Source organism: Ambystoma mexicanum, chromosome 1q (assembly GCF_040938575.1).
Source record: "Ambystoma mexicanum isolate Mex_15411 chromosome 1q, UKY_AmexF1_1, whole genome shotgun sequence".
NCBI lineage: Eukaryota > Metazoa > Chordata > Amphibia > Caudata > Ambystomatidae > Ambystoma > Ambystoma mexicanum.
In genome coordinates this window covers 182,459,176-182,747,533 of record NC_090922.1, presented here as the reverse complement: position 1 = coordinate 182,747,533, position 288,358 = coordinate 182,459,176, and positions in this window count along the sequence as shown.

The window sequence follows — 288,358 nt, the reverse complement described above, 5'->3', positions numbered from 1 at the left end:
TATGGATTTCATAGTTGAACTGCCTGAAGTGTCTGGTTACAATACGATTTGGGTAGTCGTTGACTCCTTTTCGAAAATGGCTCTGTTTGTGCCTTGTAAAGGTCTTCCAACTGCTCCTATTCTGGCAGACCTATTTCTACGACAGGCTTATTGATTCTTTGGTCTCCCGAATATAATCATCTCTGATCGGGGATCGCAGTTCACTTCCAAGTTCTGGAGTGCTCCGGTATTCATGGCAACGCCTCATCCTTTGGCACCCCCTGAACGGTTCCATGGGGATCCTAGAGTATATCGCACCTTCTTGAACCAGTGCCGTTTGCATTTTCTGTGTCGCCCAAATGCCTTTCCCGATTCCGTTACCAAAGCCGCTTTTGTTCTTTCCCACTGTCATGCCCCGCGTTCCTGCACACGGACGACTAGGGTCATCCGTTTCCATGTGGAAGTTGCCTTGGCGACTATTTCCAAGCCGCGGGACACTCCGCACTACATTTCCCAGCATTTCCCCTTTTTGCGATCACATGACACGCCGACAACGCTTCTCACGTCCTGGGAAAGATACTCGTACTTAACTCAGATTGTCCATGCAACGGGTGCTCCTAAAACTAAGCAGTTAGTTGAAGTGCCCGATTCTCGTTATCCTGTTTTCTGAATCTCCTGGACCCGGCTCTTGCTTTAAGGACTATTCCATACGTCTCCTCCCTTACCATTTCTGGCGCCAAAACCCTCGACTGTTTCCCTTTGGTAATCGAACCCCTGGCTTTGTATACGGATTGCTCTCTCCTGCTCCTGTTTGTTGTGACGCTTTCGGATTTGCTTCCTCATCACTGAACTTCCAATTAAGCTTTGTTTATCTCTGGCTGCTATCTCCACGGACTTCCTAATTCCCCTTCAATATTCTACGCATTCTGGATTGTTTAATGGTACTTTTCATTTTGCCACAAAACACATCACTCTACGCATCAACGTGACTATATGGACGCTTTCCTGATTCTACTGGTCACTACCTGGATTGCTTACCATCACTTCAGGGACGCTTTGCTGAAATGAACAAGGGATTGCTTTTTGGACACTAGCGGCGCCCTCGTGCCGTTCGGGTTAGGTGAATCTCTGCACTAACTTCTACCAACTGGGACCTTCTTCCTGCATCACCTGGTTTCCGTGGTGTGTTTGGACTCACATAAGGTTGTGGGATTTCTTTCTGGCTAAGCAGGTAAGAGAGGGTAATTGTGGGTGGCTGGTCGCTGCATTTTGGGTAACCTTAGTTATTCTATTGAATCATTGTTTTTGTTTGCTCCCTTAGCTCTGTTGTCGCTGCTCCTGCCTTTTCGCTCAAGCCCCTGGCCTATTAGTTATAATTAAATTCCTACAGGCTATGCTCTTGGGGGGGGAGTCTTGTTTAGCATCACGCGCAAGGTGACCACCCGATGAGGAGTTTGATGATGCTGTTGCAGCAGCAGCTCCTCCTACACCCCAAGTTCAACCTCCTGCTTCAGCCCCCATTGTACTTCCTGGGCCTTTCCCCTTGGCCCCTCCGGAACGCTTTTTTGGAGATCCAAAAACATATCGGACCTTCATAAATCAGTGCCGTCTGCATTTTCTGTGTCGGCCACTGGCATTTCCTGATGCTGTTACTAAAGCAGCGTTCCTTCTTTCCCATTTGGGAGGAACAGCAGCGGCTTGGGCTAACCCGTTACTCGAAGCCAACGACCCAGCCTTGTATGATTTTGATACCCTTATTCAATCCATGAATAGAGTATTCGACATGCGTTACAAGGCACAAACTTCCGACCTCGAGTTCCTTGCTATCAGCCAGGGCAAAACGGACCTTTTATCCTACCTTGCCCGCTTTAATCAGTTAGCAGCGGAAACTACATGGCCCGAACAGAAGAAAGCAGCCGTCTTCTATAAGGGACTTTCGGAAGAGTTAAAAGACGCTCTATCAGTGGTACCGGCTCTACCGTCCAGTTTTCCGGAACTGGTAGACTTGGTTTTACAGGTCGATGCTAGGCTACGATAGAGACGTGGCGAACGACGTATCCCTGATCTTCGTCTTCCAGCCAAGTCAGAAACCTCCTCTTCTGCCTCTCCAGGAGAGGTCGAACCGATGCAAATAGGAGCTGTCAGAGGTCCATTAACCAAAGCCGAACGGGAACGGCGTATGGTTAACAATCTATGTTTCTATTGTGGCCAGTCAGGCCACTACATCCGTGTATGCCCTAGGCGACCTGTCAAGACGGCGGGAAACGCCAAGACTCGTCCTTAAGCCGAGCCCTAAGGATGAGTCACCAAACGGATGGCTCGGAACAACGTTCCCCCTCCTCACACATCTACCTGGCTATGTATTTTGTGATCCCTGGTGTGGAGCCTTTCACCAATCCAGTCATGATTGATTCGGGGGCTAACGGTAACTTTATGGATATACAGTTGGCTCGGTGCCATGGTTTAATGGTAGTTCCTAAGGTTAGACCTGAGGAGGTGCATGCTGTAGACGGTTCTCGTCTGGTATCCGGATGGGTAACGGAACAGACAACCCCGCTTTGCATGTCCACCACAGAAGGCCACACTGAAAATATAGTGTTTGACCTTATTTCGGCCCCTCAGTTTGGGATCATTCTTGGTCTCCCCTGGCTTCGGACTCACAACCCTGAAATCGACTGGATCCAACAGACGGTGCATTTTTCTTCTGTGTTTTGTACCCAACATTGTCTTCAAAACCCAGATACGACGTCTGTTTCTCCTTGTTTGGCTTTGGTGGCTAATGTCCCCTCCATTAATGCCACGCGGAGAGATCTAACGTCCGAACTGCCGACGGTATACAAGGACTTTTCTGATGTCTTTGACAAGGGACTATCAGAGAAACTCCCTCCACACCGTTGTTACGACTGCCCCATCGACTTAGTGCCTGGGGCATTGGTGCCTCACGGTCGTGTCTACTCCTTAACCGTCCAAGAAGAGGAACATCTAAAGGAGTATGTGGATAAAGCATTGCGTCTGGGGCATATTCGACCTTCCCGGTCCCCTGCTGCCTCGCCCATATTTTTTGTGCCAAAAAAGGAGGGGGACCTACGCCCTTGCGTAGATTATAGGGCCTTGAACAAGATAACAATAAAAAACCAGTACCCGCTACCCCTCATAACGGAACTACTTGACAAGATGACATCTTCCACCATTTATACCAAATTAGATCTCAGAGGGGCATATAATTTGGTTAAAATGCGAAGCGGTGATGAATGGAAAACCGCTTTTAAGACGAAGTTTGGGCTCTATGAATACTGTGTCATGCCCTTTGGGCTTTGTAACGCCCCCGCCACTTTTCAGCACTTCGTTAACGACATCTTTGGAGACATGCTGGATTGTTATGTAGTGATCTACTTAGACGACATCCTGATATTCTCGGATTCACTCACTCAACACATCCAGCATGTCCGCTCCGTGCTGCGGCGTTTACGTACTCACTCCCTCTATGCTAAGCTAGAGAAGTGTGTGTTCCACGCCGCCTCAGTTGAGTTCTTAGGGTTCCAAATATCAGCAAAAGGGGTGCTCATGTGCACTTCCAAAGTCAAAGCTGTGATGGACTGGCCGGTTCCGGACTCTGTAAAAGCGCTCCAGTCTTTTCTGGGTTTTTCAAATTTTTACAGACGCTTTATTGCCTCCTTCTCTGAAATAGTGGCACCTCTTACTCGTCTCACTAGTCCCAAAGTCCTCTTTGTTTGGGACAATGAAGCCCAGTCGGCCTATGAGGCATTTAAAAAGGCCTTCACCACAGCTGCTGTTCTACAACATCCAAACTCCTCTCTCCCTTTTATAGTGGAGGCTGATGCCTCCGCAATAGCGGTGGGGGCCATCCTGTCTCAGACCTGCCCTGTTACACAGCGGTTGCACCCGGTGGCCTATTTCTCCCGAAAACTGTCCCCGGCTGAACGCAACTATACCGTTATGGAGAGAGAGTTTCTGGCAATTCGAGCGGCTTTCAAGGAGTGGAGGCACCATCTCCTGGGTGCTCGACACACCATAACGGTGTACTCTGACCATCGGAACCTCCAAGCTCTTTCACATGCAAAGTGTACTAATGCCCGCCAAATACGTTGGCATTTGTTCTTCACACTATTCGATTTCACGGTTACATATTGCCCTGGCCTTCTACATGGGAAGGCGGATGCCCTATCCCGTGTCGGTACCGATTTTAACACCCAGGACTCGGTGTCGCCTATATTGCCCTCGGGTTCTGTGGTATGTGTCTGTTCGGTCTCCGCCTCATTCCTTGACCGAGTACGACAGTGGACCAAAGATCATGCTTCTTTTCTCAATACTTTGGATGCCCGAATCGTTACGGGTCTTCCTTATGTTCATGGGCTTTTGTATTTACCTGATGACCAAACCAGATGGAAGGCCTTGGAATGGGCACATGATACCCCGTTGGCTGCGCACCCGGGTCAGCTTAAAACCTATGACCTGTTACACCGATGGTGCTGGTGGCCGGGCATGAAGAAAGATTCTGATTCATACGTATCCAAGTGTGCGGTGTGTATTCAATGCAAGAGACAACCTGGGAAACTTTTCGGTCTATTGATGAAGATGCCTCTCCCACCACATCCGTGGCATACGGTTACTCTTGATTTCGTGGTGGAACTCCCCTTGGTCAGGGGGATGTCAACTGTACTTGTAGTAGTGGATGTTTTCACAAAGATGGCACGGTTTATACCATGTTCTGGTCTACCTACTGCTCCATTGTTGGCTAAACTATTCTTCGATCATGTGGTGCGTTTCTTCGGTCTTCCTACAATCATGGTTTCCGATCGGGGCACCCAGTTTACCTCACGGTTCTGGAGAGCCCTTACCCATTCCTTGGGCATAGATGCACGGCTTTCATCATCCTACCACCCTCAAACGGACGGACAAACCGAACTCACCAATGGCACCATGGAGCAGTACCTTCGTTGTCTGTGCTTGCAACATCAGACCGACTGGTTGTCCGTTCTGGGAACCGCAGAATTTGCTTATAATAACTCTCGGCACTCTTCAACAGGTTGTTCCCCGTTTTACGCTTTGTATGGTCTACACCCAAGGATTCTTCCGCATGTCCTACCTTCATTGAACCAGATCCCTGCTGCAAAATCTACAAGAGACACATTGGTTGCTATACGCGATTCGATTATGTCTCATCTACTGGCTGCGCAGTCCCAGACAAAAAAACAAGCGGATAGGCATCGTTCCCCTGCCCCCTCTTATGCACCGGGTGATCGTGCCTGGCTCTCGACCAAGCATCTCAACATTCGGGGTAAACGAAAGCTTTTGCCTCGCTATGTAGGTCCTTATAAGGTACTGCATTGTCTCAATCCTGTTGCAATCCGTTTGGACATTCCATCTCATTGGCGGATTCACCCTGTTTTCCATGTTTCCCTCCTCCGCCCCTTTGTACCTGGTACCCGGCTTTCTGTTGCTCCCGCTCCCATCGATGTGCAGGGGGAAGACGAATACGAAGTGCATGCTATACTGGACACTCGTCTGCGTCACGGAGTGCGATCTTACCTGATTGATTGGAAAGGTTACGGCCCCGAAGATAGAACTTGGGAACCGGCCTCAAATGTGCATGCACCCCGGCTTTTGCGTGCTTTCTTTTTGGAAAGATTGCGTGCCCGCAGGGGTAGTCGCTCTTTGCGGAGGGGTACTGTCATGCCCCGCGTTCCTGCACACGGACGACTAGGGTCATCCGTTTCTATGTGGAAGTTGCCTTGGCGACTATTTCCAAGCCGCGGGACACGCCGCACTACATTTCCCAGCATTTCCCCTTTTTGCGATCACATGACACGCCGACAACGCGTCTCACGTCCTGGGAAAGATACTCGTACTTAACTCAGATTGTCCATGCAACGGGTGCTCCTAAAACTAAGCAGTTAGTTGAAGTGCCCGATTCTCGTTATCCTGTTTTCTGAATCTCCTGGACCCGGCTCTTGCTTTAAGGACTATTCCATACGTCTCCTCCCTTACCATTTCTGGCGTCAAAACCCTCGACTGTTTCCCTTTGGTAATCGAACCCCTGGCTTTGTATACGGATTGCTCTCTCCTGCTCCTGTTTGTTGTGACGCTTTCGGATTTGCTTCCTCATCACTGAACTTCCAATTAAGCTTTGTTTATCTCTGGCTGCTATCTCCACGGACTTCCTAATTCCCCTTCAATATTCTACGCATTCTGGATTGTTTAATGGTACTTTTCATTTTGCCACAAAACACATCACTCTACGCATCAACGTGACTATATGGACGCTTTCCTGATTCTACTGGTCACTACCTGGATTGCTTACCATCACTTCAGGGACGCTTTGCTGAAATGAACAAGGGATTGCTTTTTGGACACTAGCGGCGCCCTCGTGCCGTTCGGGTTAGGTGAATCTCTGCACTAACTTCTACCAACTGGGACCTTCTTCCTGCATCACCTGGTTTCCGTGGTGTGTTTGGACTCACATAAGGTTGTGGGATTTCTTTCTGGCTAAGCAGGTAAGAGAGGGTAATTGTGGGTGGCTGGTCGCTGCATTTTGGGTAACCTTAGTTATTCTATTGAATAATTGTTTTTGTTTGCTCCCTTAGCTCTGTTGTCGCTGCTCCTGCCTTTTCGCTCAAGCCCCTGGCCTGTTAGTTATAATTAAATTCCTACAGGCTATGCTCTTGGGGGGGAGTCTTGTTTAGCATCACGCGCAAGGTGTCCCGGAAGAATCTGGTTCGCTGCACGTTCAAGCTACCCCAGAGCAGAAGGGCTTCCCGAGAGTGGATGCTGACTGTATCCTTTACACGACTGTATCCTTTTATAAAGTTTGTCTAAACTGTGACACCCACTTGGCTGGTACAGCGGCAGCTTGGGCCAATCCTTTGCTCGAGGCGGGAAGTCCACTCCTGTTTGACTGTGATGCCCTATTAGAGGCGATGAGTCGAGTATTCGATACTCGATATAAGACTCAGGCCACTGAATTAGAGCTCTTGGCTTTGCAACAGGGCGACCCCCCTCTTTTGGCCTATGTTGCCAGATTCAACCAGCTTGTCGCCGAAACAGGATGGCCCGAGGATAAAAAAGCCTCATTGTTCTATAAAGGTCTTTCAGATAGTCTCAAAGATACTCTTGCAACTGTTCCGGTTGTCCCAAAAGCCTTTCATGAACTATTAGATCTTGTCCTACAGATCGGTGCTCGAGGAGCAGAGAGAAAGGGAGAAAAGAGGCCTATGCTTCCTATTCTTGTTACTCTTTCTTCCGCAACTGCTAATCAACCCGAACCAATGCAAATCGGTGCAGTCAGGGGTCCATTGACACCTAGTAAAAGAGAAAGAAGGCGAGTGGACAATCGGCTCGTCAGAACATTTTCTCAAGCTTTGTCCCAAGAAGCCCAAGAAGTCGGGAAACGCAAAAACTCTGTAGCGGATGGAGTCCACCTACTGAGCTTTCTGCATCCGGACTCCACTATGATTTCTCCTGTCACGATCCATGCTTCCTTCAAGTCCCCAACAAGTCCTCTGTGGTACGGCGAACCCATATTGTATTCAGGGGCTACAGGAAATTACATTGATCTTGCCTTTGCCCAGGAAAACAACGTCTCTCTTATTCCAAAAGATCGTCCCGAAGTGGTCAATGCTGTTGATGGCAGCACCTTGATATTAGGGTTGGTTACTAAACAAACCGTATCCTTAATTATGACTTCCGACTCAGGACACAGGGAGACCGTTTGTTTTGACGTTATAACGGCACCCCAATTCAGAATGATCCTAGGATTACCTTGGCCAAAAAACGCATAATCCGGTCATTGACTGGGTCACTAGGGAACTCTATTTCAATTCAACGTATTGTAAGGACAACTGTCTTGCCTGCACTACCGATTTTTTCAGTCCTTGTCGATCCTTATTGGGTATAGCTTCTACTGTTTGCGCGCTTGCCTCAATATATTTTCCTCAGGAGTATACTAAGTACAAGGATGTATTTGATCCCAAAGGGGCTGATATACTTCCACCCCATAGACCATATGATTGCCCCATCGACATCATACCAGGGGCAAAAATACCGAATGGCAGGGTCTACTCCTTGACGCAGAAGGAGGATGTCATTCTTAAACAGTACATCGAGAAATCCTTAAGTACTGGGTTTATCCGTCCATCATGATCTCCAGCAGCTTTTTCCATGTTTTTTATCCCGAAAAAAGAAGGGAATTTCCGTCCATGGATTGACTATCGTGAATTGAACGTGATCACCATTCATAATCAGTAACCGATTCCTTTGATTTCAGTTCTCCCTGATCAATTGGGTTCTTCTAAGATCTTTACCAAGTTGGTTTTGAGAGGTGCTTACAACCTGGTCCGGATGCGTTCTGGTGACGAATGGAAGACAGCATTCAAGACCAAGTATGGTCTCTTTGAATATTGTGTTATGCCATTTGGGTTATGCAACGCTCCGGCTACTTTCCAACATTTCATAAACAATGTATTCCAGGATATGTTCGATATGTATGTGGTAGTGTGTCTAGACGATATTCTCATCTATTCGCTAACCTATGATTCCCATGTTCTGCATGTCTCTTCTGTTTTGCAACGACTTCGAGAGTATCAACTGTATGCCAAGTTAGACAAATGCATATTCCATGCCACTGCAGTAGAGGTCTTGGGTTATGACATCACTGATCACGGTATACAAATGAGCAATGCTAAAGTTCAGGCTATCCTGGATTGGCCGGTACCATCTAATATAAAGCAGCTTCAGTCTTTTCTTGGATTCTCGAATTTCTATAGACGCTTTATCAAGTCTTTCTCCTGCATGTCAGCTCCCTTGACCGGCCTCACGAACTCCAAGACCATTTTTGCCTGGAATCAAAAAGCCCAGGAGGCTTTTGACCTTCTGAAGTCCGCCTTTACTATGGCACCTGTGTTGTTGCATCCCAATCCTGCCTTACCTTATGTTGTCGAAGCAGATGCATCAGATGTGGCTGTTGGTGCGATATTGTCACAAGAATGTCCCGACATAGGCGCCCTGCATCCAGTGGCTTTTCATTCCAGGAAACTGATGTCATATGAAGCAAACTACTCCATAACCGAAAAGGAATTATTGGCGGTTCGCAATGCATTTTTAGTGTGGCTACACCATCTCCTTGGAACTTCGGTTCCAGTTCAGGTTATCACGGACCATTGCAATCTTCTGGCGTTACACTCTGTGAAGTGTACTACAGCCAGACACGCTAGGTGGCATGAGTTCTTTTTTATGTACCATTTCCAGATCACTTATAGACCTGGTTCTAAACATTCTAAGGCAGACGTTCTATGACGCATACAGGGCGTTCCTTCACGTGCTCATGAAGGTGAAAAACTTCTGCTCCCACAACAGGTTGTTTGTGCCTGCATAATGCAAAATCCTCTGGGCTCTTCTTTGACACAGTGGGTGCATTCCAATCCTACTTTGGTGCAATGCCTTGGTTTAACGGTTTTCAATGAATTGCCTTACCATCCGGGGTTTATCTACTTACCTACCCTTGATGATCGTAGAACGGCGCTACAATGGTGTCATGATTCCAGGTTTGCAGTTCATCCTGGGGTACGTAAAACATTGGAACTGTTACAACAATGGTGTTGGTAGTCCTCCATGAAAGATGATGTGGCGGAATGCATTAAGTCCTGCGCAGTATGTGCTCAATGTAAGAACGCACTCTCCAAACCCATTGGTCTTTTACATCCACTACCCGTACCAGATCAACCTTGGAAAATCTTGTCTATGGATTTCATAGTTGAACTGCTGAAGTGTCTGGTTACAATACGATTTGGGTAGTCATTGACTCCTTTTCGAAAATGGCTCTGTTTGTGCCTTGTAAAGGCCTTCCAACTGCTCCTGTTCTGGCAGACCTATTTCTATGACAGGCTTATCGATTGTTTGGTCTCCCGAATATAATCATCTCTGATCGGGGATCGCAGTTCACTTCCAAGTTCTGGCGTGCTCTTACCAATTCTCTAGGCATGAAGGATCGTTTTTCTACAGCTTACCACCCACAAACGGATGGTCAGACAGAACGTCTGAATGCCACGCTCGAACAGTATCTCTGTTGCCTTATTCTCCAACATCAAGATACTTGGTTATCTGTCTTGGTCATGGCTGAATTTGCGTACAACAATTCACTTCATACGTCCACTGGTACTTTGCCTTTCTATGCTACATATGGGAGACATCCTCGGACTATTCCTTTGTTACCCTCTTTTTCTTCTAACAGCCCTGCAGCTATGGCTTGTGTTCGTGATATCACTAGTGTACGAAAAGCGGTATATACACACTTAAACGCAGCCAAAATACACCATAATAAGCATGCTGATGTTCACAGGGTTCCTGCCCCTGATTATTCGGTAGGTTTCAGGGTCTGGTTATCCACACGTAATTTGCGGTTACCTGGTCGCTGATCGCTCTTACCTAATTTTGTGGGTCCTTATCCTGTCACTGCTCTCATCAATCCTATCACGGTTCGTCTTGACCTACCTGAATCTTGGAGGATTCATCCGGTTTTTCATGTCTCCCTTCTCAAACCCTTCCATGCGACCGCACGTTTACCTGTTCATCCACCCCCCATCTCTGTTCAGGATTCGGATGAGTATGAAGTGCAGCGTATTCTGGATACGAAAGTCTCACGTGGTGTACGGTTATATTTGGTTGACTGGAAGGGCTACGGTCCGGTGGACAGGACCTGGGAACCTGTACAAAACATACACGCCCCTTTATTGTTGTCTAAATTCTGGTCCCTTCAGAGGAGGGCATCTTTGGGGAGGGGTACTGTCAGGATCCCTTCTATGTTAACTGTTCCATGATTAGTGAAACCAGCTAGAGACGGTACAAAGAACAATGCTACCTTATATTGGCGTTTGCCTGCTGTTTCTTTAAGTCCTTGCCATAAGCGTTTCCTTAGGAATAGCGGACATCAGTTGCCATGGCGGCCATTATGCTCTCCATATGTAGCGTAATCCTGAGAGAGGGGACGTGGGTTCCATGGCAACCTATTTAAACTTCCGGGTTCTTCGACTCGGCGCTTCTGATTTTGAATGAATCACGGCTCCACGTTGTTTTGTCCTGCTTTCTTGGAAACCTATTTTGATCCTGTACCCTCATCTTGTAATTACCTGTTGACCTGGACTGTCCTTTGGTTATTCTTTGTCTATTAATTTCAACTCGGACTGCTTACCTGTGCGTCGAACCCGCTTGCTCTCCGTACTCCTCTTGTCTGCCGTTTCAACTCGGATTGATCACCTGTGCACCGAACCAGCTTGCTCTCCGGACTCCTCTTGCCTGTCGATTAAACTCAGACTGCTTAACCGTGTACCAATCAAGCTTGCTCTTTGGACTCCTCTTGCCTGCTGTTTCAACTCGGATTGCTTACCTGTGCACCGGACCAGCTTGCTCTCCGGACTCCTCTGGCCTGTCGATTCAACTCAAACTATTTACCCGTGCACCGAACCAGATTTCCTCCAGGAACATTGTGCCTTCTTGCCTTATCCTTCGGCTTTTGGATTGGGAACATTACTGAACTCTTTGTTGGGGACCTCGCTACACCCAGTGTACTATCCAAGAGCCCTGAACTTGAGACTATCCACAAACAGCTCTGAGGTCATTAGGCGTCCTTGTGCCGGCAGGATAGTTTTGGACTAGAGACTGCCATTCTCCGTTTATGCGTCCTCGTGCCGTCAGGTTAGGGTTAGCATACACTGGGTGCCTGTCTTCTTTAGTACAAAAAACAATGGTGAAGAAACAGGCAAGGTCGAATGGCGTATAAAACCATTTTGTAGGTGGCTTTCTATGTATTGCTTCAGGTACTTATTTTCTGCCTTCGCCAATGCATAGATCTCACTACACGGCAGTGCTGCCCTAGGCTCCAAATTGATGCAGCAATCAAAGGAGCGATGTGGTGGTAAGGTCCCGGCCGCTGCCTTACTGAAAACATCTCAGTACTCCTCATAATCAGAGGGCAGTGCTATGGTACTGTTGCTGGGAACCTGTGCGGGTTCTAGGTGTGTTGTTGCTATGGTGTCTCCTTGGTTCCCTTTGCCATGTGCGGCTGAGAAGTGTACTGTTCCTTTTGGACAAAGGGGGTCGCCCAGGCAGCGACATCCCCACCAAGAAAAGAGATTACAAAGGCCGTCCTGGCCTGCGTGGCCCGAAACGCAGCTGCTTTGGTCAAAAAGTGTAATTGGCACTTCATTATGAATGTAGCATATTTCTATGAATCCCTGTGATATTGCTTGGGCGGGGCCAATGGCAACAGAGGTTCTGCCATTACCTGCACATGAACAGGGTGGGGTAGTGGGTCTTGCCGGTAGCAGCGTGCCCTGGGCTATCAGGTCTTGTACACTGAGGCCAGATTATCAAAATCCTGCCGAGTGACAGTTAGTTCTGTTTGTAGTGACACAGATTGGCCCAAACCACGTGGGGAAAGAGGGTTAGGGTCCACGGATTGGATGCGTTGGGGATTTTAAGATAACCGGGTAGAGGGTAAGGCAGAGGTTATGGATAGGCATGGGGATGTTCGGAAAGGTATGCTCCTTGGGTCTTGCATTGGTTTGTTGTGCTTCCTGGCATGCATTCATACACTCTGCATGCACACACACACACACACACATAAGAGCCTACCCACTGGCTCTGTACTGGTTATGGTCTGTTGTACTGAATTCAGCGCCTCGATGCCTGCGGGCTGTGTGAGCGCTTTATAAATGTAAATAAAATTAAAAAAAATAAAAAAAGCTTTGGTACTGCACCCCCTGACACTCACATACATGCACTCTGACCCAGTTTTCTTCTCTGGGTCCTATGACCGCTGAACATCCCAGTTGCTTCACTGGGTAACCCCTAACTATCTAGTTGCTTCACTAGATACCTTTGGTAGCTTTCAACATGCAATATCTAGGTATGAAGGTAAATACAAATGGAACAAACATGCATTTCACAACGTTAGAATGATTGCACTTAGCTGTGTTGCTCTGCCTCTGTTCCTGCTTCGTATGCAAGTTATATGATGTCCCTGAGAGCGGTGCCACTGGCGCCAAATCAGCGTTTTATGAGTCTGCAAGTAATAGCACAATTAGGCACTGCGATTGTTTGTGTGCGATTGGCGGACTGCTAACAGGCCATTAATGCGCCTGACCCCGATATTCAGGATTCTTGGTTACAATCGCGAGTTAAATAACAATTTCCCAGGCTAGCATGACTGTTGTCCCCATGCGTTCCATAGTAGTGCCCCCATGTTGTTAGTAGGTACCCCCATCCATTTACATGGTTTACCCCAGCACATAGTCTCTGACAGAGGAGCCCAATTCATGTCACGGTTGTGGCGAGCTTTCTGCGAGCACACAGGAACTACCATGAAGCTATTAACAAGTTACCACCCAGAGACGGATGGACAAACCGAGAGAATGAACCAAACTATTAAACAGTACCTTTGTCGTTTTGCTCATACTGCCGAGGGAGCTTAGGTGGAAGCCATCTGGCTGGATGAGTTAGCATATAACAATGCACTACACTCATCCACCAAATATTCACCTTTCTTCAGTCCCTTCGGGTTCCACTCACGTATACAACCATCTGTACAGCCAATAGCCGAAAGCCATCTGCCGTCTGTACAGGCACATGAAGACCAGTTGATGCAAATGTGGAATGACATACACACCAATTCAGAGATTGCCAAAGAAACGTACAAGCTGTATGCTGATAGGAAACTTAGGACAGAACCTCTCTATAAAGTAGGAGACAAAGCGCTGCTCTCAACGCGTTATTTGCAGATGCCAGGCCCCCATAAACTGCAACCTTGTTACATTGACCATTTCGTGGTTGAGGCAGTGATCAATCCAGTGGCCATGCATCTAACACTACCAACACACACCCGAGTACACCCCGTGTTTCATACTGCCCTCCTGAAGCCTGCTTTATCCACCACCTGGTTTAAACATCCACAAGCCTCCTGGTTATGGGCTAATCCCGAGTGCGAAGTGAGAGCCATCCTGAATTCACGTATTAGAGAGGGTCAGCTCTACTATCTCGTTGATTGGGTGTGTTTTGGCCCGGAAGACCGCTCATGGGAACCTGTGGGTAACATTCATGCTCCTCGGATCTTACACACCTTTCATGCCAAATAACCCAGTAAGCCTAGTCCTTCCCTGGGGGGAGTAGGTGTGCTGTCAGGAGACATGGGTCTAGGCAAGGAGCCAGACAGCAGAGAACGGTAGGGGGCACTATGTGGGTTGTGAGCAGTAGGGCTTATATGCATGGAAGCCCAGAAAAGGTAATATGACTCACAGCAGGTGCCACATTTGCCCCTTATGCAGGTGTTCTATATTGGGGCAGCAAAAGACAACATCAAACAGCAACCAAAAGTAGCCACAGCCAACAGACACACCAAACACATGTTTATTGGGAACTTTGGGGAAGAACTACACACCAAAGTAGCCTCTGCGAGGCAAGCGTGCCATTATGGAACACCCTGGGCCACGGCGGCACCAACGTGCACGCACGCACAACGAAAGCTGTCAGTGCTTGAGACTTCAGAGCGAGCTGATGCACTCCTGAGAGGCTCTGATCCGCCGAGCAAGCCTGCTGCGGGGCCGCGTCCTGCCTGAACTTCATCCCAGGCCCTGCAAGACAAAAGCAAGTACTCCGGCGCTGCCGCCTATCACTTTGGGAACCCTACCAACCGCATGGGAACACTATAAGTAACACCTGGGGACAACAGTCATGCTAGCCTGGAAACCTGTTATTTAACTCGCAATCGTAACAGAAATCCGAAATATCGGGTTCAGGCAGCATTAAAAGCATGTTAGCAGTAGGTTAATCGCACGCGAACAATCGCAGTGCCTAATTGTCCTATTCCTTGCAGACTCAAAAAACGCTGATTTGGCGCCAGCGGCACTGCTTGCAGGGACATTGCAGAACTTGCACAGGAAGCAGAGGCAGCGCAACAAAGCTAAGTGCACTCATACTAACGTGTGAAAGGCATGTTTGTTCCATTTGTATTTACCTTCATACCTAGATATTGCATGTTGAAAGCTACCAAAGGTATCCGGTGAAGCAACTAGAGAGTTAGCAGTTAACCAGTGAAGCAACTGGAATGTTCAGCAGTCATAGCACCCAGCGAAGCAAACTCAGTCAAAGTGCATGTATGTGAGTGTCAGGGGGTGCAGTACCAAAGCTTGTCAGTACAACAGACCCCAACCAGTACAGAGCCAGTGGGTAGGCTCTCACATGTGTGTGTGCATGCGAAGTGTATGAATCCATGCCAGGAAGCACAACGAGCCAGGGCAAGAGCCAAGGAGCATACCTTTCCTAACTTCCCCATACCTATACATAATCTCTTCCTTACCCTCTACCCTGTAACCCTAAAATCCCCAACCCATCCAATCCGTGGACCTTAACCCTCTTTCCCAATGAGGCTTGTGGGCAATCTGTGTCACTACAAGCGCAGTCGCCAAGATACCCCTGGGGGGGGGGAATCAGGAGTGTGAGCTACCTCTGCTTGAGAACCGGGACCTGACACCTCACATGCATTTCCGGTACCTTTCCCTTGCCTTTCCCTCAGACATGTCTGGCCTTTCTTCTGTGGATAGATTGTACTCGTACAGGTAGATATAGAATAGATTGTGTTTTTAAAGACGGCCGCCACAATACTTCCTGTTCCAGTGATGACCCTGTTTCCGCTGGTGCTAATTCTGCTGACCTATTAATGCTAATTCTGCCAATTCGCATTAGAATTTACTTACGGACTGTATTTTTCAACGGTAATTACTGTTACTGGTAATGGGTGGTGTGCGCATCCGCCCACTCATGAATCGGTGGACACAACGCCGAACACCACCGCGGAAATGACAATTCCGCCGGACGGGATTACCACCGTACTTTTGATGAGGCCCTATATAATCACAAATTTTCACAGCACAACCTGTGACTTTTTAGACTCCTGGCTTATTCTGACTAGACTTAACAAACAAACTCAATTGCCCATAGACGAAACCTTTAACTTTGAAAAATTGGGTGCACTCTGATAGGCTTTAGAGGAACAGAAGGGAAAGATAAGCCGTAAACATTGGGGATGGGGTGGGTTGCAACTTGGCTAGAAGAAGCGAAAGCTAGGCATAATGACAGTAAAGTAAGGGGATTTAGGGAGGTCAACGACAGACTGCAGGACAGGTACAATATTTTAGAGCAAGGGGGCATTGCATAAAACCACGTTCCTGTACTATCAGATTGTGGAGGGGAAAATGGAGACCAAACCAAATGATCAGGATAAAGAGACGGCTGAGGATGCAGACACAAACATACGTACTGTAGCAAGAGTGACTCAGAGACAGGCGGGGTAGGGTGCACAGACGGACGGAGCAGAGTACCCCCTTGTGGGGTTTCATCTTCAGTGGAAGCCTTGGCACCTCCAATACCTGGACTGAGTCAAATGCGAGTCCAAAGGGGGATCCCATTATCCGACCCACCTCCCTCTTGCACACCGTTTGTGATGAGTGGAGGCACAGTGTATGCTGCAGGGGCCCCTTTAGGCAGATGTCAGCAGGGAATGAGATACACAAGGGAGCAGTGGACCAACGCCATCAACTTGTCACTGTACACGTCCCATGAACCCAAGGTGATCTCTGAAACATGGCTAAAGTGTTCCAAAATATCAGAGAAGAACCATAGCGGTTCATAGAAGAATTCAATGCTGTTATACAATGCCACAACCCCTCCTGGTCAGGTATGAATCAGTTAAACAGGGTGGTAATGCCACCCTAAGTGAGGCAGCGACTAATAGAGAAAGCTGCTTGGCCAAATATAGACCCTGGCAATGGAGATGCCCTAGTGCAAGCTAGAGAAAGAAGAGCCACCATTATTCCCGACATATGCCCCTGAAAGACCAACTGGGCAAAGACAGAGAACTGTAAACAAAACAAAGGCGAATCCCCGGCACACTACCTGGACCGATTGAAGGTGGTATTTGCAAAACTTTCCCAAATTACTAAGCCTAATGAAACCACACTGGAGGGTGATGTGGCCTGCAGCCTACAAAATGGCCTCTGCTAACCCCTGGCGTCTTCCCTCAGGCAGTTCTCCCCTGCATGTACTCCAGTCTAACCTGAAATGTTGATGTCCTGACTCCTTCAAGCTGGGTGCACAAGGTAACGCCAACCGCGGGTCGTGAGGAGACCTAAATTGTAAGGAATGCAGTCCATTAACGGCCTCTGAGGAAGCAGGCAGATAGGCAGAAAATGGTGGCAGTAGTAGCTGTGGACTCCCATGGCGGCGGTCAAAGCCACGGGGGTGCGGCGACCCGCTGAGAATCAGCAGTGGCTCCCTGGAGTAGCTGGAGCAGAGAGTGCTAAGCAACCGCGAGCCGCAGGTCCTTTGCCTCCCCCACAGGTAACGTTGTACAGAGCAGAGCCTACCCGGTAGCCACGGACAGTGAAAGGAACAGGGCGGTCGGAACATGGCCTCCCGCCTGCAGCAGAGTTATGCTTGGAGGCAGAGACCAGCAACGCAGCGGGAGCCGGGCCGGCGAGCCGCTTGCAGCTGCATAGCTTAAGGCAAGTGGAAAGAGGAGAGAGAGGCTGCGGCAGGAGGCGGAGTGGGGGCATGGAGAAATCAAGCTTGTAGAGCACAGTGCCGGCTCTTATAATGGAGTCTGACGCCTGGGGTGAGAGAACTGAGTGGCACGCAGAGATGTCAGACACCTGGGGTGACTAATAAGACTGGAATTCCCATCTACCTGGCAAACAGCATTCTGGTACTCTGACCAGTGTGAGGCACCCAAGGCATCATATGGAATAATACAAGCTTGCAGAGATAACCCTTGCTGGATGGAGGACGACCCTGGGGTGGCATACTCGGTATAACAAGCAATGGGAGCTGGATATGCAATAAGAGCAGTGGCATACATAGATTAGAAGCTGCATTATCGGTGGAACAGACAGCTGATATACTTCTCGGGCTCGCTGTGTGGAAGTGAAGGTGCCTCAAACTGAGCTTCTGGAAATGCCCTAATAGTGAGGAACAGACAGCTGATATACATCTCGGGCTTGCTGTGTGGAAGTGAAGGTGCCTCAAGCGGAGCTGCTGGAAATGCCCTAATAGTGAAGTGTATGGAGCGGGCATTGGTGAGACGGAGGGTAGTGCTGAGATGCCTTTGTGGTAGCCAAGTTGAGTATGAAAAGGAACCAACAGAGGAGTAGCTGAGTCTCAGGGACTGTGAGCTCAAGGATAAGGTGCTGGTGAGGCTGCGGGGAGCAAGAGTCTGACATGGGGCCAACCTGATATAAGCTGCACCAGGGAAGTGTGCTAATGGGAGACAGCAGAGTCGCAGCGTGCGGCAGGAAGCGCAAGACAAGCATGAAAACCAAGTGAAATCTGCATGGCTGCCACACAAGCAGCAATGGAGTTACCTAAATTGGAACTGATTCTGCTGCAGTTTACGAAACTGAATGAAACTATAAGAGAGAGACGCACACCAAGGTGCTGGTGGTGAAGACTGGTGTGAGCAAGCTGGGGAACAGACTAACAGTGATGGAGGACAGAGTGGGACGAGTCGAGGAGGTGGCAGATAAGATCTTTTTGCTCCAAGCACAGTTGGAAGAGGTGAAGGCGGCATCAAACGAGTTAGAGGACAGGAGCAGGAGATGCAATGTGAGCTTCTTCGGTTTCCCAGAAAGAGTGGAGAAAGGGGACCCAGTGGTGTTTCTGGGGAAACGGATGCCATCAGCACTAAAGCTGGAGTTGACGAGGCCTTTGGAAATCCAGAGAGTGCACAGAGTCAGGAGACACAACGGGAGTAGTGCAGGAGCGCCTGAGCCCCTCATTGAGATACCCTTGAGTGCAGCAGACCTTGACGCTGGCCAAGAAAGGCAACCCCACGGTCTGAGAAGACCACAAAAACTACATATGAGCACACCTTAGAGCAGAGGTCTTCAAACTGTGGGGCGTGCCCCCCCATGGGGGCGTGAGAGCCCATCATAAAATGTAAACAAAACAAAATGTTCTTTTTTTTATTTGTATTTTTCTTTTTATTAGATTGGGCGAAATGGGTAGGGGTGGCTCACATGGTCGGACTGGAGCATAAAACTGTCTCAGGCACCAATGAAAAAGTGGCCCGCAGTGGCAAATGGATATTCATTCCTTTAGTCACAGACTGTTTGAATAGTAGTCAAGGGAGTGTTTTTTGTTAAAATGTAATACAATTGTGATATTAAAAGAATATTTATTCCGCAACAATGGTCAAAACTACTAGCTGCATAGTGAAGTAACTTATCAAACTGGCCCAGATTGGCCAAAAAAGTGGCCCCCTTGCCCGTTATGAAGGAGCCGAGGAGCCAGCCCAGTGAAACACTGAGCACGTCCTCAGCTGCTTTTTCCAGCTGAGGGAGTTCTCCTGGGCTGGCTGAACTATTAAAGGGAAACACTGTTTTCCTTTGACAGTTCAGTTCAGTTCCCCAACCGCACATGCTCAATGAGCCATGCAAGGCTAGGGGGGGCGTTTTGCTTCGCCAGCCTTGGATAGCTCATTGGAAATGCTGGCTGTATGTGCGAGGGGGAGCTCCTGCGCCTCCGCGCACTTACGGACAGAGCAGCCTAGAGCATGGCGTTTCAGCACCTACATTCAGGTCCCTGCAGAAGGTAAGTTTATGTTCATTTCTTTTTTATTTAAATATGTGTATGGATGCGTGTAAGCTTGTGTTATAAGTGAGTGTATGGTGATGGGTGCCCATGTGAATGATAGAGTGATTGCTGTGTGAATGTGTGTGTCAGGGACGTCATTTCACCAAAATGCCAGGGGTAGCAGACGTGACATCACATGACCCTTGACCTCTGATGAAATCACAGGAAATGATGTCATTTGACCCCACCCCAAAGTGAGATCGCGGGAAGCCATGGAACACAACCTTTCACCCCTTGACAAAACAGGAAGTGGCATCACATAGCATTGTTCCTAAGTACACTACGAAAAATATGGTTATGATATCACTATAAAGTGATATACATTTCATACAAGAATGGATCACAATATGTATCGCTAAGATCAGTAGGATGAAAGGCTGAGTTGAGGTGTTTAAGAACAGACTAAATCAGTGACTCACACCCTGAAGTGTGCCTGAAATAAACCTTTAATGAGTCTAGCAATTACTGTATAGAATTCCAGAAAGGCACATTATTTGGTATTCCTGTTCTTTCTCATTTAGGGTCACTGCTAAAAGTGTTAGACTTGTGGAAGCCCTGTTTAAAAAAATAAATAATATATATATATATCGAAAAAGAAGAGGAAAATGAACCGCACTCTCCGCAGTCAAAATGAACAAAAAATGCCCAATTTCCAAACGGAAAAAGCACAGCGCACAACACTAAAGAGGTCATAAAAAAAGTATTTAATGTTACACAGAGAAGTTTGTTTAAAATAAACAAAAAATTACAAAATATAGCTGGAACAGTAGCAAAAACAGAGGCAGGACGCCTGTCAAAACGGCCCGCACACAACGCGTTTCACACTCAACTGAGTGCTTGGTCACGTGAAAAGACAAGGGACTAAGACATCTTAATAGTTGTTTACCAATATAGTCCTTTAACTATGTCCATGAAACTCAAAGGAGTGCCTAGGCAGATGGAAAGAGCAGCGGCCATGATGGAATGAAGTGCTGTAATAAAACACCAACAATCAAACAGCACATAAACAATTGAAAGCGCTGAAAACAAGGTCATGGAAACAGCAAAATAAAAATGCTGCAATGTACATATTCCATGACAGGCAACACTGTAAATCCACTATCAGTAGTAACAGCCAAGCAGTGTATATAGGAACACATAATTCCAAATGGAGGCACAATGTATTAAATAGCCACATGAAAAAACGAATGGCATAAGTCTTGATCCTCTTCAAAAAAGGTATGAATTTGTAATTCAATTTAACTGGAGATAAAGTGCAAATGCAAGATGTTATAGCAGCAAAATAGAAATGCAAAAATTGCAAAGTGCATACACAGGCAATAATGGCAACAAGGTAATGTGCAAATTAGAGTGCAAATAATGCAAAGTGCATATGCACATGATAATAGCAGCAAGGTAATGTGCAAAAATGCAAAGCCACAGTCACAGTAAAATTGCATATACAAAAGAAAGTTTGAACATTCTGGCTGATGGAATAAAATGCGATTGCATACATTTGTAACAACATAATAAAATACAAGTACAATGGTTGAAAGATAAAGAAATACATAATATAGTAGTCTGGCCCCAATTGAGAGATGAAATAAAGTGCAAGTGCATAACAGTGTAATACTGTGCAAACATGCCGGGCCTAAAATGCAGAATGTCAGCATCATTAAAAACTATCTAACAGCCTTAATATTGTGCAAATGTACAGGAACCAGAGCAACAACAATAAAATTGCATAAAGTGACAAAGTCCATGACTGACCAATTAAGAAGAAAAGATGTAAAAACATTATGAATACCTAGGGATCAAAAATCTAACATGGGCTATAGGAATAGGGATTAACTACTATATAGCCAATGTCAATAAATAGTAGTTAATACTAATACAAAACTCAAAAACCATGATCCACTGCAGCACTACCGACACAAGAAAGGCCGAGTTACATAGACAAGAGAAAGAAGAATAAAAGAAAAATAAACAAGGACAATGAAGAAGCTCTAGTCCCTAAGGGTCGTGCTACAGCAAGAAAAAAATTTTTTTTAGTTGAACATAAGCAATCTGGACACTGAAACACCAATAAAATAAGGTGTAAAGTAATACAGACAGGCCAAGGATATAATATATTGGGAGAGAAAATTACCAACAGAGGAAACCTACGCAAAGACAACAAATGCTAAAGAAGAAATAACATAAGCATAAACCATAACACCCAAATTTAGGTCCCCAAAAATGTATAAAGCTCCTCATCAAGATTATGTCCAAAGGGGAACTTGGTGTCAAGATCCAAGATAAAACGTGTTTCCAATTGTCTCAATTTTAGGACGCGGTCTCCACCCCTAGGATGGATGGGAATATGTGCAACCGCAAAAAATGTAAGCAAATTAACATCATTCTCATGCTCCTGTTGGAAGTGTTTGGCCATGGGGTACGCGGGGTCCAAGTTTTTAATGGCCCTAAAATGCTGGAGAATTCTGAGCTTAAGCTTGCAGGTAGTACTCCCCACGTACCACTTCTTACATGGACACGAGAGGACATAAACAACAAAAGTAGTGTCACAGTTAATGGAATGATTGATGATTTGATTGCATTTAGTGATCGGATGCAAAAAAGATTTACAAGGGATGGCATGCGCACATGCTTTACATTTGGCACATTTGGTAAAACCAATAGGGGACACCGCCAGCCAATTTGAAGAGGGAGGACTAGGAACACTGGGAGACAAAAAACTGGAGACAAGCTTATCTTTAAGCGAAGGTACTCTTTTGTACGTAATGGTAGGGCGTTTAGAGAGTAAAGGGCATAAATCTTTATCTAAGATCAACACACGCCAGTGTCGTTCAATGATCTTACGGACACTGTGAGAAGCATTGTCAAAGGAGACAATGAGTCTGGGTTCATCATCTGCTAAGGACTTATTAGCTTTAGTGCCATACAATAGTTTGTCCCTAGACAGTCCTCGGGCTTTAATGTAGGCCATTTCAATGATACGTTTGTTGTACCCTTGTTGCAGAAAATCAAGGGCCATGCGAGCACAATGGTGATCAAAAGATGCCAAATCAGTACAATTCCGACGGTAACGGATAAATTCACCGTACGGAATGCTTCTTTTGCACGGTACTGGATGGCAGCTAGTAGCATGCAGTGGTAAACCAGTATTTGAGGGTTTCTTGTGTAAGACAGTGTGGAAGCCAGCTGTATCTAAAGTAACTACCACATCAAGGTAAATCACCTCGGTGGTGCTATGATATTCTGTAAAGCATAAGTTGCTTACATTGGTGTTAATGCTTCTCACGAACAACTGCCAATCAGTTTCGCTGCCCTTCCAAATAACAAAGATGTCATCAATGTAACGCCACCATGCCACAATTTGAGTAGGGAAGCTAGATGCAAGCAAATCGCATAGAAATGTAGCCTCCCACCAACCCATAGTCAGATTTGCATATGATGGCGCAAAGGTACTACCCATAGCAGTTCCCCTAACTTGTCGGTAATAGGCACCATCAAACAAAAAAACATTGTTGGTAAGGCAAAAAAGCAACATCTCCAGGATCATCAAACTATGTCCATGATGATTCAATGAACGTGTTTCCATAAAGGATTGACAGGCGTGTATTCCTACTTGATGGTCAATGGATGTATAAAGGGAAACAACATCAAGGGTAGCCAAAAGAAGGCCCTCTTCCCAGGGGGTGTCATTAATATGTTGTAAAAAATCCCTAGTGTCCTGCAAATAAGAAGGTAAAACAGAAACAAAAGAAAACAAAGTCTCGTCAATAAATTGAGCCAGATGTTCAAGGAGGGAACCACATAAAGTAACAATAGGTCTCCCGGGAGGGTGGATGAGAGATTTATGTGTTTTAGGTAAGAAATAAATGGTGGGAATGGTATAGCAAGAGGGAACAAGAAACTTAACAAAGTCCTCTTCCAAGAGTCCAATATCAACCCACTTGGCACAAAGAGCATGGAGTTCCAATTGAATGTCGGGGAAAGGATTCTTGGCTAATTTGGTATAGCATAGCCGATCCCTTAATTGACGGTTGGCTTCGGTGACATAATGGACTCGGTCTTGAATCACAATATTCAACCCCTTATCAGCTTGCTTGATAACAATATTAGGCAGTTGTTGAAGTTCGCCTATAGCCTTGAGTTGTGACGCAGTGAGATTGTATTTGCCTTTATCCGTGCTCATACGTAATTTTCTAAGATCACTAACAAAGAGATCATAGAAAGCTTCCAAGCAGCCACCCAAAGGAAACTGGGGATTAAATTTAGATTTGTCCTTAAGTCTTGTACGTACATCCCAGTTGGGGTTGATGTCAAAATCTGTAAGGTCAGCATTGATAGAATCGAACTGTGAATCTTCAAGACTAGCCAGATTCATCAGCACTGGAATATCCGAAATCTGAAGATCAGTACGGCCAGTCCGAGGGACCGAGGGGGCGGAAGGCTTACGGACCTTGGGATTGATACTAAAGAATTTCTTCAGTTTTATCTTACGGAAAAATTTATCAAGGTCCAGACGAGCTTGGACGTAATCAAAGGCCTTAGTGGGACAAAAGTTAAGACCGAGTGAGAGGACAGAAGTTTGAGATTTGGTAAGTACATGAGAGGATAAATTGATGATTTGACATAGCTTCATGGTGTTGGTAGTTATTTTTTGGCTCCAGAGCGCGTTGATCTGCTCTCCTGATTTGCGCCCGAGCCGTTTCCCACGCTGGCCTCGGCGAGTCCTTTTCGGGATTTCTGTCCCTTGCCTCTGCCTCTTGGTTTGCTTTGACCTCTGCCACGTTTTTGATTTTTCCCGTCCTGACAAAATAGCCGCATCTCGTCTAAAAAATTTAACTTAGCCACTGGCTCGTCAGTTTCAGAAGCGGAAACATCCGATTCGGATGATATGGTGCCAAGATCACCGGACGCGGTAAGAACAGGTTTGATGGCTGGATTTTTTCGTAAAGAGTCAAAACGTTTGGCAAAGGTAAATATCCTTCCGGTCTCGTAATCAATTTTGTCCCTTATAAACTTGCGGTGTTTGCGCTGTTTAATATCCTCTTCGTATATAATCAAAGCCTCATCAATTTTTGTACGTAACTGTTTGCCCTCCTCTGTACTGGGAACTAACTTCAGTTCAGTTTCCCTTTTGTCCAGTTCTTTGAGAGCCATTGCTCGATCAGATTTAGCGTATTTAACCAGAATAGTAAGAAAACGGGCAGAACAATCCTTACTCGCATCCCCCCATTCTTGAAGCATAAGAGGATCTTGATCCTCGAACGAGGGCATTGTCAGAATACGAAGTCCTCGAGGTACACGCCCTATGTCCAAGTCATTCTGAAGCGAATGCTCCTCCCACCATTTAGAGATTTCTTTTTTGCGTAGCTTCTCAATGTCTTTGAGTAGAGAGATTTCAATACTGTAATTAGGATTAGTCTTTTTTGCCCCCCTGGTGAGCAGACCAAGGGGCATCTCCTGCTGTTCAGAGAACAAATCCTTGGCCTGAATAAGACGAGCTGCTGCCCAGGCATCCTGCATGTTGAGCTACTGTATCCAAGCTATTGCAAAAATAATGCAAAAATAGGGACTAAAGACCTAAAATGTATAAGCTAACATGTGCTGAAATAAGGGCAAAGAGTCAAAAACTGCGGTATGCTAAAATCATTACCCATAGGCAATATGGAATGGCAGGCAAAGAAGGCCAGTGTAGAACAAAAAACCATACAATCCCATTCGTGGTGAAAGACAAGGGAGTAAAGCAAGCACATGAGGGAAAGCACCTACCTTGGAACCGAGATCCACGCGTCCTCCGGCACGTTTCACCCTTACCAATGGACAGGGCTCCTCGCGCTCGCCTCCATTGCGGGTATGGTTATGATCCAGTCAGCAGAGCAATCTGGCACCAGCGGCAGCGGATCTGAACAAAAAACGCCCCTGAACAGAAGCGCGCCACGATTGCAAGCAGCGGTGCTGGTTCAACACGGTGCGCGCCGTGTAAAAAAATATATCGAAAAAGAAGAGGAAAATGAACCGCACTCTCCGCAGTCAAAATGAACAAAAAATGCCCAATTTCCAAACGGAAAAAGCACAGCGCACAACACTAAAGAGGTCATAAAAAAAGTATTTAATGTTGCACAGAGAAGTTTGTTTAAAATAAACAAAAAATTACAAAATATAGCTGGAACAGTAGCAAAAACAGAGGCAGGACGCCTGTCAAAACGGCCCGCACACAACGCGTTTCACACTCAACTGAGTATATATATATTTTTTTTTTTAAATTTAAAGAGGCCTGAACAAGAAAGCCAGCTACTCTAGAAGCAAAGAGCCACATGGTGCTAGCTACAGCCCATGAGCTTGCATTCAAAAAATGAAAATAAATTAAAAATAAACGCTACATTTTTTAAAAATTCTTTTTTTAGGGGTAGCAAGGAGATCACAGAGGTAGCAGGGGAGACCCCTGGCGACCCCTAAATGATGTCTCTGGTGTGTGTATGTTTGTTTTGCTCCATTGAGCTGATTTTGGCGAGTGTGGGGTAGAGGAAAAGGAGGGTTGTACAACAAAGGTATTTTAAAAATGCCTTTGTTGCACAATCCCCCTACCCACCTGCCAAAATCAGCTCTCCTTCTATGGCGCTGTGGAGCCCGGGGACAGGGGTGGTATTTTTTTACTGGATATCTTTCATAGATGTCCAGTCAAAAATACCATGCTTTCCCTCTTCACCACCCAGCACCTTCCATACACACACAATCATGTTGATTGTGTTAGGCTTTGTGGGGCCCAGGGGACAGGGAAGGTATCTTTTTACTGGACATACATCATAGATGTCCAGTAAAAAATATCATGCCTGCTCCCTGAGCCCACCAAGCGGCAATTGCAAACTCTGTAAGTATGCTCTAAAATGCAACATTTTAACCCATTATTTAAAAAGAATTCAGGGGACAAAACCCCTGAATCCCCCCTGATTGGTTGGGGCTTCCTCGCTATGCTTGGCTGCTATGGCATATCTATTGGAAATATTTATGCCCCTCCACTTAAAAAATGCACAAGTCACCACTGGCCCTGGGACTGTGCTCGGAGCAGGGTGGGGGAGCCCAGGGACTGGGGTGGGAGCAGGATGGGCAGGAGCGATGGGATAGTTGTGGGAGCAGTGTTTGGAGAGCACAGGGTCTGTGGTGGGATGTGCCTGAGAGAGCACAGGGACTATACTGGGAGTAGGGTGTGGTGTCGGTGCACAATAGTTTATAGCCATTCGGACTTAGTGTCTGTTTGGCATTTTTGGATGGGCCCGGCCTGCCAACATTTTGCTCGGGGGGCCACAGGCCTAAGACCAATGCCTTAGAGGAACAAAGTGGTATGGGGAACGGGAGAGGGTCATACATGTTGTTCCAAGGGGAGGCTCACGATATTGCCAAGGGGAGGAGTGAGCAGGGGAGGCAGAGTAGCCATGGGTGCCTCATATGGTTGATTTAATGTTTATAGTTACTTGGTAAGCGGGCGATGGTCCCATGTAGGCACAAACCTCCACCAGGGGGTCTGGCGAGTGGGGGGCGCAGAGACTTGGAGTGGGCTAAGGGGTGGGCTCAGTGGCTAATCATACAGTTCTCTATGAATATTACAGCATGGGCAGCAGCGGCAATCAGCATATTCGGAGGAAATACAATGGCGAATAAAGCCTTGCACATAATATTCCAAAACGTTAACGGGCTCAATATTGCAGGGGGGCTTATATAGCGTTATTGCAGGAGAAGCGTCTGCTGAAGGCAGAGAAAGAAAAGTTGCACAGGGGGTGGGTGGGGAAGGTATATTACAGCTGCCAGGAAAAAGGGAAGAAATGCAGGGTCGCCATCCTCTTTCGGAACATTTTACCAGCCAGTGTCAGCAAGGTGTGGGTGGATGAAGAGGGCAGGCTAATAGTCATCAAGATGCAGGTGCCAAATAACACTTTGGTGGTCAGCCCTATCTATGCACACACAGCAGACTAACAGGACTTTTTCTCACTCCTCACTAGGATACTGCATGAGGTGCACAGCAGCAGTATAGTTCTGGGGGGACTGGAACCTGATGCTGGATCCTGTTCTGGATAAGTCTGACAGGTATATAGATCGGCAGAGGAGGGACAGAGAAACCTTAGAGTGAATAATGGAGGACCAGGGTTTAGTGGATGCGTGAGGCTGGTAAACCTGACGGCTTGGGAGTAAATTATTTTCGAAGGGATTGTGTCCTCCAACGTATTCCTTATCTATGATATTTGTATCTCCAGCTTGCTGGCCTCGGAAAAAATGTTTTCCCCAGTAGAGGGCGCTGTGCGTCGACGTCCGTCGAGTAGGTGTTCCTCGACAGCCACCGTATCGACGCCGACGTCATCATGCTTATAAATCGCCACGCGCAGCGTCCGTTGTTCAGTTCCGTTTTTCCCCGCTTCGTGTGCCTCAGAATACCGTTGCTCAGTTCGTCAGTTGAAATATATTCATATTTCCTCGAGAAAACCGACTCGTACTCGATGGCTTCCTCCTCCGACCCGACGACTCCCCGGTCCGGTTTCAAAAAATGCAGAGACTGTGGGAAGAAAATGTCGTTGACGGATCCTCACAAGATCTGTTTGTGGTGTCTGGGAATCGAACACCAGTGTTCCGTGTGTGAGGAATGCCTTTCCATGACGGCGAAAGCCTTGAAGGAGCGTAAGGGGAAGCTCGAGAGAGGAAAGTCAGTTTTAACTTCCTCGAAAGTTTCCGCGGTAGAGTCGAGACATTCGTCTCCTCACCGTCGAAAGCATTCTGTAACGCTCACCTGATTCCCGCAGAGGCGCCGGTCTTGACTGGGTGAATGCCGTATCTTCAAAGGTGATGTGTAACACACGGTTGGCTCTTTGGGCTGGACCTCTGTGCACTGTATGACTGACTCGAAGAGTAAGATGTCTGCAGATAGAAAATATGGGATTAATGAACTGGGTTTATTGGGTGCCTCTCTCCTCTTCCCTTTCTCTTCTCCTGTAGAACCCCAAAGGTTAACGCCCTCACCTTAGGTAAGTGAACGCCGAGCTCTCCATCTGCCTCGGGGCAGGGTGCCGTAACCAGTTTCTTCACTGGATAAGGGTGCAGGCCTCTTGACCTCAGAGGACTGCTGTCCGTCGTTAACTGCACGAACGGTAAGTTCTGGGCACTTCAAATGTCTTAAAAGTCTTTTGTAATGATATCTCTTGTTTTGCAGGGTTCTGGCGATGGCGGATGGCGGGCTGATGAGAGTTGAGGATCGAACCCGCGTGAGGAATAGAAGCGCCTGGAAGCACGTAAGTAAGCGCTTGTAGCCTGCTTCACGATGCGCACTAACTGTCCCTTTTATCTTGCAGGTACAAGTTCGGAGCTTTAGAGAAGCTGAAGGGTGCTGGAATACCCACTGGATTCGGCGTGGGAAGGAGTAATGGCACGTGAGTAATAAAGTTGCCCAATGTCTTTAAACGCACCTTCTTTTGTCTTTCAGATGCGGGATGCAGCACCGAAGGCCTCCGGAGCGTGCGAAGAGCTGGTAAGCTTTTGTCTTTCAGATGCCGGAATGCAGTGCGAAGACCTCCGGAGCATGCGAAGAGTAGGTAAGCCTTTGTCTTTCAGATGCCGGAATGCAGCGCGAGGCGTTGGTGACAGCCGATGGACCAGGTAAGAGATGCGCTGCCACTGAAGACCGTAGTGCTAACCTGTTCTTTCTTTGTCTTTACAGGTGCTGCTGAAGACTGGATTCCAGGATGGTAAGCCTTTGTTCCCTTAGGCCCAGGATCAGAAGCAGAAGACACGATGAGCGTTCTGCTGCAGAGAATGCAGAATAACACAAAGCAAGATTCATCCATCGGGTGTGGTTTAAATAGCCTCCTGTAGTGCTTAGGTGTCTCCTTCCACAGCCACGCCTAGGTAAGAAAAGAGTTCCTGCTTTCCAGAAGAGTTCCAGTGTTCTGAACCTAGGGAGTGGCTCCTGCCCCACCCAACAGGAAAAGTAGTCCCAAACAGAAGAGGATCAGGGGTTCAACTGGCAGGTAAGTAAGCAGCATGGTCTGCTGCAGGTAAGTCCACCCAAGCATTATGAGCCCGGTGATTCCAGCGCTGGGACTGGGCATCTTTGTGAGCCTGGTGCCACTGGCGCCAGGACAGGGTCCAAAAGGTCCCAATTGGGACTGGCTGGCACTCGGAATCGGGGTTATGGGTCTGCTTCCAAGGGAGTCGGGCAAGTCCTGATCTTTTGGAAGCAGAGATCATGACAGCACCCCCCCTCAAGGCCCCTCCCAAACCGGGCTTCTCCGGGGGTTTGGGCTTGTTAGGAAATGTTCGATGAAATCTTTTGATTAGATGAGGCGCGTGGACATATTCTGCAGGTTCCCAGGATCTTTCTTGGGGACCGTAGCCTTTCCAGTCAATCAGGTAAAATAGTTTAGATTTGGAGATCTTGGAATCCAGGATGCTTTTGACTTCAAACTCGAGTTCTCCATCAACTAGAATAGGTTTTGGAGATGTAGTTAGTCGGGTTTGAGGTTGCACGGGTTTTAATAGAGAGACGTGGAAGTCCGGATGTATCTTCATGTGAGGGGGCAAGTCCAACTTGACCGCTACTGGATTTACTATGGTAGTGATGGAATAGGGACCAAGGTATCTTGGGTTGAATGTGCGTGGTCCTTTTAGAGGTAGATATTTGGTGGATACCCAGACTTGATCTCCTACTTGATATTGGGGGGCTTCCTTCCGATGTTGGTCTGCTCCTTTCTTGTATTGTTCTTTAGCCCTTTGAAGGTGAGAAACGGCTTCCTTAAAGGCTTGGGTGATTGTAGAATGCAGGTGGTCTACTGCTGGTGTTCCAAGATCTTGGAGTGGATCCAACTCCGAGGTTCGAGGGTGACTACCGTATAAAAGAAAAAACGGGGTCTTCCCAGTTCCCGAGTGGACAGAGTTATTGTAGGCATATTCGGCTATCCAAAGGATATCTTTCCAAGTTTTTTCAGTTTGTTGTAGCATGCAGCGCAAATACTGTTCCAGAGTTTGATTGGTCCTCTCGGTTTGTCCGTCGGTTTGAGGGTGGTGGCTGGTCGAAAGTCTCACATCAATTTGAGCCGACCGACAGCAACTTCGCAGAAATAAATTGACTACCTCGATCCGAAATTAGAACTGAAGGAAAACCGTGCAGTCGGACGATGTTTTCGAGAAATTCTCGGGCCAGAGTTGCTGCTGTTGGTAAGCCTTTGAGTGGAATGAAATGCGCCATCTTGGAGAATAGGTCCACGATTACTAGGATTGTATTGTATCCGGAGCATGGAGGTAGATCGGTGATGAAGTCCATAGAAAGCGTATGCCAAGGGCGAGGCGGGATGTCAATAGGGCGTAAGAGGCCGGCTGGTTTTTCCTTTTGACTCTTGTTTTGGGCGCATACTCCACAGGACATTATAAAGTCTCTGATATCTTTTTTCCAAGACGGCCACCAGAAGTAGCGCTTGATCTTTTCCGAGGTCTTGGTCATACCGGGATGTCCTTCCATTAAAGAATCGTGATAACAAGAGATTACCTTTTTCTGTAAATCTGTGCTGGGCAGGTATAACCGTTCTTGGAAATATAATAGGTTGTCCTTCACCGTAAAGTCCTTTCCCTGCAGATGCCAATTCTGTATGTCTGCTGGAGTTACCAGTAGCCTGGCTTTATCCTTAATTTCCTCTATGGATTGTGTGGCGATTACACCTAGAATTCTTTGTTCGGGAATGATAGGTACAGGTTTAGGATTGATCAAATGTTCTTCCACTCCCATCCGAGAAAGGGCATCAGCTTTACCGTTTTTTGTACCAGGTCGATAGGTAATTATGAAGTCAAACTCGGCAAAGAATAGTGCCCAACCGAGTTGCCTAGAGGATTGAGCTTTTGCGGTTTTCAAATATTGCAGGTTTCGGTGATCTGTAATCACAGTAACGGTGTGTCGGGCCCCCAGAAGATAATGCCGCCAAGCCTTAAAGGCGGACTTGATAGCTAGAAGTTCCTTATCAGTAATAGTGTAATTGATTTCAGGAGGCGAGAATTTGCGGGACCAAAATGCCACGGGATGCAACTGATTGGTTACTGGGTCCTTTTGTGATAGAACTGCCCCCATGGCAAGGCTCGAAGCATCAGTTTCAACGATGTAGGGGAGTTCTGGGCGTGGATGTTTTAAGATCGGTGCAGAGATAAATCTAGTCTTCAAATTCTGGAAAGCTTGTTCTGCCTCGGTAGACCATTCAAAACGTTTGTTTTTCTTTAACAAGGCGGTGATGGGCTGGACTATTCGAGAGAATTCAGGGATAAACCTGCGGTAAAAGTTAGCGAAGCCTAACATGCTTTGAACACCTTTTACGGAGGATGGCGATGGCCATTTGAGAATTGCATCGACCTTCTTTGAATCCATACGCACTCCGCTAGGTGATAATATGAATCCCAAGAATTCAACTTCAGTCACGTTGAAAACACATTTTTCCAACTTAGCGAAAAGTTTGTGTTGACGCAATCTCTCGAGGACCATTTTCACGTGTTTCCGATGTTCAGTTTCCGATGAAGAATAAACGAGGATGTCGTCAATGTAAACAACAACACACACATCTATGAGCTCTCTGAGGACATCGTTCATAAAATATTGAAAGGCGGCCGGGGCATTGCAAAGTCCGAAGGGCATGACCTGATATTCAAATAGCCCATACTTGGTGCGGAAGGCCGTCTTCCATTCATCGCCCTCTTTTACTCGTACCAAGTGGTAGGCTCCTCTAAGATCCAGCTTTGTATATATGCATGCTTTTCTGACTTGGTCCAGGAGTTCAGGGATCAAAGGTAACGGATATCTATTCTTAACGGTGATCTGGTTCAGGGCGCGATAATCTATACAAGTTCTAAGGTCCCCTTCTTTTTTTGGAACGACGAACAAAGCTGAGGAAGCAGGGGACTTGGAAGGACGAATAAACCCATTCGCTAGGTATTGATCCAGGTATTGTCGGAGGTGAAGATTCTCAGGCTCGGTGAGGGCATAAATTCTACTACAAGGAGGAGTAGATCCAGGTATCAGGTCTATCTGGCAGTCATAAGACCTATGAGGAGGTAGAGAGTTAGCCTGATCCTTCCGGAAAACATCTTGGAATTCTAGGTATTCAGGAGGTAACTGGGGAGCCTCCGAGGAAATTGCTGCCAGTGCAACACCAGGTCGAGGGTGACAAGTAGAGACACATTCTGGAAACTGAACCGTTCTTGCTCGCCAATCGATCTGAGGATTGTGCTTCTCTAACCAAGGAATTCCTAGAATAATCTGGAACTGAGGGGCCTTGATCACATCGAACACGATCTTCTCATGGTGTCCATCTTGACTTACTAGCGTCACTTCTTGGGTGGCATGCGTTACTGGTCCGGAGGCTATCTCCGTACCATCCACCGTAGTAATGATGTCCTTTACAGCCTTTGGACAAAGAGTCAGATTCATCCTCAAAACCATTTCATGATCCACATAATTGCCGATGGCACTGCTGTCGACGTAAGCTTCAATCGCATGTAATCGATCCGGATGTTCAGGGCTAATGAGGACCATAGGTATCACGAAATGCGAGGTCACTGAACTGGTTTTAACGCTCGGCAAGAGGACCTCTATTCTTGTCGGGCGAGGTTGTTTCCCTGCTCAGATTTTGTGACCCTGGTAACTGCAGCTCCTACTGCCTTCTTGGCTGGTTTCACCGGACAGTCTCGAAGAAAGTGCCCAGAGTTTCCGCAATAGAGGCATAATTGCAGCTGTTTTCTCCTTTCCCGCTCCTTTTGGTTTAGTGGTCCTTTCAGGCCCCCTATTTGCATGGGTTCCCCGGAGTCTACTCCTTTGGTAGGAGTTGGTGGTTTGGAAAATACTCGAGCATCAAACTTGGAACGATCGGCCTTCCTGTTCTGCAGTCTGTGGTCAATTTGAACGACTAAGTCAATATAGTCTGAACAGTCTTGCGGGGGATTCACTACTTGGGCTAACACATCTTTGAGCTCTCCACGTAGACCTCTATAAAACAGCGTAATCCTTTTGTCCTCAGGCCATCGAGTTTCCACTATCAGTCTGTTGAAAGACGCAATATAAGCCAAAAGGTCTTGATTACCCTGTCGCAATGAAAGGAGCTCATTGTCCAAGGCCTGCCCCTGTGAATGTCTTGCAAACAGTTTTTCCATACTGAGCTGAAAAGCTTGAAAATCATGGAGAACCGGATCATCTTGATTAACTAGAGGGATCGACCAGTCTGCCGCATTGCCACTAAGGTACGAAAGCACGAAAGCTACCTTAGCTTGATCAGTTGGAAAGGCTGCTGGCCGGCATAAGAAGTGCAACCGGCACTGATTAATAAATACTGAAAACCTCTTTGGGTCACCAGAAAATCGTTCGGGCGGAGCCAGAGGTACATTCCCAGGTAGGTTGATCTGCACTGGGTTCGTAGAGGATGTTGAAGGAAGATTTGCCCCTGATGCGGGTAACAGAGTTTGTCCGGCTTGTGACTGTAGCAATTGTCTAGCGAGATCGTCTGTTCGCTCCTTGGAAATAATCAGTTCCCTTCTTAGAGCATTCGTTTCCTGACGGGCTGCATGCACTTCTGCTCTTAGTTCCCCAAGTAACTGGGCTAGCTGGTCGGTATCTGAGATTTCCATAGCGCCTGGGTGGGAGTTTTGCGGTAGGCTTTGTGTTCTGTAACGCTCACCTGATTCCCGCAGAGGCGCCGGTCTTGACTGGGTGAATGCCGTATCTTCAAAGGTGATGTGTAACACACGGTTGGCTCTTTGGGCTGGACCTCTGTGCACTGTGTGTCTGACTCGAAGAGTAAGATGTCTGCAGATAGAAAATATGGGATTAATGAACTGGGTTTATTGGGTGCCTCTCTCCTCTTCCCTGTCTCTTCTCCTGTAGAACCCCAAAGGTTAACGCCCTCACCTTAGGTAAGTGAACGCCGAGCTCTCCATCTGCCTCGGGGCAGGGTGCCGTAACCAGTTTCTTCACTGGATAAGGGTGCAGGCCTCTTGACCTCAGAGGACTGCTGTCTGTCGTTAACTGCACGAACGGTAAGTTCTGGGCACTTCAAATGTCTTAAAAGTCTTTTGTAATGATATCTCTTGTTTTGCAGGGTTCTGTCGATGGCGGATGGCGGGCTGATGAGAGTTGAGGATCGAACCCGCGTGAGGAATAGAAGCGCCTGGAAGCACGTAAGTAAGCGCTTGTAGCCTGCTTCACGATGCGCACTAACTGTCCCTTTTATCTTGCAGGTACAAGTTCGGAGCTTTAGAGAAGCTGAAGGGTGCTGGAATACCCACTGGATTCGGCGTGGGAAGGAGTAATGGCACGTGAGTAATAAAGTTGCCCAATGTCTTTAAACGCACCTTCTTTTGTCTTTCAGATGCGGGATGCAGCGCCGAAGGCCTCCGGAGCGTGCGAAGAGCTGGTAAGCTTTTGTCTTTCAGATGCCGGAATGCAGTGCGAAGACCTCCGGAGCATGCGAAGAGTAGGTAAGCCTTTGTCTTTCAGATGCCGGAATGCAGCGCGAGGCGTTGGTGACAGCCGATGGACCAGGTAAGAGATGCGCTGCCACTGAAGACCGTAGTGCTAACCTGTTCTTTCTTTGTCTTTACAGGTGCTGCTGAAGACTGGATTCCAGGATGGTAAGCCTTTGTTCCCTTAGGCCCAGGATCAGAAGCAGAAGACACAATGAGCGTTCTGCTGCAGAGAATGCAGAATAACACAAAGCAAGATTCATCCTTCGGGTGTGGTTTAAATAGCCTCCTGTAGTGCTTAGGTGTCTCCTTCCACAGCCACGCCTAGGTAAGAAAAGAGTTCCTGCTTTCCAGAAGAGTTCCAGTGTTCTGAACCTAGGGAGTGGCTCCTGCCCCACCCAACAGGAAAAGTAGTCCCAAACAGAAGAGGATCAGGGGTTCAACTGGCAGGTAAGTAAGCAGCATGGTCTGCTGCAGGTAAGTCCACCCAAGCATTATGAGCCCGGTGCTTCCAGCGCTGGGACTGGGCATCTTTATGAGCCTGGTGCCACTGGCGCCAGGACAGGGTCCAAAAGGTCCCAATTGGGACTGGCTGGCACTCGGAACCGGGGTTATGGGTCTGCTTCCAAGGGAGTCGGGCAAGTCCTGATCTTTTGGAAGCAGAGATCATGACACATTCTCGGTCTAGGTCTCGAAGTGGCTCCCACCACTCGTCGAGGTCAAGACACTCGAAAAAGAGACATAGAAGATCTCCTTTGTCGTCGTCTTCTAGTTACCCTGAAAGAGTACATTGCCCCACAAAACACAGCTCTCAGGCTGAGTGGGAGGAATTCAGAAAAAAGATGCTAAGCGTCTTCGAGAAAGCGGCCTCGACTCCCTCGAAGTCAGCTGAGGGTGATACCCCGGGTGAAAAGCCCAAAAAATCTAAACGCAGCGAGTCGAAGCACCCGGTGAAAGAGTCGACCCGAAAGCGCCATGAGCCATCGGGAAGTAAAGCATCTTCGACGCCATCGTCGAAAGCCCCTTCGAAACATAGATCGGCGCCATCGACGTCGTTATCGAAGGGTTCTTCGACGCATCCGTCGATCGAGTCGACGCCGGCGTCGACGCCGACATCGACGCCGATAAAAGAAAAACCCAAGGCTACTCCACAGCCAACGGTTACACCAAGAGCCCCCGACACGACGTCGAGAACGTCGTCGACATCCTCGAGCAGGATTCCGATCCTCTCGAGTTCTTCGAGGCCTCTTCCAGTTTTCTCGACGCCTTTGTCGGCGCCTTCGAGGATTTTTACATCGGCATCAACGACATCGACCTTTTCAAGGCCACTGATGATGGCTCCCTCTGCTTTAGAGATGGGTTTTATACCATTTCACAGGCCAGAGCATCCCCCCTTAACTTCAATTTATGAAGAAAGGGAGGATTCTGATCAAGAAAGGCCTTTTGGGCTGCAGAGGACCACATCACCTGAACCAGAGACTTTTGCCTCTGAGGAAAGAAGGTTGAAAGACCTTCAGGATGTATTACAGGAAGCAAGTGGCCTAGACACTTCCCCAGAAGTGGAATTTGTCAAACCAGACCCAGGGGAACATGCTGAAACCCCTTATCGAACCCTAATGTCAAGAATTATGGAGTTCATGGGTTGGTCTGCGCCTTCACCTGTTTTTCAACAGGATGACCTCACAGATATTCTGGATAAAGGTCCACAGGAGGATCCTGTGATTCCCTTTCATTCTGCTTTACAAAGAAAGATTTTAACTAACTGGGAAACTCCTGAAGTTGTCCCTGCGGTTAACAAGAAATTGTCAGAGAAATATAGGGTATCTGCTGCTGACCCTGAATACCTATCTAAGCACCCTACTCCAGAGAGTATGGTGTTCCAGGCTGCAACTTCATCAGGCAGTACATCTGCATACCCCACTGCTCCACAGGATAGGGATGATAAAAAAATATGATGCCATGGCTAAGAAAGTCTTCTCGGCCTGTAGCATGGCTTTAAAATCTATTAATGCGACTTGTACGCTCGCTAGGTTCAGCCACACTCGTTGGGAGTGTGCTTCATCAGCGGCTGACTGCCTCCAGGAAGGAGAAGAAAGGGACGCATTTTTAAATATCATCAGAGATGGTAAAGATGCAATGTGTGAGTCCCTTCAAACTGGCATTGATTCTGCTGACAGTATCAGCAGGGCCATGGCGGCAAGTACCACAATCCGCAGGCATGCGTGGTTGAGAAAGTCCGGGTTTGCTTATGACGTACAGGCCAGACTTTTAAATATGCCCTTTGACGGCTCTTCCCTGTTTGGTAAAAAGGCGGATGACAGTTTGGAAAAACTGCAAACATCTAAAGCAGCAGCCAAGTCACAGGGAGCTGCAATCCGCCAAACTAATTTTCGTCCCTCAGGATCCTCTTGGAGAGGAAGGTCCTTTCGCTATTATTCCTCATATGGAAGAGGCAGAGGACGGCTGGCTCAAAGAGGCCAAGGAAAATTTACCCGTGGTGGATGGGGTAAAGAAAAGAAAGCCGCATCAGCAGGAGCAGGAGCCGCTTTACCTTCGGCAACTGCATCAGCCGCTCCCAAACCACTCTGAGGTCTCCCATCACAAGACACCTGTAGGGGGCAGGTTAACTCACCATCTGACGGAATGGCAGGCTATTACGTCAAATGCTTGGGCATTGGAGACAGTTGCCCAAGGTTACTGCCTGCCTTTTCTACGCATCCCTCAGAGCCATCCACCGGGGAACAGCTCTCTGAAAGTGCCGGATCTGCTCCTCTTGCAGGAAATTGTAGACCTGCTAGAGAAAGGTGCCATAGAACCGGTACCTGTAGCGGACAGGAACAAGTGCTGGTACTCCCCCTACTTTCTCATACCAAAGACAGACGGAAGACTGAGACCCATCCTGGACTTACAAGAATTGAACAAGTTCCTCAGGAAGGACAAGTTCAAGATGGTAACTCTTTCTCAGATCCTTCAGGCCCCCCAGCTTCAGGACTGGTTGGTATCTCTGGACCTTCAGGATGCTTATTTCCATGTGCCAATCCATCCCAAGCACAGGAAGTACCTGAGGTTCGCAATTGGCAACTCTCATTATCAATTTCGAGTTCTGCCATTTGGGCTGACCTCCGCCCCGAGGGTCTTCACCAAGCTAATGTCGGTTGTGGCTGCAAGTCTAAGGAGGGAAGGGATTCACGTCTACCCCTACCTGGACGATTGGTTGATCAGAGCAGTTTCTTCGGAACAAGCTCGGATCCAACTAGATTATGTCTGCCACTTCCTTCACAAGCTGGGCTTCTCCCTCAATTTAAAGAAGTCACAGATGATACCATCACAGAGACTCCAGTTCATTGGAGCAGTCCTCGACACGTCCCTGGGAAAAGCCTCGCCACCAGAGGTGAGGGCTCAAGATATTCTGCAGATGGTCACCAGGTTTCAAAATGCCCAACGTCACCCAGCCTACGACTTTTTGAGGTTTCTAGGCCTCATGGCATCCTGCATATCCCTTGTGCCAGAGGCTCGCCTGAGAATGAGATCCCTTCAGTGGGCACTGAGGACTCAGTGGTCACAATTCTCAGGGAGGATGACAGATCTCCTCCGGATTCCAGACAAGGTAGCCCACGACCTTCAATGGTGGGCCTCTCCAGAGAACATTTTGAAAGGAGAACTGTTTTGGCAACCATGGCCGGAGATAACAGTAGTCACAGACGCCTCACTCACGGGGTGGGGAGCCCATGCCAACGACTTGACCATCAGCGGTCGTTGGTCTCCATCAGAGTCACATCAACCTGTTGGAGCTGAGAGCCATCAGACTGGCACTGAAGGCTTTTCTGCCGTCTGTACGGGGGAGAAACGTCCTGATAATGACGGACAATACAGTGGCCATGCACAACCTCAACAAAAGAGGAGGCGTAGGGTCACTGCCACTGTGAAGAGAGGCGATGCAGCTCTGGTTTTGGGCAATTCAGGAAGGAATCTCTCTACTTTTGACAGCAGATGCTCTGAGCAGGCAGAACACAGTCTCCCACGAGTGGGAGATAGCTCAGGAAGTCCTTCAAGAGATCTTCGCCCTTTGGGGAACCCCTCAAGTGGCTCTGTTCGCACCAGTATCAACAGGAAGTGCGACAGATTTTGCGCAAGGAAATTTCCCCCGAGAGGAGCTCTAGGAGACGCGTTCGTAGTGGACTGGGAGTTCCCACTTCTGTACGGGTTTCCTCCGGTCCCTGTCATTCCTCAAATGATCAGGAGGTTGAGAAGGTTTCGGAAGACCATGATCCTAATTGCCCCGGATTGGGTCAGGAGAATGTGGTACCCGGACCTTCTGGACATGTCCATCCATCCTCCAATTCGTCTACCGTACAGAGAGGATCTTCTCTCGCAGAAGGGAGGTCAGGTTCTCTATCCAGCCATCAAGACCCTCAACCTTCACGCTTGGTATCTGAAAGGTTGAGGTACAAGGATTGGGACCTTCCAGATGACTTCATGGAGGTGTTGCTTTCGGCCAGAAGGAAGGCCAGCAACTAAAACTCTATACCGCTGCCGTTGGAATAAATTTTGCAGCTGGTGCAGAGAAAAGAATATCGAACCCTTTTCATGTGGTACACCTGCGGTGTTATCCTTCTTACTTTATTTGGCAAATTCAGGCCTTCAAGTTGCCACTATTAAGGGCTATCTCACAGCGCTATCGATCTTTAAGCGCACTGCAGAGGAGCCATCGTATTTCAAAATTCCATTGGTAATGCAATACCTGAAAGGTCTAACTAATGTTTACCCTCCAAGACCATTCCAAGTTCCCTTATGGGACTTAAATGTAGTTTTAAACTTCCTAAAGGGTGCTCCATTTGAACCACTCCACTCTTGTTCATTGAAGTTTCTCACCCTCAAAACTGTTTTATTGGTAGCATTAACATCTGCTTGAAGAGTTAGCGAGATACAAGCCCTATCTTGTAAACCCCCCTCATACAATTTTTCACAAGGACAAAGTCGTTCTACAGGTGAAGCCTAACTTCCTCCTAAAGGTAGTTTCTGAATTTCACATTACTCAGAAGATTACTGTACCTTCATTCTATCCTCCTCCCCATCCGGGGAAAGAGGAAGAGAGACTACACAGGCTGGACCGCAAGCGAGCCTTGAGTTTTTATATCAGTAGACTTGCTAAAATTAGACAAGCAGACCAACTCTTTGTAGGTTACGCAGGACATAAGTTGGGATTACCAATAACCAAACAAACCATCTCCAGATGGATTATTTTAGCCATTCTGGAATGCTACAAACTGGCAGAGAAGAGCCCCCTCAAAATCTAAGGGCTCATTCGACCAGGGGTATCGCAGCCTCCTCAGCTCTTCAAAGAGGGGTACCAATTAGAGACATATGTGCGGCTGCCACATGGTCGTCCGCACATATCTTTACCAAATTTTATAGCCTGGATTCCTCCTCTAGTCAAGAGACTAGATTTGGCAAAGCTGTGTTACACTCTGTTCATTCTTAAAGAGTAATATGGAATCTCTTACTCCCGCCTCCAATCACATACCACTGCTATAGGAGTCTATCATAGATAAGGAATACGTCGGAGAACACAATCCCTTCGAAGAACAAGTTACTCCTTACCTGGTAACGTTCTTTCGATGGGATGTTCCTCCAATGTATTCCTTATCGCCCCTCCCATCCATCCCGCAGTAACATTTCCCTTGTGGTTGCAGCTTACGCTCCTTCAAGGGTAGTAACCATTCATGCAATAACTACCTTACTCTACAAAACGGAACTGAGCAACGGATGCTGCGCGTGGCCATTTATAGGCATGATGACGTCGGCGTCGATACGGTGGCTGTCGAGGAACACCTACTCGACGGACGTCGACGCACAGCGCTCTCTACTGGGGAAAAAAAAATTCAGAGGCCAGCAAGCTGGAGATACAAATATCATAGATAAGGAATACGTCGGAGGAACATCCCATCGAAAGAACGTTACCAGGTAAGGAGTAACTTGTTCATCTCATGTGTTCATGGCACGCAATCTAGGATAGATTTATTCCTTATATCAAAGAGCACCATACCTATAGTAGCAAGGGGAGATCCTTCGGACGGGGTCTGGGGGGGAGGGGTGTCGGACCACGAGGCAGTTTTTTTAGCCATAGACATGTCGCTAAAGCGCCAGGGCTCCAGGAGATGGAGGCTAAATGTCAGCCTGTTGAAAAACCTGAGCGACAAAAGGGAGGTAGTGGACAAGATAGAGGGCTTGTACACACTCAATGAGGGCTCTGTGAAACTGGCGGGCACTATCTGGGCAGCGGGGAAGGCATATTTCCGGGGTGTTTTGTTGCAGAAGGAGTCCAGAAAGAAAAGAGAAGATGGAGAAAAACGGAGGGGTCTGGAGGTGAAAGAATTTACACGACCATATGAGAGGGATCCCAGGATGAAGGTCTTGCTGGAACTTAAGAGGGAAAAGTATGAGGGGAACAAATACTACACGCAGAAAGCAGAATATCCACTTTTTAGGCTGCAGGCCTCTCACTGTGAGCAGGGGGAAAAGGCAGGACGGCTGTTGGCGGCCCAGCTTAAGACGAAGGAGGAACAAGGGGCAATAGCCATGATACAATGCAGGGACAGCAGGCAGATGAAATTCTGCAGGAATTCTGTACTTTTTATGAAACCTTGGGCGCGGCAGAGCTTGCCGTAGACTCAACAGCAGAACAAAGGTTTCTCGACCCTTTGCCCATCCCGCAGCTGGACCTGAAGGACCAATTGATACTGGGGAGCCCGATACGGGCAGAGGAAGTTTGTGAAAGCATCACTAGTATGAACAGTGGGAAGTCACCAGGGGTAGATGGGCTGTCAATAGAGTTCTACAAGGTAGGGGGAATCAGGCTGGCAGCCAAGCTGGCGCAGGTGTTTAACAAGGAGGTAGCACTGTGGAGCTTTGGGCGGAGTTCAATGAGGCTTTAATATCGGTGATCCCGAAAACCAGGCAGGTATCCTCCTCTTGTGTAGCAATTACAGACCGATCTCACTAACGCCAATATCAAAACCTTTGCAAAAGTCTTTGCGGCGAGGTTACGAAAAGTCATCCCAACCTTGATCCATGAGCCGCAGGTGGGATTTATTCCGGGCAGATCAGCAAGGGACAACAAGAGGTTACTAATGCACTTGCTGTGACAGGAAAGGAATGGGATGGAGCTTGGGATAACGCTTTCGCTTGACGCTGAGAATGCATTTGATAGGGTAGAGTGGGAGTTTCTATTTCAGGATATGCTGCGCTTCGGGTTAGGGCATGGGTTTGCAGCGATGGTTCGGCTTCTGTACAGGTGTCCCAGTGCCAGGGTTAAGGAGAATGGTGCGGAGTCTGAGAATTTTTACATAAAGAGCGGTATGAGGCAAGGATGTCCTCTCTCCCCCCTATTATTTATCCTCGTGCTGGAACCATTGTCAATGACTATAATGCTAACCCCGAACATCAAAGGTGTGAGAACCCCGGTGGGGATGCAGAAGGTGTGGCAGGAAAAGAATGGGATGGATCCCGGAATATCGCTTTTGCTTGACGCGAAGAAAGCATTTGATAGGGTAGAGTGGGAGTATCTATTTCGGGTTATAGAGTGCTTCAGGTTAGGGCAGGGGTTTACAGCGATGGTTCAGCTTCTGTACAGGTGTCCCAGTGCCAGGGTTAAGGGTCAGAGGTGTTTTACATAAAAAGGGGTACGAGTTAAGGATGTCTGCTCTCCCCCCTGTTATTTATTCTGTCACTGGAACCGTTGTCCATGGTAATAAGGCTAAACCTGAACATCAATGGTGTAGGAACCCCAGTGGGGATGCAGAAGGTGCTTTTGTACGCTGACAACATCATGTCGACGTTGACAGAGTCAGGTACCTCAGTGAAGGAGTTGTTGTGGGTGATTGGCAAATGCTTTTCCTTTTCAGGGTACAAAATTAACTGGGAATAGTGTGAAACTATACCCTTGAGCAATAGCATGTTAAGCAGCTATGAAGGAGAGGCCCAGATGAGGTGGGTAGGTGAGCAACTTAAATATCTAGGGATACACCTGAACAAGGGCCTGGCAGATATGATAAGGGACAATGTAGAACCTGAATGGGGAGGGCACAAGCATTTTGAGAGATGGGCACCTCTAAATGTATCCTTCTGGACCCAAATAGTAAAGATGGTCATGGCTGCCCGGTTGAACTATATATTTTGCATACTACCCTTGAAAGTGCTGCCTGCTCTGATGAAGAAGTTCATGCAAGCCATCAAATAATTTGTTTGGGGGGGGCCGGAGGCCATGATTGAAAGAGGAAAAGCTGTATGCGTAAGCGAGGGCTCAGACTTCATCGGATTAATGTTTATTACATTGCTCAACAGCTGTCCCAAGTAGCGTTTTCCTTTTTGGAAGCAGCGCAAAGACCAAAATGGACGGTATGGGAGCAGGCGATCACACAGAGGAAAAGGCCTGGGGGTCATCTTACAGAGGAGGGGATGGATAAAGTGCATCCAATACTCAGCATGAATATCTTTGCATGGGAAAAGGCACACAATTGGTTTATGGAGGATAGCTATTGGCACCTGGAAGCACCGCTCTGGTACAACAAGAAGATTAAAATAGGGGGGAAACTTGTCCATTGGAGAAAGTGGGAGGATAAGGGAAACTGGCAGATAAAGGACTTTCTGAAAAGGAGTCACTGCGTGAGATTTCAGGATCTTCGAGAAGCATGGGGGCTGGGGACAGAGGAGGAGTGGAGGCATAGGTAGATGGCAATTTACTTGCACAGGACCTTCAAAGACTGTCAGGGAGAGACTCATAGCTCCCCTCTTATGACCCTGTTAATGAAGTGGGCATGGGGCAAAGGGCTGGTGGTTAGGCTTTATGCAGCGATCATAGATCCGTTGTACTCTAGCCCCACCTGGGAGGGGGTTATGGACCGATGGCAGAACTGTTGGGGGAGCAGGTCTCGGAGGGTGCAGTCCACAGTATTCTCCAAAACCTTGAGAAGGGTGTCACAGAGACGAGGCTGAAGCTAATGCAATACAAGATACTGCGTGGATGGTATTGGATGCCAGATAGGCTAAGATCAGCCCAGCTTGCACAAGAAGACAGATGTTTCAGGTGTGGTGCCAGTGGGGGGATATGGGGCACATTATGTGGTTTTGCTCAAAGGTTCAGTGTTATTGGGCAAGGGTCTGGGAAGAGATACAGAACACCTTGGGTTGGAGCGCCTGTGGGAATCTGAAACTGCATATTGCATGGCATGTCAGAGTTGCTGAATTTAAGTAGGGAGGACGTGAAGTGGTTGAATATGGTACTGATGGTGGCAAAACCAAATAATCCTGAGGATCTGGAAATTTCACTCAGCCCCGGCAGTGAGCAGATGGGAGCAGGAAATGGTCAACGTGGCTTCCTACGAGCGGCTGATATATAGGGCACGAGATAGGGAGGCAGAAATCCAAAGTACACTGGAAAGTTTTTTCTGGGGAATGTGAGGTAATTGGGACGGGCACCGGGCTCAGAGAGTGGCTGAGGCAGGCGCAACGGAGTGGAGCCACAGAGCAAACTGCCTGAGGGCTATAGGTAGAGGAGAGCTGCAACCTGCAGAGGGACTAGTTTGCTGCGCCGAGGTTAGGGGTTAGTTCTGTTTGCTTGAGATGGGATGGCAGTTTGGGAGAACAGCCTTCATTTGATCAGAATTCGCACCTTCACAGTGATAACTATTATGGCACTGCAAGGGACTTCAGAGCGGCAGTCGAAGTATACCACCTGGTGAGACTCCTGATTGAGTGTGATAGGTAGGCTATACCACTAGGGGGCATCCAAGAGCGAGGTGGGGTGATGGGAGGATGGTGGACAGAGAGGATGCTTATGCCCCATCACAAGGAATCCGTTGAGGAAGCGGTGGCAGACGGCATAGAACTGGCCGTAGGATATGGGCACCTAGTAATGGAGCAGAAGTCGACAGAGGTATAGGAGCTGTGCGGGCAGTATGTTGGCCCTGTGGGTGGGTGTAAGGTTGGGAAGCCGGGAGCGATATACTCTTGTGTAGATGGTGGACCATTATAGTTCCTCTCTGGTGCATACCGGGTTAGGCCAGACCAACATGAGGCGAACAAACTGTGGTTAATTGCCTTAGCCCAGCCGGATCTTTACCGACCTAACAGTAATGAAGATTAACTAATTTGCGTGGTAGGGGCACTGAGAATCTTTCCTTTTTCAGTGACATTTGGCATTGACGGCTGGAAAGGAACTGGAACATGGTCTTGCTCTAACCGGGCGGGAAGGGCGGACCTTTGTGAGGGGAGGGCACAAGGGGGATTAATTAACTATAATCTGTGGTGGGTTTTGTGATTGCCATAACTGTTTTATCATTAATTTATTGTGATGAACACTTATTTCTGTTTTTATGCATTTATTCAATAAACACTAAAATGATTTAAAAAAAACAAAACACACTGGAATCTATTGCGCACTGCCTTGTAGCTGGCATGTTGCCCAAAATACAAGCGCAAATAAAGAACTGTACATAGGATCGGATGGCAGACTAAACCCTAGCTGAGTTAATGGTGGTTGTGAATTACTGTGTGGCATGTCAAAAGCAGAAAAAGTTGATCTTTGAGGGTAAACTAAGGACCCCCCCAGATGCAAATTCTACTGGCCCCAGGACAAATAGGGCAAGCTGTTCCTGGAGGGGATTATGTGGGGCAGCAGTTCGACTGAAGACAAATGACACAACAGGGACAATGGGGACAACTGGGACAGCAGGAACAATGGGGTCAGCAAGGACAGACAGGGATCCCGAGGTCTACCACCAAACCCTTTAGCAAAGCCCATACAGACCACAGAGACCATACTTTCTGACCAAACAAGGGCAGGCTAACACCTGAAATGCCCCCACTAACAACATGGCTCCTTTCCATGGTCCGAACCAAGGGGCTCCTACCCCCTTCCCCAATCTGAATGCCCCGACATTTGCTCAAGGACGACCCATCATTCCACAAGGGGACCAAGACCCGTTCTGACTACAACAGAGTCAAGTGATCCCTATGCACCTATTACTCCCCTTTGACCAAGACGACCTGTATGTTTAATGCGATGTGGAAGGGATATCAGTGCCTTGTTTGGTAGACACTGGGGGTAATAGATCTGCCCTAAGCATGAATTTTGTTTCTCCGAAATGTGCCAATAGCCACTCAAACTGTAAGAGCAGTGAGAATGTCTACATCATTTTTTACATCCGGTCACTGAACCCCTCATTACTACTTTAGGACCTGCAACTGATACACATGCTTCTCTGCTAAGCCCTTTGGCTCCAGTTAACCTGCTAGGTAGGAATCTACTCTGCAAGTTTGGATGCACCAGTTGGTGTTTTCCTAAGTGTCCCTTCTTTTAGCTCTGAAGCAGTCGTAGCTTCACTCCAAGTAGCTACATAGGAGATATACACCATGAGGGGAGCAGTGGTCTGAGGACCTAATAGTCTTCACTAATTCAACACCTGCCAATCTCAGGTCAACATATGATAATGAGATAAGTTACATACATACAGCAGAGCCACTCAAGATAAAGGCCGACCCCTTTAAGTAGCTCCCTGAATTTATCAATATCCTCTAACACCTGAATCACCCCCGTCATTGAGGCGTTTGTGAACCAAGGTATTGTCCCTACTATTAGCCCATGTAAAACCCTGATTCTACCAGTTAAAAAGCCAGGAAAGACTGGTTTTCATTTTGTCCAATACCTAAAAGCTGTAAATGAAAAAGTAATGCTTTCCTTTTCAGTGGTACCAAACTCTGTGATGGTGCTATTGTGCATCCTGCCAAATGGAACTCACTTTACAGTAGTAGATCTATGTTCTGCTTTCTTCTCTTTCCCTATACACCAAGAGAGTCAATATCTGTTTGCATTTTCACATAGAGGAATTCTGTTCACCTGGACCTGTTTGCCCCACAGGTACACTGAATACCCTACCCCTTTCTTTCAACATTTGAAGAAAGATTTAGATTATATCAAGTTCAACGGGGGTCGGACCTAGTTCAGTACAGGGATTACGTATTGATTACTTGCCCATTATATGAGACTTGCAAACAGGACACGTGGGTTCTACTGACTGCCCTCTCTAAAAAGGGACACAAGGCTTCTAAAACTAAATTAGAACTGTGTAGGCATATGGTGCATTAGCTGGGAAATGGCATAACTCATGGGCTCTGGTGGATAGCCCCTTCTAGAATGATTGTCATTTTTGCATATCAATTTTAACTAGAGAATTATTATTATTATTATTCTTTATTTGTGTATGTTTCTAAAAGAATCTTTACAATACATTGCTTTTAAAAATGTTAGCATATCCTTTATACATACATTTAGTAAATAAGTGCTTAACCTAACACTTGGTTATTAATTACCAGCTTAAAATCTTTTTAGAGAAATAAACAATTTATGTATTTGGTGTGCAAACAGATGCAGGTGAAAAACCAATGTAAATACAGTTTTTAAATCTGACTAAATCTAAACATTAAATTGTTTTAAATCCTATCGATCGATATTTATAATATTTAAAATTCATAAGCTTCATTTTACAGTTATTTCTATTTCAATTTACACCTGCCCAATCAATATTTATACATCAACTTCGTATCAACATAAGAGGCACTATCATTATGGTTTCCTAAACGTATCATTAAAAGGGGACAGTTATGTATTGCAATTTTATTAAATGATTAGTCAAAACCCTTTTCGGGTCTGGGTTTCACTTTGTCAATAGACAATCTTTTAGCAATTTTGCCCAAAGCCAGTAGAGGCTAATCTGGAGGCTTTCTAAGTCTTAGTTAAGGAAGTATATCAAAAATGTGTCACTCTTTATGGACTTGTAGTTATGGACATATTTGCCCAAGATAGTCATGTACGTATTGCCCATAGTTCGACATTCAGTTTTGGGTCTAAATATTTCCTGGCATTTTACACATACAGCATACTCTTTCTTCAGTAGGGATTTTTAGACATTCTCCCACAAAAACCAGCAGGGGTAACTGGTTAATGCCAAGTCTTAAATGAGGTTTCGTACTGCCAGGGAAGAGCTTTGGCGAAGATAGGTTTGCAAGCATAAATACCTATGCACCACTCTTACCACATGTACATAGGACTTTAGCTTAGATAACCGAGTATAATTACTGGTCCAGTCCCGCTGTGCCAGTTTGTTTCCAAACAGAGATCTTAGTGTTTCGTATTTAGTTCACCATTTGAATTTAGGATACCATCCTAAGGCCTTGGACAGACCCTTAATCATAGTGGTGAATTCATCGTGACCTGTTTTCCCATTTTTCCCACTATCTGCTCCCACAAGGGCCAACAGTTTACACCTAGGATTGGAATTCACCTTTAAATGCAATCCATCCTAGCAAGTGAGTAATTGTTCCCGCAGTGATACCAAACCCAATTCTAATCTTATATATTCTACTGAGGAGTTCTTCGCCAGCCTCAATGCTTTTTTCTAGAAATAACCCTCTAGTAGATCAAGTCATCTTAAATCATGACTATGCCCTCCATTCCATATAAGACCATAGGACAAAAGCTTTGCTGATATAGTGCCAATATACCCTCTAAGGAGTAACCAGCAGTCTGACAAGCACATTTCTTTACCAGATTTGACAATCTATGTCCCTTGGTCCTTTTGCCGTCGATAATATGTTTATAAAACGGATTTTGGCTCATGTCGAGGCCCAAATATGGGTATTTATTCACATTTTCGATAGGGCCCAAACTCGTATTTATCTGATGTCGGTTTATCTTTTTTTGCCGATATCAGCCTATCCTTGGTTTTTGACATATTGACGGTCAGCTCGTTTTTTTAGGGGAAATCAACTAGGAAGTCAAACATATTCTTTATTACTTCTAATGTGTGACTAAAGATGACCAAGTCGTCTGCATAGATCAATTTGGGGATGGTAATCCCACTTATATTTGGGCAACAGACGGTGGACTGAGCTAGGGCTGTGGGCAAATCGCTCATATAAAGGTTATACAATAGGGGAGCCAAGGTGCAACCTTGCTAGACTCCCCTATTCAGTCTCCACGAGGCTGAAGTCAATCCAGCATCGTTCATCCTGACTCATCCTGCATACCCTTGTGGAGACTTCTCAATGGCCCTCATTCCGAGTATGGAGGTAAGTGTCATGACCACGGGGTTTCCCCTTGGATGTGCTCTCAAGAAGTCTTGGTTGGCGGCTTACCATTCCTGGTCAAAGAGTAGGAAAGGCAGTGTGGGCTGTTAATGTTTAGGCACTTCCTCATCATTTAATATGGCCGCCAGGTTACCTTCCCTGAATGCTGCAGTATGGTCTAGTTTTTGGTAGCTCTGGAAGTACTTAAGCCCCTCCCCTTTGTTGTGCTGCGCTTCGCGCCGTCTCTGCTGATTGCAGTGAACGCTTACTGTGGTCCGTTTCTGACTAGAACTCCACAGACACTAATTTCACAGAAAATTCCCCTTAGTGCTTCCCTGCTCCATTGCTTGTTTCCCATTCACCGTAGCCCCGTAGCCTTTTTGTTCGTTGAGCTTATTCCTGCTGTTCCGGTTATGTTTCACCAGTTAGGAACTCTGGCGTTATCTCTGTCAGCGAGAAGTTGAGAGAAGCCATCTCTTCCGCACACTACCTACTGCAAGTATCGATATTCATTGAAAGAGTTGTTAATGTTAAGAATTACATTGTTACGAGTGAGCGCTTTAGAGCTTCCTCATGTGCTCTGGTCTTTTTCATGTAAAAACGCCTTCGCAAGAGTGTTTTTGAAGTTCGCGCGTGTGAGGGAATTACAGTATTGATTCGCCTCACGTGCGCTTGTATTTTTGAATAAATTGCTCTGCAAGCGTGTTTGGAAGTTCGTGTGTGTGAGAGAGGTCCCAGTGGCAGGAAATGCAGGCACACCTATTTTCAGTGACCATGGTTTAGCTTTTTTGAATTAAGCTATGGTATTTGCATGGTGTTAAGCTTTTGACAAAGAGAGAGTGCATTGGTATCTTGTTTCAAGTATCTTTTCAGTTGCATATTGTGTGAGAAAGAATAACACTTCCGTTGTGTCAGGTTGCGCTTAGGTATTTAGCTTAGTTATCTGCAGTTGTGGTATTTTCTCCAGTCTAGGAGAGAGCACATTGAAATACTTTTATACACTGCAGGTTCATCTATCTCAATCTCCTTTAATTCTATTTCCAGTGCAATAGTCCGTGGTTAAGGGGAGGGTCTAGTAGTTTCACATAGTACTCCATTCACAGTAGGCAATTCTTAACCCTTCCCAGTCAAACAGTTCCCTTCTTCAGGACATGCCCCCCTGCGCTGAAATAGGATGGAGAGTCCATTATAACTCTAACTGAGGTGAGGAGGGCATCACTAGTTAAGGGAAAAGTTCAACTCAAGGGCAATTAGCATAAAAGTAATTACTGACAAGCCCTTGTATATTCCATAGATTCCAGTTTCCATAGAGGAACAGTGTTGTGGTGAGAGAGCAACGTTCTCAGAGAAAAGTCATAGTTTCATCAGGAGTGGTGTTCCTGCAGAGCCCAAGGTAAGCGTTACAGAATGCGAAGCCGTGCAGAAAAGTGCTCTGCCTGGACATCATGGGAACTCCTGAGATGGACCAGTTGACCCAACTTCTGGGAGAACTAAGGGCCGAAGTCCATGCAGCTCGGTCTGAATCTAGTGCCCTTAGAAGAGAATTAGGGGTGAATAGAGAGCGGATAGATGAACTGGCCCGTCAACTGTTACAGAATCAAGCGGGACAGGTGCCCTTACCCCAAGGCAATTCCCAGGCTTCCTCCTCTACTTTGCCCCCGGTTCCGGTCCAAGTGGTCATTCCTGGGAATATTCCTTTAGCACCTCCAGAGCGTTTTACAGAGGACCCAAAAAGGTTTGCAGTGTTCTTAAATCAATGCAGACTGCATTTTTTGTGCAGACCTGGAGTGTTTCCCACTGACCAATCAAAAGTAGCATTTGTGTTGTCTTACCTGGGTGGATGTGTGGCAGATTGATCCATTCCTCTGGTTAATAGGGATGATCCTGTGTTGCAGAACATTGCAGAATTTCAACGAGAGTTAGAAAAACTATTTGCTCGTCACACTCAAGGACAGGCGTTGGACAATGAGTTGCTGTCACTTAAGCAGGGTAATCAGGAGTTGCTTGCGTATGTGGCTACATTTAATAGACTGGTGGCAGAAACAAATTGGCCCTCGGAAAAGAGAACAACGTTATTCTATCGTGGTTTGCGCTTAGAGTTGAAAGATGTTTTGGCTCAAGCCGTGAATCCGCCTGAAAGCATCACGGAATTCATTGACCTCACTATACAATTGGATCATCGTTTACAGGACCGTCAAGAACTGATCGAGCTCGTCAGGACAACCAAGCCTTTGTGGTTCGTTCAAGAGAACCACCGTTGAAATCAGGATCAGATCCTCATCCAGAACCCATGCAACTAGGTGGAATTCAAGGTCCTATCTCCCAAGCCTAGAGAGAGAAAAGACGTCAACTACAGTTGTGTTTATACTGTGGCAAGGCCGGTCACTTTTTGAAAGATTGGCCAGTAAAACCTTCTAGGAAACCTTTGGGAGGAGTTAACCAGGACAAGAAGGATCAGATGGCGGAAAACTCCAGTGCCCGACAAGTTTAGAGGGCAGCTTGTCGAGCATGGAAAGGGTTGCAGTGACCTCACACTTCGTGTTTCCTATAGTCCTTTTTAGTCACGAGACTCCCATTAAAAGGCATGCACTGACTGCATACATTGACTGTGGGGCAATTGGCAATTACATGGATGTACATCTGGCAAGCAGATTGGGACTCTCTTTAAGGGAAAAGTTAGAAGCCGAGAACGTCTCCGGGGTGGATGGCACTCCATTGGTGTCAGGTCCGGTAACACAGTGCACTAACACTCTCATTATGCTTTGCCAGGAAGGACACAGGGAGAGGATCTCTTTTGACCTGATTCAAGCCCCGCAATTCCAGATCATTTTGGGAATGCCTTGGTTGGAGAAGCACAACCCCTTAATTGATTGGTGTTCCCGAACTTTAACATTTGCCTCAAGTTGCCAGAGTGTTTGTGTGTCAACAGAAGATTCAGTGATAATGAGGCAGCCTAATTCCACTGCTGCAGGTACCTTAGGTCTTGTAGGCTTGTTACCAGGAGAGTATCGAAAATTCCAGGAAATCTTTCAAGAAGAAAAACAGGCTGAAGTTTTGCCCTCACACAGACCTTATGATTGTCAAATTGATATCACCCCGGGAGCTCAACTTCCGTGCGGTAGAATTTATGCGCTCACTGAAAAAGAAAATGTCCATTTAAGGTCCTATCTGGATCAGTACCTGGCTAATGGGTTTATCAGGCCATCCAAGTCACCGGCGGCCTCTCCACTCTTTTTTGTGCCCAAGAAAGAAAGTGAATTGAGGACCTGCATTGATTACCGAGCACTGAATCAAATCACAGTGAAGAATCGTTATCCACTTCCCCTCATCTCGACCTTGCTGGATCAGGTGAAACAGGCACAGATATTTACCAAGCTAGACCTCCGAGGGGCCTATCATCTTATTCGAATTAAGAAAAGAGACGAGTGGAAAACCGCTTATCGAACACAGTTTGGGCTTTTTGAATACCAAGTAATGCCCTTTGGGCTTTGCAATTCTCCAGCGGCTTTTCAGTCCTTCATGAATGACATCTTCAGAGAATTGTTGGATATCTGTGTGGTCGTCTATGTAGACGACATTCTAATCTTCTCTGCATACCCTTCGGATCATGTAAAGCACTTGACTTCTGTACTTCAAACACTCAAGGACAACTCTCTCTATGTCAAGTTAGAGAAATGTCATTTTCATGTTCCTGGAGTGGAGTTTTTGGGATTCATTCTGTCTGCACACGGAATCAAGATGGATAACCGGAAGGTCGATGCCATTCTTACCTGGCCGGCGCCCACTTCTGTCAAGGGAATTCAAAGTTTTCTTGGATTCGCAAATTTTTACTGGCGATTCGTCTCAGATTTTTCTCATTTGGTTCATCCCATCACATTGTTGCTTAGAAAAAACAGAAAATTTGATTGGACTGAGGAGGCAGATGAGGCCTTCAAGAAATTAAAGGAGTGATTTACAGCTGCACCCGTTCTCCAACATCCGCGACCTGATCTACCTTTTGTGGTGGAGACGGATGCTTCCAATGTAGCGATGGGAGCTGTTTTGTCTCAGCGCAACCCCGACACCCAAGAACTGCACCCAGTAGCCTTTTGGTCTAAAAATTCTCCCCTGCAGAATTGAACTATACAATTACTGATAAAGAGTTATTGGCAATCAAGTGTGCGGTTAAAGAATGGAGACATCACCTGCTCAGAGCAAGACACACCATCTTCACCGACCATCGAAACTTGCAATATCTGCGCTCTGCGAAGGCTCAATCCTCTAGGCAGCTACGATGGGCCCTCTTTTTTGCAGAATATGATTTGATCATTACATTCAGACCAGGGGTGCGAAATGGAAAGGCAGATGCCCTATCCCGTATTGGAAAAGGGGAAGAAGCTTATGTGCCTGTGAATCCTGTGGAGATAATTTCCGGGGAGAAGGTACTCGGCGTGATAGATACTACAGATTCGACCTTTGAAGAACTGAGAAATGAGATTAGATCCAGCATCTCTAAGGAGGAATTGATGAAAGGGGAGTTAAAAGGAGAATGTTTTTCAGTACAGGATGGTTTACCCTTTTATCAGGAACGTTTGTACCTGCCCACGCCCCACCTACAAGCACAAGTGGTTGCTAACTATCATGGAGCCCTATTGGACGGTCATCCGGGAATCACTAAAACCTTGGAAAGGGTGAACAGATCCTACTGGTGGCCTACTTAGCGTAAAGATGTCATTCAATTCATGAAAACATGTGGTCATTGCGCCCAAAATAAAACTTAAAAAAAGAAAACCTGCTGGCCTTCTCCTACCATTGAGTGTGCCACCTGCTCCTTGGCATACTATTTCCATGGACTTCATTACGGATTTACCTAATTGTGCAGGGTTTGACACCATCCTGGTGGTGGTGGATTTATTTTCAAAAATGGCACATTTTGTAGCCTTGAAAGGATTACCTACAGCATCAATCTTGGCAAAAACCTTTTTGGAAAACATAGTTAAACTGCATGGCTTTCCTTCAATAGTAGTCTCAGATCGAGGAAGCCAATTTGTCTCTAAATTTTGGAGGAAATGCTGCAAGTTGGCAAAGATAGATGTGCGCTTGTCCACCAGCCATCATCCCCAGACTGATGGACAAACGGAGCGAACTAATCAAACCCTGGAGCAGTATCTCAGATGTATGCTACATCAACTTGAAGACACCTGGCTAAATGTGTTGTGGATTTCTGAATATGCATATAATAATTCTGTCCATGCCTCCACTGGACTGAGTCCTTTTTACACCTTGCATGGCCGACACCCACGCACATCGGCCTTTGACCCACCTGAACCATTGGAGATGCCAGCTGTGAAATCCCTGCATGAAAAAATTGCTACAGCGGTAGATCAAGCGCGAGAACAATTGTCCTTGGCAAAAGAGTCTCAAAAGAAGTTTGCGGATAGCAAAAGATGTGATGCTCCAAATTACAAGGTGAGGGATTTGGTATGGTTGGCCACGAAGAATCTGCACTTAAAAGGGTCTCGAAAATTCCTTCCATGATTCCTGTGGCCATTTGCCATTGAAAAAGTAATCAATCCAGTGGCCATGAAACTAGCTCTTCCAAGAACCATGAAAATTCACTCGGTATTTCATGTTTCACTTTTGAAACCAGTTCATCCAAACACTCAAATACAAGATGCTCCAGCTCCTGTGGAAGTAGAGAATGATCAACTTGAGTATGAAGTCAAGGCAATCTTGGACTCTTAAGATTGTGCGCAATAAACTATTCTATTTGGTGCATTGGAAGGGGTACGATCATCAGGATAGAACATGGGAACCCATAGAAAACATTCATGCTGTCACGCTCACCTGGTCTCTACGGGGGCGTAGCACATAGTCGTATGACCGGGAACTGCACTGGTGTAGTTTTGATGGTATAGCGGTGTCCTCTCCCTTGTTATCTCCCCAGAAAGCGTTAGCCTGTAATTTTGAAACAAGAAGTTAGCTATGAGTAGGGGTGTCACGGTATTAGTTTTATGACGGTACAATAACCTTCTTGCCAAATGACGGTATATCATGGTTATCGTGGTATAGCAGGTGGAGTTAACTAATCTTAACAAATATTTTCTAAAAGGTCAAAAATTGTCAGATTATTCATCACAAACAAAACCAGGCACTCAGGGCCAGAATTGGGCTTTTCAACATACTTTCCACTGAAATGCCAGCCCTTGCTTCCACCATATACAAACACACGTGTGGAGAGGAGGAGGAGGGGGGGAGCCCTGCTGCGACTGTCAAAGCAAACTGAATAGCTTTTCTTAAGTGGTCATTTAGGCTTTTAGCTCCCCCACTGGCTACTGGTGAAGATGAACATGTTGCCAGCTTGATAACCTGCATGCCACAGATCAATGGAGTCTGACGGTAGTATACGCTTGTGCGCATGCGCACACACACTCTCTCTTTACGTTACAGCCTTTAGTTTACTTCCGGGCCAAAAGGTGTTCAGTAATCACGGACATGTTACCCTTTGGTATGGCAGCAGGGAATACCCACAGAGATGAGTAAATTACGCAGTGCGACTTATTATATGTAAATTCAATGATAGAACCAGGGAAATCCCCCATTGTCATATGTTTAGAAAACATTATCCATTATAAATATATAAACCCCAAAGCCGCCAACCCAAAGTCCCGGGAGGATAGCTCAGCGGCAACGTGTGCGCCTTGGAAGCAAAACGACACAAAGCAATACAGGTTCGATCCCCGGGACCGCGCTTAGAAACCTCTGGGTGTTTAAGCGTGTTATAAATACGCAACTAAGACAAAAATAATTACACAACTAAATAAACAAAAACAATTTCTTTCAGCGCCGCCATGCATGCGGGCTGTGTGAGCGCTTTAAAAAAATATATAAATAAAAAAAAAGCAAACCCTTTTCCTCCTTGTCACTGTATTTATTCTTCCTATTGCTAACATATTGATTTTGTGTCAGGCACGTGTGGTTTATGGAATGGCATTAAAAATTGCTCAAACTGAAACTACTTGGCAGACGGCACATCCAACAGTGCAAGACCAAGACTGCGCAGCACTTGCTTACTGCAGCCTTTCCAAATCAGATTGAAAAGCACACTTAACGGTATGAACGGTATACCGGTATAAACAATGTGATGGTTATTATTGTTCAATTAATTGGTTCACGGTATCTTTAACGGTATACCGTAATACCGTTACATCCCTAGCTATGAGTGGGCTGGATTGGCCCCACTACCTGCCACCTCCTGGTGCCTGACTCCTCTCCTGCTCACCTATGAGTTTGGTGAGGTTGGCGCTCCGTCCTGCTTGACCTTCAGCAGGGGCGTGGTAGGCTCAGTCTTTCTCTGGGCGCAGTTACTTCACTGTTTCAGAGTGCTGTTGCTGCTTTTTCGCAATGCTTGGATAATCAGGTGAGTCTCTATCTCAATAACAGCTTGTTATAGATGCTCATATTGTCCCAAGGCTTTAAACGTGTTTGTCTTTCTTGCAGATGCAGTTTCGTGCATCGTCCGGGAGAAGATTCAGCCCTCCTCGGATGCTGAGCTGGGTGCCTCCAGGTGAGTATAGGTGCGAATGAGTGGCGCCGGATGACAGAGTAAATGTTCGTTTGTATCGTGCGCGACTAATCTGCTGTTTTTTCTGTTCCCCTTTTGCAGGCGCGGCGCGGCCCCAAGATGAAGAATGGAAGAACCGCACCGAAGAAACCCGGAGGATGCAGAATCCCAGGTGAGTATCGTTATCTGCGTGGGAGTCCTTTTCGAACAGGGGCGGCGATCGGAGAACCTGGCCGTAATTGCAGGTAAAGGCTTGTCGCTGTAGTAACTCCTGTTCTTCTCCTTATCTTGTTCCAGGCACCGATGGATGGAAAGCACCAACGGGCGTGGCTGAAGAAGCTTGAGGGCAGAGCAGACACAGTGAGCGCTACGCTGCAGGAGTGCAGAATAACGCAAAGCGTGTTCTGCTTGCAGGGTGTGGCTTATATAGCCTTGTAAGTAGTTCCAGGTAAAGTAGTCCCTTTACCACACCCTGTCTCTCAGGAAAAATAGTCCCTATGCCACACCCTGGATTAAACAGAAGACTCAGCCTCATAGGCAGTTTAAGTAGTTCCATAAATTCAGCCCATTTCATGAGCCTGGCGCCAACGGTGCCAGGACTGAGTCCATGAGACTCTGGGGCACTTCCTTGTGGCCTGCCAAATCCTTCTGGTTGGCGGGGACTGGGATGGGACCAACAGCTTCAGGGGTTTTAGAGCATGCACCATGACACATGCCCCCAGATTGTTGAAGGCCTTTCATCGCAATAAACCGTGCAAACCTGGAAGGGGAAGTTCCAGTTTAGGAGGGGTTTTTGGGGGGGGGATACTGTCATGACCAAGGGGTTTCCCCTTAGATGTGCTCTCAAGAAGTCTTGGTTGGCGGCTTACCATTCCTGGTCAAAGAGTAGAAAAGGCAGTGTGGGCTGTTAATGTTTAGGCACTTCCTCATCATTTAATATGGCCGCCAGGTTACCTTCCGTGAATGCTGCAGCATGGTCTAGTTGGTAGCTCTGGGAGTACTTGAGCCCCTCCCCCTTGTTGTGCTGCGCTTTGTGTTGTCTCTGCTGATTGCAGTGAACGCTTACCACGGTCCGTTTCTGACTAGAACTCCACAGACACTAATTTCACAGAAAATTCCCCTTAGTGCTTCCCTGCTCCATTGCTTGTTTCCCATTCACCGTAGCCCCGTAGCCTTTTTGTTCGTTGTGCTTATTCCTGCTGTTCCGGTTACGTTTCGCCAGTTAGGAACTCTGGCGTTATCTCTGTCAGAAGAGAGCAGTTGAGAGAAACCCTCTCTTCCGCACGCTACCTACTTCAAGTATTGATATTCATTGAAAGTGTTGTTAATGTTAAGAATTACATTGTTGCGAGTGAGCGCTTTAGAGCTTCCTCATGTGCTCCGGTCTTTTTCATGTAAACACGCCTTCGCAAGAGTGTTTTTGAAGTTCGCGCGTGTGAGGGAATTACAGTATTGATTCTCCTCACGTGCGCTTGTATTTTTGAATAAATTGCTCTGCAAGCGTGTTCGGAAGTTCGTGTGTGTGAGGAAGATCCCAGTGGCAGGAAATGCAGGCACACCTATTTTCAGTGACCGTGGTTTAGCCTTTTTGAATTAAGTTATGGTATTTGCATGGTGTTAAGCTTTTGACAAAGAGAGAGTGCATTGGTATCTTGTTTCAAGTATCGTTTCAGTTGCATATTCTGTGAGAAAGAATAACACTTCTGTTGTGTCAGGTTGTGCTTAGGTATTTAGCTTAGTTATCTGCAGTTGTGGTATTTTCTCCAGTGTAGGAGAGAGCACATTGAAATACTTTTATACACTGCAGGTTCATCTATCTCAATCTCCTTTAATTCTATTGCCAGTGCAATAGTCTGTGGTTAAGGGGAGGGTCCAGTAGTTTCACATAGTACTCCATTCACAGTAGGCAATTCTAAACCCTTCCCAGTCAAACAGTTCCCTTCTTCAGGACATGCGCCCCTGCGCTGAAGCAGGATGGAGAGTCCATTATAACTCTAACTCAGGTGAGGAGGGCATCACTAGTTAAGGGAAAAGTTCAACTCAAGGGCAATTAACATAAAAGTAATTACTGACAAGCCCTTGTATATTCCATAGATTCCAGTTTAGGAACAGAGTTGTGGTGAGAGAGCAATGTTCTCAGAGAAGAGTCATAGTTTCATCAGGAGTGGTGTTGTCGCAGAGCCCAAGGTAAGCGTTACAGTAAGTACTGTCCCTTACCGGCATGGCGCAAATAGCGTGTCCGAGCTGGCAGTAGCCCGCTAAAAGCGCACTATTACGAGTTCACGGGCACGAGCTTTGCGCCATGCCGGTACCCCATGCCGCAAAAGGACCCGAAAAAACCTCTACCGGCATGAATCGCACCGTAGCCAACACTACCGCCATAGACCAACGCAGCATTAGCGGTGACCTAAATAGCAGTCACCGTTATTTACGGAACCTGAAATAGCGTCATCGCACAGGAACGGGAAGGAGCACGGCAGCCATCTTTAAAAACACAATCCATTGCCATCCTCACCACACAGGACCCCTGGCACACTGGTGACCGACCGGAAAGTACCTACAACCACCCAGGAATGCCCAAAGCACCAAAGAAGGGAGCTGCCTACTGTTAGAAAACGGTTCCAGATTCGCGTCCCTCCCGTTACCTCATCCTCTCGCAGGCAGCAGCAGGTACGCTTACCCGGTAGAATGCGGAGGGGAGCAGTGTTTTGTCCACGAGCCAACTTGGGCAGACGCGCTTGTCTGAAAAAACCACCTTGCTGACGCTTTGTTTGGAAGTTGCCATGGCGATTACGGCAATGGGCGCCTCATGTCCCACGTGATTCCTTTCGTAGCGGATCACGTGGTCGGGGTATTGCCGGAAGTCCGGTATTTAACTCCTCCTCGCCCTCCAGTCAGCGCTTCTGATCGTGTTTTGAGAGTAGCGTTTGTTTTTCTCTTGGATTTACCGGTACCTTGATCTCGGATTGCTTCTCTTGGATTTTGCGCCTGGATAGCCCTTGTATTGTTGTTTTCTTAGATATTTTGACCTCGGATCGTTCTTGGATTGCCTTGCTTTTTGATTTTGTGAGTTTTTTCTTGATTCTGGACTTGGGTGGGTTCAAGACCTCTCACTACCTGATACTTCTGCCTGTTTCTCCATCATTCCTGGGGCTCTTCTCTACTGTTGTCCTATTCCTCTTCTATACTGTTTTTCTGCTCCTCATCTACTAACCTCTGTCTGGCTCAACTTAGGTCTTAGGCATCCTCGTGCCGGCGGGCGGAGGTTTAGGTGCTGGACTAGAGACTGCCTTGGCACCTTAGGCGTCCTTGTGCTGGTGGGCACAGGTTTAGGTGCTGGACTAGAGACTGCCTTGGCACCGTAGGCGTCCTCGTGCCGTCGGGGTAGGTGCATGGTGCATTGGAGCCGCTTATCACCAAACTGGACTCCGTTTACAAGAGGCGACAAGGACAAGTAGTCACCTGGGGGTCTATCATTTCCCAGACACACTGGTAAGAACTCTTCCCTTCCTTTGCCATTTTTTCTGTACCTTTTGTTATCTGCTATGCTAAATACCTTTCTTGTGGTCTACAGAACCCATCATTCCTGAGGATCAAATTGTACGGAACTTCTGTGGTTAATGTTACGTTCTTCTGCAGGTTAGTGTTCTGTATTATGTGAGATATCACTAGAGGTTCCTATAATAGTTGGTAATTAGTGGTATTTCTTCTGCAGTCATCAGGAGTTGCCCGGATCTCCTCGTTTTCGTGCAGCTGTCGCGGTTCCAGCGAGGTCACAACATCTTTCGACCAATTGGTCTCTCAGTCTGTCCTTTCATACCCCTGAGAATCACATTGGTAGAAAGAATTCTTTACTTCACGACGCGTTCAACAAGAGGCAATCTATTAAAGGATTCTGACACCCACCTCCGAAAGGAGCAGTTCAGCCCAGATGAGCTACAAATGCTCGTAGATACCCTACACGAGCATGCTGGGACTGTGTTTAGCAGCAACATGCGGAGGGAGGTGGTGCAGAAAAAAAAAGAAATCTGGGCACTAGTATGCCAGAAGGTGAGCGCAGTGGGCAACACCCCCCCGCACGGTAAAGGATTGCCACAAAAGGTGGGATGACCTGCGGCTGAGGGTGCGGAGCATCCTTTCTGCAAACCGAAACCAGGCCTTGGAGACCGGAGGAGGACCAAGTTCGCCAATAAAGCTCATGCTGTGGGAGGAGACATGTGCGGGCATGATAGGGGCAGAGTCCATTGAAGGGGTCGGAGAAATGGAGTGTGGCGCCACGTCATCCTCTGATAGAGGTGAGTGTCCAAAGTAAATACTGCTAAGGCAAATGTGATGAAACTCACTGCTAATGTCTGGCCAAAGAGTGACGCCATGGTCGGCCACACACACCACCCCCTGTAAATTATGCCGAAGCAAGTGAGACCCAAGCCAGTGCCTGGTGTAAGGCCGTAACGTACATGACACATACCACACAAAGTTGCTAATTCCATGAGGCACACAGGGTCGTTGATGTAAACAGTGTGCATGTTAGACAGCACAGTACCTGGCCAACCTGAGTGACACCGACATATGCATGCATTTACCACCCATGTATGGAATGACGTGCCGGTCCCTACACAAATGCTGATTACCCACAATTGTCTGAATGTGCAATCGTAGCGTTGTATGAATGCTGGCTATCCAAACATCACTCATGCCGTCCCTCTCTTCCACCCCCACAGGCAGTGAGCATGACAGTGAGGACCAGGACAGCAACCGCCGTGTCCCAGTGAGGAAGACACCACTGGTACATACACCACCAGCACCAGCAAGGCCTGTGGCGGGCGCACCAACCGCACCCCCACCCCTCCCTGCACTGCCTGCAGACACCTGCCCAACGCCACGGTCCGAGGAGTCCAGTGTGGCTGGGGAGGTGGCAGCCACGCCCCCCTCGAAGTTGAGGACAGTCCCAATTACATCTGGGGAACAATTGAGGACGACACTGTGGAAGTTATGCACACCCCTGAAGATTTGTCATACCCCAGGTATCCTTCAGTGACTCTGGTGATAACGACACACTGGAGCAGTCTGGCCAAGAACAGACACAGGGACATGGCAGTCCTGTGTACAGTCCCGTTGAGGAAGCGCCGGCAGGATATGTCAGCCCGATCCCCAGCAGTGCCACTGGTTCATCCGCCGGTGCACAGCGGGCTGACCAGCTCAATGCCCTGATATTGGAATTCATGCAGGACAATCGCCAGGCCAGGGAGGAGTGGCGTGCTGATTTGAGGGCACTGGGCCAGTCCATAACTGAAAACACTAACTGCCTCTGTGAGGTGCTCGGCCGCATAGCCAATACTTTGGAGGCTGCTCATCCCGGCCAACAGCCTCAGCATGAGGACACACCATCCACGAGCAACTCCACCCAGACCAGCCCGCTCCGTCGGTCGCTCCATACGCAGCACCGACGGGACATGCCTCCCCCTGGCTCCTGGCAGCCTCATGTGGGCTACGTGGACCCTATGGGACTAGTGTGGGGTTCTTGCTTGTGGTGGGAGGGGGAGGGGGTGAGGGTGTGTGGGCTGGTTGTGGGGGAGGGGGCAGGGGGTGAGGGTGGTGGAGGGTTTATTTTTCACATTCATATATTCACTTTCAATACACCGGTTGGGTTACAACAAAAAAAAGAGTGGACAGTCATCATTGCGCATGTGTCATTTAATCTTGCACAGTGCATCATGTACATGTATCCCCACACCCAGTGCCATATGTCCTAACATTGTGTCACCCTCTGCTGACTTGTGTGTCAGAAATATTGTGCGATCAATGACTGCCGCACGGCACGTCCCTCCTGTGCATCGGCACCATGATGATGTCCTGCCACATCTTCCTCCTCCCCTTCATCATCATCAGGTGGTAGCAGTTCCATGTCAGGGGGCAGGGGCACGTTCCGACGGATGCACATATTGTGCAGCATTACACATGCCATAGTGATCTTGGCTACCTTCTCATGGCTGTAGAGGAGTGCCCCACCGACCGGCTGAGGCAGGGAAATCGTGCCTTCAACAGGCCAAAGGTCTGCTCAACACCACACGTGTACGGGTATGGGAACAATTGTAGTCCTCCTCGTGCCTGTTCTGTGGGTTTCGGACAGGGGTCATGAGCCACGGCTTCAAGGTATAGCCACCATCACCTGCATGAGAGGGGAATGAAGGTAAATGTTCGCACATTCATGTTGGACAACTGTACTAGTCTCACATGGCGGCAGGTAATTTGTGCCCACATGCACATGTCCCTGGATGCATTGACCCCATTTCTGGTCCCGCTATATGTCCTGTGCAATGGACTAATGGTGTGGGTTGCATCTTCAAGATGGGTCATGGTGTGCACTGACATCTTGTTGCACGTGCATCGTATATGCATACAGCAGTGCTGGTGTAAAATCAGTGATGAGTTGTGTTCTGTGGGATTAGGTATAGGGAGCGTTGGCTGTAGTCAGTTCTATATTGGGCATTCTGCACTGATCAGTTCCATGGTGACATGCAGCACTCCTATGGGTGTGCCGAACCAGTGACTCACTGTGGTATCCCTGGTTGACTCAGTTCAATGCACTCCCAGGGATGACTGTCCTGTGTGGTGATATGCTGGAGACAGCAACATAGTGCATATGCAGTGGATAGTGCAGGATGACCTTACGGTGTGTGAGGGTCGCTGATGAGTGGTGCATGTGTTGTGGGATGTGGGCTGGTTACCTGTTAGTCATGTAGTGATAGATGTTGGCCTTACTTTATAACTATGGGATTTGGTTGTCATGTACCATTTCAGTTGCTTTGGGGCACAGTATTCGGTGATGTGCACATCATGCACTGACGTCAACATTCCCAGCCAGGTGGAGTATGCATCCCCCCCCTTCCCACCCAGGTGGAGTATGCATACCCGCCCCCCATTCACACCCGGTTGGAGTATGCAGCCACCCACCTCACAACCCCGATGCACTGCCATTGCCCAGTCAGGCAACTCACCAAGCAGCCAGGCACGTCGCCCAGCATGTCGCTCCATGTAGTGTGGTAGCGTGGAGTTGCGCAGTACCAAAGAGTCATGAGTTGATCCTGGATATCGGGCACAGCAATGTGTGATGATCTTGCTGGCATTGCATACCATCTGCACATTGATGGAGTGGTATTGCTTGCGGATGCGATACACCACCTGCATGGCATGCGGGAGCACCAACTCCACGTGGGTGCAGTCGAGGGCACCTACACAATTTGGCATGCCTGCCAGTGCATGGAAGGCGACTTTTGTCGATATGTAGTCCCTTGTGTGCTTGAGGAGGGCATCCAGCACTTGGTTCAGTATCCGGGAAAATAAGGGTTGTGATATGCCATGCATGTGCCCCACTGTGTGCTGGGAGGTGCCTGTGGCAAGGAAGTGGAGCACAGACACTACCTTCAGTAGAGGGGGGATGGCGGTGCGTATTTCTATGAGGCTCACTATGTCGTTTTGTATCCACTATGGTGGTGATGGTGTCACGGTCAAGCAGGTACAGGGTGTGGATCTGCTAAGGTGTGAGGTTGAAAGGGGTGGCTCTGATGCGAGGGATTGGGGGCTGTCGGCGTGGTAACGGTGGCTGCACTGGTGGGGCATGCTGGGCCTGTCTCACCCTCCTTCTCCTCCTGCGTCTCCTCTGTGGTGGCGGCTGTTGTTGTTGTTGTTGAGGCATTGCAAGCAGGGCCTCCAACTCCAGTAATGCTACTACTATTGGTATCATCTTGGTGTGGGAGGGGGTGTGGTGTGTGGATGTGCTCCTTTTGTACTGGCCCTGACTCCATTGCCTCCACCTGTGCTGATTGTGTGCACCTGTGTCTCTTGGAAACAATACTCAGGGTTCTTAACGCCTGGTCGGCGATGCCGGTATTTACACCATGCCGGTATGCACTTTTTCGGCCTTCAGGAGGCCGTTATTTGCATATCCGCATCACTTGTGATCTTCTCTGGTTTACGGCATGCCGCTAATGCCGGCATGGTGCGTCGCGTGCACGCGCCCTGACCGCTATTTACGGCATCGTACTTTACGTTGCCGTAAATAGCGGTCTGGTTGGTCAGAATATAATCCTTTACCGGCATCGTTTTTCCCTTACCTCCAAACTCGGAATGAGGGCCAATACGTCTAAAAGCCAGCTACGACATCCCCAGTTCACTAGCTTAGACCATAGTCTAGTGTGGTTGACCCCATTGCATGCTGCTCTGAAAACTATGAACATTAGGCTCTCAAGTTGTGCATAGTCGATCAGCCCGGTCGAAACCCCGTTTGTGTAAAGTGTAACAACTTATTTTCCACCACCCATGACTGTAGATGTGCCAAAACCAATGAAGAGAAGACCTGGCCCGTTACATCGAGCAGTGATAATAGCATGTAGATGGAGGGCAGCAGTCTATCTCCTCTCTTATAAATAGGTAGGAGGATTGACTGCCACCAAGTTTCGGGGATTTGTTGCTCCTCACATACTCTACCAAACAATATGTGAAGAAATCGCGCTCACCCATTTCGGTTCTCTTTTAGTACTAAACTAGCAAGGCCATTTGGGCCTGGGGCTCAAGATCCCTTGAAGTTCTTAACAATGTGCTCAATGGACACAATTGTGAGCGTCAGTGGCCACTCACCGGCATCATAGCTTTCCCATAATTGGGTTTCGTCGTTTCCTGCTTTAAACCCCAAATAGAGTAGCCAATCTTTTTCCTGAGTAGGGTTTACAGATTGTCTCGATCTATCCCCTTTTGCTCGAGATAAAATCTTCCATATATAGCCGCTCTTTTTACTCCGCAATGCGCTGATCATGTCATTCCAATGGATATTTCTAAGTGAGGTATGCCAATGTTTTAGCCATCCTCGATCTTCAGCTTTTATTATTTTGGTCTGATATCTTTTGTCACTTTGAGCACAACTTCCATTATGTAGTTTTCTCAATTTGCTTCTCATTTAGCGTTTGGCGTCACAAATTGCTATATCAAATTTGTTGATATGGTTTTCAATTATAACCAGGTTTTCTATCTGGTCCTTTGCGTCAAAGGCGCCAAGGTTTTCACCCAGCTTTCTATTTCGTTTCCATTTGTCTCTCCCAACCAACCCATATCTTGCGCAATTGCCTTATTAAATAGCTTGTTTGCCCTTGTAACGTGTTTAGCAGACGAGCTAGTCCGATTTCCTGCATGGTTGACGAGAATCCCACTACAACAACTCTTGTATCCTGTTTTTTCTATGCAAGGCCAAAGTTAGTGTCAAGATGGTATGATCGCTGAAGCTGTTTGGTTCTATTTTAAGTTCTCTAGTTTTCCACATACAGACGTTGTTGCAAAAGAAATAATCTATGGTTGCTCTACTTTTATTTGAACTCCAAGTGTACTTTCCCGGCATGTCTCCCTCTTTTCTCCCATTTAACATGTGAGCTCCAAGGTTCTAAGGAATTTTACCCATCGGTTCCCTTTAAGGTTGCCCTCTTTTTGCTTCATTTGGCATGTTTTCATTACATGTCTGTATAAAGGGCTTTCTTTGTCATCTATGCATCTGGCATTTAGGTCACCTCCTACTAGAGTTATATGCTCATCCCCTGGCCCGAGCCTTCGGTCAGTAGCTCACCCAGAGCTTCCTGTACATCTTCAAGATTGTGGGTATCGGGCGTTACATACATATTCATGATCACCATTTTAAGTTCCTTTTCTGCTACATGGAGGGTTAACTCCATTCCTATCATAGATCTACATATAGATGTGAGTGCCCAATGCAGAGTACCTACAGTATGGCTAATGCCTATAACGAGCCCCCCAAAAGGCCTTCCCCAAGGGCCCCTCTTAGCTCTTACTTGATATATTTTATAACCCTCTACAATGAGGCCCGACTCTAGCCATGTCTCCTGTAGCACCAAAATGTCCACACTTGCAAGTAGTTTGGCTGAACCATGCTTGTAATGACAGCCTAGCTGTCACTCACACAGTGGAGTGGTCATCTTGGCGGGAGACCCTCCAGCCTATCAGGATAGAGTGCGACATGGGTTGCTGAGGCAACCCTGTCCAGGGGTCCGACTCCCCCTCCCACACAATGGACCCACCACAGACTCAGTGGCGCCCAAAGGAGGGCTTCTCGGCAGAAGCCCGCCAAAAGGACGAACAAAGGATCCCCGACCTGGGTTAGGAGTGTAGAGAAAGACACGAGAAAGAAGTTATATTAAAGTTCTGGCAAATAAAACCTACCGGAATAAAGTTAATATTAAAATACACCAGCGGTATGTTAGAGGCTGTCAGAAAATGTGGTAGCCTCGAACAATGGAAAATATTTGCGGTCGAATATTTACGGTAGTAACCACTGCCACCAGCCAGAAACCTTTGAGAGAGGGACTGTACGGTACCCTCTCGAAAATGAACATGAGGGAAAAACTATTAACCCTTCCCAGTACCTCCATAGTAAGATGGGTGGTACTGATTTAGTTCATAGAAATTGACTAGTAAAGTCAATGGGGACTTTGCATGCCCTGGGAGACAGTAGTCAGTCCCAGGGTATGGAGTCTATGTTTGGGGGTCGCTATGACACCCCAGTGTCACTGCACGGTGGGTGCTGTGTAACACATGTGAATAAAGATGGTTCCTCTGGAGCTGAGAAAAACCCCATAGACATTAGACACAAAAATAGCCTAGAACACACATAGCAAAAATGCCTAAGAGTGGGAAAAAGAGTCTCACTTTTAGCAGGAGAAAAAACAAACCCTTCAAATCCAGCAAAGCTGCTGGGGGACTCTATAGGTAAGGGAAATTAGCCATAGAATGAGAATTCTCCCTAACACTCACCCCCCCAAACTAAGGGACAGGAGGATCTAATCCACTCCTGGATGAGTCTCTTACCTCTAGTCGGTTATAAACATCCTAGAGAGACCATCAGCATTTTGGTGGTGACATCCTGACCTGTGCTCAATGGTGAAATCAAACCCTTGGAGGCAGATTGACCATCTTAGCAGTTTTGGGGTTTCCCCTTTCATTTGCATCAACCATCTCAAGGGTTGGTGGTCTGTTTGAATGATGAAAGTAGATCCATACAAGTATGGTCTAAACGTCTTCAAAGCCCACACAATGGCAAAACATTCTCTCTCAATAGTTGCCCACCTTGTTTCAGGTTCCTTCGGTTTCCTACTGATGAAGCAAATGGGGTGCTCCCTACCTTTCTCATCCAGTTGACTGAGTACTGCACCTATATCTTTATTGGAAGCATCTGTTTGTACAATGAAGGGTGGGTGGTAATCAGGAGCTCTGAGAACTGGAGCTTGACAGAGGGCTTTCTTCAGGCTTTCAAAGTCCTGATTGCCCTCCTCATTCCATTTGATCTTTTTAGGGAATTTAGGAGAGGAGATTATATTCAGTGGAGAAGCTATGGATCCATAGTTCTCAATGAAATTCCTGTAATACCCAGTGAGGCCTAGGAAGGCTCTCACCTGGGTTTGAGTAGAAGGGGTTGTCCAATTTTGCACAGCTTCAGGCTTGCTGAGCAAAGGCCTTATTTCACCACCTCCTACCTGTTAAGACGGATTTCTGAACTCTGTCCTGGTGGCGCAGAAGTTCAGAAGGCCAACCTAATTACTTGGAACAGGGTAACCTCTGGACAAGCCAGACCAATCAAGGTAGCGATCGCGGCGGTCAAGACTAGGTCTCAAGAGGGGTGAGGGTGACTGAAAGCCCGCAATGAGCACACAAAGCAAGAGCGCTTACAAACTACTCCAAACAGTTGTTATATCAAAAATAGATACACATTTATTTTAAGGCCTTTAAAACAATGACCGTAGCGAGAAAATCACAATATCACAATATTAAACCAACACATACCTTATCAACACAATATATATACAAATACAACAGTCGCTAGCGTTATAAGCACGAAATGTGTAGTCCACCTGAAAGGGAAGGAAAACAGGCAGTGCGATAACGCTTTAGACTCAGTTCGCCTTCAGAGGCACCTAACTAGATGGAAGTCCGAGCCCTGCGAAGAGTGGAGCCTTGTGCTCAAAGTACCTGCCACGCCGGTGCCAACGGGCAAAAGGAGAAGCTCTTCGGAGGAAGTCAGGCAGTTCGGGTTAGTGCACAGCAGAAGGAGAACAGGTTCCGCAACTCAAGCGCAGCCTCCACAGCGGGCAGAAGCAGAGCGCGAGTACGGCCAAAAGGGTGCTGTTTTTACACAGCAGGGAAAAGCAATGGGATACTGCAGGAGGGCGACCAGATCCTAGCTAAACTACTCACCGGTCCCCGAAGCAAGCAGACCCAGGCTTCTCCACGTTAGTTTCAGCAGCTGGCAGGTTCAGAAGAGCAGGGAACGCCTCGTAGTCGTGTAGAGCAAAAAGACGTCCCAATCGACGAAACCAGCACAGTTTGTTGCCGCAGCAGGACAACGGAGCGGCCGTGTGTATTCGAGCCAAATGTACACTCCTCCCTTCAGACTTGGGAACGCCAAGTGTACGAAGCGTGGGAGAGTGACAAGGACTCGAAATACAACACAACCTGGCGGCGGTTACAGAGCAGGACTCCCTTGTAAGCTGGTCAGTCAACTAGATGGCCCAGAGACACTTCCGAAGGCTTACTTGGCAGGAGATGATGAAGTCGCCGGGAATAGCTGTTCCTGCTATTCCAAAGGTCGAAGCACCAGTACAGGCCTTCTGGTTCGATCAAAGGAGGAAAGGGTTTCACAGGACGACAGCAGTGCAAAGGAGGAATCCTTCAGCGGGTCACCAGCGATTCCTCGGTCCAGCCTCTTGGTTGCAGGATACTTGGCTCCTGTATTCCTTCGTTCGTGAGAACTCAGGAGATCGACATGGTAGTGGTGTTTCCAGCTCCCTCTTATCCATGGTTCCCTTCGCGCCAAAACGGAGGGGAGCCAATGGGAGATCCGCTCATCAACACACACACCATACGTGGACCAATCACGGACCACGGTGGTCCCAGGCATTCACACCACCCTAGACTCTCTGGCACCCAGGATGTGTATTGGGACCAGACATCCCAGCCCACACCCTGGAGGCACACAAACGACATGTAGAAGCCCGCGAAAGCAACCACGTTTCGCGGGAAAGTACATGCCCAAATAAGGAAGGCCCCGGGTCTCTCGACCTGGGGAAGGTGAAGGGAGCAAGACGGTCAGTGGACAAGACAAAGGAGCCTCGTGGTCTGGCCATTTTGGGAGCCAGGCCACCATTTTGGGTTCAGTGCGAAAAACGTGCTCAGAACGCCAAAAGGAGCTCAAAATAAACAAAACGATCGCTGCCACCATTCGAGTCCCTGAATGACTTGCACCGATCAAATACCATCCTAAAAGTGTATCTAGGGTCTGTAGAAGGCTAGAGACCCAAGAGAGCTGTAACTTAGCTTACAGTGCCCTCTTGTGTCATGTTGCACTAAAGCCGCAACATGATAAAAGAAACTACGGGAAACAGCCTTCCCCGGTACTGACTGTCTTAAGGGCATGTCAGTTTCCCCGTAAGAAAAGGAGCGAAAGCCCAGAGGAGTGCGGCAGAAGGCTGCACTTCTCTGGCAAAGTCAAGAACAAGGTGAAAAACAACAGCAAAAAGTTTAGGGGTTGCCACATGGAAGGAAAATTGCCTACAATTATGAAATCTTTCCTAACACTACCTCATGCCCAAGGTAGACCACTTTACTCTGACCAATTTGGCATTTATTTGCCTTTATGGTCAGATGGGCCTGTTCAAGAGCCTGCAAAACATACCTAGGTGGTCAACATGTTCTTTCCAAGTAGGGCTGAACACGGCAATGTCATCCAAGTATGCTATGCAGAAGTCCTCCATCCCATTCAGAACCTGATTAACCATCCTTTGGAATGTAGCAGGTGCATTCTTTAATCCAAAAGGCATAACCTTAAACTGTTATAAGCCAACCGTGGTGGAGAATGCAGTTTTCTCCTTGGCATAGTCAGTCAGGGCTATTTGCCAATAGCCTGACGTGTGGTCAAATGTGCTGAGGAATTTGGCTGAGCCAAGTCTATCCACCAGCTCATCTGTCCTTGGCAAAGGATGTGCATCAGTCTTAGTGACTGCATTTATAGCTCTATAGTCCACACAGAATCTCAACTCCTTGGATCCTGCCTTTGGTACTAACACAACTGGGCTAGACCATGGACTAGTAGAGGGCTCCATTATCCCGAGATAAAGTATCTTGTTGACCTCTCCTTTGAAATGGGTTCTTACACTTTCTGACATCCTGTAACTCCTGCTTTTGACAGGTAAACAGTCACCAGTATGGATATCATATTGGCCCCAAGGGGTCAAGCCTGGTGCTAGAGAAAACAGAGGGGCAAATTGATTTAACAAAACTTTGCACTCCTCCTGTTGCTCAGGTGTCAGACTAGAAGAGAGATTTACTCCTTCTATTTTCTCATCTAAAGGCTTGCCTCTGAGGAGGTCAGGCAGAGGTTCACTCTCCTCCTCCTCGTGAGCTGAAGCTAGAAGCAAAGCTCCTAGTTCTGGTCTCGAGACATAAGCTTTTAGACGGTTGGTGTGAAAGACTCTAGGAGCCTCCTTAGGATTGCCTAAGTCCACCAGATAACCTCTCCAACTTTTCCCACAACCTTGAAGGGTCCTATCCATTTGTCCTGCAAGGCCCTCTGCCTTGTGGGGAATATAACAAGAACTAGCTGGTCTTGAGCGAACTCAACCATGTTGGCCTTCTGGTCATGCCAATGCTTAACCAGAGCCTGACCTGCTTTCAGGTTATCACTTGCCTTAGCGATCATGTGTGACATTCTCCTCCGGAGTCCTATCACATAGTCAGTCACTCTGACTGGTGTGGGCGAAGGAGCACTCTCCAACCCCTCCTTGATCAGGGCTAATGGACCTCTGACCGTGGCCATAGAGAAGTTCAAAGGGACTGTAACCCACCCCCTCCTGAGGGACTTCTCTATATGCAAAGAGAAGACATGGCAGTAGGAGATCCCACTTTTTCTTAAGGGGATCCTCTAAAGCTCCTATCATGCACTTCATGGTTCCGTTAAACCTTTCTACCAGTCCATTTGTCTGAGGGTTTGTTGGCTGTTGAGAACTTGTAGGTAACTCCACAGTTTTTCCACATGGCCTTCATGTAGTGGGACATAAAATTTGACTCCCTGTCGGATATTACCTCTTTAGGAAACCCAACCCTGGTAAAAATACCAAGGAGGGCCTTAGCTACAGCCTGAGCTGTAACAGTCCTCATAGGAATTGCTTCAGGGTACCTAGCAGCATGGTCTACTACAACAAGTATAAACCTGTTGCCTGAAGAGGTTGTAGGCTCAAAGGGACCAACAATGTCGATTCCTACCCTCTCAAATGGTACTCCCACCACAGGGAGAGGCACTAAAGGTACCACGTTCTTGGAACCACTTTTACCAGAAGTTTGGCAAGTGTGGCAACTCTTGCAATACTTATCTACCTCAGTCCCCATTTTAGGCCAATAAAAGTAGAGAGAGAGCCTTTCCTTGGTCTTCTTGAAACTCGAGTGACCTGCCAAAGGTATCTCATGGACTAGTTGGAAGAATTGGAGTCTGTTTTCTTGGGGCACTACAAGTCCTTTCTAGTCTCCAGGGATTGACTCTGTCGGTTTACTATAGAAGAGGCCATCTTCCCAGTGTAACCTATACTTCCCAGGCTCTTGCCCTTCAAGCTCAGAAGCTGCCTGGTGGCGAAGACCTTCCAGAGTTGGACATTCTCTTTGTCCCCTACTGAAGTCTGCCCTGTTGGGGCCACCTTCTGCCAGTAAAGACTGCAGCTCAGGTTGGCCCACAGGGTCAAGATCTCCAATGAGTTCCTGACCTCCTACTAGATCTGAATCTTCAGGCTCTAGTTCAACCACACAGGGTTGTACCTCACTCTCAGCTGGAGGAGGAATTACAGGTGTGATTTTTGACAACCTAGGAGATTTCCTGGTTGGAAGCACTGGAGTGCTTTCTGCTGGTTTCTTCTTTGAAGTCTTGGGTTTCCCCTTGGCTTCTGGTTGCTTTGAAATAGCAGTTGGTTACTCCAGTGGACTAGGAGTGATGTCCTTTTCTATCATCTCCTCAGGAGAGCCCCTCAAGGTCCTCTCCCTTGCGGTCTGGTAAGCTCCTGTAATCTCTTACTAGGAGGTCTGGGAGTACTTGACACTACTCCCAGGTCTTTCAGATCATTGCCCAACAGCACCCTTCCTGGTACTTCAGATTGTACACTCACAGGCATCCTGACAGTCATTTCATTGCACTGGATGATAGCTGGTAATTGGGGAAACATCGGCACAGGCCCTCCAGCTAACTTGGTGAGGTGTTTGGGTGCCTTAGCAACATCCTCCACCTTGAAAAAAGATTTGTCCACCACAGTTATGCTGGCCCCAGTGTCTCTAATGGCAGGGGTCTCCTGACCATTGACTAGGACACTGTCTTTATAATACTCTTTAGTATTAGGAGGGATAGAATTATACACATCTAAATTCTGTTGTTCCCACAAGCCTAGGGATACTAAAGATACACTAGCTGAGACCCCAATGGGGTCTTCAGCTAGTAGTTGAAAGTTTCCACTGGCCATATGTACTTCCTCCTCTGGAGCGAAGGCTAACGAGACAGTGTGGACCCCTGAAGGTTTACCTTTACATCTGGGATCTCCTTTCACATGATCAGTAGAGCCACAAACATAACATTTACCAAATGTCTTTATGAATGGTGGCTTGTTCTGACCCCCTTCTGGTCTGGGACCAGAAGGTGCACTAGCCTGATTAGGTTTCCCTGGTGGCTTACCCTTAGAATTTTGTTTGGGGGCCTCTTTGGAATTGGAATGAATTGAATTCTCTTTGTTGTCTTTCTTGGGCTGCTTTCCCTCATCCTTTTTCTGAGTTACCCCTGAATCCTTGTGAGTAGCCTGATTGGCAACCCATAAGTCAGCAGCCTCAGCTAGTTTCTTAGAATCTAGTTCTTTTAAATCAGCCAAGTGCTGTCTGAGGTCAGGAGAGCAGGCCTCATAGATAGACTCCATCATTACAAGATTTCTCATACATTCATAAGTGTTAACTCTAGAACCCTTAATCCATCCCTCTAAGTTCTTCAAACATTCATTCACTCAAGTAGCCCAAGGGGTACTATCATGCTCTTTGAGGGTCCTAAACCTCTTAAGGTACTGGGAAGGAGTCTTCCCAAATCTAGCTATCAAAGCTAGCTTTACACATTCATAATCCATCCTATCCACCTCCCCCAACTCCATTACCACATCAGATGCAACAGAGGGGAGCCTAGAGAATAACCAGGGGATCAACTGATTCCCTGTGATATCCTGGAGCCCATGATTGTATTCAAACATAGCTAGCCAATCTAATACATCCAACTTAGGTTCATACATACCCACAATCTCTTTAGGCATCCGGGTCTTTTTGGACTGGAAGATCTAGAGGATTCGCGGAGAGAAGCATTTTCCAAAGACAATTTCTTTATCTCAAGCTGATGATTGAGCTCCATTTCTTTGAGCGTTAGTTCTTGATGTCTCTGTTCAGTTTGGGCACTAATTCGTTTGAATTCTAGTTCAAGTCTCATTTTTTCTAGAGAGATAAATTCAGGACTTAGTGTGGGACCTGATAAAAGTCCAGTAGCCACAGGTTGAGGCCTTTGAGCAGGTAGAGGACCAGAGGGGGTGATAATGTTATCCTCCTCTTCCTCATCTGTTTCAACAATAACATTTTCAACATTATCCTCTTCACTGTTTGCTACATTTGCGGGGGTAGTGGGCACTACAGCACCACTATCCAGACTTTGTTTCTCTAACAGTCTATCAATCATTTCTAATTTCTTACCTTTGACAGGAAGACCTTTCTGTCTACACAGATCCCTTAAATAACCAGCAGTATTAGTAAGTAGGGTCTCCTGGCTGTAACTTTCCATATTTCTGACTTTGTTTAAAATAAACTTTTTGTGATAGTTAGCCTTGTGGTTATTTGAACCAAGGTACTAGCAGAACTCTAAACTGTAAATCCAATACTTTTATCCTCACCTCTGTGCACCAGTGTTAGGCATAATCCTGTGCATTTCCCTTAGGGAGCACTACAGAATATTAAGACTACAGGTGAGAGCAATAAATCCCCTTAGGTATCAGTCTGTACCACAAAGATTTAGTTGGTAGCTGTGGCTGAGCAGTCAGACTTATCTCAAGAGGGAGATGAGCAGTATTCAGGGTTTACACAATAGGCCTTCAGTACTATGGATCAAGGAAACACTGACCAAAGCTTTGTAATAAAAAGAAAATATATTTATTTTATACACTTCTGGTTAGACACATCTATCACAGTTCTTAAAGCAAGTTAAATTCGGTCAGAGAAAGTATACACAACTCCCTAGTTAAATTGTAGACAGGTTTGAGCAAGAGTGAAAACTGAGCAAACCGGCACAGTGCAAACCAAACACAAATGGCACTCTAGCAATTTCTCACAAGGGATGAGAAAGTACAAGTTATACAGAAATATCTTCTTACACACCCTAGCAACACTTTTCATAAGTTTGTGAACCAGTTTAAACAAGGCAGTGCATCAGTATAGAAAATACTTAAATGTAAACTGAGCAAAACGGCATTTCACAAGGTTTAGAAGTGGGGAGGAAAGGGTGGTTATAAGAGGTAGGTGCACCAACCCAGTTCTAGTTGAGAAGCAATCTAGAGAAGGCAGTTCTAACAAATTTAGCCAGTGTCAGGAGGCCTGTGGCAGACTCAGTGGTACAGGGCAAGGGCCCAGGAGCAAAATGTTCTTGTAGCTGCAGTCAAGTCTTTGATTAACGATTTTGAAAAGGTGGATGCAGAAGGTGAAAGACAATGTTAAGAGAGACGGGCGGCCAACCCAACAGGTAGGTAAAGGATTTAAAACACCTTTAGCTTTTACGCCGAAGAACGGGCGGCCTGGCGGCACAATGTACCTTTAAAATGAAGAAGTGGCTCCTGCAATGGCAGTTATTCCTGGCAGTTCCTGCAGTTCAGTGGATCCAGCAGAGTAAGAGGGACTCTTGTCGTGGAGGAAGGTTCGAGTTACTGCACTACCCAGGGATGAAACCAGCCGCAGTGCTGCCCGACGAATAATGTGGAGAAAAGTGGTGAGACGCTGCAGCAAGGCTTCACCGGTGGTTCAGTCATTGCAGATGTCTTTGGCTTCCCTCCTCTTCGGCTTCTTAGTTACAGTGGAGACGTCCTGCTCTTCCAGTCCTCAGGACCCTGCTTTTATGCAAAAAGATCCCCATTCATACAGCCTAGCTGTCACTTACACAGTGGAGTGGTCATCTTGGCGGGAGACCCTCCAGCCTATCAGGATAGAGTGCGACATGGGTTGCTGAGGCAACCCTGTCCAGGGGTCCTACTCCCCCTCCCACACAATGGACCCACCCCAGACTCAGTGGCGCCGAAAGGAGGGCTTCTAGGCAGAAGCCCGCCAAAAGGACGAACAAAGGATCCCCGACCTGGGTTAGGAGTGTAGAGAAAGACACGAGAAAGAAGTTATATTAAAGTTCTGGCAAATAAAACCTACTGGAGTAAAGTTAATATTAAAATACACCGGCGGTATGTTAGAGTCTGTCAGAAAATGTGGTAGCCTCGAACAATGGGAAAATCCCATAGGAAAATATTTGCGGTCGAATATTTACGTTAGTAACCATTGCCACCAGCCAGAAACATTTGAGAGAGGGACTGTACGGTACCCTCTCGAAAATGAACATAAGGGAAAAACTATTAACCCTTCCCAGTACCTCCATAGTAAGAGGGGTGGTACTGGTTTAGTTCATAAAAATTGACTAGTAAAGTCAATGGGGCCTTTACATGCCCTGGGAGACAGTAGTCAGTCCCAGGGTATGGAGTCTATGTTTGGGGGTCACTACGACACCCCAGTGTCACTGCACGAAGGGTGCTGTGTAACATATGTGAATAAAGATGGTTCCTATGGAGGTGAGAAAAACCACATAGACATTAAACACAAATATAGCCTAGAACACAGATAGCAAAAATGCCTAAGAGTGGGAAAAAGAGTCTCACTCTTAGCAGGAGAAAAAACAAACCCTTCAAATCCAGCAAAGCTGCTGGGGGACTCTATAGGTAAGGGAAATTAGCCATAGAATGAGAATTCTCCCTAAAAGTGGGCATAACCTCTTGTATTCCAGCAGGCAATTTTACAACTTCAGAGGGCCATGTGACCTCGCTCAGCATGGACATGGGATGCAAGTCTTCTATGCTCATCCCTATTTATAATGGCTTGGTGACCGTGGCTATTGACTCGTCTGTGTGCGTTACCATAACAAACTGTAATCTCAACCTAGAGATCTCAACGTATCTGCGCAAATACACAACAACGAGACAATAGCAGGGGAGACAAAATGTATCAGAGCCCAGTTTTCCGCACTTGACCATGTTGGAGGGCCAATTTGGAGCATGTCTTTGCTACTAAATGAAGACAAGCTCTGGATGGAAGACCAAAGGCGAAGGAGCGCAGTGCGGTTCAAAAAAGGGCTATCAGCAGAAGGGTAGAGCTCTTCAAGTTTTATCAAAGAGCCCAAGGTCAACCATTCTTTACGTGCAGAGGTAGAGGGTGGTAGGTTAGAGGAAGGGGGAAATATGATGGGGTAAGGGTGGTGTAGTCATTACTGGTTATGGACAAAAGGCAGGGATTTGGCTACGTTGATGTATAGTAGCATATGTGCAAGATGACAGACTACTTGTCGCTCCAATCCCCATTCCACACCTCTTATCACAATAGGTAAGCCTTGGTTCACTAGCTTGAGTTGTTAATAATGAACGTCTCCCAACAGCTAGTAAATCGTCCACGGTTCTTTGTTTCAACAGTGGCCTATTGGGTTTAAAGGAACAACAACAGGTAAATTAGATTTACAGGCCCATTTGTCCAGTGGGCCAATCAGAAAGACCTGTCTTCTAGACCCGTCTCCCAGATCTCATCTGACAATCTTCAGACTCATATTCTGCCTCTTCAGGCTTTTGTCCTTATTGCTGGCCAGTTTAGGGGGTGGAAGAGGCACGTTTGGGAAAGTAACCTGTTTCAGCGTTACAACCTACATTCCCTTATCCTTTGTTTCTTCTCTTTCCATCATTGATAGTTCATTGCATAACGTGTCCAATGCATCATCTTCATTTCCCGCAAAGATGGTCAAAGAGTCCGAGTTGGGATTAGTAGCTTGGTGAGGAGACACTCAACCTTCCAATGACATCTCCTTTTCAGGCATCTTTTTTACCTGTGGCTAATCCGATGTTCTTTTTTCATACATGTTCCTATCCGCCCGAGTCGCCTCTTGCCTGGTGTTTATAACTTCAGGATATGAGTCTGGTATAATATCCACAATTTTGTCAGTAAGTGATTTCAACTGTAGTTGGTCAGCTGCCATATCAATGCAAAGATTATGTAGATTTTTGATTTTGAATAATAGAATTGCCATTTTCTGCAATATGGTTTCACATCTGAGTCCGTGATATGATCTAGTAGAAGGCTCCAGGTGGTCACTTCCAGCACATCGTTGGTCACATCATTAGTTTCTGTCCTGTTTACCAAATCAGCCATATTTGGGGTATTTGATAGTCTTGTTATAATAGATTTTTCATTAGAATGCGAGTTTGGCCCCACAGAATTTCGATTAAAAGATCTGCACATTTTTAACAGTGAGCCGTTATTATCAATTGATGAGATAGGGCTCTGAATGTGTTTGGCGAATTCTTCACAGTAGACGCGATCTGAGTTTTTTTATTTTGTATTCTTTATTTATATGGTCAATGCAGCAACATCACTAATCAGTGTACCAATACATCAGTTTGCTCTTACTGTAATTGTATTAACATCAAGCCCATTTCTCTTAAGTTTTGTGAGCATCTGCCATAGTGTCCTCTTTTGGTGCATTGAATTTTGTCTTTTAATACTAGCAAGTCCTGAGCCCAATAGTATTACCCCTGCCACTCCCACCATCCCTCTCCTCCTCTAACATAAGTTAGTAAACATGACTCAAATCTCTTATCCAGTCCGATGGGCACACATTCCTTTGTCTGTATTGTGTAGGATACAGTACCGTGAGTTCAAATGACGTTCACATTTCTGAGCATTTGTGGTTTTTGAAAATAATGTTCCCTATCCTTAACATATTCATGGAAAGGAAGCCAGGTCTTTAAACATTTTTGGTAAATCCCAGTTTTAAGAGCGCACACCTCCCCCATCGCCAATACTCCCCAGATCTTGACCCACCAGCATGCTACCACAGGGCTTTCTGGTATTTTCCAATTCTGGGCCAGGGTGATGCGGGCTGCTGTTAGTAAATGTGTGATGAGTGCTGCAGCTCCTCCTGTTGCTGCATATACCCTTCCACCTCTGCCCCCAACAGTATTACTACTGGGGAATCAGGTAGTTGTGTCCCCGTGATCTTTTTAATATGAGCTAGTATTTCTTTCCAGAATATTTTGGCTTTGGGACATGGCCACCATATGTGTCCCAGGGTATTTCCCTGCATTGTCTCCAGCCCTGGGGTGAATGCTCTCTATTTACCGCATGCAGCCTTTGGGGTGTTAAGTACCATCTGTGACATATCTTACAGGCTGACTCCTTTATAGCTGTGCATTTAGATGATTTCGGAGCCCTCCTTCAAATCTTACCCCATCCCTCTTCTGTGATGTCAAGCCCTAAATCCACCTCCCATTTCGTCATGTATGATAGGTCGTCTGTGTATTTTGTTATGCCTAGTAGATTATATAACCTCGAGATCCCTTTCGTGGTTACCCTTTCACGCATAGTTAGTTCTAATTGTATGGGTGTACATGTGCCTGCTTTCTTCACTTCTCTCTGAGAGATCCAGTGTCTAATCTGGATATATGTGTACCTCTCTCCCTCCCCTATGTGTAATTTGTGCTTGCATTCTTCGAAAAGGAGTGGGTTGGCATCTTGGTAGAAGTCTTCTAGCTTCAGGGTACCGCGTCCCTCCCATCTGTCCCAATAGGTTGATTTTATTCCGGGGGTGAAATCTGCATTATGGCACATCGGGCTATGTGGGCCCAATCCTGGGGTGATTTCCCCCCATTTCAGTGCTAAATCCCATTTTTGTAGTGAGCCCGTTGTTGCCTTTAGAACTTGACCCCCCGCTGCTCTATTCCAGTTGCATAAGGATTGTATCACGGCTAAAGGAATAGTGGTTTCTTCTTGTTCTATCTTGCTCCACCCTTTTTGCGGGTCTGACTTCGACCATCTTAACATGGTTGCGATGTGTGCTGCTAAAATGTACCTTTTCACATCAGGGGCTTCTAATCCTCCGGTCCACAGTGGCCGGAGGAGAACCGATCTCTGAATTTGGTGTTTCATTTTGTGCCAAATAAAACCAATAATCTCCTCTTGTAGGGTTTTTATCATCTTGGTCGGTATATTTACAGGAAGAGAACTAGTGGCATATAGTAGTCAGGGTATGATAATCATTTTAACTGTGGCTATCCTAGTAAACCACAAGAGTTCCTGTGTGTTCGATCTGTGTAGGTCCTCCTTGAGCGTTTTCCAAAGAGGGGGAATACTTGCCCTATATATTGTCTCATAGCTTCTTGTTAGCTTTATCCCCAAATACTCTAAGTCCAGGATAGTGGGTGCCCCATACTTATTTCTCGAATTTCATTCCGTTCTTCTGTTATATTAAGGGCTTTGGATTTGGTAAAATTGATATGGAACCCTGAAACCTCAGCAAATTCTTGTAATCCATTCATCACTCTAGTCAGGGTCTGCATAGAGGGCTAGTCATTAGGGGTGATAGTGGACATCCCTGTCAGGTCCCCCTCTGGATGTCAATCTGCTTTGTAAGTTTCCCATTTACCATGAATCTCATGGATGGGAGTTGGAAATTGGCTAATACCATTTGTCTAAAAGCCTGTACGCATCCAAATTTCCCAAGCACTCGTTCTAGGAACCCCCAATCCAAGCCATCAAATGCTTGTCTTGCATTTAGTGCCGCTATCGAGAATTTCTGTTATATCCTTGTGCTAGTAGCCCTTCTGATGTTATCTTGTGTATGCCTGCCCAGCACAAAACCCACCTGATCTTCGTGTATGATTTTTGGTAATACCAGCGTCAGTCTCCTTGCCAGAATCTTCGCATGTATTTTAGCGTCGCTATTCAGTAAAGAAATCAGGCGGTAATTGGCGGATTTGGTTTTATCGATCCCTGGCTTGGGGATTAGCAGAGTGATGGACCTACCCATATCTTCTGTTACTGTCCCTTCTTCCCTGATTCTATTAAATAGTCTTGTCAAAGCTGGGATTAATTGTGTTCTGAAGGTCTTGTAGTAGCAATTACCAAACCCATCTGCCCCTGGTTTTTTATTGGCAGGTAACATAGCTATGGCTTTGTTGTCCTCTTCTGCTGTAATAAGCCTCTCTAAGGTTTCTTTTTCTTCTTTGGAAAACTGTGGTAGGTTTACGTTCCTGACGTCGGATGTTTGGAGTATTGGATCTATCGTCTCTCGCTGTTACAGGTTTGTGCGAAACCTTTCCATGATTCTAATTTTATCATCCTCCCCCATTTGTAGATTACCCCCTTCATCTTGTAGCTGTGCAATGTGGTTACGGGTCTTATTCTTCCTTAGTTTTGCCGCCAGTAATCGGTTAGCCTTGCCTCCCTGGAGTTAGTAGATTTGTTTAGTGTTTAGTAGGGTTTGCGCTGAGCATTCTGCTATGTGTGCCTCCATTTGGGCCCTCAGTTTTCTCAGGGCTCGTAATTATTTCTGGGATTGTTTAATCTTATGTTGTGTTTCGGCCTTTTGTATTTCTCTTTCCAGTTCAATTCATGTTACCTCTCTGCTCTTGGCGTATGCAAACACTTGTGCAATTAATTCACCCCTGATTACTGCCTTTCCAGCATCCTATACCACTCGCCAGTCTACCTCCCCATTATCATTTTCATTAAAGTCATTGGTATTGTTTTTTCCCTATGGGCTCTAAGTGTTATGTCTTTTAGAATGAACTCATTAAGCCTTCATTGTTTTTTACCCATTCTGCTATTTGGTTGTGCTTCGAATTTTAATATCACAGGGGCATGTTCCGATAGGTATTTGATGCCAATGTTTATCGCTGTTACTTGGGGTATCAAAGTGGCCGAAACTAGGATCATGTCTAAACGTGAGTATCCTTTGTGCACCGCTGAGTAGTGTGTGTATTCCCTATCGTTGTTGTGAAAAAATCTCCAGGTCTCAATTAGATTAATGTCTCGGAAGAATTTCCTCAGGGCTTGTAGGTTCCTGTGGTCATTATTAGTGGGAGGTAGCATCTTGTCCAAGCTGGGGTCCATAACGCAGTTAAAGTCCCCTCCGATTATTACCTGACTCTCACACCAACTACCTATTTTTTGCAGCACTATGTTCAAAAAATCGTCTTGTTTATCATTTGGGCCATACAGCGCTACTAGCATATTTATCTGCGTTCCCAATGTGCCTTTGAGGACTAGATATCTCCCTTCCAGGTCTTTGTAATAGAAATGCTTCTTAAACAAGAGTGCAGCTCCCAGTAAGATTGCCTCCCCCCTAGTCTTTGACCCGCTTGATGCGAAGTATTGCCTGGTATACGCTCGGTGTGCCATTCTCTTTTCATCTGTGGGTAATAAGAGGGTCTCCTGTAAAAACCCCACTGATGCTTGTAGGTCCTTGAGCTCTTTTATTATGGAACAACACTTCATTGGGGAGTTTAGGCCCTGGGTGTTTAGGGTTACAATATTCATGTTAGCCATATTTGATCATGTGTGCGTCTCTAATTTGTGCCCGCCCTGTATCATTCCTTCCCCTCCGTGTTATGTGTTGAGTCATGTTCCTGTCCCAAATAACTCCCCCTAACTTTCCCAACTTGTGCTTCACGTGCACTTGTAAACTTTCAGTTATAAAGTTCATATATCTGGACCAATAGGGCCTTTATCCAACCCCCGCCTTCCCCCTTCTTTCCCCCCCTTCATTTCCTTTTATGGATTTTATAATCAGTTTCAACATAGCTCATATCCTCCCCCTGCAGCATAGTTGCTTATTTTACTTATGTGCGTTCACCATGCTTCGTTAAGCGTTCATTCAGGTGTCCTCTTTGTGTTTCACACTCTTTCCCCTCCCCCTTGGGTAAGGGCACCTCTGTCGCCACCGTTCCTTCTTGTTTGTACGGGCTGTCTGTTGATCCAGGTTTTTTTCCAAGTAGCGATTCTGTTGAGCCAGTAGCTTCGTTCATACACATCAGGTCCGTCATTTCCTCCATTTTTGTGATATGGTACGCCTTGTCTTGGTATTCGAATTGTACCCCACAGGGGAAGGTCAATCTATATCTGATTCCTTTCTCTCGTTGTCAGCTGGTCACCACCCAGAGTCTCTTCCGTCTCACTAATGTGGCCTGTGCCATGTCGAAATAAAATGTGATGCGCGCGTCCTTGTATTTAATCACTTCTGTTCCTCTGACTGCTTTCATTATCGGCTCTTTCACATGAAAGAAATGCACCCTTGTGCTTACGTCCGGCGTCAGGTTTTTCTTTTGTTGGTAGGCATTGTATATCCTGTGTGTCCTGTCCAGAATGACCGGCTCACCATCTGTCTCGCCCAATACTTGTTGAAATGATGCTTGGACATGTTCCTGTACGTCAGCTTCCGAAATCGCATTTGGTATGCCTCTGAGTCTAATGTTGTTTCTCCGTGATCTTTTTTCGCTATCCTCTTGTCTACCCACTACCCCACTACCCAGTCCATTTTTTGTTCCACTGCCAACATGCATTTAGCCAGCTCCCATTGTTCGTATCCTTGTTCACATAGCGTTGTTTCGGTTTCTTCCACTCTATGTTCAATTGTGGATACTTGTTTGGTCAGTTCTGCAATGGATTTGGTGAGGCCACTAGCACAATCTTTGATTTCTGTTTTGATCTCTGCCAGCATGTCCTTCTCGTGGGCGGATCTTCAGTTTCTGTGGCCCATTCTTGGCCCGCAGATAAGTGGATTTGTGCTGGGGTCTGTATTTGTTTCTTGGCAAGCTCTTGGCTCATCATCATGGTTTTTTATTCCCTGAGAGGGGTCCCTTTGATTTGCCTGCGTTCTTTGCCATTCTGCACCAGGAACTCTGGTTTTCCTTCCTGTCTTATTTCGGTATTCTTCTTTTGTTGCCTTCCCCCCTCCTTATTTGGAGATATGCAGTACCACCGTTGCCCCGGATCTCAGTGCTTGTTTCACTCCCCTGAGTCCCCCAAGTGATGTGGGGGTGGGTCTCCTCCACCGGGGTCAGGGTTTGCTTTTGTGATCCGGCTTGCCTTATTGATGGGGGTGTCACTCCCTGCTGATAGAGTGTTTGGTGGCCTCTCAGTTTATTTTCGTGGGGGATCTGTCTTTGTTTTTTGGGGCCAGTTCTGTATGGTGTGGCAGAGAAAGAAAATTTCTTGTACTTTAGTGTGCTCCTTCAATTATCGATTTTGACTTTTCGGTTTGTTTGCCCAGGAAGGAAGAGCCACACCTATCCTGTTTCTAGAGGCTGGTTCTTTGTGGTGAGGTATATTCACAGGTTGTTTCTCACGCTATTAGTGTGTATCCCCAAGTTATGTAGGTTGCTGTTTCTCTGGAGTCATGTGCAGCTTGATTTGCTTCTTTGTCTGCTTTATCTGGTACCTAATGGCTTCTTTGTATATACCAGCCGTTTCGTTTCCTGTGTTAACAGGGTTGGCTCCCACTTGCTTTTCCACTCATACATATGAGTTCCTTATTCCTCTGCCCAGCTCCTATGATGCTTCAGTTGGTCCTCATGTGCTCTGTATCACGCTACCGGCACATGGTCATACTTTTCCCCTGTGGTCACAAGCTGCGCTATCAGCGCGTGTTCTCCCTTTTGCTTCACGACTGTCTATGTGTGTCTGTTCACCTCGGTCTCCGTGCTGCTATTCATTTCTGTGCCTACTTCCCGAGCCGTCTGCCACAGCTACTGTGTCTGACTGCTCCACTTCATTCAGCGCGGTTTGGTTCCTACATGCTCCACTGCCTTGCTCGCTCGCTGTGTGCTCTGTGATTGCGTTGCAGTGTTTTGAGATCTCAACTCGTTAATCTTTCAGTCAGCCTTTCACAGCTCCCCCGCCTACATTGCACAAGCTGTACCTGGGTTAACGGAGTTACTGCGCCCCTTGCAGCCGTGTCCCTTCTTCCAACAGTGCGGTCGCGTTACGAGCGGTCCCGGACTTCCCGCATCATTCCGTCCGCCATATTAGATCGCCAGAGGTCCAGCTTTCTTTCCTATCAGCGTCCGATTTACAAAGTACATTTTTCAGGGCATATTCTTCAAACCTTCCGGTTAACATTACTTCATCTATGTTGACTTTTGGAAGTCTATGTGGGGGCTGAAGGGCTTCAACAAGGCGTGCGTGCCGGAGCTCACCAAAAGACCATGCTCCTTGGTCCTCGGCTGGCCAGGCCCCCCGTTGCCCCACCTCCTCTGTCCTCTGTTTGGTTAAGCTCAATTGTATGCAGAGAAGCAAGTTGCGCATTTGGCACAAAGGAGGATGGTAGAGAAATTCCTCCTCTATTCACAAATCCAAGATAATGAATGGTTGATGCATGGAAAAGGCATTTTTCAGGCTTGGCCAGGAGCTTGTGTTCACGTAGGCGTTATAGAACTGCTTTTATATGTTCTTGATGGGCCTGAGGTTCATTGGAGTAAATTAGTATATCGTCCAGATACACAATGACAAAAGGAACAGCATGTCAGAAAAAACCCGGTCCATGAAGCGTTGAAATAATGCGGGGCATTGGCGAGACCAAAGGGCCTTACCAGATACTCAAAGTGGCCAAAGCGAGTTCTGAAGGCCGTTTTCCATTCATCGCCTTCCTTTATGCGAATGAGATGGTAAGCACCCCTGAGATCAAGTTTAGTGAAAATGACAGCACCCCTCACTGCCTCAAGAATGTCCGAAATATGTGGTAGTGGATAGCGGTACTTGAGCGTGCATTGGTTGAGGCCACGGTAATCCAGACACGGTCGAAGTTCCTTAGTGTCTTTTTTAGGAACAAAGAAGAGGGAAGCACCGGCTGGGGATTTGGAAGGTCGGATGGTACCATTTGTCAAATTGGTGTCCAGATATTCTCTGAGAGCTTTCTTTCCAGGTTCGGATAAAATGAACATTCTTCCGAAAGGAATTACTGCAGATGGATCTGTATCAAGGGCGCAATCCTCTGGTCTATGAGGTGGGAGAGCTTGAACAATGGCTGTTGAAAACACATCTGAGTATGTTTGGTACGCCTGAGGAATTTGGATAATGTTGGATGCAGTTACGAATGGTTGCTTGTGCTCCTGGAAGTTTGCTGAAGGACCGTGCAATGTGGCAAGATATAAACAATGGGACATGCAATGTTCTGAACCGAGAAACAAGGACCCCGCTGCCCAATTGATGTATGTTTTGTGCTTCTGTAGCCAAGGCATGCCTAAAACCATGGGGTAGTGGGCAGATTTTATGATGTCAAAAAAGTGTTTCCTGATGGTTGTTTATTGAAAGTAGTAAGTCCTTGGTTTGACGAGTTATGGGTCCAGAAGACAAGGGTCTACCATCAATGGCTTCAACAGGTTGTACTACCTTTTTGGTTTCTTGAGGCATGTGATGGTTGACAACCCAATCATGATCTATGAAAATGCCCATGGCACCGCAGTCCACTAGGGCCAGGATGGGGTAGGATTCCCCTTTGGTAGGTGACACGAATGTCTGTAGAATCACTAAGGTGTTCTGTTCTGGAGATTTCAAGGAAGGAATAGTTGAGGAGCAGACATCTTTCTCCCGAAGCTGTGCTCCGCTTAGGATCGGGAGCTGGCGTTTCCCAAACGCTGAGGTGGCACTATAGGACATTCTCTTACAAGGTGTTTATCAGAGGCACAATACATGCACATTCCTGTATTAATCCTTTCTTGGGGAGAAATTGGTCCTTGGAAGGCGCCTAGTTGCATAGGTTCTGGATCTGAGGCTTGCGAGACAGCTGTTTCCTTTGGGCAGGGATAACCTGTGGCGGCCTTTGGAGATGTTGACTTAGACTTTCTTTTCTCTGCCTTTCTTTCCTGGATCCGAAAATCGATCTGTAAGGAGAGGTCCATGAGAGCTTGGAAGGAACTTGGGCGACATACTCTAGCTAATTCATCCTTTATCTTGACATTTAAACCTCTTCAAAAGAGGGTGAAGCTGGCTTCTTGGGACCCATTGGGTTCTTTTGCTAGCTGTTTAAAGCGAGTCACATAAGTGGGCATATCCTGAGTCCCTTGTTGGAACTCAAGCAGTCTTTCTTGTGCACTATAAACGAGTTCTGGACGATCAAACATGGCCTTAAGCGCTTCCACAAACCCCTCGTAATTATCCAGGAGAGGATCACCTGTATTGACTAAGGGAGTTGCCCAGGTTAAGGCATTACCCGAGAGGTGAGATATCATGAATCCGACTTTTGCTCGTGGGGTGGAAAAATAGTATGGTTTGAAGGTGAAATGTACTAAACAAGAATCAAGGAAGGCACGTAGGGTTTTTGATGATCCGTCATATTTGTCTACTACTCCCCCTACCAGGACACTCTCCTTGGTTGCAGAGTCATGAGATAGGACTAACTGCTTTAATGCCGCATTCTCACCCTTGAGGTTTTGGACTTCAGTGGTTCATTCTTGCATACCTCTCATAAGGTCTTGAACTGCAGCCTCCATATCTGCTTTTGTATCAGGCTTGTGGCGTCTCAATCTGTCACAAGTTTCTCCCCTTCTCACCTGTTTCTCTTCACTTGCGACCTTCTTGGATGTGGCTTCCTTCTTTCGTACTGTCAGAGACTTGGATAGGCCTGGGCGCGGGTCTTCGGATTCCAGCGTGAGTTCTCTGGCAGTCCTTCGGCGGGTAGCGTTCAGTATCCAGGACGTGGAACCAGAAGGGAGATGGAGTTCCAGGCTCAGAGCGAACAGATGCGCCGTAAGACCGAGCACAGAATTAATCCAGGAATAAGCCACGGAATAGAGGTAAGGAAGGAAACGAACGGGGGTCCAGGAATAGGAATAAGGAAAAAAGGGAATCAAAAGAGCACAGAAGCGGACTCTGACAACAAACGTCTAACTACTCCAAGCAGTAGCGTTGAGACGCGCAGAGCCACGGAGGCATGACTGTTTTCTAGGAAGTCGAGCGTGATGCGCAAGGGCTGGTGTGCAGCGTTTCGGAACTGTCGGGCCATGTTGGAAGGATCACAGAGTTAATACCGTGGTGCATCCTGGACCATGAATTCCAGAATGGACGAATTCGGCAGTTCATGACAGCCGACCGGAGATGGGGATTGCCGAGGAATTTGAAGCGAAGCGCCCCGACATGGAAGTCCATCGCTGTCGTCAACCATCATCGTCGACCAGAGCCGCAACGCTCCATTGCCTAAGACATTTTAATCCAGCACTCTCTTGCTCATCACTGTCAACCGCTTTGTCCCGCCGGATAAAGTCAAGGTTGCCGGCAAACCGAGGAGAATCTGCCAGTGGGTTTCCCGCCACTGAAGTCCACAAAGATGCCGACGAAGATCCAGAAGTCAGCCGTGGTCAAGCCCCGATCGCCGACGCCAGCCGCCGGTAACTCGACGCCCTTGCAGGGCCTATGTTCTTCATTGACTCTCTGCAGCAACAAACTATCATCGTCGAGGTGCATAGCACGCCGCATCTTTGCAGGACGTCCACGACCGATCGTCGACAAGCACCGCAAGGAGCGAAGCTGCTGCCTCAACTCCATTGTTCACTTTTTTTTCCGAGGAATCTCGACGATCCATAGCTCCTGCCTTAAAGGGATTTCACTCAAGAAGGATCCGTCGATGACCCATCATCAAACTCTGCTATACCAGGTACATTGTAGTAGAACATTTGTAGAGGGAAATGAGACTCTGCTGAACAATATATGGACTGGGCTTGTTTATTGTATTATTTACAGGTTGCCCAGGTAGGGGGATCCTCACACAGAACTGTGCCTGTTGGTAGGGGCCCAGTATTCTGCAAATTGTTTAACCATTTGTTTTCCTTCCAAAAGTGTATGGTTGATACCTTTTGCTATTGATTTGAAACTGTCAGCAGTTGGTGCATTTTAATTGCGTCAAAGAGTAATTGTAGTACCACATAGAAATTGTACATTTATCGTTATAGTATTGCCTCAGCACAAAGTGTGTTAGTGTGTGTATATAACTTGAACCTTATTTATATAAAGAACTGTGTTTTTACTAACATCGTGTGTGGACATTCCTTTGTGGATGCTTGGGGACTACACTGTACTTAAGAACCAGCCTGCATCACCTCCTGAGAGCTTAAACCTTGATTGCTCGCCCACGTTTACCAAATAGAGAATCTTGGCTGGGGTGCTCTGTGCTTCTACTCTGCCATATAGAGGGCAGGAGTACAGATACCCCCCTCCAGTCTTTACAATGGTGGCAGTGGTGGGATGCTAATGGTTTTAAGAATCAGTGTGTAACCTTGCCACTTACAAAATATCCACACTTTGTGAATTTGAGGTTTAGTTGTGTACTAGATAACTACATTATAAGCAATGGAATCTATTGCAAATGGTATATTGACTATGATGAGCTTAGAGGCTCTCCAGAGGGCTTGTGAAGCCATGGAGTTAGATTTTGAATATAAGTATAGGGCTGAGCTGATAGCTGCCCTGGTGGACTACCAGACTGATTGTGAAGCTCTTGAAGGGGGGTGCAACCACTGAGGACCCTGCCCATGGGGTTGTTACTGAATCTGTTTCTGGGAGTGCCACCACTCCTGCTGTCTCTATTCCGAAACCCAGCAATATTTCTTCAGGGAATCCCCTGGAACTTCAATTATTGAGGATGAAATTGGCCTTTGAATATAAAAAGTTGGAAACAGAAGCTGAACTTAAGAAGGAGGAGTTGGCACAGCAAGTGATACTCAAAAATAGGGATCTTGAACTCAAAGACAGGGACCTTGTACATAAGAACAAGGACACTGAATGTCAGAGAATCCAGCTAGAGAAAGCTAGAGTGAAGACTGCAGCAAAACCAGTTGAGAGTGTCAGGTCCACTGCCACCAGGTTTATGAAAGATTTGGTTGGTGTGTATGTGGAGGGTTCTGATATCCTCCAATGGATTAAATTGTTTGAAATGGCTTGTGGAATCCATGATGTTAACAAGAGAGATTGGGCTAAGTGTTTGTTAAGCAGCGTGCCTCAGGCTGGTTATGACTGTATTCTGAAACTGAGTGGGGAAGAAAGAGGTCAGTATGAGTGCATGAAATCCGCTTTGATTGCCAAGTTTGGCAAGACACCTACCCAATACCTTAAACTGTTCAGGGAATATAAGAAAAGAGAGAATGTGTCTTGGATTGACTAGGTGAGTGCTGCACATATGAACATGATGGGGTGAATTGATGGTTACAAAGTGAAAACGTTTGTTGAATTGTCCCACCTTTTGTTTTTTAAGCATTTTTCTGAAGCCTGTTCACCAGAGCTGCGTCAGTATGTTGCTGACCAGAACATTTTAGATCCCTTTAAGCTGGACAGGCTGGCTGACAAGTGGGTCTCCCACCAGGTGTCCCCTAAGGAACCCAGTGGGAAGGACAAGTACAAAGAAAAGGGGACCTTTCAAAAGTCTGAGAAGTCCCAAAAGCAGTCACAGTCGGTTAAACCAAAACCTCCCTCTCCTAAGACCCAAAATTCTAGTGGGGATAAGTCCTATGTGGGTGGGAGTAAGAGCAGTGATTGGTCCTCCTGCTGCAAAGCAGGCCCCCAGTGGCTCCAGTACCGTTCGCTGCATTCCTGGCACTTGTTGGATCACTTAGAAACTAGTTAGCTTCTCTGTTAAGGAAACGTTTAATGATCCTTATGCTTTGGAAAGTCCATCTTCAATGACACAGTTAGTCTTTAATTTAAAGGCTGTTTCATGCCCTATAACTTTAGCAGACGTCCTACGTTGCGCGGCCCATCTGGGATTCTTCACTATTGAAAACATAAAACACACTGTTTTAGCGGGCTAGATTGTGAAACAGAATATCGTGAGGCTATTTTTGTGTTAAATCTACAACACACCTATAGCCTTTGATCTGTTGGTGTAGAGATACTGTGCAATTGTCAGGTCTCTCTCTCTTGCTTGTGGTTTTGTATCTGTCTTAACTCGCGTCTCTCGCATCCACTACTGGGGGAAATAGATAGAAAAAATAAAATGTTATGGTTAGACGAACTGGAGTGTGGGTCGGTGATTATCTCGCTCCTTATAGACAAGCGGAATCTTGCTTACTTACATCAATTTATTGCTATGTATCTTCTTGCAGAAACGCAGCTCTCGCTGGCTCTCCTCGTGGAAGAAACAAACATGTAGCTTAGCAACCTCTGGCGATGAGTACGCGTATACACGCCTTCTTCGCTTTTTACTATGCGCGAATGAGAAAAGGTTGGCCATCTTAAGAGGGAAACCAATCCTCATTGCAGCCTATGGTACATGCCCTAACATGCTGCATTTTAAGGACATATTCTGGTATAAAACTTTATGATCTAATTTTATACCATTCCACATTACCATTCGGCCTTTTTTGTCACATTTAGTTGAATAAATTAGTTCTTGTTCTTTCCTCAGAAGTCTCATATTGTCTGCGTTGGTGTCTTTACTTTTTTTGTATTTTGTAAAGGACTGTCCATTGCATTTCCTCACAATTGTGGCCCTATTTAACGTAATTTTCTACCATGGGTGCCTCCATGATTTTATTGCGTATACAGCTTCTGTGTTCACATATTCTGGCTTTTATCTTTCATATGGTTTTCCTACATATGTTTACATGGACACCAGGTGGCATACACCACTTGTTCCAAATTGCAGTTGGTGAAACTATGTTGAACCCATTTAGTTTTTAATCCTTTGTCAACATCTTTTGGTCTATGGGTAGTGGCCCAGCATTTGCATGTGCCACATGCTGTGTGATCTTTTAGTCGTTCCATACCCCATAGCGCTGCAATGTTATGTTTTTTATTCGGTTTTAGTCTGATGTTGTCTCTCATGATTTGATTGCTCAGATTTTTGCTTCGTTTCAAAGCCTTCAGAGGTATATCTAAGGTTTTTTTTCCTTTTTTCATGATGTTCCATTTTTTCTTTATGATTTTTGGGATTTTGTTCGAATGGTCTGAGAATGTGCTAACAAAAAACAGTTTCTCTTTGGTGTTATTTTCCTTGTCATTGGATTTCAGAAGAGTATCTCTATTATTATTCTTGGCTCTTTTGCAAGCTTTTTTAAGTTATCCTTTCGGGTATCCTCTTTTTGAGTTGTTTTGGAGCAGCCTGGCTTCTCTCTCGTAATACGATTTTTTGAGCTGTTTCTCCTTAGCCTGAGGAATTGGCCAAATGGCAGATTTTCTCTAAGATGTTTCTATGGAAACTTTCAAGATTCAGTAATGCATGTTTTTCGGTTATTTCGTGGAAAGGTTTTACTGCTAGTTGTTTGTTTTCAACATCCTCAAAGATTATTAAATCAAAAAATGATGGAGAGATCATTTGTTTCGACTGTAAATTGAAGGCTTCTGTCCTGGTTGTTGAGCCAGTCTGTAACGCCACCTTTGTCATCCTCCGCCCCCTCGGCCCCTTCCTCCTTACCTACCTGGTTGGGGCCTCGGCACTCGCACAGGCCGCGGATCCCTTCCGTTCGGCCTTCGGCGGCATGTCGCCCCTTGTGGCGTCCTTGGTGCCTCTGTCCTCGCCTGTCCTGGGGCTTGCCTTGGCGCTTGCGGACACGCAGGGGTGCCCTCCGACGACACGGGCACCCCAGGAATCCAGCGCCCCGCAGCAGATGGTCACATGAACCGATTAGCGGTCACGTGATCCGGAAGAAAAGTAAGATTAGGTCACGTGACTAGGTGGGCAATCACGTGACCTGGAAGAGATGCTTAAAAGGAGCGTCGGTCCGTTTCTTCATTGCTTTTCAGCTGTTTTCACCAGCGAGTCGCTATCTGGACCGTTTCTTGTTGGATTCACGGATTTTTGACCTTGTTATTTTTTGCTTACCTGGATTGTTTTGGATTTGCCCATTGAACCTTGTATTCTGGAACTGTGTTGACCACTGGACTGCTTAATTGGACTACTACCTGGATTATCCTGTGGATTTGTTTCCCCCGGACATTTAGTTGTGGGTTTCTCACCTTCTTGGAACATTTCTGGTACTACTGCCTTCCTAGATTCAAGTATTCAGCCCAGCCTCTACAACCTTGACTGCCAGTATCCTGCACTTCGTTCCTTCAGGCAGGAACAGTTAGATCCCACGCTAGCACCTGTTATCCTTGGGTAGGTGTTTATTACTCTCCTCTTGACCATTATTCATTGTGCTATTCTTAGACTTGCATTCTAACTTTGCTTTTCTTTTCAGCCACCCGGGGACCCGGTGCTTCCTGTTCCTGCCTATGTCCTGTGGCCCCAATAACTGGTCAGCGAGTGCCTTACTCATCTCTGACTGGTGCTTGGGGACGGAGGCATTATAATCCACGTGGATCTCGGTCATAACACAGTCGATAAAATCAGTTATTTCTTGCCTGTCTTTGCCTTTCCATACTATCAAAACATCATCAATATATGTCTTCCAGAGAGTTATATTCTTTCTGTAAGGATTATGGGCATTGTATATTTTTGTCTCTTCCAACATTTCTACCAAGAGATTCACTATGCTAGGTGCCACTGTGCCTCCCATGTCAGTGCCATGGATCTGTTTGTAAAACGTGTCCATAAATCTAAAGTAGTTTTCTGTAAGAGTCATCTCCACATAACATTGGATAAAAGAGTTGGGTGTTTTATTGGGGGTGCGTTTCTCATATAGAATTTCTTCTACCATGGCGAGCACCCTGTCTTGTGGTATCATTGTATATAATGATACAATGTCTAGACTTATCAAAGTGTCTTCTTTGGAGTTATACTGCATGCCTTCTATTAGGTTGATGACTGCTGTGGAGTCTTGTATGCATGACTTCATGGTTTTTACAAATTGTCTCAGATACACATCCGCATATTTGGATAGAGGTTCAAGGACCAAGTCTAAACCTGATACAATGGGTCTACCAGGCGGAATCATAAGGTTTTTGTGGATCTTGGGTACCATATAGAGCGAGGGTACACTCGGGCTATATGAAATCAGGAAGTTTGCCTCTTGTTTGCATATCCAGCCTCTGTCTAATGCCTTCTCCACTTTAAGTTTAATGGTATTTCTTTAATGTGTGGTGGGATCTGTGTCCAATTTAACATAGCAGGAGTCATCCTCCAGTTGTCTGAGGCATTCTGTTATGTACTTCTCTCTATCTAGGATAACTATTCCTCCTTCTTTATCTGCTTTGCTAATTACCGTTTTTCCTTCTTGGCTATGTTTTGAATAGCCTCTCTTTCTTGTCTAGTGATGTTCTGAAATTGCTTACTCTTTTTGTTTTCCAGGTCCTCCAAGTTTGCTAGTACGTTTTGTTCAAAACGGTGGCTTCTGCAGTAAGGCTGTGGTTAGGGGACATAAGGTCTGACAGGGTTTCAAACCTGATTCATTGGTGTTGTTGTACATTTGTATATCTTGAAAAAATTGCTAGAAAAGTATTTTACGCATTAAAATGTTTAAATTCAATCCGGAATTTGAAACTGTCATGTCGATTGGTGGTGACAAAACTCAAACCTTTGTTGAGTACCTTCTTCTCCACTGGTGTCAGATTGTGTTCGGATAAGTTGACTATAAGGTTGGGTGGCTCCTCGTCACTCTTGGTTCTAGTTCCCATGTGCGCTGGTCCTGTTCTGAAAAATAACTTCCATCATGGCCTCTTCTGCCTCTTCCTTTTCATCCTCTCGGTCTTTGAATGAATGACCCTCTTTGATTCTTGCCTCTGAACCGATTGGGTTGACCATGAAACCTTGTGCGATCACCTAAACCTTCATCTGAAGAACTGCAAGACGTATTTCCAAATCTTACTCTTTTTTTATTATTTTGTATCTGTTGGAACTTGTCTCCATCCTGATACTTAAAGTCCTCTTTAGAGTAGGGGAAAACGACCTCATGGTTTAACTATAACAAGTCCTTTTTTAACCTTCTGATTCTTTCCTTTGTTGTGTAATCTTTAAACTCCAACATTTCCGCTTTTATTTCGTCTCAGCGTTTCTTGAATACTTCTATTGAGATTCGTATTTTTATCTTCTTCTAGTTTATTCAGTTCTATGACTATTTCGTCTACCATTCCTTTCACTCTGTCTATAATCAATATTATCCAGTTGCGTCCACATTTATTAGCTACGTAGCTCCACTGTAGGTTAATGCAAACATTGCCTCACGATATTCAGTTTCACAATCTAGCCCGCTAAAACAGTGTGTTTTATGTTTTCAATAGTGAAGAATACCAGATGAGCCACGCAACGTGGGTTGTCTGCTAAAGTTATAGGGCATGAAACTGCCTTTGAATTAAAGAATAACTGTATCATTGAAGACAGTCTTTCCAAAACATAAGGATCATTAAAAGTTTCCTTAACAGAGAAGCTAACTAGTTTCTACGTGCTTGCATGCTGTGAGAAATAAGGAAATCTATAAGAATGGAAGGCTCCTTGTAGCATAGCGCCAGCAGAGAAAAATATAGGTTGTTTATATAAATTGGAGAAGTGCATAATGGTGTAATCAGTCCAGTAGCCCCTGTAGAGTTTTTTGTGTTCACATTCTGAATACAAGAACAAAACATGTCGGGCATTATAGCAGTGCCTAGAGCCAGTCTATATTTCTAAGATACCCATACCTGTGAACTCATGTAAATAAAAGCCAAGGGTATTACTATATACACACTAGAAGTGATCTATAGCACTGTGTCATTTTAGTATTGTTATTTTTAGTATGAATTGTTTTTATGGAGGAAAGGGTTGTTTTCTATGTTGTATAATTGACACTACTGTTCTGTACACACCAGCACTTTATATACTCTACGTTATATCCATTAACATGTATCTGTCTTTTTATGATTAACTGATACAATAATTAAATACATGCTGACTTGAGAAATCAGCCGATTAAGCTTACTCTGTGTTCAGACCACTCAGGTTCTAAGGTGTTTAGCAAGATTACTTTAATTAAGAATGTTTTACCAGAACCACTTCACCACTTACATACAGGAGCAGAGGTTTATACAGCTACCGGTTTTAGTTTCATGTTTAAAACCATGTTCAATTTCCTAAGTGACTTCTAGATAAATGGTGAGTTGTTCATTATTAGCTGTGATTCCAGCACTGACACGTCTTCCTCAGATTGTTTATATAGATACCTGGTATTATCTACCTCAGTCATGGCTATTTCTGCTTCATTTAGAATGAGTGGTTCTCCAAGTGGTTATTGGCTTCCTGTAAAGGAAGGTTGACTGCTCTCAGGAGTGTCTTTGTCTAGTTGAGCTTCAATTTCTTCCTCTTGTTGGCATTAATTGTGCAACATTTGTTTGTATGGTTTGAAATTGTCATTTGTGATACTGCTTTCATTTGCTTTGAATGCAGCTTGAAATTACTCAGTCACCAAATATTTTTTTATTTTTTCTCCAAGATTTAAAAAGTTGGAGTAGGTCCATGTAATACAGTTCTCTGTGTTGTGGAGATTTAAATGATAACTTTATGTGATTAATTAGACTGGGTTTGGTGAGTTTCACTAGGCTTTCTTCACAAGTTGAGACTGAATATTTGCCAGTTGTGTCATTTGGTTTGACATTGTTTTTGTAGGTGTAGTTTTGGGCAATGTCATACATACACATCTTTTCCAAAGTAGTACTTCTGTTTGGTTAGCATGTGCCAATTAAATTTTAAAATGTCCTGGCTGTTGGGATCATTTGTGGCTATGTTTTCTATTTCTTGGTAGGATTTGAGTACTCTTTTTCGGGATGAAGTTGCTCCTAGGTTCAGCCAGATAATGTGTGCAGATTTGCCATATAAGGCTGTACCTGTTAAATGGTCTAGAGCTTTGTAGCACCCACATTCTCTATAGGAGAGCCTTTTTATACCGAAGCTGTACAATTTTTGCGATAGTGTTTTGTCAGATGATATGTCATCCCAGAGGTCCTTTAGCTCTGTTTTCTCAGCTTTGATGACATAGGCTGTGACATATCTTGCAACTGCAGTGGAATTGTCTGCAATGTATTGTATGCCTATGTTCGAGGGCAATGATTGCATTGTAATCATTGATGTAATTGGATGCTTCATCCCTTTTAATGTTGTATGTATTTTTAGGGGATTCGCATTTTACGCTGTGTCTAACAGAAGATATCAATCTATTTACTTTATTTACTTGTCCTTTTTTTGTTGCAAAACTGGTCTAGGCAAGCCAAAGCAACATTTGGTATAGTATTTGCCTTTGTTTTTAGATCTACATAGGCAGTATTTGTTTTTGGAAGCATAAGACTTGTTTATGTATATCACTATATGGGGTTTCTGAAGGGATGTCACAAGTAATGTATTTTTCAATAAACTGTAAAACAGTGGAATCCTGGCCAACTGAGGACGCAGACAGATGCCTTCTCAGTGAGCTCTGTGATCCCCTTCGGGCCTGGGCCCCAAAACCTCCTTTTAATGTAGATGTTTACCCCAGTGGCGGACTTCAGGGGCACAGGAACATCTGGGGCATCAGCTCTGGGGGTTCTAAACCCTGGGGTGCCCAATTGGCGGAGCTGGAGCGGACCCCGTGGCACGGCCATAATATAGTAAAGATGGTGGCCGGAGTCACGAGTAACACGGTGGCAGAGCGTTGGAGGCAATAGACAAGCTTGCCTACTCTGGAAGACCCTAACAGCCGCCGACACGGACCGCGGGGGTGCTGCAGGAGGAGAGCGGAATCGGGCACCCCCCCACGGAAGCGGGCACCCCCCCAGATCCAGCCGGATCTCAGGTGTGTTCGGATTCCCCTCTGACACGGCCGGGGGAAGGAGCAACGGCGGGAAGATGGAGGCTGCAACAACGGCAGCGGAGGGGCAGGGCAGCGCGATGCCCACATAAGTAAGGAGAAGCAGGGGGGCGTTGAGCGGGCGAGCGCTTGTGAGGAGGCGGGATCAGGCGGAGGGCAAGCTCACTCCTGGGAACGGAGCCATCCCTGATTGTTACCCATGTGCTGCAGCGGCCCCCCAGCCGAGAGCGGATGCACTTGTGACCCTGCAAAGAGCAAGATCAATATGCAGGCTAATAAACAATAAAGGCTATGCGCCCAGGCCCCAAAGCGGCAGCACTATCCATGGTCAGCAAAGGAAGGCTGCCTTCAAAGAGCTGAGCCCACAACATACACCCAGGCACTGAGGCAGGCTCCAGATTTATGGCCCAACATATCGGAAAACCTCATAGAAGCAGAATAATGGAGGCTTCAAGATCCTGGCAGGATCCTATGGACAGCCCTCTTCATCAGTAGAGCAGGAGCTCTCACGTTTGCAAAGTGGGAGAGGATAGAATGTATGCAGCATGTATGAGCAGGATGTGGTACCCCCCACAAACTGTGGCCCATATACTTTGCCACCCGATAGCCGTAAGCCCCTACAGCTGCAGATAGTGGATGGCGCATGGTACGCTTCGTAAGAAATTACGGAAGGCATCTGCAGGGCAGCAAGTGTTGTTCCTCGGTGGAAATGAGAAGGCGCGCTCTTGCACCCCTGCAAATCTGAGAATAGCAACAGTCAAATCGAAGGGGACACCAAGGCTAGGCAGACCCTACAAGTGGGGACCTGAATTAAAGCAGCAAAGATATTGCCACCCGGTATACAGACCATCATGTCTAAGCAAGCAACGAAAACAAAAGGAGCTGGGTCAGGCGACATTAAAGCCCTAATGCAGACGGCAGAAGCACAGAAGCGTAGCCAGCAGCAGGCAACGGCACAGATACACTCCACACCTCCAGGGAGCTCTATTGAACCGGAAGACCCTCCGATAAGGAAATCTGACTTGCTTTCAATGCTGCAAGAGCTTAAAAAAGACATCAAAGAAAGTGCCTCAGACCTAGCCAAATCCATCGCGGACCTCAACAGGGGGGTAATGGCAGTGGAAAAAAGAGTTGATGAAATGGAAACTGCGGTAGCGGAACAAGGACAGGAGCATGATGAATTAACCAGAAGAGTGCTGGAACTAGAACAGCAAATGGGTTGTGTCCAAAATAAACAGGAAGATGCCGAAAACAGGTCCAGGCTCAATAATATACGAATTCGGGGGATCCCGAAGACGCTGGCGGACTCCGACTTGCAACAGTATGTAATAGACCTGTTCCGGCAGTTCCTGGGGACGGCGGATGACAAAGAAATTCTACTAGATCGTACACACAGGGTGTATTGCACATTCCAGCTCAGCAAGAACCTGACTCTGGATGTGCTGACCCAGATACACCTCTTCCAACTAAAGGAGATCATTATGCGAGCAGCCCGGGAAAAAGAACCGATAAATTTCCAATCCACATCCATCCAGCTTCCTCAAGATCTGGCCCAGGCCACCCTAGCAAAGAGAAAGCGGCTGAGGGTGGTCACAGACTGGCTCACGACCAGGAACGTGCGGTACAGGTGGGCTTTCCCGGCGGATCTCCGCTTTGAGTGGAAGGTGCAGCGATACACAATCACAAAAGAGGAAGAAATGGATGACCTCATAAGGGCGAGCAACGGAACCGAGAGTGGCGACAGAGGCAATTCCCCACTTGTAAGCAAAGAAAGGGAGGATAGACCAGAAAGAGAGTGATGGCGACCAGCACGCCCTCGGCCGAGGGGCCGGAACAAAGGTTCTAAATCTGCTGAGAGTGTATGAAAGTCACTCGGCGAAGGAATGGCCGAAGGTTCTCCCCCGAAGCTAGCAGACATTAACTGGGAAGCTAAGAGGGGTGGGGAGAGGGGGCACCAAGCCTGGAGAGGCATGATAGATCCGCGCTCCAAACATTGAATACTTTAGGGAAACCACTATGGCAAAAAGGGAAGGTAACAGCTCTGGGAGGGGAGGGGGGGTTCAGACCCCACATTTCCCGGGGGTACACAGAAACCTGGTGATCTACAGTGGCAATCATGGTGGAAGTTAATGTTGAAGTTTTGGGGGGATGGGAAAGTTTAAGTTAGGGGGTTAACGGGATGGGGGGAGAGTTGGGTCCCTAGGGTGGTGGTTACACACGGCATACATGAGAAATCTGGGTGGAAGGGCTTAGGAAACTTAAGATAAGCACAGTATCAAAGCATAAGAATGGCTGAATTAACATTTGTCACATTAAATGTCCAAGGGCTTAACTCCCCAATCAAACGAAAATCCATGATGAATAGGCTTGGGGATATGTGGGCCTCAGTGGTATGGATGCAGGAAACACATCCGCTCCCAGAGGTTGAGCACAGGGCCTTTCCTATGCAATACATTGCTTCTAGTGGGACGAAAAAAACGGGGAGTGGGCCTCCTGCTGGCTAAGGGTATCAATTTCGAGAAACAATTTGTAAAGAAAGATCCAGAAGGCCGCTATTTGATAGTGGGAGGGAAACTGATGGGGCAACAGGTTACGTCGATATCGATCTACGCCCCCAACGAAGGGCAGGATCGCTTCTTGATGAAATTGTTACCCATCATCACACAATGGGGAGTGGGGCAGATCCTGATGGGGGGTGATTTCAATGGGGTGATGGATGCCGGGATGGACAAAACTGTTCCAGCTTCCTCCAATGACCATACGTTCAGACATGCCCTAGCAAAATTCATTAGAGATTTACACCTAATAGAGAAGTGGCGTTTCTTTCGCCCACAAGAAAAAGCATACACCCACTATCCTGCGGTGCACAGGGGCCACTCCCAGATCGATATGGTGCTGATCTCGGACTCGCAAATCCCACAGGTCACGGGACTAGAGATTGGAGTGAGGTGCCTATCGGACCACGCCCCAGTCCTCTTAACTTTGGAACCTTTGAGCCCACGGCAACAGCCCCATAAACCATGGCGTCTAAATGAGGTGATCCTGAAAGATGTAGCCCTCAGAGCAGACATAGAACAGCTTGGGGGGGGGGGAGATGGAAGTTTGGTGTCGGAACAACCGGTCCCCTGCGCAACTGGAACCATTCGGTGCAGGACGTACTCTGCCATCAGATGCGCTATTAAGCCTACTCGCAGGACCCTCTCAAGGGCTACCTTGCCACACGCTCCAACGTGAGCCTTCCCGATAAACAAGTTTGGCCTTGATAAAAACTTTGGTTGAAACGCGCGTCGGCTGTTTTTCTGTTTCATGACTCTGGCACATTGTGCCTATCTTTGTTATTTTGCATTCAAATAATTAAAATTACGATGCACAACCACAACCCAAGACTGTATTGTGAATAATTACCGACAGTACTGGACCATCAACCGCCTACCAGCGCCCACAACTTACAAGGTTTGTCACCCCACCCAGAACTTTCAGACATAGAACAGGCCTTGAAGAATTACTTTCAGGAAAATGTTACAGCCGCAGTAAACTGGGCCACTATTTGGGATGCTAGTAAAGCAGTTGCAAGGGGAGAATTCATCGCACACACAGCAAATTATATCAAGAGACGGGAAAGGGTGAAGCGGGACATGGAAGCCAATGTGGCAGAGGCCGAGATGGAGCATAAAAATAGGGGCTCGTAAAGAGCATGGCAGGAATTTTAAAAAGTTAAGTCGGCCTTGAAAGCCCATCTGGCGGACAAAGCTGCGCACCTCCTCGTGCAAACTAAACAATTTTACTATATAAATGGGGATAAAGCCAACCGATTCCTCGCAGCCAAATTAAGACAGCAGAAAAAACGGAATCGCATAGTCCAACTTAAAAACCGGGAGGAGTATCTGGTGCGGGGTAAGAGGAAATAGAGGAGGTGATACATTCAAACTATACCGAAAACCTGAAAGGGGAGGACCTGGAGAAGGAGGCGCAGATAGCATTTCTTAACCGGATAACCCTGCCGCAAATTAGTGATTCGGACAGGCAAAGGCTAGAAGCACCTGTAACGGAGGAAGAAGTGGGAGAGGTCATAGGGGCACTGAAAGGGAATAAATCCCCAGGCCCAGATGGGCTAAGCAATGCGTACTACAAAACGTTTAGAGGTACCCTAGTGGGGCCCCTAACAAAGCTGTTTAATTCCATCCGGGTGATCGCCGGAGATATGAGACCGGCGACCACAGTATTATTATTAAAGCTGGATAGGGACCCGGTGGACTGCGCAAGTTACCTCCCCATATCGCTACTAAACGGAGATGCGAAAATCTATTCCACGGTACTGGCCCGTAGACTAGCAGGTGTCCTACCTGGGATAATTCATCCAGATCAAGCTGGCTTTATACAAGGGCGACACACATACGACAACATTCATAGAGCCATAGACACAATCAATTGGGGCAGGAGAACAGGACAGCGGATCTCGGTACTGGCGCTGGACGCCTCCAGAGCCTTTGACAGCCTACACTGGGGGTTTTTACAGCTGAACCGTTCAGGTGTGGTCCAATCTTTACCTGCATGGTAATGGCCAACTTGTACTTTCATCTACACGACTAATGGTTAATGGGCGGCTCACAGATAGCATCCCCATCCGGAAGGGCACGAGGCAGGGGTGTCCGCTATCACCGCTGATCTTTGCTATGGCCATGGAGCCGCTGGCACACAGGGCCCGCGATGATCCGGTAATCCAGGGGGTGGAGGTAGGTGCGGGGGGATCTCAAAAGGTGGCTCTCTACGCCAACGACGTCCCCATGTTCCTGAAGGACACAGCATACTTACTTCTAAGGGACATACATCTGCTAGATGGGTTTGCGAGGGTCTCAGGGTTCCATATCAATTACCCTAAATCTAAGGCACTTAACGTTACTGAGATGGCAGAACAGGTGTCAGAGTGGGAGGATAGGTACCCGTTGAAATGGGAACAGAAAGCGGTAAAATGTCTGGGAATACATCTGACTCCCAAGTGAAAGACTATATGGGTCCAATATTCCAATATTCTAGACCTACTGAAAGCACTGGCAGGAGATCTGAAATGCTGGGATATGCATGAACTGTCATGGTTGGCACGGATAACGGCTGTTAAAATGACTTTGCTCCCTAGGTTCTTATATGTGATAGGCGCTCTCCCTGAGGGGCAGAAAGGTAAAAGTGGGGGGGGATACTCTCGCACTGGTCGCTCACAATCCAGATTTCACCCCAGGGATGCAGACTGACTTTTGGGCACATTGGGGGGGAAGGGAGCAAAACCTGACACTGACGGACCTTTATGAGGAGGGTACACCCCTAACATTCGAGAGCTGCAAAGCCAAAGTTGATATACCAGAAAGTGAAAGATTCCATTATATCCAACTCAGACACTGGATCACCAACAGGAACGTCCAGGAAGGGGCAACTAGGGACCCAGTGGGGCTGGAACTCACGATAAAAGAAGGCCATCCGGAAAAAGGGGTGTCAAATTGTATCGCTTGATGGGGACGGTAGATCCAGAAAAAACTCTTACGTATATGCAAATATGGGAGGCTGACGTGGGGAGGCCAATCTCTGGGGAGACCTGGAGTCATATATGGCAAAGAGCCGCCAAAAGCTCCAAATGCACTTCAATCAAAGAGGCAGCATACAAAATTTGTCTGAGGTGGTACATGACGCCAGCACGCATGTACTCCATTAGCCCGGACTATCCCATTTTCTGCTGGAGAGGCTGCGGACAACCTGGGGATCTAATTCACATGTGGTGGTCCTGTCCGGTGGCAGAGATATACTGGAAGGAGATTTTGAGTCATATCAGGGAGATAACGTGGACGCAGCTGCCTTTTGACCCTGTGGTGGCCCTACTGGGGGTAGGCAGTCAAGGGGTGTTATGCGAACCCAGGGTCCAAAGCCAGCCTTATCACCCATATGCTGAGCGCTGCCAGAATCACCCTGGCACAAGCATGGAAGAACAAGCAAGGACCGGTAGTGGGCATGTGGTGGGTGAGACTATGGGGGTGATGGCCATGGAAAAGGTGACGGCATTAACTCATGGTTCTTACTCAAAATACTTGAACAATTGGATGCCACTGCATGAATTCACAGACGATAAGGAGCAGATGTACTTCAAGCCAAAATTACTACACACAATATCTGTTATTTGAAAGTGCAAATCTTGGGCCAAAAAGGCGATCCAGCCCAGAGGATACTCAGGAAAGCTGAAATATGTAACACTCCACTCAAATGTTTGGAAGTTATGTTATTGGGGTGGGGGGTTTACAGTTAAAATGTATGAGCTAATGAAACCCAAAGATTGGAGCAAACAATGGGGAAAGGTTAACACTTGCTATTCTCTGATGCATACATATATGTTTGTAATTAATGCTCTTGAAAACTTAAATAAAGTTGGTAAAAAAAACAGTGGAATCCCTTTCATGTCAAATTTAGGAGCATCTTTTATCTGCAAAAGCATGTGGATGTGTGGTGCTCTTCTGGATTGCTATTCTTTTCTCCAAAAGAAGTGTTGCACTTCTCCAAGCGGAGGGCTAGTTTTATTGCAGATAAAATGCAGCATGGCAATGAAGCGATGGTGAAAGTACCTTGAAACAGTGACAGGGTGTCATGGTCATGAAGTCAGGGGCACAGGCATGCAGGGATCGCATGCAGAGGAGACCTGGGTGGACACTGTCCTGGCGCCTTTGGTGCCAGGCTCATGAACAAAAGTAAACAAGAACATCCATTTAACACCAAAAAACTTTTATTATGGACATAGCACTTCAAATGCATTAACCTTGAACATTCCATCCATTAAGCAGGATGCATTAACCTTGAACATTCGATCCATTAAGCAGCCCCAAGTGTATTATCTGTTATCACCACGTAGGAGTAGTATCACCACGTATCACCTCTCACAGCTTTTCTACTGAGGGAGAGGCCTGAAGGGGGTGATTCAAGTTCCTGGAGGGCTGCAACCGTACCCCAACGCCTCCGCAGAGACCAGGTGAGCGTAACACAGGGTCAAGATAACAGAGTTCTCCTGCTGTTTTTATACCTATTCCTTCTTCATTTTGGTTTGTAGTGCGTAAGAATTCGTGCAAGTCACCCATGCGTACTCTGCACAACTTAAAGTAACAAACCATGGGGGTGGGCCTAGGTTCCTTAGCATACAACGCACATCAATCAGCGTGACGTCAGAACCAGTATTCTTTTGCACAATGCATGTTTGCCAAGAGAATTTTGATACTTGATTGCAAAACCTCATCTTTGTCTTTTATTTTTTGAAGCAGTTGGGTAGTGGATATGTTTAAAAAGTAAGAGCCTGTTTTTAATGTGTGTGCAACTCCATAACATAGTGTTGCTAGTTCACTTTCGAAGAGGAGGTGGAAAATGTATTCGACATTTTCTCTGAATCTGGGGTCTTCAGAATACATTCCTAAAGAGCGATATTCTGAGGCACTAATTTGCGTGGACCTTTCATCATATCTTCCTCCATTTCCTGTAGGAAAGAGTAGAGGAAAAGAATGTGCTTCTACACTTTGCTTCCCAAATGCTCATTGGGGAGCCTTTGGCTTGATGCGTTTGATATGTTTCTAATGCTTCGTCAATGGTGTCTTTGGAGTGTAGTGGGTGAATTGTATACTGGTCTAAAATGTTGGCTGCAGTAAGAGGATCTACCCGTTCAAATTGGCCATTTGCTAGTGAGTGTTGGATAATTTGGGTGGTTCCTCTTAAGTTTTCCTCTATTTTTTTTTAAACTGTGTTTATTTTTGCAACAGAGCAGAGTGAATGCATTACAGATAAAATCAGTGCATGGCTGTCAACCCCTCAATCCTCCCCGCCCCCCCCGTTTCCCCTATAACTCTTCTTCCACTTGGTCCGTTTATGTCTTCTCCAGAACTCTTGCGGTGTTCCGGAGCAGGTGGGTTAGGGCCGGGACCTTCCGGTTATAGTGTAGGAGCGAGGCCCAAATGTCCTGGAAATGATGCAAAGTCTCGGCTCTGGCTGCCGTTATCTTCTCTGCAGTTAGAATGTCCCACATCTTCCCCCACCACAATGCCACCAACAGACCCTCAGCGGTCTTCCAAGTGTGGGCCACCACAATCCGCGCTGCTAGAAGGCACTGAGTCAGGAGTGTAGCTTTTCTTCCCGACCTTGGGTAGCATCCCGGGACCGGGCTCCCAGAAGGATTGGTTCCGGCTTGAGTGGAATTGCCTTCTGGGTAATGTCCGCAAATATGGTTATGCACTGGGACCAAAAAAGTTGAACCTTCGGGCACGACCACCACATGTGGTAGAAGGAGCCTGGGTGTCCACATAGTCTCCAACAGGCGGGGCTCCAGGCCCGGTTTATGTGATGAAACCTTAGTGGGGGGTAGTACCAGCATAATAAGAGTTTATATGCGCATTCTCGATTTGTGATGCAAGAGGACGCTGAATGCGTTCGTGACCAAATGTCCACCGAGTTCTGGTCGGTTAGTGCATGCCCTAGATCCACCTCCCATTGGGCCGTTGCTTGGGTTTTGGAGCTAAGGAAGTCTCCCGAAAAGCATTTGTATAGGGCCGAGATCCTTCCATGAGTCGGGAGCTCTTGCAACGTTAGTTCGAGTGGGGAGGGCGTGCGCATTGCTGCTTGCCGGTTTTGCGGGTGGGAGCACCAGTGTCGGAGCTGAATATACATGAATCTGTCTGCTTCCTTCAGCTGAAAAGTCTCTTTGCATTGTTCAAATGTTCGGGGTTGACCTTCCGTGAAAAGTTGGCCCAGTGTCTCTAGGCCTCCCCTTATCCAATTCTTGAAATTGTGGGGAATGGTTCCGGGGGCAAAGGAGGGATTCATAAAGACCGGGGAGAAGGGGCTTAGGCCCTTCGGGGTCTTTTGTCACCACTGCGCCCAGTCCCAAGCCTTTAACGTGTGTTTAGTAGAGAGCAGAAGCACATCCCCGCTTTGTCAGAGTTGAGGTGGAGTGTGCGGGAGAATGCGCAGAGGGAGAGGCAGCCGGGATTGTTCTATCTCCACCCATCGGGGGCGCCCGAGGTCATTAGCCAGGCATGGATGTGGGCTAGTTGGGCCGCTATTTGGTAATTCTGCAGGTCGGGTACTCCTAGACCTCCCAGGCGTGCGTTCCCCAGCATTGTTCTCAGGGGGATCCAGGCCTTTTTGCCTTTCCAAATAAATTGGAGCAGTTTCCTCTGGAGTCCCTGCAGGGCAGCCGGCGGAATCGTTACAGGGAGAGCGGAGCATGCATACAGAAATCTGGGAAGGAGATTCATCTTGCTCGCTGTAATGCGCCCCATCAGGAAGACTTCCTGGGGCGCCCACCTCTTTAGGTCTTTTTCCAGTTCACGGAAGAGTGGGGGGAAGTTTGCCTGATAGACAGCTTTTGGGTCCGCTAGGATGTGGACTCCCAAGTAGGGGATTGCTTTTTCTCTCCATTGTACGGGGCATTGTGAGGAGAGAGCGTCTCGATCTCCCGGTGACAGCCAGTTCCCAAAGCCATGGTTGCCGCCGGTATTTTACTGTGTCTGCCTTGGTGGATGGCGGAATTACCGGCCTACTCCAAGGTGAGCGGGGCCAGTAATTCCCCATTCACCAAGGCACTTCCCCATTCCCATTTTTGCCGCCATAGGGCTCAATGGGAATGGGGAAGGAGGTAATTACGGTACCGCAATTTGCGGTACCGTAATTAGCACCAAGGTCCCTTTGCGTGCCCGTTCCTTAATGGCTGGTAAAACCAGCCGTTGAGGTCGGGTCCGGCAAAGGGACCTCGTAGTAAGGCAGTAAGGGTTTACCGGTACCGGTGCCCTTACCGGTACCGGAAAACCCTTACCGGTACCGGTAAACCCTTACCGCTTACCGTGTAATGAAGCCCATTGCCTGTATAAAGGGCTATTTTGTGTTGGGTAAGGCCGATCTGAGGGCCCTTGATGTTGGTGTTTGCTCTGATTCTCTGGGCGAACGGCTCCATTACCATGGCAAAGAGTAATGGGGACAGCGGGCATCCCGGTCTGATCCCACATCCAAGTGGTATCGGCGCGGAAAGAACGCCATTGACTCTAAGAAGGGTTTTCGGGCCTTGGTAGTTTGCTAGGACAATCCTCTGGAACATGGGCCCGATGTGGAAGGCTTCCATAGTTTGACCCAAAAAGGCCCAGTCCACCATATCGAACGCTTTGAGAGCATCCAGGGCCAACAGGACAAGTTTCTGCGATTTCCGGGTTGTAAGATCAATCAAGTTCAAGGCTCTGCTGTCACGCACTCCATGCATCAGCCGGTCCCTTCACTACATCCAAACACACCAGCCTATGCCTCCTGCTCCCGACGGCAGCAGGGGGTTGTCTGCTCAGCTCCGCTGAAAGCAGGATTGCGCCCCTGGATGGCGCGGACGAGGCAACATCGTCTCGGGCAGTTGCAGCCATTCTTACATTGACAATTGCCATGGCGTTGCTCGCCGTTCCAGGTGAAGCATCATGTTGCTAGGTTACCACGTACTACGGCCTGGCATGTGACGCACGGCTTGCGTTCACGTAGCTTGGTTCCTATAGCAACACTATACATCACTCGGCTTCCCACCACTCCGCTCTTCGCAGCTTTTTTCAAGCACTGTTTGGCATCTCTTCTACGAACTTTGACTTCTTGGTAAAGCAAGAAAGGGGTCAGCCTTAAAGACAGTGTTGGCGCTCTAGGTGGGGAATATTTGGCAGCTTCATGAACGTACAGAATAAGAGATGCTGCAACTGAGGGATGCCACAGAGGCTGATCTGGGCTTGAAAACACTAAGGGGGAGAGAGGCCCTCCTGTCGCGCTTCTCCACAATTATATATTGGCTCAAGTGGTGAGTTATCAAACAAGTATTGCATTTGTCAGTTTCAAGTCTAAAGGTATGAATACTTATGAAATAAGCCTTGAGTAGGAAACAAGAAAAGGTGAAAATTCGATCTTGGAAGAAAAAAATAATTTTATTCAAATACAGTCTTATCAGGATTTAGTTTTTATCCATGCAGAAAAGTAATGTCCTTAGTTAGATTGCGCTAAGTTGGTGGTGGATTCCTGATTAGTTGATTAACATTAATACTGCAATGAAAGTCCAATCAAATTCAAAATTGTGATGTCCTTAGTTATTTGCACTAGGCATTAAGATTGTGATCCAAGTTACAAGAAGAAAAGTTGCAAATTAGTTGAGGCTTGAAGTAACCTTAGTTGTTTTCACTAGGTTTTCAATGAGAACAGAAAACTTGATTGAGGCTTGAAGTAACCTTAGTTGCTTTCACTAGGTTTTCAAAAGGAACCGAAGAGTTGTGAGTTGACTGAGACTTGAAATATGCTAAGTTGCTGTCACTAGGACAGAGTTGCGAGAGTACATTTATGGATTTGGCTGTGGCCCGAATGGTTTGAGAAATCCTGGTTTCTAATGTGAGTACACTTGTCTCTTTGAGTTGAGTGTTGCTTTAGGACGAGGGTCCTCTGATGGACTCCAATTTGGGTGGTGTAGAACAAAGCAAAACAATATGTTTCCCCGCTGTTTAATTACAGAGGTTATTCAGGAGGAGTGTTGGATGATTCAGAACTAATGTAGTCTGAGAGGAAGAAGAGAGAGAAGCGGGTGTCAGATATGGTGGAGCATAGAGTTTGGTGCTGTAATCAATCAAAATGACTCAATGTGAAGACTAAGATATAAGAAGTCATGAGTACTTACATTTTTCTGAGATCAACGTTATAGCTAGGGTAGGTTCTGCTTAATCAATAGAGGTCTTTCTTGGTCTTGATTCAAAGTCTGGTCTGCAATGGTTAAGCCATGTAAGATTTTAGTAGTAATAGTTAAGTGAAAAAAGTCATGACAGTGTGATATGTGCTATTGTTCAAAATGGAAGTGCACTTGTTCATTGCATTGAAGTATTCGGCCACTTACTAGTAAGGTAAAGCTAGGATAAGTGGATTTAAATTGTGCAGGTAAATTGAGAGTATGACTGAGGAATGGAAAGGTAAGGTTCTAGAGCTTAAGGTAAGTAGATTAAGGGTTGAGCTGTAGAGGACCATTAGATTATATAATGTAAAGGGTGAAACAAATGTTTACTTAAGATAAATTGCAAAAAAGAGAGGGATATTTGGACATGGGTCCAAGTAGAATATAATCTTGCAAATTGTGGGGCTGCTTACCGCTATATAGAGATTTGGTGTCTTTCGCGTTCGGTTTTCTGCTGCTCTACAAACGAAGAGCAGTGTTTAAATAGTGCTGAGATCGCGGGAAAAACCGTATGTGCGATGACGTCACGCACAAGCACTTTTTTGCACGATGACGTCATCGCGCATACGCATCGCCGTGCCGTTACCGACTTATTTTTTTTATTAAACATGTGTGTTTTTAAAATAGTATATGGTGTCTATGGCGGATCGAAGATAAATATGTAGGGTTTTGACTAATTATATAATATCAATTATCAGGTCAGTTGAGCTGAAGGATTATGGATCTACTTATAAGTAAGGCACATGGAGTGTGTGGTCAAATGGTTACTGTAGTGTCTGGGTGATAAAATTGAAGATCGGTAGAGGTTATTTTTCTACATGTGATCATGTGGTCCAGAAAAAAAGGTTGAAACGAACAAGAATTTAATAATGAAACCAGTCATACTCTCAATTTACCTCAAAATCGTTAGGAGCTGCAATCCGCCAAACTCCTTTTCGCCCCTCAGGAACCTCTGGAAGAGGAAAGTCCTTTCGCTATTATTCCGCATTCGGGAAAGGCAGAGGACAGCCGGCTCAACGAGGCCAAAGAAGACCTACCCGAGGTGGATGGTTCAAAAGTACTAAAGCCGCAGCAGGTGCCTCTTTACCCTTGGCATCTGCATCAGCCGCCCCCAAATCACTCTGAGGCCTCTCCACACAAAACACCTATAGGGGACAGGTTAACTCACCATCTGACGGAATGGCAGGCTATAACGTCAGATGCTTAGGCATTGGAGACTGTTGCCCAGGGTTACTGCCTACCCTTTCTACACATCCCTCAGAGTCATCCACCGGGGCACAGCTCTCTAAAAGTTCCAGATCCGCTCCTCTTTCAGGAGATGATAGACCTGCTAGAGAAAGGTGCCATAGAACCGGTACCTGTAGTGGACAGGAACAAGGGCTGGTACTCCCCCTACTTTCTCATACCAAAGAAAGACGGAGGACTGAGACCCATCCTGGACTTACGAGAATTGAACACGTTCCTCATGAAGGACAAGTTCAAGATGGTAACTCTCTCTCAGATCCTTCAGGCCCTCCAGCTCCAGGACTGGCTGGTATCTCTGGACCTTCAGGATGCTTATTTCCATGTGCCAATCCATCTCAAACACAGGAAATACCTGAGGTTCGCAATTGGCGACTCTCATTATCAATTTCGAGTTCTGCCATTTGGGCTGACCTCCGCCCCGAGGGTCTTCACCAAGCTAATGTCTGTGGTGGCTGCAAGTCTAACGAGGGAAGCGATCCAGGTCTACACCTACCTGGACGATTGGCTGATCAGAGCTGTATCTTCGGAATAAGCTCAGATCCAGCTAGATTATGTCTGCCACTTCCTTCACAAACTGGGCTTCTCCCTCAATTTAAAGAAGTCATAGATGATACCATCACAGAGACTCCAGTTCATCGGAGCGGTCCTGGACACTTCCCTGGGAAAAGCCTCGCCACCAGAGGTGAGGGCTCAAGATATTCTGCAGATGGTCAACAAGTTTCAAAATGCCTAACATCTCCCAGCCTTCGACTTTTTGAGATTGCTAGGCCTCATGGCATCCTGCATCTTCCTTGTGCCAGAGGCTCGCCTGAGAATGAGATCTCTCCAGTGGTGGGCCTATCCAGAGAACATCTTGAAAGGAGAACTGTTTTGGCAACCATGGCCGGAGATAACAGTAGTCACGGACGCCTCACTCACGGGGTGGGGAGCTCATGCCAACGACTTGACCATCAGCAGTCGTTGGTCTCCATCGGAGTCCAGACTATACATCAACCTATTACAGCTGAGAGCGATCAGACTAGTGCTGAAAGCTTTCCTGCCATCTGTACAGGGGAAAAATGTCCTGACAATGACGGACAACACGGTGGCCATGCACTACCTCAACAAAAGAGGGGTCGTAGGATCACTGCCACTGTGCAGAGAGGCAATGCAGCTCTGGTTTTGGGCAATTCGGGAAGGAATCTCTCTATCGGCAGTCCATCTAGCCAGAGAGAGAACTTGACAGTGGACGCTCTGAACAGGCAGAGCACAGTCTCCCACGAGTGGGAGCTAGCTCAGGAAGTCCTTCAAGAGATCTTCGCCCTTTGGGGAACCCCTCAGGTGGATCTGTTCGCCACAAGCACCAACAGGAAGTGCAGTCTGTTCTGTTCAAGGGAATTTCCCCCGAGAGGAGCTCTAGCGGACGCGTTCGTAGTGGATTGGGAGTTTCCACTCCTTTGCGCGTTCCCACCAGTCCCTGTTATTCCTCAAAAGAAGGCCAGCAACAAAGTCTTTATACCGCTGCCGTTGGAACAAATTTTGCAGCTGGTGTAGGGAAGAGAATATCGACCCTTTTTCATGTGGTACACCAGCAGTGTTATCGTTTCTACTCTACTTGGCAAACTCAGGCCTTCAAGTTGGCACTGTAAAAGGCTATCTCGCAGCGCTTTCTATCTTCAAGCGCACTGCGGAGGAACCATCGTATTTCAAACTACCTCTAGTGATACAATTTCTCAAGGGATTAACTAATGTTTATCCCCCAAAACCATTCCAGGTTCCCTTATGGTACTTAAATTTAGTCTTAAACTTCCTAATGGGCACTCCATTCGAACCACTTCACTCTTGTTCGCTGAGATTTCTCACGCTTAAAACTGTCCTATTGGTAGCACTAACATCTGCTAGGAGGGTGAGCGAGCTACAAGCTCTCTCCTGTAAACCCCCACATACAATTTTCCACAAGGACAAAGTTGTCTTACAGGTGAAGCCTAATTTCCTCCTAAAGGTGGTTTCTGAAGTTCATATTACTCAGAAAATTACCTTACCTTCATTCTACCCTCCTCCCCATCCGGGGAAAGAGGAAGAAAGGCTACATAGGCTGGAACCAAGGCGAGCTCTCAGCTTTTACATCAGCAGAATGGCTAGGATCAGGCAAGCAGACCAACTGTTTGTAGGATACTCAGGTCACAAGTTTGGACTACCCATAAAAAACAAACCATTTCCAAGTGGATTATTTTGGCCATTCTGGAATGTTACAAACTGGCAGGGAAAGAGCCACCCCAAAATCTTAGGGCTCATTCAACCAGGGGTATCACAGCCTCTTCGGCTCTCCAAAGAGGGGTACCGGTCAGAGACATATGTGCGGCTGCCACATGGTCGTCCGCACATACATTCACAAAATTTTACAACCTGGATTCCTCCACTAGTCAAGAGACCAGATTTGGCAAGGCCGTATTACATTCGGTCCATCCCTAAGGGATACATAACATTCTTACTCCCACCTAAAATTACATGCCACTGCTATGGGAGTCTATCAAAGATAAGGAATACGTCGGAGGACACAATCCCTTCGAAGAACAATTTACTTCTTACCTTGTGACGTTCTTTCGACGGGATGTTCCTCCGACGTATTACTTATCGCCCCTCCCATCCATCCCCGCAGTAATACTTCCCTTGTGGTTGCAGCTTACGCTCCTTCAAGGTCAATAACCAATTCAGGCATGACTTTTCTTATGCTACAAAACGGAACTGAGCAACGGATGCAGCGCGTGGCTATTTATGGGCATGGTGACGTCGGCGCCGATCCGGTGGCCGTCGAGGGACATCGACTCGGCGGACGTCGACGCGCAGCGCCCTATACAGAAAAAATGTCCGAGGCCAGCAAGCTGGAAACGTATAATCAAAGATAAGGAATATGTCGGAGGAACATCCCGTCGAAAGAACGTTACAGGGTAAGAAGTACCTACTAAAGCCTCATTCACACTGTCTCACTTAAGTGGTATTGCCACCACTTGGGCTAACCCCCTATTGGAAGGCGATAGCCCGGTCTTGTATGATGATTTTGACTTACTAGTAGCCGAAATGACCCGGGTATTTGACACTCGACACAAGGCACAATCTCGTGATCTGGAACTGCTTGATCTTGTCCAGGGTAAAACACCACTCATTGAATACATAACACGCTTCAACCAATTGTCGGTTGAAACGTCTTGGCCCGAGAATAAGAAGGCCGTGGTTTTTTACCAGGGACTAAATGACAAACTGAAAGACGCTCTGGCCGTTGTACCTTCCTTGCCATCCCAGTATCTCGAATTGGTTGATTTAGCAATTCAGGTCAATGCTAGACGAGCAGAGCGGAAGTCTGAAACCTGTCTCTCCCCTTCACTGGCTTTTTCTTCATCCCCCGTCCCATCCGCAGAGCCTATGCAAGAAGGGGGGGGGGTCCGTAGCCCTATCACCACCGCTGAGAGGGACCGCCGGAGATCGGCTAATGCATGTTTTTATTGTGGTTTGAATGGGCATTATGTCAAGGAGTGTCCACGATGTCCAAAACTAAAGAACCAGGGTTTTCAGACAGCTCGCCCCTAAATGTGGGGGCACGGACGAGCACACACATGACCCCCTTTGGATTGGCTCTGGCTTTTGGGAGCATGAAGCCTGTGGTTGTACAGGCAGTACTCATACCTATGTCTGACATCTCACATTCAGCTCATATTGTCATTGATTCAGGGGCCACCGGCAACTACATAGATATCTCTCTGGCCGTTTCGCTCAATTTGCCCTTACAAAACAAGACCCGCCCAGAACCCGTGCAAGCAGTCAACAGCACTTCACTGGTTTCAGGACCTATATGACAGCAGACTGCGCCTCTCACACTAATTGTTCAGGATACTCACAGGGAAACCATCACCTTTGATCTAATATCTACGCCCCAATTCGGTATTATATCCTTGGGATCCCCTGGCTAAGGGTGCACAATCCAGTCATAGACTGGTCATCAGGACGTGTTTTTTTTTAGTCCTCCTTCTGTCAAAGCGAATGTCTTTACTATCCGATAGCATGCTCACTCCATCTCAGGCATTGGGGGCTATAGCTCATCTTACATTGAACGAGCCAGTATCCATGGACTCGGATTCACCTTCGCATATGGTTGGTGCTGTGGCCTCCTGCATACCCGTGGTCTATCATGACTTTTTGGATGCGGAGAGTCTTCCCCCTCATAGGTCTTACGACTGTCCCATCGATCTTGTTCCTGGTTCCACGATACCTAGTGGTCGTGTCTACTCCTTGTCTCCTTCAGAAGAGCCAGCATTGAAGGAAAACATCCAAAAATCCCTGTGCCTAGGCCATATTCAGCCCTCCATTTTGTATTTTGTTTATTTATAACGCGTAGCCAGACCCAGGGGCATACGGGCGCAATATCACCTGCTGCCACTCTGCCCCTGTGTAGATTACAGATGCCTAAACGCCATCACGATAATAAAACGGTATCCTATTCCCCTCATTACTCCCTTGCTCCATCGGTTGACACATGCTTCCATCTTTACCAATTTAGACTTGAGAGGGGCGTACAATCTGGTCAGAGTCCGTAAGGGTGATGAGTGGAAGACCGCGTTCTGTACTCGTTACAGACTTTATGAATATAGAGTCATGCCATTCGGTCTGTGTAACACCCCAGCCACATTTCAACGGTTTATGAACGAGGTCTTCAGCGATATCCTGGATCTGTTTGTTATCGTCTATTTGGACGATATTCTTATCTTTTCCCCGTCTCTACAGGAACATGTGGCTCATGTACGTGCAGTGCTTTCTCGGCTCAGGGAACATTCCCTTTTTGCCAAGCCCGAAAAATGCCTATTTCATGTTAGCGATGTTGAGTTCTTGGGGTTCCATATCACACCAGGGGGCTTGTCCATGAATCATGCCAAAGTCCGAGCAGTTCTAGACGGTTTATAGTCATAATATCGAAAAAATAATGTCGAATTACAAAAATGTCGAATTCAAAAATGTCGAATTCAAAAATGTCGAAAACACATACATATAATAGAAAAAGTCATTAATTTGAAAATAAAATGTCGAAAAAAAAAATCGAAAAACCAATGTTAAAATAACTATGTAAAATGTCACACATACTAACGTTTTTTATTGGGGGGTCCCCCCACAAACCCCCCATCCCAAACCCCTACCCCAACCCTCCACTCCTCCCCATCCCCCCCAACACCCCCTATGGATATACCTTTAATTTTTTTAAAAAAAGTATTTAATAAAACATTAAATAATTAATTATTAAAAAACCCCATCCCTTACCCCAACCCCCCCCTCCTCCCCATCCCCCCCACCCACCATGGATATACCTTTAACCATGTAAAAAAATTATGTTTTATAAACTATAGTTAATTAATTATTTAAACATTAATTCGAAAAAAATTCAACATTTTTGTAATTCGACATTTTTATTTTCGACATTTTTTTTTCGACATTTTGACTTTCGAAAATATTGCATTCAATATTATGACTGGACACCGTTCTAGACTGGCCGGTGCTGACAACCCTTAAATCCTTGCAGTCTATTCTGGGTTTCGCTAATTTCTATAGGCGTTTCATATCTGGTTTCTCTTCAATAGTCGCACCACTCACAGCCATAACTAGTCCACTTACTCCTTTCATTTGGTCATCAGAACAACAGAAAGTCTTTAAAGCACTCAAGTCTGCTTTCACTACAGCCCCGGTTCTCCAAAATCCCAACCCAGAGCTCCTGTTTGTGGTAGAAGCAGACGCTTCTTCCTTTGCTTTGGGGGCTGTATTATCAGAGATTTGTACTTCTTCAGGTCGGTTACATCCTGTGGCATTCCACTCCCGTAAATTCACAACCGCAGAATCCCATTATACTGTTACGGAGAAGGAACTCTTGGCAATAAAGGACACCTTCCAGGTTTGGAGGCATCACCTTCAGGGGGCTAAGCATCAGACCACTGTTTACACCGACCACCCCAACCTGCAGGATCTGGCTTCCATGAAATGTGCCAACAGCTGCCAGGTGCGTTGGCACTTGTTTTTTGCGGCATACGATTTCGTAATCAAACACCGTCCAGGGGTTGCGCATGGAAAGGCAGATACGTTATCCCGCCCTCACGGGGGGGTCTCCATGCCCGTCTTTCCCGAATCCCTGCTCGACAGAAAGCATGTGGTATGTCTTTGCACACCACTGTTATCTTTGTTGGACTCAATCTGCCAGTGGGTGGCCCTTCATCCAGAATACTTGTCAGATTGGGATCCCGTTTATTATGAGGGTCTACCCTTTGTACAAAATAAACTAGTCCTACCTACACCTGACACACGCAACCAAGCGCTAGAGTGGTCTCATGACGCCCCTATTAATGGACACCCTGGTCAGAAGCACACCTTACTGTTGTTGAGCCGCTGGTGTTGGTGGCCCACGATGAGAAGGGACGTCAATGCTTACATAAATGCCTGTTTAATATGCACACAACGTAAGTCCAGAAAAGGGCGTCCTTTGGGCCTGCTTCAACCCCTACCCATACCTCCCAGACCCTGGCACACGATCATGATGGACTTTGTCACAGACTTACCTCGGGTTCAGGGCTTTGACACTATATGGGTGGTGGTGGATTCGTTTACAAAAATGGCTTGTTTTATTCCCTGTTCAGGTTTTCCATCGGCCCCCGCGCTAGCTGGTTTGTTCTTTCATTCTGTGTTTTGTTTGTTTGGGCTACCCTCAGTCCTGATTTCTGACAGGGGTTCACAATTCACATCTAAATTCTGGCGGGCCCTAAACAAACTGCTCAGTATGGACATTCGTTTCTCTTCTGCATACCATCTGGAAACGGACGGACAGACTGAGTGTGTATGTCATTGCAACACCAACAGTCCCGGTATCACATGCTGTATCTTGCAGAATTCGCTTACAATAACGCTCCACACTCTTCTACAGGTTTTTCTCCTTTTTTTCCCTCTATGGTCAGCATCCCCGCACACTACCCTTTCCTGATCTGTCTTCGTCCTGTACACCTGCTCCCACTACTTTCATTAGAGATCTAACTCAGATACACGCTCAGACCCTTGTTCATCTCAGTGAAGCCCAAGCCTCCATGAAACTTGCAACAGATAAGAAACGCACCCCTGTTGCAGTTTATGCTCTTGGAGACAAGGTTTGGCTTTCCACCCGCCACCTTCGTCTACCTAGATGTCGTAAATTGCTTCCCCGCTTCATTGGGCCATTTAGGATTACCAAGATTGTGAACCCGGTAGCCTTTCGCCTTTCGGTACCATCTGCTTGGCGTATTCATCCTGTCTTCCATACTTCCCTGCTCAAGCCCTGTCCTGACTCCACTCGTATTGTTCTGCCTCCCTCTCCTGTTTCCCTAGATGCCTCTGACGAGTATGAGATCAGTGCCATTCTGGGTTCCTGTGTTAGCAGAGGCCGTTTGCAGTATTTGGTGGATTGGTTGGGATACAGTCCGGAGAACAGGTCCTAGGTCTCCGCCACTGAGGTCCACGCCCCTCTCCTTGTCTCACAGTTTCATCAAGACTACCCATCCAGCCCACAGGGTCATGGGTCTTTGAGGGGGGACTCTGTCACACACTCCATGCATCAGCCGGTCCCTTCACTAAACCCACACACACCAGCCAGGGGGATGTCTGCTCAGCTCCACTGAAAGCAGGATTGCGCCCCTGGATGGCGCGGACGAGGCAACATCGTCTCGGGCGGTTCCAACCATTCTTACATTGGCAATTGCAATGGCGTTGCTCACCGTTCCAGGTGAAGCATCATGTTGCTGGGTTACCACGTACTACGGCCTGTCACGCGACGCGCGGCTTGCGTTCACGAAGTGTGGTTCCTATAGCAACACTATAAATCACTCCGCTTCCCACCACTCCGCGCTTCGCAGCTGTTTTCAAGCACTGTTTGGCGTCTCTTCTATGAACTTTGACTTCTTCGTATCTGGAGCTCGGATTACGTTTTGCTGGACTCTTTTGCTTCAATCCTTGGCTTTGGTTTACTATTTCTCGTGGAGGACATCAGCGGTATTACCAGACCTTGGCTTTCGCTTCACAGACTGATTTTTGGATCCTGCTTCTGTTACAACGTCTTGTTGTTTCATCAGTACTTGATACAGCACCACGTACGAGACTTCCTTGTTTTGCCTTCTGGATAGGTGCATGCGCACCACACTTCACATCTTCAGGGGTATCCAGTGAAAAGCAGCATCAGCTCGAGGCGGCTGCTGTTGACTCCTCTTGCTGCAGTCTCTTCCTATTTTCACTGAGGATACATTCACGCCAGTCTGGGAAGCGGGGGTTCTCCTATGCTTCCCTAACGTTCCCTCCCCCATCAACACTTTTGTAAGGTTTTCTTTTGACATCCTCAGTCATTACTGCTTTGGTCCCATTGATAGTTGGCATTGAAGTAAGTGCGTGTTTACCTTACAGCACCTTGGGGGTTTCCGGCGTTCCTGTACCTACCACCTGTGGCCTCAAAGACTGCACGGGAAGTTTTGTCTATATCTCTCCGTGTGGTACTTGGGGACAGAGGTTTCCTAATTGTCACAACTATCAAATCTTGACATCTGCGGATATTGTCTCCCGTGGATCTATTGACAATAAAGCCAGATTGGTCTGGATGGATTATTTCAGGAAAAATTGCCGAAAGGCGGTTGGCCAGGATTTTTGAATAAATGTTGGCATCAATGTTCATCAGGGCAATGGGTCTGTATGAGGCCGGGTCTTTCGGGTCTTTTCCCGGTTTGGGCAACAGGATTGTGATGGATTCCCCCATGGAGGGGGTGACCGTACCCGAGTCCCTGAAGGAGTCAAAGAGGGCCCCCATAGGAGCCACTAGTTGTAGCCGGAAGGTTTTATGGAATCTTGCAGAGAACCAGTCAGGACCCGTGGCCCGTGCTCTGAGGGACTTGATAACTCCCTCGACTTCCTCACTTGTGATAGGCGTGTCAAGTTTTTTTCAGGCCGCCTCTTGCAAGTGGGGCAGAATCGCATTTTGTTGATATTCCCTTTGTTTGCTTTGGTCTCTGGGGGGGGCATCACTCGAGCCAGGTGGTCCACCGCCAGTTGCTGTTTCTCCCGCTCCACGTAGTGAACCCTGCCCTGAGAGTCACGTAGCCCGGTAATGGTGTTGGTCCACCTTGCCTTGGCCAATTTGCTCACTAGTAGTTTGTTCGCTTTGTTATTTTTGGCGTAATAGAATTGTTTCGCTTTGGCTAAGAGATTCAGCGTAGTGCGCCTCGATTTTTTGCGGCAGGTGCAGATTGCCCCTTGTGTCTTGGGGGACCATCCCTTCAGCTTTTGTGTTTTTTTGGCTTATTGGAGCTCCTTCTCCAGGGAGAGGCGGGTTTGACGCCTGGCTTTATGGTATGCCGCTCCCTGAGTGATAAGTTCCCCCCCCAGACCACCGCTTTCATAGCATCCCACGTGTTCGCCGGAGAGGTGTCTTCATTGCGGTTTTCATTAAAGAAGTTTTGGTTCGTGGAGGCGATTGCGTCCCTCAGGGGCATGTTGTTGAGGATTGGATGAAATAGAGCCCAACGGCGTGGTGGAGGGTGTGTGGCCTGATGGGCTTGGAGTTCTAGAGTTACTGGTGCATGATCTGATAGGGTGCGTGTTCCAATCGAGATTTCCTTGACGTAGGCCAGAGTTGCGGTGAGGTCAGTATGAAGTCAATTCCAGAGAAGGTCCTGTGGACGTATGAGTAAAATGAAAAATCCCTTTCTGAAGGAAGAAGCACCCTCCAGGCATCCACCACCTCCAAAGTCCTGAAGAGGCGCAGGATTCCTAGGGCCATGTTGAGATCTTTAGGGGAGGGGTGATGTGATTTGTCATTTGTGGGGTCTGGGACTCCGTTGAAGTCGCCTCCAATAACCTTCAACCCTTCTGAGAAGGATGAAAGGATCGAGCCCAAGGAGTCATAGAAGGCCGTCTGGCCAACGTTAGGAGCATATGCGGAGACCAGCGTATATAGTTGGCCCAATAAGAGGCATTTAATTTCCACATAACGGCCCGCTGGGTCTATTTTAGCATTTAGGATCTGCGGATTTAGGCCCTTTCTGAAGAGGATCGCCATCCCTCCTTTTTTGGTGCCATCTGAGGCCAGAAACTGTAGTGGGAAGTCTTTAGATCTGAGGCCACCAAAGTCACCTGGGAGCAGATGGGTCACCTGCAATAAGGCCACACCCGTGTCTTCATCTATGAGTCGCTGGATGATCGATTTGCGCTTAGCCGGGGAGTTAAGGCCCTTGACGTTAAGAGAGATGAATCAGAGAGTCCGAGAGTCCGGTGGGGTCCATCACCGCGGAGGGAGGAGGACTAGCCGCCATTATAGGGGTTCGCTGCTGTTGGTCACTCTGACTCTGAACTTTTAAACGGAGCCTCCAACGGGGAGGCCCCAATTTATACAATGTGAGGGTGCCTGGGGTTTCAGGATCAGATCCCCCTTGGCCAGGTCGGCCACAGCCATGCACTCCGCCAACTTGGCGGGGTCTGGCATTTGCATGAAAAAGTAATTCCAAGGACCCATTGGTGGTCTGTACCTTGGAAACGGGCATGGGCCGTGAGGGGCCCATGTTACACTCACCTGGTATCCACGGGGATGCCACCCAGCCCTGGTTGGATGATTTGCACTCTCGAACCCTCTCCCGGTCCCTTGGTAAGGCCTCTGGTTAAAGATGGGTCTGTAATATAGGAGAGCTGAATTCAATACCAGATTGACTTTATGTTTTCTCCCCTCCTTTGGCCTCAACTCCTACCTCCCCCTTGGGCCCTCTCCTCACCTTAATATTGTAGAAGGTGGATTCTCCGTCCTGCTCCTCGTGGCAGGGGCGCGTAGATGTGGGGGGCGAGCAGCGACCAAGTTACTTCACTAGTGCAAGCACCGCCCTGTGGGAATCCAGGCCTGCTGCGACTCCGTAGGTTTGCTGCTTTACAGTCTTTATATGCAGTTCTTATGTTCCTCTTAGTTCGAATAATAATGTCTTGCTTCTTTCCTTTTAGGTATGGAAAGGTATTTTGGAGTTGTCATGCAGTTTGAAGATGCGCATGGGCCGGTAGGCGAAAGCGCGGTGTGTGCAATGCTGTCCGGTGAGTAATGCTCGATGTGCGGTGCTGTTTCCCTTTTTATATTGCTAACCTGTGTCTTTTCTCTCCTTGCAGGTTGCGATGTTCCTCGCCGAGCGCCGTAATGTTCCAGCAATGATACTGACCAGGAAATGACTACCCAGGTAAGAATTGTGTTGCTTTCTTCATTCGGAAGGAAACGTGAGTAAATGCTTACTAATGCTGTCTTTCTTTCTCCTCTTTCCAGGTTATGGTATTCCAGGATGCATGCGGTGCCGGATGATGGAGTTCGTATCTTCAGGTGAGTGGAAATGAAGTCGGCGATGGATTGAAGACAGGATACTGTTCCAGGTAAGTTTCGTAGTGTTCTTTCTCTCTCTGCAGGTCCTTGGTTTCAGTAAACTGGCATCAAAGAACTGGGCACGGTGAGCGTTACACTGCCCGCAGCAGGATAACGCAAAGCATGTTCTGCTGTTTGGGTGTGGTTTAAATAGTCTCAGGTAAAGTAGTCCAGGTAAAATAGTCCCAGGCTTGCCACACCCAAAGTAGTCCAGGTAAAGTAGTCCCAGGTCTGCCACACCCAAAAGACTAGACCGCATAGCTCAGTTCCTTTTAACTGAGCTATGTGTGTGCCTCGTGTTGGCTGAACCCCCCCAAGTTAAATAGTCCCAAGTAAATAGTCCCATTCTAATGTTGGTCTTCATGAGAGTTATGAGCCTGGCGCCAAAGGCCAAAGGCGCCAGGACTGACTCCAAGAGAGTCTTGGATGAGGTTTTAAGGCCTTTGACCTGGCCCTAACTGGAAGGCTGACTTGTCAGTGAGGGCCAGGGGCATGGGTCATGACAGTCCGCCGATAGGCTTGTTTCTAGAAGCTGAGGAGTTAGCATTTTCAGAGAACCCCAGAGGATTCGGGGAGGGCAGGGATCCATAGGAAGCCTGCGGGTAGTCATTTTCTTTTCCCATATCTCGGGACTCGGGACCAAGAAGACCCCTGGGGTTTTGTTGGGGAGGCAGGGGCTTCATCAGTGTTGTCACTTACTGCGCGAGCCGAGGCGCCTTGAGGGGAGCTGGAGTGTAGAATCTTTTTGGCGTCTTCCAGATGAGTAATTATTCGAATGGAACCTTTGTGAGTAAACTGGAGAGCTGTTGGAAAGAGCCACCTGTAGCAAAGCTGGTGGTTCTGTAGGTAAAGGGTGAGAGGACGGAGGGATTTTCTCTTTTGTAAGGTGAGTAGTGAGAGGTCCTGGTAAATCTGAAGAGGAGTCCCCTGGAAGGATAGATTGTCTCGGCTACTGCTTATCGCCGAGATGGCTTCCTTAGTTGTAAAGAAGAGTACTCTGGTTATCACGTCAGGAGGGGAGTTTTTTGCCACCCCCATCGAGGGCAGAGCCTATGGGTTTGGTCCAGTAGAAGCAGTGATTTGCCTAGATGGGGGAGAATGGCTTTAAAGAAATTCTCTACGTAGTCGGGGAGATCTTTGTCCGTGACGGAGGCTTGAATGCCCTGGATCCTCAGGTTGTTACGTCTGGCCCTGTTTTCTAAGTCATCTTGTTTAAACTCAAGGATCTCCCACCTATCCAGCAGGGATTGGATCGAGCGTTGGATCTCCCCCATCGATGTTGATTGATCCTGAGCGCGATCTTTTTCAATTTCCCCTATGCGCTGTTCCACTTCTGTAACCCTTTGGTTAGTATGCTCAAGCTTTGTGGTGAGTTCCGTCATGCATGATCTGAACTCGGTTTTGATGTCTGCCATAAAGCTCTGGATGTCCTCTTTGGTTGCTAGCGATTCTTTATAAGCAGACGCCTTCTGTGGGGCCATTTCGAGGGGAGTGTCAGATTTCTTGGACTTATCGCCCGCCAATAGCATTGTGGAAATGTCAACGTTCTTATTGGCCTTCGACTACTTAGCCATGGTGAGGTCCCATTAGAGGGTGGAGTGTCGGCTTGCTTTTGTTTGACTAGCAGGGTCAGTTAGGTAGGAATCACTGGGCCTGGCCCTAGCAACTCTTCAGGTTGGTGGGCGCTTAGTAGCCTTATCCGATGCTGTTGTTGGGGGGGGTGCTAGGGCGGGTAACCCCGGAACCAACGGTGGCCAGGTGTTGCAGGACCAGCCAGTATCTTCAGGGAAAACAGACAGCCGGGGGGGCAACTAGTTGAGTGGGCCGGGGCGCCCCGGGAAATGGGAGGGTGGAGAGAGTTCCCTGCTTAAGGTTGTATTGCTAGCCGTGTGCAAGAAGAGGGGCCTTCTAGCAGATACAACAGTAGACTGGAGGCATTGGCTTACCTCCAAAGTCCCATTATGGAGGCAGCAGATCCAGTAGGCCCAGTCGCTGTAGCTGTCTTGGTGGGTTTCCCGGGGAGAGGTGCCTCAGGAGTGAGCTGGAGGGACCTGTAGGCAGTTTAAGGGGTGGTTAGTGAGGATAGGTCGCAGGCAGGGAGGGGGGAAGATAGGTGCAGGGGCTCTCTCCTCCTCCAACCGCTGTCAGGGCGAGTAGGCAGAGCCATTGATTGGGCCGGGGTGCCCCAGGCGATGGTGGAGGGGCCGCTGGGCCCCGAGGGTGTTCAGCTTCTGTGTTGCAGAGGTCCCGTGGAGATCTGCTGAATGGCGTGAGGAAAGCTTCCAGGGGAGCCCGCCTCCGAAGTGGTTCCCTGGATCTATACTCTGCGGGGCAAAGGTGCCTTGTCTGCTCCCCGCCCCCAACAACCATTGGGGGTTCGGGCCAAGGCCCGGAGAAGGTGGCAGTCGGGAGGGGGGGCTAAGAATGCGCCCACTGCAGCGTGAGACTCTTCAGGCCCACGGCCGTACCCGCTCCGCGGTGGGCCGAGAGGCGCGGCTCCGGGTAGGCAGCAGCAAGAGATGGGCTCACTATGGCTGGGGTCCCCCTTCACGTCGAGCCTTGAGGTATTGGGGGCCTCGTGTCAGGCGTCGGGACTCATGGTCCTGTCTTGGCTGCGGGCGGGGAGGTCCTCCTTCGAACCGCTCCGATGGAGCCCTTCAGCGGGGCTCTGCTTTCTTGTGTTGGGAGACCACATCAACGCAAGTCCCCGGCCGCCATCTTGGTTTCCTCGGCTCTCGGGCGAGAAGTCGAGGGAAGAAATTTGGGGTCCTCCAGGATCCTCCAGCACTCACATTCGCCCCCCAGAGCCCCTAGGTCCTTCCATCATGCGGAGTAGCGGGGGGGCTCTCAAGCTGGTGCAAAACTCCTATATATTCGCATTTATGGCGGGCCCGGCACAGAGGCTCTTAAAGGAGCAGCCGCCATCGTCGGCGCTCCAAGCCACACCATTTTCCTCTATTTTTATATCTTTGTAGTATTCATTGTTTTCTTTTAGATATTGTTGGGCTTGTGTAACTTTGTTTAAGTCGACTAGTTGTTGCCAAATATATTTGTTTTTTCTTGGCACACTATTAACTAGTACAATCAAAATCTACTGGAGTTTGTACATTTTCTTTTAGATCTAATGGCAAATATACTACTTTGCCATGGGTGCCCTTTAGTAACTCAGATGGAGGTAATTTAGCTGATTTCGGTTGAAGGGGTATAATGTATTATAGCTTGAAATGGGTGCACCGTTCCTCCCATGTATTCCTCATCTCAGATATATATCCTTACCTTCAACTTTGCTGCTTCGGAAAAAATGTTCTCTACCAGAGGGTGCTCTGCTCAAGTCCGCGGCATCGATGTCCCTCAGCGGTATTCATCGAGCGTCAACGTCATCCGCAGTATAAATGGCTCGAGCCACGCCCGTTGGCCTTAGTTCAGTTTTTCCATTAGCTTTCGCTTCGTACTAAGAAAACGTCGCTTCAGTTCTTGTTAAATAATGTCTTTGTCATCAAACCCTTCTATGCCTAAAACTGGCATCAAGAAATGTCAGAAATGCGATAAAAAGATGTCGATAACAGACCCCCATCGAAATTGCCTCTGGTGCCTCGGTCCCGACCATCGGGTAGACGAGTGTGGTTCCTGTCAGGCGATGACCAATAAAGCAATAAAGGAACATAGAAGTAAACTAGCGGTGGGGGAGGAGTTCTCGAAGTCTTCTTCGAGAGGAAAGAAAGGCTCGGCTGAGTCTAGTGAAAGACATCATAAATCGAAGAAATCAAGGTTGAGGAGTAGATCTAGGAAGTCGTCTTCTTCAAAAAAAAATTCGAAGAAAAGGGGACACAGGACTCCCTCTTCATCTTCTTCGACGTCTTCAGAGGAGGTTATCACCTGCCCTTCCGAACATGATTCCCCGAAAAAATGGGAGGCCTTCAGAGCCTAAATGTTAAAAATCTTTGAGAATATGGCCCAGACCCCTCAAAGAAGTCTATTGAATGCCATGCCCCTGCTCATGCTAAAAGTGACAGGGGAAGATCTAAAACAAAAAGGTCAGACAAAAAATGGTTGACGGTGTCGTCGAGGGGATCCTCTCTGACGCCTCACAAGAAAAGCCTGCCAGTGCAAAAACTGGAGGCAAAACTCGATAAAATGGCGTCGGATACTCATTCACCATTAAAATCGTCATCGAAGGCTTCCTCGAAGCCTTTCTCTGTGACGTCTGAGTCCAAGGTGTCAGCAGGCCACTCGAAGACTCTTAAGTCGAGTACTTCTTCGACGGTGTCCTGGGTTCCTTCGATGGCATCGATAACTACTTTGACGATATGGAAGGCTCCTTCAACTGAATCGAAGCCTTTACTGTTAACTTCGACGCCATTGACAACGTCTTTGTTTATTCCTATTTCTAAATCGACTTCTGTGTCGAAGGTAAGGCCTATGCCATCAGAGAAGATTTTCCATCCGGAAAATAGACTGGATTTTTTCCAATCCATGTCCTCCATTTATGAGGTGAAATCCTCAGAGGCGGAGGATGTTTCGCCACCTAGTGTAAAGTTCGGGACAAGGGAAGTCCCTGAGGAGTTAATTGACCCTCATTCAAAAATGGCAGACCTATATGAGTGCCTACAGACAGCAAGTGGGCTGGACACATCTCCAGAATATGAGTTTGAAAAACCTGACTCTGCTGATCATGCAGCTGCAGGATACAGGAGATTAATGAATAGAGTAACAGAATGTATGGGATGGAACAGAAATTCCCCTACTTCTCAAGAGGATTATATGACAGACATCCTTTTGGGGTGGGGGGGCTCAATAAGACCCAGTGCTTCCTTTTCACATTGCTTTGCAAAGGAAGGTTAATGCTACATGGGAAAACCATGAGTCAGCTCCTGCAGTGAATACAAAATTCACATCTAAATACAGGCTATCTTCTTCAGACCCTGAATATTTAAGAAAACATCCATCACCTAAAAGTCTAGTGGTTCAGGCGGCCACGTCTACTAGGAATACAGTATACCCTACTATTCCCCCAGATAGGGATGATAAAAAAATTGACGCATGGTTCCGTAAGATCTTTTCCTCGGGTAGCATGGCATTGAAATCCACAAATGTAACTTTCACCCTTGCAAGATTTACATACAACCTGTGGGACTGTATGACAGCGACAGCTGAACATATGCCTGATGGTGAGGAACAGGAAGGTTTCCTAGCCATAGTTAAAGATGGTAAAGAGGCTATGGGGGAATGCCTCCAATCAGGTTTGGACAAAGATGACAGCATCAGTAGGTCCATGGCATCTAGTACGGTGCTACACAGATTTGCGTGGCTGAGAAAGTCAGGCTTTGCACCAGATGTGCAGGCCAGACTTCTCAATATGCCATTTGACGGCTTGAGGTTGTTCGGCAGCAAGGCGGATGAAAGTTTGGAGAAGCAACAGACCTCTTAAGCGGCAGCAAAGTCACTTAGTGCCTCAATACGACAACCTCAACCAACGCCCCAACACAAGATCATCTTCCTGGAGGAGTCGTCCCTTTCGATTTTATTCCTCATTTGGAAAGGGAAGGGGACAGGCCAGTCAAAGAGGACAAAGGAAATGTCCTCGGGGGCGAGGAAAAGGTGCTAGATCTGCCCCAGCAGCAGCAACTGTCCCATCAGCCGCTAATGCAGCTGCTGCAAAGCCACTCTGAAGTTTTGACCCACAAGACCCCGGTGGGAGGCAGAATCTCTTAGCATCTGGAAGAATGGCAGGACATTACTTCAGATGATTGGGCACAGCAAACAGTATCCCAAGGTTACTTCCTTCCTTTTCAAAAGAAACCTCAGAATCACCTTCCGGGATACAACTCACCAAGCTGATGGCGGTAGTGGCAGCGAGTCTCAAGAGAGGGGGAATTCACGTTTAGGCCTACCTGGACGATTGGTTAATGAGGTGTTAAGGAAAGCGTATCGTGGGCGCTGAGTACCTGTACTTCCAGTTGATGGTGTTGGTGAAGTAGCCAGGCTGTCCAACTGATGATTGCTGAATGTGTAACGCAAAGAACCGGCACAACACCCACCCTGGAATCAACAGGGTCAGAGGTGAACCGGCTCCCAATGCCACGGGTGCGCACTTCCCTGATTTACGTGACGTCAGGACAGTGCAAGCACTGACAGGGAAGGCGGGTCTTGACTGAACGGAAAGATCCACAACAGGATTCAGCAGCAAAGGCTCCAGGTAGTAGCAGCAGACTGATGAAGAGAACTGGAGTATGCAGGTGCAGTAGGCAGGGGTAAGGAGGCAGAGTATCCCCTGAGGAGGCAGGAGGACAAGCACAGAACCAGAAAGGCAGTGGAAGCCAGGAGAAACCAGGAACCCAGGGGCTGCCAAGGAGATAAGAACTGGTAGTCAGGATAAGAGCAAGGAGAAGGTAACAACCCATGGAGAAACAGAATGGCAAGGAAGGGAGCTAACAACTAACCCCTCAGGAACTGACAAAGGGAGAAAACCAGGAGGGAAGGCAAGGAAAACAAGGCTGGATGCAGGCAAGGGGCGACTCAGAGAGCAGCACAGGCGAGGATGCGATCAGGTAACAAACCGCGTTGAGATGCGGTTTGTTCAAATAAACTGGCCCTTAATATAGGGCAGGCAGCACCCGGGAGGCTTGGAACGCAAGCCGTGCTTTCCCCGGGTGCTGACGCGCCCAAAGCGATGCTTGGAAAGCAAGCTTGCGGCTTCCCGAGCGCTCTGTGGACGGCACATGCGCGGAGGGCGAAACAAGGCCTTCCGCGCATGCGCGAGCCCATGCGAACAGGAAACCCGGAAGCGGCAAGAGCCGCAGAAGACCGCGGTCCCCCCAAACTGAATCGGGGCTAAATACACCAGGACGGGGCGCGCCAGGACCGGCAGGCATGCCCCGCACCCCAGGTAAGTGGCATGTCATCAGGGCACGTTCTCCAGAACAAGCCCAGGAACATCTAAGCAAAACCTGCCACTTCCTACACAGACTGGGCTTCTCTCTGAATTTCAAGAAGTCAAATATGATACCATCACAAAAACTCCAATTTATCGGAGCAGTTCTGGATACTTTCTCGGGCAAAGCCTCGCCTCCCGAAGAGGGAGCTCACCACATTCTGCAGATGGTAAGAAAGTTCCAGAATGCCCAGCATCTACCGGCCTTCGATTTTCTAAGGCTGCTCGGTCTTATGGCATCCTGCATTTTCCTGGTGCCAGAGGCGAGATTGAGGTTGAGATCCCTACAGTGGGCCCTCAGGACTCAATGGTCCCAGTTTTCAGGGGAGATGTCAGATCATTTGCAAGCCCCGACCAGAGTGGAACAAGATCTGCAATGGTGGGCTTGCAACGAACATATCCTCAAGGGATAATCTTTTGGCAACCATGGCCGGAGATAACGGTAGTGACGGATGCCTCACTCACAGGGTGGGGAGCCCACACCAACGAACTGACAATCAGCGGTCGTTGGTATCCATCGGAGTCCAAACTACACAACAACCTATTGGAGAGAAGTGCTGAAGGCCTTTCTGCCCTCTGTACGGGGAAAAAACGTCCTGATAATGACAGACAACACAATGGCCATGTATTATCTCAACGAGAGGAGGAGTAGGGTCACTACCACTGTGCAGAGAGGCAATGCAGCTCTGGTTCTGGGCAATTCAAGAAGGAATATCTCTAACGGCAATTCACCTAGCCGGAGAGCAGAACACAGCGGTGGATGCTCTGAGCAGGCAGAGCACAGTATCCCATGAATGGGAACTAAATCAGGAAGCCCTTCAAGAGATCTTCACGCTTTGGGGAACCGCGCAAGTGGACCTGTTCGGGAACGGTGCCAACCGGAAGTGCGAACTGTACTGCTCAAGGGAATTTCGCCTAACAGGAGCTCTAGGAGACGCGTTTGTGGTGAACTGGGAATTTCCCCTCCTGTACTCGTTTCCTCCAGTTCCTGTGATTCCTCAAGTAATCAGGAGGTTAAGAAAGTTCGGGAAATCCATGATCCTAATTGCCCCAGATTGTGCCAGGGGAACGTGGTACCCGGACCTTCTGGACATGTCCATCTGCCCTCCAATACGTCTTCCACAAAGAGAGGATCTTCTCTCGTGAGAGGAAGGTCGGGTTCTCCGTCCAGAGGTCAAGACACTCAGCCTTCATGCATGGTTTCTGAGAGGCTGAGATACAAGGATTGGGACCTTCCGGATGATGTAATGGAGATTTTGCTTTCGGCCAGAAACTAAATCTCTGTACCGGTGTCGTTGGAACAAATTCAGTAACTGGTGCAGAGATAAGAATGTGAACCCTTTTCAATGTAATATTCCTACAATATTGTCTTTTCTTTTACATTTGGCCAATTTGGGGCTCCAAGTTGGCACGATAAAAGGTTATTTAGCTGCGCTATCCATTTTTAAGCGCACCTCAGAGGAGGAATCTTATTTCAAGATACCTATAATTGTACAGTTCTTAAAAGCACTTACTAATTTGTTTCCTCCAATACCCTTTCAAGTACCTGTGTGGGATCTAAATTTAGTGTTAACATTTCTCACATGTATTCCATTTGAGCCCTTACATTCTTGTCTGTTAAGGCTCCTAACTCTAAAATCTATACTACTAGTGGCAATTACTTCAACCTGCAGGGTGAGTGAGTTGCAGGCGCTTTCTAGCAAACCTTCTCACACCATCTTTCACAAAGATAAAGTTATTCTAAAGGTTAAGCCCTCTTTTCTACCGAAAAGTGTCTCAGATTTTCACCTGTCACAAAAGATAACATTGCCTGCATTTTATCCTCCTCCTCACGCAAGTTAGGAGGAAGAGATATTACACAGATTAGATCCTAAGCGAGCTCTTGGTTTCTATATATCGAGACTGGCTAAATTTCGTCAGTGTGACCAACTTTTTGTGGGATACACTGGCCGTAAATTAGGGCTGGCAGTGACAAAACAAACATTGTCCAGATGGATCATTTTAGCTATAACTGAATGTTATAGACTGGCTGGGAAAGATCCTCCAGATGGGCTGAGAGCTCATTCAACCAGGGGCATGGTAACTTCAACAGCTCTTCAGAGAGGTGTCCCGATGCAAGATATTTGTGCAGCAGCCACCTGGTCATCCATGCACACATTTGTAAAGCACTACTCCCTTGACTCAACTTCCTCACAGGGAGGTCTCTTTGCAAAATCAGTACTTCATTCTGTTCATGATTAATATTAATGGTACTCCCTCCTAGTTAAACTGCTTTGGGAGCCTATCTAAGATAAGGAATACGTGGGAGGACACAATACATTCGAAGAACAAGTTACTTACCAACTGTAATGTTCTTTCGATTGGATGTTCCTCCCACATATTCCTCATTGACCCTCCCAGCCTAACCCACAGTACAGTTTACGTGTTTTACACTCAAAGTTCCTTTAGAGCTTTTGGTCAAAGGAACACGCCTTATCTACTAATTATTGACTACAATATATGAAAAAACAGAACTGAGGCCAACGGGCTCGGCTTGAGCCAATTATACTGCAGATGACGTCGACTCTCAACCGATACCACCGAGGGACATCGACGCCGCAGACTCAAGCAGAGCGCCCTCTGGTGGAAGCTGAAGGTAAGGATATATATCTAAGATGAGGAATATGTGGGAGGAACATCCAATCGAAAGAACGTTACAGTTGGTAAGTAACTTGTTCTTTTGTAGGCTAGATCGACTATTTTCGTGCTCTTTTTTTAAACGTTCTGCAACAACAGACACATATTTGGTCTGGTATTTCAGCAGGTTATTTTTTGAAACATAGCTATTTCTTTTTTGTATGCCTTTATTAGGACGTTGGTGTTTATGAGGTTTTCGGAAATGTTATCTGAAGGTACAGAATTTTCGAACTCACCTTCAGTTCCAAAGTATTTGCGTTGGATGTGCTCTATTTTATTAAGTAGTTCTTTGGCTGTGTAGGACAATGTTATTTACATTTTGCAGTCTTAGAGCAGGACTTTTTGCATAGTATAGTTGATGCACAAGATTCTGTATAGTAGAATGGTGTGTCGCTAACCTTTTTATGTGGTGGAAAGTGCTTTTGCAAGCAGTTCATAAAATGCATGCTAATGAATGTCCTCGCAGACCAGTGTGGCTGCGCACTGGACAGGACTCTATGGCATGTAAAGTTTTAATTGTACTTTTGTCTTTTAGTTTCACATAGTGATTGAGGAATTGTCGTAAAGATTTAAAGGATTGTTGTCGTATATTACACATTGAGCTGCATGTCCATTTGTACACTGGACGGTTTGTTTGGGTGAAAGAAAGCAGCATTTGGCTCAAAGTTTGTTGTGGACTTTTTTTCTATAAGGGTTTATTTTGCCATAATGGTGTGTTCCATCATTTCATACCCTCGAGCATTATTGGCTATGACAAATATTTTTTGTTGTTCTTGTTTATAAGCTTCTTCATTGAAATATGGTTCTGTGCTGCTTGTGTGAATCCATTCACCATTACAAAAGATTGAAAAGGTTTGTATATTGACACTGCACATGTTTAGAAGTAGTTTTGTAATGTATTGATTCATTTACTTAGTGTTTAAAATCAATACAAACAATGTTCTCTTTACTAGAAAAGCCCTGTCAATTAGAGCTTGCGAGATTAGTCTCCTGCAGTAGTTTGTAAGGGTAGATCGTGACTTTTCAGCTGTTTTTATAAGATTGTGAAGACCTCTATGGTGGAAAATGTTCTGTAACATACATTTTTTTTATTGTTTCACCGTTGCTGGGTTAACACTGGTAGATAGAGTCTTAGGTTCGTTAGTAGGTCTGCTTTTCTTTGTACATATTTTTTTACTTTTTGTTTTTACAAGAGGGTCCTTACCTCTTTTAGTCGTGGCTGGTTTAGTTTTGTTGAGTTAGGTTACTAGCTCTTTCATTTTAATGTTTTCTACAAATTGTTTTAGATATGGATGACAGTATGGTGTAATTTTATTCTTATCTGCTCTATTTTTTCTTTTCTACTGAGTTGCTTTTTAGTAGGAATTGTGTTGTGTTTGTTCGTAAAAGATAAAGTTTACATTGGAAAGTTGTGCAATGTATATGCATGTATGGTGCATGGGTTTGTGGGTGTGATTGTAGAGATGAATAGAGTGCTGTTTGATTGTGAGGTGGTATATTAGGAGTGGTTGGGAAGGTTGTGAGAATAAGAGTCTGCATAGGTGTGATGGTGTTGGGTTAGTGAGTAAGGGAGTGCAGGTGTAATGGAGTCTGTAGGGTGATTGTGCTGTTTTGAGTAACAGAGTGGGTGTTGAAATGGTGGCGTGTAGATGGGCATAGCAAGAGTGTGAATGGTGGAATAAAATGGGCTAGAGTGAAATAAATGTTGGTTTGAAAAGAGTAGTCTGGGGTAATATATAGTGGAACTGTGCTGCTGTAATCACATACATTAGTGGGGATATGTGGCAATGGCGAAGTGCTTTTAGTAAGCAAGGTTTATATTTATGAAGGAACAAGGAGTGGTGGGGAAAAAGTTAATAAAATTGCAGGACAGTTAAAAATTGTTGCTTTTAGGAGCATTTTCATGAAAGTTAAGAAATGTGTATGTGCATTTGTAGAAGCTATAAGGTTTTGTAAAAGAGAAGAAAAGTTGTTGGAAAAGATTTGTAGTACACTTTTAAATGGCAGTTGGTGTATGGAAGTTTAATATGTTAGGAATATATGCATACTTGCCAACAGGATGCATTCTAAGCTGTAGGTGTTTATGTAGTCCTGCATGTTTTGTTTGCGTTCTGGGACTTGTAGTTCCACATTTCCCATTGTGAGGGTTGGAGTACAAGTCACAGAATGTACAGAAAAAAAAGTATGACTGCATAAGCAGCTGAATATTGGAATGGTTTATGTTAGGAAGTATACATTTACTGTCAATATATTAAACTGGCACACACTGAGTGCCAATTATAAATGGTGTACAAATCGATTTTATCTGCTTTTACTTTCTTTTATGAAAAGTGGCACAGTGCTGCTGTAAATGCAGATATGCATTTTTGAACTTCAAAATGTTTTCAAAATAATATTTTGAAAATCACTGCATTTTACATGTTTATTTAATATGCATGTCACAGTTTTGAATCTTGAAGTTAAGTCCTGTTTTTTTCTTTGCATTCTGGGACTTGTAGTTTGAGTTTTATAATGGGTGAATTGAATTGGAATTGACAGAATGCAAAGGAAAAAATAAAGACTTAATAAGCACCTATAGATTGCAATGGGTGATGTTGGCATGTATGCATGTGCTGCCAACATATTAAACTTGCAGACACTAAGGGCCACTTAAACATGGTCTAAAGAGGGGTGTGGCTAGCCGGAGACTCCAGCAGATGCTGCTCTGAGAGTTCCCGACTTTTGATCCTGTCTCGACCTGAAAATCCCCCGATATGAGGCAGATCGAGTCCCCAAAATAAAGGGAGTGCAACCCCATGGTTTGGGGACACTCCCGCTCAAAAACGCAGCTACTCCCAGTGCCGGATCAAGGAGCAGCGGCCGTCGAAGGAGCCTGCGGCGGATAACCAAAATGGTGGTTGGCTCTGAGCTGGAGGAGCGGAGGTGCGCCCCCGCCCCCTTGTGATCGCGCTCCCAGGAACCGATCGGGTGCCTAGAAGGAGGATCGGCACCCTCCACTGTGAGTAGGGCTCAAAAGCATAAATTATCGCAGCAGGAGACAGCACCTGAAGCAGGGAGGAGGAGCGCTCGCCTTTGATACTGGAGCCGCCCTGGAAGTGAAATCTCCCCTGAAGGTGGTACGGTGACGGTCCCAATCTGGGCGGAGAAACGAAGCGACCGACATGTGGGGGCCCGTGAAGACCTACAGGTCGTGGATGAGCCGGGTGCCACTTGTGGTGAGGGTTGGAGCTGCGCTTCAGCAGGGGGAGTGAATCCCCACAGCCATCGGCGGGGCAGAGCGGATAAGGCAGCTACCAAACAGTGGTTGCCACATCAGAGCAATGAAGTCAATTAGCGCTGCATTCAATTAGCGCTGCACTCCATAGCGGAAGGAACACGGCGTGAGGAGGCAGGAGGCATCTGGAGAACACCTCAAGCTGCAGAGTGAGAGGGGCAGGATCTTTCCCTGCCATGCAAAGCCCTGCAACTCCAACATAGCGGCTAAACAACCAGCAAACCACAAGGGTCCACAATCAGGGGACATTAAGGCGTTCACGCTGGGTGCAGACCCACAAAAGCGCACACTGCAACAAACCAATATCCAAATCCACTCGCCACCCTTTGCACACTTGGAGGAGGAGGACCCCCCCAATCAGAAGGTCAGATCTGGTGGCCATGTTGAAGGAGTTAAAGAAGGACTTTAAAGAGAGCACTGCTGACCTAACAAAGGCCATCTCAAATCTCAATAAAAATGTAATGGCGGTGCAGAGGCGAGTAGACTATCTCGAGAGGGCAGTATGTGATCAGGGACATGCTCACAATGAGCTGGCGCAACAAATGGACTCCATGGAACAACACATGCAAATAGTCCTGGACAAACAAGAGGAGACGGAAAACAGATCATGACAGAACAACTTACGGATGCGGGGGGTTCCCAAGGCAATAGCAGATGTGGACTTACAGGAATATGTAAAGAGTTTGTTCCAGTCCCTCTTGGGAACGGATGATGAGCACGAGTTAGTGCTTGACTGTACCCACCGGGTGTATTCCTCTTTCCAAATTAGCAGAAACCTAACCCCGGATGTCCTAACCAGAGTCCATTAGTTCCAAGTAAAGGAGGAAATAAGGAGGGAAGTCCGCAAACAAGAACCAGTGAGATTTAGAGACACCCCGCTGGCTCTATACCAAGACCTAGCGCAAGCAACACTCGTAAAACGAAAGCGCCTATGAGTGGTTACAAGTTTGCTTTGCTCAAACAAGACCCATTCATGGACAAGACTCCCCCCCCTCACCCCACACTTGGGCAGATGGTAGACACTGGCGCAATTCCTCAGGGAATTATATCTCATAGAGATCTGGCAGTTCTTTCAACCCCAATACTGGTTATATACAGACTACTCGGCGGTCCATATGGGATTCTCCTGCATGGATATGATTCTAGTATTCACTACGATCATACCTCAGGTGACAGACTTAGAAATTGGGACAAGATACTTAACGGATCACGCCCCAGTGATCCTCCATTTGCAAGCACTGACGACGGCGCCTGAGGGGCAGAAACCGTGGTGCCTGAATGCCCGAATATTAAGGCACTCACTGTTGAGGGCCCATATGGAGGACACCCTAAGACACTACTTTTGGGAGAATGTGGCAGAGGGAGTGAATTGGTCTATAGTATGAAACGCGAGTAAAGCCGTCATGAGGGGGGAATTCATAGCTAAGACATCTGCATACATGAGAGAAAAGGAACTGGTGAGGGTGGCACACGAAAGGGTGGTATTCATCGAAATACTAGGTGCACACCTATGTTATTTAATAAATCATTAAGTCTTAAAGATAGTTAGTGCGGTGCAAGGGAGATAAACCCACCATGACACTAGGTGGTATCAACAATGAAAAACCAGCAGATGTCCACACATTTGTGGTACCCTCCCGTCCCTCGCACACCCAATGTATGTTGAAAAGACAACCAATAATATATCTGTTTGCTGTCAAAAGATTTCACAGCAACAGTATTCCTTAAACCAGTCAATATTACTATTCTTGTGTATCAATTTTCATATGACCAATGTAACGTCATATCACATAAATCTGGTTACATTTGTTTCAAGATGAATACAAAATTCTAAAAGTAAGAAAAAATATATAATTCTGTTATATCTTCAAAATCTAAGAAACATATTAGATGGTCCAGGCATCCCCAAATTAGTCCTGTACAATTTTACTCATTGTCAGATTCAAGGCAACCATAGTTTCCCAATTCCTTGTGCTTCTGCTCTGCTCCATGCGTTTTGGGAAAAACATTTTTGTGAGAATACAACTATTCGTAATGTGAAATATAAGTGAAATGAGGTCTCTGAAATATCTAATATGTATGTTCATCACTTAAAAGAGATAAAAACTGAAATGTTGACAAAGATGTTCATCAGATTACACAAATGGCTAATTTCAGGTCCCCAACCACCATGAAACTACAGGTCAACGGAAGAATCTCAGCTCCTATACTCATTTTGAGGGGCACCAGGCAAGGGTGCCCACTATCACCCTTGGTTTTCGCCATATGGCGATGGAGCCCCTGGCACAGGCAATCAGGGCGTACCCGGCAATAATGGGAATAGACGTAAAGGGGACAGGACACAAAATAGCATTATACACAGATGACATACTAATGTTCCTGGATGACTTTGCAGGGGCATCAGGCTTCTGCATTAACTATGCAAAATCCAAGGCATTTAATATCACAGAGGATCAATCAGAGGTAGCACACTGGCACAAGTCCTACCCTCTGCCCTGGGAGCATAATGCTCTCGAATACTTGGAATACATGGGTGTGAGGCTGACCCCACATATGAGGGGATATTTGCCGCCAACATCCCAGACCTTCTCAAGAGATGGGAGTTGCATGAGTTCTCATGGTTCGCCCGTATCATAGCCGTCAAAATGACGCTACTGTCCAGATTTTTATATGCCATGAGTTCCCTTCCGATATGGATACCACCACAGATGACCTCCCGAACACACGGAAAGGGATAACCTATTTCATCTGGGGAGGTAGGAAACCTCGGGTAGCTAGAAGGGTCTTGTTTAGGGGTTTGGGATTGGGCGGCCTGGGGGTCCCAGAGATGTCCCGCTGTTTTTTTTTAAATGTGTTTATTTATAGCAAGGCAGTATAGGTTACAAACAGTATCGGGTGGCAGTATAACATTGCAAAGAAAAGATTCTGGCTTTGTGTCCCTTTCCCCCATCATTCCGGTTTTCCCGGGCCAGAGATTCAGTCTATCACCCCCGCCTGGTGTGTACTCTCCAGGTCCCCCAGGGCCCAACGGGCGTTGATTGGCTTGAACGTCATTGCAGGAAATCGCTGATCATAGTCCAGCACTGGAGCCCATACATTCTGGAAGCGGTGCAGAGTCCCCGCTCTCGCAGCGGTGACCTTTTCCGCTATTAAAATGTCCCACAATTTTCCCCACCAGTGGGCCAGGCAAGGGCCGTCTTGCGACTTCCAGAAACGGGCCAGAACTGTCTTGCCCGCCAAGAGGCATTGTGTGAGGAGCTTAGCCCTGTTGCCGGAGCGGGGGTAGATTCCGGGGACCGGGATCCCCAGTAGGACTGTCTCAGGGTCCAGTGGGAGGGCGGAGCCGGTGACTTGCTCGATGACTGAGAGACACCTGGTCCAGAATTGCTGGATCTTGGGGCATGTCCACCACATGTGGAAGTAAGAGCCTGGTTGACTGCAGCCTCTCCAGCAGGCAGGGTCCATTTGCGGATTCATGTGGTGGAGTCTGAGAGGGGGGTAATACCAGCGCAAGGTAAGTTTATATGCACATTCTTTGTTGGTGACGCAGGTGGAGGAGGAGTGGGTGCGGGACCATATGTCTACCCAGGTTTGGTCATCGAACGGATGGCCTAGGTCCGCCTCCCACTGAGCCATAGATCGAGTTTTTGCCGCCAGAAAGTCCCCCGAGAAGCATCTATATATGGCTGAAGTTCTTCCTCTAGCCGGCAGATCCGCGAGGGTTAGCTCCAGTGGAGTCGGGGGGCGGGTTGCCGCCTGGAGGGTCTGGGGGTGTGAACACCAGTGGCGGAGCTGGCAGTATGTGAACCTGTCCCTCTCTTGAAGCCGAAAAGTTTCCTTGCACTGTTCGAAGGTCCGGGGTCCGCCTTCGGAGTACATCTGCCCCAGGGTTTCAAGGCCCCCGTCTATCCAATTCTGGAAGTTGCGGGGGAGAGATCCCGGGGAGAAGTCGGGATTGTGAAAGATCGGTGAGAGGGGGCCTCGGCCCCTCGGGATTCCCTTCTGCTTTAGAGCCCAATCCCAGGAGCTTAGGGTCTGCTTTGTTGTCAGTAGGATGTCCTTCCAGCGCGCCCTGAGAGGGGGTTGGATGTGAGGGAGGAACCGGAGGGGGAGCGGGAGCTGGGCTTGCTCCAGTTCCACCCATCTGGGGCGGGCTGTGCTCGACTGCCAGGCGTGTAGGTGTGACAGTTGCGCCGCTGCCCTATAGGCCTGCAGGTCCGGGACCCCCAGGCCTCCCAGCCTGGCGTTACCAATCAGGGTCTTGTGGGGGATCCTGGCCTTTTTGCCTTTCCATATGAATTTCGATATCTTCCTCTGTAGGTCGTGAAGGATCCGGGTCGGGAAGGGCACCGATAGGGATGAGCAGGCATAGAGAAACCTAGGGAGCAAGTTCATTTTGACAGCTGTGATCCGGCCCATTAGTGAGATCTCCTGCGTGGTCCAACGCTTCAGGTCTCCCTCCAGCTCCTTGATCAGTTTGGGAAAGTTCGCTTGATAGGTCTCCTTTGGGTTTGCTGGGATGAAAACTCCTAGATAGGGGATCGAGTGGTCCCGCCATTCAATCGGGCACAGACCCGTTAACGCCTCCTTTTCCTCTGGGCGGAGGCCGATTCCTAGGGCCACTGATTTGGCGAAGTTGACAGTAAAGCCGGTGACCTCCCCCAATTCCTTTATTTCGGCCAGGGCGTGTTTCGCTGAGGTACTGGCTTCCGTGAGTGTCAATAGTACATCGTCCGCGTAAAGAGCGATTTTGTGGTGGGACGGGCCCACCTGAAGTCCCTTAATGGATTCATTCCGCCTGATCTTCTGGGCGAAGGGCTCCATTGTGAGGGCGAAGAGCAGGGGTGACAGCGGGCAGCCCTGCCTTGTCCCACAAGACAGAGGTATCGGGGCTGAGTGGGCGCCATTGATCCTGAGGATAGTTTTAGGCTGCTTGTAGTTCGCCAGGATCATGGCTCGGGCTGTGGGGCCGAACCCAAATGCTTCCAGGGTGCATTCCAAGTAGGACCAATCGACTCTGTCAAAAGCTTTGGTTGCGTCCAGGGCCATTAAGGCAAGGCCCTGGGAGTCGCGGTGGGCGATGTTCACTAGGTTCAGGGTCCGCCGAATGTTGTCCCCTGCTGCTCGGTGAAGGATGAAGCCTGTTTGGTCAGGGTGGATTATTTCCGGGAGGATAAGTGCCAGGCGGTTAGCCAAAATCTTCGAGTACAAGTTGGCGTCGATGTTCAATAAGGCGATGGGTCTGTATGACGCCGGATCTCTCGGGTCTTTCCCCGGCTTAGGAAGGAGGACCGTCACCGACTCTTGCATTGTGGGGGTTACAGATCCCGAGGCCTGGAAGGAGTTGAAAAGGGCCACCATGTGGGGGATAAGCTGGAGCTTAAATATCTTATAGAACCTCTGGGAGAATCCGTCTGGGCCCGGGGCCCGCGATTTGAGGGCCTTGATGGCTCCGTCAACTTCTTCATCTGTTATTGGGGCTTCCAACTGCTCTCGTGTGGAGTCCGGGAGACGCGTTAGGGCTGCGTTCCGCAGGTATGCCTCCTGCTTCGACCGATCTCGGGGGGGTGCTGTCATGACCTGGGTTAAGTGGTCCGAGGCTAGTTGTAGTTTCGTCTGTTCGGAGTGATGTATCACCCCCTGTGGGTCCCGGAGCCCTATGATCGTGTTGGTCCGTCTTGTTTTAGCCAGCTTGGCCACCAGCAATTTGTTGGCCTTGTTACTTTTAGCATAGTAGAATTGTTTGGTCTTCGCCAAAAGTTGCGCAGTGTGTTCTGCATAGTGGGCCTCCAGTTTCTTCCTGGCCGAGCGAAGCGCTCTCTGTATCTTAGGAGACCAGCCCCTCTTTTTCTGGGCTTCCTCAGCTGCTCGCAAGTCCTCTTCCAGGGATAGCCGGACTTGTTCCCGGTTTCGATGGTAAGCTACGCCTTGAGCTATCAAGGATCCCCTAACTACAGCCTTCATTGTATCCCAGTTATTGGCTAGGGAGGTGTCTGCGGCTGGGTTCTCCTCAAAGAAGTTCTTGATGGTGGTGGTTATATTGTCTCTGATTGACATATCATTGAGGATTGGGTCATAGAGCGCCCATCTGCGTGCCGCCTTGGCGTGGGTGTTCTGAATGCTTAGTTCCATTATTATCGGAGCATGGTCCGACAAAATTCGCTGGCCTATCGACACCTCATTAGCGAGGGCGAGAGTTTGGGGAGAAGATAGAAGGAGGTCGATTCTGGAATAAGTTCTGTGAACGCCCGAGAAGAAAGAGTAGTCTTTCTCGGTGGGGTGAAGCACCCGCCATGTGTCCACCACCTCCAGGGTTCTGAAGAGCCGCAGCAGACTGAGGGCCTGACCGAACTCGCCAAGGGCAGGGGGGTTGGATTTGTCCTTAGTGGGGTCTGGAACCCCATTGAAGTCCCCTCCGATTATTGTCTGACCTTCCGCAAAACTTAAGAGGGAGGAGCCCAGGGAATCATAGAAAGTTGCCTGTCCCGAGTTGGGTGCATATGCCGATACCAAGGTATAGAGGTCCCCCAGCAGGAGGCACTTGATGGCCACGAAGCGGCCCTCCGGGCACATCATGGAGTCCAAAATCTGGGGGCGCAGGTCCTTCCGAAACAAAATTGCTGTGCCCCCCCTTTTGGAGTTCCCTGAGGCGAAGAACTGGCGTGGATACATGCTAGAACGGAGCCGGCCAAAGTCTGCCGGGAGGAGATGAGTCTCTTGAAGGAACACCACACCGGCCTCCTCATCTTGTAGCTTCTGGAGAATCGATTTGCGCTTGGGGGGAGAGTTGAGTCCGTTAACATTCCAGGAAAGGCATCTCAGCGTCTGGTGTTCCGGGATCGGGGAGCTAGAGATCCCTTGCTTGGGGTATGGAGGGGGGACTCCAGGTTGTCCATTAGCTGCCATCGTGAAGAGGGTGTAGAAGTGGTCTGTACCGCACTTGCAATTTTAACAGGGGCCCCCAACGGGAGGCCAACTTTTTAACTAGAGGGGTGGGAAACATTGTGGGTGTAACCCCACCCCAGGCCAACAGGGCCAATTGTGACTGGCAAAGTAACATTTGCATCCAAGGACTCTAAAATGAAACGGACCTTGGAGGGGGGCATAGGCCGTGAAGGAAGCCCGCCGCGCCGGGCGAACGTAGGACTGTGTTGGGCCGGAGTTACTGTTTCTGAATTTAGCTAAAAGAGCGTTGGGCGTCCGGGACGCCGGAGGAGCGGAGGACATCTATGGCCGCTCGGGTTATCTTCTCCTGTTTCGGGAGGCCCTGGACCATGGAGGACGCCCGGGTTGGGGAGGGAGGGCCGACGTAGGGCTCCCCGAGGCTTCCAAGTCTGGGGCGATAGTTCCCTCCGGGGCGGAGGATGTCTGCATGATTTTAGCGGCATCATCCAAATGGGATATTCTCCGGAGGGAGCCATTATAAGAAAATTGCAGCGCTGTGGGGAAGAGCCATCTGTATTTGACTTTCCGCTCTTGGAGGAAGAGGGTTAAAGGTCGGAGAGCCCTTCTCTTCTGAAGGGTTGAGAGGGAGAGATCCTGATAAATTTGAAGAGGGTGACCTTGAAAGGAGAGATCATCTCCGGACCGACTGATAGCAGAGATAGCTTCTTTTGTGGAGAAATAGTGAACTCTTGTTATGACATCCGGGGGCTGGTCGGTATCTACTCCCCGACGCGGACGCAGTCTGTGAGTCCGATCCAGCAGCAGTTGGGATTTATCTAGATGTGGGAGGAGGATTTGGAAGAGGTCTCCTATGTAGCCTGCAAGATTTTGGTCGGGGACTGAGGACGGAACTCCCCGGATTCGGAGGTTATTCCGACGAGCTCTGTTTTCCAGGTCCTCTTGTTTGTATTCGAGGATCTCGCACCTGTCTTGGAGGGCTCTCACTGTTTGCTGAATATCTCCCATGGCAGCTGTTTGGTCTTGGGAGCGGTCCTCGATCTCACTCAGTCTTTGCTCCACCTCGGTCACCCTGTGGTCCGTTTGTTCCAATTTGGAGGTGAGTTCCGACATGCAGGACCGAAACTCGGCTTTAATGTCTGCCATAAACGCCAGTAGATCACCTCTGGTAGCTGGGGTGTCACCCCCTTCCTGGGAGATCATTGGGGTGGGAGTAACTGAGTCCGGTTTTTTTCCCCTGTCAGGAGCGGTGAGCATGGTAGCAATGTCCACGTTTTTAATAGCTTTCGACTGTCTCGACATGTTGGCGAATCGTGGGTGGGGAGATGGATTGGAAGGCCCCCCCTGTGGATGAGCGTCAAGGCTTCTGACTGAGGAAAGGGAATGCTGATTCCAAGCTAGGCCGGTGCACAGTGGCTTCAGATAAAGAGGTGAGCTCTCCAAATCTTGGTGGTAGGCAAATGTGTGGGGCGTAAGTCCCAGTGGGCAGGTGGACTGATGTGCGCCCACTTAAGGACTAGACCAGAGAGAGCAGAGCGGGTGATGCAATGGGCCGGGGCGCCCCAGGAGACACGCCGTCGGGTCGCTTCTGAGGCCAAAGGGGGGCCAGGGGTAGCCCGGGATAGAAATGCGGGCAGCGCTGATCAGGCTCTTCTCCGAGCTCGTAGCTGTGGGTCACTCACCGTGGCCCGGCCTGGACCGCTCCTCCTCCCTGGACCCAGGCTTGGATTCCCTGGTGGGGATGGTAGCGGGAGGGGACCTCCAGGTCTCGGGCCTGAGCGGCGGCCCCAGATGATGATATGGGCCGGGGCGCCCCAGGAGTGCGGCGTATGGTGTCCGGAGCTCCGAGTCCTGGGCAGCGAGGGGCGGAGGCAGGGGCCCGCCGGAGGGCAAAGGAGGGGGGGGTAGTGATGGCGTGGCCCCCACCCCAGGCGCCACGGCAGGTCCGGAGGGCCCCTCCCGTGTGGCCCGGGTCCTCACCCCCAGCAGCCCCTACCTGATGGGCGCCGTCCGCGCCCTCCCTCGTCAGGCGGTCGCGTGCAGGTCCAGATCGGCAGTGCGGGAAGCGGGGGCCACCGAAGGAGAAGTCCGGGGGTCTGGTGTCGCTCCGCCCGGGCGCTCAAAGAGCTGAGCCGCGTCTGGATGCGGCCTCAGGAAGCACCCCCCGCCCTCCCGGGCCGAGAGACGAGCACGGCCGCCATCTTGGGAAGTCGTCGCTAAGGAAGGCCCTGGGGGCCGGAGCGGATATCTTCGTCCCCGTCGGGCGTCACGGGCCCAGCTTCAGCCTGCATGGGCCCCAGGTCCTCCGACGTCCTTGGGATCAGCTGGGCTCCAGTACCGAGGTGTGAAGCCGCATTAGGGGCCCAGAAGCGGCGGGCTTCGCACGGCGGGCCTCAGGGGAGCAGCCACATCGCTGGCGCTCCAAGCCACGCCCCCCTGTCCCGCTGTTTTATGGCAGCACAAATGGTGCCAATGCTACACTGGACCTCAAAGGGCACAGAACAGGGGTTGTGAGAGCTGAAGCAGCATGCTACTGACATTCCACTGCGGTGCATGGGGTTCCTGAAAACAAGATTGAGGGAAGCGGGTGGACCACTGTTAGAATCCACAAAAAACACACTCTGCTACTGGGGCAAAGCACTGCGGGTGAAAAAACTTAAGCCAGGGATGGGCCCCTTTAACCCAATGGGATATAACCTGGAGTGTTCACCAGGGAGAGCCCCGGTCTTCTGGGCAAACTGGGAGGGGCAGGCCACACTAACCTTGAGTGATTTCATCCAAGATGGTTTGCCCATACAATTTGAGGAATGAAAACCCAAATTCTATCTATCCGTACAAGAAAGGTTCCATTACGCGTAAGTCAGACACTGGGTCACAACCAAAGAGTGCATGGAAGCGGCCAACAAAACCCTGGTGGGCTTGGAACTCACCATGAAGGAAGGAGCTCCCGAGCAGGGTATCTCGAGACTGTGCCCCTTCTAGATGGGGCAATGTTGAGGGATATATTACCATCGATGCGTAAATGGGAGCGGGACCAATGGGTAACAATCACAGAGGAGGAATGGCGGCAGATCTGGGCCGATGCTCCATGCTGAAGGAGTTGGCGTATGATATATACATGCAATGGGACATGACACTGCACAGACTGCATGCAATGAATCCTGACATTTCAGTTGAATGCTGGAGGGGGTGTGGTGAACTGGGTGACATGGGACACATGTGGTGGACGTGCCCAAGGGCAAAGACATATTGGAAAGAAATCTTGAGCCACATTCGAGAGAATTTGGGGATACAGCTACCTATGTGCTCAAAGGGGATTCTATTAGGAGTAATGGCAGAGGGAGTATATGATGCAAGCGGCACAAGGGCCACACTTATCACCCATATGCTCACAGCAGCAAGGATTACAGCGGCACATAACTGGAAATCGGAACAAGGCCTGATACTTGCAATGTGGTGGGTCAGAATGTGGGAAGTCCTGGCCATGGAAAAGGTATACGCATTGGCAATGGGTAAATACTAACGATTTGTAAACACATGGCTCCCATTTCATGAGTTTGTATCTGAAAGATACCAATTCTACTATAAACCCGTCCTGCTCTGGAACCTCTCTCTGCTGTGAGAAAAATGTTGACCGGCCTAGACGCAAGATGGTGAAATCTCACAAAGGCATGTGAAGGACTAAGCCAAGATGCAACCATATGTATGCAGAACCACCACCAAAGTTATGGTAATTGTTGGGGAGTTGGAAAGGAGATGGGGAGGTAGGGGAGGGTTATGGGGGAAAAAGAAAGATTGTGAACCTGAAAGCTGTATTTTCACCTCAGATTGTAGTAATTGGTAGACTTGATGGCTGAAGGATTTCACCTGAAAAAGAAAGCTTTCAAAATATGGTCTAAAGATCTGTTTTATATGCTTTTCCTTTATTTTATGAAACAGTGACACAGTGCTGCTATACATTCACATGTGCATTTTTTTACTATCATCACGATTGCAAATAGAAACATTTTGAAGTACAGACCATTCTAATTGTTGTACTGCTTCATGTGAGTAGGTGATGAATGTTGCAATGCTTGGCATTTGCTAGAGTGGTTAAAAAGAACAATATGCTTATTGAGAAGCTTATTACAGGGTAAGTAGCCAGAACCCTTTATATATATATATATATGTTTGTGAAAGAGTGAAGAAAACATTTATTTAAATATAAGCATACCTTTACGATAATTTGTTAGATGCAGTTGCACATTAGTTTTTGATGCAGATTCTTTTCATTAGAAGGAGATATGTACTCTAAGAGTTGGAGTGTACATCTGAAGTGTTGAAGTGAGATGACAGGGTTAGGAGTAGTGGTTGTGGATGTGTTTGGTGGATGGATGTGTGACTCTATGAAAGCAGCCAATAAGGGAGTGTTGAGAACATGGAAGTGGAAAGGGTAGAAGGGCTGCCCCTGTGTTACGCGGTCCGCTGACAACGCGGTAGTCTGTGGACGGCACATGCCACATCAGGGGCTTTTGTGGATGCCTGGCATGGAAAGGCGACTGTGGGGATTAGTCAATCAGGTTTGCTGGGTGTGGTGTACAGGAAGAGAGGGTTGCCGGAGTTTTGTTTGCAGGAGTTGTGAGAGCACTAACAATGGCCATGACTATGTGTTTGAGAAGGAAGACTGTGTGGATTCTGGGGGATTCTTCCATTTAAATGGTGATGGTGAGTCGGGCTCTCCTAATTTCCAAATCGGTTACATTAATTCTATTGATGTAATGTTATAAGCTTGGGGTGCAAACCCACTAAAAAAGGTGCCTCCGTGATGTGGCGCCTAAAAAACCATACATAAAACAGACCTTGGCTGTGTGGCCAGCAGTGTGGGCTGCACACCCTTAATCCACTATACAGTGGTATAATTCAAAATAATGGTAAAGAATATTCTCGAATTGCGTCTTTCTTTCCGAATGCTTTTTAATTCATCAACCTTCATACGTTTTCTTCGAATCAAATTTTCATGACAGAATTCATCACATAAACGGCCTATGCATTTCGGGTATGAACCCTTCCTCAGGGCCTGTGATTACACCTTTTCCTAAGGTATTAAATTTCAACTATCATAGCATAACCAACATTGCATCACAAAATCAAACAAAAATATCATCAGTCCCCAAAACATCAATGAAACATTCACATATGTTGACCAGATCATCAAAAGTCAGAAGAAATAAATTAAAACACAATAGCTTTAGTACATTACCCCATTTTCATATTGGTGATGTAGGTTCCATGAATCATGTCGAGATTACCAAGATTGAAACACCATAAAAAACAAATAATGAAAAATAACAAAAGAACAATAATCAGTGTGATGGTCATGGTGTAAACCTCCTTATCCATAACATAACCTTCCTTTCAGATAAGTTTGCTACGTCGAATCCACTAACCTTCAAAAAATGCGAGTGTTCAAAAATGACTTGCATGTCACCCGCGGATTCGTCCGTGGGGGGATATCTATTCCGCAGTGGTCTCTGTAACGAGATCGACCGCATATTTGTGAGTAAGTCCACACTCCCAACTTAATTCGGAAAAACAAGCATCTGGTTGCATAAATATAAACTTACATCAGTCGTAGCAACGCTACATTTCACTAGACCAGAGACGGTCTGACTGTGTGCCTTCCATTCCACCAGCGGTCATATCCGCGGGATACCAACGCGTACAACAGCGGTCTCTGCAAAGAGATCGAACGCGTGTCACTAGGTACAATTCACTCTATCTTTCAAAAGCCTTAATTACTAATATCATGCGCTTACTTACTAGAAATCAAAAATCGCCGTTATCCACCAGAGCTGTACGCTCGCACACGCTCACTCTGCAGTATCTTGTGAGAAAATGTTGTGGCTGCAACCTGTCGCCTAGGCAACCGTTTCTTTATATGTAGCGGCCCTATTGGAATGGGATTACTCACTAGCTCAATTCACGCCTGTTTAGCAACCATATTGGAATGTTGCATTGCTAAATAGAACCTTATACTTTCACGAACAGAAATCCTCTGTGATGCTTACATCCATCATTACCACTTACTTCAAATTATGCCTAATCATAACCAGGAAAAGTAATGATCAGTATAAAAAATAGAAATGATAATAATAATTAAAAAAAATTAAAAAATAATTTAAAAAGTGATAATATAAAAAAGTGATGAAAAACTAAAACGAACATAACATTGTGAAAATTAGAGAGGCAAAATAAAACAACAAATTCAAAGTCAATGAAACGTAATAAATAAATAAATAAATAAACTCAAAACCTGACAAAATTGGTTTAAAGTAAAAAAATAGATGCAAATCAAATTCAGTATGCATCTAATACGCATCAAATCAAAATATATGTGTTTCAGCATTGCTTAGAAATCTATCATTGTTAACTAATACCCCTACTGAATTCAATACTTATATACCCAAAAATTATTCACATTATCATGTCGTTCCATATTAAGACACAAATTCACAGAAAACAACTCAGATCCAACTCCTCGTTCATTCCATCTGGAGCAATAGACCCCATTTTTTCTATCCATTGTGCCTCTTTTTGGGCTCTCAGTTTCTTCATGTTCATGTTTTGGCCTTTGGTTGGTATCACTTCCAAAACTGCAAATTTCAGTTGAGCGACAGTGTGTCCATTATCATGAAAATGTCTTGCTACTGATGATGTTCTGTTATTGAGTCTAATACATGATTTGTGTTCATTAATACGAACTCATACTTTGCGTGCGGTCTCCCCCACATAATATTAGGCACAAGGACACCTAATAGCATATATGACATTCTCCAACAAGCATGTTGCATGATTTCTCAACTTGATCTGCCCTCCTGTTCGAGGGTGGGATAAAAATGGTCCTTTCATTACGTTGTTGCAGTTCCCACAACTCATGTAAGGGTAGGTGCCCGGATGTTTATCCGGCGTTCTCTGTTTGTCTCTTTGCTTCCCATGTGTGTCTACTAGCAAATTCCTTAGGTTATTGCTTTTCTGGTATGCGAAAACGGGAGGATTCACAAACAACTCTTTGATTCTATTGTCATTCTGTAACACACTCCATCTTTTAAGGATGCTATCCTTAATTTGTCTACTCTGTGTAGAATACTTTGTGACAAATACCAAGCCTGGACCCTCCACTTTTTGTTTGGTAATTAACAATTGTGCTCGGTCACGTATGTCTGTATTTTCTTTCGCTCTTTGAAGATCCTCCTCTGGATACCCTCTTTCCTTAAGTTTCTCATGTAACTTATTCAGTTCAATTTCACATTCCACTGGATCACTTATGATTCTTTTAATGCGCAACATTTGCCCTAAGGGTAAATTCCGCAGGATGCTCGGTGGGTGGAAACTCATCCTGTGAAGCAAATTATTTCTGTCTGTGGGTTTGGTGTATACTGTCATAGAAATCTTCAAGTCTGTGATGAGGATCTGTACGTCCAAATAATGGACATTAGGATTGCCTACTTCCATTGTGAACTGCAATCGACTGTCAATGTTGTTCAAAAATATTAGAAAAAGATCAAGATCTTCCCTGCTCCCTGACCATACTCCAAAAACGTCATCTATGTAACATATCCACTTCTTCAGTTTGTTACTCCATTGTGGGTTACTGATGATGTGAGTAGTTTCAAAATTCTTCCATTTAGTCATTGAAGGTGTATGCTTGAAAATAATATCATCCTGTTAAGGAAAGCGTCTCGAGGGCGCTGTGTACCTGAACCTCCAGTTGATGGTTGTGGTGAAGTTGGCAGGCTGTCCGATTGACTGTCGATGAGTGTGCGACGCGAGGAACTGGCCCAACACCCACCCGTTAGTCCACTGGGTTGAAGGTGAACCAGCTCCCAACGCCACGGGTGTGCACTTCCCTGATTAACGTGACGTCAGGACAGTGCAAGCACTGACAGGGAAGGCGAGTCTTGACAGAAGTGAAGATCCGCAACAGGCCCCAGTAGCATTGACTCCAGGAAGGTGATGCAGACTGGAGCAGCAGACTGGAGCAGTAGACACAAGCTGCAGGCAAGTTCCGAAAGGCAGAGCTCCCCAGCAGAGGCAAGAGATCAGGCACAGAACCCAAATGGAAAAAGGGAGCCAGGGAAAACAGGAACCCAAGGAAGCTAACCAGAGAGGAGAAGAAGGAGCTGGGGCTCAGGGGAGAGACAAGAAAAGAGAGACCCTACCCAAGGGTAACAGAAGGCCAGGGAGAGAAGGCTAGACCCAAGGCGCAGTAACAGACACCAAGAGGAGCCAGGAGCCAGGGACCAAAAAGCAAAAGGCAACAGCCAGGTCTGGAGGAAGGCAAGGGGCTACTCCAGGGAGCAACACAGGCGAGGACACGATCTGGGAAAAAAACGCATTGAGACGCGGTTTGTTTTGAAAAGGCTGCCCTTAATATAGGGCAACCAGCACCTGGGAGGCTTGGAACGCAAGCCGTGCTGTTGCCGGGTGCTGATGTGCCCAAAGCGAGGCTTGGGAAGCAAGCCTGCGGTGCCCCAGGCACCCTGTGGACTGTGCATGCGGGGAGGGCGAAACACAGCCGCATGCTCAAGCCCATGCAGAGGGGAAACCCGGAACCGGCAGGGGCCGTAGAGGACCGCAGTCCCCCCAACCGGAATCGGGGATATATTCGCCAAGACGGGGCGTGCCGCGACCGACAGCCGTGCCCTGAACCCCAGGTAAGTGGCATGCCACATCCTTAGAAATATTGGATTGGCAGAAGTGGAAGTTTTGTGGCATGCAGTTTGTGGCTTAAACTGGGCAAGCTTGTTTTCATTATGTGAGAGTATGTCCAGACATTGTGATTGTGCTTTGTGGAGGGGACAGTTTGGGGTTTGTGACTCCAGTGTCTTTGCAGGTTGACCTGAAGATTTCTTTAAAAGTCTAATGCAACTGTTTCCGGGTGCTAAGATTATTTTTTCTGAAATAAATCAGAGGCATGAGTAACTGAAAGACCCAGGGGAACCCTACGCTCTGGACCAGGGTATTACCGTACCAGAATACACTGAAAAAATGTCCAGAGGACGTTATTTCTTACTAAAGTATCAAAATGTATTTAACATGATACACAATTTATAAGAAATGAATCAATCATATATTAATTGACACTTCAAATTTCATTTGTGTTGCAGGACAGCATAAATTTAAGAAATTACCAATTTGCCAAATTAACAGTGAGCCATTCACTCATTCGTCCACATTCAGTGCCAAACATCCATCCACAAACCACCAAAACATATACCAAAGTACATTCAATGTGTAATGGGACATTCTAATGGTCGCAACAAACAACCCTATTTCATAAATTACATTCAGGGGCAAACATAGAGATGTCCAACAAACCTTTTCAGTCCACAAATTGAAAAATCAAGGCAGCATGTCAATAAAGCTGTATCTGCTTTTTTATATGCTGCAGGAATGTCATCTTTTGAGAATGATCAATATAAGTTCTATTGGAGCAGATTTTTATTGTCAAGATGGAGTTCACTTCTCAGATGTCAGAAATGCAATTTTCCTTTGCAATGTTAGCAAATATTGAAAGAATTCCTGTAAGAAAATTGTAAAGGAAGATGTAGAGTGTACAGTACTACTGTACATGAAATCAAAAAAAAAGAAAAAAAAAGTTCTTTGTTAGCAAACGCCCCCAAAAAAAGGGTTCTTTTCAGAGCCAAAATAACAACGGGGTCCTGGAAGTCCCTGTGTCGGACATTAGTCCCGGTTACAAGAGCCTTACCCAGATTCTTTAGCTCACTATCTTTCGCAGAGGAGAAATATCCAAAGCATATCAGTCTTTGTCCTGCCCTGGGGCAGTCCAGCACCGAAATGCTAGGCAATTTTCCTCTGAACAAGAGTACCAACAGTAATACCAGTCACGTGTTTCGGTCTGGTTCGACCTCATCAGTGGGGTGGAGCTGTGCCTCTCTAAGAATAGTGAGCAAGGGTTCCATATCTGGATTCCCCTAGAAACTTAGGGTGAGATCCAAAGTTACTTAAATCATGCAAAAAACAAAGGTGGTCCTGGGAGTCCGTCTGCTGGACATTAGTCCCAGTTAAAAGAGCCTTACCCAGATTCTTTAGCTCACTATCTTTCACAGAGGAGAAATATGCAAAACATATCAGTCTTTGTCCTGCCTTGGGGCAGTCCAGCACTGAAAGGCTAGGCAATTATCCTCTGAACAAGAGTACCAACATCAACCCCAGACACGTGTTTCGGTCTGGTTGGACCTCATCAGTAGGGTGGAGCGGTGCCTCTCTAAGAATAGTGAGCAAGGGGTCCATGTCTGGATTCCCCTAGTAAGTTAGGGTGAGACCCACAGTTACTTAAATTATGCAAAAAACAAGGCAGGTCCTGGGAGTCCCTCTGCGGGACATTAGTCCAGATTATGAGATCCTTACCCAGATTCTTTAGCTCACTATCTTTCATAGAGTAGAAATATCCAAAACATATCAGTCTTTGTCCTGCCCTGGGGCAGTCCAGTGCCGAAATGCTAGGCAATTCACCTCTGAACAAGAGTACCAACAGCAACCCCAGACACTTGTTTCGGTATGGCTGGACCTCATAACTAGGGTGGAGCTGTGCCGCTCTAAGAATAGTGAGCAAGGGATCCACGTCTGGATTCCCCTAGTAACTTAGGGTGAGACCCAAAGTTACTTAAATTATTCAAAAAACAAGGAGGGTCCTGGGAGTCCCTCTGCTGGACCTTAATCCAAATGACAAGAGCCTCACCCAAATTCTTTAGCTCACTATCTTTCACAGAGGAGAAATATCCAAAACATATCAGTCTTTGTCATGCCTTGGGGCAATCCAGCACCAAAATGCTAGGCAATTCTCCTCTGAACAAGAGTACCAACAGCAACCCCAGACACATGTTTCGGTCTGATTAGACTTCATTGGTAGGGTGGAGCTGTGCCTCTTGTGAGCAGGGCGTCCACGTCTCGATTCCCATAGTAATTTAGGGTGAGACCCAAAGTTACTTAAATTATGAAAAAAACAAGGGGTGTCCTGGGAGTCCCTCTGCCGGACATACTCCCAGTTATGAGAACCTTAACCAGATTCTTTAGCTCACTATCTTTCACAGACAAGAAATATCCGAAACTTATCAGTCTTTGTCCTGCCCTGGGTCAGTGCAGCACCAAAATGCTCAGCAATCCTCCTCTGAACAAGAGAACCAACACCAACCCCAGACACATGTATTGGTCTGGTTGGACCTCATCTGTAGTGTGGAGCTGTGCCTCTCTAAAAATAGTGAGCAAGGGGTCCACGTCTGGATTCCCCTAGTAACTTAGGGTGAAACCCAAAGTTACTTAAATTGTGAAAAAACAAAGAGGGTCCTGGGAGTCCCTCTGCCGGACCTTAATCCCGATTACTAAAGCCTTACCCAAATTCTTTAGCTCACTATCTTTCACAGAAGCGAAATATCCAAAAATATCAGTCTGTGGCGTGCCCTCGGGCAGTCCAGCACCAAAATGCTAGGCAATTCTCCTCTGAACAAGAGTACCAAAAGCAACCCCAGAGACGTGTTTCGGTCTGGCTGGTCCTCATCAGTAGGGTGCAGCTGTGCCTCTCCATGAATAGTGAGCAAGGGCTCCAAGTCTGGATTCCGCTAGTAACTTAGGGTGAGAACCAAAGTTATTTAAATTATGCATAAAACAAGGGGGGTCCTGGGAGTTCCTCTGTCTGCAGCCTACTGCGCTGTCCGCGGTTTACCGCGCTTTCCGTGGACTATGCAGGCTGCACAGGGGTCTGTGACTTTTTTCTCACTTCTATTTTTTTTAACTATGAAAGGTGGCTACTAAATGAACAAGTTTTTGGGGGTTTTGGTTTTGTATTTTTGGGGGAATCTTTTGAGGTGGTTTTTTGCAGGAAGGCAAGTTAAGGTGGGGAAGGAAAGGGAAGAAAGGGAGGGAAGGGTCACCAACCACAAAGATGGAGGGGCACGTGGACAGGGGAAGATGTTGGGCGTGCCTTAAATTTAAGGTAAGGGCAATGTTTCTTGCACTCTTTGGCAACTGCCTCAAAAGCTCTGTGAAACTGCGCCCCGCTGCAGAGCGCTGTGTCACAGTACATGCAGAACACTGTGACCCACGAAAGGTAAGGATCTACAGCATCCCGTATGGCCTGTGAGGCGGCCGGTGGTATCCTCTGCCCCACAGGAGTACCCTCTGTGCTGGCAGAAGCGGGTGAGCTAAATGGCGCAGAGGAAGATATCCTGATCCTCCCTGGGAGAAGAACAGCATTTCTCAGTGCATTTGGGTGGTTAGAACGGACATGGCGGCGCATTGATGTGGTCCCGAAGGAGTAGTGCCCCTGTTGTCTGTGACTGAGTTTCCCCCCACACTCAATGCATTCAACACAGGCAGCCTTTGCCTTTGTGACCCCACCCAGGGTCTTAAAGAACCGCCACACCCACGACTCACTCCGGGTGCCGGAGGTAGGCACTTCCACTACCTCATCTTTGTCTTCCACTTGATCCTCCTCTACATCATCACGCCCGTTCCCCTGTCCAGGCCCTTCAGATGGTGATGGGGGTGGGAAGTGGAAGTTGCCATAGCAGATATCATGATGCTGTCTACAAAGAAAGTTCTGCAAAGTTCTGCAAAGCAGGTTCTGGAAGATGCTCTCCCCTGGATAGCCAGATTGAGAATGAGGAAAAGTAATGGGTGGGTCCCTTCAGAGGAACCGTCGGCTGACAGTCGTACTGTCCGCGGACTACTCAGTCGCAAAAAGGCCTTGAAAAGTTGTAAAAAGTTGCCAGATCAATCAAGAATGGGTCTGGGAGCTGTTGTTTAAGGGTAAGGTTTTAACTTGAAACACCCTTGATTGGCGGGAAATGCACTTGTAAACTGTCCACGGACACTGCATGGGTGTGGTCACATGATGATGTCTGCGGCCCTGACTCCCATACACGGAAACACTTCGGGTGGGAAACGCAGGGTGCATGCGATGGGTGACCGTAGAACAGGCGCAGTGTTCGCGGACCAATTTAAAAGTATGTCACACGAATACGGACATGTCGCATCATCGCGGCTGTCCGGGGGCACCTCCATTATAAGTGCAGACACCCCAGGCAGTCGTAGTGTCTGCGGATTCATAATGGGAGTTTAAAAAAAAAGGAAATATCACACAACAATAAACAAAACATTTATAGTACAAAAATGATATTTATTCAAGAAAGGGATGGGGTATCGGAATGGGAAACATAAATGGGAGAATCAGAAACTTTTGTGCAATAATTATGAGGGGAGGAAGGGAGTGAGGTTTCATCAAAGCGTCTTTCATTATTAAAATGTTCAGAATTAGCTGGGGTTGATTGCTGGGGACAAGGGGGACAGGTGCAAGAAAGACAGTGATTTTTCACATACTGTAAAAGTTCTTTGAAACGATTTCTAAGTTCATCTAATTTGTTGGACAAGTTCATGATTTGATTATTGACAGTTGGGGATAGGGCTTCTGTTTGTGATTTGGGGGATTGGGTATAATTAAACTTGGGCGTTGTTTCCTCATGAAAACTATGTACTGTAAGAAAAATAGAAATGACTATTTTAGTAAGGTTTGTACAAAATACATTATTCGTTTACATTAAAATATCTATTTTATACAATTGGAGATGTTATTGTCGCTCATTTCTTCTTTTAGGAAGTTCTCCTCTAACCATTCAAGTGTGCTTGCCATTTCTGTGAGGAAAAAAGGGCTTCTGTCTTATAACACGTTTATAAAATGAAGGCTAATAATAGAGAAATAAATACAATGCACTTATTGTTTAGTGAGAATTTGTTGTCCAATAAGCACATGGTGTTCTAGTGAGGAGATTATATGAAGTGTACAATTATGGTACAGTTAAAAGTGCCTAGATGCCTCTGGGTTTTGTGCGCTATACAAATGTCAAAATAAATAAATAAATGGTTTGTGATTGGTGCATTTCATTGTAATGTGTGCTAAATAAAAAATAATTTCTATTTTTTAACATAAGTGTTTGTACAAAAAGGTATATTTGTATGTTGTAAACATTAATTATGATTGTATGTACATCTGTTGGTTGATGGGTACATCTTTTTTTGGGTCTCCCATATGATTCTGAGCCTTGTAAATGCCGCCCGACATCTGCGGAGTAGAGCGCTGTCCACGGACTCCATATCTGACATATTGGGGTGAGGGCGTATAACATAAGGGACTTGTAGCAGATTAAACAGGCACTAGTAAAAACCTATGTAATTCACTGAAAAAACTTTGTTAAAAGGGACATTATGGTTAAGATGCACTAACAAAAACCCATGAAATTCAGTGAAAACCCTTTGTTAAAGGGACGTTATGGTTAAGAGTAAAACCGAAAAACCCTTGAAATTTGCCAGTTACTGTACCCTAAACAACCATAACTTGGGCCACCTCCGTTCACTGCTAAGACTAACACCCAGGACATCAAAGATGACATCATAAATGTCACTTTAGGTATTCATAGTTAATTGGGGTTTTTTCTTTGCCTTTCTGCATTTAAACCATTCTTCAAACAATTCTACAATGGCATTAGATTCAACTGTTGTTGGTGCGGTTGCCGGAACATCGCCACTGGCTTCAGGTAGACTCACCGGCTTTCTCCAGCGTCTCCGGTCTGTTTTGCGCTTCTGCAGCGTGCTGCTTTCACCCGCTTTCCAATCTTGAAGGCGTAGACATTGTGCTGGCTTCCCTCCAGTCTCTGCGGTCACATGCCTGCTTTCCTGCAGCTCCCGGAAGGGAGAACGCCACCTTCTTGACTCGCTGAATGCCCAGGACGTCTCTCGCAGCTGCCAGCGTCTCTACAGCAGCTCTGTCTCTGGCACAGCGTCTGTCCTGCTAATGCGGCCGCCTCCTCTGCTCTGCCACAACGATATGTGATTTTTGCCTCTTTGAGCTCGGGGATCAGCGGAGTCAACGTCCCTTCCTGCACTGCCTCTCCTGCAGCCTGCCCCGGAATCTCTCTCCCTGACTTCCCTTTCTGTGACGAAGCCTGTAGTTACATTTGGGCTGTAGCACCCTGCTAAGGCCAAGGGGTTCCTCTTCTTTCTGGAGAGGACAGGCTGGTCCTCTTTGCTTCTCTAGCAATTCTCAGCTCCCCTTTGGCAATTGGGGTGCAAAGGTTCTCATCTCCTCTGGCCCAAACAGCAGTCCACAGTTCCTTCCCTTTTTATTTTTAACATTTTTTTTTTTATACTTGTATTTAATCATAAAGAAAACAGATTTTTACAAGAGCGTTTTTCAGTCCAACTGAAGGGAGTCCACTCCTAATTTTGCTTGATAAGTAATGAGTGATGCATGCCTGGCAATTTGATTCATTGTAGGTGTAATCATGCGCCACCCTCCGGAATCGCCTTTATTCTTTCCAAGGCCAAGTTTAGATGTTTTGCGGCAGCCGTGTGCCATTGGGTCTTTTCGCCCGTTATTAGGCGTTTCCACCAAGTATCTTCATTCCCTGCAAAGGAGGTTGCCGTCACGGTGGAGAAATATGTGATCCTCGCCTGATGGAGAGCAGGACAACACATCAGCAGATGTTTTATTGATTCAATAACCTCGGGATTAGAACATAGTCTACAGTTTGTTTTCTCCGAGTCTGCTCTAATCGCTAAAATTTCTCCAGTCGGTAAGACGTTTAGACGGGCTTTTAGAAAAGTTCTCATCAGTAATTTATCGGGATATTTCTTGCAATACGCCATCGGTTCTTTTAATTTGTTGGTGTTCATGGGAAGGTGTTCAAGAAGTTTGCAAGAGGATACTGACTCAATGGTATTAATCCAGTCCCCACATTCCAGTTTTGTTTTTATCCTGGTTGGGTTGTCTTTCAGTTCTGCTTCTGTACATACAATTTGATGTAATTTTTGTTTTTGGTCCTCAGCCCACTTATTCATAGTTTGATTAGAACCTTTTTCCAGTTCTGATGCCATTATTTGGTAGATTTCCAGGCTCTCGGGATGAATGATTTTCCTATATAACTGAAGAGAGCTATGGTCCACAACTGCCTTCAACGACAGAAGGCCAAGTTCACGCCTGATTGGGGCAATCGGAGTTGAGTTTGGTAGGCCCAAGACGGCTCTCCATATGTAACCCTCCAATTTTTGCCAAATTAGAGGAGGAATGGAGGGTATGGCATCCATGCCATAAGTCAGTGATGGAACAATCTTTGCCTTGTAGTAATTTATGGCCGGTTGGAGGGAGAACTTTCCGTATTTTCGGTCAACCATTCTCAACTGTGCTGTCAAACATTTGGTTTTTGACCATAGATTGACTTGCATACTGCTCGCTTTCTTCGAGCTGTCCACGAACACTCCCAGGTATCTGAACAAATCCACCACTTCAATTTGTTTCTCGTTCAGGTGCCAGTGGAACCGCTCCTTTTTTTTATTGCCCTTTTTTGCAGAATCATTATCTTTGTTTTGGATTTGTTGTTTTCTTGAATATATGATGATAAATTATCCAATTGACGTTGGAGACCCACCTGGGTCAGATCAAGTAGGATTAAATCGTCTGCATACAGCAGTCTTGGGATATGAGTCACACCTATTTTGGTAGGGAATGATCTGATCTTGTTTTGGCTGTCCTTAAAATCTCCTAGGAATGATATAAACAAAGCTGGGGCCAGGGGGCATCCTTGCTTTACCCCTCGACATGTTTGAATATGTTTCGATGTAAGGCCAGCGTTGTTTAGGCGGACTCTGATGGAAGTATCTCTATGGAAGCTGACTATGGGCTCTAAGATTGTATTCGGACAGTCCCATGTCTTCAATTTCGCCCAGAGTTTCTGCCTATCCACTCGATCAAACGCTTGAGATAAATCAACAAAAGCAAGGAAGACTCGAGGGCCACCTGTCAGAACTTTTTCTTTAAGTATCGTCAGACACATGATGTTTGCGCTGGTACTTGCATTTTTCTGAAAACCAGTCTGTAGAGGATCGTAGCAGTTTGCTGAGATCGCCCATTTCCGGAAGTGACACAGAAGGGAAGAGGCGAAAATCTTCCCAATGTCGTCCAGAAGAGCTATTGGCCTATAATTCACAGGGTCGTCTCTCAAGCCTTTTTTATAGATGGGAACGATCAACGCTTGAGACCATGATTCCGGTACTGTTTTCTTTTCCCTGCAGAGTTTAAAGATCGCACTTATAAGATTTGACCACTCGACTGGATGTTTCTTTAGGTCACAGTTTGCTAGGCCGTCCGGTCCAGCTGCTCTTGATGAATTTAGTTTCATTATTATGTTGTTGATATCGCTCACATCTGTCAGGTCCACCCATGATGAGTCCACCGCTCTGATGAAATCCTCCTTGTTTTCTTCTGGTTCTTGGAACAGATTTGAGAAGTGTGTAATCCAGTTTTCTTCTGAAACTGGATTTATCATTAGTGATTTTGAGATCTTGTTTGATTTATTTATCACTGCCCAGAAGTCACGAGATTTTTTATTAGCTAGTGCTTTCAGCATCAGTTCAGCGTCAGCTTGATATAAAAGGTTTCTTGAATTTTTCAGCCATTGTTTGTAGTCTCTGGTTTCTGTTTTTAGAGTTACCCACAATGATGGTAGATTTGCACTTTTTGCTTTCCTTCTTAGTTTTCTTAACACTCTGCGTTTTGCGACCAAAGGTGCATTGTATTCGTGGGTATGCTCGATGAACCTCATCTTCGGGGTTTTTCTTGGTTTCTTAAAGGCCAAGAGAAGAGGAATGTAGCTTGATCTAGCCACTTCGTCTTGCACTCTAGAATTCGAAGTTAGAATTGTGAACTGGTCGTTAAGTTTGGAGACATCTGAGGCAATCATTCGTAAACGGGTGTGTTGTGAGTTTGTCTCAATTTCGGGCACGTAGAATTGCGAAAGAGTCTCCTGATGTTTACATTTGAGATGTAGTAAATTATGGTCACTGTGCTTTGTTTTGATGACATTGAAGGAGACAATGTTACGGTGTAGAGAGTCGGAGACGAAAATGTAATCAAGAGTTGCCGAAGATGCGACCCGTTCCCAGGTCGGTAGCAAGGACTCCAAAATCGTCACTGAAGCCGAATTGTATAGATTACGAGATTTCATGGTTCTGTTCCAGGCCACACCCCTATTTTGCGCGGTTGAATTAGTAGATCGATTTCTTTCATTTGAACTGGACGTTGCGCAGTTGGAATTAAGATCGCCACAGATCATGATGTTGAAAGATTTGTAGTTGATAGAGATTTCGTCAATTGTATTAATTACTTCTTCACACATGTTCACAGTTGAAGTCTTTTGGGGGTTCCAGTACACATTTATTATTGCTACCAGCTCTTGTGATTCGGGCTTAGTCTTGGAAGTTCTTGAATTCCATGCGGTTAGGACTGCCAGAATTTCATATGTCCTCTTTACCACCTTCATAATTGCTACCCAAGAATCAATCCTAGTCGCTGTCAGTAGCCCCAATGAAGGGCGGCCAAGTGGTCCCTTGTGTGCTGGTGATATTTCAATAGAGTAGCCATCGAGTGCCGGTTTTTCACACAGCCAAGTCTCTTGAAGGCAAATGATGTCATAGCCACTGAGATCATGGCACTCAGAGTTGGTAAGGTGTACATGTCCCCTAGTGTTCCAAGATGCTATACTTAAAGTATTGTTTTTTGGTATTGTCGCAGACGAGTGGGATGCGGGTAACATTGGCTTTGCATCCCTTGGTGATTGCTATTTTGCTTGCCCTGGCGTTAAAATGCTGCGGAACCAGCTCCATTTATCCTTCTTTGTTTCATTTTCTGTTTCATGGTGGGTTCGATTGGTTGCTTTTCTCCCCAATGGAGACTCAGTCCATAATGGTCTCCTTTCCTGGTCGCGAAAGCGTTCTGATGGGGCTTGATCTGTATCTCGAACAGACTTATGATTTTGTCTCCTCTCTTGTCTGTAATCAAATCTTTCGTCTCTTCTTGACTTATTTGGCCACTGGGATGAAGTTTGTGGACTTTGGCCTCCTCTTCCAGGTCTATATAGGTCTTCGATTCTAGATTTGAACCTATAGTTCCTTTTTGGGGAAGTCCTGTGGGAGTATCTTGACGAGTCTTTCTGGATCAACGTCGAGATCTCAGATAAACTGAACCCTAGGTGTGCTAGTTCCAAATAGGCGTCTTGAAAGAGATCTTTCAAAGCTCGTTGTTTGATATGCAAATACGCCTTTGCTAGTTTCTTACTGTGGTAAGGTTCTATAAGTACGAAATCGTCTGATTTTAAGTTTTGCAGAGTTTTAGTCTTTTTGAGTATTTTCAGCACCATATTGCGATTTAAGACCATATACTGGTCCGCTGAGGATGTTTGCTCTATCTTAAAAAGTCGTGTCTTCGATAGGGAAGGACCACTCTGTCTCGCACGATCGTCTCTGGTGTTTCTCTGTGGACTCTTTTTCCGAGAAGAGTCAGGGACTGAGTCTGTAGATTGTTTTGGAGTGTTGCGAGTTATCGAAACTGGAACACCGATGGAGTCTATTTCTCCGGGTTTTTTTTTTTTATCCGGTCTTTTTTTTCGGGTTTTTTTTCTTGCGTCAGAGCATTAGAAACATCAATAGGCTTGATATTTTGAAAATGAACACCTTTCGTGGCCGTAGAGTTCGTTGAAATCACCTTAGTTTCATCTAAGTGCTGGCTTAGGTCCATTAGTGAGCTCTGGGTTATAAATTCTTGGACCGATCTCGGAGAGGAAGACGTACAAATTACTGAGTTATTTGCGCTTTCAGTTGGCTCAGGTAAAGTCGTGATTTCTTTTACTCGTTCTGTTTCTTTGTTTCTTTTTACCATCAGAGGGTCCAGAGCCGAGGTTGTTTGATCTCCGCTTTTTCTCGGTTCGTTTCTCTTTACGATTTTCAATAATGGTTTACTTTTAATGGCAGGTGTTACTGATTTTAGTATTTCACTCATTTTCTGTTGGTTAGACACTGTTGTGGTGGTATGAGGAAGCTCTTCTGGTTGCCTAATAAAGACCGGTGCTGGGTCTCGAGGCACGGTTTGCCCATCCGTCTGAGATTCCTTGTCCACTGTAGCTGGGGAGGCTTGTTTTAAACGAGACAAAACGTCCTCTATCCTGCTCAGCTTTTCGTCCCAAGTATCGGTTCGGTCTTTGTTTTTTTGGTCTAGTGCTGTGATAAATCCTTCAACAAAAATCAGTTTGCTATGCGCCATTGCGGTTAAAATCGTACTGTCTTAGCTTACAAAAAGGGGCCAAAGCAATGGTGATAGCTGACATGATGATTGGGAGGTCTGTTTTTTTTGAAGGAGAGTCTTTATTTCCTGGAGTCGCAATTTCACTCAGTCTTCGATTTTTAGGGGGAGATCTAGGGTGAGATGTTTGTTGGGGTGCTTGGTTTATCACATACGGGAGAGCGTCGGGATTAAAAGTCCCCACATCTGAAAATCGACGATCTGGCAGGGGACAAATATCTGGAGACATCACATATGGACTGGATTGTTGGTCTGGGAGTTTTTTAGGCGTGGACGAGATTTGTAAGTCCTGTTCAAGGGTTTTGGGGCTAGATGGTTTAAAAGCCCCTTTCAGATTGACCTCCGGCGTGCGTGATTTATCCATAGGTAATCGAATGACCTCCTCTGGGTTGGTGCTTTTTAGATTTTCACCTCTTTCACTGTTCGAATCGGTCCTAAGTTGTTTACTTGGTTCACCCCTTTCAGCTAGCCGTTCGTTTCTTGGGGGTTCCAGGACTTCATTCTCCCCCCTCGATTGGATGCTTTCAACTGTTTGTATCTGTACCTGGTTTGGCAGACCCGACATTTCATTGGTTAATTTCCGTGATTTGCTCATCGGCGTTAGATCCTGGATTGCCTCTAGCATTTCAGCGTCCGATAATTCTTTTGTTTGCTCTAATTTTTTTTAAAATTGTTTATTTATAAAGTCTTTCAGGGCACTTGACAAAAGAGGGGCCGGTGGGGCTAACTTCCCTGTTTTTCTGGCTCTGTGTCCTTTTACTTTGACATTTGAGGAGTATGTTCTCTCTCTCTTTTGGGTTTGTTTTGGAGGTTCCTGTGGAAGTTTAGTTAGCGGTTCCGATATCGTGGCTGTCTCCACTTGGACACTTGTCAAATCCAAAAGCAAGTCCGTGAGCAGCACTACGCAAGAATTACTTTGATGGATGGGCAAGTTCTTTGGGAATTCACACAGCGACACCCCCTCTACAACCACAGTTCCCTGTGTGGCACATTTATCACCGGCTATTTCTTGGGGGAACAAGTGAGGGTTTGTTTTATTAAAGAATGTATCTTGGGAGGCATGGTACTGGGCCGCCACTGCCACCGTACTTGTCGTTGAATTTGTGTTTAACGATGGATCCGTCGTAAATCCCTTGATGGGGCCCCTTGATACCGGCATTGAGAGGACATCATCCTGGGCGGGCTCTGAGCTCACGATTTTCGCCACACTAGCGTCCTGGTGTCCCGGAGAATCCACCGCCTGGATAGCGGTCGTGCTGCTTCCCGCGGCCGCACTCCCCGTGCATGAGGCTGGATGCACAGGTGCCTGGGTCGCCCGTCCTCCGACGGGAGAGTCCCGAGCACCACTCGTCTCGATTCTGAGACGGGGAGGCAGAGCCTGCCGGGCAGGGGGCTGATTGCGATAGCCAGCGTGAGAGGGTAGCAACGGCTGTAATCCATCGGGAAGCGATGCGTCTTGGGGTCTCCCCCCGCGAGACCATGTCGCCGGAGAAACCGGGGATACAGGTATGTCTGGTAAAATGTTTTTGATTTTGTTTGATTCGGTGATTTGACCGTGTAGTTCTAATGTTCTCTCTTTTAAGTCCCCTTCTGAGTCTGAGATTTCCGAGGCATTTACAGACGTGTCAGTCAGGGGGATTGATTGCGAGTCTATTGATTCAGTCGAAGTGTTCGAGGCACTTGGAAGTCCTGCCTCAAATCCAGCCACAGTCCCGTGGATATATTCGGGTCTTTGTTCACTGATTCATGTGGTCCCTGTGATCCCTGAGGCTTGGGTCGGGAAAAGAATAATATTCACTGCATTTGATGAGGTTTTAGTAACTGGAGAGACGACTATCGTTGCTTTTGATGGTAGTCGCTGTTGTTTTTGTTTTTGAATAGTTAGCGTAGATTTAAGGTTTGTAGTATTACTTTTGGTTGATTTCAGAGAACTTCGTAGAGTTCTAGGGAATTGCTCCTGGGGAGGGAGGTTCGTTGTATGGGTATTAGTGGGTTGGTAAGACTGAGTCTCCGATATTTCAGTCTGATTAAATGTCTCTCTCACCTCCATTATCCTCAGCTGTCAGCAGCGGACTGCAGAAGACTGCTCTCCCTCTGCTCTCGCTCCGCTCACCGCTCCGCGAAAAATGGCAGGTTTAAGGCACTTCAGGCAGCGTAGAAAGCATAAAAAGACTGCAGAAGACTGCTCTCCCTCTGCTCTCGCTCCGCTCACCGCTCCGCGAAAAATGGCAGGTTTCCTTCCCTTTTGTCACACAAATTCTGCAGCCAGGTCCTCCAGGAAGGGCCTCTCACACTCTTCCTGAACCTTTTCTCCTGTTTATATTGGCTCTGGCCAGTAGGATTTGGGGAAGAACTAGACTGCTGACAGTGGGAAGTGATCATCATTACTCCTCTTCTTCGTCCCAGTGTTGCAGGGATTGTGGGTACAGTAGTCCCTTTTTGAGAATATTGTGTAAATGTCTGCCATAGGTTTTTAAGTAAAACTATGTATGGAAGAAGAGCACGTGACGCTGGGAAAAGTGGTTTTCATAATTTTACAAGGCAGGTTTGGTTAGAGTTTGCTTTTGGAATGTGACCAAAGATTTCCACTGCTCTCCATGGGTGAAAGAGGGAAGATATCACAATGGGCCAATAGACTGTCGTAAATGGGAGATTTATCCTGAAAGGGCAAAGGAGGATACAGTGTCTCACCCGATGGAGTCAGCTCATCTCCCCAGTGGTCATTTCCCCCCATGTGATCCTCCCTCATACAGCCACCCCCAGGTTCAGGATCAGGTAGCGTCTGCCATCCGCATGCCAAATGGGAGGAGGTCACCACTGGGAAAACAGGGTTGAGTCCATCAGATTCATCACATCATGTATATACAAATGTAGATATTCCATTGAGGTCTGACACCATTTTATGTGTCAAATCCATTATGTTATGTTATTTGATATTTGTTTAGCACCTACTGCCATTGTTACGGCTTTGAAGTGCTGTGGGGTCAAAGGCCCCTCAGAAGACCACTGTCTGTGCAAGCATGGATATAAAAAGAGCATTACTTTGCATGCAAATAGCAAATAGAATTATGTGACTATTCAATTACTAGCAGAGCTGACTAGTTTTAAACATTATAAAAATCATGCAGCGCATTGTGTTCAGACCCAGGGATGGCTGCTATGTCAGTGACTATGTGACAGCTGGACTGAATTTTTCATGGGACTCAGCTGTATTCTATGGGTTGTAGTGCAAGAGGGGGAATGTTAATTCAAAATAGTCTACCAACCCCTAGGGCAACTGTCTACACTTGAGGGCTCTGCTATACTTTGCATGTAGAAGATATGCACGCAGAATAACATGCAGTCAAGGTAAAACAACCTGAAATCCTGCACTTCCACCACTGGCCCATTGCATACAGGCCCCATTTCACTAGCTCACACAGCACCTGCCAAGTTCTCTTTCTCTCTCTCTCTCTCTCTCGCTCACTCTCTCTCACATCGATACATGGAATCCCATGTGCAGCAAAACAAGCATCTGTGAGTTGAGGAGGAAAGGTTAGGCAGTCTTGAAATTCCAGCCCATTACCATAAGCAACAGCTAAGGGTTATGGGAGGCAAGAACCCTTGGTTCAGAGAAAGGGCTACTTGAAATTTAGGTCCGCAGTCACCCATTTAGCTTTGCTTAGCATGCTGGCTTGCAGGCTGAGAGATGCCTCATGCCCACTCGTCCATGTTCAGTTGCTGTGCTCAGTGGCATGCTGGGAATTCTGCCCATCTTGGGCAGGGCTGGAAGGCATTTGTCGGGTGTTTGTCTGTATTGGTCTAGAGAGGGGCTAGAATCCCTACTTATGTTGCCCAGAGGTTTACCCTGCTGTCTCTCTCAAGCCCCAAACTCTTCTCACCAGTCCAAAATCCCACCTCCACCATCACCAACAGACACAAACTCACCAGGTTTTGACGTGGCACCAGGCCTTCAGTATCAGTGATGTTGCAACCCTGCAGGGGATTCTTCACGATGAAACACAGAGCAGAAAAGATGGAGGGTGAGCTGTGGATTCCTCAAAAATGTGCTGCACCCTGAATTCAAAAGGGGATGGAGAGTTGCGGCAGCAACAGTGTGGGGTATATGATGGACTTTCCAGTAGGTCTGCAATCTCGAGTTTGCAGTCTCTCTGGCCTATTTCTAGCTAAGAGCCTCAGGGGGGGTTTCCATACTTGTGCCACAGGTAACAGTGCCATAGTAACCAAACCTAGCGCTGCCCAACGTGTTTCAATCCCTTACAATGTGTGAGATCTTTCTCAAGGGCATAAAACAGTTACGCATCGTGTAAAGAATAACAAAACCTACAAAGCATGAAAGATCAGAAGACAATCAGTAGTTTCCAATACTTAAGAGTACTAATTCAAGAGAGACAAACATTTGTTTTTCACTAAATTCCTTTGAAGGAAACTTAAATGCCATGCAGACCTGTGATGCATCCAAAAACACACTTGAGTCCCAAATTGTCTCATCTGTGGATAGCGACCTGGTCGGACAAAAAGCATTGATCGTAAGATAGTGCCATACACACTAGTATCATCATGTCTACATAGGAAAATCAGTCAATAAACAAAGGCATAGTATAGTAAATCCCTCACTACCAGGGAGCACATAATGTAACACACTAAAGCTATGTGAGGTCCCATACTAAAATGTAGTTCAAATGCAGATAATGCATTTTCCAGAAAGTAACAAATCAGTTCGTAAAAAAAGAGGGGGCCACACAGAGAAACATTTGTCCCTGCCGGTAGCAAGCTCCTTCAGTTGAAGAGTACTGTGGCTCGGCTGGATGTATTTTATAGTGATGTACGATTGTAGAACATCTGGGGCGCTACAATTACTTGAAGAAAACGGACACATAGCTGCCATGTTGATTTGAAAGTATGCTCAGAACATGAAAAATTTGAGGTATTACGACTTGTGCATGTTCATTTTAAATTATGCTACAAAAATGAGATCACAAATAAATTGTGAAGCAATTGACCACTCATATTGAGCAGCATATGCTTTGACAATTGACAACACCAAACAATGTGTGTGTTAGACTATATGTTGCAAAGACTGCCACTGCTACCTTTAATGATTTCATGATTGAATAATACATGGCAACCTGTGACGCAGACCCATATGGTGAACCTAGCTCTCTATTTTCCCAAGGTATTGGCACTTAATTGACACATTTTAAAGAATATGACGGAATACCATTATGTACAGAAGTTAAACATTCAACATAGCCACTGTAGGTATTCATTGAGGCCAATGAAATGAGATCTGGTTTTGAAGATGAGGTGTTGTTCGAACATCAGTAAGTTCTGTTCCACCTCCGTTCCACCACTCAACAATAAAATCAATGACCATAGGAAGCCTGATTTGTTGTGACCTTTCTCCCCAAAATGGAAGACCAGTGATGCTGCCAGGTTTCTTGTTCTCAATACAACTGCAGTGTTCACCAATCCTGATTTTGATCTTTCTCATAGTCATATAAATAAACGGTAACCTACACAGACATACATCACCTGGCTTGTATTTCAACTGGATAGTTTATTCTGTTTCCACTGTGATGGTAAGCCCAGATCTAGTTCAATACTAGCTCTTGTTTGGTTATATTAATTACATCGGCTACATGGATAATGTCCATGTGGTGGAGGTAGTCTCCAAAGCTCAGTTAGGGTGGGAGTTCTGATCATGGAGGGTGGTTAGAGATTGGAATGTACAAGGAGATCCCTCAGGTACTGACATCGTTTGAAAGTGAACAAGGGTTGGGCCATTTTTGATGAACAATTTCTCTTAATCTTGTTAGACATGTTGGAAAATGTGTTGATACAAACTAAGGGTTCAGACTCTACATTCTTAGGTAACTGTTCTAGCAAAGCCTCACGATTGCTGTTGCTGGCCCGTTTTTTACTTCTATGTATTAATTTCTGAGGATAGTTCTTTTAAAAAAACGTATTTGATAGTAAAGTAGAATATTTTTCAAAAATGTGTTTTTCCGTGCTGTTTTTCCTATAAAGCCTTAAAGATTTGCCATGGGGAAGATTGTCTTTGAGACAACGGGGATGAAAACTGTAAGGAGTTCGGAGCGAAAATTTGGTAAAAGTAGCAATCTTCTAAACGTGATCCTCCACATAAATCGCAATGTCTAAAAAAAAGTGATAGACCGTGGATCAATCTGGCTGGTGAATTTCAAAGAAGGATTCTTCAAATCAAGCCATTTAACAAATGCCTGTGTGATGCATATGTTCCTTCCCAAATGGTTAGCATGTTGTCGGTATATCGTTTCCAAATGGATACATTCTGGAAAAAAGGAATTATCGACCGCATGTAAAAAAGATTCCACAAAATATTCTGCATATAAATTCACGACACGAGCGGCCACTCTGGAGCCAATAGTAGTGCCTCTAGTTTGTTTGAACAGTTGCGTATCAAACCAAAACAAGTTTTCAGTGACAGTCAATTGTACACACCACGTAATGAATTCAAGTACTTCCATATTACAGTTAATGTGGAAGGTGTCCAAATGATATCTCATTCGTTCAATATCCTCATCCTGCGGAAAATGGGTACATATAGATGTCACAAGTGATCAGTAGATTTCTATTAACGTCAAAGGGCACTTGCAAAGGGACACTTGCGAGTTGCTGGCTGCACTGCCACTGTTTGTTGCCTTTATTATTTATTTATTGTTATTTATCTGTTTCTCCTCTGCTTCGCACTCTCCACTTCTCCCCCTTCCATGCTCTTTTCCCCTACCTCTCTCCCATGCACTTGCGCGTTCTCAATGTCACTGGGCCTAGTAAGATCGCTGTTTTATTCTCCCTTGTTCCGCTCCCTTACCTTGTCGCGCTCTGAAACACTTGTGTACGAACGCGATAGAAATAAAATATCAAAATCAATATCAATATCATACCTTCAATGATATTGATGATATGGGCAGTGTCCTTAGCATAAGAGCTCATCAGAGGAATGTGTTGTTGAAGAAAAAAGTCAGCAAATATAGACAGAATCAATCGATGCCCGAAACAATAGGGCACCAGGGGCAGGGGGTTATTCATCCTCCGGTGGATCTTAAGAATAGTGTAAAATAGTGCAATCCTAGTAGCTGGTTGAGTGAGGAATGCTGCCTCCTGTTCCGACAGCCAACCTCTGCCTAACTCTTGCTGTACATGGTGTTAATAGGAACAGACAGGGCGATCGTCGGATCTGTGTCTGTTGGCAAGTATCCATCATCCCATGCACTAAGCTATGTAATTAGTTCGATCCAGAAGGACAATCGATCCGCCCTTATCAGCTTGGTTAATAATGCGTTTGCTATTATTTTTCAAAGACCCAATAGCTTTGTGTGCAACCAAGGTCAAATTAAAAAGGTGTTAATCTCACATTTACTTTGAAAAGATTTGAGGTCCTTGAGGACATTCTGTTCAAAGATGAACGATTCAGCACTTTTATTAGCTTGAGGGTCAGACGCTTCCCCAATCAGAGAGTTGGGGGCAGATCTATGTCCTCGGCTGAGGCCTTCCTCTGTAACAGCCTCCCTGCCTCTGTCAAACTTGAGCAGTACCACCTCCAGTTCTGGTAGCAACTCAAGACCTTCATTTTCGCTTCTGCTTTCTCTCTTTCTCTCCCCTGCTGATGCACCTGACTGCTCTGCACACTGGTCACCCTCTGAACTCAGACCCAGGCTCATGCATGTCCAGTTGCCCTTGCACTGCCGCTGGGCTCCCAAGCACTTAAGGATCTGTATCTGGAACCCTACAGTCTCTTCTCGCTGCACCTATGAGCCACACGTTGGCTGCACTTGTGAGTTAACTGCACTTCCCTCTTCCCCTGTCCCCCTGGCACTTTTCCCCTTCCCTGCACTTGCACGATCTGAATGACACAAGGCCTAGTAAGATCGTTATTTTGCCCTCCCTTGTTTCCCCCTACTTCTATTGTCGTGCCTAGAAACACTTGTGTACAGGCGCGTTATAAATGCCACATCATATCATATCATATCCAATCTACTGAAATGTTGCATGACTGGTTACACGACTGCTCAATTGTCTATGAATATGTATTTTCTGTAAAAATATGGATGACCATGTCTACCCTAACTCTACTCCATCTTAAAAGTCAAGTATTCAAAAACGATTTGCGGAGCTCCACATACATTATATGCCTGGCACTTTGTAACCATGCACCTAGAGGTTTTTTTCTGAACTTCAAACACCTATTTCTGCCTTTGGCTCTACTGTCTGCACACTGACATTAGCTTGTTGGCTTTATAACAAATAGATTGTTGTGATTACCCTTAAGGCACATTTACACATCTGACCTTCTATGAGCTACAACTTATACTCTGTTTTTTATGAGTTATTTATTATGTTTACTGTTGTACCATTTGGGATCTTCTAATCAATTCTTCTTACAGTGTCTGAAATACGGTCACGCTGTTCATTAGCGTGAATACGGTCACGCTGTTCATTAGCGTGCTTCTACATATTTAAGTAAGTCTACAGAACATAGCAGTCATCTTGGACTGGGATCAGAGAGTATCGTTTAGTGCTTTTTACATTTTACATATATCCATCGGTTACAGAAACTTCTTACTTTTAGACCTTGGAACTCACTTGAATTTCTTTTTTGGCTTTTGTTTTACACATTTATTTTGGTATATACCATACTGCTTTTTGCCTCATCACGTATTTGTTGATAATTTACAAATATAAAGATGGCGCTCTCTACACGGCCACTTGGCATTCTGTCCATGCTGCACTACCGACCTTTGAAACCGAACCTTAATGGTCTTGCTCGTAGGTATGCCATTACATCTCTCAATCCTAGCTATCTGGAAAACATTCATTTTTAATGTACTTATAGTAGTGAATTAAAGCAGTATTCTGGTAGGCATTTTTCAGGCTTAGTGTGCCTTGATGGATGCCGTAATTACAATTTCCCATGTTGAACCTCTGGATGTCCTATTTTCTATCGTTGGATTTACTCTGGGTATGAACCTTCTTTTTATTACCGTGGCACAGACTTCTGTACCTTGGCACAGAGGTCTGTACTCTTGTATATTATGAGGGAACGCCTAACCTGGCCATACTGTCCCATAAGGTATGAGTGTACTCAGTACTGATATATAGTTCTACTCAGTTTTATGTTGTTATTAGTTGACTCAACTACCCTATCTCTTTACCTCTGTTTACAGATTATTGGAGAAAACCTTGATTAAAACTACGAGTGGACGGTTCCATGTGATATTTTCGCCGCAAAAATATCGCGATGCAAAAATAACACATGGACCCTGGGGGGATACCCCCGCAACCCCTGCATCATTTTTTTATGTGCGGGGGACACCCCCGCAACCCCCGCACCTAATATTTTCGCCACCAAAAATATCGCCTATGGCCGTTCCCGACGACCATGTGTTCGGCGATATTTTTGCTGGTGAAAATATTACCTGATACCGAGTGGACATACTCTTTTTGGATACTTATCTTTTGGATACTATTACTTAGTGAATCAAATGAATACTTCACTTACGCTCAGATTTCATAAACTATGATTGACTCTACGTCCTAATATGCGCTATGTTTATCAATATTCTTACAGATTACGTTTTCTGTCTCGAAGAAGGGTCAATACCCGAAATGCGTTGAGCTGTACAATTTTGGTTCCAACTGAAAGTTGGATTCTCTTTCCTTTTTTAAATTCAATTGAATTGCTTACTTGACAGATTGTAATCTTGTCATAAGTATTATTGTATAATTCCTTTTGGATCACCTTTTTACTACTTGCTGTCATTTGCAGAATTGTTGACAGTTTTTCAGTACATTGGACTGTGGGGGACGCGAGTGTCTTAGAAATTAAGATAGTTTTTCGAATGGATTGTGTCCTCCCATGTATTCCTTATCTTTGATAAATCCATTTCCAGCTTGCTGGCCTCGGAAAAAAATGTCACAGTAGAGGGTGCTGTGCGTCGACGTCCCTCGAGTCGGTGTCCCTCGAAGGCCTCTGTATCGGTGCCAACGTCACCATAGGTATAAATAGTCTCACGCAGTGTCCGTTGCTCAGTTCCGTTTTTCTGCGTTTCGTAAGCCTTCGGAGACGCAACGCTCGGTTCTTCACTAATTCTTCGAAAATCTTACAATCCTGCGATAGCATCTTTGTCCGAAACATCGACGCCACGATCCGGCTTAAAAAAATGTCGACATTGTGGAAAAAAGATGTCATTAACAGAACTTCACAGGATTTGTTTGTTGTGCCTGGGATCAGAGCCCCAGTGTTTGGAATGTGAGGACTGTATGCCCATGACGGCGAAAGCCTTGAAGGAGCGTAGGGGGAAGCTAGAAAGAGGTAAGGCCGTTAAATCTTCTACCCCTTCAAAATTGTCCTCGGCTGAGTCGAGACATTCGTCTGCTCACCATCGAAAGAAACATACCCGATCGAGATCTCGAAGCGGTTCCTACCACTCTTCGAGATCGAGACATTCTAAGAAGAGGCATCATAGATCTCCTTCCTATTCATCCTCTAATTCCCCAGAAAGGGTCACCTGCCCCACTAAACACAGTTCTCCAGCTAAGTAGGAGGAATTTTGCAAGAAAATGCTTAGGGTCTTCGAGAACGCGGCCTTGACCCACTCGGAGATACCTAGAGGTGATACCTCGGGTGAAAGACCCGAAAAACAAAAACGCTGTGAGTCGTCGAAGCCGGCAAACAAAAACCCTCAAGAGCATCACGAACCCTTGAGTATAGACAATAATGTGTCGAATAAAACTGTGTCATCAATGCCATTGTTGATGGTACCTTCGACGCACAAGCCTGTGTCATCGACACCGTCGTCAACGCCGTCGTCGACCCCGATGAAAGAGAGGCCTTCGAAGCCTCAGGCCCCAAATGCACCATCGACACTAGAGGTGTCGATGGTCCCGCCCAAGGCGTCAAAAGTGGCATCGACAACACTGAGTAGAATCCCGATTCTCTCAACGACATCGAGTTTTTTGAGGCCATTTGTAGGTTTGTGGAAACCTATGACGTCTGCATCAACAACTACAACTTTTTCCCAAGCAGTGTCCACCAATTTGGCTCCCTCTTCTCTAGAAATGTGTTTTACCCCTTATCCACGATCTGACTATTTCAGAGCTTTATCCTCTATCTATGAGGAAGGAGAGGACTCTGATAATGAGAAACCTTTTGGTTTACAAACAACAAGAGTGCCTAATCCAGAGGAGCTAATTTCTGAGGCGACTAGATTGAGAGATCTTCAAGAATCCTTTCAAGATGCCAGTGGCATAGATACCTCTCCAGAGGCAGAATTTGCCAGACCAGAACCTGGAGAGCATGCAGAAATGCCTTACAGAGCCCATATGGCAAGAATTATGGAATTTATGGGTTGGACAACACCTGCACCCTCTTTCCGACAAGATGATCTAACAGACATCTTAGATAAAGGGCCTCAAGAAGACCCTATAGTTCCTTTTCATGCAGCATTGCAGAGAATAATAGCTGAAAATTGGGAAACACCGGAGGTTACCCCTGCAGTAAATAATAGGTTTTCTGCGAAGTACAGAGTGTCAGCCTCAGACCGTGAATATTTAAGTAAGCACCCAATCGCAGAGAGTTAAGTAGTGCAGGCAGCGATGTTGTCAAGTAGTAAGTCGGCATACCCCACTATACCACAAGATAGAGACGACAAAAGATTTGATGCTATGTCGAAAAAGATCTTTTCAGCATGCAGCATGGCACTTAAGTCTATTAACGCCACTTGCACGCTAGCGAGGTTCAGCCACACCCTTTGGGAGTGCGCTTCATCAGCGGCTGACCGTATCCCAGAAGGGGAGGAACGAGACATTATTCTTGAAATCATCAAGGATGGGAAGGATGCGATGTGTGAGTCCCTCCAAACAGGTCTCGACACTGCTGACAGCATCAGCAGAGCCATTGTGGCGAGTACTACAATCCGCAGATTTGCGTGGTTGCGGAAATCTGGTTTTGCTCCTGATGTACAAGCCAGACTTATGCCCTTTGACGGTACCTCACTATTTGGCAAGAAAGGTGATGACAGTCTGGAAAAATTGCAAACTTCAAAGGCGGCAGCAAAATCCCTGGGGCTGCAATTCGTCAAACTCCGAATCGCCCCACAGGTACGTCCTGGAGGGTTAAGCCCTTTTGTATTTACTCCATGGGAGGATAGCTCAGCGGCTGCGTGCTCGCCTTGGAAGCAGAAGACACGGAGCAACATGGGTTCGATCCCCGGGTCCGCGCTTAGAAACCTCTGGGTATTAAGCGCGTTATAAATAACCTATCATATCATATCATATACTCCGCATTCGGAAAAGACAGAGGGAAGCCAGTTCAAAGCGGCCAGAAACGATTCACCCGTGGTTGACAGGTCAAGGGTACCAAGTCCACATCAGCAGGTGCAGCTTTACCCTCAGCATCTGCGTCAGCCGCTTCTAAACCCCTCTGAGGTCTCCCCACACAAAACACCAGTACGAGGCAGGTTAACTGAACATCTGACGGAATGGCGGGCTATTACGTCAGATGCTTGGGCATTGGAAACAGTTGCCCAAGGTTACTGCCTGCATTTCCTGCACACTCCTCAGAGTCATCCACCGGGGAACAACTCTTTGAAATTTCCAGACCCGCTCCTTATGCAGGAGATTTCGGATCTGCTAGAGAAAGGTGCCATAGAACCAGTACCTGGAGCAGAGAGGAACAAGGGTTGGTATTTCCCCTACTTTCTAATACCAAAGAAGGACAGAGGATTGAGACCCATCTTGGACTTGCGAGAATTGAACAAATTCCTCAGGAAAGACAAGTTCAAGATGGTAACCCTTTCTCAGATCCTCCAGGCCCTCCAGTTTCAGGATTGGTTGGTATCTCTGGACATTCAGGATGCTTACTTTTCATGTGCCAATCCATCAGAAGCACAGAAAGTACCTGAGGTTTGCCATTGGCAGCTCTCATTATCAATTTCGGGTTCTGCCATTTGGGCTGACCTCCGCTCGAGGGTCTTCACCAAGCTAATGGCAGTTGTGGCAGCAAATCTAAGGGGGGAAGGGATTCATGTCTACCCCTACCTGGACGACTGGTTGAACAGAGCAGTGTCCCCAGAACAAGCTCAGGTCCATCTAGATTATGTTTGCCACTTCCTACACATGCTGGGCTTCTCCCTCAACTTAAAGAAGTCACAGATGATACCATCACAGAAACTTCAATTCATTGGAGCAGTCCTGGACACATCCCTGAGAAAAGCCTCACCACTAGTGGTGAGGGCTCCATATATTCTACAGATGATCACCAGGTTTCAAAATGCCCAGCGTCTACCAGCCTTCGACTTTTTGAGGTTGCTCTGCCTCATGGCATCCTGCATTTTTCTAGTGCCAGAGGCTCGCCTGAGAATGAGATCTCTCCAGTGGGCGCTAAGGACCCAGTAGTCACAATTCTCAGGAAGAATGTCAGATCTCCTACAAGTCCCGGACAGAGTAGCATGAGACCTTCAGTGGTGGGCCTGTCGGGAGAACATCTTGAAAGGAGAACAGTTTTGGCAACCACGGCCAGAGATAACAGTAGTCACGGACACTTCACTCACGGGTTGGGGAGCCCATGCCAACGACTTGACCATCAGCAGTTGTTGGTCTCCATCGGAGTCCAGACTATTCATCAACCTATTAGAGCTGAGAGCGATCCGGCTAGCACTGAAAGCTTTCCTGCCATCAATACAGGGAAAAAATGTCCTGATAATGACGGACAACACAGTGGCCATGCACTACCAGCAGCAAAGGAGGAGGCATAGAGTCACTGCCACAGTGAAGAGAGGCAATGCAGCTCTGGTTCTGGGCAATTCAAGAAGGAATCTCTCTATCGGCAGTTCACCTAGCCGGAGAGAAGAGCTCGATGGCGGATGCTCTGAGCAGGCAGAACACAGTCTCCCACGAGTGGGAACTAGATCAGGAAGTCCTTCAAGAGATCTTCACCCTTTGGGGAACCCCTCAAGTGGATCTGTTCACCACCAGTATCAACCGGAAATGCGATCAGTATTGCTCAAGGGAAGTTCCCCCGAGACGAGCTCTACGGGACACGTCCGTGGTGGACTGGGAGTTTCCACTTCTGTACGTGTTTCCTCCAGTCCCCGTCATTCCTCAAGTGATCAGGAGGTTGAGGAGATTCTGAAACCCATGATCCTAATTGCCCCGAATTGGGCCATGAGAACGTGGTACCCGGATCTTCTAGACATGTCCATCTGTCCTCCGATTCGTCTTCCACAAAGAGAGGATCTTCTCTCACATGAGGTAGGTCAGGTTCTCCATCCGGATATCAGGACTCTCAACCTTCACGCTTGGTTTCGGAAAGGTTGAGATACAAGGATTGGGACCTCCCGGATGACGTAATGGAGGTGTTGCTTTCAGCTAGGGGGCCAGCAACAAAATCTTTATACCGTTGCCGTTGGAACAAATTTTGCAGCTGGTGTAGAGATAAGAATATTGACCCTTTTTCATGTAGTACACCGATGGTGTTATCTTTCTTACTATACTTGGCAGATTCAGGCCTTCAAATTGGCACAATCAAGGGTTACCTCGCTGCGCTGTCAATCTTTAAGCGCACGGCTGAGGAGCCTTCATATTTAAAGTTGCCCATAGTAATTCAATTTCTTAAAGGGTTGACTAATGTCTTTCCCCCAACTCCTTTTCAAGTTCCCCTGTGGGATTTAAACCTAGTCTTGAAATTTCTAATGGGTACTCCATTTGAACCTCTTCATTCCTGTCCATTAAGGTTTCTCACTCTTAAAACAGTCTTCTTAATGGCTTTAACTTCTGCTAGAAGAGTGAGCGAATTACAAGCTTTATCTTGCAAACCTCCTCATACAGTCGTTCACAAAGATAAGGTAGTTCTTCAAGTGAAGCCAAATTTCCTCCCAAAGGTGGTCTCAGAATTTCATATCACACAAAAAATAACCTTACCTTCATTTTACCCTCCTCATCATCCAGCGAAAGAGGAAGAGAGATTGCACAGGCTGGATCCAAGGTGTGCCTTGAGTTTTTACATTAACAGACTTGCAAGGATACGTGGGAGGAACATCCAGTCAAAAGAATGTTACAGTTGGTAAGTAACTTGTTCTTCTCTTTGGTTGTATATTATTGCCCCTAGCCTACTGCTTCTTCTTCTCCTATTGCATTGCTGTTCCTGGGGGTGGGGGGACCTAATATTCTGCACTGTGGGAGGGACCATGGATATGCTCTGTGTCACCATTATTTGAAGTGTCACTGTCACTGCTATACGAAGGGCCCCTGAACCTGTTTTTTGGCCCTCTATTAGATTTCTTTGGTTCTAACGTTCAAAAAGTGCGCGCCGCAGGAGTGTGACCGGAGCTGTCAGACACCCAGTACCCGACGAAAGAAGAAGTTGCAGCAGTAGCAAGTCAAATGGACGCGCATAGAAAGACCGTGAGTTGGCCTTCATTAGGGGACCCCGAGGCGTTCTGTAATATACCGCTGGCTACCAGTAATCCTTTTGAAAACCAAACTAATGAAATAAAGCATTTTTGGAGTGATACTCATATTGAGAGAAAGCGAGAGGAGAAATATTGCAACCATCATTGCCAAAGTAAAGAGCGGGCAATATTTGAAAGACAAAATTGTAACCATCATTGACAAAGTGAAAGGGGGGAAATATTTGAACAAGATTGTAATCATTGTTGCCAAAGTAAGGAGGAGGTAACATACTGAACAAGATAACACCAAGCATTGCCTAAACCATAGAAAGTTAATTATATATAGGGAACAAGAGACATTACCAGCAGTTAACTGGTGTGATAGTAGAAGCTCTCCTTGTAGAAATCATCAAGGTAGAGAGAGGAACATAACCTGCATTGCATGTGGCAAACAAATCAGTGTAACAAACAGCAACAATGTGTGTTGTATCCCTATGGAAGAAGTTGTGAACCTCAATGTTGTTGAAAGTTAAAGACTTTTTCTAAGGTCTGAAGCAAGCCTCACCACAGAGTGGTAGAAGTTTTATCCTGGCAGGCGAGTATACCAATGCATGGCTGCCTCCAAACTCGGGTCCGGGTTCCCTGAATGGGGAAATACCGGGCCATTCCGACTTTGGAGGCCCTGTATTTCCTCCTTCAGGGAACCCGGATCTTCCCCATTCCCATTCGAGCTCCCATACGGCTCAATGGGAATGGGGAGGGAGCTAACAACAGGCCCGTTAATAACGGCCCCGTTGTTAGCTCCCTGGTCCCCTCGCGGGACCCGCAATGGGCGTCTGGTCTGACCAGACATCTAGAGCGGGACCCGTAATAGGGTGGAATGGGATTAACGGAGCCGGCACCATTACCGGCGCCGTTAAACCCATTCCGCTCGCCTCATAATGAGGCCCACAGTCTTTTTGGTTTATTAAGCAAGAGCTTGTGGAAACATTGGACAATTTTGAAAGAGTGATAAAGCGCGTTTAGCGATCCACCAATCCAAGTGCCAAGTGCAAGACTCATGGGCCTGATTACGACTTCGGGGGTAGCCATGCCGCTATTGGCGGCATGGCTGCTGCCGAAATCAGGTCCGGGTTCCCAGAATGGGGAATTACTGGGCCATTCTGAGGTTGGAGGGACCGGTAATTCCTCCCTCCAGGAACCCGGGCCCGGACCCTCCCCATTCCCATCTGAGCCCCCATAGGGCTCAATGGGAATGGGAGAGGGTGCAAACAACGGGCCGATTACGAGCAGCCCGTTGTTTGCTCCCTCTTCCCCTCGCTGGACCCGGTAAGGACGCCTGGTTTGACCAGGCGTTACTTACCGGCTCCCGCGAGGGGAGCTTGTAATGAGGCGGAACGGGTTTAACGGGTCTGTATCCTTTAGCGGAGCCCGTTCACCCGTTCCGCCTCACTCGTAATCAGGCCCTTTGTGTTTCACTTGCAACAGAACTTGGCTATTGAAAAGAACTTTATTGATTGGAACTTTGATTTGGAAAATCCTGCATTAATCATGGGTTAGGCGATCTGACCCTGGTTACAAGGGTACATGGTTACAAAGGTTATGTTTCAATATAACTGTTATTTTGTTGTTTTTGTATGGCTATATGATAACTGTATGATTTTGTTGTATGTACAAGTGTGAGGGACCTTTTGATATTAGAGTGTTTTCCTTTAGTTGTAGTTTGACAGGAAGGGAAATCCTTGTTAGGTGAGGCGTTTATCACACCCTTATTATTTAATAAAATCGGTACTTGTAGAAAAACTCTATCTACTTGTCCGCATCGCATTTCTGACCCCCCCACAAAAGTGACTACTTTCTGTATGACTTCTTCACATTGTTTAAGTCCATCTAAAATCTCTTACTGTAAGTGTCAATAATCATAATAAGCTAGTCCCTGACACAGGAATAAGCTATTTGGCTCCACTTTATCCTGAAGTCAATGATGTCAAGAAATAGTTGTGGTTCATTTCTAACTATGAGGCCTTCTGGTAATGCTTTGTTCTGTAGGTACACTGACATTATAGAGCCATGTAGCTGCATCCTAATGAGATGTTTCCTGAGTTGGACAAATTCATCCCAACCAGAACTTGTTGTCATAGGTTCTAGTTCTCCATCAGTTGCTAGTATGGCGGCACGGGCAAGTAGCCCTTCAATATATTCTGCTATGATTCTCAAACAACCGTCCTCCCTCTTTTTGAAGAGAATATTGGTGGGATGGCAAATGATAAATATTCATTTCAGTTGAGTTCATAACGCTTTATTTCAACAATAAAAGTAATAAAAGCAACATCCAACCATACAATTCATTTAAGAAGTAGATCATAAAAACACCCTCCAACATTACAGTTCTTTAAAAAACTATGCTTAAATGTTTTGGGGATCACAACTAACAAACAACAGTTCATTGCAACGTCACTGTATAATAAAATACCCCAACTTCATTATCAATGGGTCTGTCAGGAAACCACGCTGGTCTAGGGATTCTGGTTCGTTACCTCGTATCCAGAAATTGCCATCCCCCGCTCCTGCTACACGCACTCCTTGTAGCTTACGAAAAACACCTGTGCACAAGAGTATCAGCACTGCCCCAAAGCATTGCGGATCATTTCGGGAGCGTTGGGGGTTGCTGTGGAAACACTGGCATTCCGCGTTTCGTGGGTCACATGTTCCATCACGTTAGAGCCGTATTCCACTGGTCACGTGGTTTCATCCATTCATTCATTCATAGGCTCCACCCACGGTTTACTCGCTGCTTCTGAATTTGGTTTCTGCATCGATTCATATTGGTACTCTGTTTCATGTGATCGACTCTTGCTACGTCCCGTGATTCTTCTTGTGCGTAGCCCTTGTTGTCTTTGAAAACTGATCTGGCTACTGACATTTTGGAACGCTCTCAACCTTGTTTTTGCCTCACAAATTTAACCCTGTCTTGCTCGCACGTTGCCAAATAACTCAGAACTCTCTGGACTTGCTATTTCTTCCGCAACTCTGTTTTGATCAATTACCCGCACATTGCTGAACCTGTTTTCCACAACGGACTCCGTGTTACTCACTCGTCACTTGGGAATTCCTTGGAACTTCTTACACTCTACCTTGCTTCCTCATTTCCCTCTTGGATTACAAGGACAGCTCCTATTTTCCTCCGACAATACCCAACACTCAGTATTACACCGCTTTACAGTGTTCTGGACTAGAGACTGCCTATTGGAACACTATTAGGCGTACTCGTGCCGGCAGGTTACAGGGTTTTGGGACCTCTGTTGGGACTAGAGACCTTACTGTGGAACTTTAGAGCGTCCTCGTGCCAGCGGGTGTTAGGCAGACCTTGCTGGATTTCATTCCTGGAATCATCAAGACTTCATTTTCCCACTACTGCTCTGCGCTACTGGTAAGACTTACTGCCTCTATTTAGTTTGTTGTTAACCTCCTGCAAATCATTGATTAGGAATACTCATTCTTGTTTTATGTTGTCGTTGCTCTCATGATAACGTCCACCCTGTTTTGAGAACAGTCAATTTGCTGTTATTACAGATCCATCTGTTGGCCAAGCTACACATAGTTACGCTTTGATTACTTTTGCACTTGTTGTTATTCTCCCGTGGTATAACTGTGCCTTCCTTTGCAGGTCAGCGGTATCCCGTGGCGTCTATCCATCTTTGGGTCAATAGACTTCTCAGTTAGTCCTTACTACTCCTGAGAAGTACATTGGCAGAAAGCACTAATCGGCTACACAACGGGTTCAACTGCCTGAGCAGCGTCACTTGTTGAATTACACAAGGTGGTTCTGACATATTCAGAAGCCTCCACAATGGAACCCACAGATGATCCGCTGGCTGCATTGGTTCAGTTGGTGGCGGGTTTACGAGCTGACATGACAGCTGCTCATGAAGCCACCCAACGTCAGATCCATGACTTGCATCTCGGTATTCAGGCTGGTGGAGTAGGTACCTCTGCCTCCACCTCTGGTTCTGCCTTTGCCTCAGGGGCGCAAGCCGCTAGGCAGAATAATGCCCTGGTGCATATGGCTGCCCAGTTTCTCCTTGCCCCTCCAGAACAGTTTTATGGAGACCCAAAGGCTTTCGGACTTACATTAACCAGTGCCGCTTACACTTCTTGTGCCGTCCGTCCTCCTTCCCAGACTCCACTACTAAGGCAGCATTTGTCCTGTCATATCTGGGTGGTACGGCTGATGTTTGGGCAAATCCATTGCTGGAACAGGGGAGCCATTTATTCTATGATTGCGATGCATGAATTGCTGTCATGTCACGTGTCTTTGATACCAGATACAAGGCTCAGGCTACGGACCTGGAGTCGCTTGCTTTACAACAAGGGGATACCTCCTTGTTAGCTTATCTAGTCAAGTTCAATCAACTGGTAGCCGAAACAGGCTGGCCAGAGGATAATAAAGCTGCCTTGTTTTACAAGGGTCTCTCTGATGGCTTAAAGGTCATTTTGGCCACCGTACCTGTGGTCCCCACCACGTTTGCTGAACTTTTGGATTTGGTTCTCCAGATCGACACCCATAGGGTGGAGAGGAAAGGGGAAAAAAGAGGACCGCTTCCTGCTCAGTCCGCGGTGGGTCCCCCACCCTCAGGCAATGGAGAGCCCATGCAGATTGGGGCTGTTCGGGGCCCTCTGTCCTCTGAAGAAAGAGAACATCGCAAAAGCAGCAATTTATGTTTCTATTGCGGCTCTTCGGAGCATTTCTTGAGAAGCTGCCCTAAAAAACCCAAGAAACAGGGAAATGCCAGGGCCCGGCAATAGAGGGAGCCCCTTTGCAGAGCAACATGAATCAGGGCTCCTGTGTGTCGGTTCCATTTGTCTTACATACCTCTCTCGCCTACCCTTCTAGAGAACCGTGGCCCATTAGGGTGGTTTTGGATTCCCGGTCAAATGGGAACTACATCGATGCTCAATTCGTGCATCATTGGAGCATCCCGGTTACACCCAAAGAACACCCGGAGTTGGTCAACGCGGTTGATGGAACCACATTGCTATCAGGTTTGGTCACTGAACGTACTATAGTTCTTACCATGACTCTGGACACCAGGCATACGGAGGAGATTCATTTTGATATCATTGCTGCTCCTCAATTCAAGGTCATGTTGGGATTGCCATGGTTGGTTTTGCATAACACATCAGTTGATTGGCAGGCTGGCTCCGTCACATTCCCCTCGGAGTACTGTAATAACCATTGTCTGCTCTCGGGGGCCATGTCCTTTAGCCCAGGCCATCCCTTGTTGGATACAGCCGCCATGATTGGTGCTGTATCAACACTCGCTCTTTCTAAGGAGGATGAAGACTTCAAGGACGTCTTTGACAAGGTCGGGCGCAGGTCCTTCCACTGCACCGTCCTTACGATTGTCCCATTGATCTTGTGGAGGGGGCCTGGATTCCTTCAGGGCGTGTTAATTCCCTCACACAAAAGGAAAACATTGTGCTCAAAGAGTACTTGGACAAGGCTTTGAAAAACGGCTTCATACGCCCTTCTCATTCTCCAGCCGCATCTCCCCTCTTCTTTGTCCCTAAGAAGAAGGGGGAGCTGCGGCCATGTATAGATTATCGTGAGATCAATGCAGTCACTATACGCAACCAATATCCGATTCCTCTCATATCGGTTTTGCTGGACCAGTTGGGTTCCTCTGTGTATTTCACTAAGTGGGACGTACGGGGAGTTTACAATCTCGTAAGAAAGAGGAAAGGGGACGAAAGGAAGACTGCTTTCAAGACTAAATACGGCTTGTTTGAATATCTTGTTATGCCGTTTGTCTTTGCAACGCTCCAGCGATTTTCCAGAGTTTCATTAATGACGTCTTCAGCGATATGTTAGACCAATATGTCATAGTCTATCTGGATGACATCCTGGTCTATTCCTCGTCCTATGAAGACCATGTTAAACACGTCTCTAATGTTCTGCAGAGTCTACGGGAAAGCTGTTTATACGTTAAATTGGAAAAATGCTTGTTTCATGTCAAGGAAGTCGAATTCCTCGCATACGACATCACGAGCGAAGGAATCAAGATGAGCAATACCAAGGTTAGGGCTGTTCTGGACTGGCCTACCCCTACTACCATGAAGTCGTTACAGTGCTTCCTTGGCTTCATTCGCTCTTTTTCTGAAACTGTTGCTCCATTGACCGCACTGTCCAGCAGCAAACGCCAGTTTGATTGGGGCCCTGAAGCCCAACTGCCATTTGACACTTTGAAAGCGGCTTTTACCACAGCACCAGTACTGCAGCATCCCGATCACCCCTTTTATGTGGAAGCCGATGCATCGGAGGTGGCGGTTGGTGCAGTGTTGTCACAATTGTGCATTGATTCCGGCCTTTTGCACGGTAGCCTATCACTCACGTAAATTAACTCCATATGAACAGAATTAGACTGTCACGGAGGGTGAGTTATTGGCCATAAAGGATGCTTTCACGGTCTGGAGACACCACCTGCTTGGGACTGCAACTCCTGTACAGGTGTACACTGACCATAGAAATCTGCTTGCCTTGAAATCTGTAAAGTGTACTACCGCTCGTCATGCCAGATGGCACAAGTTCTTCTCTATGTTTAATTTCACTCTGACTTTTCGCCCCGGCTCGCTACATTCGAAAGCCGATGCCTTGTCAAGGATGCATGGTTCTCCTCCACCTACTGCGGAGGGTAACATCCTTTCGGGTAATCAGATTGTCTTTGCTTGCGCACTGCAACCATCATTGAAGGCCTCTATCCAAGAATGGGTGGCTAAGGATCTGTTACGCTCACCTGGTATCCACGGGGACGTCACCCAGCTGTGGGGACTCTGAGGTGCCCTTCTCAGCCGCTCCCCAGTATAATCAGCGGAGAAGTTCTGCCTGGAAAACAGGTGGGAAATGTTCAAGGCTGGGCAACTGGGGTAAGAGCCTCCCAACACCCCGTATGCCCGCAGCCCCTCCCCAGACATTACCTCACCTTGTTATAGGTTTTGGCGTGCTCTCCATCCTGCCTTCTTGGCAGGGGCACGTTGTCCTTTGTGGGCGAGTGCGATCTAGTAAATTCACTGATGCAAGCCCTTTAGAGTCTTTCAGGTAGGTTTTAGTACTGTTATACTGCATGCCTTTCTTGGATTTAAATAATGTCTTTCTCTCTCCCTAGATGCGTGGAAGTTCGCTCTGGAACGTTGGCTGAATTGGGACTCTCCGACAGGTGATGGTGTCTTGAGAGCGCCTTGATGCGGTAAGTAGGCGCTATGCGCAGCAATATGATGCCTTGCTTTGCTAACCTGTTGTCTTTTGTTCATAGGTTGCGGTGCTCACCTGGAGCAAGAAGTCCCAAGGCGATGCTAGTCGATGGGCGACTCGTGAGGTAAGCTGCCGGCACGATTGCAAAATGTCTAATGTCTTTTTCTCTCCTTTTGCAGATTCGACGATCCGGGCGGCTCGGTGTACCTTGGATGATGGTTGCAGGAGCGGAGGGCAGCTTGCAGTGGAATCACAGGTAAGCTGCTGCTTTTCACAATGTCCTTTTGTTTTTCAGATGCTGTTCTTCCAAGGTTCGCATATGCAGCTGAACACGATGAGCGTCACGTTGCTGGATTGTAAAGTAACGCGAAGCATGTACTGGAGTCCGGCCGTGGCTTATATAGCCTGCAGGCATCCCAGGTGTCTCTGGGCCTGCCACACCCAAAATGCTAGACCGCATAGTTCAGTTCAGGAACTGAGCCATGTGGAAGCATCCATGTTGTTGCGCAATGCCCTTATGGGCCCAGATTACTGCTTAAGCACATGAGCCTGGCGCCAAAGGCGCCAGAACTGACTCCAAGAGAGTCTGGGGGCAAATGTCAAGGCCCTTGAGGGCCTTATGGGGGAACTAGAAGTAGCCCACCTGGCCTGGCAATCCAGGCCTAGGGCAGGGGTCGTGACAGCACTCCCCCCTAAGGCCCCTCTCAAGATGTTCCTTCTGTCCGGCCCAGGCTTAGTTGGGAAATTTCGATGGTATTTTTTGATCAGACGCGGTGCATGAATGTTTCCACAGGGTTCCCAGGACCTATCTTGGGGTCCAAATCCTTTCCAATCAACTAGATAGTACAGCTTGCCCCTTGAGTACTTGGAATCCAAGATGCCTCTGACTTCGAATTCTGGTTCTCCATCAAAAAGTATGGGTTTTGGTGGTGTCCCAATCCGTGTACCAGGCTGCATTGGTTTTAATAGAGACACATGAAACACCGGGTGAATCTGTAGGTTAGGTGGTAAATCTAGTTTTACAAAGGTAGCGGACGCCCCTCTCTCGAAAGAACAGACTTGATAACCTGTTCAGTGGTTATTAACCACTTGAGAGTTCGCAGCCACTGCTTTTACTCACTGTGCCTTTCACAGATGGGAAATATCCATTTGCATATCAGTCTTTGTCCTGCCCAGGGGCAGTCCAGCACCGAAATGCAATGGCAATTCCAACCTGAACGAGAGTACCACCAGCAACCCCATACACGTGTTTCACCCTTGTTGGGGATCATCAGTGAGGTGAAGCTGATGCCTCTCTAAGCACAGTGAGAGGGAGACCACGTCTGGTTGCCCCCAGGAGACCTAGGGTTACCAATCCCAGGTTCCTTGACAAATAGTTTTACAAAGGTAGCGGGCGCCCCTCTCTCGAAAGAACAGACTTGATAACCTGTTCAGGGGTTATTAACCACTTGAGAGTTCGCAGCCACTGCTTTTACTCACTGTGCCTTTCACAGATGGGAAATATCCATTTGCATATCAGTCTTTGTCCTGCCCAGGGGCAGTCCAGCACCGAAATGCAATGGCAATTCCAACCTGAACGAGAGTACCACCAGCAACCCCATCTGTGGGAGGCTGGTGGGGATCTAAGGGCCTCCGGACCAACACTTCTGATAAGAAGGCTCGAGAGGAGGGGGCTGCTCAGGCTGCTCCACGGGAAGTGGAGGCCCTCGAGGAGGAGGGAGTGACGGCCTGTAGAACTTGTGGGCTGTGGTGGCCTCCGGAGCTTTAGTGACTGGCTAGTTTAAAGGTGCTGGCGCCGCGTCTTGCTGTTGGCCCTACTGCAAACTCACACCCGAGTGGGGTGGCACCTGGAGATCATTGCCATTGAGCCCATCCCGTGACGTGATCGCCAAACTGGAACACCTTTGGAGCGCGAACGCTTGGTGGCACGCTGGGAGGCGGGGGAGGCAGGAGACCCGAGCTGGGGGTACTGAGCGGCGGGCCCTGTGTGGAAGGGCCACCCCACGGAGCCTTGCCTGGTGAAGGGAGCACATCGGAGAAGGAGCAGGAAAGACAAGGTACAGGGTGGAATCAGCCCCCACGCGGCGGCCCGTGGCTTGGCCAAATGGAAACGCGCCACAAAGGAAAGAGTGGGAAGCCCCTGCAGCTCCTACGAGAGCCGCAAGGCACCCTCCGCTCACTATGGTCAGTGCAGGATGCAGGTGAGAGCTCGGACGGGGTAACTGGCGACTTGGAAGATAGAAGTATGGCGGAGGAGACGTGGCGGGAGCCGCTTCCAGTGGCTGGACAGGACGTACTGGGCGAGATCCAGGCGCTACACACGAACTTGGCAAAGACATTCCAAGATCAGTTTCAGCTGATGAGGACAGATCTTAATGAGGCTCTCGGGGGAAATAAAGCGAGACCTGCGGCAACTGGGTGAAAGGACTGATCTTTTGGAAGTGGGCCTCCAAGAAATGGAAAAAGATATAATGGCTAATAGTGAAGCCATACAGCGCCTTGATGTGGCGACCCGGAATCTTGAGATCCAGATGGAGTACGTCGAAAGCAGGTCGCGCGGAATGAGTCTCGGATAGGGATCTGAAACGGGAAATCCAGGGTATCTTCGAGGACATTATAGGAGCGGTGGGCCCGGACGCCATTGAACTGGATCGCGTCCACAGGATTGGCAGGCCCGTCGGGGGGCCCACCCCTAGACCGAGAGATGTACTTGCCGCCTTTGCTAGATATGCTCAAAGGAGGCTGTTCTTCAAGCCGCACGGAAGCAGGAACCAATAGTGTACAAAGGCCAACAGATAGCCCTATACCAGGACCTGGCTAGTATCACCCTAGTCAAGAGGAGGCAGATGGCGCCTGTGCTGAAAGTGCTGAAAAGCGCGGTATCCGCTACAAGTGGACATTTCCATTTGGCCTTTTATTTGACTGGGAAGGCGTGCAGAAACGGATAACAACCACCCAGGAGGGAGCCGCTTTGCTACATCTTGACCTTGATGGAGACCCCTCGAGCGGGGTAGGACGAGCAGGAGATAACAGGCCACGGCACAAGCCGTGGGAGTGGTCCACGGTAGGGGGCAAGACGAGGAGGAGCCCGAGAGCAAACAGTGGCTCCCACGGGAAGGGGGGGGGAGTAGGGTGGAGGTCGGAGCTGGCAGTGGGGGGAGCTCTTGATCGAGATTTTGGAGTGTGAGGGGTGGTGGACCTCTAAGGGTGCCAGAGGGGCGCGGAGGAAGGAGGTGCAACATTTTGGGATCAGTAAGGGCAATGTGGCCCGGTAGGCGAAAGGAGAGGGAGCAGAAGGGGCATCTGCTCTGGGTCAGTGGGGGGGGGAGAGAGGGGGAATCCTAGCCCTAGGTGGGGGTAGGAGGGCGCGACTGGTGGGGGACGGAGGGGGGCAGGGTGGGGGACAGGAGGGGGGGTGCGGTGGGGGGTGAGGGGAGGGGGCGTTCTCACCCACAGTTGGGGTTTTTGGGTGGAGAGAGGTTCACTATGGTTGCCAATGGACGTGAGGGGGGTATAGGTCTGGGCAATAAGGCAAGAAAAGGAGAGAAAGGAGTGGAAGGAAGGGGTGGGGGAAGGTATTCTCCCCAAATGGTGGAGAAGAGCCGCGGGATGGATCAAAAGGGGAAACAGCTGGCGAACTGCTTCACAATGCTGTCTTTAAGTGGCTAACGCATAATGTGAGGGGACTGAACTCCCCCCTCAAGCGCACAAAACTGGAGCTTTTCACTAAATCTCAGAAGCCGGACGTGCTGGCGCTGCAGGAGACACATTTATTAAAGCGAGATCAGGGTCGTCTGCGCCTGAGGGGCTTCCCACTGATATTGTTTGTGTCGGGCAATACGAAAAGGGGGGGTTGCCCTGGCTTTTGGGAAGGGTATCAACTTTAGACCCCATGAAATCCTCAGGGACAGCAATGGGAGGTACATTATGGTCAGAGGAGAGATATTAGGATCTCAATATACCATTGTCTCTGTGTACGCCCCCAATGTGGGCAAAGACCAATTCTTGCGTGAGACATTGGGGACATTAGAGAATTTTGCTAGGAGGCAGGTGATAGTGATGGGGGACTTTAACCCCGCCTGGGATAGTAAGGGGGATCGGTCCCGACTCGACAGAGAACGAGGCAGCGCTGTAGCGTCCCCTCAGCTGAGGTCGAAATGGGAGGAAGCTGGGATGCGTGATGCATGGTGCGCAGTTCGGGGCGAGGAAGAGGGTTTTACTTTTCTATCAGACGTCCATAGGACGCAGTCCCGAATTGATTATATCTGGATCTCTGCCAGTCTAGTTGGGCAGGTCGAAACTGTGGAGGTGGGCCCCCTCGGAATTGCCGACCACAAGGTTGTGCAAATGCACATGCGGCTGGGGAGACGCAGGTCGGGGGTATGGAGTTGGAGGTTCCCGGGGGAGCTTCTGAGAGATCAGGTGTTGCGAGAGGAGATTGCAGATAAGATCCGGGAATTCTTCGAGAGGAATACCAGTGGGGACACAAGTCTGAGCGTAAGGTGGGATGCCTTTAAAGCGACTTTAAGGGGAGACATCATTGCTCTGAAGGCGGAGAGAAGCAGGTTACTGAGGGGCCTGGAAACCCGACTGGAGAATGAAGTTGAAGAGGCCAGGGCGGCCGTTCAGGAGACCCCAACTAGGAAGGCACATAGGAGGTATAGGTAGGCGGAGGGGCAGCTGGGGATCTTGTGCACTAAAAAGGCGGAGGAGGCAATGCTTAGGGTTCGTCAAACATTTTACGCCAAGGCCAATAAGGCAGACTCACTCTTAGCTCATCTCTTGAGGGGACAAAGGGAGCAGAAAGCCATAACGGCAATTAAGGATGCAGAGGGAAAGAGACTCACCCAGACTGAAGGGATAAAGGGGAGACTAGTAGAATTTTATGAGGCGTTGTACTCCTCACAGACTCCGACTACTCAGCCACAGAAGGAGTTCTTGGAGGCGCTCCCTCTTCCGAGACTATCCAGAGAAGAAGGCGAGGAGTTGGGCCGCCCAATCACAGAAGATGAGGTTAGGGCCACAATAGCGACGCTTCCCCTCGGCAAGGCCCCTGGGCCAGATGGTTACCCGGCCTCCTTCTATAGGGCTTTCTCCTATCTCCTGGTCCCGCATCTAACGCAATTATTTAACACATTCGGCGGGGAGGGAGGGATGGAGGAGGCAAAAATTTCTCTCATTCACAAAGCGGTTAAGGACTCGGAGGAATGCACCTCATACCGTCCCATTGCTCTTATAAACACGGAGGCCAAGATCTTTACCAAAATCCTGGCGAAACGCCTGGAGAGGCACCTCCCTTTCTTGATCGATCAGGACCAGTCAGGCTTTGTTGCGGGGAGGCAAACCGCGGATAACATTAGAAGGGTAGCCCACCTAGTGGAGAAATCATGCAAGACGTCCACTCCGGCGGTACTCTTGGCGCTAGATGCCGAAAAGGCGTTTGACCGGGTGGAGTGGTCATTCTTATTTCAGGTGATGGAAAGGATGGGCCTGGGTACGGGATTTATACAAATGGTTTCAGCCAACTATAGGAACCCCACGTCGCGGATCTTGGTGAATGGGGAGATGTCCCAACTGTTTAGATTGGGGTGGGGGACGAAGCAGGGATGTCCCCTCTCCCCATTACTATACGCACTATATTTGGAACCACTCCTAGTGGGTATTCGGGAAGCGGAGGAGATTCAGGGCATACCATTTGGTGGGAGGCAGCATAAGGTAGCAGCTTTTGCCGACGATATGCTGCTCACCCTCACAAATCCTAGGGTCTCCATTAAAGCGACTATAGCTTTACTGACCAGATTTGGGGAATTATCAGGTCTGCGAATTAATCTCCTAAAATCGGAATTAATGAATATATCCCTGGGAAAGCAGGAGGCGATAGAGACTCAGGCGACCTCCCCGTTCAAGTGGAGCCCAAATGGGCTGCGGTACTTGGGAGTCCGAATAACACCCTCTCTTGCGGGATGGTGCGGAGCAAACTATGAGCCTCTATTAGCGAACATCAAGAAAGATTTACAGAGGTGGGGTGCCCTGCGACTGTCCTGGCTGGGAAGGGGGGCTGTCCTCAAAATGGTGGTGCTTCCCAGAATAATGTACCTGTTCCAGGCCATCCCCCTTCCTGTCCCGGAGAGCTTTCTCAGGAGACTGGATGGGGCGCCAAAGAGTTTATCTGGGAGGGGAAGAGGCCGTGTTTGGCCAGGCGGCTGCTGATGGCCCCAAGAGAGAGGGGAGGCCTGGATTTCCCAGATTTCTGCCGCTATTACGAAGCAGCTCAATTGAGGGTGATCAGGGAATGGTTTTCTGATTCCTATCTTAAGCACTGGGAAAAAATGGATAGGGCCGTGGCTCGCCATCACTTGGGGGAAGTACTATGGCTCCCACGAAGATTAAGGCCTTCGCATCTATATTTAAGTTCGATCACAAGGGGGGTGGTAGATAACTGGGACAGGGCAGTGGGGAGGCGGGGGATCACGACCTTCCCGTCTCTGTTTACCCCAATTTTCAATAATGGGGCTTTTACGCCAGGGGTGGAACACGGGGCTTTTGTACAATGGGAGAGAGGGGGCTGTAGAATGCTGAGGGACATGTTCAGCAGGGGAAGGGTAAAAACGTTTGTGGATTTGTGGAATGCAAACATGAGTTCGGGGTGGGGGAACGGGAGAGGCTTCGTTATTTTCAGATCAGGCACTGGGTGTTGTCGGGGGAGGTAAGAAAGGCGGCGACGCGAAGCCTCACGCAGTTTGAGTGATTTCTTATCACCCATGAGGGCTCCAAAGGGCTAATTTCAGACTTATACAGACAACTAGAGCAGGCAAGCCCAGCACCTACATGGGCGTATATGAGGAGCTGGCAACAGCAACCGGGTCTTAACATGGGGCAGGAGGATTGGGGAAGGCTCTGGAAGATGATCCCAAAAGTGGCGAGAGCGACTCAACTGCAAGAGGCATGGTACCAATTGCTTTTCTAGCATGTACCATGAACTAAAATAGTCCCATTTTATAGATCTGACTTGGAAAGTAGACAAATCACATAACCTAACATGACAATTAAAAGCAAAAAGTTATAGAAGCGTATTATGCCAAATGGGAATGATTCTAGCTTCATTATCTCTATCATCAAGGAAAGTATATAGGTACCAACATACTAATTGATGGGATCCTAAAAGATTACATCTGGGTTTCTCTTTTGTATTTTAATGCTTTAAATTGGCCCAAAGCACAGGCTTGTGAAATTGTTATTTATAAACATGCACAAAAACCTTTCGGTTGTGCAAACAGGCAAACAGTTTTTTTGTTTTTTAAGCAGACCTTAAAATATGCTTGCAGGGGCCTGCAATATCTGATCCACTCTCTTCTGTCTAGCATGCCCTTCTGCTGAAATGACCTACATAAAAAGTCAGATCAGGTAATGAATGTGCTAAACAATACCCCCAGCATGGGAGAAGCCAAACCTTTGAAGGAAGACAGTACAGAAATGTCAGTGAAATAAGATTATTTGTCCAGGATCACTGTATCGTCTGCTGGGGAAGTCAGGATAGAAGCATGAACGCTTTGGTTCCATAGTCTTGAATTTGCATACCTAATCACTTCTCGGACTAACACTTTATAGTCTTCATTTAAGGTGGCTGCCTAGGTTTTACAAGCCTCCATCTGAAGAAACCCATTTCTAGAACTTCACCATACTGATGCTATATTCGTTTTTTTTTATAGCAACCACAGGTACAGGTACACTGCTGATAATACACCTGTTATGCTACAAAACAAAATACACGTAACTGCAGATTTATCAACTTCAAACATAGGAAAGGCCGAGTTGCCTTTGCTGGAATTCAGTATTATAATCTTGCAAATTAACACAATCTTTGCAATTAGTGCTTAACACACTGAGCTATCTTCTGAACCAGTGTGGCATTCACATTTATCAGTAAGCATTTCAACATGACAATGCTACAGGAGTTGTCGTAGTGAACGCACAAATTATGTGTAGGACAGTGAACACACAAAGCATCGCAGGATGAATTGATCAGAGCACAGGGTATTTTTTACTACAGACAGGCAATAGGTTCAGAGCCTCAGCAACACGCCACAAAATATCTTGACGTGTGCTATTTAAGTTTTCTAAATCATGGTCACTACCTTATTTAGATTAGGCAGCCTTGTGGGGGCCTCCCTGCAAGGTGGGGGCCAGGGGCAAGTGCCACTTTTGCCCTCCCATAAAGACGTCACTGCCCCCCCCTTCCTACACAAACACTGAGCCGAGGAAGAGGAGATCTGAGGCTAAAAGGACATGTACCACTAATAAGATCAGGCAAGGTTAGGCACTTGATCCTAATTATATACACCTGGTACCTATTAACTCTCCCCACATGGTTAAAAGGTGGAACACTGAGACACACTCAGAGCAAGGTGATGCACAGGAAGCAGCAGTTTTTCCAGGGTGCGAGCGTACCAGGTGGAGCAGAGCGACAGGCTAAGGGACAGAACCGAGGTACGGAGAAACCTTGGACACCCCGGCCAGAGTTTGTTACCTCTGAAGAGCCTTGAAGGTTGCGCAAGGAAGACCAGCCAGAGAGAAGAGACAAACCTCTTTTGTGTTTCAAGGATACCAGCCACCCACCCGGGTGAACGACAGAGTTGGGGAGGTGCAGCGGCAGCTGTGATATCAGTCTTGACTTCAGGATCAAAGCCACAAATGAATTATCACAGCCGGTGAGTTGATGAAAGCAATGACAGTCCAGTCTGTGTTAAATGAAACTGGATGGCAACAATACACGACAAATGAAGGTTGCGTGTGTGCCGATAAGACGCGAGAGAAAGTAAAGCATTGTAAAGAACTGTAAATTAAAGATACAAAGTAACAGAGTGGTCCGGCGAAAGAAGATTGCCAAAGCGAAAGTCTCTGCAAAATGTCTAATGTTGTAGAAGCAGCCAAAAGAGAAAGAAACTGAAATACAAGATTTTAACTGTTGTTAGGTTTGATCCAGGCAGAGGGAAACCTGGATGTGAGAGATCTCTTTGAACTTTGAAATAAATACTGTGCTTGAAAACTACATTTACCAAGAGACCTTGGTGTAGGAGAGAAAACGTGACATTGTAAGGTCGAAGTGGCGATGCCGAGGTAAGAGCAAAAGCCTTGCTGTTTCGAAAGTCTCCGACAGCGGAAGGAAAGTAAAAGGAGGCTTGAGCACAACGGAGGGGAGCCTATGAAGGTGCGATTGAAGCTTGGAGAAGGGAACCCCACACATTGTGATGGAAAGGTTTGAGCCCAGCTGTGGGAAACCTGTACTGAATTGTGGTAACCAGAAGGAAACAAACTTTTGTTGAACCGTGGAAGGCCAAGTGAGCCCTGGCCCACGAAACTAACGGCATCCTTGTATCTGAAGCCAAAGTGTGTCGCAAGGTGCTAGTGTGCCAACTTACCCCGTGCTAAAAAACATGGGGATGGTAGTTTACTCAGCCATACTGACATTTCTTTTGAACACTGATTTTCCTTTTTGCATTACATATTCCCTTTACACATTTATTGTATTAGAAAGAGGGCAGCATTAGGTTTATTAGTATAGGCCATTTTATTTTGACTAAGGACTGTATTTTCTTTTTGTTTGATGGTCAAGAATACTCCCAACTTGGTTATAGGGCAAGATAGATTTTCCAACCCCTTTCTAAACCATCAATAAAGGTTTTGAAACTTGCAGCTCTTGTGTCAGTGTCTACTTGTGATACCATCCCTCCCTCACACACCGCACATGTTCTTGCAATTGAAATTGGTGTTAGAAGATCAATGTTGGGATGGACAACCAAATCGGAAATTTACACCATTTGACCAAGTTCTAGACACAAAAGTGGGTTCAAGAGGGCTCAAATCAAAACTATATGGGGCACTGCCCATCAGAGGACACACCGGTCCCCCACACAGTAAACACACACTGGGATAAGGAGCTAGCTCTCCAGGACAATGAGGATGTATGGCGGTCATTCATCACAAAGTGTGGTCTACGTCTATAGTGGTGCAGTATAAAATGCATAATTATAGGCTGCTCAAACGATGGCCCAGCATAGACTATCAAAAATGTATGCAGGAGTGAACCCATTGTGTTGGCGAGGATGCAGAGAGGTTGGGACCTACTTGCACATATGGTGGGAATATCCGTTGGTTTAACTGTTTTGGAAAGAGGTCTTGGCATGGGTGAAGAGCATAGACGTTGTGGAAAGACCCCTGAACCCACTACTGATACTATTTGGGGTGGAAGAGACGGGGTCACTATGGCGGATTGAATCTTATGGTCCGAAATGTATTGCTGTCAGCAAGGGTCTGTATCACAATACATTGGAAGAGGCATTAACTTCCGACTCACAGAGAATGGCCCTTAAAAGCCCATGAAATCTATGAGATGGAGAGCCATACGACATTGCTATCAAAGACACATAATCACGTAGATGCAGAATGGGTCCCGTTTATGTCATATTTTTGCAGGCTTACTTCCCCGAACACAGAATAACCACTTCTTGCCCTAGGAGAAAGGTCACACACTGTCTCGGCGTCATTTGAATCCTCGAATAGTCTAGATCCCTTGGATAAAGATGACCCTAGAAGTCCAACCCAGATGGATCACATTTTTCTTAAGCACCCAAGCTTATTTGGACACAAATTCACCACAATGTTTCTTAGTAAATAGCAGAGGCAGGAGGGAGAGTAAGAAGTGGTGGGAGTGGGGAGTTGTTATCATTGTGCATATTAGTAAACGATTATAACCTGTAAGTGTGGCGTTATATGAGTTGCATATTGTAATGGCACTGATGTTACAGGTATCATGATGGTTTAGTAATGATCATTGTTAATATATGCACCTTTGTTAAAAGAACTTTCAATACAGAACACATTTTTTTTAAAGCATGGAATAAGGTTGTAACAGGAGTAGGTCTACATTCCTTAGATCTGTGTACTAACACCTATTACGGCCCTGGTGGGCCAAGCCTTTACTCCCATCTTCGAAATAAAACTGAAGACCTAAGGTAGCTTGTCCAATACCAAGTGGGACATGCCCATCAGCAAACCACTCAGTCCGTATTTCAAGAAACTGCTGCACATTGATTTTGAGGGCAGGGACCCTATACTGGCATAGCGGGGGCCCTGCTGCCACATGCCCTGGGAGGGGGCCTGCTCAGACTTCAAAAATAAATTGTTTCTTTTTAAAGTCACTCTGCCTTCATAAAGAAATTATTTAAGGCAGAGTGACTTCAAAAAGAAGCTCTTCCTTTTTGAAGTCATAGGGCTCCCCCTACCCCTTGACATGTAGGCTGCCAGATCCTGCAAATGACGGGAGCACACGTTCCTGGCTGTTGCAGGGAGCTGAAGGCCTTGTTCCCTGGACCAACTGGTTCAAAAAGGTAAGAGCCTTTATTTTGTTTAAATGTGCGTGCGTGCAAGTAAGTGTATGTGCATATGTATATTATGTAATGTGTGTGAATGCATGATGAATAGGTGGCTGCCTGGGTGTACGTGTGTGAGAGTATGGTGAAAGGATGCACATGTAAACGGGTGGGTGGCTGGGTGTGTGGGAGGGAATGGTGTGTGTGTGCTTGTGTTTAATGCCTGGATTACCTATTGGTAATCTTCATTACTCCTAGCCCTACTCTTCCTTGTCCCAGCACTTGTGTATAAGGCACTTGGCTATACACAAGTATTGGGACGAGGTAGAGGGATATGGAGGTAATGCCTGGCTTAGTTACCTGTAATCTTCTGTAGGGGAGGTCAGGTCAAAGAGACCCCCTCCCCTGCGGTTCCCTCCTTGGGATATCTATGGCTCGTCAGGGGACCCCCTGCCACCAGGGCCCAGGTGGTGGGTGGACCACTGGCCGGCACATTGACCAAACGTACTGTATTAGGCTAGGCCCAGGAAACCATTTTGAAAACCAGAAAGCCATCTTAAGACATGACTCCATGTGCGCTTCAGCACGGCCCCCACCTCCAGAGAATCCTCGCCTACCCTGTTGCCCCCGCTCCTTGGCAGATCCCCTGAAAGTCCGTTCCCACGAGCAGTCGGACATGAGCTAGTGTTAGAGCAAACACTGTATCTTTCACCTTCCGCAGTGCATCATTATCCTCAGCGTGACCCGGGCAGCGGGGCTGGCTTGGAAAATAACTGTAAACCGTCCTCGATGAAACTAAAGCCTTAATCCCACACCAAGTAACTGCTCATACATATATACACATATGCATATATTGCATTACAAAGATATCCCTTCTACACGACCTCCGTGTCAAAAATCTACAAACACTGTACGAACAGAAGAATGTGTCAGTGTGTGACCACATGGTCACGATACTCAAACCCCCTCAGTATGCGCACACACTCAGGGCTCCTGGCCTCCTACTGTGTGCTTCACTAGGGGCTATGTAAAGAGAGTGATACCAAGTCATTATGCCATGACTACCCTGATGCTGCTAGAGTGCAAAGGAACACAAGCACAACAGTGTTGTGAGCTCGTGTAAATTGTTTAACGAGATACATAGAATGCCATCAAATGTAAATGTACGAGTTTAACGTGTATTTTACTGCTGTCAACCGTATTGGTCTGTTGCTCCTGCGTGCTCCACCAACCCTAATGCTACCTCGCGTATCATGTTTACAATATGATGCTAGCGCTGTTAATCTTGCAAATACTTGCCCCGTAGAGACTAATAGAACTGTTGATATAGTTAACATGTTCTGAAATGACTGTGTACTGATGTAAAGACTATAGACGTGTAACCCTTTAGCCATTTTACATTATACGAATCCCTTTGTTTTCAATACACTTTGCAGCTTGCGAGAAGACTATCATTGTGGGCGTATCCAAGGCCACCTCCCCTCCTTTCCCATTGAAGCCTGTCAGAGAAAGCAAAGGCCCGAGCGACACCGCCTCACCTCCCCCAATTTGGCTGGAGCCGCTTCAGGCATTCATGATTCCCCCGCAGCTCACATGGCCACAAACAGCCACCTGAATTATTTACAGCCCAGCAGCAAAATCCGGCCATAACCAGAGGTCAGAGGTGCCCCCTCATAGGTCCCAAGACCCACCAGTTCACCCCAAATTAATGACGCTTGTAAAAGAAGACACCCAATATTGCACCAACATTGTGTAAAAGCATCCGTCATGACTTCTAACGAGACCCAAAGCTCGGACAGCTTACCCCGTGCCCTGAGACCCGGCCCCGTGGCCTATGATACCTAGTCAACAGGATAACAGCAACCCTGTATTGATGTATCGCCACAGTACCCCACCTAATGCGCATTCCTCCTGTGTTGTATTAACCTATAAAATAACCTATTGTAGCATTTACAGGGCAACTGACATTGCAGCATTGAATGAATGGGGTGTGCCTGGCCCTTAGGGCAGAAAGCCAAGAAAGACGTCCATCAATGACACTGACCACGCCTGACCGGACAGCGCCTCCCGGATGAGCCCAGCTGACCTGCCCACCCCACGTTGGCACCCGGCAGTGTCCACCAACCACGGAGCGACGCATCACAGCTGCATATATAGTTAGTCGACGCCACCCAATCCCCATGTACATGTGCCCCCTATAGTGTGTAGGTGCCTATGACACTTTTTGTAAATATAAACGCCTGTCTTTGCGATTGTCAGACAGAGCGCTCTCGGAGTTTGCAGAGTTCTTTGCATGCCCTATTTGACTTAGATAAAGCTTCCCTTAAGCTCACCCGCACTTGGTCCTAGCCTTATTCCCATTCGTGGGAGAGTCCTTTCTTGCCTCTCATTGCGGGGAGGGTCGTGCTATCTGGGGACGCTCGCCTTCAGTGGTGACCCCGATTGCTTGATTACATCTCCTGGTACATCCCTTCCGTCCCCTCTGGCACGAAAATCTCCGGTCGAAAGGGGAGACGCACGGTACGCCTGCCCCGGAAAGCTACCCGCCTACGGCGACTGGTACACTTAGAAGTGCGCACGAAAGGGTAAGGGATCCCGTTTCGATAAATCCCCTTTGAGTACCGCTCGCCGGAGCTGGGGCTCGCCGTTCAGCGTGTGGCAGCGCCGCCTGGACGAACCCAGTTCGGAGACTCTCGGTTCAAGACGGGCACGTGAGTATTAAGTGCGAGTGATCATAAGGGATAAGGGGAATAGGGGAAGGGAGCAGGATTTAAAAAAAAAAAAAACGAGGTAATTTAAAAAGGGGACACGTTTGGGATCACTATAATCAATACTATACTTTCTTTTCTTTTTCTTTGCATATGGCCATTAGGATTAAAAGGTGAAAAGAGATAAAGAGACGGGAACCTAGCTCTGCAAGGGGGTAGAAGGCGGCACCGCATAGTGCTATCTTGACTAGTACTGGGAATATATGAATAAGTGGAGAGTAAGATAAAGGTGTCTGGTAGAAAAGGGAGACACAGTGAATATATTAGTAAACGCTTTTCTTTCATTCTTTCTGGGTCTATAAACAAAAATAGGTCAAATACTGAGTAAAGACAAAAAGAGGTTCACGTGAAAAAGGGGGACCTCATATCAAATAAAGGAAGACTGGGTGAAACAAGGGAGGGAAAAAAGAGATTAAAGGCTAACTTCCAATAGGGTATTGACCATCATTATATATGCATTATATGTGTTGAAACAGAGCCATGTTATAATGATTTTAGTGAATTGTAAAATGTGCATGATCATGGTGTGGTCATGGTAGGGGGACCAGGAAACATTATAAGGTGGTAAACCCAATGAATTAAGCTGATTCTTCTGAATATTTGTGCTGGAAATGTTGGTAGTGTGCAGAAGGTGGTTTGCTCTTGTATGTGCCCCCTAAGTAATTTTTAGTATAAGCTACACAACCACACACTCCCTTATTGCCAAGGTGTCAAAAAAAGGACAAGGTTTTAAAGATACCTATCCATATATATATTGTTATACAAGCCAACCGCATTCAATGGGGACAGAGACACCCCAGGCCCATATCTGTAAAAGTTTACCTGGATATGCTGAACGCATTAGAAAATACCACGACCAGTGGGTCACAGAGTTAAAGGGAGAAGGTCTGCCCCAAATATGGCCCGAAGGAGGATCGTTTGATAAAAATGTTCTAGACATGGTGGCTACCTGCATCTTTATGAAATACAAGGGCAAACAGTTCCACAATAGGAGGGAGATATTAGATCTCTGGCGATTGTTTGAAGAGGTGCCTCCTATCAAAAAGATAGAGCCGACGACCAATTTGCCGTCCACCACAGACAACCCATTATTGATACCCAAAGGCGATAAAGAAATGACTGAGGAAGAAAAAGCAGGTGAAGTGACACGGTTGTACCCTATACTTAATACACCGGTGCCCGCAGAGGGGTATAGCGACCCCACCTATGTGCCCCCAACTCAAGCTACACCAACACATGGCCCGACTGCACCCCCGCCGTATGAAAGTCATAGACAGCGTGGACAGATAAGTACACCGGCAGTAGACATAGAGAAGTTAACAGAGGATTTAGATTCAAGGCTCTCATTAGCAAGAGAGGAATTATCTATAATTAAAAATATCTTTGAGCAAAGTGGGACTAATGCTGCCCGGTTAGAGCAAACACCAAGGGCACAAAACAAGGACAGGGCGATTGAGGAGGGGTGGAAGAAGGGGGAAATATTGTTCAGGATACAAGAAGAGCCCACGCGAATAATAGAAATAGATGGGGCAAGTGAACATGCTGATGATGAGATTTTGGTCACAGGGGGAAGAGAGGATTTGTGGTTTGATGTGGGGGACGATGAAGAAGAAGGTGGGAGATTAAGTGTGGCAATGGGAGGAGAGAGTGGGAGAATGGATAGTGCACATCTGGGGAGAACAATGGATGAAGAATGGACAGGGCGATTAAGAAATAGGCTGGGGAGAATGGCTCCACTAGGGAAGAAGGGAACGAAGGTGAGTACAAGCAAAGCGACAAAGGGGAAGTTACAACTCCCATTGATACACAGGGGAGGAGGGAGACCAAACTACATACCCTGGGCTCAAATGGATAAGGCCAATCTGTTAAAATTGTTACCACCACTGTCCGGAGGGGCAAGTAAGTGGATATATGCATTCGAGAAGCACACAGCGGGGGTCCCACTGGCGGTAGGGGATGTAAAAAGCTTACTAGTATCAGCGGTTGGGGACCAAGCAGATAGAGTGTGGGTAAAAGCCGGTTTTCCGGGGGTGACATTAGATTGTGACCGTCATGATGGTGCCTCATTTAACACAGTGCGAGCACGAGTGTGGGACTCATTAAGAGAAACATTTCCAGATACACCAGACTTACAGTCGGTTATGTAATGCACAATGAATGAGGGGGAGGATGCTATGGATGACATTTTCCGGGTACAAGAGATGTGGAGAGCGGACACGGGCACGCCCTGATACCAGTCAACATCATTATTTTATTTCATAATAAAGAGAGGCCTGCCTAAAGAGGTACAGAAAGCACTTGACAAAATTGCAGGGATCGAGGCGAAGGGGAAAGCCCAAAATACAGAGTATAATAGTACACCACTGCAAACGAATAAAGGAACGAGAAAAAGAAATAGCACAAAAAAGATTGGCAGATGAGGCCAAGTTAGTACAAACAAAACTGGTGAAGGTCGCTGCAGCAGTTGCGGCGCTCCCACATAGCAGGGAGGGAGACGAGGAGGAGGAGGGGCTGGTAGCAATACAGGGGAGGATGGCAGCGAATTGGGCAGGAGTGGGACAACCACAGTGAACGGACAGGAGCAGTACGGAGGTCCACAGTGGCAGGATTGGGATCCTCGAGGGGGACGAGGTGGGTACAGGGGTTGCAGAGGAGGGGGGCAGGGGTACGGTGGTAATGGAGGATATGGGGGGCAAGGCCCCAGAGGTGCACAAGGGAGCTGTTGGAATTGCGGGAGGTGGGGGCACTTCTCACGAGAATGTAGGAACAGACCAAACAACGGATTTCAGGATATGGAGCAATACGGTAACCCCCACCCAGGGAGCCCATACGGCCTCCCAATGGGAAGACAACAGGGGCAACATGGGCAAGGGTATGTAGACCAAAGACCCGTACAACACAATAGAACACAGGGTCACCCACAGAACGACAAACCTATGCACTACACACCAGGAAACACTTTCGCAACAGTCGCGAACGGGCTACCTGCCCCCGCCCCCTACAGCATGTGTAGCAGTGGTGTCAGGCAATGTCTTTAGTCAAGGGGGAGCAATGAGGCAGCCAGAATAGGACAGCCCACAGGGAACACTTGCGTGTCCCATCCTATCTACCTCCTACAATGCAGCAGAGGAACCATTAGTGGGGGCACAGATAGGAGACAAGCAGTTCATATTTATGGTAGATTCGGGAGCCGAAAAATCATGCATACGTGAGGGTCGGTTTCCGCTTTCTAACCGTAGGTTGGAGACTCTGGGGTTCTCTGGGGCTGTCATCGAAGTTCCTTACACAGAAGATTTGGATGTGACAGTGGGGGGTAAGACAGTGAGGACGCCCCTACTGTATTACGTACATTCCCCAATAAACTTGCTCGGAAGGGACCTTCTCAGCAAGCTCAATATGACTATATCCTTCACAGAAAGAGGGATAGTTTGCTCCACCCCAGGAATATGCCCACTGCGTGTAATGTTAGTGGTACATGCGTGAGCAACAGCACCAGAGATACGTGGCATGCCGGTAGACGAAAGTGTGTTCATTGAAGGGTTGAAAACTCTAGCCCGAGTAGTACCTGAGCTAAAACAGTTAGGATGGAGGGTACCAACAGAATTCATCTTCCGCCCAATAGTACGCACAGACATTACACCGGGGTCAGTGATATCTTTAGATTTGCATGCAGTACAGATATCAGCCAAAAGAATTGCAGTGATTGGTATGGACATAGATGGGTGTGAATGGCGCACTGTGTTATGCATCAATGCTGACATTGCCTTACGTGACCTATCAGATGAGGATCTCTTTTCAGACTCAGAAAGCGACGGAGAAATAATAATGGAAATAGCAATACCATGTGATATCTTGATACAAACAAGACAAGTGCCTGTACAGTTAATGGCTCTGGTGGGAGCACCACAGTCCTTTTTTGATGACGACATGAAATTAGTGCCAAGCAACTTGTGGACTACAGGCCCCTATGATGTAGGGTTGTTGCACGGAGTTACCCCAGTCACAAAACCAGGAGCAATCCTGCCCCGAGTCAAACAGTACCCATTGTCCCGCGAAGCTGAGGAAGGGATAAAGGAAAAGATAAGTGCCTTATTGGCCCAGGGAATAATAATACCCTCAAATTCCCCATGTAATACTTGCATTTATCCGATCAAAAAAGCAAAGGGAGGGGCATGGAGGATGATCCAGGACCTACGCCCACTAAATGACGTCATACAAAGAGTTTCCCCTAGTCCCGAACCCTGCATCAATACTTTGCAGTATCCCAAAAAACGCATCACATTTCACAGTAGTTGATTTGAAAAATGCATTTTTCTCCATTCCCCTGGCAGAAGAGAGCAGATACTTGACAGCATTTACACTAGGGGGAAAAAGATATGAGCATTGCAGGTTACCACAGGGTTACTGTGAGAGCCCCAGTATATTCAATCGTATCCTCCACGAAGACTTGGGAAACTTGACAGCTGAGAGTACAATCATTCAGTATGTAGATGACTTGCTCATATGCGCACAGAATGAGGAAGAGTGCAGGAATGACTCAGTTACCCTCCTAACACTGCTAGCCCACAAAGGGTACAAAGTGGACAGAGGGAAACTACAATACAGCCAACCAGAAGTATTATACCTGGGACAGCTGATATCAAAGGATGGCAAAAAGATAATACCTGACAGAGTAGAAGCGATCACAGCAGTAAAAGAGCCAAAAATGGTAAAAGAAATGCAGAAGTTTTTAGGAATGTGCAATTATTGCAGGGCATGGATACTAGACTACGCAGAATACACGAGACCCTTACTACAAGCACTCAAAGAAGCCCAGCGGGAGAATAAAGAAATAAAATGGTCAAAAGAGATGAGTGACTCAGTTGCCTCACTGAAAGAGATAATTTCAAGCGCTCCAGTACTCGCCAACCCGGACTATGAGCGCGACATTTACCTGTTTTCTCACTGCAAGGGAACACTAATGACAGCTGTTCTGACACAAAAGACATCCATGGGACACAAGCCATTGGCTTACTACAGTGGCACACTCGATGTAGTTATGCAAGGACACTTTGCGTGCGAACAGTCTCTTGCTGCCGCCACGTTTGCCATTGAAAAAAGTGCCACTATAGTAATGGGGTGCTCGGTTACATTATATGTGGAACACTCCCTTTTCGCAATATTGGAAAGATCAAAAAGCACACTAACAACACAGCGAGCAACAGCGTACGAGATAATATTATCCAGCGCTAACATCCACATAGTAAGGTGCAGAACAGTAAATCCAGCGACATTCATCACAGAGCCATGTACAATAGAAGACATGCAAGAGCACGATTGTGCAACATACACAGGAGAACAGGGTGAGGGCCCGGTGGTAAGTGAAAATGCCCTAAGGGAAGGAGAAGTGTACTTTGTAGATGGATCAGCATCAATTGACATGGATACAGGTGAAAAACATGTAGGAATGGCGGTAGTGAGATTAGAAGAAGGTGAGTACGAAGTGTTAGTACAGTATCGCCTACCATCACACTTTTCCGCACAAGCAGCAGAACTTGTTGCCCTAATTGAAGCATTACGTGCAACTAAGGGATGCACAGTCACAATATACGCAATTCAGCATACATGACTATAACGGTACACGGTGGTCTAGCCCAGTGAGGATGGAGAGGGTTTCGCAGGGCGGATGGGACCCCAGTACAACATGCTGAGTTGCTACAGGAATTAATCGAGGCACTAAAGGAACCTACAATGGTGGCAATCGTCAAGTGCCAAGCACATACGTCCAATACAGATATTGTATCTTTGGGAAACGCAGCAGCGGACGCTGCCGCCAAGGAGGCGTCATATTTCCAAAAGGAAGCTGCAGGTGAGTACATATTGCAACAACAAGCGAGTGAGGAACTACCAGAAGGGTACAATGCCATGCCCATATCACAAATACTAGAGTACTAGAGTTACAGAAAGGAGCAAGGAATGAAGAAAAAGCATTGTGGGAAAAAAGGGGTTGCAGCCAATCAGCAACAGATTTACTATGGCGCCAGAACAACACAGGTAAAGTGGTGATGCCCATTAAATTGATGGAGATAGCGTTCCAGCAATTACACTTTCCAGCACACAATGCCAAACAACACATAGCAGCAGAGATACAGGAAGATTGTGCCAGGGCTCAAGGAACATATATCAAGATTAGCAACGGAGTGCACAACGTGTCAGATATACAATTCTGGGATGACTTTACGGACACTCAGAGGGACAATTCCAAAACCTACAGGGCCCTTCCGGGAACTACATATTGATTACGCAGACATGGGGGAAAGGTGTAATGGGGCACGCTACATGATAGTAGTTGTATGCCCATTCTCGAGGTGGGTTGAGGCTGGTCCATGTGCACGTCCTGATGCTAAGTGCGCCGCAAAGTTCCTAGTGAGAGAAGTATTCCCGCGCTGGGGAATTTGCGACGTGATTCGCACAGACAACGGCACTCATTTTGTGAACGAACTGTTCAAGTAAGTTACTGCATTATTGGGGATCAAACACAAGCTTTGCTCGATTTATCACCCTCAAAGTAATGGCGTTGTCGAGAAGATCAACGGCCTATTAAAAGGAAGATTGTCCAAACTATGCTTCTCCTCAAAAATAACTGGGTGTATTGTTTACCCCTAGCACTATTCTAACTGAGAAACCAGCCAAGTAAGGACCACCACTTGTCCCTGCACGAGATTGTGACGGGGAGACGAATGCACACAGCACATTCCCGCTGCATAGACACTCAGATGCACATAGACGCGCCACAATATTAGGAGATGAGTTTACTGATTATCTGAAAAAACTAACTAGGGCAGCGGGTGCAATCTCAAGACAACTGTCACCGCCATTTACAAGAGAAGAGGGAAACCAATCTGTGTCATTTGTGGAACAGGACCCCCAAGGACAATTAATGCCAGGGGATTTTATTTATGTTAGAAGTTTCGTGCGCAGATGGAGTGCCCCAAGATTCCATGGCCCCTACGAAGTCGTTTTTTGTACTCCCACCGCAGTAAAGGTTAAAGGGCTAAGGTACTGGATACATTTAACAGACGTACGGAGGGCCTACAATAATGTTCAGGCGGAAGTGAATGAGGAGGCACAGACAACAGCAAACGACAACAAATGAAACATTGAATGAAAAAGGTACAGCTAAAAAGAAGTGTATCAGTAATACTAATATGTTAACAAAGAAATTGAATTACAGGTACGAAAAAAAAAGAAAATAACATTAATGGTTGAAATGAAAAATGGAAAAAGTGATCAAATATGAATGAGAATATGTCTCTCTCTTTCTCGTTCTCTCTACACCCATCCCCTCTCTCTCCCTCTATCTCACATTATAATTGTATGGTGGCTACAGTACAAAAAGAAAATGTTTACGTGTATATACTTAATGCACTTTTATGTTTCAAATAGGAACAAACATGGCAACAAACGGGCAGCCCGCAACGGAGAGCAATAGAATATCGAGGTATAGAAATGCTATAGTAGAAAGTTGTAGATATTCGTATGAATGTGGATTGTCTGTGTGTATCGTATTTTTTTTTGTGAAACTGTTTGGCATAAGCACATATTGGTTCATAGCATTCATCTCTGTCGAGATGAATGAGGGGGGAGTGGGGAACAAAAGTAATATTGCAAATGAAAATATAACAACTGAAAGGGCAAGAGAAGGTGATTTTTTGGTATGGAACGGATACCAGCTTGTGTGAAGGTATAACACGAAACCGCCCAAAACTATCAACCACTCCAAGAAAAGCAGTGCTGAAATGAATGTTAGCATAGGTGCCCTGCCAAATGTCTCTAACTACAATGCCCACAGTCTAAATGACCGCAACCCTTCTGTCATATCGTGGCTTTACGATGCCCCCACCACCCCGCCCACACATGTAACCACCCCTACAGCAGCCAGTACATTACATTATAGAATAACAGAAGAGAACAAAAAGATGGCAGAAAAGTTTGCATTGCTATATGATGAATGGAAAGAGGGGGATGTGGGAAAAGGGGGGTATAGATCACACATTGCCCATGAAGCTGCGGGATATCTTAGAAATAATAAGAAGGAAAAGGGAGGTGGGAAGTAGGAAGTATGACGAGTATCATGGTCTGGGTTTAGATCAAATGGAAGATCCAAGACACCCCCACCAGACTAATAAATGGTATGCAGACATGAGCGCAACTGCCAAACAAACAACAAATGAGAGTTGTTATGTCTGTTCCCTTATCCCCCGTGCCTCAGGAACGCCCCAGGTGTTGCTACCAAAAGAATTGCCTCTGATAAATGCCAAATGTCTCCTTCATCTTTCGCTGTGCAGAATTAAGAACACCTTTCAGGCACACGAAATAACTTTTAGCATGCTGCAGAACGAGAAAACATGCTACCCGAAAGTGGAAGGCGTAATATGCCTGAAAGAACCATTTTTTGTAATAAAGGGGACATTATTCACAGATAACAGATGGAAAGACGAAGAAGCTACATGCAAAGAGGAGGCGCTGCGGGGAGTGTCGCCTGAAAAGCTGCAGTGGATCGAAAAAACGTGTACACCCATCTGGAAGGAGCACATCACAAAGTTAACATGGGTGACTGCCATTGAAAAACCGTTCATACTGCAGAAAGAAATAGCATATGAATTATGCTTCCAGGGGGAAGGAAAGACAGCAATGGGAATCAACAAAGACTGCAACAGGACTCTCACCATCCCAGACATGAGGAAGGGGACAGCAGCACTCATGGACACCTACTGGGTGTGTGGCCGCCAGGCATACTTGCATCTCCCACAATCATGGAGCAAGAATGTGTCAGTGTGTGACCACATGGTCACGATACTCAAACCCCCTCAGTATACGCACACACTCAGGGCCCCTGGCCTTCTACTATGTGCTTCTCTAGGGGTAATGTAAAGAGAGTGATACCAAGTCCTTATGCCATGACTACCTTGATGCTGCTAGAGTGCAAAGGAACACAAGCACGACAGTGTTGTGAGCTTGTGTAAATTGTTTAACGAGATACATAGAATGCCATCAAATGTAAATGTACGAGTTTAACGTGTATTTTACTGCTGTCAAACGTATTGGTCTGTTGCTCCTGCGTGCTCCACCAACCCTAATGCTACCTCACGTATCGCGTTTACAATATGATGCTAGCGCTGTTAATCTTGCAAATACTTGCCCTGTAGAGACTAATAGAACTGTTGATATAGTTAACATCAGTGCTTAATTTGTAAAAAAATAAGTGCCAGGGCCCAGAAAATCTTGGCCCAATAATGCCGGCCGCGGGCTGCCGGCCGCAGCCCGCAGTGTGGGTGCCACGGCCCAGGCCAGTTCAGTGCTAGACCTAGATCGACCCACCACCAGCCCATCACACTGCTGCTGCTCCATGTCACATGTTTAGTGCTGCAGCAACTGCTGGTACAGGCTAGTAGTGGGATGGATGGGGAAAGCATTGGCTGAGGCACAGGATGCAGACCCCTGCACTACAGTGGCCTTCAGTCTGAGTACATGATAGATTCCATAATATCATGGACAGCTGTGTGATACGGGAAGGTGGAGATCATTCTCAGGTCCGTAAAGGCCAAAGGACTCAGTCACAAGGCCAATCATCCAGCTGTAAAGGGTGTTTCGGCAGCCAATGAGTGTTAAGCAGCAACGTTTTGCGATATGCAAGTAACACACACAGCACTTGCATAGTTGTACTTCAATAACCCTTACCACCTTGCAGCATGGCCTAGATAAACACTTGCCGCATGCATTCAATCACTGTTAAAAGTGATACGTGTTCATGACACACCCTTATGCGCGGTTATGGTATGATTCATTGCTATACTTAGTTGTGTTATTTTATTAAATGTATTATGGTATGTTCATTAGCCTTGTGCTGTACTATGTAAGTATGCTGTGCTATGGTACTCTATGCTATGCTTCTTTTATTACACTATGGCATGCTGTGCTGGGTCGTTATGTTTCGCTATGCTATGCTATTGCTAGGTGACGTTATGGAATGTTTGCTATGGTGTGAACAATACGCTTGTGAGCAATCTACTGAATTATTTTCTTAACTTCAAAAAGCTGCACTAGCTTGTCAGATAGCACAGCAAGTTGAGTGCTCATTCTGACATCTGTGCACAGCTTGCTGATGCCGGTTCAAATCCTGTCAGGGCCAACTCAGTCCTTTATCCTTTTGAGGTCAAAGAATTGAGTGCCACGCAGTGGGATAATAATATCAACTTAGATACCTGAGGGTTTGTAGCGCTACATAAAATGATATGTTTAGATTATTACAGGGCGCCCGCCGTCCTGACACTGAACTTTGTGTCCCAACCTGCTGCCATGGGGACACCAAGAATCTGGCCACACCACACGTATGTGCATTTTTGGTTCTTTAGCCTGAGGGCGCGCTGACAAATGTTAATAAACTGCAATGGGTGTTATGTACTTGTGCACTGCAATACAAGCATGCCAAGCAACAATCACGTCAAGATGGCTTACCATTTTATTTATTTATTGTTTGCTTGTTAGGCGAACAATTCATAAACAAATAAAATGGCCTGCCCTATGATGGCTCGCCGCTCGGGAACATCTGCAGGCCCCACGTCATGATTTCTTGAGCTGCCTGCTCATGCCCAGTGTCAGCCTTGTATGTATGCTTTACTCCATGGGGAACATTATGAGTATGGTGGTAATGGTAAAAAAAACAAGTGATATTGTAAATACCACCTGTTTTTTTAAATAAGACCTAAATTATGAGTTGGGGTCAAAGGTGATATTTCCTGCCTGGGGTACATAGAAAAGTACTGCATGGGGCTAAGATAACACATATTACCCCATACAGTACTTTCTATGAACCCCTTGCCTGCAGGAAATACTCCATACAATCCCAACTCATAATTAGGCAGTATTTAAAAAATAGATGTACTGGAAATGACACAGAGTATTACCGGTAACACCAGACTCTGATTCATGAGGTCCTGTGTGATTATCAAGACTACATGGCTTGGTCCTTCTAATTGACCAGGTGCACGCCAGTATTGTATTACTTCTGTAGGGTTGCAAATGGTTGGGAGGGAAATCTGTCCTCTTCTGAGAAGCTCTATGCAGCATTTGCGGTAGTTGCTGTGCAGGGCCCAAGCACCCACAGAGAATACATTGAAATTCACTCTCTTTGTATTGTGGCCACAACCCAATGATAATAAAGCGCAGCTCCCGGTACTACTGCTAGCTAATGTTCTTACAGTGCAGCTCAAAAACAAGGAATGATAACAAACAACATATTGCAGCTCACGCAACCAACCAATATTCACATAGTTGCCAGCATGTTCCATTCCAATCTGGTGATTATCCAGTCTAGGTCTTTTCTTTGCATTCTGGGACTTGTAGTTCTGCTTATCTCTTTATAAAACTCAGACTACAAGTTCCCAAATTTAAAGAAAAAACACGGACTGCAATCACCCACAGAGACTGAGTGGAATGAATCAAGTTGGCAAATGTGTATTCAGAGCATTGCGGCCTCCAGCAAGTACAAATGAGTTCCACCCCCAGCACACACCAACCAATGTTCGCAGTACTGATCACCCGAACCAAGCAACATCCAAACTCATTGTGCGTCCAAAACGTGGTAATCGTTTTTTGAAACACATCCAGCTGGACTCCCAATCCATGCCGCCTGAATTCCCTGGGACACAGATGCAAGGGAAACCGAGGACAACGTAATGAGCCCCCTATGTAGCGGCGAGGGACCCTTTGGTTACATAAAACGGGACTACGTGACGGGTGACGCTGTGCCATCCCAATCCCTGGACCCAGTATTACAAAGACTAGCAAAGACTAAAGAATACATGGCACGCAAGTCGGAGCAAAGATTGGAGCACCTCAAACCAACATCATAGGCAGCGCATTAAAAACCCATGCGAGCATTGTATTCAGGATGATAAAAGGTCGGGAAACACCTGCGAAGGCGGAGCGCCCCCAAACAGCCTGATAAACAAACACGAGTTCCATGGTACCCTATCATAATATAGTCCGAAAACATCTGGGGTACTCACTTTGACGACAGAAAAACATTTCGGAGCTGGAAGAGCCTGTGCTGTGCACAGTAAAAATCAACATAACAGCTCTGAAAACAGAACTCCTGGAGGGCACAATACTGGCCTCATACCTACACCGTCCTGTATTCCCAAGGGGGAAACTGCACGTTGGGGGACAAGAGCCACCTAGTACTGGCAGCAAACACCTGGTAAAAAAAGCATGGATGAAGAAATGTATAAAGTCACTTCAGGGTTCAACACTGAGGCAAATGAAAATCACTAGTAAACGCCAAACGCCACTGACTTCAAAGGAGTAGGAGTGCCAAATTACAACACAACGGAGCCTTCGAGGACATCCACACAAATGGCCACTATGAGAACCGTGACACACATGACTAGAACAATGACAAAGATGCTGGTCCCTCTTTGAATCCTCTTGAACGAAACAATCTCAAACAGACAATCCTCGGCTTATGTCGTGTCCAACTAACCACCAGGACCAAAGCTAGCGATTCGTGGCGCACTCGCTCTCCCTCTCCAAAGGGCTTCCAGACGGACATCTGCCTTTGTATGTGGTGGGGGGGGATACCTCTGTGACTCGAAGCGTGAACACAAGACAGCCGGGCCCGGGCTGCGGCGCAGTCTCCTGGTGTCCTCCTGGCTCAGTGACTCCTGAGTCCTGGCTCTGGGTCCTTGGTCCTGGCAAGGGCCCAGGCCCAGACAGGCCCCAGGAGGAGTGTGGACACCACCAGAGGACCGCGCTGCCGTTCCGGACCTTGGAATCTTCACACTGCTTAAGTTACATGGTCGGAGAGTGTCCACTTACCTGATTTTGAAGTCGGCTGCTGGTGGGGACTCTCTGTCTCCTGTCAGGGCCTGGAGGGGGCAGTGACAGACTGGCAGGCACGATTGTGAGTGAAAAAGCAGGGCCCAGCCCCCAGCAACTAGGCTGCACGCAACAAAGCAGTTCGGCAGGCTCTCTCGAAGACCAACGCCACGCCTAGACACCTTCAGTTCACAGTAACTTGTGAAATGAAGGTGGCGCTGCGCTGCCTCCTGTGGCAATAACAACACGTCACCATGTCAGTCAGAACAGCCAATGAAAACTGCACATTCTGGTTACTATACAGAATTTATCAAAATACTGCATAGTAACAACAGAATGGTAGTTTTCATTGGCTGTTTGCAACAGTTTTTTGTTGCATTGCTATTGCTGGTCCCCAGGGCTGTCACAAGGGTTGGTGAGGCCCGGGGCAAAACATTTGGCAAGGCCCCCTTACAATTTTTTGCATTGGGCCAGCGGAGGCACTGCTGCAAAGAGGCGATGTGAGAAATCTCCCCTTGAGTTTGTGTGGAGGACACAAATATGCTTTATTACTACAACTGCAAATCAACTACAGCAAAGTTAGATTTCTCTACTGAAGAGAGGTTTATGCCAGACTAACTTTTGTATCATATGCATAAATATATGTAGGATGGCATGACAGCGTGTGGTGCGTGAGGAGAACCCTGCCCCTGTGTGCGCATTAAAACACATATCATACACAATGACAGATAGATGAGGTACAGTAGAGGCTGGTGAATTTCTGAACTGAAGAGGCTTAAATGTTTGCACCAATTATGCAGGATCGACAGAGCACAGTAAGGGAAAACAAACCAACCAAGGAGCGCTTGAGGCGGTTTCTCACTCCCATGAAAATGTTTGAAACATTGGGTTAAAATGAAGCATTTTACAGCACTTTCTTTGCAAATTGGGTAGAAAGCCATACAGTTTGCAATTGATTTTGTATGGTAGCACATGGAACAACCTAATAGTTGCAAGTCACCAACCTTTGCCCACAACATATACCAGTATAAAAATATATTCATGCTGGTTGTTCCAATGTATGTGCATGCAGGCTGTACCAATATATGAGAAAAATGAAAAACAGATTGACTACCCCTCTCTTTTAGTCTTATATGGATCTTAAGTGAGAGTTAAAGGCCTCCTAACTGTGTCATTGGTTAGGAAGTCGCCGGTGGAGAAAAATTGCACTGTACGCTGCAACTTGTAAAAAAAGTTCTATCTCTTTAATGATTATAAAACATCTTAAAAAACATTTCTAAATTGATACTCAATCATATCACTCATTCTACATTCATCTCATCTAACAGGGGAGTTCTAAAGTGAATATAAATCTTTGTTGGCATAACATTTCAGTCTGAGTATGCATTTTTGACATGGGAAAAAAACATTGGATTTTCCTTAAACAGTCGACATATGTTTCGGCCCGTTATAATATACCACTTTTGTCAGCAGTGGTCACTAGAATAAGTATAAGGCCATCTTCAGGACACCAATTGCTTTGTGGTTGATCAATCTTGTTCCCCTTTTAGTACACACACACATCTGCAAAAAAATACATACATAAGTGTACGTGTATTAATCTCATATAAAACTCTACTATAAAACATTTGTTTAAAAAAAGACAGAACAAATTGTGTATCTCAACTTTAACTGAATTTAAGAGCGATGGCTAGTTTTATGTTATTCTAAACCTGCCTTCACCCCACTAAGTCCATGTTATACAGTTTAGACTATTGAGAATGATCAGACATTGGGTGTCACTAACTGTGAAACTACCCTAGTCTCAAGTTTTCGTCATTAATGGGAAACCCTATAATCTAACTTTTTTGAACATTTTTCAAAATGACTACATATATTAAATGCACTTACATGTCCACATCTTGTATTTGTGTGACTAGGATTCTTTCTTGAATGAACTGCGATTGTCTCGCTGTCTGGGCTTGTTATACTCAAACCTCCTCTCAAAGGTAACTTGAGTTAACCTCTGCGGTGTTGGCACCTGCAGTTAATCAAAACAACTGTTTAGATATGGCACCTGTAGTTGATTCAAAACCACTGTTTAGATATAACAATGTTTATCTCATAACTCTTAGATGATAGGTGGAAAAATAATAACTTACAGTTTGGCATCAGCTGTTTGTGCATGAAAGGTCGTTAATGCCATTGTTGAATACTGCCAGGTTCCTTCTGATGGATTAGAATGAACCAAAAGGCCGTGAATGGGTTTATTTCCTGTGGCAATGGAAACGAAACATAATGAGCCTGGGAGCACATAAATGCGTGATGTGCCAGTTAGAATAATGCTCATAAATTTGAGCTCTGTTCGAGCTGTGAAACACGCTATTTTATCACGTTTCACTGTTACTGTTTTAAGCCTCATTGTTAAAAGACCACAGCGCTTCGGTTTTTTTGCCGTTAGATTTAAATACACCATTAAGCTATTTGCAATCTCGTCATGTTTTATTGAACCTTGTTCGCTTCTGCGCTAGCCGAGATGCTGTGAACTACAGTCTTATAAAGGAAAGGACACCCCTGCTAGGTTATCTAAACCTTTTGTAACCTTTAAACTGATTACACACTCAGACTGTCTTTCCTCGTGCAAGGTCAAAAGGCAAGAAACTAAACGAATAACGTTTTCATGCTGAAGTTTCTAAAGGCGCAAGCCTTATTTACCTTTTAGTCCGCAAAACGTGCGCTGGGAAGAGGGCTTGTCTCCGGCAACGGGCAGCAAGACCAAAAGTGAAGCTAAGTCTTATTTAAATAGAGTCACATGATTCAGGGTTGCCATCACGTGATCACCAGTGTATTATTGCAAGCCCTAAGGATGTTGGGACTGGTAGTTTAAAACGAAAAAGGACCTGAATTCGTTTATTTTTGTTCTTTTATTGCACTTGTGTGTGTTTTGCGAAGCTGGCTTTGCTTGAATGTGCCTTATTTAAAAATGTGCGCTAATGTGAGTTACGCGAACCCATTTATGACTATCACTGTGTATAGCTATGGTGATACATCCTCAACCTCGGTGGCTAATTGGTCGGTTTTGTTTTCTACACTGGCACAGCAAAAAAGCACACTCTTAAATCGTGCTTGTTAATGATCTAAATTGTGCTTGTTATCTGTTTCTGTTAGGTATCTCACCCTCGGCACTGTTGGTGCGGTGTGATGATACTGTGGAGTGCTATTTCCATATCTGTTAGTTCAAACGAACAGCATATCTACGCTCATTCTTAAAGAAGTTTGTTCCATTCTATGGCGATGTTGAGGCCATGTTTCACAGTGTCAAGGTTGTATATCCATTTCTGCTCACATCTGGTCAGATTGAGGTCCATGTTGCCGCCCCTGGGGGATGGTTGGATCACTTGGATCACACACCAAAGTAATTCTGTATATTTGTGCTGTTTACGAATATAATGAGCCACCAGGGGTTTGTTATCCATTTTATTTCGAATGCAGGATTTGTGTTCGCAGATTCTTTGGCGTACCTGTCGTTTGGTTTTACCTATATAAACTAAATCACATGGGCATTTAATGGCATATGCCGCCCATTTGGTGAGGCAGTTAGTAAAAGTCTTCAACTGTATTGTGGTGTTAAATAATTGAATACTTTTCATTGTTATAGTCTGTGCGAATACAGAACAATTGCCACAACGATGATGACCTACCACCGGTGGTAAGCCCCACAATTGGGTTTCGGTGGTGATTGCCCTTGAAGGTCTCGGGTATGTATGGACCAAAAAGTCTTTTATATTGCGTTGCCTTTTAAATGCAAAACGGGGCATTGAAGGATTAAAGCTCGAACAGAGCTCAAATTTATGAGCATTATTCTAACTGGCACATCACGCATTTATGTGCTCCCAGGCTCATTATGTTTCGTTTCCATTGCCACAGGAAATAAACCCATTCACGGCCTTTTGGTTCATTCCAATCCATCAGAAGGAACCTGGCAGTGTTCAACAAGGGCATTAACAACCTTTCATGCACAAACAGCTGATGCCAAACTGTAAGTTATTATTTTTCCACCTATCATCTAAGAGTTATGAGATAAACATTGTTATATCTAAACAGTGGTTATGAATCAACTACAGGTGCCATATCTAAACAGTTGTTTTGATTAACTGCAGGTGCCAACACCGCAGAGGTTAACTCAAGTTACCTTTGAGAGGAGGTTTGAGTATAACAAGCCCAGACAGCGAGACAATCGCAGTTCATTCAAGAAAGAATCCTAGTCACACAAATACAAGATGTGGACATGTAAGTGCATTTAATATATGTAGTCATTTTGAAAAATGTTCAAAAAAGTTAGATTATAGGGTTTCCCATTAGTGACGAAAACTTGAGACTAGGGTAGTTTCACAGTTAGTGACACCCAATGTCTGATCATTCTCAATAGTCTAAACTGTATAACATGGACTTAGTGGGGTGAAGGCAGGTTTAGAATAACATAAAACTAGCCATCGCTCTTAAATTCAGTTAAAGTTGAGATACACAATTTGTTCTGTCTTTTTTTAAACAAATGTTTTATATGAGATTAATACACGTACACTTATGTATGTATTTTTTTGCAGATGTGTGTGTGTACTAAAAGGGGAACAAGATTGATCAACCACAAAGCAATTGGTGTCCTGAAGATGGCCTTATACTTATTCTAGTGACCACTGCTGACAAAAGTGGTATATTATAACGGGCCGAAACATATGTCGACTGTTTAAGGAAAATCCAATGTTTTTTTCCCATGTCAAAAATGCATACTCAGACTGAAATGTTATGCCAACAAAGATTTATATTCACTTTAGAACTCCCCTGTTAGATGAGATGAATGTAGAATGAGTGATATGAATGAGTATCAATTTAGAAATGTTTTTTAAGATGTTTTATAATCATTAAAGAGATAGAACTTTTGTTACAAGTTGCAGCGTACAGTGCAATTTTTCTCCACCGGCGACTTCCTAACCAATGACACAGTTAGGAGGCCTTTAACTCTCACTTAAGATCCATATAAGACTAAAAGAGAGGGGTAGTCAATCTGTTTTTCATTTTTCTCCTTTATAGATTGTCCCTTCCTTCAGATTAGACCCCCCGTTAACAAAAAATAGGGATTACCCATTACTTAAAACTGCACCAATATATGGCAGTATTACCATACAAGGACTCCCAGCCAGTTAAAATCCCATACCGCATGAAGCATGTCCAGACTGGCTGTGCACCATAAATGTTATTACTGGCTAGACTTGCCTACATTCAATTTGGTCTAGTTTAGCCCCGTAGCAACACTTATGTTTGCTTTGGTCATGTCTTAACTTCTGGGCTCAGCTTTTTCTTTTTTTTTTTTAAACTTTTATTTATTGGCAGAAAGTTAAGACAGGTACAGCACCGATTTCATGGCAATAAGTTAACAGCATAGCCTCACACAATGTAGCACAACATGACTAAATTCAACATCTCAGGTTAAGGACGGTTGATGTCTTGGAGAGGCGTAACTAGAAAAATAAAAGGAGGGAGAGTCACACCCCACATGGCGTGTTTGTTCGTATTGGTGGGGGAGTGGACCTCTACTCTACCTCGTCTCTATTGTTCAGATAGCTACGGAATTCCGACCAAACATTTTTGGGGCGTGATGATATTGACAAGGATCCAATGTATTCCTCTTTGCACATTTGTGTCCAGGTGAGGGCTTTCAGCCACATCATGAGGGTAGGGGGCTTATGACGTTTCCAGCATTGCAATATACATCTTTTGGCCACAATGGCACTTACATTTAAGAATTTTGACATTTTCCTTACATTCTCCCCTTCCCAGATACCAAACAATAGGGCCAGTGGATCCATATACACCGGGGAGCCAATTATTTCGGAGAGCTCCTCCGACACAGCCCCCAAGAACGTGTTGAGCGCTGCACAGGACCAAAACATGTGTATGTGATCTGCTTCACAGGATTTGCATTTAGGGCATACATGAGTCGGGGTACGTGTGAATCTCGCCACTTTGTACGGTGTATAATAGAGCCTGTTGAGGAGTTTGAATTGTATGCAGCGGAATCTGGCGCTAAGGGAGACCTTGAGTGTGTGTGCGCACATTTTACCCCACAGTTCATCCGTCATTTCCATTCCAAGCTCCCTAGCCCATGCGCCACGTGGTTTGAGAGACTTGTCCACTGCTTTCTCCAGCTGCATTTTGTACAAATTAGATAATATACCCCTGGCGCTTGCTGAGTTTGCTATATATTGGATTTCGGGCGAGTCTGGGGGTTCGTCTGGGTATGAGGGCCGCATAGCTCGTACTGCTGCTCTAAGCCTGTAGTACTGTAACATCTCGAGCGAAGAATTGGAGTGTTCTGGGCGCCATGTTTGAGGGGTGATAAACGTGCCATCAGGGAAGAGGTCAGCGAGGGCTCGATAGCCCAGACCCTCCCAATGTCGAACGAGGTGTTGGCTGTGTGTGGGGGGGGAGTCTGGGAAATTGCCACATGGGAAGCCACTTATAGTATGGATGGTGCTCTTGCTCGGAGCCCAGAATACCTTTCCAAGCCCTGATCGTGGAGGTCACTGCGTCTGCCTGGGCGTCTGTTTGGAACATGCGGTGCAATAGTAGGGTCATGATGTTGGTCCCACCCCCGGCCAATTTCTCAAGTTTTACAAGCAAGGGCGGATTCTGGACCGTGTACCAGTGAGGGGCGTGTTGGGCCTGTGCCGCATTCCAGTAGAGACGAAATTCTGGGGCTCTGAACCCTCCCTTATCATAGGGTAAAGTCATGTGTTGCCATTTCTTACGGACCGAATCTGAATGCCAGAGAAATTGGGCGCACTCCGAATGGAACCTCTTAAAGTATTGCATCTCGGGCCAGACCAGTACGTTAGTGAAGACGTAAAGGAGCTTGGGGACCACAATCATCTTTATTAGGGAGAGTCTGCCCACCAGGGATAGCGGTAGATTGCGCCATTTGGAGACGACTAGCTGAGACATGGCCTCGTAGTTATCTGTCAATAGGGAAGGTTTGGTTAGCGACACCTGTATCCCGAGATACTTAACACCACCCGGGGACCAGCGCAGGGGGTACTCACACCTCGGTTGTTGAGTTGCCACAGTGAGAGGGAAAATGTCTGATTTAGAAGAGTTGATAGTGTCAGCTGTCATGATGCCTACCCCCGGGGACCCAGACCAGGTCCAGCAACCCCGGAAGCAGGCATCAAGTTATTTTGAGCAAGCCCAAAAACCCCTTCTAGGGGCTGTTTGGGTGGGGTCCTGGTGCCTATGGTGCCAGGCTCATATGGAGAGTCAGTCCTGGCGCCATAGGCGCCAGGCTCATAGAGTGAAACTTACCTGATGCAGACCATGCTGCAAACTTACCTGATACAGACCATGCTGCAAGAGCTCCAAGCCAAATGAGGCTTGAAAGGGACTATTTTACCTTGGGACTATTTCTTACTTGGGTGGGGCTGGGGAGGAATACTTACCTGGGACTACTTTGGAGGCTATTTAAACCACGCCCGAAGAGCAGCACATGCTTTGCGTTATTCTGCATCCAGCAGCGTAACGCTCACCGTGTCTGCAAGCCTGCATCCAGTCTTCTGCCACGCCCGCCTCGAGTCTGCAGCTCCTAGAAAAAGGGGAAACAGAAGGAGAAAAGGTTAGAACAAGAGCAATACCTTCGATCCTTACCTGAATTCTGGATCCACCGCGCCTTCGAGCTGGAAGAAGAAGTATTTCACGCGCGCCGCCTCGCCTGTTGCAGCGCCGCGCTGCACTCACCGGCCTTCGCAGCATTCTCACGATCCACCGCTTCCTTCTGCACGTTCCCGCTGCACTCCGGCACCTAAAGGGAACACAAGAACAGCAAAGGTGAGCCAAGGGAATAAACAGAGGCAATAGTAACTACCCCCATAGACTTACCTGATTTACCGCCTGGGGTACTATTCCTCTTCACGGGTCAGCGCAGCCTCCATAGCATCCTCACCGTACCCCGGCCCCTAAGGGGAACAAAAGGACAACAAGGTGAGACAAAGGGACAAACAAGGGGAATCCTTCTCACCACAATAGACTTACCTAATTTTACCGCCGGAGGCATTATTCCCCGAACTTCATGTTTTCTCTCTGCACCTGAATAAGGGAGAAAGCAACAGTTTACATTCTGGCCTTATTTTATTGAACTGTGTTGGATAAGACAAATCCTTACCTGAACTTTGTCAGCTACCACGAGGAACTCTTCGCTGGGGTCAAGCTGCAAACTGCAAGGAATCAGACAAGAGTGAAAGTCAGACATTTGAACTCTTAAGAACTACAATGTTCTGAAACTCACCAATTCCTTCCAACCAGTGAAGCAACTGGTTATCTACGCGCCCCTGCGCTCGATGCAGGATGGAGAGCTCATGTTTCCAAACCATCAGGTGAGACTTTAAGAAGAGACATTAGAGGCGATCAGTGGGGAGAACAGCAGGGGGGGGTGGGGGTTAACTCTCAACTCCACGGGTGGTTAATTCCCTTTCTCCATTTACAGAAGAATACTCCTACGGGCCAAGCAAACCAAGCTGGGTGGGCCAGTCCAGTCTGTCATCTCGGCACTACACGTCACATTGGTGGAGACCGCAGCTGTCCAGTTCGGATCGACACCCCTGTGGGAGCCAGGTGAGCGTAACAGAACGCAAAGCCTACCCACAAATTCCCACCTGGGCGTTATGGAAACTTCAGAAACTGACCAATTGGCCCAACTACTAGTGGAACTGAGGACAGAAGGGCATTCCGCCCGTCAAGAGACCAATGCTCTTAGGAGAGAGCTGATTTTGTCAAAGGAGCGAACTGATGATCTTGCTAGGCAATTACTGCAAAGCCAAGCTGGACAAACGCCCCTACCAGGACTGGGGGGGAATCGATTAACCCTGTGCAAATAAACCTACCAGGGACTATTCCATTAGCTGCGCCCGAACGCTTTGCCAGGGACCCTAAAAGGTTCTCCGTGTTCATGAACCAATGCTGCTTGCACTTTTTATGCAGACCTGGAGCCTTCCCAAACGATCAAGCCAAGGTAGCCTTTGTATTGAAATATATAAGTGGCAGTGCAGCTGATTGGTCCATTCCACTAGTTACTCAGGATGACCCAATTCTTCGAGATTTTCAGGGCTTTCAAACGAGCATGGAAAGACTGTTTGCCCGGCACTCCCAAGGACATGCCAGCAAACTTTTGTCCCTACGACAGGGTAACCAGGACCTTTTATCCTACATCGCGACCTTTAATAGGTTGATAGTGGAAACTGGATGGCCTGAGGTAAAACGAATCACGTTATTTCATCGAGGGCTTCGAGGAGAACTCAAGGATGTCTTGGCTCAAGTCGTGAACCCACCTCAAGACTGCGCTGAATATATAGACTTAGTGGTCCAGTTAGATCACAGACTTCAGAACAGAAAGGCTGATTGAGCCAAGTTTGAGAATCGGGTGTTGGTTAAAACCCACACTAACCCCAAAGGAGCAGATGCTTCAGAACCCATGCAAATCAGAGGTGTTAAAGGACCCTTAACTCAGAAGGAAAGAGAAAGGAGACGGCAAATGCAATTGTGTCTATATCGTGGAACTTCTGGGCATTTTCTACGGGATTGCCCTGTGAAACCACCCAAGAAGGTGGTAGGAGCTGCTGATAAAAGCCATATGGAGTCAGACTCTGGAAACGACCACGCCCGACAAGCGTAGAGGTCCGCTTGCCGAGCTTGAAGAAGGATACTCAGACCTCGCATTTCATCATACCAATGGTCCTCGTAGGTCCAGGGCAGCCATCGCGTATGCACGCAGTAAGGGCATACATTGATAGCGGGGCCATAGGAAACTATGTGGACTACGAATTGGCTTCCAGGATGAATCTACCTCTCTGCCGAAAAACCACCTCAGATGTCATCACCACAGTCGATGGAACTGAAATCGCCTCTGGGCCTGTGACTCATTCTACCGCAGAGATGACACTATTGGGTCAGGATGGACATCGAGAGACTATTGTGTTTGATCTAGTCAAAGCCCCACAGTTCCAAATAATACTGGGGATACCTTGGTTGGAAACACATAATCCTTGTATTGATTGGCGAGAGAAGAGAATAACCTTCCCGGATTGTGCACGAACCTGTTACCCAAAGAAGAATCTGAACGCAGGTGTCATGATGCCTACCTCCAAGGAGCCAGGTCCGACCCAGCAACCCCAGAGGCAGGCATCATTTCCCCCAGGGGAGTGCTAGCGGGCCCAAGCTGGGGCCCTTTGGACGCAGTCCTGGCACCTTAGGCGCCAGGCTCATGTTGGACCTCTGTCCTGGCGCCTTAGGTGCCAGGCTCATAAAGCTAGACATGTGTTCAAGTGTTTTAATGTGCACTTACCTGATGCAGACCATGCTGCCACATCCAGGCCCTCTTGAGGCCTGAATAGGAACTACTTTACCTGTGGGACTACTTTCCACCCGGGTGTGGTCGGGGAAGGATACATACCTGATCGGAGGAAGGATACACACTTGGAACTTCTTCCAAAGCTATTTAAACCACACCCGATCAGCAACTCACGCTTCGCGTTGTTCTGCTCCTCGCAGCTGGACGCTCACTGTGTCAGCTCCTGCATCTGGACTTCAGCCACGCCTGTCAGCATCCTGGGTCACCTGCAAAGGGAGACAAGAGACCTACCAGCTAATCTGCACCACGGAGACATCACCGACGATCCTGAAAGGGAAGACATCATTTTTAAAAGCATTTTGTTACGATCGCTGCAGCGCTGCATTTCACGCACCTTTCCTGGGTTCCTCCATCTTCAGCAGCGATCATCCGGATACACATCCACTTCCCAGAGCCTAGAGAGAAAGACAAGAACAAGAGGTGAGAGAAGGAAGGGAATAGGAAAAGCCCAGTTTCCTTCTAAGACTTACCTGTTGGGTCATTCCCATTTCATTTCGGGTCTTGCTGCTTCCAAGCAGGACCCCGGCCCCTACGGGGAAAAAAGACAAAGACATTAGATGAGCGAATGCAAAAACATCACCTGAGCGCTCATCTAGGATTTACCAGATCTTTACTGGAACTGCACGTTTAACTTCGGGTCGGCGCCATATTTCTGGCATTCCGAACCCCGGCCCCTATGGGGAAAAGACATCAACATCAGCGCTTTGTTGCAAGAAGTCTCCAAAGGAATCTTCATTCATCACCTGAAAAACGACAATGAACATTATTATTTAAAGCTTGAACTTTTGAACTTGCAACAGAACTTTTACAGCGCCTTACCAGTATAATCAAGCTTACCTGAACTCCCATCCAACCTCAATCCAGTGAAGTAACTGGGTTCAACGCGCCCCTGCGTCAGAAGCAGGATGGAGAGCTTGTCCTTTCAGACCCTAAGGTGAGACTTCACGGGGAATCGTGGAAGGGTATCGTGGAGGGTTGGAAGAAAGTGGGAGGCTTGAGCATAACTCAGTCAGTAGGTAATAGTCCCTTTTCACGAATATTCCTGCGAGCCGGAGAAGCCAGAGTAGAGTGCCCTTCCTGTCCATCTTCAGAGTCCTGTGCTTCACCATTGAAGAAGCATCAGCACTCGAAGCCAGACCTGCGTCTCCGTGGGAATCAGGTGAGCGTTACAGCAGGCCTGGCCACAGTAACCACAGCAGTCATGCAACTACCTCCAGACTACCAAGAATTCCAGGATGTCTTCCAAAAAGAACAGGCAAACACCTTACCTCCTCACAGATCGTACGATTGTCAAATCGATCTCATACCCGGTGCCCAACCCCCTTGTAGCAGGATCTATGCCCTTGCGGAACCTGAGAACCTTCACCTACGACAATACTTAGACCAGTACCTTGCCAATGGCTTTATTCGCCCATCCAAATCCCCTGCATCTTCAGCTTTGTTCTTCGTGCCCAAAAAGGAAGGTGACCTCAGAACGTGCATAAACTACCGCGCATTGAACCAGATAACTGTTAAGAACCGATACCCATTTACTCTGATCCCTGAACTACTGGACCAAGTGAAGGACACTTGCATATACACTAAATTAGATCTCCGGGGGGCATATCATCTGGTACCAGTAAAAGAGGGCGACAAATGGAAGACTGCTTTCCGCACTAAGTATGGGTTATTCGAATACCAGGTGATGCCTTTCGGGTTGTGCACTGCACCAGCAGCCTTCCAATACTTCATGAACGATGTCCTTCGTGAACTCATTGACGTTTGTGTTGTCGTATATATCGATGATATTCTAGTATACTCCTCTTCAGAATCTGACCATGTGAAGCACGTCCGAGCAGTCCTTGAGAAATTGCGCGAGCACAAACTATATGCAAAACTGGAAAAATGCGTTTTTCATGCCACAGAAGTTGAATTCCTTGGGTTTATCCTGACCCCAAAGGGAGCCCGAATGGACTCACGAAAGGTGGACGCAATCCTTAAGTGGCCATCACTGAGTTCAGTTAAAGGAGTACAAAGCATGCTCGGCTTTGCCAATTTCTACCGCCGATTCATCCCAGATTTTTCACATGTCGTACATCCCATCACAGCACTCTTGTGAAAAAATAAACGCTTTATGTGGACTGAAGAAGTTGAAAATGCCTTCCAAGAGCTGAAAGCGAAATTCACGTCTGCACCTGTATTAAAGCACCCGCGCCCTGAACTTCCATACATAGTGGAAACTGATGCATCCAGTCTAGCCATGGGAGCTGTCCTGTCTCAAAAGGACCCTGAAACTGGCCAGCTTCACCCAGTAGCATTTTGGTCCAGAAAGTTCTCGGCACCCGAATTAAACTATGCGGTTACCGACAAGGAGTTATTAGCCATTAAATCCGCCTTTAAGGCTTGGCGGCACTAACTTCTCGGTGCCAGGCATACCATTACTGTGATCACTGATCACCGGAACTTACATTATTTAAAAACAGCTAAGGCCCAATCGTCACGTCAACTCCGATGGGCATTGTTCTTTGCCGAGTTTGATTTCGTGATAACCTAGGTTGTAAGAATGGTAAAGCAGACGCCTTATCCCGAATAGGGATGGGAGAGGCAGAAGTGAACCCAGAACCAGTACCTATAATTTCCGAACAAAGGATTCTTGGCATGACTACTCTACAGACACTAGAGGACATCCAGGTAAAGATCCAGCAACTCTTTGATCCTACAGCCCTGCAGGACTGGGTAAAGAAAGGCCCAGACTACTCTGTCACCAATGATCTGCCTTATTACTAAGGGCGGCTATTTCTGCCACACAAGGAACTACAAGAGCCTGTCATTGCCCGTTATCATGATACCCTAATGGAGGGGCACCCAGGTATTGCAAAAACTGAAGCTAAAATTAAAAGACAATTCTGGTGGCCCACCTGGCGAAAGGATATTAAATCATTTGTGATGTCTGGTGGCATTTGCGCCCAAAACAAAAGTCAAAAGAAAAAACCAGCTGGACTCTTACAATCTTTAGACATTCCGCCTACACCATGGCACACCTTATCGTTAGACTTTATTACTGATCTACCTCCTTGTAATGGATTCAACACCATTCTAGTTATTGTGGATCTTTTTTCCAAGATGGCCCACTTTATTCCTTTAAAAGGATTACCTTCAGCCTCATCCTGGCCAAAGAATTCCTTGAAAACATTGTTTGCATACATGGATTTCCGTCCGTGTTGGTCTCTGACCGGGGCAGTCAATTCATTTCACATTTGTGGAAGAAATGTTGTCAATTGGCGCAAATCGACGTGAGATTATCAACCAGTCACCACCCCCAGACCGATGGTCAAACGGAGAGGACCAACCAGACTCTTGAACAATACCTGCGTTGTATGTTACATCAGACTGAGAGTAATTGAAAGGACATTCTTTGTATCGCCGAATATGCATACAATAATTTAGTACATTCTGGAACTGGACAAAGCCCCTTTTATACCCTATATGGGTACCATCCTCGAACCTCAGACCTTGACTCACCCCAACACTTAGAAATTCCCGCAGTGGACCATCTACATGCTACGATTACACAAGCCTTTAAGGAGGCAACTGCACATTTAAAACAAGCGAAGGAGAAATATCAGAAAGATGCTGATCGGCATAGAAGTGATATTCCACAGTACCAGATAGGGGATCAAGTATGGTTGGCCCAAAACACATACCTCTCAAGGGAACGCTGACCTTTAACCCTAGATATTTGGGACCTTACTCTATTAAGGCCATTATCAACCCAGTGGCCGTCAAGTTGGACTTACCTGCTAATATGCAAATTCACCCCGTCTTTCATGTGTCACTTTTGAAGCCAGTGCAACCAGGGACAAGACTAACCAAGCCACCAGACCCCATCCTTATAGACGGGGAACCCGAATTTGAGGTTAAGAACATCCTGGACTCCAAGATGGTGAAGTCAAAACCTTTTTATTTAATTGACTGGAAAGTTTACGGACCACAGGAAAGGTCTTGGGAACCTAGTGACCATGTGCATGCACCTCGATTGGTGAAAAGATTCCACCGAAATTTCCCAGACAAACCAAAACCACAGGGAAGAACGACTTTAGGAGGGGCCTTGGGGGGGGGTGCTGTCATGATGCCTACCCCCGGGGACCCAGACCAGGTCCAGCAACCCCTGAAGCAGGCATCAAGTTATTTTGAGCAAGCCCAAAAACCCCTGCTAGGGGTTGTTTGGGTGCGGTCCTGGCGCCTATGGCGCCAGGTTCATATGGAGAGTCAGTCCCGGCGCCATAGGCGCCAGGCTCATAGAGTAGAACTCACCTGATGCAGACCATGCAGCAAACTTACCTGATGCAAACCATGCTGCAAGAGCTCCAAGCCAAATGAGGCTTGGAAGGACCTTGGGACTATTTCTTACTCGGGTGGGGCTGGGGAGGAATACTTACCTGGGACTACTTTGGAGGCTATTTAAACCACGCCCGAAGAGCAGCACATGCTTCGCGTTACACTGCATCCAGCAGCGTAACGCTCACCGTGTCTGCAAGCCTGCATCCAGTATTCTGCCACGCCCGCCGCGAGTCTGCAGCTCCTAGAAAAAGGGGAAACAGAAGGAGAAAAGGTTAGAACAAGAGCAATACCTTCGATCCTTACCTGAATTCCGGATCCACAGCGCCTTCGAGCTGGAAGAAGAAGTATTTCACGCGCGCCGCCTCGCCTGCTGCAGCGCCGCGCTGACCTCACCGGCCTTCGCATGATTCTCACGATCCACCGCTTCCTTCTGCACGTTCCCGCCGCACTCCGGCACCTAAGGGGAACACAAGAACAGCAAAGGTGAGCCAAGGGAATAAACAGAGGCAATAGTAACTACCCCCATAGACTTACCTGATTTACCACCGGGGGTACTATTCCTCTTCACGGGTCGGCGCAGCCTCCATCGCATCCTCGCCGTACCCCGGCCCCTAAGGGGAACAAAAGGACAACAAGGTGAGACAAAGGGACAAACAAGGGGAATCCTTCTCACTACAATAGACTTACCTAATTTTACCGCCGGAGGCATTATTCCCCGAACTTCATATTTTCTCTCCGCACCTGAATAAGGGAGAAAGCAACAGGTTACATTCTGGCCTTATTTTATTGAACTGTGTTGGATAAGACAAATCCTTACCTGAACTTCGTCAGCTACCACGAGGAACTCTTCGCTGGGGTCAAGCTGCAAACTGCAAGGAATCAGACAAGAGTGAAAGTCAGACATTTAAACTCTTATGAACTACAATGTTCTGAAACTCACCAATTTCTTCTAACCAGTGAAGCAACTGGTTATCTACGCGCCCCTGCGCTCAATGCAGGATGGAGAGCTCATCCTTCCAAACCATCAGGTGAGACTTTAAGAAGGGACATTAGAGGCGATCAGTGGGGAGAACAGCAGGGGGAGGTGGGGGTTAACTCTCAACTCCACGGGTGGTTAATTCCCTTTCTCCATTTACAGAAGAATACTCCTACGGGCCAAACAAACCAAGCTGGTTGGGCCAGTCCAGTCTGTCATCTCGGCACTACACGTCACATTGGTGGAGACCGCAGCTGTCCAGTTCGGATCGACGCCCCTGTGGGAGCCAGGTGAGCGTAACAGATAGTGAAACCTGAGGACATGCCTATCTTGGTAATATCACAGATGATTGGATCCAGCTATGTGGAGGGGTTTCTGATATACAAGAGCACGTCATCTGTGTAAAGTGAGATGATTTCCGGTGTGTCCAGTAACCGAATGCCTTTATGGATGTGAATCTCTCTAATATGGTCAGCCATGGGTTCGATAGCGAGCGCAAAAAGGAGGGGGGAGAATGGGCATCCCTGGTGAGTACCACAGTGTAGCGCGAAGGGAGAGGAGGGAGCAGAGTTTACCAGGACCCTAGCTAGTGGACCCGTGTATAAGAGTTTAATGTAAGAGATCATATTTGGCCCCACTCCCATCTTCTCTAGCACGACCCATAGATATTGACATGAGGCCATATCGAAAGCCTTTGGGGCATCTAGTGTTACCGCCACAGCATCAGCATTCGGGTCAATTCTGGACATCACATTAAACAGGTGGCGGATGTTGAGTGCCGTGGATCGACCGGGAATTAATCCACTCTGGTCCGGATGGACCATGTGGGACATGAAGGGGAGAAACCTGTTTGCGATTATCTTCGCAAAGATCTTCATGTCAGTGTTAATAAGGGATAGGGGCCTGTAAGACCCACACTCCTCTAGGGGTTTCCCAGGTTTGGGTAGGACTGTTATTAAGGCTTCCCGCAAGGAAAAGGGGAGGATTTTTAATCTAAGTGATTCGGCCCAGACCCCATGTAGAGCAGGCGCCAATATGGCCATGTGCTCCTGGTAGAACTCAGAGGTGAGCCCATCTGGGCCCGGCGCCTTGTTTTTGGGAAGGTCTGATATCACCTGGACTATCTCGTCTAAAGTGAACGGAGCGTCCAGTCGCTCCCTGGTATCCTGAGAGATAAGAGTCATAGGAATGTTTTCCAGCAGGTCGTCCAGGTCCCGGGCTGAGTGTTCAGGCTGGGGACCATATAGCTTGGCTTAAAAACTAGCAAATGTGTCTAGAATGGACTGGTCTGACCAGTGTCTCAGCCCCTTGTCATCTATAATGCTATCAATACAGGTCTTACCCCCCTCCGCGCGCACCAGTCTGGCCAGGGTTCTACCCGGTCTATCTCCCTCCCCGTACCTACGGGCAGCAACAGGGCGAGCATAATATTGCACCTCTCGCATGGCATGTGACTCAAACTGCTCAAGTTATGATCTGATCGCAGCTAGGGTTATTGGGTCGGAGTGGAAAGATACTCCTGTTCCAGGGCTTTAAGCTTAGTTTCAGAATTGGTTAGGGTTTGCCTTATAGCTTTCAGGACTCCCGCTTCCCTAGAGATGCACATCCCTCTGATGTAAACCTTAAATGCCTCCCATCTGATTCCTTCGGGTGTATCTGATGCCCTGTTATTTTCAAAGAATGTGGTTATGTCCGCTAGGATCTCAGCTTTGAAGACAATATCAGATAGGGCGGCGGATTTAAAGCGCCAGGCGGGTCGCGATGGTTTTGTGTCGCCGAGTTGGATCTGTAGGAGCACAGGGGAATGGTCAGATAATGTGCGTGCGAGGATACTGACATCCGAGACCCTACCCACCAGTTTGCCAGACAAGAGGAACAAATCTATTCTTGAGGAACTGTCATGTACCGTTGAATAAAAAGTATAGTCCCTTTCATGGGGGTGGAGCGTTCTCCATATATCGTGTAAATTCAGAGAGTCCATATGTATGAGTAGTCGCTTGGCCACTCGAGTTGTGGCTCTGCGATTGGGCGTTGTTCTGTCTAGGACATTGTCAAGTATCAGATTCATGTCTCCCCCCCCATATTATGGGGATGTCTAGATATCTCATAAGAATGGCGGTAACATTATCAATAAACTCGGGAGAGTCAGTATTGGGCACGTATAAGTTGACCAGCAAGCATTCTTTGTGAGCCAAAGTGCAGTGTAGAATCACATATCTGCCTTCCTTGTCGATGTGGGATGTGCAGAGTATGAAGTGTACTGACTTATGGATAAGGGTCAGAACCCCCCTCGCTTGCGTGGAATATTGGGTATAGTATCGATTGAGCCCCCAGGTCTGTGCTATGTTAGACGATAAGTGTTTCAGAGCGTGTGTCTCCTGTAAGAGGAAGACCTTGACCCCATGCCTTTGTGCATAAGCCGCGATCCTACGAGACTTTGTGAAGTTTGTCAGGCCCTGAACATTCCATGTCATTATTTTAATCGCCATACAGACATCTTACGGGACATCCCAAGCAAAGGATCTGCCTCTGACAAACGCCATGTGCGGTGCACTGGCAAAAGAGTGCCTTCTTTTCGAACCGGTCTCAACCTTCCTGCCATTTTGTATATAACCTACCCCAACTTCCTCGCCCCCCACCCTCACCGCCCTGTCCAATCCAGCAGTGTGTAGATACCCACCCTTGAAGTGAACAACTGCGTGCCATCCCCAACTCGGCACTGCTTGGGAGAACGCCCAACTGGGGCTAACACACAAACATTTGGATTCAAAGGGAATTGCAGCTGCAATGGGGGCTCCGCTGCCGTTCCGCCCACAAGTATTAACTCAAGTTTCCGTAATACAACATAAGTTTGAAGATCAGCTGTTGAAATAGGGTTTCAAAGCGAGGATACACATATTCAAGGGTATCAGGGACATATTACCAAGAGGAGACCATGCGTCCAGTACTAGTCGTTGTCCATCGGTTCCTCGGGGGGGTCTGCCAGTGGGATTTGCGCCTCAATGAACTTAACAACCTCGTCAAGGACCGTGAAGAAGTAGAGCTTGTTACGACAGGTGAATTTTATGCGGGCAGGGAAAAGCATTGCATACTCAATTTTCCTATCCCTTAGCATTTTCTTCACCCCACTGAATCGACGTCTCTCCATCTGTACACCAACCGAAAAATCAGGAAAGATCCTGATTATTTGCAAATCCAGCCTTAATTCCCCTTTCTCCCTGGCCAACCAGAGTATGTGATCCCTGTCCTTGTAGCTGAGCAATTTTGCTATTATTGGTCTGGGAAAGTCTCCTGGCCTAGGCCGAAGTGCCAATGAGCGATGAGCTCTTTCAACCGTGAAGAATGGTGAGAGATCAGGGTCATCCAGGAGGTCCTTGATGAGTTTTTCGAACATCAGCTCCATGCGCCCATTCAGTGCCGATTCGGGAACCCCAATTATGCAAATGTTATTCCTTCGCGACCTCGATTCGAGGTCGTCGCATTTAGCTTTGACCTGTTTCATGTCTCGGACAAGCTCTGAAACTGTGTTTTGTAGGGTGTGTACATTGTCCTCGTTAGTTCCCGTCCTCTGCTCCACTTCGGTAATCCTGGCCCCGTGTTGGTCAAGCTTAGTCCTTAATGAAGCTACATTCGCATTAATGTCATCCAGCTTTTCATGAAAGGCTGCAAAGTTTTTGGCCATGGATTCCATCATTGCAGCCAAGTCAGGCTGCGGGGCGTCCGTCAGGAGGTCGCCCTCCTCCTGCGCTGCAGAGGACGACGCCTGGTCTCCCTTAGGCGTCGCCTTGGCAAACTTGTCCATGGCACCCACCTTGCCAGTGCCTCGGGCCCTGTTGGACATTGCTACGAAGCGGAACCGCAACTGCCTTGGTGGGGTAGGTGCTGGACAGAAGCTGGGATCTCGCAGAGGGTAAGATAGGAGATCCGCGGTGGCAGCGATTAGATATATCTCGCTCGGTGGGGCTGGTGTTGTCGCAGCCTGATAAAGGGGGCTAGTATATGATACAGCAATGATGAGGAAGCGGCAGTGGCCAGCTGCTAGCCCGGTGGTCCGTACAGTGCTGAGCCTCACTGGGGCCTCGCAGCGGTCACAGCCGTCGCAGGTGGAGCAAGCTGGGGAAGGACCGGAAGGTTTGGTGTAAGCAGTGTCTCTTCGGAGTATGCCTGGGTACTCGGGTGCGCCAGGTGGTGCGCCGTTAGCAAGGCAGGCAGGACACCCCCCTGGATCAATAGGGTGACGCTATCTCCATCTTCGTGTGTTGAGAAAGTAAGGTGGCTCCCCCTTCTTTAGTACCCTGGGAGTTCCAGACACGCGGTGCGACCTCCCGCATGTACATATGTGGAGCCGCCGGGGGTGGCCAAGGAGTGACAGGTAAGCTAGTTCCAGCGTGTAAACCGCAGGCCTTACAGTCCCCGTGGGCACAGAGTTGGGGGGGGGGGGGCAGAGTGGGCTTATGTTTAAGCAGTCTCAAGATGCGGGGAGGGAGGAGGGCCCCAGCAGGATGAAGCAGGGTGTTGTGTTCTAGCTTGCAGCACCCACCTCGGAGCCTCCAGGGTGGCTAACCCGTGCGCTCCCAGCGCAAATCAGCATACGCGAAGAGCCATGGTGTACCCCTCTGAATCTGGTCCTGATCCAAGGCCCACGATGTCCGGAGGCCGCGGCAGCCACTGGCTGGCCTCACTCCTCCCACATATGAGGGCCGCTCCTCAGCCCAGCAGCCTGCCGCCCAATCCAAGAGCCACCGGAGGCAGAGCTAGCCGGGCCCCGGCAGGCCAGAGAGTCCAAACCCACAAGCGTCCAAGGGGGGGCAGCTCCACGTCCCGCGGCCGCCAGCAATCCTCAGGTGGTGAGCACTCCAGGCAGGGAAATCCAGCCTGCCGGCATCTGCGGCCCCAGCCCAGCGAGAGAGGCAGGCGCGGCCACGGAGCACAGTCCAGGCGGCCCCCGATCTCACAGGCGGGGGGGCCGCGTACAAGTGTTTTGGGCGCAGGGGCTCCAGCCCGACCTCGGAGCGGCAGATTATCACTCCGCCCCGCGCAACCAGTCAGTCGCCGGCCAGCCGCTCGGGCAGGCCAGGGGCATGCCCGCGACCAAGGCGCCGGGTGTCTCAGGCTTGCTCCCAGCCGGCGCTATCAAGGAGAGCACTCACGAGGCACGGAGTGCTGCCGGCAGAGCGCAGATGGCAGCGCCCGGGTACCAGCACAGCAGCGCCTCCGGGCGGGCGAGCCCCAGCGGCAATGGCGGTCACGCAGGGAGGCAGGGCACCTCCACAGGCCCAGGCGTCCAATTCTCGGGTTGCAAGCTCGGATTCCGCTCCAAATTACGGCCACAGAGAGAGGAGAGCCCCAGCAGCAGAATCGTGGCAACAGTGTAGGGGAATAATAAGGATTAGTGCCAATGCACTGGAGAATCTGGTGGGCAGGAACGGAGCTCATGAACTAGGCAGCCATCATCCTTGGCTGCTCAACAGTGCCCCTGGCTCAGCTTTTTGATGGCCCTCGCCTCCAGTGATTAGCATAGCATTATGAAATTAAATAGACACTGAATTGGGGTGGTACGTCTAATGGCCAAAGGGAATACGAAACCGCTATTCAGCTTCCTAACAGGGCTCAGGGAATTGGGAGGGAAGTGGGAGCAGGACAATATGGGGCAGCTGCTTGAGGGACCCTTTCAACTGTAAAAGCTGAAAGGCCCAGACACCATCCCTCAGTGGAGAGTCCAACAGCGCAATTATTTTATTGACCCCACTCACTAGCCGCTTTTATAACTGTCATCTAGCCCCCAAAATGTAGAGGCTGGCTGCACCCCTGCCTGGCTAACGTACAGAGCCATAGTGGATGGAACAGGACACAGACGTTCAATGATGCCTGGGCTTCGCTGTTAATAAAGGTCTATCAATTAATAATACATTTCACTTTTAGCACCTGCATTCATATGCATACATTTTTAGGCAATTGAAATCATGATGTGGGGTTAGCAGTTGCATGCAAGGGGAGTGATAAGAAGGCAAGTGGGGACATGGGACATAAAACAGCTCATTCTCACACCAGTCCATAAGTGTGACATTTCAGAAATGAAGGAGAGGGTTAACTGCTTGTAACATTGAAGCATCACCAGAATAGTCTCATTCGAATGCACAATTTAGTTAGATGCCCCCACACAAGTAAGTTAGCCTCTGCCCCATAGCCTCTGAAGTTAGCGCCTCTCCCAACATTTAGGCCTTAGCTCCTCCCCCTGAAATTGTATCCTAGGTGCAACCATGATGCCATGCCCCCACTCCTAAATTTAGTGGCCTGTTGGCCGATACATTTTGGAGTTGGGGCTGGCACACACACTCACATGCAACATTTTTACCTATGCATTCATCCACCAGTCACACAACTCCTTGCATGCACGCATACGTAAAAGCAAACGGCATTGACACAAACAAACAGCAACATACAGGGTCGCACTGGAACAAAAAATCTACCCGGGCACCAAAAATAAGTGTCCCACATCTCCCAAGAGGTCCAGAGGTCCTAAAGAAGACATGCTAACAAAGTACTGAGCATAAAGTTTGCGGAAAGCTTCATGACAACAGGTCACCACTTTCCAGTCCTGGGCTTCCTTTTTTGCAAATCCCATGAATTGGCTACTTATGTCTAATTGAAGTTAAAAGACTACAGCTCCCAGAATACATTGTTATTTCAGGAAAGCTCAGGACTGGGAAATGGTGTGCGTAGACTTTGGAGTCATTTTATCCCTCCAAACTGATGGATGGATGGCCACAGTCTGAACCCTACAAATGCACTTCAACATGGAAAGTTGATAAACTGAATACCCAATTTGATAGGTTATTTTCATCCACTTTACTGGCTAAATATTATTTCCATAACTTAGGTCCATGTTACAACGGATTATCACAGGGCTCAGAAGTGAGAAGAATAAACAGAAAGGCAAATCTGTCAAGCAATCCTTGGACGTGAAAATACATGGTTAAAAATGGAATCGATTTCTCTTTAACACTTCACAGCTGTCACAAGCACTATTTGAAAATGCAAAATGCAGCTAGAGGACGGGAAATGTTGAAGTAAAACAAACGTTTTTTTTCTAGTTCAACAGACAGCCGAAAGGTGTAGAGAGACTAGCGTTTTAACTCTTCATTGCAAGTCGCCTACAGTACCAATAATGCATGCATGGGCTGCATCTCAGCTCTCATAGAGCAGCCGTTTGTAGAGCTTATACAATTTGAAATATTCTCTTGCGTGTATATAAACTCTTACACCTTTTAAGGTTTGCTTACCTTCAGTTTCCCAAGTTTTAGTCATTTTTATCTCCGAGGCTCCATTGTCTGTCAGAAGCAGGGTTTGTAGAGCGGCAGGCCGCGCCTTTGACAGGAATCACATTTGAGGGCCCGGGAACTTGATTAATGGCTCGTTGCCATGCAACCTGGGCTGGAGCAGGACTGTATCACTTCTTGAACTCTTAAATGGCACAATGTTTCTTGCAGAGCTGGCACGATAGGTGCAGCTCAGCAAGAAATTAACAAAAGTAAAACTTTAATGAAAGGCAGCTGGAGGAAAATCGGCCCACACACATTAGGAGATGAAATCGTCCCATTTAAAGCCAAATTGATTTCGGGAAACGTCCATGGCCTGCAATGATTTATGATGGAAGAGGTGCGGAAGAAGAACAAACAAAACAATTTAAATTGCACTTGAGAGCTGGCCCCCTGATGTTCTGGTGCCCAAAAAAGACTGCCGGTGTTGCCCACCGGCAAACACTGACACAAATTAAGCACTGGTTAACATGTTCTGAAATGACTGTGTACTGATGTAAAGACTATAGACGTGTAACCCTTTAGCCATTTTACATTATACGAATCCCTTCGTTTTCAATACAATTTGCAGCTTGCGAGAAGACTATCATTGTGGGCATATCCAAGGCCACCTCCCCTCCCTTCCCATTGAAGCCTGCCAGAGAAAGCAAAGGCCCGAGCGACACCGCCTCACCTCCCCCAATTCGGCTAGAGCCGCTTCAGGCATTCATGATTCCCCCGCAGCTCACATGGCAACAAACAGCCCCCTGAATTATTTACAGCCCAGCAGCAAAATCCAGCCATAACCAGAGGCCAGAGGTGCCCCCTCATAGGTCCCACAACCCACCAGTTCACCCCAAATTAATGACGCTTGTAAAAGAAGACACCCAATATAGCACCAACATTGTGTAAAAGCATCCGTCATGACTTCTAACGAGACCCAAAGCTCGGACAGCTTACCCCGTGCCCTGAGACCCGACCCGTGGCCTATGATAACAGCAACCCTGTATTGATGTATCGCCACAGTACCCCACCTAATGCGCATTCCTCCTGTGTTGTATTAACCTGTAGAATAACCTATTGTAGGATTTACAGGGCAACTGACATTGCAGCATTGAATGAATGGGGTGTACCTGGCCCTTAGGGCAGAAAGCCAAGAAAGACGTCCATCAATGACACTGACCACGCCTGACCAGACAGCGCCTCCCGGATGAGCCCAGATGGCCTGCCCACCCCACGTTGGCACCCGGCGGTGTCCACCAACCACAGAGCGACGCATCACAGCTGCACGTATAGTTAGTCGACGCCACCCAATCCCCATGTACATGTGCCCCCAATAGTGTGTAGGTGCCTATGACACTTTTTGTAAATATAAACGCCTGTCTTTGCGATTGTCAGACAGAGCGCTCTGGGAGTTTGCAGAGTTCTTTGCATGCCCTATTTGACTTAGATAAAGCTTCCCTTAAGCTCACCCGCACTTGGTCCTAGCCTTATTCCCATTCGTGGGAGAGTCCTTTCTTGCCTCTCATTGCGGGGAGGGTCGTGCTATCTGGGGACGCTCGCCTTCACTTCATTACTGCTAGTCCCACTTTTCCTCTTCACCGTACTTACCTATGAGGAAAGGTGCTTCATTCATAAGGACTGGGACATGGAATAGCGATATGGAGGTAATTCTGGGTGTGGTAGTCTAGGTCATCACAGAGAGTGTCGCGTCACATGGTTTGTTGTCGAGCTCGGGGGGCCCTCACCATGGCCTGCAGGGAGGCCCCAAATTGTTTGCTATGCCCCGACACTATTTAATAAAAGCAAGCTGTGCACAGCACAGATTCAGTCTGCGCTGTGCTTGTGGAGAGGCCTCAGAATTCCCAGTATTTTAAAAAGGGCAAGCCCTCATGCGAAGCGCACACCAGACAGGATACCTTGCACATTAATGAGGCACAATTCTGGGGTGTATCGGTAGGGGATTCAAGGAAGCAATTGGTTGAGGCTGGATGGAGCGTAACAGCTGATTGACAACGAACACATGTCAGGGGCCAGATTATCAAAGCTTTGCACTTATGCAAAAAAGCAGAGCAAACGAATTTAGCACCAATTTTGCTGTTTAGATAATACGGAATGGAGCAAACAGGTTTATATCAGGCTCTAACGACCCTTGACCATGTAGTGTAGCTGTAGAATTCCTCAAGATAATATAACTCTTGGGTGAACCGTATGAAGCACACCAAGAGGGATATTAGCCAGAAGATGGAGATCAGTCGAGGTCGTGGATTGCACCGAAACACTTCACTGGAACACTGCAGTTGTCAGGTACCTGTAATAACAACCATACAACATCAAAATATGACCAGGTGTAGTTCTTGTAGAAGATAGAAACAAGGATGTGGACCGACCTGTGGTAGGCGTAAGCCGTGCAGACCACAAATAATTGGACCTTGATTTAGAATGGGAAACTACCCCTGCAATACAATAAGCAAGAGATCAGGGACCTGGCTGATTCGGTATACAAAGGACAAACAACAAACAATACTAAGGCTTACCCGTCTGAGTGAGGCAGGTGCTATCTCTGATCTGTGATCAAGAGTCTAATCCTGACAAAATGAGGACGCCTACACCTGAGGGTGGCAAGTCTCTAGTACAATGCGCCACCGGAACCGATGGCACGAGGACGCCTATACCTGGGGTGGCATGTCTCTAGTCTAGTATGCCACCGGACCCAACGGCACGAGGATGCCTTATCAAGGTGAAGCAGCAATAGCAGACCAGAGAGAGTGTGAAGGTGAAGTTCTGCAGTCTATCAGGAAGGGTGCAGAATCCTGGGTTGCAGCAGACAGGTAGGAAGAAATGAGTTCAGTTCAAGAGTTCCAGGACCGTGCAATGGCCAGGGATAGTTGGGATGACAAGGAAACAACACACAACGTTCCTCAGGGAGCACAACGTTCATGCTGAAGCAAGCAGCCCAAAGAACGGAAGCAGGGTTTGGAAACGTGTAGACTATAAGTTGGCAGACAAGGACAAGGAACCAAGGCCATCCGAGATTTGCAATAGCCTGGGGTCAGTAACCTGTGGGCAAGAACAACAAGCAGACAAGGACGAGAACGAAGCAGTCCGAGAGTCAGAAGCCTGGTTCAGTAACGTGCGGGCAACAAACAACTAGGCAGACAACGGAGAAGAGTAGATGCAGTCCGTGAAACAAATCCGAGATCAGGAAACTAAGGAACGTAGCGTAATTACAGAGACGAAGTGTAGCTTAATCAGAAGCGCTGCACTGCCGTTCCGGGTTGGCTTAAGAGCCAGTAATCACGTGACCGTCGGCTTACGCTGCACGTGACCAGCATAGCGCATACGCTGACCCAGTTTCCAAGGCAACGGGCAACGCTCATAGAAACAAGCCGTGCCGTGGAAAATAAATGTCTTGCCAAGAGGACGGGATGTTGCCAATGCACATTCCTAGTATTATGATCGTGTTTGGTCTTGTGCAAACCAGGCACCTTTTTATTGATGCCAAAACAACGTGGATTCTGTGAGGCGCCGAAAACCCAATTCCTGACATTTAACTCCAATCCGTATTATCATAAGAAAATGTCACCAGGGCAGAATTGAATCAGGCTGCTTTATGTTACTACGTTTGCTGCATAAAAGGAAAAATGTAGTAACCATCATTCATTTTATGCTGTGCCACACACAGTACAAGAGTCAGATTCATTTTTGCAATAATGCAAAGGTTTTTATATAATATCGACTGCGACAAAACTGGTTTGCTCCATTTGGTATTATCAAAGCATTTGATCACTGGTGCAAATGTTAGATAATCTGGCCCCAGGTCTTTACCTTTAGGAAAAGGCAAACTTTCAATTTAAAATGAAAGAAGTGTACAATATCTAACAACAAGAGATAAGTGGAGTGGCTTATTGACGCCTGGATTCTACTCCAATACAAACATTATAGACAATATATAACTTTGGAATCCAGCTGTCTCTCTCCTATGTCGCCTTTATATTTCCCTACAAGACCTGGTCCATGGATCAAATAGGTACTGAGTCACAAGATGATGAAAAAATCTTATTCAATTTATTAGCATATCAAAAACAATTATTATCATCTCATAAACATACATCAAAGATAAAAAATGTGTAAAATCTTGTGCACATTTCCTAAAAACCAACAATACAAAAAATGTTAAAAACCATGTAGATATACCTTTGACACCCAACAAAAACTTCACTGCCTATACAAATCTAACAAATACAATTTGTGACAGACAATATCCCAAATAATGTGCAAAACAAAGCATTGGTAGGTAGCATCTTTGGAATCCTTTAATCAGGAATTGTTCCAAAATTAATCTTATATGAGTCTAAGTAATTTTATACCCCGTATAATGCTACTAGGGTGAACACAACAACTCGATGGATTGTTATCTGACACCAATACTGTTTATGGTGCTTTACAAAACCCAACATGTTTCGTTCATAGGTTAATTAGCATCACTTCTAGAACTTCATCAGGGGACCAAAAGTGCCATGTCAACACATCTTCAATTTCAGTTATTTGCTGTAGACCAACATCAGTAGGTAAGTGGCCTGTCTGGAGCTGTTTCCCACTACAGCACTTCAAACCTGGAGTGTACTCCACAGACATGCACAGAGGTTGTTTTGAATATAATTAAAAAAACATGTTGTCATGTCACTGTTAAACATTAGTTATTGTCCCCTGTGCAGCAACAGCACCTTTCCCTTTTTGTTTTTTTCCATAGAGGAGACTTTGTGTGTTTTTTTAACATGCCAAATTATCAAAGCTTTGCACTTGTGCATCAAAAGATTTTAGCGTTAGTTTTACTGCTTTGATAATTGGGAATGGAGCAAACAGGTTTAGTGCCAATTTGAATGATCTAAAAAGCTTTTCACTAGAGCAAATGAAATACAGATTGTTCTAGTTTCTATGTTTGAGGAGTAACATGAAACGAAATGTAGTAAACTGATCTCTTTTCATGTTATGCAGTACACAAATCATTCTGATTTGAATTTATCCTGGTTTAAAGATTATACGGTTTGTCACAAAACCTGTTTGCTCCATTTCATATTATCAAAGCATTTGCTCGGTTTTTAGAACTGGCGCAAATGCTGGATAATCTGGCCTCTGGGGAAAATTGGAATAGGCTGGTTTATTCACTATTTATTTCTGGGTAACATGAAAAGAAATGTAATAGACATCTTTTTGCTCTATGTAATGCAGTCAACATAGTACACAAAAAATCCTGATTCATTTTAGCCTGAATGCAAAGGTTTTTAGATAATATGGATTGTGACAAAATCTGTTTGCTCCATTTTGGATTATCAAAGCATTTGCTGAGTTTTTAGCACCTGTGCAAATCTTAGATAATCTGTCCTCTAATGTGCGTGGTGCATTGTGCTCCTGTTTCTGCGCCATCAAAATAGTGGCGTAAGCGCACGTCATTATTATTTATGTTTTAAATAGCCTGCACTGCTCTTTGTGGTGTGCTTCCCTAATTGCCATAGAAATTACTGTGGTAATTAATGAAACGTCACGCTGGCTCATAAAAGAGGCGCTAAGCACAACAAAAACATTACCCTGGTGTACTTGGAGCTCTCATCCTTCAACAAAAAACAAATGCACTTTTACTATAATAACATGCTGTTATACTGTTACCAAAATTATATTTTAATTAATACATGAAAACACAAATAATATCTTTATTGTGTTCAGCTAATAAGAACTTTTCACAAATATAAACAAATTCAAAAACACATATATAAAAATTCATATATAAATTATTCACAAATCATCAATAAATAACAGACAAACAAAAACGGTCACAGTATCGCCTTTGATTTTAGCCATACTCGATATAAGGCCAGGTGTACAGCGGTAGAGTCAGTGTTCAAATGATATGCCCAAAACGACTTTGATTTTATCGAGTCACAATTATGGACTAAGGACCTCAGCTGTTCAATATAGACAGGATCCAATCCAGCACATTTGGTGAGGACCTGCCTAGGGGTTTCAAGAATGTTCTTCCTACAGCATATCTGACAATATCTCTCATTGTGTGGGAATACACGCTGAGATCCCACAACAGAGAGAAGTGGTAACGGATTTATGCGTAACAGTAGGAGAAAACGGCATACAGCAGGATGGAGACGAAGTAAAATATACAACTGAGGTTTCAAATATTTGTAACTTTAATGTATAAAAGTGCTCCAAGTTAACATTCCAGTCCCACTGTTTCTGTTTTTTACTGAAATCAGCAATAAGACTTCCCGTCGAGGTTTCCAAATTGAACTGGGGTACCCAATCAACGATCTTAAATAGCTCCTGTATTGTCTCCTCATACTCACTTCCCCTCCACATGCCACTGGAGCCTTCCCCCAACAGACAAAGTATCAGACATTTGGGAGAGATCCTGGTTTTAATGTACAACACCCTGTGCTTCCTTAAGACCATCCACCCGAAGAGAGATGATACCCAGTTCCAAGTGCAAATATTCCATGGATACAGATTGGGGTAGTTGCAACAACTTCCGCCAGAAATAAGCTTCAAGTCGGTTTAACCACGACAAGTTGTTCATAGTCAAAGATTCAAGCCCGTACAAGACTGCCGGGCAAATGCATTGATTGTAAAGCATTAAAACCCCTTTCATAGTGAAGCCGGCAGTCTGGGTGGCAAATCTGTAGATTAGGCCCACCAGTTGTTTAGCCTTCCTAGTTTTAATTATTAAAGAATAGTCACCAGTTGATGAAAGCTCCAGACCCAGATAAACATAACTGTTAGTATATTCAATTGTGCCTTGGGTAGTGATCATCTTTACTCTATTTATCTTGCAATGCGCAACCAACATCACTTTGGTTTTATTAAAGTTGATGGTCAGATCGGTTTCCAAGCTGTAGGCCTGCAATTCAGTTGTCATATTTCTCATACCAGAATAAGTTCTGTCAAAAATAAACAAATCATTGACATACTGTTACTCACCACACAGGCCGGGGCGCTGAGCACGAAACTCGAAACTGGTGAAGAGCTGATGACTGTTGAAATCCTGTGGACTTGAAAGGCCAAGGTTCATCCTGTACCAGGCCTCCTCAACTTGAGGAACTCTTTACTATGATATGACCCTCTGCTGGATGAAACAGACAAAGGGACCGATCAAATTAAAGAGCGGGGGAAACCACACACCGCCAAATCACCAGGTTGTAGGAGGAAAGTATAACAAATGAGTATGGGTGAAAACTTGTGATCAATAGCTATTTCTAATTCTACACTGGAAATACCTTATGAGTTAGAATGATAGAATTGCAGAAGGATTGCCCTATAAGTAAAGAAAAGAACTGTAAGTTTAGCTATTGAAATATAGTATTGTACAGTTTCAAAGGAAGTTCAGAGTCATACCACAACAAGATTAACTGGATTCCACACAGTCAAGTAGATTAGGACACAACGACAGGATAAAATAAAAAAAACAGGGAGTTAGTAGAGGTAAGTAACCCCGAGCGGAACGAGGGTCCCACTAGATCTGGGATGGTGCACTACCACAGCAGAGCGTCCCAGAGTGCACTGACTTGGTAACTGTAGTTGAGAGCAATCCCAGTAAACGGATAATGCTAGGTAATAACACAGCAAGCGGTAACCAGCAGAAGAACAGAGATATGTAACAGTATCAAAGAGGAAGTATGTCTTCTCCCTAAATCGACAATCCCCAAGGGAATGTAACAAAGAGAAGGCAGCTCCCCTGCAGTGTTCAGGTAGAAGCTCTGTGATATTTCTGACAGTATTGGCACTTGATAGGAAAGTCGAACACTAGAGCGTGTTAACTTACAGAGTTCACTCTGTGCGCGGAGACGCACAAATGTACTACAAGTGGCATAGTAGGGAAACTACGCAGGAGTCCGGGGACAGGCTGAAGTCAGCAACAGGCAAGTCAGAGTCAACCAGACAAAAAGCAAAGCAGTCCGAAAATAAAGTCCGGGTCAGGTTACCAGGAATCAAAGGGTCTGATACATTAGGCAGAAGGAAATCCGATAGAAAGCCGAAGTGAGTAACCAGGTAATCGATGAGTCAGGAAATGATTGGAAATGAGAATGCTATGAACAGAAGCAGCGTTCTGCGCAAAAGCACCAGCACCAGCTTTAAACAGATTAAGGAGGCGGTCCATCACAATCCCGACTCGGGGCGTAGTCAGCTGAGTGATCACATGATGTGATTTTTGTTTCAGCGCGATGCACTGCAAGAGCACGTTGCCATGGCAAGCGCCAACGCTGCCAGAGAGGAGCGGCCAAGCGTCGACAGGATGAATAATAACACCATACAGGTGGTTTAGCATATCGTGCGGCAGGGGACTGCTGCTTGCTGCTAGATGTAACAGTATCCGCCCCCAAAGACAGCGGCCACCCCCTGGAGGCATGGAATTCACACAACAGATCCGGCAAGTGAATGTGAGACAAGGGCTCCCACGTCCTATCCTCCAGACTGTACCCCTTCCAATCCACAAGATAATAAGGGCAACTTCTCCGCATCATGAAATCCAGGATCCGGGCAACTTCATACTCCTCTTCCCCTTCCACCAGCACACGGTCAGGATGCACTGGCAGGTGAGTAGCCACATGGCAGGGCTTAATCCGGGATACATGGAAGCCCGGATACACGCGCCAGGAAACCGGTAGGGAGAGTTTAACAGCCACCAGATTGATAATAGATGCAATCCTGAAAGCCGCGGGGCTGTTGTCATGCAGCAAAGGGTCCAAAGATATGGACCGAGGATGTTGACCGTAAAGAGTAAAAAACAGGGAAACACCTATAGCCGAATGCACAGAGTTATTGTAAGCCAATTCGGTGGGATATAGAACCGACAGCCAAGTACTCTGAAATTGAAGGCATAAACACTGGAGATACTGTTCCATTGTAGAATTGATTTGTTTAGTCTGGCCATCCGTTTGAGGATGAAATGAGGAAGAGTATCTCTCATCGATCAGTAGAGATGCAGTGAAGGCTTTCCAAAATCGGGACGTGAAATGCGTACCCCTATCAGACACTATGATGGAAGGCAAACCATAATGAAGAAAGATTTTTTCGAGAAAGAGTTTGGCTGGGATGGGTGCAGTTGGAAGTCCTGAGCAAGGAACAAAAACAGCTGCATTTGAAAAGTAGTCCATTACTACCCAAATGGTGTTGAATCCATTTATTTCAGGTAACCCGACCACAAAATCCATAGATAACATCTGCCATGGTTTATAAGGAACAGGCAGCGGCTGTGGAAGAGCCATAGGTTTTGATCGAGATGGTTTGCACTGAGCTCACACAGCAAAAGTAGAAAGATAGTCACTGACATCCCTTGACATATTTGGCCACCAAGCCCATCTTCTCAAGGATTCTAGGGTGTTCTGTTGCCCGGGATGAGCAGCCAGAAAGAAGTCATGTGCCCACTTCAGGGCATGGGTACGTGCCTGTCCCGGAGGCATAATGATCTGACCTTGAATGTAAGGCAGACCCTGTACAACATCCAAGTTTAGCTCCCTCACCTCAGTCGGGTGAGCAAGTACCCATTCCGTAACCAGGGAACGTAGAGATGGCATTACCGTACATCCACATACAACTCTGTTGGGCAACAAAAGAGGAGGTGTAGTATGCAAAGGCCGGTCCGCTGAATGTAGACGGGATAAAGGATCAGCTGTAGCTTGTTGCTTGGAAGGCCGGAATGTGATCGTAAAATGGAATTGAGAGAAGAATAAGTGTCACTGTGCTTGCCTAGCAGTCAGGCATTTCATTGACTGGAAAGCCAAAAGACTTCTATGGTCAGAGTAAACTGTGACCTGATGTTTAGCACCCAGAAGATGATGTCTCCATTCTGTAAATGCGTCTCTGATTGCTAGGAGTTCACGTATGGTAATGGTGTAATTCCTTTCATGAACTGACAACTTCCTAGAATAATAAGCAACCGGATAGATATCCCAAGTCAGAACATGCTTGCGAGAGGATAGCATCAACAGCAAATCCAGAGGCATCTGCTTCGACAAAGAAAGGAATATTGGGATTGGGATGCTATAGTACCGGTGCTGAAGAGAAGGCAGCCTTCAATGCCTCAAAGGCAGCCTGGGTTTCTGGAGACCAATTATAGGGTACCTTAGCACTGGTTAGCGCCGTAAGAGGGGCAGCAATGGTTGAGAAAGAATGAATGAATCGTCTATAAACGTTTGCAAAACCCAGGAATAACTGCAATGATTTCATGTTTTTGGGAACAGACCACTCTAGAACTGCTCTAACTTTAGATTTTCTCATACGGATCCCATAATGAGTCAAATCGTACTCCAACAATTCCACCTCTGAGGCATGAAACAGGCACTTTTCTGCTTTAACAAAAAGATGATTCTCACGAAGACGTTGCAGCACGGTTCGTACATGTTGAATGTGCTCCGATATTGACTTTGAGTAGATAAGGATATCATCGAGGTAAACCACGACATATTGGTCCATAACATAGTGAATGATATTGTTCATAAAAGCCTGGAACGTAGCAGCGCATTGCAGAGCCCGAAAGGCATCACCAGATATTCGTACAAGCCGAACCTGGTCTTGAGAGCGGTTTTCCACTTGTCATTCCTCCTGATGCGTACAAGATTATAGGCAACCCTGAGGTCCAATTTGGTGAATACCTGTGCTGAGCCAAGTTGGTCAAGGAGAACAGATATAAGTGGAAGCGGATATTGGTTCCGTATTGTCACTGCGTTTAAGGCCCTGTAGTCAATGCAGGGCCCCAAATCCCATTCTTTTTTGCGAACAAAAAAGAGGGGAGAGGCTGCGGGTGACTTCGACGGCCTAATAAACTCCATCTCAAGTGCTTTGTCGATGTACATTTTTAGGACTTGATCCTCTTTTAGTGTCAAAGAATACACACGTCCTGATGGGATTTGTGCCCCAGGAACGAGATTGATGGCGCAATCATGAGCCCTATGTGGTGGTAGTGTCTGCGCCATCCCTTTATCAAAAACATCCTGAAAATCTGAATATTACGATGGTATGCAGTTAGGAGCAGCAGAGCAGACAGAATCAATCAAGGATGTATTGGCCACTAGCGCTTGACATGGTGTTTTTCGGTAGTAATGCTGTGCACAAGCATACACTGGCTATTACAAGTGGCAGAAGGAAACTGTATAATGCGCAGAGCCCAGTCAATAACCGGATTGTGGTATTGAAGCCATGGGAGACCCAGGATGACTTTGTTTTGAGGGGCCTTAATGATGTCAAAAGTGATCTCCTCGGAATGCCCATCCTGGGAACACATAATTATAGGAGCTGTTCTTTGCGTAACCAGACTTGATACAAGTGCAGAACGATCTACTGCATTAACTGCCTCAGATTGGTCTTTTGTCACTGTGCGAATGCCAACCGATTGGGCGTATAGTTGATCCATGTAATTGCCAGTGGATCCAGAGTCTAGGGCGGCTGTGGCAGGAAAAGTAACACCTTTGGCAACAGTAAACGTGACAAGTAATTGAAACAGAGTTGTGTGATTAGTCAAACGCGAGTCCAGACAAGACTCTCCAAAAGTAGGGACTCTGTCTACTGTCGGTATCTGGCATTTCCCGCCTTTCGCTTAGGTTTCTTAGAGCAGTCCAGTAACTGATGGTCCGGTGACCCGCAATAAATACATACAAAGATTATGGGATCTGCAGTGTTCCCTTTGCGCCGGAGTCAATGGGCCCCATACGGCTCCCACTTGCATGGGTTTTGGAACAGTTGTGACCTCCCCTGGTACAGGGACCAGGATAGCTCTCTTCTCGTTCTTTCTTTCAGCCCTACGAGCGTCGATTTGTAAGACTAAATCGAGCAATTCTGGGTATTCTTTAGGCACCATGGGAACAGTAGACAGGGTTTTAGCTCATCTAACAAACCCTGGTAAAAAAAACGCAGACTTCTTCTTTTCAGGCTAATCAGTTTCAGCGGCTAACTGGTTAAACTTCGCCAGATAAGACAGGAGAGAATTGTTACCCTGTTTTAGCTTTAACAATTCTAGATCTGTGGCCTGGGTTGTACACCGTGTGTCGAAAACACAATTCATAGTGGCAATGAGAGCGTCTTAATCGTACAGCACATGGCTGTTTGATTCCAGCAAAGGATTAGCCCAAGCATCGGCTGTGCCCCCTAAATAAGACAGTATGAAGGTTGCTTTGGTGGTAGAGTTGGGGAAAGAGGCAGGACGACATAAGAAGTGTAATCTGCACTGATTCATGAATGTCCTGTATGTTTTAGGGTCACCCAAAAACCGTTCGGGTGGTGGCAGCGGGAATAGGTTTGTCATCAGCACAGGGGTAGGTGCCTGGTTGTGGGAAGGAAACCCTGAAACGGAAACCCCTGAAACTCCAGCCCCTTGAGTGGGGGGTGAAGTCATCATGCCCTGGAGGGAGTCGATAGCTGACGCAATGCACCATGGGCAGACCTAAGATCTGTACGAAGACAGGAGACCATCTGCATGATGGTCATCAGGGCATCTGCGGACTCCATCAGGATTTAGGCTTCTGTTTCTGTTACTCACCACAGAGGCTGGGGCGCTGAGCACGAAACTCGAAACTGGTGAAGAGCTGATGACTGTCGAAATCGCGTGCGCTTCAAAGGTCAAGGTTCGTCCTATACCAGGCCTCCTCAACTTGAGGAACTTTTTCCTATGATATGACCCTCTGCTGGATGAAACAGACAGAGGGACCGTTCAAATTAAAGAGCGGGGGAAACCACACACTGCCAATTCACCAGGCTATAGGAGGAAAGTATAACCAATTAGTACGGGTGAAAACTTGTAATCAATAGCTATTTCTAATTCTACACTGGAAATACCATATGAGTTAGAATGATAGAATTGCAGAAGGATTGCCCTATAAGAAAAGAAAGGAACTTTAAGTTTAGCTATTGAAATATCCGTATTGTACACAGTTTTAAAGGAAGTTCAGAGTCTTACCACAACAAGATTAACTGGATTCCACACAGTCAAGTAGATTAGGACACAACGCCAGGATGAAATCAAAAAAGGGAGTTAGTACAGGTAAGTAACCCCGAGCGGCACACGGGTCACACTAGATCCGGGATGGTGCACTACCTACCACAGCAAAGCGTCCCAGAGTGCACTGACTTGGTAACTGTAGTTGAGAGCAATTCTAGTAAACAGATAATGCGAGGTAGTAACACAGCAAGCGGTAACCAGCAGAAGAACACAGATATGTAGCAGTATCAAAGAGGAAGTATGTCTTTTCCTTTAGTCGACAATACCCAAGAGAATTTAACAAAAAGAAGAAGGCTTACCTGCAGTGTTCAAGTAGAAGCTCTGTGGTATCTCTGACAGTACGGGCACTTGATAGGAAAGTCGAACACTATACCGTGTTAACATACAGAGTTCACTCTGTGCGCGGAGACGCACAAATGTAGACAAGCGGTGTAGTAGGAAAACTACGCGGAAGTCTGGGGACAGGCTGAAGTCAGCAACAGGCAGGTCAGAGTCAAGCAGAAAAAAAGCGAGACAGTCCAAGAATGAAGTCAGGTTACCAGGAATCAAAGGGTCTGATAAGTTAGGCAGAAGGAAATCCGATAGAAAGCCGAAGTGAGTAACCAGGTAATCGATGAGTCAGGAAATTATTGGAAGTGAGAATGCTATGAACAGAAGCAGCGTTCTGCGCAAAAGCACCAGCACCAGCTTTAAACAGATTAAGGAGGCGTGTCCATCACAATCCTGACTCGGGACGTAGTCAGCTGAGTGATCACATGATGTGATTTTCGTTTCAGCGCCACGCCATGCACTGCAACAGCATGTTGCTATGGCAAGCGCCAACGCGGCCAGAGAGGAGCGGCCAAGCGTCGACAGGATGTATAATAAAGCCGTACAGGTGGTTTAGCATATCGTGCGGCAGGGGACTGCTGCTTGCTGCTAGATGTAACACGTACAAAGCGATTAAATCTTGGTCTCCCCACTCTGGGCGGTGTGAGACATGCATGGACTCAAGGGAGACACGGACACAAGAGATAACAGTTCGAAAACCTTGATTAAAGATGTTTGGGTTGGTGTAATGCCTAACTTGCCCAATCTCTAATTTGGGTTTTCCCTCAACTGATGTTTCTAAGGATGGTCGAGGTTCGTTAGTCTAAAAAAAATGGTCTGTGTCAATCTATGCTTGCCCTCACTCTGGAAACAAATGTTGTGCAGGGTTTCTTTAGAAAAAAAATAGTAGTGTCCCAAAGAAATATTTCCAAAACTGGATTCAGGTGTACTTCTTGTCAGGATTGGCACTGCTAGTACACAAAAATAGTTCAACTTTAATATGCCTGGGGAGTCTTCCAGGCAAGGTTCCTTCAGCATCAAAACAACTTAGAGTCAAGCCTCCTGCAGTCTTAAAACAACTTAGTTCACAAAGCTCTGGTGTTCACTTGGGCTCTCTTTCCCAATTGCTTGGGCTCTCTTTCCCAAGCTTCTTAAAGTACACAGTTCTTTTAGGCCTCTCGGGGTCCTCTTCCCCAAGCTCAGGCCCCTCTTGTTTCAATAGGATTTGCAGTTTTCTTAAAAATCCCTCTTGGGCCTCACAGGGTTCCCTTCTCCAAGTCTAGGCCCCTCTCCATGAAGATTCAGCACAAAGTTCACCAAAACACAAATGTTCAGCTTTCCAGATTTGACTCTTATAACAGTCCTTTCTCTGAAGCTGAAAACAGTCTTTTACAACACTTTGGGGGTTTTGCTCCCACTTCACCTTGAGTGTAGCTTCCCCTTTTGGACCACCTCACAAGTGGCACTGGTTGTATCCTCCTTTCAGCGTGGGTCATGCAACAGACTTTCGAGAACATATAGCTTTGCTTTCCCCTATGCGCGACCACTCTTCCACTAAGCCAACTCCTCTTACTTCTTTCTCTCTTGTAACTCTCTGTGTCACTCTTACTGTTTGCCTTTTGTTATACGTGCCGCTTGAACGCCATTGTCACTGTTCTTTTCTTTAGTGCCACGTGAACTCATCTGCCTTTTCCTTTCGTGCTGCTTGCACACCTTGCTTTCTTTGCTGCTTATTCCTTCATGCCACTTGCATGCTTTACTTTCTCGGTTTTGTCTTTCACCCGTACCGTTCACATACTTTTCTTTCTGTCTCTTCTTTCCGTGCCCCTTGTACACTCTTCTTTCTGTCCTTTCTTTCTGTGCCTCCTGCACAAGCCTTTTACTTTCCTTTTGTTCGCACCGATTTGTTGCACACTTTAACTGTTTTCCTTTCATCCTCCTACCTCAACATCACACGCGTACCAGGTTTTTCTGCACACAGAAACTCGCCAGTTAACGTGAATTGATCGGGAGGCTTCACTGGCTTCAGTTTTGAGGTCAGGGTCTCACCACCTGCCCTCCGGCATCCCTGTGACCTGGACTCCTCTAAGGGGAACAAGCATCAACTGGGCCAGGGCCCACCGGACTGCACACACCCCAATCCGGCTACTTGGAGACACGGCTCCCTTAACACGCTGCAACCCTTCCAGCACACCAGTAAGCGTCTCGGCATCACGCTGTCCTATGGACTCCTTGGGGTCTCTCTGCTGCAGCTTCCATGGCCAGCTCTGCATTCTCAGATCACTCTCCTCTGTAGCAAAACTGGCTTCAGAACAAGAAGGGATCCCCCGCTGGACTCAGCCACGCAGCCTCCCTTCGGCTCTCCTAACTGCTGCTCTCTGCACTGATGATTGCTCCAGCTTTTATACACCTGAGCACTGTTAAGGGGTTTCAGGAGTCCTTGGCTTCCCTTGCCTGACTCCCATTAGGCCATTTAATGGAACATGCATGACCCTTTAGTTTCCTTTTATCCTTTTCAGTCCTGGAGTGGTGCAGTCCTGGAGTGGTGTTCAATAGAGTGCAGGTTTGTATAATTGCTGTCAAGTGCCTGACTCTGCCTGGCCTCAGGGTCAGCCTAGTAGTTTGGTGTAGTAGGCCTCTCCATTCATCTTCCTCCTCTCAGTACTATAGGGGCTTTTACCATATACCAATGGTATATAAGGCGCTATATAAATGCAAAATAACAATAACAATAACAATAGGTAAACTTTCTTCACTGGGACGCATCTTCCTTGTCTCAGTATGTGTTGGAAATGTAGAGGGGGATTGGGATAGGACTTACAATACCCCATAGAGGCTGAGAGAGAGTAGGGTGATTGATAATCGGGAAAGGGTGAATACCATGTCACACCTTCAAGCATCCTCTTCCCACTCCCCAAGGACCCACTACTCAGGTGGTCCTCCCTCGCTTGTCCACCCCCAGGGTGCGAGGGGAGAAAATGTGAAGACACCCTTAGGTTTCTCACAGCGAACAGTTGGATTGTGCATATAACCGAACCGGAACATCAGCCAGATATAAATTAAATAGCAGGGTAACCAGCACACAACCTTGCTTGGCTGCCCTGCTAAACTGGATTAAAGATTAAATAGCACCCTCATGGAATAGGATTAATCAATAATGATTTTGAATTCCCCTTGGTTTTGGATACTAGTCATATAGTATGCGTGTTCTTACCAGTCAAAACCTGAACCACGTGTTGCCATTAAGCATTGGTCTCTGACCTTTTTCACCTACATAACCAGCTTCTATACGTCTGTTTGGTCCTTGCAATTAAGACATTCAGTTCATTTGAAGGACCCAAAGATTTTCTAAGCGCTCTAATCTCACGGTGCATATGCCTTTTGGCATCACATATCTTAATATCAAAAGGCACCGTTATTCTTCTGCCACATACAAAGGAACTTCTGGCCGGTACAAATCCAAACTTAAGGATGAAACCAGAGAGCCATTTCACTATCTCTTTAGCGGTTTATAGTTAATATTTCGAAATTCATAATTTCCAATGCAAAAATGTCGAAAAAATAATACCGAAAAAAAAAATGTTGAATGTCTATTTTTTGTTATTTTTAGTTTGAAATGGGGGGTTCCTCCACCCCCTTTTTTTATTAAACCCTTTTTTTATTCATGAAACCCCAAAAAAACATGTCATTTAAAAAAAATGTTTTCATTTTTTACATTTTTGTCATTAGACATTTTAATTTCTACATATTAACTGGATACCCTCTTCAGGAGTACATTGCTTCAAGTAGTAAGAATCAAGGGGAAGGCTTTCCCTACGACCATAGAGATCCTTCCAGCATTCTTGGCAGGAATATAACGTCCAGCGTATATGACCCCCAGCATGATCAACCTTTATATCCACAGTATTCACTTGCCCACTGGATTCCTTCCAATCTAGGGTCAATTATACAGACAGTAGCGCACGGTCACTGTAGGTATTCGAGAGAACTGCAAAATCAAGCACCCTGTCCAATAAGGCATTATTCCCTCTGACATTATCAAGTGTACACTTGGCACGTCCATTACTCCATGTGGTTTTGCCAGGGCAATCCCCCAGCATACGACTGTTCAATAAAGTTAAATGCCAGTCCCCGAAGAAGGTCTGCCATTTGTTACCCTTCCTACTCATCTTTGGATCCAACATCACATGCCCCGGCATCACATGCTTATATTGAGTGGCTAGCATCCATTAAAAACAACAAGAGTTCAGATCCCCACCAATAATAACAAGCTCAGGGCTAGCTAACCAATCAATAAGGATCTGATCTATGGATTCAAAAATAGCTTCCGATAATTAGTTGCCTGGGGGATCATAGATAATTTACCTCCCAAAGCAATACCAGGGTTCACCTGAATGGCCATCAAATTTCCCTTAGCACTTTCCACCCTATGCCCCCTGAAATGAAAGCACTGCTTTATAGCTACTAGAAGTCTTAAGCCATTCCCAGACTTTGTTGTTATCGTAGTTGGTATCCTTCAGGATTTGCGGGGGCCGCCCCAAACCCTGGTGCCCTTTGCTGCAGGTAGGACAGTAACTAGATATCAAAACACTAGCGGGAGATGCATCAAGAACTTATCCCATATTACGCAGTGAATCACTATAAGTTTGAACCATAGTTGCAGTCTTAGGTAAATACAATGAATGCAAGCAATGTTACACCCTTCCAATTTCATAGGCTCAACAAAATAAAAGTTTATGGCGTTCAGGACACGTAAGAAGGGTATTTTATGCAGAACAGCAAGCATCAACAAACGATTCAACCTCTTATTATTGGACTCGAGGTGCTCAACCCCTATAGTAAAAACTTTAGGATCGAGGGCAGTAGCTGCATCAGTAGTTAAGAGTTAAGTAGTTAAGTACGGGGCACGTTCAATTAGCCCTGCTCTGGTCTCAAACGGTCCTCACTTGACCCTTCAGCAACCACCTGGGCCCCCAAAGGCAACACCAACTGCTCTTCACTTCTTTCACTTTCCACAGTAACCTCTGCTACTTCCACCGTCACCAGATTTATATTATCCTTGAGCACCCAACTAGTCAAAGTACCAACATATTGCTGCGCTGTTTTATTTCTATGTGCAGCCCTCTTTCTTTGCTTCTTGTTTTTAATAAATGGATTGGGTTGGAGTGTAGAGTTTAATGGGTCGGTCGGTGCCGCTGGAGAAGCCTGAACCACATTATTTCCTGTTTGTGCTTGAAGTTTCGCCAAGCGCCTCTTCCTTCGAGTAGGATAAAGGAAGTCGGTGGAATTATCTATAGGGCTCCCGAAGGCCTCCCCGACCACCTCAACAAGATCATGACCTCTCTTTTCATCACCCTCTAGTACTTGGGGTGTAACCTCTGTTTCAATGTGGGAAACCACTCCCAAAGGACTCAAATCAATTGAGGCCCTTACTTGTTGAAGCAGTGAGGCCTGCGTCTTCAGATCTTCATGAACTCTCCCACACAGCTTGATCAAGATTTTGATGGCAAACTACATGATCCCCTACCCGGGAATGACCGGGGAATCAGGAGACTGCAAATTGTCGCTATCACCAGAGCGAGATGACAATTGGGCGGTGATGCCATCCTCATGACCCTCATTTACTGAGTCAGAAAATAATACAGCGGTAGCTGAAAGTCTTGAGCCGAAGGGTGGTGAAACATGCTGTGGTAAGTCACCAACCACTGCTGAAGAGGAAGGCAGCCCCACGTTTGTCTGCACTGAGGATGCAGCCTGCATGTTGCTCTGCAATGCGTAGTATAACCCCAAAAGTTAATCGTCCTCAGGCCCTGGTTGGATAAATGAGTTTTGTCCAGGGGCTCATTCACCTCAATACTGTAGCCCATGTCACATCGGGTTGGAAGTAAGCAGTTATTTTGCCATACCCTTGCACACCCTTGGTCTCTCTCCAGGCTAACACGTTTGGTGCGTGCCTTCTCATTTTTATATGGTTGTTTTCGTAGATTATAGAACTTTGCTTTTTGAACAGTTTTACCCGGCATCCTGTCCAGTGTTTAAAAATACAATACGGACTTCTGCAGCCCATGCCTCACAAGACCACTTAGGCAACATTTCAGCTCCACTGAGTTTATATAACAATATCCCAAACTGACAAAGCTCAAAGGGTCCCTAATCTAAGGGACCCCAAAGTCACTGTGCATCTGCACGATAGAATGGCAAACACACAAAGTACAATCTCTGTCTAAACAGAGTCCGTGCAACACCAACAATGGGGCACACTAAAATGACTCAAGACAAAAAGTAACAATGTGAACCAACTGAAGCTGGCAGCTACTCATGGCTCTGTGAGTGCAGGGTGGGACACTCTTACCGTTACTCTGTTAGTGCCAAACAGGTGCTGCAAGCACCCTCACCCTATGCTCGGGGGACCCCGCCCAGGGAACTAATGAGGGAATCAGGTAACAGGCAAGTAGAACGGAGCGGGGCTTCGCCTGCTTCCTTTTCAGCTCCGAGAAGCCTAGAGGAAAGAACCTAGCAACGCTACGTTAGGCAACACAGGGCCGTCAAGCTGCACCAGCCTTACTCGGGAACATGCAATCTGGCCTCTTCTGAAAAACCCGTAAATAGATCAATTGTCATTTATGTCATTACTGTAAACAAAACCTCTTCTGAATCAAATCCAAATTAAACACCAAGAGATGATGAAGTAGCCTAATTCCACAAGTTGTGGAACCTAGGACCCAAACAAACCAAAAAACAGACATAATAAACCTAAAATAAAATTGCTAAAAGATCAAATAGGAATTGTTGCGTTTTACTCCAACACTCAATTGTGTGATTGGAAATCCTATTGCGTTGCCCGACATGTTTCAATCCCAATGTCGTTAGTGGGATTTTCTTCAGGGGCTGTGATTAATTGGAAGTGCAATGTGCCTCGCTGGGCTGTCTATCAAGATACATTGTGGTGTGGTAAGGAGTATTGATCTCAAAGTTTGTCACCAACAGCCATAGATTTTTCAAAATGTTGCGGCATCCTGAACTGTAAGCAATGGTTAGCTACAGTGTTCGGGTGGTAAATATTGGGGGAGCCGGGATCCTGTCAGGACAAGTGGTCTGTGTTGTGGAGCGGGCCAACTCTGTTCAGATCGTTGTTGTAAGCTGCTCTCACTTACGCCACCGGCATGCTATGAATGCACTATCCATAAAAGGGACGCACCTTTGACACTCTGAGCAGGGGGCACAAAGGGCACACACTTCACTTGAATTTGTTTAAATGACCGCAAGGTGAGCACTGACGCACAAACAGCGCATTAGCGTCAGTAGCAGAGGGAGCTTTTGGTGCCAGGGGGTGTTGAGTTCCGCCCTGCGTCCCGCTACGCGGTGACGCAGGGCGTGCTAAATAAAAGCCCCGCCCCCGCGTTCGGGAGGCAGTTCTGGGGCCGACCAGCAACCTGCGTGGGTGTCTCTTCATTTCGCTCCCGCTGGAGCTGCGCACCAAGCCGCGCGGCCTGCTAACATTCTGCCAGCCCCCGCGCACAGGCCGAGGGCTGACGACATAACAATGGCGACGAGGCGAGAGGAACTCCACGACGGGCTCGGTGCTTTGAAGGCACCCTAACGCCACACAGCCATCGCGGCGAAATTTTTGGACACCCGGTGGGGGTGCAATCACACACGTGACCCCCCACCCCAAAAAAAAAAAAAAAAAAAAAAACATTTTTTTTTTCTCTCCTCCATTCATGCTCTCTGCCACCAAGACCACAGCTTTTCCCTCTGGACACTGGAGAACCAGGTGGCATCTGACATCCAACACCAGAGGCCGCATCACAGTGTAACGGGAGCACCAGGCCCTGATCTGCAACACGGTGCCTGGGTACGGCTGCACCTACAAGGTAGGCCCAACATCGCGGCGTTGGTGGCCGTTGGATGAACTCACGACAACACGGATCAGGTCCACGACAACATGGCGGCCGGCACATCCACGCCTGGGCCCTCCACGCCATCCAGAATTGCGGCAAACCTGTCCATGACGCCACCTCCACCTCGCACACAAGGTACTTCGTCGACACTGGTCCAGCCGTTCGACCCATTCACGGATCCATCATCATGCGGACCCAGATGGCAGCTGTGGATTCAGAAGTTCGAGATGGCGATGGAGTGCAAAGAGGTTACGGCGCCCAGGAAACTGAAGGCCCACCTACTACTCAGCGTGAGTGACGAGGTACTGCGCATCTTCAATTCCCTCAATGTTGATGATGGCCAGGATGGATACCGAAGCGCGAAAGATGCCCTCACAGATCATTTTCTCCCTCAACTAAACCCAGACTATGAGACGTTTCTCTTTTGCACCACCTTACAGGCAGCGGAGGAAACCCTTGATGCGTACCACACCCGTCTGAGAAAGTTGGCCATGTCCTGCGAATTCACGAACGTGGAGAGGGAGATCAGGAGGCAAATCATCAACGGGATACATTCGGAAAAATTAAGGCGCCTGATACTTAGCGAAAGGGGTATTCCCCTACAGCGGATCCTCGAACTAGGACGTCAGAGGGAACTGGCACACACCAGAGCGGCCAACATGGAGGCCACGCTACACAGGCTGCAACCTGCTCTCAACACAGCTATGGTGGCACGTATCACCAACAAACAATCCTCGAGAGACGACAACAGTGGCGGGTATGGCCAAAACAGGTGGCAACCGCGCATTCCGGGACCCACAGAGTGTGGCTGGTGCGGTGGCCCACGACATGGCCGTCGCAACTGTCCTGCTCAAGGCACCACATGTGGAGCATGTGGCCGGAAGGACCATTACGCGAAGGTATGCCGATCAGCGGACACCCCCATACAGCCCCTGCAAAACCAGCCGGAGAAGGTCGCGACCAAGAAAAAGAAGCAAGCCAGTGCCAGAAGGATCGCAGTGGCCAGCTCTTCCACGGAGGATGAAGGGGATGATGTCTCGGCGATGCAGCAGGACCCCTCCAAGGACATCGAGAGAAAAGGAAGGAAGGTATACCTGGTGTCTGCACTGTGCCAAGGCCGAGGACCTCGAAGAAAAGCCGTCCGAAGGCGCAAATGCATGGTCACCATCCAAAACCAGTGCATTCTCATGACCATCGACACAGGCGCTTCGGTGAACGTCATGCCCGAAAGCATCTTCCTGACTCTAAGTCCTCCACCAGAGCTGAAAAGCACAGACACTCTGTTGTATGCATACGGCTGTCGAAAGCCCCTGCCGGTGATTGGCAGGTTCCGCACCACGCTGGAACACGGAAAAAACAGACTATGGTCCAAGGTCTATGTCGTGAAGGCAGGTGTTGAGAGCCTCCTGAGTGGGGACGCAGCAGAGGACTTGGGAGTGGTCCAATTCATCTGCCATGTCAACGAAGACAAGGAAGTGGAGCAGATGCTGAGCCAATACCCTGACTTGCAAGAGGGAATAGGCTGTCTAAAAGGCAAAACCATCAAACTTCATATTGATGAAACCGTGCAGCCGAAAGCCGTCAGGCACCGAAGAACGCCATTCCACATGAGAGAACAAGTGGAGCAGGAACTCAAGGCACTGAAAGAAGCGGGCATCATTGAGGAGGTCACAGGGCCCACACCGTGGGTCTCCCCAATGGTGGTGACACGGAAGCCTAAGCAGCCTGGAAAGGTGCGGATCTGCATAGACATGCGTCTCCCCAACACTGCCATTAAAAGAGAACGCCACATAACCCCAACAATCGACGAGATCGTGGCTGACCTCACAGGATCAAACATATTCTCAAAGATTGATCTCAAGGCGGGGTATCATCAACTCAAACTCCACAGAGACTCTCGCTACATTACAACGTTCTCAACGCATTTGGGGCTGCGGAGATACAAGCGCCTAAGTTTCGGAATATCGTCTGCTGCGGAGGTATTCCAGCAAACCATCCAAGAGGTCATCCGGGGCATCCCTGGTGTCCTCAACGTGAGCGATGATATTCTGATTCACGCCCCCGACAAAGAAACGCACATCAAGAGGCTTCACGCTTTACTGGGCCGACTACAAGAAGTTGGGCTCACAATACACCGGGAAAAGTGCGAGTTCCTCAAGTCGGAGATCACATTCTTCGGGTACAAGTTTGGCAGCACAGGCATCTCCCCTGACCCGCAGAAGGTCGCAGACATTCAGGCGGCAAGCCCACCGATGACCCCCACAGAAGTGCGCAGTTTCTTAGGCATGGCCACCTACTGCGGGAGGTTCATCCGAAACCTGGCCACACTATCTGAGCCGCTGCGGGAACTCACCAAGGCCAACGTCAAGTGGGAGTGGGGGCAGAAATGCCAGGACTCGTTCGAAAGCATCAAGGACTCTCTCTCCGCCGACACCAAGATGGCCTACTATAGCACCGAGCTGCCCACAGAACTGTTCGTGGATGCCAGCCCTGTGGGGCTCGGAGCCATCCTAATGCAAGTCACGAAGGAAGGGGAGAAGAGACCGATAGCATATGCATCGAGAGCCCTCACAGAGACCGAACAAAGATACTCACACATCGAAAAGGAGGCCATCGCCGTGCTGTGGGGGTGCCGGCATTTTCACCTCTACTTATATGGGCGTCATTTCACGACGATCACGGACCACAAGCCCCTACTACCCATTTTCATGGGAACATCAGCACACCCTCCGGCACGGATCACCAAGTGGTTATTGCACCTCCAGCAATATGACTTTGATCTCATCTACCAACCGGGCAGCGGAAACCCGGCGGACTTTCTCTCCAGGCATCCGCGAGAGGCCACTCAACAAGAGATCCAAGTAGCTGCAGAGACGGAGGAACACATATGCCAAGTGGTGCGCGCAATGAGGCCCAAGGCGGTGAGCATCGAGGAAATCGAGGCGGAAACGCACAAGGACCCGTGTTGTGACTTAGTGAAAGATGCCATCCTTTCCGGTGACTGGAAGACCTTCATGAGACACACGCACAACAGAACAGCGGACGCAAAAGGGTTTTTGTCCGGCATATTCACAGTACGACAAGACTTGTCAATCACGGAAGGTGGACTAATACTACGAGGAAACCGCATCGTAATCCCTCTCAAACTACAAGACAGGATAGTGGCCCTAGCGCATGAAGGACACCAAGGACTGGTAAGGACGAAAGCCCGCATTCGGCACCGGGTATGGTTTCCCCAGATCGAGGAGCGGGTCGAGACACTCGTTAGCACGTGCCTATCCTGTCAGATAACGGGGGCCCCGCCAGACCCGGAACCCATCATATCAGCTGAACGGGGCCGCTGTCGCTGGGAGGCCATCAGCATTGACTTTTGCAAGCTAAGGGAGGGCCTCCACCTGTTGGTGGCCGTCGATGATCACTCCCGATACCCGGAAGTTGAGGTAGTTGAATCTACAGCAGCTGAAGTGGTCATTCCGGCCCTAGAGAAAATGTTCGCAACTCACGGGCTACCCATCTCAATCAAAAGCGACAATGGGCCACCGTTCACGGGAGAGGATTTCAAAAAGTATCTACAGGAACTCAATGTTAAATATCATCACATCACCCCAAGACACCCCCAGGCAAATGGGGACGTAGAACGGTTTATGAGAACTATCAACAAGGTGCTCAGGGTGTCCAAGGCTAACGCCAGCCCCTGGAAGGTTGACCTCTTCCGGTTCCTCCGGAACTACCGGGTCACGCCCCACAGCTCAACCGGCATACCGCCAGCGGACCTCATGTTCGGCACCGTCATTAGATCTTCGATCCCGCATCACCCTAGCAGAACCCCGGACGCGGTCAACGAGGAGCGCACAGAAAGAAGGAGAAGGGATGCTAACGCACACATGAGCGGCAAGCGGAGAGCGAGGCCGTCCCATCATCAAGTGGGTGACCAGGTCATCATGCTACGAAACCCCTCCAAGTCAAAACTTGACACCAGGTACGAAGAACTTCCATGGACCGTCAGCAGCCGGCATGGAACCATGGTAACTGTGACACGAGGACGCCGCTAAGTGACTAGAAATGCGTCATGGTTCAAGGCCATACCCCGTACCCTATGGACCGATAAGGAGGGCCATCGGGAAGGCGAGGACACTCCTCCCAGCGAAGAAGAGCCGGAGGCCATCCCTGAGGAGAAAGAAGCGGGGGATGGAACCTGGGAGCCGGTGGATGCACCCGGCCTCGAGGACCTGAACAGCGAAAACTAACCAGAGCATGAAGCAAGGGGGAGTGGCCCCCGCGAAGGGCGATACCGGCTGAGAACAACGACGAGACCGCCAGCCAAGCTAAGTGACTATGTGTGGTAACGGGTGCCATGAACCCCATGGCAGGGTGGCTGAGTGTTGAGGACTGGAAGCTTATGTTGGATGTTTGCCGTTTGTTTGGCAGTTAGTGTGATGTTTTTGTTTGTTTTATAATAAAGGAGGAATGTTGAGTTCCGCCCTGCGTCCCGCTACGCGGTGACGCAGGGCGTGCTAAATAAAAGCCCCGCCCCCGCGTTCGGGAGGCAGTTCTGGGGCCGACCAGCAACCTGCGTGGGTGTCTCTTCATTTCGCTCCCGCTGGAGCTGCGCACCAGGCCGCGCGGCCTGCTAACATTCTGCCAGCCCCCGCGCACAGGCCGAGGGCTGACGACATAACAGGGGGCTGCTAATACGGCACCAGCTGGATTTTGAGGGGGCGCACTGTGCACCAGGGGGGCAGCCGTCTCCTCCTGCCCCCTCTGGTTCCGTCACTCATTAGCACTCTACGTCGGTGCTCACCTTTTATTAAATAGGTGCCCGGTCTCTGCCACCTCCTTATATATTATCGGGAACCTAAGAACATGTCTGCAAAGTGTCCATGGGTGCTTTGCATGCAGCCGTGGGTTAAGGCTTAGCTCTTAGCTGACTGGGCAGTGGGTGGTCAGAGATAGTGATTTTTCCCAAGTCTGTTATGGGTGCCGGCGAGGCTACTCTAGCCGAACCCAGTGGTGCTGGGGACAGCAGCTCTTGGGTTGGAGGCACAGACCCTCTGATGGTTGCCGGGGGTCACCCGGTCGTATTAAGAGGCAGGGCGGACACTGGCAGGCCTATTCAGACCCTGGCACCCTTGCTGGCAAAAGGGCCCCACAGCAACCTGGCCTGCATGCCCTGTGATCACACAGTGTGGGCCTTCAGGCCTGAAATGAGATACATACTCAGTCATTCCATTCTTGGAGTCTGCAGCCGTTCTGAGGCACGTGCATGCAGGAGCTCCTTTTATTAGGACGGGCCATGACACAGTCATGACCCGTCTTAAAAGGGCAATACACTTGGGAGGGGCCCACACACAACGCTCCTTTTTTATAATGAGCAAAGACACATGGTACTAAAAATAAAACTGATTCCCCTCCTATTACAGACCACTTGGGAAATGTAGGATAGACAAATCGTAGGATAAACCAATGATGCATACATAGGAACACAGATTGTTGCAGACATATAACACATATCGAACACTCTATACATATTCAGCGGGTGTCAGTCATGGTTGGCGAACTGCCGGTGGTATATTGGCAGGTCTAACACATTTTAGAAAACCCTTTAATAACCTGGGGTGAGTGGTACTTCAACCACTGAACAGCGCCATTGCTAGCTGCCGGCACCATATAGAGCATGCTTACAAACTGCTGGAGCACAGCTTTGCATCCATTTTAACTGGGACCACTTTAGGAATGTAATATACATGCAGGCTCACAGCATCTAAACACATGTTTACTGAGTCCTCTTGGAGCACTTGCAGGACTGCAGGAGACCAGTTCACTTTGCATCAGTGTCCATTCAGGATAGTCACTACCACGGGTCAAGGACAGTTGATGGCCCAGTTCAGCGGAGTCAGCAAAGCTGCATCCGGGGCACCGGGGGCCACATCGGCTTAGTCCCTTGATGTGTGGGCAGGCAGCGAGACACTGGTAGCATGGTCTTTGGTACACATTACCTATTCAGCTCCCCCAGACAGGAGAACTACTCTTTCTTTCGCTCTCACCATGGGGCTTGTCTGCAGCACTTTCCTTTCCCCCTTTTCCGGCAGGGATTGTTGGCATAGGACAAGTGGAGGGCGCACAAGCACTCGTACCGAGCTGCAATCCTCATGTGCATTACTGTCTTGGGCATGTGCTGGGTCTCCTTGCTGCGGATGCACAGGTTCAGTTCTTCCTTTCCTTTTCCCCCAATCACTGTGGCCGGGTGTTGGCCGTGCTCTTCCATGCTCACCTGGCTCACTTGGCTGCTCAAGCACTCTGTTAGAGTAAGAGCCGCAGCCAGGTGAGTGGCTTGAGGGGATGTGCACTTCTCAGCAGAGCGGTTGCACTTGGTGGTCATCCCAAGGCAGCAGGAGGCCGCCCTCCGCCTCTCCCTTCTCCCGGGGGGAGATGTTTGCCTGATGAGGCAGGGGTATATTGGCTGGGCCTTCCTTTCTCCTTCCCCGGCAGGACCCCTATGGGTGTTGACAGGGCCTTGTGGTGGCAGGAAGGGTGTCTAAAGCCACATACTTTCCTCCCCCAGGGCAGGGGTTGTTGAAATGGCACGGCCGGCATAGGGGCGCACAAGCACTCCCATGGAGCTGTGACCTTCCTTAGTTATTCCCTCTTACCACAACCGCTTGCGTCGGGGCACTGGTCGCAGAGTGTCGTCATAGAGAGTTTACACCAGACAGAAAGAGTACTACCACCACCAACAAATCCTCCTACTTGGTTTCTCACATCTTCACCAGATGTTTGAGTGGAAGTGAAGGACAGTGAGAATCGGAAGACATCGGTGGTCGCAAACTATTCAGTAGTTGCTTCATAGTTAACAGGGACAGAGTACTCTTCCTTGGTGCAAGAGGGCACTTGAAAATGCGTGTACTCCTATTCAGAGCATGATGTTCGAATGGGTTGTAGGTCAATTGGTCGAATCTAAATGGTCGACAGGACAAATGGTCGACACCAAAAGGTCGACAGGTCAAATGATCGAATTTCTTTTTTTTGTTTTTTCACATTTTTATTTTTGGGGGGGTCCCCCCCAACACCCCCTTTTTTTTCGCTATAAAAACCCCTTTTTTCCGTAAACGAAGACCTAAAAAATATATATATAAATTAAAAAAAATTCGATCATTTGTCCTGTCGACCAAATTGTGTCGACCATTTGTCTGTCGACCATTTGTCTGTCGACCATTTGACTAGACACCGTTCGAATGCTCATGTGCAGCGGCACAGCTGGATTATTTCTTCTTGAGTGGAGCTCCTGCACCTGTCTTGTGTCCAAGAACCTGAAGTGCCTTGGGTGGTAGGAGCAACGTTACCCTGCCTCTGGATGTTGACAGTCATTGTTCACACTTGTGGAGGCAGGATGGCAGGCAACACATACAATGGATTGTTTGCTCTTCGTAACAGCAGTACATGCAGGCATTGCAGGCATACAGAAGATGCAGGGACTAAGAGAATTGGGAGCTAGATGTTTGCCTTTTCTGTTCTGCTCTTTCTTTTTCTTGGTAGTACAGGGCTCACTTTGCTCTTTTCATTGTCATGTAGTGCCTGCTGTTGGGCCCGGGATCTATTGGTAAGCTAAAACGTTCCGGCCCTGGCCCTATCACCACTTTTAAGAATGATATATCACATTTACTGTTGGCCAATATTAAAAGTAATTCGCAAGTCATTATTCTGGGAGACTTCAACGTAGGCTTCCATGATCCTAAAGATCTACAAGCCTCCACCCTTAAGGACACCATCTCTGAGCTAGGATTCTCACACTGCATAAACAACCCTACTCACATCAAGGGAAGAACGCTAGACTGGCTAGCAGATATTAACTTTGCAAATTAACAAGGGGGGTCCTGGGAGTCCCTCTGCCAGACATTAGTCCTGGTTACGAGAGACTTACCCAGAGTCTTTAGCTCACTATCTTTCACAGAGAAGAAATATCCCAATCATATCAGTCTTTGTCCTGCCCTGGGGCAGTCCAGTACCAAAATGCTAGACAATTCTCCTCTGAACAAGAGTACCAACAGCAACCCCAGACACGTGTCTCGGTCTGGTTGGACCTCATCAGTAGGGTGGAGCTGTGCCTCTCTAAGAATAGTGAGCAAGGGGTCCATGTCTGGATTCCCCTAGTAACTTAGGGTAAGACTCAAAGTTACTTAAATATGCAAAGGTTAATTTGCATAATTTAAATAGCTTTGGGTCTCATCCTAAATTACTAGGGGAATCCAGGCGTGGACCCCTTGCTCACTTAGAGAGGCACAGCTCCACCCTACTGATGAGGTCCAACCAGACCGAAACACATGTCTCGGGTTGCTGTTGGTACTCTTGTTCAGAGGAGAATTGTCTAGCATTTGGGTGCTGGACTGCCCCAGGGCAGGACAAAGACTGACATGTTTTGGAAATTTGTCCTCTGGGAAAGATAGTGAGCTAAAGAATCTGGGTAAGGCTCTCGCAACCAGGACGAATGTCTGGCAGAGAGACTCCCAGGACCCCCTTGTTAATTTGCATAATTTCAATAGTTTTGGGTCTCACCCTAAGTTACTAAGGGAATCCAGACATGGACCCCTTGCTTACTATTCTTAGAGAGGCACAGCCCTACCTTACTGATGAGGTCCAACCAGAAAGAAACACGTTTATGGGGTTGCTATTGGTACTCTTGTTCAGAGAAGAATTGCCTAGCATTTCGGTGCTGGACTGCCCCAGGTCAGGACAAAGACTGATATATTTTGGAAATTTCTCCTCTGTGAAAGATAGTGAGCTAAAGAATCTGGGTCAGGCTCTCGCAACCAGGACTAATGTCTGGCAGAGAGACCAGGACCCCCCTTGTTAATTTGCATAATTTAAGTAGCTTTGGGTCTCACCCTAAGTTACTAGGGGAATCCAGACGTGGACCATTTGCTCACTATTCTTAGAAAAGTACAGCTCCACCCTACTGATGAGGTCCAACCAGACCGAAACACATGTCTGGCGTTGCTGTTGGTGCTCTTGTTCAGAGGAGAATTACCTAGCATTTCGGTGCTGGACTACCCCAGGGCAGGACAAAGACTGATATGTTTTGGAAATTTCTCCTCTGTGAAAGATAGTGAGCTAAAAAATCTGGGTAAGGCTCTCAACCAGGACTAATGTCTGGCAGAGAGACTCCCAGGACCCCCCTTGTTAATTTGCATATTTTAAGCAGCTTTGGGTCTCACGCTGAGTTACTAGGGGAATCCAGACGTGGTCCCCTTGTTCACTATTCTTAGAGAGGCACAGCCCCACCTTACTGATGAGGTCCAAACAGAAAGAAAAACGTGTATGGGGTTGCTATTGGTACTCTTGTTCAGAGAGGAATTGCCTAGCATTTCGGTGCTGGACTGCCCCAGGGCAGGACAAAGACTGATATGTTTTGGAAATGTCTCCTCTGTGAAAGATAGTGAGCTAAAGAATCTGGGAAAGGCTCTTGTAACCAGGACTAATGTCTGGCAGAGAGACTCCGAGGACCCCCCTAGTTAATTTGCATAAATTAAGCAGCTTTGGGTCTCACGCTGAGTTACTAGGGGAATCCAGATGTGGTCCCCTTGCTCACTATTCTTAGAGAGGCACAGCTCCACCCTACTGATGAGGTCCAACCAGACTGAAATTTGTGTCTGGGGTTGCTGTTGGTACTCTTGTTCAGAGGAGAATTGCCTAGCATTTCGGTGCTGGACTGCCCCAGGGCAGGACAAAGACTGGTATGTTTTGAAAATGTCTCTTCTGTGAAATATAGTGAGCTAAAGAATCTGGGAAAGGCTCTTGTAACCAGGACTGATGTCTGGCAGAGAGACTCCCAGGACCCCCCTTGTTAATTTGAATAATTTAAGCAGCTTTGGGTCTCACGCTGAGTTACTAGGGGAATCCAGACGTGGACCATTTGCTCACTATTCTTAGAGAGGTACAGCTCCACCCTACTGATGAGGTCCAACCAGACCGAAACACATGTCTGGCGTTGCTGTTGGTACTCTTGTTCAGAGGAGAATTACCTAGCATTTCGGTGCTGGACTACCCCAGGGCAGGACAAATACTGGTATGTTTTGAAAATGTCTCTTCTGTGAAAGATAGTGAGCTAAAGAATCTGGGAAAGGCTCTTGTAACCAGGACTAATGTCTGGCAGAGAGACTCCCAGGACCCCCCTTGTTAATTTGCATAATTTAAGCAGCTTTGGGTCTCACGCTGAGTTACTAGGGGAATCCAGACATGGACCCCTTGCTTACTATTCTTAGAGAGGCACAGCCCCACTTTACTGATGAGGTCCAACCAGAAAGAAAAACGTGTATGGGGTTGCTATTGGTACTCTTGTTCAGAGAAGAATTGCCTAGCATTTCGGTGCTGGACTGCCCCAGGGCAGGACAAAGACTGATATGTTTTGGAAATGTCTCCTCTGTGAAGGATAGTGAGCTAAAGAATCTGGGTAAGGCTCTGGCAACCAGGACTAATGTCTGGCAGAGAGACCAGGACCCACCCTGTTAATTTGCATAATGTAAGTAGCTTTGGGTCTCACCCTAGGTTTCTAGGGGAATCCAGACGTGGACCCCTTGCTCACTATTGTTATAGAGGCACAGCTCCACCCTACTAATGAGGTCCAACCAGACCAAAACACGTGTCTGGGATTGCTGTTGGTACTCTTGTTCAGAGGAGAATTACCTAGCATTTCGGTGCTGGACTGCCCCAGGGCAGGACAAAGACTGATATGTTTTTAAAATGTCTCCTCTGTGAAAGATAGTGAGCTAAAGAATCTAGGTAAGGCTCTCGTAACCAGGACTAATGTCTGGCAGAGAGACTCCAAGGACTCCCCTTTTTAATTTGCATAATTTAAGTAGCTTTGAGTCTCACCCTAAGCTACTAGGGGAATCCAGACGTGGACCCCTTGCTTACCATTCTTAGAGTGGCACAGCTCCACCTTACTGATGAGGTCCAACCAGAAAGAAACACGTGTATGGGGTTGCTGTTGGTACTCTTGTTCAGAGAAGAATTGCCTAGCATTTCGGTGCTGGACTGCCCCAGGGCAGGGCAAAGACTGATATGTTTTGGAAATTTCTCCTCTGTGAAAGATAGTGAGCTAGAAATCTGGGTAAGGCTCTTGCAACCAGGACTAATGTCTGGCAGAGAGACCAGTACCCCCCTTGTTAATTTGCATAATTTAAGTAGCTTTGGGTCTCACCCTAAGTTACTAGGGGAATCCAGACGTGGACCATTTGCTCACTATTCTTAGAAAGGTACAGCTCCACCCTACTGATGAGGTCCGACCAGACTGAAACACATGTCTGGCGTTGCTGTAAGTACTCTTGTTCAGAGGAGAATTGCCTAGAATTTTGGTGCTGGACTACCCCAGGGCAGGGCAAAGACTGATATGTTTTGGAAATTTCTCCTCTGTGAAAGATAGTGAGCTAAAGAATCAGGGTAAGGCTCTCGCAACCAGGACTAATATCTGGCAGAGAGACTCCCAGGACCCCCTTGTTAATTTGCATAATTTAAGTAGCTTTGCGTCTCACCCTAAATTACATGGGGAAACCAGACGTGGACCCCTTGCTCACTATTCTTAGAAAGGCACAGCTCCACCCTACTAATGGGGACCAACCAGACCGAAACACGTGTCTGCGGCTGCTGTTGGTACACTTGTTCAGAGGAGAATTGCCTAGCATTTCGGTGCTGGACTGCCCCAGGGCAGGACAGAGACTGATATGTTTTGGAAATTTCTCCTCTGTGAAAGATAGTGAGCTAAAGAATCTGGGTAAGTATCATGAACCACCGGACGCGTCCCTTCTGGACTTCGTGGTCCCTGACCCATAGGGGACTGAACTCAGCAGTAATCCCAACATGGCCGCTGAACGCAAAACGCTGTTTGCCAGTCTCTGCGGTGTACGCTCTGCGTTCTACAAAGCAGACACGCCCCCGCGTCTCTGCACGCCTCAACACTACCGCTTGCAGTAGCCAGACGTGTGCTGCCGTAGTTCGTACATCGATTTCCTCTGATTCCTGGTTCCCGGTCCCCTAATAATCCTCCTCCTTCATCCTCCCCTTTTTGTCCTCACCTTGCATTCCTGGATTTCCTTCGCACTCGTCGTTCCGAGTGCGCTCCTCTCCATTTCCTGGACTTCTTCCCGGACTTCTGAATGCTCCCTGGAGACGGGTCACGAACCGCACGCTGGAACCCGAGGACCCACGCACAGGGTTATACAAAACCCGAACTGTGCGAAAGAAGACTTCTTCAAAGATCTCGAACAAACAACACAGACAGGTGAGAAGGGGGGAAACCTGTGACAGATTGCGACGCCAACAAACTGATACCGTTACGGAAATGGAGGTTGCAGTTCAAGATCTTATGCGCGGCATGCAGGAGTTAACAACAGAAGTTCAAAATCTTAAGGCCGAAAATGCTGCATTGAAACAACTAGTCCTGTCACGTGATTCCGCAACCAAGGAAAGTGTGTTGCTGGGCGGAGTGGTGGACAAATATGATGGCTCAACAAAGAACCTTCGTGGCTTCCTCGATTTGTGCGTAGTGTACTTTACCTTTAAGCCCTTCTACTTCTCCACCCCCAGGGCAAAGGTGGGCTTTATGATTTCACATCTTTCCGGGAATGCATTAACTTGGGCAACTCCCTTAGTTTATTCGGGTGATGCCCTCCTGGATGACTATGATGGTTTCGTACGGTCGCTAAAGACTATGTTTGACCGCCCAGAACAGGTTTACAGTGCACAAGAACGCTTATTGGACTTCCAACAAGAATCCCAGGATATGCTTACCTATGTAACACGCTTTAAGCAACTTGCCAAGGAAGCAGACTGGTCCTCTGAGGCCTGTTTTACCCTCTTTCATAGAGGTTTGAATGAAGAGATAAAAGACGAGCTAGCCTGGGTAGCTCGCCCAGGTTCCTTCCAGGCTCTCATGGATCTCTCCTTACAAATAGACTTTCGTATCCAGGAAAGAAAGGCGGAAAAGAAGAAGACAAAAATGCCCTACCAAAGGACCTCTACAGAACCTGCTTCTAGACCTGAGCCCACTCCTTCCCCGACCACAGACCCAGAACCCATGCAACTAGGAGCCTTCTGCGGACCCATAACTCCACACGAAAGGATGCGACGGATGCACACTGGTCTGTGCATGTACTGTGCCTCTGATTAACATCTTGTGAGAGAATGTCCTATAGCCCCTCCACGGCATTCGGGAAACGCCAGCTCCCGATCCTAGATGGAGCACAGCTTCGGGAGAGAGATGTTTGCTCCACATCTATTCCATCCTTGAACTCTCCTGGACAAAAAAATCTTGTGATTCTGCAGGCCTTTCTATCACCTTCCAAGAAAGAAGCTTATCCCATTCTGGCATTAGTGGATTGTGGGGCCATAGGATTATTCATAGATCACGATTGGGTCACTTAGAGGCTATCGATGGAAGACCTCTCTCTTCAGGACCCATAACCCTTCAAACCAAAGAGATCCTGCTTTCTATAAACCACCATCAAGAAAGGATCAAATTTGACATCATAAGATCTGCCCATTACCCAATGGTACTGGGTATGCCCTGGTTACAGAAGCACAACCTCTATATCAACTGGGCAGCAGGATCCTTGTTTCTTGGTTCAGAACATTGTATGTCCCACTGTTTATCCCTAGATTCCTCGTCAAAATCCTCTGAAGATACACAAACAAACCAGCAAGGCCCATTCACTGTCTCAAATATTATCCAGGCTCCCAGGGCCTATCAGGATTACACTGATGTGTTCTCGACTGCCATAGTTCAGGCCCTACCCCCTCACAGACCTGAAGACTGCGCTAATGATACTGAACCCTCAGCAGTGATTCCTTTTGGAAGGATGTTTATTCTATCAGAACCAGAGAAAAGAGCCCTCCGAGAATACCTGGATACCAATCTGGAAAAGGTTACTATATGACCATCCAAATACCCGGCGGGAGCTTGGTTGTTTTTTGTCCCCAGGAAAGATACCAAGGAGCTTAGGCCTTGCCTTGATTATCGTGGTCTTAATCAATGCACCCTCAAGGACCGCTACCCACTGCCCTTGATCTCAGATATCCTGGAAGCGGTACGAGAAGCTGCAGTGTTCACGAAATTAGATCTAAGAGGTGCCTACCATCTGATCCGTATAAAGGAAGGTGACGAATGGAAAACAGCCTTTAGAACCCCCTTTGGTCATTTTGAATACTTGGTTATGCCCTTCGGACTTGCCAATGCCCCTGCGGTCTTCCAACATTTTATGGACCAGGTGTTATCCGATATGCTGTTCCTCTTCGTCATAGTTCACCTCAACGACATACTGATATACTCCAAGGACCATCTGAAGCATGAAGACCATGTGAAGGCAGTCTTACAGCGTCTACGTGAACATAAGCTCCTGGCTAAACCCGAGAAATGCCTTTTCCATGTGTCTACTGTTCACTATCTCCGGTTGGTCCTTAGCCCAGAGGGAATTGGAATGGATCGCTCGAAAGTGAACTCCATTCTATCTTGGCCTGTTCCAACTACTGTGGAACAAATTCAATCCTTCCTGGGGCTTGCCAACTTTTACCGGGAATTCATTGCTACGTTCGTTATTGTGGAACTACCACCCTCCGGGGGATACACAACTATCATGGTTACCATTGATCTATTCACTCACATGGCTCATTTTACACCTTTAAATAAACTACCATCCTCCTCTGAACTTGCTGGAATCTTCCTGGAACACATATTCCGACTTCACGGACTACCCTCCAAGATCATATCTGACAGAGGACCCCAGTACATTTCTCAGTTCTAGAAACACTTATGTCGTATACTAGCAATCCAACGTGCCCTATCCTCAGGTTATCATCCACAGACTAATGGAGCTACTGAACGCGTGAACCAAACCCTGGAGCAATACCTTCGCTGTTTTACCACCAAGGTCCAGGACGATTGGTCACTTCTAATACCCATGGTTGAATTCGCCTACAATAATTTGGATCACTCGGCTTTCAAAACCAGCCCCTTTTTCTGTAGCCAAGGATTCCACCCTTCGGTTCTACCATCCATACTCCCACATCCTACCCCAGTTCCTACAGTTGACTCCTGGATTGAAACCCTCATCAACGTACACAAAGAAGCCCAAGAACACCTCGAAAAGGCCCGAACAAACACCAAGCACTATGCAGATTCCAAAAGAAGACCAGGGCCTTCATACGCAGTGGGTGATAAGGTCTGGCTATCCTCAAAACTACTGCCTCGACACTTCCGACCAAATAAGTTGGCTTCCCGGTACTATGGCCATTTTTCCATACAGGAAATCATAAACCCAGTGGCCTTCCGACTAAAACTACCAGAATCCTGGAAGAGGATCCACCCAGTTTTTCACACTTCTCTGTTGAAACCATACGTCCAGTCCTCCCGGACCGCTCCAAGATCTACCCCTGTGGTTGTCAATGATCAGCTAGAATACGAAGTGTCCAGAATATGTGACTCCAGGTACAGACGTGGTCAGCTACAATATCTGGTCGAGTGGAAAGGGTACCCTCCCAGTGAACGCACCTGGGAACCAGTCTCAAACATAAATGCCCCCAGACTGCTCCGAAGGTACCACCTTATACACCCGGGCAAACCCAGAGGAACTGGGTTTCGGAGGAGGCATGCTGTCATGAACCACCGGACGCGTCCCTTCTGGACTTCGTGGTCCCTGACCCATAGGGGACTGAACTCAGCAGTACTCCCAACATGGCTGCTGAACGCGAAACGCTGTTTGCCAGTCTCCGCGTTGTACGCTCTGCGTTCTACAAAGCAGACAAGCCCCCGCGGCTCTGTGCGTCTCAACGCTACCGCTTGCAGTAGCCAGACGTGTGCTGCCATAGTTACATCGATTTCCTCTGATTCGTGGTTCCCGGTCCTCTAATATTCCTCCTCCTTCATCCTCCCCTTTTTGTCCTCACCTTGCATTAAAGGATTTCCTTTGCACTCGTCGTTCCGAGTGCGCTCCTCTCCATTTCCTGGACTTCTTCCCAGACTTCTGAATGCTCCTTGAAGACAGGCCACGAACCGCACGCTGGAACCCGAGGACCGACGCAGAGGGTTATACAAAACCCAAACCGTGCGAAAGAAGACTTCTTCGAAGATCCCGAACAAACAACACAGACAGGTGAGAAGGGGAGGAAACCTGCAACAGTATGGCTCTCGCAACCAGGACTAATGTCTGGCAGAGAGACTCCCAGGACCCCCCTTGTTCATTTGCATAATTTAAGTAGCTTTGGGTCTCATCCTAAGTTACTAGGGGAATGCAGACGTGGACCCCTTGCTCACTGTTCTTAGAGAGGCACAGCTCCACCCTACTGATGTGGTCCAACCAGACCGAAACACGTGTCTGGGGTTGCTGTTGGTACTCTTGTTCAGAGGTGAATTGCCTAGCATTTCAGTGCTGGACTGCCTCAGGGCAGGAAAAATACTGATATGTTTTGGAAGTGTCTCCTCCGTGAAAGATAGTGAGCTAAAGAATCTGGTAAGGCTCTCGCAACTAGGACTAATTTCTGGCAGTGAGACTCCCAGGACCCTTCCCCCCTTGATAATTTGCATAATTTCAGTAGCTTTGGGTCTCACCCTAAGTTACTAGGGGAATCCAGACGTGGACCACTTGCTCACTATTCTTAGAGAAGCACAGCTCCACCCTACTGATGAGGTCCAACCGGACCGAAACACGTGTCTGGCGTTGCTGTTGGTACTCTTGTTCAGAGGAGAATTGCCTAGCATTTCGGTGCTGGACTACCCCAGGGCAGGACAAAGACTGATATGTTTTGGAAATTTCTCCTCTGTGAAAGATAGTGAGCTAAAGAATCTGGGTAAGGCTCTCACAACCAGGACTAATGTCTGGTAGAGAGACTCCCAGGACCCCCCTTGTTAATTTGAATAATTTAAGTAGCTTTGGCTCTGAGCCTAAGTTACTAGGGGAATCCAGATGTGGACCCCTTGCTCACTATTCTTAGAGAGGCACAGCTCCATCCTACTGATGAGGTCCAACCAGACAGAAATGTGTGTCTGGGGTTGCTGTTGGTACTCTTGTTCAGAGGAGAATTGGCTAGCATTTCGTTGCTCGACTGCCCCAGGGCAGGACAAAGACTGGTATGTTTTGGAAATGTCTCTAATGTGAAAGATAGTGAGCTAAAGAATCTGCAAAAGGCTCTCGTAACCAGGACTAATGTCTGGCAGAGAGACTCTCAGGACCCCCTTGTTAATTTGCATAATTTAAGTAGCATTGGGTCTCACCCTAAGTTACTTGGGGAATCCAGATGTGGACCCCTTGCTCACTATTCTTAAAAGGGCACAGCTCCACTCTACTGATGAGGTCCAACCAGACCGAATCACGTGTCTGGGGTTGCTGTTGGTACTCTTGTTCAGAGGAGAATTGCCAAGCATTTTGGTGCTGGACTGCCCCAGGGCTGGACAAAGACTGATATGTTTTGGAAATGTCGCCTCTGTGAAAGATAGTGAGCTAAAGAATCTGGGTAAGGCGCACACAACCAGGACTAATGTCTGGCAGAGAAACTCCCAAGGACCCCCCTTGTTAATTTGCATAATTTAAGTAGCTTTGGGTCTCACCCTAAGTTACTAGGGGAATCCAGACGTGGACCCCTTGCTCACTATTCTTAGAGAGGCACAGCTCCACCCTACTGATGAGGTCCAACCAGACTGAAACCCGTGTCTGGGGTTGCTTTTGGTACTCTTGTTCAGAGGAGAATTGCCTAGCATTTCAGTGCTGTACTGCCCCAGGGCAGGACAAAGACTGGTATGTTTTGGAAATGTCTCCTCTTTGAAAGATAGTGAGCTAAAGGATCTAGGTAAGGCTCTCGGAAACAGGACTAATGCCTGGCAGAGAGACTCCCAGGACCCCATTGTTAATTTGCATAATTTAAGCAGCTTTGGGTCTCACCCTAAGTTACATGGGGAATCCAGACGTGGACCCCCTGCTCACTATTCTTAGAGCTGCACAGCTCCACCCTACTAATGAGGTCCAACCAGACCTAAACACATGTCTGGGGCTGCTGTTGGTACTCTTGTTTAGAGGAGAATTGCCTAGCATTTCGGTGCTGTACTGCCCCAGGGCAGGACAAAGACTGATATGTTTTGGAAATTTCTCCTCTGTGAAAGATAGTGAGCTAAAGAATCTGGGTAAGGCTCTCACAACCAGGACTAATGTCTGGCAGAGAGACTCCCAGTACCACCCTTGTTAATTTGCATAATTTAAGTAGCTTTGGGTCTCACCTTAAGTTACTAGGGGATTCCAGACGTGGACCCCTTGCTCACTATTCTTAGAGAGGCACAGCTCCACTCTACTGATGAGGTCCAACCAGACTGAAACCCTTGTCTGGGGTTGCTGTTGGTACTCTTGTTCAGAGGAGAATTGCCTAGCATTTCAGTGCTGTACTGCCCCAGGGCAGGACAAATACTGGTATGTTTTGGAAATTTCTCCTCTTTGAAAGATAGTGAGCTAAAGGATCTGGGTAAGGCTCTTGCAACCAGGACTAATGCCTGGCAGAGAGACTCCAGGACCCCCTTGTTAATTTGCATAATTTAAGCAGCTTTGGGTCTCACCCTAAGTTACATGGGGAATCCAGACGTGGACCCCTAGCTCACTATTCTTAGAGCTGCACAGCTCCACTCTACTGATGAGGTCCAACCAGACCGAATCACGTGTCTGGGGTTGCTGTTCGTACTCTTGTTCAGAGGAGAATTGCCAAGCATTTTGGTGCTGGACTGCCCCAGGGCTGGACAAAGACTGATATGTTTTGGAAATGTCTCCTCTGTGAAAGATAGTGAGCTAAAGAATCTGGGTAAGGCGCACACAACCAGGACTAATGTCTTGCAGAGAAACTCCCAGGACCCCCCTGGTTAATTTGCATAATTTAAGTAGCTTTGGGTCTCACCCTAAGTTACTAGGGGAATCCAGACGTGGACCCCTTGCTCACTATTCTTAGAGAGGCACAGCTCCACCCTATGATGAGGTCCAACCAGACTGAAACCCGTGTCTGGGGTTGCTTTTGGTACTCTTGTTCAGAGGAGAATTGCCTAGCATTTCAGTGCTGTACTGCCCCAGGGCAGGACAAAGACTGGTATGTTTTGGAAATGTCTCCTCTTTGAAAGATAGTGAGCTAAAGGATCTAGGTAAGGCTCTCGGAAACAGGACTAATGCCTGGCAGAGAGACTCCCAGGACCCCATTGTTAATTTGCATAATTTAAGCAGCTTTGGGTCTCACCCTAAGTTACATGGGGAATCCAGACGTGGACCCCCTGCTCACTATTCTTAGAGCTGCACAGCTCCACCCTACTAATGAGGTCCAACCAGACCTAAACACATGTCTGGGGCTGCTGTTGGTACTCTTGTTTAGAGGAGAATTGCCTAGCATTTCGGTGCTGTACTGCCCCAGGGCAGGACAAAGACTGATATGTTTTGGAAATTTCTCCTCTGTGAAAGATAGTGAGCTAAAGAATCTGGGTAAGGCTCTCACAACCAGGACTAATGTCTGGCAGAGAGACTCCCAGTACCACCCTTGTTAATTTGCATAATTTAAGTAGCTTTGGGTCTCACCTTAAGTTACTAAGGGATTCCAGACGTGGACCCCTTGCTCACTATTCTTAGAGAGGCACAGCTCCACTCTACTGATGAGGTCCAACCAGACTGAAACCCTTGTCTGGGGTTGCTGTTGGTACTCTTGTTCAGAGGAGAATTGCCTAGCATTTCAGTGCTGTACTGCCCCAGGGCAGGACAAATACTGGTATGTTTTGGAAATTTCTCCTCTTTGAAAGATAGTGAGCTAAAGGATCTGGGTAAGGCTCTCGCAACCAGGACTAATGCCTGGCAGAGAGACTCCAGGACCCCCTTGTTAATTTGCATAATTTAAGCAGCTTTGGGTCTCACCCTAAGTTACATGGGGAATCCAGACGTGGACCCCTAGCTCACTATTCTTAGAGCTGCACAGCTCCACTCTACTGATGAGGTCCAACCAGACCGAATCACGTGTCTGGGGTTGCTGTTCGTACTCTTGTTCAGAGGAGAATTGACAAGCATTTTGGTGCTGGACTGCCCCAGGGCTGGACAAAGACTGATATGTTTTGGAAATGTCTCCTCTGTGAAAGATAGTGAGCTAAAGAATCTGGGTAAGGCGCACACAACCAGGACTAATGTCTTGCAGAGAAACTCCCAGGACCCCCCTGGTTAATTTGCATAATTTAAGTAGCTTTGGGTCTCACCCTAAGTTACTAGGGGAATCCAGACGTGGACCCCTTGCTCACTATTCTTAGAGAGGCACAGCTCCACCCTACTGATGAGGTCCAACCAGACTGAAACCCGTGTCTGGGGTTGCTTTTAGTACTCTTGTTCAGAGGAGAATTGCCCAGCATTTCAGTGCTGTACTGCCCCAGGGCAGGACGAAGACTGGTATGTTTTGGAAATTTCTCCTCTTTGAAAGATAGTGAGCTAAAGGATCTAGGTAAGGCTCTCGCAAACAGGACTAATGCCTGGCAGAGAGACTCCCAGGACCCCATTGTTAATTTGCATAATTTAAGCAGCTTTGGGTCTCACCCTAAGTTACATGGGGAATCCAGACGTGGACCCCCTGCTCACTATTCTTAGAGCTGCACAGCTCCACCCTACTAATGAGGTCCAACCAGACCGAAACACATGTCTGGGGCTGCTGTGGGTACTCTTGTTTAGAGGAGAATTGCCTAGCATTTCGGTGCTGTACTGCCCCAGGGCAGGACAAAGACTGATATGTTTTGGAAATTTCTCCTCTGTGAAAGATAGTGAGCTAAAGAATCTGGGTAAGGCTCTCAGAACCAGGATTAATGTCTGGCAGAGAGACTCCCAGTACCACCCTTGTTAATTTGCATAATTTAAGTAGCTTTGGGTCTCACCTTAAGTTACTAGGGGATTCTAGACGTGGACCCCTTGCTCACTATTCTTAGAGAGGCACAGCTCCACTCTACTGATGAGGTCCAACCAGACTGAAACCCGTGTCTGGGGTTGCTGTTGGTACTCTTGTTCAGAGGAGAATTGCCTAGCATTTCAGTGCTGTACTGCCCCAGGGCAGGACGAAGACTGGTATGTTTTGGAAATTTCTCCTCTTTGAAAGATAGTGAGCTAAAGGATCTGGGTAAGGCTCTCGCAACCAGGACTAACGCCTGGCAGAGAGACTCCCAGGACCCCATTGTTAATTTGCATAATTAAAGCAGCTTTGGGTCTCACCCTAAGTTACATGGGGAATCCAGACGTGGACCCCCTGCTCACTATTCTTAGAGCGGCACAGCTCCACCCTACTAATGAGGTCCAACCAGACCGAAACACATGTCTGGGGCTGCTGTTGGTACTCTTGTTTAGAGGAGAATTGCCTAGCGTTTCAGTGCTGTATCTCCGACCCAGGGCAGGACAAAGACTGATATGTTTTGGAAATGTCTCCTCTGTGAAAGATAGTGAGCTAAAGAATCTGGGTAAGACTCTCACAACCAGGACTAATGTCTGGCAGAGAGACTCCCACTACCACCCTTGTTAATTTGCATAATTTAAGTAGCTTTGGGTCTCACCTTAAGTTACTTGGGGATTCCAGACGCGGACCCCTTGCTCACTATTCTTAGAGAGGCACAGCTCCACTCTACTGATGAGGTCCAACCAGACTGAAACCCGTGTCTGGGGTTGCTGTTGGTACTCTTGTTCAGAGAAGAATTGCCTAGCATTTCAGTGCTGTACTGCCCCAGGGCAGGACGAAGACTGGTATGTTTTGGAAATTTCTCCTCTTTGAAAGATAGTGAGCTAAAGGATCTGGGTAAGGCTCTCGCAACCAGGACTAATGCCTGGCAGAGAGACTCCCAGGACCCCCTTGTTAATTTGCATAATTTAAGCAGCTTTGGGTCTCACCCTAAATTACATGGGGAATCCAGACGTGGACCCCTAGCTCACTATTCTTAGAGCTGCACAGCTCCACTCTACTGATGAGGTCCAACCAGACCGAATCACGTGTCTGGGGTTGCTGTTGGTACTCTTGTTCAGAGGAGAATTGCCAAGCATTTTGGTGCCGTATCTCCGACCCAGGGCAGGACAAAGACTGATATGTTTTGGAAATGTCTCCTCTGTGAAAGATAGTGAGCTAAAGGATCTGGGTAAGGCTCTCGCAACCAGGACTAATGCCTGGCAGAGAGACTCCCAGGACCCCCTTGTTAATTTGCATAATTTAAGTAGCTTTGTGTCTCACCCTAAGTTACATGGGAAATCCAGACGTGGACCCCTTGCTCACTATTCTTAGAGCTGCACAGCTCCACCCTACTAATGAGGTCCAACCAGACCGAAACACATGTCTGGGGCTGCTGTTGGTACTCTTGTTCAGAGGAGAATTGCCTAGCATTTCGGTGCTGTACTGCCCCAGGGCAGGACAAAGACTGATATGTTTTGGAAATGTCTCCTCTGTGAAAGATAGTGAGCTAAAGAATCTGGGTAAGTCTCTCACAACCAGGACTAATGTCTGGCAGAGAGACTCCAAGTACCCCCCTTGTTAATATGCATAATTTAAGTAGCTTTGGGTCTCACCCTAAGTTACTAGGGGATTCCAGACGTGGACCCCTTGCCCACTATTCTTAGAGAGGCACAGCTCCACCCTACTGATGAGGTCCAACCAGACCGAATCACGTGTCTGGGGTTGCTGTTGGTACTCGTATTCAGAGGAGAATTGCCTAGCATTTTGGTGCTGGACTGCCCCAGGGCAGGACAAAGACTGATATGTTTTGGAAGTTTCTCCTCTGTGAAAGATAGTGAGCTAAAGAATCTGGGTAAGACTCTCATAACCAGGACTAATGTCTGGCAGAGAGACTCCCAGGATCCCCCTTGTTAATTTGCATAATTTAAGTAGCTTTGGGTCTGACCCTAAGTTAATAGGGGAATCCAGACGTGGATCCCTTGCTCACTATTCTTAGAGAGGCACAGCTCCATCCTACTGATGAGGTCCAACCAGACCGAAATTTGTGTCTGGAGTTGCTGTTGGTACTCTTATTCAGAGGAGAATTGCCTAGCATTTCGTTGCTGGACTGCCCCAGGGCAGGACAAAGACTGATATGTTTTGGAAATGTCTCTAATGTGAAAGATAGTGAGCTAAAGAATCTGGGTAAGGCTCTCGTAGCCAGGACTAATGTCTGTCAGAGAGACTCCAAGGACCCCTCCTTGTTAATTTGCATAATTTAAGTAGCTTTGGATCTCACCCTAAGTTACTAGGGAATCCAGACGTGGACCCCTTGCTCACTATTCTTAGAGAGGCACAGCTCCACCCTACTGAGGAGGTCCAACGTACCGAAACCCGTGTCTGGGGCTGCTGTTGGTACTCTTGTTCAGAGATGAATTGCCTAGCATTTCGGTGCTGTACTGCCCCAGGCAGGACAAAGACTGATATGTTTTGGAAATGTCTCCTCTGTGAAAGATAGTGAGCTAAAGAATCTGGGTAAGGCTCTCGCAACCAGGACTAATGTCTGGCAGAGAGACTCCAAGGACCCCCCCTTGTTAATTTGCATAATTTAAGTAGCTTTGGGTCTCACCCTAAATTACTAGGGGAATACAGACGTGGCCCCTTGCTCACTATTCTTAGAGAGGCACATCTCCACCCTACTGAGGAGGCCCAACATACCGAAAACCGTGTCTGGGGCTGCTGTTGCTACTCTTGTTCAGAGGAGAATTGCCTAGCATTTCGGTGCTGTACTGCCCCAGGGCAGGACAAAGACTGATATGTTTTGGAAATGTCTCCTCTGTGAAAGATAGTGAGCTAAAGAATCTGGGTTAGGCTCTCGCAACCAGGACTAATGTCTGGCAGAGAGACTCCCAGGACCCCCTTCTTAATTTGCATAATTTAAGTAGCTTTGGGTCTCACTCTAAGTTACATGGGGAATCCAGACGTGGACCCCTTGCTCACTATTCTTAGAGCGGCACAGCTCCACCCTACTAATGAGGTCCAATCAGACCGAAACACGTGTCTGGGGCTGTTGTTGGTACTCTTGTTCAGAGGAGAATTGCCTAGCATTTCGGTGCTGTACTGCCCCAGGGCAGGACAAAGACTGATATGTTTTGGAAATGTCTCCTCTGAGAAAGATAGTGAGCTAAAGAATCTGGGTAAGGCTCTCGCAACCAGGACTAATGTCTGGCAGAGAGACTCCCAGGACCCCCTTCTTAATTTGCATAATTTAAGTAGCTTTGGGTCTCACTCTAAGTTACATGGGGAATCCAGACGTGGACCCCTAGCTCACTATTCTTAGAGCTGCACAGCTCCACTCTACTGATGAGGTCCAACCAGACCGAATCACGTGTCTGGGGTTGCTGTTCGTACTCTTGTTCAGAGGAGAATTGCCAAGCATTTTGGTGCTGGACTGCCCCAGGGCTGGACAAAGACTGATATGTTTTGGAAATGTCTCCTCTGTGAAAGATAGTGAGCTAAAGAATCTGGGTAAGGCGCACACAACCAGGACTAATGTCTTGCAGAGAAACTCCCAGGACCCCCCTGGTTAATTTGCATAATTTAAGTAGCTTTGGGTCTCACCCTAAGTTACTAGGGGAATCCAGACGTGGACCCCTTGCTCACTATTCTTAGAGAGGCACAGCTCCACCCTATGATGAAGTCCAACCAGACTGAAACCCGTGTCTAGGGTTGCTTTTGGTACTCTTGTTCAGAGGAGAATTGCCTAGCATTTCAGTGCTGTACTGCCCCAGGGCAGGACAAAGACTGGTATGTTTTGGAAATGTCTCCTCTTTGAAAGATAGTGAGCTAAAGGATCTAGGTAAGGCTCTCGGAAACAGGACTAATGCCTGGCAGAGAGACTCCCAGGACCCCATTGTTAATTTGCATAATTTAAGCAGCTTTGGGTCTCACCCTAAGTTACATGGGGAATCCAGACGTGGACCCCCTGCTCACTATTCTTAGAGCTGCACAGCTCCACCCTACTAATGAGGTCCAACCAGACCTAAACACATGTCTGGGGCTGCTGTTGGTACTCTTGTTTAGAGGAGAATTGCCTAGCATTTCGGTGCTGTACTGCCCCAGGGCAGGACAAAGACTGATATGTTTTGGAAATTTCTCCTCTGTGAAAGATAGTGAGCTAAAGAATCTGGGTAAGGCTCTCACAACCAGGACTAATGTCTGGCAGAGAGACTCCCAGTACCACCCTTGTTAATTTGCATAATTTAAGTAGCTTTGGGTCTCACCTTAAGTTACTAAGGGATTCCAGACGTGGACCCCTTGCTCACTATTCTTAGAGAGGCACAGCTCCACTCTACTGATGAGGTCCAACCAGACTGAAACCCTTGTCTGGGGTTGCTGTTGGTACTCTTGTTCCGAGGAGAATTGCCTAGCATTTCAGTGCTGTACTGCCCCAGGGCAGGACAAATACTGGTATGTTTTGGAAATTTCTCCTCTTTGAAAGATAGTGAGCTAAAGGATCTGGGTAAGGCTCTCGCAACCAGGACTAATGCCTGGCAGAGAGACTCCAGGACCCCCTTGTTAATTTGCATAATTTAAGCAGCTTTGGGTCTCACCCTAAGTTACATGGGGAATCCAGACGTGGACCCCTAGCTCACTATTCTTAGAGCTGCACAGCTCCACTCTACTGATGAGGTCCAACCAGACCGAATCACGTGTCTGGGGTTGCTGTTCGTACTCTTGTTCAGAGGAGAATTGCCAAGCATTTTGGTGCTGGACTGCCCCAGGGCTGGACAAAGACTGATATGTTTTGGAAATGTCTCCTCTGTGAAAGATAGTGAGCTAAAGAATCTGGGTAAGGCGCACACAACCAGGACTAATGTCTTGCAGAGAAACTCCCAGGACCCCCCTGGTTAATTTGCATAATTTAAGTAGCTTTGGGTCTCACCCTAAGTTACTAGGGGAATCCAGACGTGGACCCCTTGCTCACTATTCTTAGAGAGGCACAGCTCCACCCTACTGATGAGGTCCAACCAGACTGAAACCCGTGTCTGGGGTTGCTTTTAGTACTCTTGTTCAGAGGAGAATTGCCTAGCATTTCAGTGCTGTACTGCCCCAGGGCAGGACGAAGACTGGTATGTTTTGGAAATTTCTCCTCTTTGAAAGATAGTGAGCTAAAGGATCTAGGTAAGGCTCTCGCAAACAGGACTAATGCCTGGCAGAGAGACTCCCAGGACCCCATTGTTAATTTGCATAATTTAAGCAGCTTTGGGTCTCACCCTAAGTTACATGGGGAATCCAGACGTGGACCCCCTGCTCACTATTCTTAGAGCTGCACAGCTCCACCCTACTAATGAGGTCCAACCAGACCGAAACACATGTCTGGGGCTGCTGTGGGTACTCTTGTTTAGAGGAGAATTGCCTAGCATTTCGGTGCTGTACTGCCCCAGGGCAGGACAAAGACTGATATGTTTTGGAAATTTCTCCTCTGTGAAAGATAGTGAGCTAAAGAATCTGGGTAAGGCTCTCACAACCAGGATTAATGTCTGGCAGAGAGACTCCCAGTACCACCCTTGTTAATTTGCATAATTTAAGTAGCTTTGGGTCTCACCTTAAGTTACTAGGGGATTCTAGACGTGGACCCCTTGCTCACTATTCTTAGAGAGGCACAGCTCCACTCTACTGATGAGGTCCAACCAGACTGAAACCCGTGTCTGGGGTTGCTGTTGGTACTCTTGTTCAGAGGAGAATTGCCTAGCATTTCAGTGCTGTACTGCCCCAGGGCAGGACGAAGACTGGTATGATTTGGAAATTTCTCCTCTTTGAAAGATAGTGAGCTAAAGGATCTGGGTAAGGCTCTCGCAACCAGGACTAACGCCTGGCAGAGAGACTCCCAGGACCCCATTGTTAATTTGCATAATTAAAGCAGCTTTGGGTCTCACCCTAAGTTACATGGGGAATCCAGACGTGGACCCCCTGCTCACTATTCTTAGAGCGGCACAGCTCCACCCTACTAATGAGGTCCAACCAGACCGAAACACATGTCTGGGGCTGCTGTTGGTACTCTTGTTTAGAGGAGAATTGCCTAGCGTTTCAGTGCTGTATCTCCGACCCAGGGCAGGACAAAGACTGATATGTTTTGGAAATGTCTCCTCTGTGAAAGATAGTGAGCTAAAGAATCTGGGTAAGACTCTCACAACCAGGACTAATGTCTGGCAGAGAGACTCCCACTACCACCCTTGTTAATTTGCATAATTTAAGTAGCTTTGGGTCTCACCTTAAGTTACTTGGGGATTCCAGACGCGGACCCCTTGCTCACTATTCTTAGAGAGGCACAGCTCCACTCTACTGATGAGGTCCAACCAGACTGAAACCCGTGTCTGGGGTTGCTGTTGGTACTCTTGTTCAGAGAAGAATTGCCTAGCATTTCAGTGCTGTACTGCCCCAGGGCAGGACGAAGACTGGTATGTTTTGGAAATTTCTCCTCTTTGAAAGATAGTGAGCTAAAGGATCTGGGTAAGGCTCTCGCAACCAGGACTAATGCCTGGCAGAGAGACTCCCAGGACCCCCTTGTTAATTTGCATAATTTAAGCAGCTTTGGGTCTCACCCTAAATTACATGGGGAATCCAGACGTGGACCCCTAGCTCACTATTCTTAGAGCTGCACAGCTCCACTCTACTGATGAGGTCCAACCAGACCGAATCACGTGTCTGGGGTTGCTGTTGGTACTCTTGTTCAGAGGAGAATTGCCAAGCATTTTGGTGCCGTATCTCCGACCCAGGGCAGGACAAAGACTGATATGTTTTGGAAATGTCTCCTCTGTGAAAGATAGTGAGCTAAAGGATCTGGGTAAGGCTCTCGCAACCAGGACTAATGCCTGGCAGAGAGACTCCCAGGACCCCCTTGTTAATTTGCATAATTTAAGTAGCTTTGTGTCTCACCCTAAGTTACATGGGAAATCCAGACGTGGACCCCTTGCTCACTATTCTTAGAGCTGCACAGCTCCACCCTACTAATGAGGTCCAACCAGACCGAAACACATGTCTGGGGCTGCTGTTGGTACTCTTGTTCAGAGGAGAATTGCCTAGCATTTCGGTGCTGTACTGCCCCAGGGCAGGACAAAGACTGATATGTTTTGGAAATGTCTCCTCTGTGAAAGATAGTGAGCTAAAGAATCTGGGTAAGTCTCTCACAACCAGGACTAATGTCTGGCAGAGAGACTCCAAGTACCCCCCTTGTTAATATGCATAATTTAAGTAGCTTTGGGTCTCACCCTAAGTTACTAGGGGATTCCAGACGTGGACCCCTTGCTCACTATTCTTAGAGAGGCACAGCTCCACCCTACTGATGAGGTCCAACCAGACCGAATCACGTGTCTGGGGTTGCTGTTGGTACTCGTATTCAGAGGAGAATTGCCTAGCATTTTGGTGCTGGACTGCCCCAGGGCAGGACAAAGACTGATATGTTTTGGAAGTTTCTCCTCTGTGAAAGATAGTGAGCTAAAGAATCTGGGTAAGACTCTCATAACCAGGACTAATGTCTGGCAGAGAGACTCCCAGGATCCCCCTTGTTAATTTGCATAATTTAAGTAGCTTTGGGTCTGACCCTAAGTTAATAGGGGAATCCAGACGTGGATCCCTTGCTCACTATTCTTAGAGAGGCACAGCTCCATCCTACTGATGAGGTCCAACCAGACCGAAATTTGTGTCTGGAGTTGCTGTTGGTACTCTTATTCAGAGGAGAATTGCCTAGCATTTCGTTGCTGGACTGCCCCAGGGCAGGACAAAGACTGATATGTTTTGGAAATGTCTCTAATGTGAAAGATAGTGAGCTAAAGAATCTGGGTAAGGCTCTCGCAGCCAGGACTAATGTCTGTCAGAGAGACTCCAAGGACCCCTCCTTGTTAATTTGCATAATTTAAGTAGCTTTGGATCTCACCCTAAGTTACTAGGGAATCCAGACGTGGACCCCTTGCTCACTATTCTTAGAGAGGCACAGCTCCACCCTACTGAGGAGGTCCAACGTACCGAAACCCGTGTCTGGGGCTGCTGTTGGTACTCTTGTTCAGAGATGAATTGCCTAGCATTTCGGTGCTGTACTGCCCCAGGCAGGACAAAGACTGATATGTTTTGGAAATGTCTCCTCTGTGAAAGATAGTGAGCTAAAGAATCTGGGTAAGGCTCTCGCAACCAGGACTAATGTCTGGCAGAGAGACTCCAAGGACCCCCCCTTGTTAATTTGCATAATTTAAGTAGCTTTGGGTCTCACCCTAAATTACTAGGGGAATACAGACGTGGCCCCTTGCTCACTATTCTTAGAGAGGCACATCTCCACCCTACTGAGGAGGCCCAACGTACCGAAAACCGTGTCTGGGGCTGCTGTTGCTACTCTTGTTCAGAGGAGAATTGCCTAGCATTTCGGTGCTGTACTGCCCCAGGGCAGGACAAAGACTGATATGTTTTGGAAATGTCTCCTCTGTGAAAGATAGTGAGCTAAAGAATCTGGGTTAGGCTCTCGCAACCAGGACTAATGTCTGGCAGAGAGACTCCCAGGACCCCCTTCTTAATTTGCATAATTTAAGTAGCTTTGGGTCTCACTCTAAGTTACATGGGGAATCCAGACGTGGACCCCTTGCTCACTATTCTTAGAGCGGCACAGCTCCACCCTACTAATGAGGTCCAATCAGACCGAAACACGTGTCTCGGGCTGTTGTTGGTACTCTTGTTCAGAGGAGAATTGCCTAGCATTTCGGTGCTGTACTGCCCCAGGGCAGGACAAAGACTGATATGTTTTGGAAATGTCTCCTCTGAGAAAGATAGTGAGCTAAAGAATCTGGGTAAGGCTCTCGCAACCAGGACTAATGTCTGGCAGAGAGACTCCCAGGACCCCCTTGTTAATTTGCATAATTTAAGTAGCTTTGGGTCTCACCCTAAGTTACATGGGTAATCCAGACGTGGACCCCTTGCTCACTATTCTTAGAGCTGCACAGCTCCACCGTACTAATAAGGTCCAACCAGACCGAAACATGTGTCTGGGGCTGCTGTTGGTACTCTTGTTCAGAGGAGAATTGCCTAGCATTTCGGTGCTGTACTGCCCCAGGGCAGGACAAAGACTGATATGTTTTGGAAATGTCTCCTCTGTGAAAGATAGTGAGCTAAAGAATCTGGGTAAGTCTCTCACAACCAGGACTAATGTCTGGCAGAGAGACTCCAAGTACCCCCCTTGTTAATTTGCATAATTTAAGTAGCTTTGGGTCTCACCCTAAGTTACTAGGGGATTCCAGACGTGGACCCCTTGCTCACTATTCTTAGAGAGGCACAGCTCCACGCTACTGATGAGGTCCAACCAGACCGAATCACGTGTCTGGGGTTGCTGTTGGTACTTGTGTTCAGAGGAGAATTGCCTAGCATTTTGGTACTGGACTGCCCCAGGGCAGGACAAAGACTGATATGTTTTGGAAGTTTCTCCTCTGTGAAAGATAGTGAGCTAAAGAATCTGGGTAAGACTCTCATAACCAGGACTAATGTCTGGCAGAGAGACTCCCAGGACCCCCTTGTTAATTTGCATAATTTAAGTAGCTTTGGGTCTGACCCTAAGTTAATAGGGGAATCCAGACGTGGATCCCTTGCTCACTATTCTTAGAGAGGCACAGCTCCACTCTACTGATGAGGTCCAACCAGACTGAAACCCTTGTCTGGGGTTGCTGTTGGTACTCTTGTTCCGAGGAGAATTGCCTAGCATTTCAGTGCTGTACTGCCCCAGGGCAGGACAAATACTGGTATGTTTTGGAAATTTCTCCTCTTTGAAAGATAGTGAGCTAAAGGATCTGGGTAAGGCTCTCGCAACCAGGACTAATGCCTGGCAGAGAGACTCCAGGACCCCCTTGTTAATTTGCATAATTTAAGCAGCTTTGGGTCTCACCCTAAGTTACATGGGGAATCCAGACGTGGACCCCTAGCTCACTATTCTTAGAGCTGCACAGCTCCACTCTACTGATGAGGTCCAACCAGACCGAATCACGTGTCTGGGGTTGCTGTTCGTACTCTTGTTCAGAGGAGAATTGCCAAGCATTTTGGTGCTGGACTGCCCCAGGGCTGGACAAAGACTGATATGTTTTGGAAATGTCTCCTCTGTGAAAGATAGTGAGCTAAAGAATCTGGGTAAGGCGCACACAACCAGGACTAATGTCTTGCAGAGAAACTCCCAGGACCCCCCTGGTTAATTTGCATAATTTAAGTAGCTTTGGGTCTCACCCTAAGTTACTAGGGGAATCCAGACGTGGACCCCTTGCTCACTATTCTTAGAGAGGCACAGCTCCACCCTACTGATGAGGTCCAACCAGACTGAAACCCGTGTCTGGGGTTGCTTTTAGTACTCTTGTTCAGAGGAGAATTGCCTAGCATTTCAGTGCTGTACTGCCCCAGGGCAGGACGAAGACTGGTATGTTTTGGAAATTTCTCCTCTTTGAAAGATAGTGAGCTAAAGGATCTAGGTAAGGCTCTCGCAAACAGGACTAATGCCTGGCAGAGAGACTCCCAGGACCCCATTGTTAATTTGCATAATTTAAGCAGCTTTGGGTCTCACCCTAAGTTACATGGGGAATCCAGACGTGGACCCCCTGCTCACTATTCTTAGAGCTGCACAGCTCCACCCTACTAATGAGGTCCAACCAGACCGAAACACATGTCTGGGGCTGCTGTGGGTACTCTTGTTTAGAGGAGAATTGCCTAGCATTTCGGTGCTGTACTGCCCCAGGGCAGGACAAAGACTGATATGTTTTGGAAATTTCTCCTCTGTGAAAGATAGTGAGCTAAAGAATCTGGGTAAGGCTCTCACAACCAGGATTAATGTCTGGCAGAGAGACTCCCAGTACCACCCTTGTTAATTTGCATAATTTAAGTAGCTTTGGGTCTCACCTTAAGTTACTAGGGGATTCTAGACGTGGACCCCTTGCTCACTATTCTTAGAGAGGCACAGCTCCACTCTACTGATGAGGTCCAACCAGACTGAAACCCGTGTCTGGGGTTGCTGTTGGTACTCTTGTTCAGAGGAGAATTGCCTAGCATTTCAGTGCTGTACTGCCCCAGGGCAGGACGAAGACTGGTATGATTTGGAAATTTCTCCTCTTTGAAAGATAGTGAGCTAAAGGATCTGGGTAAGGCTCTCGCAACCAGGACTAACGCCTGGCAGAGAGACTCCCAGGACCCCATTGTTAATTTGCATAATTAAAGCAGCTTTGGGTCTCACCCTAAGTTACATGGGGAATCCAGACGTGGACCCCCTGCTCACTATTCTTAGAGCGGCACAGCTCCACCCTACTAATGAGGTCCAACCAGACCGAAACACATGTCTGGGGCTGCTGTTGGTACTCTTGTTTAGAGGAGAATTGCCTAGCGTTTCAGTGCTGTATCTCCGACCCAGGGCAGGACAAAGACTGATATGTTTTGGAAATGTCTCCTCTGTGAAAGATAGTGAGCTAAAGAATCTGGGTAAGACTCTCACAACCAGGACTAATGTCTGGCAGAGAGACTCCCACTACCACC